At 44.9% G+C, this 288,358-nt stretch overlaps 4 protein-coding genes and 2 long non-coding RNA genes across 43 annotated transcripts; 3 read left to right on the forward strand and 3 right to left on the reverse strand.

The window, feature by feature from the left end:
- Positions 1–961: 961 nt before the first annotated feature.
- On the reverse strand, positions 962–45,229 carry LOC106843710 (zinc finger protein 160). The gene is given in 11 exon segments (XM_044777555.2): positions 962–4,295; positions 8,506–8,604; positions 9,080–9,206; positions 20,539–20,634; positions 22,888–23,093; positions 23,228–23,375; positions 35,232–36,706; positions 41,307–41,402; positions 41,858–41,984; positions 44,147–44,214; positions 45,079–45,229. Coding segments are annotated over 10 exon segments (3,804 nt in total). The 5' UTR covers positions 44,180–44,214; positions 45,079–45,229; the 3' UTR covers positions 962–2,898.
- A 43,502-nt stretch (positions 45,230–88,731) lies between these two features.
- GRM6 (glutamate metabotropic receptor 6) lies at positions 88,732–103,954 on the forward strand. Its single transcript, XM_014860841.3, has 10 exons — positions 88,732–89,238; positions 91,782–91,998; positions 92,234–92,369; positions 93,019–93,173; positions 94,208–94,348; positions 94,449–94,649; positions 96,300–96,445; positions 96,535–97,158; positions 99,534–99,845; positions 100,560–103,954. Exons 1-10 carry the CDS (start codon positions 88,732–88,734, stop codon positions 100,755–100,757), a joined length of 2,637 nt encoding a protein of 878 aa, XP_014716327.2. The 3' UTR covers positions 100,758–103,954.
- Positions 103,955–112,740: 8,786 nt separating this feature from the next.
- Positions 112,741–213,432, reverse strand: LOC106843714 (zinc finger protein ZFP2). 38 transcript variants are annotated; one of them, XM_070516933.1, is made up of 7 exons: positions 165,260–165,309; positions 164,308–164,772; positions 164,009–164,141; positions 162,586–162,718; positions 152,514–152,645; positions 152,109–152,201; positions 143,664–145,142 (listed from the first exon to the last, which is right to left on the reverse strand). In XM_070516933.1, exon 7 carries the CDS (start codon positions 145,065–145,067, stop codon positions 143,673–143,675), a length of 1,395 nt encoding a protein of 464 aa, XP_070373034.1. In that variant the 5' UTR covers positions 145,068–145,142; positions 152,109–152,201; positions 152,514–152,645; positions 162,586–162,718; positions 164,009–164,141; positions 164,308–164,772; positions 165,260–165,309; the 3' UTR covers positions 143,664–143,672. The 38 variants fall into 38 exon arrangements, 37 of the variants coding, with proteins under 37 accessions (XP_070373049.1, XP_044633506.2, XP_070373048.1 ...); XM_070516925.1 differs by lacking the exons at positions 143,664–145,142; positions 152,109–152,201; positions 152,514–152,645; ... (2 more) ...; positions 164,308–164,772; positions 165,260–165,309 and adding exons at positions 112,744–120,936; positions 135,088–135,177; positions 135,576–135,702; ... (1 more) ...; positions 138,072–138,147; positions 138,703–139,086; XM_070516924.1 differs by lacking the exons at positions 143,664–145,142; positions 152,109–152,201; positions 152,514–152,645; ... (2 more) ...; positions 164,308–164,772; positions 165,260–165,309 and adding exons at positions 112,744–120,936; positions 135,088–135,177; positions 135,576–135,702; ... (1 more) ...; positions 138,072–138,147; positions 138,703–139,085.
- On the forward strand, positions 139,069–143,677 carry LOC139046125 (uncharacterized). The gene is made up of 2 exons (XR_011505702.1): positions 139,069–139,204; positions 143,265–143,677. It is a non-coding gene; the product is annotated as an uncharacterized lncRNA (long non-coding RNA).
- Positions 165,518–170,130, forward strand: LOC123288925 (uncharacterized). Its single transcript, XR_006532546.2, has 2 exons — positions 165,518–165,656; positions 169,792–170,130. It is a non-coding gene; the product is annotated as an uncharacterized lncRNA (long non-coding RNA).
- Positions 213,433–287,001: 73,569 nt separating the features above from the next.
- LOC106826853 (olfactory receptor 1f45-like) lies at positions 287,002–287,931 on the reverse strand. The gene has a single exon (XM_014834395.1). It carries the CDS (start codon positions 287,929–287,931, stop codon positions 287,002–287,004), a length of 930 nt encoding a protein of 309 aa, XP_014689881.1.
- Between the last annotated feature and the right edge of the window lie 427 nt (positions 287,932–288,358).

The following is a 288,358-nucleotide window of genomic DNA, read 5'->3' on the forward strand; positions in this document are numbered from 1 at the left end:
AGCTTCATATTCATCACTTTATCCAATCACATTTTGCCTCAATTTTTTTATTATTAAAATTTTAAACATACAGAAAAGCTTACAGTTTAAAGGATGACCAATGAACATCTCTATACCCTCCACAAAGATTCAACAGTTGACTAAGTTTTGACATTTTTATTTGAAAATATGCTGCAAATATCATCACTTTTCAAACTTGAAAACTTTTGCATGCACCTCCTAAGAATAAAGGCATTGCCCTATATAGCTCCATACCATTATCACTGCTAAGAAAATTAAACATACCACATTATCTAATACCCCTTCCATCCTCATATTCCCCCAAGTGTCCCCCAAAATGTATTTTATAGTTGTTTTAACTTTTCTCAATCAGAAGCCAATTAAGGATCACCCCTTGGATTTGGTAATGTCTCTCGAGTGTCTCAATCTACAAGACTCCACTTGTTTTATTACAACTGGCTTTTTGAAAAGTCCAGAACAGTTGTCATGTCCAATGTTTCAAACTCTGGGTTTGTCTATTTCCTCACCATATAATTCAACTTGTTCCTCTATTCCATGTGTTTTTTGTAACAGGAAGATAAGTCCAGATAAGAGATTTCATTAGATTTTCGTTGAACATTTTTGGCAAGAATACATCCCAGGCGATCGTGCACTTCATATTGCATCTCATCAGGAATCACATGTCAGGGTTGCCCCACCACAAAGGCACATCTCTCCTTTGCAGTCAGTATCTCTGATGTTTTGACACCATGTAAATGATGATCCTTAATTTTTTTTCACCTAATGGGTTTTACCATCCATTGAATGTGCCTGATTTAATTACATTAAGGGTTGTAAAATGGTGATTTTTCTAAATCTACCATTCCATGTACAGTTAAAAGATGGCAGTCTTCAAAGAAGTTTATAAAGAGCTTTCCTTTTTTCTCTATTTTTTCATTATGGGTTTGTTTATTTTATTTTTACTTACCATGTTATAACCAATTACTAATTATTCTTTTTGATGTTTAATTGTCCTAAATTTGACCAGTTGGAGCACCTTCAAGTTGGCTCTCATGTCCTTCTGACGTTTTCCTTTTAGTCTTCAAGTGCTATCTTTTTTTGTTTTGTTTCATAAAAAGGTATTCCAGGCACACCTCACACATTCCCTGCTTCAAATATGGAATCAGCCACTTCTCCCAGGAGTCCTTGTTCCCTTTAGTGGGGAATGGCATTTAGAAACCAAAATCTGGGTCTAAGCGTGGTCACTGCTGTTGGGTAACCAAACATGTTTTTATCCAGAATATCTTGCAAATGGCTCTGGACAATGTTAAATATTGAGATGTTTCAAAGCTTCATTGTCCTTGTAAATATACTTAAATATATTTAAAAGATACTTGCTAATGAGCTAAGACAAGGCAAGAGATATACCATGCTGAATACTTAATTCTAAAACCTTTCTCTGGTAGAAGGTTCAAGCTTATTAGGACAATTTTCTAAAGGATACCAATCATGAAAATGAAATATAAAACTGGAGGAAGTAGGCCCAGGGGGAAAATGAAATCTTTCATGAAAACATGGAAAATGTTTGGATAACCAATTTAAACTGATGGCTAGAATGTTTAATAATAATATTTATATATACTTTACACAAAAGAATTCCTAAAAGATGTGTAATGAAAACAAATAAAAAGGTAATGCTGTATGTGAAACCCCCTAAAGCAATTTCAGCATCTGGACTTCGGCTGGGTTGGAGGATTTATGTACAGTTATTACAAAAGTAGGTATAATTAGGGACACATCAGAAAAAGGAAGAACGTGATTATAAGTCAATGATTAAGATTAAAGTGAGGGGGGAACATGTCACACATAAAAATAAACTGATTAAATTACTGCAATTGTGCCTAACCAGTTTACAAAACAATAGTACTCTTAGGACCCGAGGTTGGAAATGAACCTATAATTATCACAGAAAACCAAAGGTGAAGACCTAGATTCCAGTCTTGACTCTGCCCAAGAAGCTCAATTTCCCCAGTAGTAAAATGAAAGGCTACTAAAATCTCTCCTGGCTCTGAGCCACCAGGCGCACAGTCAGCTTCTGCAGATGGGCCTCCTGCAGCAGAGAACAGAGCACTTGCAGTGAGTGCTTCAGTTTACCGCACCTTCCAGAACACCATAACAAGACTCTGTTCAGTATGTAGAATCCCATCAAATTAAAAAATAATGTAGGAAAGGAAAAGGAAGAGAGACTCCATTTGGGCAAATTTTAACTTTCAAAACTAAATTCTAAATCATAGAACCACATTTTTTAATCATCAAAGACTTTTGGAAAAAACATACATATATTCCAAAACTGCATGTATATATGTATACACACATACATGTGTACATATGTATATTTATATACAACTTGCTGGTGAGGCAGTTCACAAAAACTGAGCTTAATAATTTCCATGTGAAAATCTGCATTTAAAAAATGCCTTTTATCTTTAACTTCTCTTTACAAAAAAGTATGTCATGTCTGCCTGCCACTTTAGAAAATAAGGCCCCACACTTATTCACCTTATTAATAACTCAATGACTGTTTTTAAAAGAAAATTCATATTGAAGCTTACTCTTAGAAAGGGAATAAAGTCTAATGAAAGAAACAAAACATATTCCATTACTTTCACGTTTTTTTTAAAAGTTAGGCCTGTTACATTTTTTCTATGAATTTAGAAATCTTTGTTTTTAGAAACCTTAGAATTTAATAGTTCTTATAAAATTTGGGATCAGTGCTCTTCATATTTTCACTGATCAATTTCACCACTACTTAGTGGTAACTAGCATATTTTCTCCAGGAGAAATAAAAAAAGACAATCTATCAGGAGTCTGTGCCCTATTTACTATTCTCCTGATTATTCTCCAATGAGAAGTCTTGAATTATTTGAGAGACGAATTAAACCTCACATGGCTTATCTCCTCTAAGAAATCTCTGATCCCATATTCCTTCCATTTATAGAGTTTCTCTTTATTGTGAACTTTTTTGTGTCTACAAAGGTTTGATCTGTAACTGTAGGCTTTCCCACATTCCATACATTTATAGAGTTTCTCTCCAGTATGGATTCTCTCATGTTCCGTCAGAAATGAATACTGACTGAAAGCTTTTCCACACTGATTACACTGATAGGGTTTCTCTCCAGTGTGAATCCTCTGATGCCTATAAAGGTTGGATTTGCAACCAAAGGCCTTCCCACACTGTCCACATGTATAAAGTTTCTCCCCAGTATGCATTTTCCGATGTTCATTAAAAGACGAATACTGGTTGAAGGTTTTCCCACACTCATTACATTGATAGGGTTTCTGTCCAGTATGAATTCGCTGATGTTCAAAAAGGGTTGAGATGCGTGTGAAAGTTCTCCCACATTCCAAGCATTTACACACTTGTTCTCCAGTGTGAAGCCTCTGGTGCTCAGCCAGGGATGTACACTGGCTGTAGCCTTTCCCACAGTCAACACATTTATAGGGTTTCTCACCAGTATGGGTTCTTTGGTGTCTGTGAAGTTTTGCTCTACAACTGAAGGCCTTCTCACACTCACCGCATTTATAGAGCTTCTCTCCAGTATGAATCCTCTGATGGACAGTGAGGGTTGAGCACTGGCTAAAGGCTTTCCCACATTCCTTACACCGATAGGGTTTCTCTCCAGTATGCACTCTCAGATGTTTGATAAGGGTTGAACTGCTGCTAAATGCTTTCTCACACTCATTACATTTGTAAGGTTTCTCTCCAGTATGAATTCTCTGGTGGGCAAGAAGGGATGATCGGTGGCTAAAGCTTTTCCCACACTCATTACATTTGTAGGGTTTCTCGCCCGTATGAATTCTCTGGTGTTCAATAAGGTAAAGACTCTGACTGAAGCTCTTCCCGCACTCATTACAAATATGATGTTTTTCTCTTGGATAAATTTGGAAGCATCTCATTAGATCAAAATCCTGTCTAACATCTTTCCCAAAAGTATAATATATATTGGGTATCCTTTCTACAGGAATACTCTGTTGTGCTACAAGAACTGTATTTATAAAGAAGCCCCTCCCCAATTCGAGACCTGTGTGGTCTCCATCTCCACTAACGGTCTTCTTGTTTGAGCCTACTGTTTGCCTGAGAGGTTTCTTCTCTTGCTCCTGTCCTGTCCTGCTCTCAAATTCCAAAGTTTCTCCTAACTTGATGTCCCAATGGCCAAACTTAATGGCTTTTTTCTTCATTATTCCCCGAGCTGTTTCTTCTATAAAAGCGTCCTGTCTGGGAGGGAATGCTTCTATTTCAGGCCAAGTCTTGAAACCTGGAATGAATCAGGAAATTAATGCCTCCTTTGCTGGAAGACACAAACATGCATCAGTGGTCCGATAAAATTGGCAAAAATACATGTAAAAGAGGTTTGAGACCATCTGATCTCAAATATAGATGAATCTGGAGAAAAACAAGATGGAATGGAAAGAGAGGTAAATAGGCTAAGGAGTGGTGTAGGAGAATACACTAGACAAATTAACACTGAAAACGAAGAGACTGCAACTTGAGAGGAGTAAAGGTGGATGAAGACCTGGCTGAGCAGAAGGTATGAAGGTGCAGGAAAATGTCAGCTGACAGGCTCAAGCTGACACCCTAGTTATCTTCATTTCCTACCCTGAGTATACATGAAGGAGGTAACTTGTCTTTATTTTTTCTTTCTACTCATTGTGCTGCTTTCATTACATTTTTCCCCATGTCCTCACTGAAATGCTATAAACAATAATTTCTAAATAGCTGCAATGTTTTTCTTAAATTTTTTGATTTTGTTCGTGACTATGATTTCATATCCTAAGCCTGTGCAAGGGTAAACAGTCTGCTAAAAAGAGGAAATTCAGGTTTTAAAACTTACTGCAGCCCTGAAGCATGACTGTGTTGATGATATCTGATCTAAGTTCAACATGCTAATTATAAAGAAGAGGAAACATGGAGTACATCAGCCATGTGCAACCATCTACCCCCTTGTGATTGGAAGAATGACAATTTTTCCATACTACCCTGCCACCACTTTTCCCTTTTCCATTTGATCAGGAGGAGAAAATAGACACATTCATTTCTTCTAATAAGCTGCACCCAGAAGACTGAACTCTCTTTGTGGGAATCTTTTGAGACTAATGAAAGTCTACAAGAGACTTGAAGTCAACATGTTCTGAAGTCCTGAAAAACACCCAAGCCCCAGCTCGGACCTGATTCTAAGTGAAAAGACTGAGCTTGAGTGGATTCTAAGGAGTTCTGGGTTAAAACTTGGTTTTCTTTAATCAATCCATGATTGAAAATAGATTAAAATTAGATCATTATAATTAAGTAAGTGTACGTACTTAAGTAAACTATACAACTTAAATAAAATATAACTGGATTATGTTTAAAAAAATCCATCCAATTTATTGAAATTAATAAGAGGAACAAGAAATACAAGTTATAAATCTGTAGGAAAAAACAGATTTTTCTTGGTTAATGATATATTGAGGAACTAGCATTTGGGTTCTCAAGGATTAACCAGGGTATCTTCTCTCGTTTTATCCTTTCCTAAAGTATGACCTTCCCGGGCCATCCAGAAACTTACCCTAGTGCTCTGAGCCCACTTCTCTACAGAAATTATTTAAGCCTAAGTTGACCATAGCCGCCTTTTTTTTTCTTTTGGAGGAAGACTGGCCCTGAGTTAACATCCATGCCTATCTTCCTCTACTTTATATGTGGGACACCTGCCACAACACGGTGTGCCAAGTGGTACATAGGTCCACACCTGGAATCTGAACCAGGAATCCTGGGCCACCGAAGTGGAATGTGCGAACTTAACCACTACACCACTGGGCTGGCCCTGACTATATCATTCTTAGAATTTCAAAACATGTTTTCCTTACACATTCTATCACTTAACTTACATATATAAGTTTGTGAAAATAATTCAAGTATTTGTTCAAAAAGAACAAGGGATATGTCTTATGATTATTTGTTAATTCCTTATTATGAACAAGACAAGTACATAATTAGAATGTCTTAAGTAAAAAAATAATGAATGAATGGGAAGAATAAGTTAGTTGGAAAAATTATTATGAATGGCAAGTGACCTGAAAAATGAAAACAGATTCTCTCCTCTAATACTGGACTCCTGAGACTCAATCAGTTATTTACTGAACAAATAGTGAATAATCAGCAACAAGAGTATGAAATGAATAAATGACCAAACAGTAATAGCTCATTTCTCCACGATGTCGGAAGCCTCGACTGTAATTCAGGCTTGAAGTCCAGAGAATGAAGACACCAAAATCAACTGTATTCGTGAAGAATGGTTTTATGAAGGAAGTTGGACAATAAAGATGAGATAGATTTCAACAGAAACAGAGGACTCTGTGAGTCAGAAAGAAGCCTGACCAAAGTCTCTGCGGGGAGAGGTGCACCTGTGTACGGCAGGCTGAGCAGCCAGGGAAGGAAATCCAGGCTGGAACTAGTTAAAAATTTGGTTAAGCAAGGTGAGGCCAATCACAGAGTTCCTGAACAATTGGCAGAGGAATTTAGATAATAATGTAGACAGCAGAAGGTGTTGTAAGATCTTAGGCAGATAATGATAAGGAAAAAATGGTCATTTTTAGGGGGAGCTTGGATCAGACGAAGGACAGAATGGAATATGAAAAATGACGAAGTTGCAATAGTCTGGCTGGACTGAGTACTTGATTGTGATTCTCATCAGCTTTGAGCTAATCATAGAGGCAATTCAATTAAATTAAAAAAATAACTAAATGCAATATATTAGATGCTAGAGGCACAGAATTCAAAGACCTGGTCTCTCCCTTAAATATACACAATCTAATTAGGAAAATAAATAATAACAAAATAACTATAATTCTTTACAACAGATACTGTAATAGATGTGTTCAAGGTATGTAGCAAGTGCTATATCAACACAAATGATTTAAAAATTAATGCTGAGTCGGAAGTAGGGAAGATAAGGAAAAACTACAGATTAGGGTGGCATTTTAGGCAGACAAACGGGTCTTGAAAGGTAAGTAGTTTTCCAGTGGACAAGACAGAAGAGGTAACTCAAGCTGAAGGGACCAGGTTCATGAGCATGTGGGTTTGCCCAGAACATGAAGTGGAAGTGGCCACTGACGAGACTGGAAAGGAACATGGAGACGGCTATGAAGCAGGTTTAATGTTACATTAAGAAATTTTACCTTACTTCACGGATAATGGGGAAACAATGAAGTCTCTTGAGGTACAGGATAAATACTTGAGTTTCAAAAAGATCACTCTGCTGGTGGCAAGGAAGGTGGGTGAGGAAAACAAGGCTCAGAGAGGGTAGGTAACATTCCTGTAGCTCATCAGGCTTGTCAGTAGCGGCAGGGGTAAACCGAAATTAGGAATGTCTAATGCAAACCATGATCTTAAACACTATACTGCACTGCCTACCAACTCTTTGTTTGGAGAAAATTGTATTTTAATAAAGATCAAAAGTATCTGTGGAAAGAACAAGCAAGATGTCAATGAATGCAAGAGTCACAGAATAAAGGTCAAATCACAAAGATAAAAGCAAAATATTGGAAAATCTATGTTGCTTGGTGAACAGAAATGACACTGGTGGTCTAAGTGTTTGTCACTGCATTTCAGCTTTCTAGTTGTGACCAAAGTATTTAAAAATCTCTGATGCTCTGTTTCTTCAGACATAAAAAGAGGTATCTAAATTTGATCACCTTTAAGTGATCCTCCAACAACCTACAGTTTTATGATAAAGACCAACTAGATTAGAATAGGCTACAAGAGCAGTCAGCAAACTACGGGTCTCTGGACCAAATCGAGCTGCCACCTGCTTTTGTAAGGTTCTAGGAGAAAGCAGCCAGCCGTGTTTGTTGAAGGGTTGTCTCCAGCTGGTTTTGCACTACAACAGCACAGTTAAGTGGTAGCAATAGAGAACATGTGGCCCCAAAGCCAAAATACTTGCTATCTGGCCCTTTAAAGAAAAAGTGTGCAGACCCCTGGACTAGAAAGGCTACAGTGGTGATGTTAATGAGAACAGGAGATCGCCCAGTCTCCAAGGAGATGAATCGGAAATATGACTTGCAAGGCCAGAGACAAAGAAGAGTTGATAATACTTTGAAATACGTCGTTGGCAAAAGAAATGAAAAACAAATTATAAAGAATTCAAAATATGGCAGCAGAAGGTGGAAAGTATTTAGAATCTGTCGACATGAACATATGTGAATACAGATGAAACGAAAACCATGAAAAGAGGCAGAACAAGATGGCAGAAGTGAGTGAGGCTGCACAAAGAGGAGAGGGATGGAGAATGCAGGGAGCTGCAAGATAAGACGGATGTTGGGACAAGGACCTTCTAGATGCAGAGGAAGCCATTACAAGCAAGGAGGCTTCTATTGGCGGCCCTGAGCCCCACAGCAGGGCTGGGAATCTCCAGGAAAGTCTCCGGAGCACCGCCCCCTGGGGCCTGCTCACGCATAAAGACAGCCTGGGCCCGTTTCCCAGCACTCACTCACCTCGGCAGGTGTCTTGAGGGATTTCTCTTTCCATCATGCAAGGATCTTCTCCTTGTTGCAACTGGCAGATCACCTTTGGTGTTGAGAATGGAATCCCTGCTTGTGAGAAAGGAAATGGAGTTTGAACACATGGGGGGAGGAGCAATCCCAGCGCTCACAAACCAGAAGCTACAGGGCAGAGAAGGCAAGCCTCGGAGGCAGAGCAGGCAGCACAAGCTCCTCTCACAGGCCTGGGCTTTCAGGGGATGGCTCAGGAGGCAGGCCTCCATCCAGAAACAATAGAGAGGCTGGCCACGTTGCCTCTGAGAGAGGAGCTCTATGTGTTTTCCAGAATCTAAACTGGGATCTAGTCATTGGAGTAGGAGGAAACTTTGGGAGGTGGGGTGGGAGGAAGGCACAGGAAGGAGAAAGGAATAGCATGACTCGCACAACAAAAATGTACACTTCCAACTTTACAGAGATTCGTCCTTTCCCAGGGGCACAGCAGGGTACAAACCTGCAGACTCTGAACCCAAAGAGGGACCTCTAAAGATGCTCCCCCAGCAGATTCTGCATCACGAGGAAAGGTCCTTACCCAGCGAGACCAGGGTGCTGTAGTTCTCCAGCATCACCTCCCGGTACAAGGTTCTCTGCGCAGAGTCCAGGTGCAGCCACTCGTCCCGGCTGAAGAGCACAGCCACATCCCTGAATGTCACAGACGCCTGTAACGCAAACCCATTCCCGTTCACCCAGGACCGTCTTCGCCACTGGAAGACTCGGTAAGAAGGTGACACAGGGATGTGTAGCAATCAATTCTGAAAATGTCTCAGGATTCTAAGTATTTCAGATCAACTATTTATGTTATTTTTGGAATCACCCATCAACGATTAAACAAATATTTATTAACTATCCACTGGAGCAAAGACACATGTCACCTGCTGTGAGGGTATGGGAGAAAAAGGCAAAGCCCCCACCAAAAGGGAATTAAAAGCCCAGCCTGGGGTCTTTCAAAGTAACTGAGCACATAAACTTACCTCCTCCCTCCCACTCAAATCCCAAATTATACGAAAGGAAAAAATCAAAACATTTAGAGCAGTGCTGGAAAACGGGGAAATACCATCAGCGGAACAGAAACATAAAGGGATTTCTGAGACATAATTAAAATCATATTAGGGACTGTGAAAGGAAATTTGCATACAGCCTCTAAGTTTCAGAGGAAGGTACTGTGATTAAATGATTTTCCAGATGGAGAAAGAGTTCAGAAAGGTTAAGTAACCTTCCCAAGGTGATGCGGTTAGAAAGCGGTGGAGCTCGGATCTGAATTCAGGGAGGCAGATCTCTAAGCTATATTGGCAGGTGGGTTTCCACTGACTGAAAATTAAAAGAACCAAAGGACTCTACAAGACACTACAGGTGCACGAAGGAACTGTTGAGAAAGTAAGTTTCTTCCAAAAGAACCCCAGTTAAACCCCAAAATGTGAGAAAGCAGAGGTTGGGAAGACAGCAATTCTTGTAAGAAAGAGGTGAAGGGAGTGAAAAACGGCACAGAGCTTTTGGTGGGGACTTTGTTGCGAATCCACCCAAATGGAGTAGGTGCATCATCTTGACCTTGCAGTCCTACCTCTAGGATTCCGCTACAAGAAATAATCACACAGCTGGGTAGGGATACTCATTCAAGGATGTTCACTGAAACGTTACGTATAAGTGAATGATTGTAGTAGGCTAAATAAGGAACCTGTGAATGTGACATATATGTCAAAAGGGACTTTGAAGATCTGTCTAAATTAAGAATTTTGAGACGGTGAGAGTATTCTGAATTATTATCCAGGCGGATCCCATGTAATCACAACAGTCCTCATAAGAAGGACCCAAGAGGAGTGAGTCAGAAGAGAAGGCGCTGTGATGGTGGCAGCACACTGAAATGATGTGCAGTGAAGGTGGACAAAAAGGCCCCAAGCCAAGAACACAGGCAGCCACTAGAAGGTGAAAACAAGGCCAAGAAATAGATTTTCCCCTCGGAGCCTCCAGAAAGAACCAGCCTTGCTGAGAGCCTGACCTTAAGCCAGTGAAACTGATTTCGGACTTCTGATCTGAAGAAATTTTTGTTGTTTTAAGCCACTGAGTTTGTGGTAATTGGTTACAGCAACAATAGGAAACGAATACAATGGTGGAAAAACTGAAGAGATCAATCATATCTATCCATAAGGGAATGGATAAGCAATATAGTGCATTGATTTCATGAAATGTTATACAGCCATAAAATCAGATGAGGTAGGTCTGTATGCCCGACACTGGAACTTCGCCTTGACATACTGGTGACTTGGATGAAAAAGCAAGCTACAAAACCATCTGTATTTGTTGAAAAACTCTTTATCCGTATGTACATATGTGCAAAAATGTCTGACAGAATACAACAAGCTGCCCACCCTGAATATTCTTTGATATTTGTGGAGAGGGCAAATTCTCACTTACTTTATACTCATTAGGCTTACATTTTTTAGTGTGTGTGTGTGCTTTGAATTTTTTTAGATTCCATTTTGATTGTTATATTGACTTATTAGCTATACTTCTTTGCACTTTTAGTGGTTACTCTGAGAATTATAATATGCATTCTTGGTTATTTATAGACTATGTAGAGCTAATATACGATTTCACATAGAATGCAAGAACCTTGCAAGCTATATGGGACCACCACCACCCTTCTTCACGCTCCAGTTGTTATCAAAGACTTTCCCAGTTCAGACAGTTGACAGGACTCCAAAGACTGTACCGAGCACACTCAGGGAAGGCGAAGGGGGCAGTGCCGCAGAGACAGAGTGCGGGGACGCACCGGAGTCCATCTAAATGGTGACTGCTAGTATGTGTAAAATACACACTGAATGATTTACTAGAAAATATATAAATACACACACACATATACATGATACCTCAACAATTTTATATTAATTATATGTTGAAATAATACTTCGGATATACTGGGTTAAATAAAATATAATTAATTTATCTACTTCTGTTTATCTATTTTAATAATTTTTTTCAGGCAGATTGGCTCTGAGCTAACATCTGTTGCCAATCTCCCTCTTTTTTTTCTCCTCCCCGAAGCCCCGGTACCTAGTTGTATACCCTAGGTGTAGGTCATTCTAGCTCATCTACGTGGGTGGTTAACTTGGCCACTTCAACGTGGCCTGACGAGCGGTGCCATGTCCGCGCCCAGGATCCGACCCAGAAAAACCCTGGGCCACCGCAGTGGAATGCATGAACTTAACCACTCCGCCCCGGGGCCAGCCCCCTCTGTTCAGTTCTTAGTTGGGCTACTTTGAGTCTGTTCTGCGCACGTGCGGTTCAGGGTCAGCTAGAGATCTGGGTGGAGTTTACACAGAAAATCTGGGGCTCCCCCTCTCTGGCTCTCTGCTTTCCAGTGTCCTCCCACCTCTCTGGATGCTAAGGTTGGCCCAGACTCTGTCCTGTGGTTCTCGACACTGGGAAGACTAGACTTCTTACCAAGTTTTAACCATTCTGTTGGTGCTGACAGTGGCCTGTCCCTAGGCAAAAAGCTGTAAAAACTGGAATATTTACACTGTGACAGTCCCTTCTTCCAAATGTAGACAGTTGTCCAGTAGCTGTCTGATTTCGTTTCCCTCCAATGCCTTCAGGTAGCTGTTCCTCATATTGTGTCCAGAGTTTAGTTGTTATCCACAGATGAACTGGTCTGACAGGAACTATTCTTATATTTCCAGAAGCTGAAAGCCCATGTATTGCTTTTTAAATATAAAACAAAACACTCAGCGAGTCTAGGCAAGCTCATGAAGTATTAGGAAATAACAAAATGACAGAACCCTAGAACTGCAGACCTGAAAGACGGATCGATCGTCTGGGCCAGCTGTTCTCGTGGGTGTCCAGGACCCTCCTCTCATCCCCAGGGCAAAGGTGCAAATGTGCGAGGGTGTTTTGTTTCTCACAATGACTAAGGCAGGTGCTACTGGCATTTAAGGGAAGGGATCAAGGCTGCTAATCCTCTGACAATGTGCAAGAAAATCTTGCACAGTGAAAGACTGCTCCACTCAAAATGCTAGAGTGACCCCATTTAGAAACACTGGTAGTATAAGCTGCATTTTAAAGATGTAAAAGGAGAATCTAGGTTTCAGTCAGTGATTTTATAAGAAGTATACATTTCTTATTTCTAAGAAGTATATATACATATTTCCTACTGTGTGTGTATATACATACATATATATACTTCTTATATAGATACGAGAAGTAGAAGTATACCAGTTGGACTTCAAGCAACAGAAACTGACTTTTGCTCATTTACATAGAAAAAGGACTTGGTAGCTGCAAGATCATCGAGAGTCACAGAGCCAGGCCTGGAAATGAGCAGAAACCAGGGCGGCCAGCTACAGTCTGGACCACAGCCAGGATCACACTGGAAAACCACACTGTGAGAATATGATTGCTGTTGTCAGGGAAAGGTAGACAGAACATCCTGACCAGCCGCGTGCCCACTAGACAGACGCGGCTTCTGCCGTGTGCCCCTCCTCCTTGCCCTGCACACTCGCTCCTCCCGCCGCCACGATCCCCCCTAGAGCGCGCTCTGCACCATTCCCGCTCCTTTACACCCCTGACCACTGACTCAACGTCTGGGGCACGTGCGACTGCTGGACCAAGCTCGGGTCACATACCTGTCCCTTATCCGTAAGAGAAGCTGGAGAAGCAGGAACCTGGCAATTTTAGCTTCTATAACGTGAGGTGGGCTGTTTCCTATTGAGACTCAAAAAGAGGGAGATTCCCCAAAGGAATGTGGCTTAGATGTTAAACTGTCAAAAAATGCTGTATGGCAGCTCCATATTTACTTAATCTAGCTGTGGGCTGTGGCCTCTGAGAAGAGCTGCTTAGCTCCACTGGGATGGGAACAGGGGCCCGGGCGATGGAGCCGGGCCCAGCCATGGGCTCAGCAATCCTGCCCCAGCCCAGGCTTGCTTCGGCTGAGGAAGCACCCCTCCTCTACAATCCAGAGACCACAGGAAAGACAGCCTTCAGGGAGAGGCCTTGGAACCACGTCACACACATCTGAATTGAAAGAATGGAGGAGATAGCAGTTAGAGTAATCTTTCAACAGGAACAAGCTGAAAGGACTTTCTTTGGGCTTAATTGTGTGTTGTCCCCCACCTCCCCAAATTCATATGTTTAAGTTCTAGTCCCTCAGAATGTAACCATTATTTGGAGATAAGGTCTTTAAAGAAGTCCTTAAGTTAAAATGAGGTCTTTAAATTGGCCCTAATCCAGTCTGACTGGGGTCCTTACAAGAGGAGAGGAGGACAAACAGGCACAGGGAAGACCACGTGAGGACACAGAGAAGGCAGCCCTCCACAGGCCAAGGGGAGAGGCCTCAGGAGTAAGCAAACCTGCGGACACCTCGATCCTGGACTTCTGGCCTCTAGGACTGTGAGAAAATAAATCCCTATTGTTTAAGTCCCCCAGTCTGTGGCAGGTGGTCACGGCAGCCTGAGCAGACTCAGACAGATTCTCGCTGCTGGCAGCAGAGCGCTCACAGCAGCCCCACAGTCTAGCTTCTCTTCCAGTTCCAGCTCCCCGGGCCTTGGAACACTGCCAGCAAAATGGCATTTTTGCTTTTAAATTTCATTAGCTTTTTAAGAAGTGCACAAATTAAACATAATCACTTCACAAAAATCAGGAAAAAACTGAAAACAATACAAAAATACATCACACTAAATCCTATTATTCACAGATGAGTTTTGTTTGTGTTTTAAGAACATATTCCAGAATTCATAGCCTATTGCACATCCATGTGTTCTTCTGATCATTTTTTGAACAAAAGAACATGGGGACAAGAATAAGAAGAGTACAAAAGAGCAGATGGCACTGTGTTAAGTGTCCCCTCCTATCCCAGTTCCATCTCAAGAGTAACGTATAAAGTTTCTTTCCAGAAATGTTTTGTGCAAATACATACGTATGTGTATCCTTTTTCAATGGAAAATTCTGAATTCTGTTTTATCTTTTTTTTTTTTTAAATTAAAGATTGGCACCTGGGCTAACAACTGCTGCCAATCTTCCTCTTTGTTTTTTTCAGGATTGCCACCTGGGCTAACAACTGTTGCCAATCTTTTTTTTTTTCCCTGCTTTATCTCCCCAAACCCGCCCTGTACACAGTTGTGTATCTTAGTTGCTGGTCCTTCTAGTTGTGGGATGTGGGATGCCGCCTCAACGTCGCCTGACGAGGGGTGCCATGTCCGCGCCCAGGATCCGAACCCTGGGCCGCCGCAGCGGAGCGCGTGAACTTAAACAATCGGCCACGGAGCTGGCCCCTAAATCCTGTTTTACTTACACCTTACAGATCTTGCCACATCTGCACATACAAACCTCATTCTTTTTAACAACTGTATGATATATGCTACTGTATAAATACCATAACTTACTTATCATTTCCCTCATTGATGAGTATTTAGACGCTTTCTGTTTTTCACTGTCACACATAAAGACTTCTCAGACAAACAAAAAATTCATTATTAGCAGACCTGCCCTGCAAGAAATGGAAAAGAAGTTCTCTAGTGAGAGGGAAATAATAGGTCAGAAACTTGAATCCTGAATCTACATAAAGAAAGGAAGAGTGACAAGGCAGGGATAAGTGAAAACAAAATAAAATCTTTTATTTTTCTTATTCTTAATTGACCGAAAAGATAACTGTTTGCATAAAGTAATAACAACAGTGAACTGGGTGATTATAGCATACGATGAGTGAAATGGGGATAAGGGATGGGGGGGAGGCATTGGGATTACTCCATTATAAGGCATCTGCGCTACCCAAGAAGTAGTATAGTGTTACTTAAAAGTGGACTTAGATTAGTTGTAAATTTATATTGCAAACTTCAGGGCAATCATTAAAAATTTTTTTTAAAAGAAGCATAATTAATATGTAGAAAGAGTGGAAAGATTTGTGACTGCCAGGGGTTTGGAGTGGGGGGCGAGATGGTTGAATAGGTAAAGCGAAGGGGAATTTTTAGGGCAGTGACACTATTCTGAATGATACTATAATAGTGGATACATGACACTATGCATTTTTCAAAACCCACAGAAATTTACAACACAAAGAGTGAAACTCAATGTATGCAAATTTTTAAAAAATCATTTGGAATGCCAGTAGATCCCACAATGAAATGCAGAATGTGACAAAACAAGCTAAATATAATACAAATGTATGATGCAAGCTCACAAAGGAGGTGGTAGAAAAGGTGCTGACCTAAGTAACTCTGGAAACAAGTGGAGTCTGTAAGATAAAGGAACGGCACATAAGCAATGACCTCAGGTCGGTAAAGCAGGTTTCCGTGGGAGTGTGGGCTAACAACTCCCAGACTGCCGTACATGTGTACTGGAACTAAAGGGCTAAAGTCAATGGATGGCAGATGGCAGGAGCCAGGCTTCTCACTGCTGGAGCAGGCGGGAAGAGGGAAGGAACGGGAGGAGGCTACAGCCACCCACGTGATGGATTAGAGTTGGAGACATCAGTGTGAGCTTAATACAAACACTGATCGTTAACATAGAAATACATACACATACACACCTATAGAAGGTTTTACATACACGCACACACACACATACACAGATGGTTATATACAGAAGTATTTATACACACACAGGTTAGTATACACATATATTTCCTTGCTCTGTCAGCTTAGAGAGTCTCAAAGCAAAGATATCCCAGTAGCAATGAGTAAACTTAGGGCGCAGAGCTTGTTTTCTAATCCTATGTCCAAGAAAAGAAACCAGGGCTACTTGGGAGAAATGGCTGATTCTAGGACTGGGCGAGGAAATATACAAAATGCGCCTAAGGCATCTTGTAGTGCCAAAAGTGATGAAGTTTTCTAAAAACAAAAGAAAAAAAAGACACATTGATGGCAGTATATCAAAGGGACAGAGGAGCAAACTGAAAGAGCTCCCAATGTCCAAAGATGGAATAATTTGAGCAAAATATAAAGTAGTATTGAATTATAACCCAAAGTATCAAATAGGTATTGTGTGATACTGATCTAAACAAGTGGGGGAGAAGTGATAATTCTCCATGCAGAATTCCAAATAATTTCTGTAGATGCGCTGTCCTCAAGCAGGTGGAACGTAACTCCCGACCCCATATGTGTGGGCTACATACAGTGTCTTCCTTCCAAAGAGGACAGCACGGGACGGCAGAAAAAGACAGTCACTGTACAGAGGGGAACCCTGGCAAACACACTTCAGCCGGCTGATCAAGGTCAATGTCAACAGTGATAAGTCATGTTAGTAGCATGTAATCTGGATGATATGATGAGAATGACACTTTACCTCCGTGCTCCTCCTCCCAAAAATCCACAACCTCAGGCTAACAATGAGAAAAACATCAGACAAATCACAATACAGAGACACTCTACAAAACACCTAACCAGTACTCCTCCAAACTATCGTGGTCATCAAAAACAAGGAAAGTCTGAGAAACGAAGACCTAGGAGGAGCCTAAGGAGACATGACAAGTAAATGTAATGTGTCTTGGATGGAACCCTGGAACAGAAAAAGGACATAAAGTAAAAACTAAAGAAATCTGAATAAAGAATGGACTTTAGTTAATAATCCATCAATATTGGTTCACTGATTATAACAAATGTACTATACTAATCTGTTAATAATAAGGGAAATTGGGTGTACAGTATATGGCAACTCTGGTAACCCCTACAATTTTTCTCTAAAACTAAAATTGTTCTAAAAAAATAAAACTGTTAAAAAAATAGTGACAATACCAAAAACAAGTACCAATTTATTACAAAAAAGAGATGTAATTGATAAACTATGACTATTAAGCAATAAACAACAAGTTCAATGTGTCTTTTTCCCACAAGATAAATCATATATTACATGGAAATAGAATAGAACAAGGAATATTTGTAAAATCCACAAAGATCCTACTTTTCCCAAAAATTATGCTCGTTTGCTGTCTGATTTTTCCAAAAGAGCAGAGAGAAATTTACCTTTAAGTATCCTAAGTGAGGAAAAAAGTTGAGACTGGATATATCATTGAACTCACTCAAATGGGGTAATGTGACCTGTGGTTGGGTCACCTCGGGTCCCTAGGAGACTTAATAATCAAAAGGGTTAGATACTGAATTAGCTTCCCATAAAACTGGCTCTGATTTGCAACCATACTCCTCCACAGCTTCCCTTAGCTAAAATCCACTCTCTCTCCAGCATGGGGGCGTGGGAAAGTTCAGACAGCGCAGTCCTACCTCCGGGCACAAGCTAATCTAGGTAACAGCTGGGTATTGCTTTGATGCATTTTGTGGTCTTTATATCTTGATTTCCTGAAACACCCATCTCCTTATAATTAAGAAATCAAAGTAAAGTCTAGCCTAGTGAGAAGAGACATACCAAATTTGACAGGTCCTAAAATAATGCTGCTGCTGCTGCTGCTGATGATACGAACAGTAGAAACAGCTAGGATTTATTGAAATTTAACATGTACCATGCACTGTTCTCAGCACTTTACATATTCTTTCTCAGAGCATAATGCTAACTAGATAGACTGTCTTGTCTGGGTTCAAAAGCCAGCTGTGAAACCTTCATCAAGTTATTTACTTCTCTGTGCCTCAGTTTCCTCATCTGTAAAATGCAGATATTACCAGTCCTCATGTAAGGGTTAAATGAAGAATGTACATTTTTTTTCAATTCATTTTTTCAATCAAAGTATAACTAACACAGAACACCCCATTAGTTTCAGGTGTGCATCATAGTAATTCAATACTTATATACATTATGGAACGGTCACCACAATAAGTCTAGTCACCATCTGTCACCAGACAAAGTTATCACAATCTGATCCACTATATCCCCTATGCTGTACATTACATCTCCAGGACTTATTTACTTTATAACTGAACGTTTGTACACCCAATCCCCTTCACCTATTTTGCCCACTGCTCCCCCAGCCCCTCCCCACTCTGGTATCCACTAGTTTGTTTCCTGTATCTATGAGTCTGTTTCTGTTTAGTTTTGTTTGTTCATTTCTTTTGCTTTTGAGATTCCACATATGAGTGAGGTCATATGGTATCTGTCTTTCTCTGTCTGACTTATTTCACTTAGCATTATATCCTCTAGGTCCATCCATGTTGTCAGAAATGGCAACCTTTCATTCTTTTTCATAGTTGAGTAATATTCCATTGTGTGTATATTCCACATCTTCTTTATCCATTCATCTATTGATGGACACTTAGGTTGCTTCCATATCTTGGCTATTGTAAATAATGCTGCAACAAACATAGGGATTCATGTATTTCTTCAAATTAGTGTTTTTGTTTTCTTTAGATAAATATCCAGAAGTGGAATTGCTGGATTATATGGCATACCTATTTTTACTTTATTTATTCATTTATTTTTTGGTGAGGAAGATTGGCCCTGAGCTAACATCTGTTGCCAATCTTCCTCTTTTTGCTTGAGGAAGATTGGCCTTGAGCCAACATCTGTGCCAATCTTCCACTATTTTATATGTGGGATGTCACCAGAGCATGGCTTGATGAGTGGTGTGTAGGTCCACACCTGGGATATGAACCCCGGGGCACTGAAGTGGAGCATCCGAACTTAACCAATATGCCACTGGGCCAGCCCCTATTTTTAACTTGAGGAACCTCCATACTGTTTTCCATAGTGGCTGACCAATTTATATTATCACCAACAGCGTACGAGAGTTCCATATTTTCCACATCCTTGCCAACAATTGTTAATTTTTGTCTTTTTGATAACAGCCATTGTGACAGGCGGGAGGTGTATCTCATTGTGGTTTTGATTTGCATTTCCCTAATGATTAGTGATGCTGAGTGTCTTTTCATGTGCCTGTTGGCCATCTCTATGTCTTTTTTGGAAAAACGTCTATTCAAGAAAGTATGTACACAATAAACCCCACTTACAAATGAGGAAATGAGGCAGAGAGAGACTAAATAACTTGCCCAAGTCACATCCGTAGCTTGGATGTGAACTCACAAAATCATCAACTCCCTGTGAGCTACCATCACTTTTTGGAAAAGCACCCAATGAAAAACGGAGGCTTTGGGTAGGGCAGACTAGAAGAGTCACAAGAAAGGTAGCTGGTGTTGGGGGAAAGACGGGACTCCCATGTGGAAATATTTTCTAAGAATTTAGGAATGGCAGACTGGAACTCCAGGGAAAAGTTCAGGCCTGAGGACAGCAATTTGGCAAAGATCTTCAGAAAGGCAAGAGTTAAAGTAATGAAAATGGATCTCAACAGAGGAAAGAGCAAGAAAAAAGGGCCAAGGACAGGGAGTCTGAAGCAGCAGGGAAAAAAGAACTGCAGAAGAGAGGCACCAGTCAGACAGATAAGAGGCACATTTGGACAGCCTGACATCGCAGTCGCACCGTGCAGAACTCCTGACAAGGAGGGAAAGTCCCAGCCCTCTGCCCTCACCAGCACCAGGCCCAGCACCCACGCCAGGCCAAACTCCTTCTAGGATGGCCACCAGTACAGTCCTGACCTTCACCACCAGCTCGAAATGACCCCACTTCTGGGATCTCCTCCCTGACTCTTCTTGGATGTTTAATCATTTCCTAACATCAGTACCACGAACCCCATGAAGACAGAAATCACATCTTTCTTCTTTGTATCCCCAGTGCTCTGCATAGCATCCTGTACACAGTCGGTGCTCAGTAAATGTTTGCTGAGGGCATCTTTGGCCCTTCCATGTCTTTGAGCCAAGTGAGACTACATCCTCCTTGAAGACAAACACTTTCTAATACCCAAACTCCTCACCAAGCACTTCCTGTAGTCAGAAGCATATGTTCAGAGCTGACAATCTTAATCATGAAGTGAGTTTGGCGTGAATTAAGAGTGACCTGGGGACAGAGGAGGCACATTCCGCAGCAGTCCCTCAGGAAATCCCGGATCCTGGAGAAAACTCACAAGGCTCTGGATTCTCCTTAGCTTTTCTTGGAAAGAAAAGTACCCGGATGACGAAAGGAAACACGTCCATCATCTCTGAACCCAGAAGGCAACTTATGAAAAAGACAAACCTCACTTACTGTCACCTCAGTGGGCAGCAAATCCACCGCCATTCTTTCCCTCTTAGTCTTCCTGCCAAGGGAGAGCAGAGTGCTGACGAGGTAGGTCTGGAGAGAAAAAAGGTGTCATGAGGACCTCTAGTGTCAAGGGACGGCTTGGAGAGAGGAAGTTATGGTCCGTCATAATGTCCATCAGGTCCCAACAAAGCCGCCCCACATAAATGATGCAAACCAAGTACAGTTGTGCGTCGCTTAACAATGGGGATACGTGACAAGGAATGTGTCATCAGGAGACTTCCTCACTGTGCGAACATCGTAGTGCACTTACACAAACCCACATGGGACAGCCTACTGCTCCTCGGCTACAAACCTGGGCAGCCTGTTACTGTGCTGAACACCATGGGCAATACAGAAAGGCACAGTAAAAATACGGGATAAAAGATAAAAGGGGCACACTGTACAGGCACTGAGTGAATGGAGCTGCAGGACTGGAAGTCGCTCTGTGCGAGTCAGTGAGTGAGTGGTGAGTGAATGTGGAGGCCTCGGACGTCGCTGGACACTACTGAAGACTACAAACACCGTAACTTGGGCTGCACTAAATTTGTAGACAATATTTTTCTTTCTTCAGTAATAAGTTAACCTTAGCTTACTGTAACGTTTCTACTTTACAAACTTTTAAATTTTTTTTTTTTAAGGAAGATTAGCCCTGAGCTAACTGCTGCCAATCCTCCTCTTTTTGCTGAGGAAGACTGGCCCTGAGCTAACATCCGTGCCCATCTTCCTCTACTTTATATGTGGGACGCCTACCACAGCATGGTGTGCCAAGTGGTGCCATGTCCGCACCCGGGATCCAAACTGGGGAACCTCGGTCCACTGAAGCATAACGTGTGTACTTAACCGCTGCGCCACCGGGCCGGCCCCTAATTTTTTTTACCTTTCTGACTGTTTTGTAATAACACATAGCTTAAAACACGAACACACTATCCAGCTGTACAAACACATTTTCCTTCTTTATACCTTTATTCTATACGCTTTTTCTATTTTAAACTTTAAAAAATTTTTTACTTTTTGAACCTTTTTTGCTAAAAACTAAGACACAAACACACATTATCATCAATATCGCTGTCCCACTGGAAGGTCGCCAGGGCAGTAAGAGGCGTGGGGCTGCCATCTGCCCCCACAGCAGTGCCCTTTCTGGAACACCTCCTCCAGGACCTGCAGGTGTGTGCACACCAGCATCACCACACTCACGAGCAACGCGCTGCACTATGACGTTGGCACAGCCACCACGGCCGCCACTGGGCAAGAGCAATTTTTCAGCTCCATTATAATCATGGGGCACGCGACTGGCAGAGTGTGCTCCCCAAGCCACTGCAGCTCTGAGCCATTGTGCCAATCTCCCTCTCTTCCTTGCGTTCACTACACTTCGTTTCTAGAGGCCGACGCTTCACATGCACCTAAAGTCTATCAGCTTGGTCTATGCAAACCGTAAGTCGCCCACAGGTACCCGCAGTCCTCAGACAGCTTGAAACCATACACTCTAAGTCGCAGCGACCGCGACTGTGCCGGCAGCCCCTTTGAAACCGAGCTGGCCAGTCCGAAGGCCGCCCCGCCGCGCTCGCCTGGCGGGGGGGCCGCAGCGAAGGGGCTCGCCCTGTCTGCCTCAGGCCCACCCCGGCCTCCCCGAGCGGCCTCGCCGGCAGCGCCGTGTCCTCCCCGCAAACTGCGCCGCCGCAGCCCGCGCGCTCCCCCCGCCTCGCCGTCCCCGGGGGTCCGCGGCCGCCTGGCACCTCGGGCCGGGCACGGCCTCCCACAGCGGGCGGCCCCCGCGCCCCGGCCCGGAGCCCGCGGGAGCGGCGGCACGGCAGGGCCCCGGCCCCGCGCTCGCGGCAGCCTCGCCGCCGGCCAAGTCAGCGCAGGGCGCGGCGCGGCACGCTCGGCGGCAGGAGGCCCGAGAGCCTTTCCGGAGTCGCCATCCGTCCTCACAGCGCTCTCTACAGCCCCACTGCGACCCGCCCTCCAGACGTCCGCGACGCAGAGCGGGGGAGCGGCCTGCCCACCGCAGAGAGGTAAGCGGCAGGGGGGGGGGGGCACCTGGTCCGAGCCCAAGGCCCAGCCAAACGCGGCCAACTCCCTGGCCACTGCGCGCCTCGCTTTCCTCAGAGCACACTGAGGGCAGGGCACCGCCACCCTCCCCGTTCTCGGAGGACGAGCCGAGTCAGTCCGTCCGAGACGCCGGACCGGAGCGTGGCGCACGTACGCTCCGCACAGGCAGCAGCCATTGTCACCGCCTGCTTCCCTTCCAAGTCTCAGAAAACGCCCTCCACAGCCCCCCCGCAGTCCCGGGCGCGCCCAGCTCACCCGACAGGGGCGCTTCGTCCCCGCAGCGCTCCGGCGCCAGCGACGCCCGCGGGCACCGCCGTCCAGACGCCGCGGACAGGCCTCCCGCCCTCCGGCCGCGGCGTCTCCCCGGGGCCTGCACGGCCCCGCCCGATTCCGCACCTCCCCACACAGATGGAGACAGGCGCTGGCCCCGACCGCCTCCCGGGAGATGTAACCGGCAGCTTCTCAGCCGTAGGCAGGCCGCCCTAACCGAGCCAGGATCACCCGCGCCCCGAGCCGGAGAAAGGCGGCCCCGTTAGCCCCCACCCCCAGGAGAACTACGACTCCCGGCATGCTCCGGGCCCCGCGCCGACTACACTTCCCAGAGGGCGCCGCGGCGGGGCGACTGCCCGGCGGTGAACCTTCTTGCCCAGCGGGAGCCCTGGCCGTGCTGTGCAAGTGGGGGCCGCGGTGAGAGCGGGGCCCCCCCGGCAAGGAGGCGGTGGACTCCTCCAAGTGCTCGCTTCCTAAATCAGTTGGGAGACTTATTTCGTTAGGCACGCCAAATGATTTGAAAAAACAAAACCTGAGTTTAGAGGCGTTTAGAGGCCTGTAGGAGGATCAGTGCACCATAGCTCTCATCAGCTAGTTATGATTATTTTTAATTATTTTAATGTGTCCCATCCCCACAAGATAATGTAGGCATAGGTACAGCATAATAATAATCAAACGATACTCACATACCCAACACTGCTTACACAAGAGAACTTGACCAGAATTTTTGAAGCCTTGTCCACAATGCTTCCCAGTCATTTTTCTAAATTGTGTTAAGCATTCCCTTGCTTAGCTTGATGGCTACTACGTATGTATGTGTCCCAAAACAACGTGTGTACTTTTGCAAGGTTTTTGATCTGTATTTAAATGGAATTGGCTATATGGTCGCCTATGGCTTACATGTTCAACAGCAACACTTTGTTAAAAAAAACAATTCAACTGAGTAAATTTTAAAGATCTCTTTGGCTTCATTCACTGATTCATGCATTGGGCAGCATCCAATCTAACAGATAGAAAGGAGCTCGAAGGAAATAAATGAAAGACTTATAAGTGGAAGGGAGCAGAAAAGAGGAAGTTATACTAGGCAAAAAAGTCGACTGGTTATTGCAAGGTTACTCTCCCTGTAGAAGATGGCAGGGGTTTTATCAGACAGATTACCTAACTAATGATGATCAGGCAATTCCTGATTGACTGGTTTATGATTGCATTTCTGCCAGAGCCGAAACTGTAATGAAGTCTTGGTTCGGTCACATGGGGCTTAGCATGAGCAAATCCATTTTGAGCCTGTTGTCTGGTCTTTGACAGCTTTTAGATTGGTCTATCTTGATGCATGTAAAGTTCATTCAATTTCACTGCTGTGTAAGATTCCATTAATCATTTATTCAACAACAAAATATATATTCAAAACCTATCTTGTGCCTGGCATTGTTCTAGATGCTAGAAATAGACCAGTGAACAAAACTGGCAAAACCTCTGCATTCATGTAGCTTAAGTTCTCCTGGGGAACAGAGAAGAAAGATAATAAAGAAAAAGAAATGATACATTTTTAGATAGTGATGAGCGCTACACGAGAACAAGAAAGGGGAAGAGCAACCCAGGTGGGGGTGGAGGGGACTGCTGCGATTTTACATAAAGTGGTTAAGGAACCTTTGATGGAGAAAGTGACACTTGAAGAAAGACCTGCAGAGATGAGGAGGGAGCCAAGTTAAATATCTGCGGGAAGGCTTCCTGGCCAACTGAAAAGCAGATGCCCTGAGGCGGGAGCATGCCTGGCCTGTCCAAGGAAATAAGAACACTGCTGCTGAAGCAGAAAGAAAAGGGGAGGAGTAGATCAGAGGCGAGAGGACTAGAATGTGTGGGCTCTTAGTGGCCCTCATGTCACTAGAGTTTACTCTGAAAGAGCACACTCTGTGCAGTGGACAGACAAACTCTGATGCCCATTGTTAAGTAATCACTCTGACTGCTGTGCCGAGAATAAACTAAAGGGTCACAGAAAGAAGCGAAAAGACTAGGACTAGTCAGAAGGCTGCCCTAGTCATCTCTGAGAGAAGACAGCAGTTTGGACTGAGGAGAGATTATGAGAAATGGTTGGAAAAGTTCAAAATTAAAATATTGAAAAGATGAGGATGTTAACAACATTTGGAATATAGTGGTTTTCAAGTATGAAGTACATCTATTCTTTTTAAATAGTCCTGGTAATTATATTACATTAAGGGGCCAGCCCAGTGGTGCAGTGGTTAAGTTTGTGTGCTCCGCTTTGGCCCCCCAGGGTTCGCAGGTTTGGATCCCAGGCATGGACCTATGTACCACTCATAAGCCATGCTGTGGCAGCATCCCCCATACAAAACAGAGGAAGACTGGCACAGATGTTAGCCCAGTGGCAATCTTCCTCAAGCAAAAGAGGAAGATTGGCAACAGATGTTAGCTCAGGGCCAATCTTCCTCACATACACAAATTCTTTATGCTCTATTTTTCTGATTATGAATATTAAGAATTAGCTTATCTTCTTCTTTTATACATTTAATCAAAAGCAAATTTATTTTATTTTCTGTTCCATCTAGGATTTTAATATGAGCTAATAGACCATGACCAGTAGTATTCAGTTTTAATACTTCCATCTTCCATTTTCTCTCTCAACTATGAATTTTAGCAATTTCCCTGAGTTGTATAGTTTATATTTACTTATAATTTATGTTTATCTTGTTTCTTTATTGATCATGTCTATACCACTGCTTCTCTAATTTTGTTTTTCTTTTGGTCTTGATATTTCTGTTCCTTTTTCTGAATGGCATAGCCTAATTTTTATCAGTGCCCTCTGTTATTCCACAGGCCTCTTGTACTTAGTTTTCTGGAGAAATCTGAAGCCAATATGATTTTTCTTCTCTTGTAGGTAACCTTTTTTTGTTGCTGTTTATTTCTCTACACTGACATGTAGAGAAATAAATTTTCCCCTGTTGCCTGTATCTTTAAGTATTTCCTTTTTCCCCACTATATCTAACAATCAATTTTTTTCCATTATTTTTGTCTGGGACACAAAAAAGGACAAGGCTCTGTTCTGTTTTTTCTGCTTTCTTTGCTAGCAGCATATTACGCTGTCATTCTTGGTGTCTGGCTTTCATGTCTCCGACAGTCTTACATTTTCATTCTCTGTCCTTCTATTTTCTGGGAGGTCTCTTCAAATTTATCTTTCAAGCTTACAGATTCCAATTTCTAAAATGGTTATTCTCCAACTCTTTCTAATGTTGTTTATTCTTTAAAAGAAATGACTATCTACTTTATTTGAAAAAATGTCTACACTGCACACAGCATCCATGTATAAGCAACCCACTATTCTGACCCAGCAGGCCCCTTGGGTCCAGCGTGGTGTAATGAGATGGGCTGTTTTCCTTCCCTCCCTGCCTCCCTCCCTTCATCCTTTCCTCCCTTCCTTCCTTCTCTTTAGAGTGAGGAAATAAAAAGGAAAAGTGTAGAAAAGGAGAAATGGAAATTGTTCCTAACTACTGTTCAGGACTTGAAAGACTAAACAAAGTATTTGCATAGTGTTTAAAATCAGATTACTGTTCCTTTTCAATCTCATTCTCTTAATCAGCAGATGATCTTAATGGCATCCATCCCTGTGTAAATGTGGAATTGAGACTGACGGATGGGTTGGATTTGGGGAGCACAAGGTGTACTATTTAAAATGCCATCCAGATACTCCTGCAAGCCTGAGTGTTGTGATAGAAATATGCAATAAGGTATTTATATCTTCTTGTCCTGTATAAAGTCTTGTAGAAGTTTAAAGGATATTAGAATTGTACAAACACAATCAAGAGTGATTGCAAACATTTTTAGGAAAAAGCACTCAACTGACCTAAATAAAGAGATGTGTGAAGAGGATGCTGCTGAAATAAAGGTGTCAGAGGGTAATTCTCTGGTCTTTCCATTACAACCCTATAAGTTTATGGGATGAGTCATGAAAACCTACAAACAATTGTTTTACTGTGTTTAAATCTATTTGCTTAAAAGAAATTGAAGTCTTGCTAGCTTGTCTTCCTTCGCCCTTGTCTTTCTACTGAAGCAGAGATCACAAAGCGAATGTTGGAAAATTGGTTGGCAGCTTTTATTCCTCTTGCCACAGGCATGACAAGGGTTTGTCTGTTTTAGGTACAACCAATTTCTTGGATATGGCACTTAGTAAGCACTTAAAGAATATTGTTGGAATAAAGAAAAATAAAAATGGGGTAGGAATGATGAGTTGTTTAAGTGGATAACAAAAATATTTCTTCAGGTAATTTTTGATAGGTTGAGGCAGTGATGGTGGTATAAATCTAAAACTCCTATCATATCCTTTAAAAAAACAGTAAAGGATACGGAAGAGAAAAGAGAAAACGCAGTGGTATTCCTAAAATTGATATAAAACCACCACCAGAAACAGAAAGTCCATCCTATGTGCGAAAATATGCAAAAGTGCACTGGTTTATAAGAGAACTATAAGTATGTGCCTAAAAGTACATGCAGGATATATAAACAACTCCTGCAAATCAACAACAACAACAAAACACTAACTCAAAGATGGACAAAGGATTTGAAGAGACATCTTTCCAAAAATGATATGCAAATGGTCAATAAGTACATAAAAAGATGCTCGACATCACTAGTCAGGGAAATGCAAAACATAACCACAATAGAATGGCTCTTATAAAAAAAAAAGGAAAATAATAAGTGTTGGCAAGGACGTAGAAAAACCCACACTGAGACTGGAGCCCTGATATATTGCTGATGCGAATGTAAAATGGTGCAGTTGCTGCGGAAGAGTCTTATAAAGTTAAATATCCACTTCTCATATGACTATGCAGTCCTACTCTTAACTATTTACCCAAGAAGAATGAAATCTTATGTTCACACGAAAGCCTGTATGCAGATGTTGTAGCAGCATTATTCAGAATTACCAAAAACTACAGATGACCCAAATGTTCCTCAAATGGAGAAAGGATAAACAACCTGTGGTACATCCGTACAATGGAGCATCACTCAGCAGTAACAAGGAACGAACCACTGATACACACAACGACATGGGTGAATCTCAGAGGCACTATGTTGCGTAAAGAAGGCGGACTCAAAAAAAAGTCCCACTACACACCGTATACTTGCATTTATGTGACGTTCTGTAAGAGGCAAACTGTGGGGACAGTAATTGAAAGCAGGGAGTCAAACACGTACTTGTACACAGTGTTCACAGCAGCATCATTCACAACAGCCAAAAGATGCAAACAACACAAACGTCCATCAACAGAGGAAGGGATAAACAAAACGTGTCCATCCACACAATGGAATATCATTCAGCCCTAAAAAGGAAGGAAATTCTGATACAGGCCACAACATGGAATAACCTTGAAGACATTATGCTAAGTGAATAAAACAGACACAAAGGGATGAATATTACACGATTCCACTTATACGAGGTACCTCGAGTAGTCAAATTCATAGAGACGGAAAGTAGAATAGAGGTTCCCAGGGGCGGGGGTGGGGGAGGAAAATGAGGAGTTATCGATTAATGGGTACAGAGTTCCTCAAAGAAACTGAGATGATGAAAAAGTTCTGGAAATAAATTGTGCTGATATACTCAATGCCACTAAATTATGCACTTAAAAATGGTTGAAATAGTAAAATTTACCTTATATATATTTTACCACAATTTTTTTTTTAAAAAGTACATGCAGGCTGTGAGGAGGCATCCATGGGAAGGTAATGCTTCATGGGGAGGAGATTGTTAACAGAAAGGTATAGGTGTACAAACCATGTGTCACGAGGGAAAGTAGCAAGAAGAGGAAATACAAGATCCTGCAGAAAAAGAGACAATCCCCCAAAATGTCTTTAACCCCACAATTCTTCCCCCTAACCCCCAAATCAGGTAGGCAAGACATCATACTTTGCTACACAGACTGAAGTAGGTATACTGGAATTGCACGTCTTGGATACAATCCCAAACTTGCTGTGACAGAAAGCACACAGAAACTAGCTTGCAGGGGTTCTCAGAGGCCAAGTCTGGGACAATTTCAGCATCAAAATAAATAATAGTATTAGCAGATTACAGTCCATTGAATAAAATAAGAAACCATGCTTCCAGAGTCATAGAAACAGAGAGAAGATAAAACTCTTCCCCGGAGTAGAAGCCAGCTAATAAGTGCAGAAGAAATGATGGAATTATAAAATCTCCATTTGGAAACCATTATAATAATAATTGATTAAAGCAAGTGTCATCAATAGATGCTAAAACTAGTGGAGGGGAGTTTGACTTGTAAAAATATATGCAAACACTCATAGGATTTCCTCTTAAGATACTAAAGATTACAAAAAGAAAAATGGTAACTTTACAGTGGGAAATCAGGGAGATACCATCTTAACCAAGAGAGCAAAGTTAAAACGACCAGCAATGGGCTAAGTCAACATCACGAGGCTCGCAATGTGAAAAAATGATGAACTGAGAAGAAAACAATATCATTCAGTGGTTTTCTTACCAAAAACAAATAGCATAAATCTAATCATGAGGAAACATCTGACACATCCAACTGAGGAAGAGCCTAGAAAAAAACCCGACCTATTCATTTCACAGATCTCTTCATGAGAAAGCATTTGTTTGATAAAGCAACAGCCAAGGAGATAACAGCCCAAACCACCTGAAAAGATAAATGGACATTTTAAATAATTATTTTGAATACTGTAAATACAATATTATCAAGCTTGTCATCCACATGATAAAAGTTAAAGCATATTTTGCTTTCTCAGGTTGCTTTGAAAATGGCTTATTAAGAAACTATGAAAATGGACATTTTTCTCTTTTGTCTAGATTCTGAACAAGTCTCTTTGAGAATAAGAAATTGGGCAGAGAAAAGCCAGCCCTCGTGGTCTAGTGGTTAAGAATCAGTGCACACTGCCTAGGCCCATGTGCATTTCCGGTCTGAGAACCACACTACCTGCTTGTCAGTGGTCACGCTGTGGCAGCTGCGTGTTGCTGTGATGCTGAAAGCTCTGCCACCAGGATTACAAATACCAGCAGGGTCACCCATGGTGGACAGGTTTCAGGGGAGCTTAATTGACTTGATGGCATTAAAAACAAGGCAAAGAAAATCTGCTGACAACTCAATTATGACTGTTCATTCTTTCTTTGCCTAGTTCTCTTATGATATGCATATTTTAGTTAAATATGTGTTTCCTTACTTGGGATAGGAACCCAATATTCTTTTCATCCGGTGGGCTAGACAGATGAATGAGAAGAACAGGAGAGGGAGGTGTTGATAGTTTTGTTAAGGAGACACATTTAAATTCAACAGTGACCTGAAGAATGTTATGACCTTGGGATGGCCCTTGGGTACAAACTCTGAGGTCATTCTCTCTTAAACTTGATGTTCACTGTATCCAGGGTACTCAAGCATTAAGATCTCTGTTTTATTCTTCCTCAAATCACCTAGCATTGAGTTGGGCCAAAAAGTTCTATTTAATTATTTTCACTGATATACACACTGGCCAACATACTGATCATCCTTCTGGCTGGCCTGGGCAGGCTCTTCCTGACAAGGAGCCTCTTTCAGGCATCAAGCAAGCTGAGGAACCCTATGCTCCTCCCCAAGTTGTTCCCTGGCCTCACACCCAGAGATAATCACTATCCTGACTTTTAGCCTCCAAAGAGGGTCCCCCAATGAACCATGCACCCTGGTATTCACAGCCTTGTATAATCTTCTCCCCTTGAATCTGGGCCAAATCTGTGAATCATTTCTAACCAGTACAGCAGAATTAATATTGTGTGACTTCCAAACCTGTTATAAGATTTGCAACTTCCACCTAAGTCTCTTAAAATGCTCACTCTTGGGACACTCCCTCTCAGAAATCAGCCACTCTTCTGTGACAAGCCCAAGCCACATGAGAAGCCCAATCGAGCTTTCAGCCAGCGGGCATCAACTGCCAGCAATCTTGGACATGGAGCCCAGGTGAGCCTTCCACCCCAACTGCCATTTGATTGCAAATGCACTAGAGACGCCAAGTAAGAATTACACAGCTGAGCTCAAACATGGAACCAAGACAGATATTAATAAATTGTTGTTTTAAGCCACTAATTTTGGGATGAGCTGTTACACAGCAATGGATAACTAGAATACCTTCTCATTCAATCACTGTTTTTATCTTTACCACATGTATGTATCATTTAGTGTAAATTTAATTTCGCAAAAAATGGTATCATACCATATGTAGTTTCCTGACTTTTTAAAACATTAATACGTTTCAAATTCATCTGTTGGCATATAGCTTTGCTTCATTCCTTTTCATTGATGTTCTACTGTGTTAATATTATAAAATGTATCCATTCCTATTAATGGACATTCAGACTACTTCCAAATATTTGCTATTATGATCAGTGCTGCTAAGGATGTCTTTATACATGACTCTTGGTGCTCACATACAAACATTTATCTAGCACATAGACATATATATGTAGGAGTGGAACTTCCGTGTTTTATAACATGGACACGTTCAGCTTTACAAGATGTCAATGGTCTGTATCTATTTATACGCCCACTAGTAGAATATGAATGCCAGTTATTCCACATACATTCCAAAATTCAGTATTGTCACACATCACGGTTTTTGTTCATCTGTTCTTGTAAAATCATACCTGTGGTCCTAATTTGCATTTTTAAACTACTAATTAAATTGAGCATCTTTTCATGTTTTTGGAAATTTGTATTTCCTCTTCTGTAAAAAATGTAGGCATGTATTCAGAACACTTTTTGAGATTAAGTTGTCTTTTTATAATTGATTTGTACAAATTATTTAAATTTTCCAGATAACAACATGTTGGGAATGTTGTGAAAAGATTTCCTTCTATTTTGTGTCTTTTCCCTTTCTTTTTGGTATATTTTGATAAGCACAAATTCTTTAATGTGAGCAAATAATATAAAAAATTCTATATAGCTTATTTGTATCTTGTTTAGAAAATCTTTCCCTATCTTGAGGTCGTAAAGTTATTCCCTAGATATTTCTTGCAAAAGTCATAGTTTTGTCTTTCATGTAATTCTTGTTATGGTAAGGGCAGGCATCCACTTTTCTTCTATGTGGATGAACACATTTCTATTTCTTAGAACCATTATTGAATAGCTTAGTCCTCCCCAATACTTGTCTGTCACAAATACTTCTAACACTTCCATTTTTGCAGTGGGTTTTTGGTAAATACCCTTTTACCAGGTTAGGGTGTTCCTTCCTGCTTGGCTGAGAGTTTGTATGGTGAGTGGGGGAGGAGTATTTTGGTTGCTGTTTCTGCATTTTATTGAGATAAGCATATGGATTTCTCTCCATTAATCTGTCAAGATGGTACATAACATCTGTAAGTTTTCTAATGTTAAATAACCCACACATCCTATGAAAAACTGACTCATGACATGTTAACTATGTGTTGGTACTTTTGGATTACGTTTGCTAATACCTTGCTCAGGACTTCTACATTCTTGTTCATAGATGATTTTGGCAGTTTTCCTTTCTTGTACTTTCCTTATCTGATTTTGGTACTGGTTATATTAGAATCATTATGCTTATACATTATCTTCTTACATAAGACTTAACTGATCCATTACGTACAAGTTTGATAGATATCACATTAAAAATAATTGGACCTACAGCCATCCCATTACTGGGTATCTATCCTAAGAACCTGAAATCAGAAATCTCAAGAGTCCCTTGCACCCCTATGTTCTTCGCAGCATTATTTACAATAGCCAAGACGTGGAACCAACCTACATGCCCAGAAACTGATGATTGGATAAAGAAGATATGGTATATATACACAATGGAATACTACTCAGCCATAAAAAAAGACAAAATTGGCCCATTCGCAGCAACGTGGATGGACCTCGAGGGTATTATGTTCAGCGAAATAAGCCACTCAGAGAAAGACGAACTCTATATGACTCCACTCATAGGTGGAAGTTAACATATTGACAAGGAGATCTGATCGGTGGTTACCAGGAAAAAGGGGGGGCGGGGGGAGGGCACTAAGGGGGAAGAGGTGTACCTACAACATGACTAACAAAAATGTACAACTGAAATCTCACAAGGTTGTAATCTATCATAACATTCATAAAAAAAATAATTGGGCCTAATATTTTGTGTGATTTTATTCAGACTTAACATTTTTGATGATTTTAGGACTACTGATACTTGGAGAATGCTATGCTCTAAATGTTTGTGTGCCTCCAAAATTCACATTGAAACAATCCACAGTGTGATGGTATTTGGAGGTGTGGCCTTTGGGAGCTGATTAAGTCATGAAGGTGGAGCCCTCAGGAGTGAGATTCGTGCCCTTATAAGAGGCCCCAGAGAGTGCCCTCACCCCTTGCACCATGTGAGGACACAGCAAGGAGGCTCCAGCTACAAACGAGGAAGAGGAGACATGACCATGTTGGCGCCTTGATCTTGGACTTGCAGCCTTCTGCTCTGTGAGAAGGAAATGTGTGTTGTTGATAAGCCACCCAGTCCATAACATCTTGCGACAGCAGCCCAAATTTAAGTTATATTTTCCTAGGAATTTCCCCAGGAATTAGAGAATTTAAAAGAATAGCTGTGGGGAGAGAGGCACTGCAGATGGAGCATTAAATTACCTAGAAAAGTCTGTTCCTCACAAGTCTGAAACGAGATCAGTTAGATCCAGGAGGGAAAAGTTGAATTCAATGATTTTTGTTTTGCTTAGTTCCCCTCCCTATAGCACCATTTCTGAGGGTTTTTTTTTTTAAGCATCTTGGCAAAGAGAAAGAAACTAAAACTTTAAAAAATGAAATAGGTGTTTCAGTCCCGAAGTGTTTGCCTATTCCTGATAAATTGGGCAAAACTAGAAGATGGTGGCCTCTGTAAAGTTCAAAATTTTAGTGTGACTTCTGAGATAACTATTTTCAGCTTGCTCAACTTATTATTCAGTTAATAAATGCTGAAATAGGCTAAATGACTTGTTAAACGATAGAACAGTCCATTTTTTGGAGAAAAAGCATCTGAACTTAGAGCCTGAAGTTTTGTCTTGTGGCCTTCAGAGGGTGCAGAGGGAGTGAGCGTCACCCGATGGAGGTGAAGGTAGACCATCAGGGTGAGTCACCTTGTTCACTCAACCTCCAGGGAGGATGACCTGAGTTCCGTATTGTTCCTGGGCCCTCCAGTGGCTGGTCCCCAGAGAGCTCAAGGAAGCAGGCATGGTCTAGGAGCCAAGAGTCATGCTCCCTATGGCAACACCGTGAGATAATGTTCAACAATATTTATCAGTAAATAAACTTGCAAAAGCAGTAGTTGTCTGAATAACCTTTAATTCTCAACCTAAAAAGGCAAATGTAATCACTTTATGAGAAAAACAAGTGAAATACCATGCACTTCGTGATTTAAAATAAAGTGACTTTAGATCTGATTCAGAGTCTGGAACAAGTAGCCAGGGAGAAAACTCACAGGACTTACACCTGCATAGTTTACAGAGCGATTTTCTTTTCAGGTGAATGGCTTAGAAAACAGAGGAGAAACAACCCAAAAGTCTTCACCACCAAGTACACAATCTGCTTTTAAACTATTACACAAACTTTAGTGACAGTGAGGTAGCTACAGGTCACCTGCTTACATTTCTTCTCCAAGAGATTCTTAGGACAACTGGCTTGCATAACACTTAAATGTAGTTTCAAAAAACAGATTTCTAGGGGCTGGCCCCGTGGCCGAGTGGTTAAGTCTGTGCGCTCTGCTGCAGGAGGCCCAGTGTTTCGTTGGTTCGAATCCTGGGCACGGACATGGCACTGCTCATCAAACCACGCTGAGGCAGCGTCCCACATGCCACAACTAGAAGGAACCACAATGAAGAATATACAACTATGTACTGGGGGCTTTGGGGAGAAAAAGGAAAAAATAAAATCTTTAAAAAAAAATTTAAAAAGAAACCAATATATTTAAAACAAAAAAAAAGCTGTTTAAAAAAAAAAACAGATTTCTAGATTACTCTGAAGTCAGGACTTTATGGCTACACTTTTACATAAATCCACATTTCCCAGAGATGCTTATGAAAGCTGGTGGCTACTATCAGACATCACCAGAAAGAAGACAAAAGAATACTAACCTTTTGATCTTACAAATTCTCTATTTTATAGTCAGTAATAACTTAAAAACATATGAAAAAACATTTATAGAGACATTCCTAATATTCCTAAGGTTGTCCTGCATCATGAAATCCTGGATGTTTGATGAGGTCTAAATTCTGAAGCTTAACCCACAATTAACTATTTTTTATCACTTTCTCCCCAGGATGAATTCTTTGATATTCAGTATGGAATGAACTTCACTTGGAAGATTTCTCTCATGCATTTGATTTATAGTTTTTCTCCAGTATGAGTCCTCTGATGATTAGTTAGGGATGAGCTCTGGCTAAAAGCTTTCCCACATTCTTTACATTTATAAGGCTTTTCTCCTGTATGAATTCTCATGTGTGTCATTAGGGATGAACTTTGTCTGAAGGCTTTCCCACATACTTTACAATTAAATGGTTTTTCCCCAGTGTGAATTCTCTGGTGCTGAATCAGAGCTGAGCTTTGGTTGAAGGCTTTTTCACAGTCATTACATTTATAAGGTTTTTCTCCAGTATGAATTTTTCGATGAGTATTAACTGCTGAGTGGGAACTGAAGGCTTTTCCACATTCTTTACAATTATATGGTTTCTCCCCAGTATGAATTCTGTTGTGTATATTAAGCCGTGAAATCCAAGAGAAAGCTTTCCCACACTCATTACATTTGTAGGGTTTTTCTCCAGTATGAATTCTTTGATGTTGTATAAGAGCTGAGCTTTGGCTGAAGGCTTTCCCACATTCTTTACATGCATAAGGTTTCTCGCCAGTGTGAATTCTCTGATGTATAATAAGGGCTGAGTGGTAACTGAACACTTTTCCACACTCATTACAATGAAAGGGTTTCTCTCCAGTATGAATTCTATGGTGTCTACTTAGCCGTGATATTGAAGTAAAGGCTTTCCCACACTGACTGCATTCATATGGTTTCTCTCCAGTATGAATTCTATGATGTTGAATAAGAGATGAACACTGGCTAAAAGCTCTCCCACATTCATTACACTTATAGGGCTTTTCTCCTGTGTGAATTCGCTGGTGATTATTAAGAGATGAACTACCTTTAAATGTTTTTCCACATTCATTACATTTATAGGGTCTCTCTCCAGTATGCATTCTCTGATGTCCTATGAGAGATGTAGTGAAACTGAAGGCTTTTCCACATTCACTACATATATAAGGTTTCTCTCCAGTATGAACTCTCAGGTGCTGAGTTAGAGATGAGCTTTGGCTGAAAGCTTTCCTACATTCCTTGCATTTATAGAGCTTCTCTCCAGTATGGATTCTCTGATGTTTACTCAGGGAAGAACTGTGGAGGAAGATTTTCCCACAGATGTTACATTTGTAACATTTACGCACTGTGTTGATGCCCAGTTGTTTAAATAGAATTGTATACTGCTGTGAATGGGGTTTCCTTCCTCTAGAAAGGATTCTGGGTCTTCTAATAAGTGATGCTTTTAGTTCAAGATTTTTCCCCAGTTCAATACCTGTAAAGCTCCTCTCTTTCATGTAGGGTTTTTGGATGGTAACTAAGACTTTCCTGAAAGGTTTGTTCTTTTTACCTTGTTGCTTCTCTAGCTTGTCCTCATTTATGTAGGTTTTTCCCAACTTGAAGTCACAAGGACCATCATCTATAAGTTTATTCATTATTTCCTGATTTTCTTCTTTGGAAACTGTGGTTTCAAACAAGCTCTCCCAACCTAAAATAAACAAAACATGTAAGCCTCCTTTGCACGGGAAATAAAGAAAAGTGACATCAAAATATACAAGGATAACTAACAAATACATCATTGGAGACTTAGGAATTGATGGGGAAGAGACGGGTGAGACAGAGCAGGACAGAAGACATGCCTGGGTGGGAAGGGTCTGCAGAAACCTATGTGCAGGTGGGTGGAGAAACTCAGAGGGGGGCTGGTCCAGGAGGAGGGGCCATGCCTGATCTAGTAACAAAGCACAGTCAGCAGGCGAGGCATTTCTGAGTACAGCTTCCACTCTCACGTCAGCCACCAGTGCACTCAAGGTAAATCCAAGAAAACTGCAGAGAAGCTGTGAATAAAAAGTAGAAGAGCCCTAAAAAGCTCTCTGCAACACAGGATGCCAACTGGTGCTGTCTGGGGACTAGCTTGAGTGCTATCAATAATGTTGTGGTGGACATTCACTCACTCACTCCAGCAGTGTTTACTGAGTGCCCACCATGCACCGTGCAAAGGTCAAGACTCAGGATCAGTGGGAACGTGCCAGACAGGAGTCCAATTTTCACAAGGTTTACATTCTATTAGCAGGATACTGACAATAAGCAAGTGACCAAATAAACACAGAAGTGCTAGGGATGATGAGAACTAAGAAAACAAACAAACAAAAGTGACGTGTAATAAGAGTGAACAAGCTGATATTTAAACTGGGTGATAAGAAAATCAAATTAAAGATGAGATCTAAACAAGAGCTGGCCATGCAAAAACGTGGCTGTAAAGATGACTCCAGTCAGAAAGAACAGCTTCCACAAAGGCCCCAAGGCAGGAGTAAGATTTGTGTGTTCAAGGAACATAAAGAAGTCCAGTGGCCCAAGTGGGAGGGAACAATGGAAGACTGTTTTGAGGTGAGGGAAAGAGGTAGGCTGGGGCCCTATCATGTGGAGTCTCATAAGATACAGGAAGGCGTCTGGAATTTCTTCCAAGGATCACTGTGGGTTAGGAGGGACAAGATGTTTTGTTTTAAAAGGATCACTATGGTTGTGTGACAAATGGACTGCAATTAGGGGTGGAGGAAAACAGACCAAGGGCACATGCAAAGCAGCCAATCAAGAGCTGCCACCTTCTTCCTGGATGAAGGTGGTGGTGGTCTGCACTGGCATGGAGAGGAAGCAGGCACACTGGGTATTCTGGAGGTGGAGACGACAGGTATGTTCACCTATGCATAGGGTGTACAGAGGAGGTGAGAGCACTCAAGGATGACACCTAGCTTTTGGCTTGGGCAGCCTGATGGAGACTGGTGCCATACAGTAATATGGGGAATGCTGGGAGAAGAGTACATTCTTCTGATTATTCTTCAGAGAATAATCTTCTGTCCTTGCTTTGATCACTTAGGATACAGTGCAAGAAATGGAATCACTGATTCAAAAGGAATAAATGTATTTTATGAAAGAGCTTTTATTTTCTTAACTAAAAGAAAATAATCATTTTAAGAAAATACAGAGAACTATAAAAATGAAAATATAATTCACCCACAAACACATCATGTAATATAATCACTGTTATATGTGGAATTTAGCTCACCAGAATTTTTCTGAATATAAAAAAACACTTTCACTTAAAAAGTAAAAATAGGTTGAAACTAAGCTTCCCCTGCCCCCACTTCACTTAAAAAAACATTGTAGGCTTCTCTCCATGTCAATAAATGTAGGTTGACATCATCATTTTAATGGCTACACAATATTCCAATGCGTGAACATACCACAATTCAATAAATCCCCTTCTGAGAGTCATTTAGCTTTCTTTCCCCCCAGTAATGCCTCATGTTATAACAAACATTCTCTTAAACCATCTTTGCAAGTTTGCACAATCATGGACTTATTTTCTTTAAGATAAATTTCTCAACCTGGAATAACACCAGACTACCCTCCAGAAAGACGGTACCGGCCAAAATCCCACTAAAGATACTGCTTATCACTCAGAGCAGGAGCAAAACACTGCATATGTCTCTCTCAACCTGTGGTAATTTAATAAGGAAAAAATAGTATCTCATTGCCTTAGCTTGACCTTCACTGATTATAAAGACGTTGAATAGTTTTTCAAAAAATCCTGTGTGAATTTTTAATTCACATTCCTTGCTTTTCTAATCATAATACTCATGCCTTTGTGCTGTAATTATTTACTCTTTGGACCTTTTTCTCTTTATATTTCCCTTTGTATTCCACAGCCACTGTAGCAATATTAATAAGGAAAAACTAGAAAGTAAAATTTCCAAAAGGAAGATTGTTTAATAAAACATGGCTTAACAATAAATAGAGTTCTTTCAATGAGGTAGACCTCTATTTAATGAGGGCTGAATAACTGAAAGACATTCACAATTAAAAACAGGCTCGAGAACAACACATATAATCATCTCTGTTTCTGATTCTCTGTGTGTCTGTCTCTCTCATATACAAACATACTCAAACAAATATTCACACAGTTTGAAAGAATAAATATTAAAATATTAACAAAGGTTCATCATAGTCAGTAAAATTTCAGATGAATCTACTTTTTTTTGCTCTTCTGTCTCCTTTTTATAATACCATGTATATCTTGTACAAATTAAAAATAATTAATTTTCGGGGCCGGCCCCATGGCCAAGTGCTTAAGTTTGCACACTCCACTTCAGTGGCCCTGGGTTTCACCGGTTTGGATCCTGGGCGCAGACATGACACTGCTCATCAAGCCACGCTGAGGCGGCCTCCCACATGCCACAACTAGAAGGACCCACAACTGAAAATATACAACTATGTACCAGGGGGCTTCGGGGAGAAAAAGGAAAAATAAAATCTTGAAAAAAAGAACGGACCATTCAAAAAAAATAATTAATTTTCTTAAATGCTTGCAAAAGAAGAACTCAGTCAATTGGACAAAGATTTCTTTGCCAACCAGAAAGCTCAGAGCCAAATTTGAAACTCATTCATGGCTACCATTCTGGGTGCTTACAACAGATACATTTATTTTCTAAGGTCCTGACCGAATTTCTATTTTATGATACCATTATTCTTGAAGTCAGCTTCCTCGAAATGTTGGTGGAATGTGGCAGGATCTATGTTAGTCTGGAATAAAAAAAAGGTTCCTGAAATGAAAAAAAGACTTGGGTCTTCAAAGCAAAGGGCCCTGCGAACGCCAAATAACAACATTTAAAAAAAATTTCTCCTTGATACAACCTAATGAATCTTCTGAATTCCAAAGATAAAGAGGATATCCTATTATATTCTAGACACAAGACAAAAAGGAGGAAGAGGGGCTGGCCACATGGCCCAGTGGTTAAGTTCACGCACTCTGCTGCGGGCGGCCCAGTGGTTCGTCAGTTTGAATCCTGGGTGTGGACATGGCACTGCTCATCAAACCATGCTGAGGCGGTGTCCCACATGCCACAACTAGAAGGACCCACAACGATGAATATACAACTAGGTACCGGGGGACTTTGGGGAGAAAAAGGAAAAAATAAAATCTTAAAAAAAAAAAAAAAAAGAGGAAGAAAAGGTTTTCTAAACAGAAAACAGAACAAGAATCAAGCTAAAGGAGGAATTTTTTATGAACACTCAGTGCCCAAAGACAGTGAAGTGAGGTTTGAACAATTCTAAGGGGAAAAAAACTGATGCTCGAATTCTAGATCCAAAACATAATTCCCACAGGAAAGGTAAAATATCGATTTTAGACATGCACAAATGTAGCGCAAATGAACCTTTCTGAAAACATTATTCAAGAAAATATTCTAGTCAAATCAAAAGGAAAAATCTGAAGACAGAGTTCATGAATGGAAGCACAAGACTGAGCTGAAACAAAAAGCCTGTCTCCTGCCATCAAGAAAAGGAAACTCTGGATAAGCAGCATCTCAAAAGAGAGTGTCATTCTCTGGTGCTAGAAACAAAAGCAAAATTCAGAGTAGAAGAGAAAGTGAGAATTTACTGAGGCAGCAACCCACAGGAGCTTTAGAAATTGAAGAAATGTCCCAGCAGCCAGGGTCTGGAACATATTTTGAAATTTTTCAGACAAGAGACTTAGGAGAATGGCGTGTTGAACATCTGCAAACCTTCTGCCCAAATTCGATTTGCTACCATTTTGCTACCCCTGCTTTCTCTCTTGTGTGTGTGTACATGCACGGACCTCTGCTTTTGCTTTTTAGCTGAACCATGTGTAATAAGTTGCAGACAAAAAAGACAAGGCAAAAACCCAAGATGGACAATAAGACGTGTACTATAGTGTTAAAAGGTTTGTTCAAACCACAAAAGGAAAATAATTTAAGAAAATAATCCAGTAAAAGAAAAAAGGGGAAGATATGAATCATAAAACTGTACACATTAAATATTGTGTTACATCACAAGAAACAAAGGATACAGGACAAAAGTGTACCCTATCCTGGGAGAATTCAACTCTCCCTCTGAACCTGCTGCACAAAGGACCTAAGAAGGCAGAGAGAGGATACGCCCTCCCCAGCACCTCCCACCCGGGGGCACACCAAGGAGAGCCCTGGGCAGCGCCCCTCGAGCGCAGCCTCCTCACTGACCAGCAGCGCCCAGGCAGTTAGGAAATGCTCTGCCCGTCCCCAGTTACTGCCACTCACCCAGACACGTGCCTTGAGAAACTCCATTTTCCATCATCCAGGGGTCCTCCCCTTGCTGTAACTGGAAGATCACCTTTGGTTTGGAAAACAGAATCCCTGTTCAAGGACAATAAAAAGAGAATGAGCCTGTGGCAAACACGAGTGGCCAACATGGCACACAGATCCAGCCCAGGGGCCTCCGAGGCAGAGGGACAGTCGAAGGAAGGAGAAAGGTTTATTCTGAGAGGGGCTTAAAACTGGGCTCCTGGAGGACAGTCAGGAGGTGGCCTCAGGAAGAAAGGGCTCTGGCTGCACACTCCTCTACTCTGGACCTCCTGTGAAACCCAGGGGGACAAACTTTGGGGGGGCAGGACACAGGCAAAGCACAGAAAGGATGTCCATCACCAACTCTACCAAGCCAAGCCCTTTCCCAGCAGCCAAGGGGAACAACAACCACTACTCTCTGAGCCCACCTGTGAGCTGAACCTGGCCAAGCCCTGCAAACGTCCCCCTTGTAGAGGGCACCAAGATGCTCCGCCAGCAGATTCTGCATCACGAGGAAAGGTCCTTACCCAGCGAGACCAGGGTGCTGTAGTTCTCCAGCATCACCTCCCGGTACAAGGTTCTCTGCGCAGAGTCCAGGCGCAGCCACTCGTCCCGGCTGAAGAGCACAGCCACATCCCTGAATGTCACAGACGCCTGTAACGCAAACCCATTCCTGCTCACCCAGGACCGTCCCCCCAACAGGATATCTGAGCAGCAATCTGTCACCACTCAGGACTCTGAGCATTCCAAGCCGAGTCCCTCCCGACCCCTCTTGGCTGCTAAGCACATGTTTACCACGCACCTCCTGTGAGTGAGGCGCAGCAGCCAAACAAGGTTAGCAACTGAAGGCATTGAAGAAAATCAGGATGACGGAGACACAGAACTTCAGACATGAAAACATACAATCACCTAGACCAAACTCTCATGTTACAGGTGAGACACGAGAATCAGGTTTTAGAAGGAGGCTCCAGCACACTCACTCAGGGAGGAAGAGGTATGCTTGGATTCTGTCAGCACCGTGGGCCATCTCTGTGTCCTGGGCGAGAGGACACTGACATTCACAGTAAGAGAGAAGGTCCCCCGTGCGGCTTTCTCAGCAGAGGGCCCAGGGTGGTGGGTGCATAACTTGCCAACAAGAGCCAGGTGAGAAGGCTGCAGCTGGGGCTCTCCCTCTCCTCCCAGAAGCCTTTACTCTTCTCTCTCTCTCCTGCTTCACCCGATCACAAGTCACCCCTTTTAAACTAGTGGCCCCTTCCTTTTCTTATAAGAATCTTTTTAAAAAAAAAATTAGAAAAGACCAATAAGCAAACAAAAAAGAAATGTTAATCTAACTTTCTACCACCAGAAACAAGTTTTGTTAACTTCTTGCTGTATGTCCTTTCAGACTTTTTACATGCTAACACGGCTCTAGATTTAAACAAAAATGAAGTATTATACAGATAACAGTACCCTACTCAACATGTTTTATTTGCTGCCCAGTATCTCATCATATAGATGAATCAGTTTACTTATCTACTGGTGAGCATTTCGGTTGCTGCCCCTTTTGTAACTCCAACAACAATGGCCCGGGCAGCGCGGCGCATCGTCAGGAAGGCAGGCAGAGCCCATTTCCATTGGACACGCTCCCGGAGTGGAAGGGCACAGCTTGCTTTCTCTTTATCATACCCCAAACCCAGAAAGGAGCTCACAACACTAGGGATATTCTCTGACCTGGCAGAGCAAACACAAATTAAAAATAAGAGGCTTGGAAATAAGGCAGGAGACTCCCACTCCCCTCCTCTGTCTTCTTTCTGAATTCTTTCTTTATCCTTTCCAAATATATGTAAATCTCTTTAACGGCTAAATAAGTCACTTGCCAGCCTCACAATGCAGGAACACTTCCTCAAGGACAGTAACTATCTCTGACTGTGCCAATCTCCTAGTCTCCTGCGAGGAGATGGGCCTAACTTAGCACCTGAAAAATTTCCAAGTTGCAAAATTGGATTGCATCCACTCAACTATGCAAGAGTGAGCTTTCCATCTCTGCGATCTCTTTGGCAGACTGCTTGTGATGCACATTACATTCAGGCTTAGCTCATTCAATAATAACACCGTTTTCCTTCTCTTTTACCTTGTGAGGAGGTTTCCTAGGCTGGGAGGAGATCATGTTTTTAATTATATTTCCCCAAGTGCCACGAAAAGGCAAAGACAGGAAGAAATCACTGTTGCCCAGATGCTCCCACCTCAGGGAAGGCTCACTTCCCTGAGTCTGTCCCCCAAACCACTGCCCAGGCTGCAGCTTCCTCTCCTTGCACCATCTACATGAGCCGAGTCTGGCTGGGAAGTCCACAGCCGCCCAGTACTAGGGAGTACCCCTGACCACACCTGCTGACCAGAGGTCGTCTTTCTTGAATGGTCCTAGAAAACCCCCTGGACCCTTACCAGTACTACTCCAGCTGACTGGTCCTCAGCTCCTTGAGGGGAAACAGCATACCTTTCGTCTTTGAATTCCCAGTGTTATGGAAGGAATTATTTGACTCCCCCAGGTCTCCGCCCTCCATTGGGCAAAAACGACCAGGATCCCTCACAAAGCTGTGGCTGTGGCACTGACCAGGGGCTGGGGGGTCCATCGAATTCCCAGCCAACAAGTGCTTAACTGTTAAGCGGAGAATTCACAGAGAGACTGGCCCTGAGACAAGAGAAACACCTTCCTTCCAGAGTTCCTCACCTCCCAAGCCCTCTGAGGGTCCCTCCATGGGCTCCAGGGCCTAGAAAAGCTGAGCAATGGGTGAAGCTCTGAACCGGGAAGGCAGTTCAAGGAGGAAGCCTTCACTCACCTGAACCTGGGCCGGCAACCACCTTGCAGCCATCTCTCCTTCCCCGCTGCCCCTCTTGGAGAAGGTGCCTGAAATGGAAAAGCAGCTGTAAGGGCTCCCCATCCCGCCTGCACTCCGGCCCTCATTAGGCAGACCGGGTTAGAAACCTGCACACACTGAGCACCCTGCAGAAGGAAGCCAGAGCGGACCCGGCGCAACCGAGGCGCTCCTGTTCCAGCAGCCCTGGGCACGCCCCAGGCCCAGGAGTGGGCAGCACGCTGACCTCCGGTCACTGAGCGGCTACCCCGCAGCCGGCGGCTCAGGAACAGAGAATCAAGGAAGGGACCAGAAGCACCTAAGGCGCGTGAACCCAGTGAAGGACGGTCACGGCAGGCTCACGGAGATGCTCAGTTAGTGAGAAAGCGCATAAAGGTTCCACACCTCTGCACTTAGATATCATGAGCTATAATAATTATAATTATGATTATAACAATTCTTCAAATAGTATGTGAAGAACTGGTGTCCTTTTCAGGAACAGCCAACCAAAAAATCAGTCCTCGCTGCTCTTCCTCTTGGAAGTTGTGCTTCTTTTATGAAGAAAGAGCTGTCAAAGCTCCTTCAGTGATCAAGGAAACATGACCTACCCCCGCCCCTCCGCCAGCCTCTCCAAAATACAGGACTCGGAAGGAACAGCGGCACTGCCCAGAAATGAATTTAAAATCAGGGGAAAAAGAAGTAACTTAGCAAGTAGACAAAATTACTCTAAACAAAAAAGAAAACAGTTAAATCACTCTAGGATTCACTCAATGGCAAACAAGCAAGGCTGGCAAAAACGGATAAACACAAAATAATTGTAAGTTTAAACTCTGGGAGGCGAGGGGGACCCAACAAACCATAAAGCCGAACACCGCCCCGGGTTCGCGAACCCCGAAACAAGACCCAGCTCCCCGCACCTCGCCGCGGGGCCGTTTCTCCAGGACGCGGCCCGAGCCGGGGCAGCCCGGCGGCGCGGACTTCGGCCCCGCGGGTGGCGACCCCCGGCAACGCCCCCCTCCGCGGCCGCCGTCAGCTGCCCGGGCCCCGCGCCTCCGACGCCCCGAAACGGCACTCCGCCGGACTCGCGCCGCCGCAAGAGCCGCCCGTCCCGGACCCGCGCTCACCGGCCTCCGGGCCCCGCGGCGGCCGCACTCCAGGCGAGCGAGCGAGCGCCTAGCCCAGGGACATTTTTCGCCGCCGCCGCCAGGCCGCCAGCGCAACTGCGCCTGCGCACAAGAGAGCCGGCGGGTCCCCCGGCTGAACCGCGGCACTTTCCCTTTCGAACTATATTTCCCAGACGTCGCCGCGGCACGCCCCTCTACGGCGTCCGAGAAGAGCCAATGGCGGGAAGACTACAGAAAGCGGTCTAGCCAGGAGCCCGAGCAGGCTGAAGCCGTGTCTTTCAGCGTCAGACCTAACCACGAGTCTTCTGGTGCACCTTTGTACACGTAATTATAAGGGCAATGATAAGAGGGAAAGGGAGTATGTACTGAAAAATGTGGGAGACTAGCCGCTCGCTGCTGCTTATTCTTGGTTGGTGGGAGAACTGTTAGAATCTATTTTACACATTTTTTAATTTAAAGAAAATCATGTCTAAATTTTGTAACCTGTAAAAGATATATTTTTAACTGACACTCACATTGGGTAAAAACAAAAGCATAAAGCTAGTGTTTCCCTTTTCATGACGCTCCTTATTTCTTTTAAAATGACTCCTTTCATCCCCTTCTTCAAACTGCAGCCTCAGTGCCTGGCGCTGTACATACCAAATAATATGTGCTCAATAAGTGTTGAATAAATGACTTTTTAAATATCTGCCATTGCAGTTTACAAAAACAGGCCTAAAACCAAAAAGCGTTTGAAGGTAGGAAATGAAGAGATGAACTAAGATATGCCAGGAAAATAATATGAAAAAGAAATCTGGGCTCACCGTCCTGCAGTAAGACAAAGAATATTTCAAAGTAAAAATAATTGAACAAAATGAGTTGTTTTGTATTGATAAAAGATAATAGACATTGCCAATAATTAGGGAAATGCAAATCAAAATCACAATGAGATATCACTTTACACCCATTAGGATGGCAGCTATCAAAACAAAACAAAACAATACAGAAAACAACAAATGTTGGTGAGGACATGGAGAAATTGGAATCCTATGCATTGCTGGTGGGAATGTAAAATGGTGCAGCCGCTGTGGAAAATAGTATGGCAATTCCTCAATAAAATAGAATTACCATATGATCCAGCAATTCCACTTTTGGGTGTATTCCCCAAAAAATTGAAAGCAAGGACTCAAACAGGTATTTGTATATCAATGTTCATAGGAGTATTATTCACAATAGCCAAAATGTGGAAACCCAAGTGTCAATGAATGGATGAATGGATAAACAAAATGTGGCATGTACATATAATGAAATATTATTCAGCCATAAAAAGGAAGTGGATTCTGTTACATACTACAACATAGATGAATGTTGAAGACACACTAAGTGAAATAAGGCAAACTCAAGAAAGGACAAATATTGTATGATTCCACTTATGTGAGCTATCTAGAATAGTCAGATTCATAGACAGAAAGTAGAAGAGTGGTTACCAGGGGCTGGGGGAAGAGAGGAATGAAGATTTATTGTTTAATGGGTATAGAGTTTCAGTTTGGGATAATGAAAAAGTCCTAGAGACAACAGATTCGTGATTATAGCATAACAGTGTGTATGTATTTAATGCTACTGAACTGTATACTGAAAAATGGTTAAAATGGTAAATTTTATGTTATATGTATTTTACCACAATAAAAATAATAACAAAAGAAAATAAATATATAATAATTATGAACTGTTATTGGCAAAACAACATAACATTGAATTTACAAAGTAAAAATAAGGTGGCAGACTGAATACACACCATTATCTCCCTTTTTCTTGTAGTATTCCTTAAAATAACAAAAATCCATACATATATAATTTTCAAAGGAATAAACCCCACACAGCTCTAGAAAAATACCATCAGAACACCAAAAATTGAGAGAAAATCTGGGAAAGCACACAGCAGATATGCTCTGAGATCTAAAATCTGTCTAATAGAAAGATTCAGAAGAAGAAAACAGAGAAAATGAAGATAAGAAAATAATTACAAATAGATTACATACAGAGTTATGGATAGAGATATAGTAGAAAACATGTTCAAGCTGAAGAAGACCTAGGTCTTCAAACTAAATAAAACATAAGGTGTTGAGCATAGTGACTGGTGGGGGAAAGGGCAAACAAAAATATATCCTGGATGAAAATTTAGAACTCTAAAGAGAAACAGAAAACCCTAAAAGCAACTAGGATATAAGAAGGAAATAAAAGATTACCTGTGTGTTACTTGCTACAAGTGATAGAAGATGGAACTGCTCCAATTGACTAAATGATAAAGGAAGACATAACAAGAAATACTGGGGGCAGACTCCAACTACAGCAGATTCAGTGTGAAATTCCTGGAAATCTGATATGTTGTAATATAATGTTATCAATCATAATTCCAGTTGTTATCTTAAGATATTGTATGATACAGAAATAACCAAATTTCCTTGTCAATTGTATAGTAATGAACTCTAATCAGATCTTTAACCATGGGCATTTTTAAGTCTTTTGTCATTTACAGACAGTTACTGTTTTACTCTGATGCTTTGCAAAAGTTCTTCATCTTCAAGGAGATTCATGGACAGGACTCTGATGAGTACTCTAGAATAGAGGTTTCTGATGACTTTCAGATCATAACACTGAACTAGGCAAGAATTTACAGAACACTAAGAGAGAAACTGATGGCTTCGACACTGCTAACAAAAGATTAAGATCAACAAGAATTAATTACATGGGACTGACTAAACTGATGAGGATGATTATTTTTGTTTGGTTCTTTAAACTTTGTCTTCCAGATTTAAGGAAAGTTTTTCTTCTAAGCTAGCTATGACTTACATTAATTTGGTAAAATATAGCTTTGTGAACAAAGATGAAACAATTACCTTTTCTTCCTACCTGATCCCTCCAGAATTTGGAAACTGTCAGTAAGTATTCTTATATTTCATGGCAATATTGTTATTTACATAGGTTCAATAAGAATCTGTTCTCCTTGTAGCAGGACACAAAGGAAACGTTGGTTATATTACCAACACTTTGACTGGAATGTCATACTTCAGAGAAACATGCATAGACACAGTTATGACCAGACAGTTTTAAAGAACTAGGATTGACATTATGAAGCCAATAAAGCCCCTTGGAAAAATTGGCCTGCTACCTTGCTTACAGGGTTCCCAGGAGCCTTACCAGGTGAGTAATGAAGATCACTTCCTGGCAGGCCCAGGAACCTCAGGATTTTAGGGGGACCTCAAGAAGAGAAGATTTCACCGAAATCTTTGGGTATTGCAGGTGAGGTCTGATGTCAAGTTCTTGACTTATATTCTTAGCTGGAAGAGTCTTTTGAAAGTTTATTCTGAGATTCCTTATGACATGTTGCAGCAAAGCAGACTTAAGAGAGCCTATATGGTCAATCACTATTCCTGCCGCGCTTATATAAATAATCAGGCCAAGTTTATTGAAACTAGACTTAATTTGCAAACAAACTGGTCTTACTATTATTATCTTTGATAGAAATGGGGGTGATTGTAGAGAAAAAAAATTAAGTTTTAGTAGAAACTGTAATATACACTTGTGAGTTCTAGTTCCGTTAATTGTCTTTGAGGTTTTGTTTTCTACCTGTAAACTGGTGTGGATACTAAATTCTTCTTGTTTCCTCCAGTATCTGGCTACAACTCTCCAAACTGTTGTTTCCAATTTTTCTCCCACCATTGTGATTTAAAATCATTGAGAACTAAAACTGCCCTTTTTCTGAAGCTATGCAAACTAAAGGTGGACAACTGCATATAAACTTCAGAGAAATCACCACAACAGCTCATGTATGGACAATCTTTGTGCCTATTGCTGTGCAGGCCAGTCAGAAAGATCAACAGAGACTTCAAACTGCAAACCAGAAAAATCTATCAGATTGCTACTGTCTGCCCTCACTCCTTCTGAAGGTACTTCAGTCCTGACATCTAGAAATCTTCTTGACTGGCTGCCTTCAGAACTCAGAAACTGGGATTATAATCTTCCCTAATCATTAACCTTTGGCTTTTTTCTTTTGTTTCCATAGAAATGCCTCTTATTACATACCTGATTACCTGCGTCATAGAGGCCTAACTGGAGGAACTCACCTGCATCACCACCTCCTGAAATGAGACACAACCCTTTAACTGAACTGACCTATTCTCGGGACTAAGAGACTAGTTCAATGAGTTATGGAGCAATCTACCAACTTAGGACAGCTTCAAACCTACTTATAGGTTTCTTGTACTTGTAGGAGAGCCCTACAGTCATCCCAGTGACTGTCCTGACTGAGTTTTCAGGTCATGGCACAGAAAAGCACTTGCAAAATTCAGCATCCATTCCTGATTAAAAACTCTCATCACAATAGAAAGAGAAAGGCACTTCCTCATCTGCAGTGTTAGCCATAGGTTTTACAGCCAACATCATTCTCAATGATGAGAGACGAAAGGCTTTCCCCATAAGATCAGGAAGATGCAGGGGTGTCAGCTCTCATCACTTCTGTTCATCATTTTAACAGAAGTTCTAGCCAGTGCAATAGGCAAGACAAAGAAAGAAAAGGCATCTAGATTGGTAAGACAAAAGTAAAACTACCTTTATTTGCAACAAACACAATCTTCTATATAGGAAAATCTGATGGAATCTACAAAAAGGTTCCTAGAACTAGAAAGTAAGCTTAGCAAGCTTTCAGGATGCAAGATTAATATTCAGAAATCAATTGTTCTTATCACTAGCAATGAACAATCATAAATCAAAATTTAAAAAGCTAATCCATTTACAACGGTGTCAAAAATATTAATATTTAAGGATAAATATGACAAAAATGTGCAAGATTTGTTCACCACAGACTACAAAACATTGCTGAGAGACCTTCTAAAAGCCCTAGATAAATGAAGATACATACCTTGTTCATGGGTAAATGTTAAGAATCAATATTATTAAGATGTTAATCCTCCCCAAATGAATTTCATGGTTGGCCTTGTTTTTGCAATTTGACAAGCTCAGTCTCAAATTCATATGAAAGTTTAAAGGATATAGAATAGCCAAAATTTCTTTGAAAAAGAACAAAGTTGGAGAACTAACATTACCTGATTTCAAGGCTTATTATAAGTCTATAGTAATCAAGACAGTGTGGTATTGGCATTAGGAAAGAGAAATAGATAAATGGAAAAGAATCAAGAATCCAAAAATAGACCCACACATGTATGGACAACTTATGTTAGATAGAGAGGTAAAGGCAATTCAGTGGAGAAAGGATAATCCTTTTTAACAATTGGCTAGCCGAGTGCAAAAAAATTTGACCTTTGATTTATACCTCACATTATAAAAAACAAACTCAAAATGGACCATAGAACTAGGTGTAAAAGCTAAACCTTTAAAACTTCCAGAAGAAAACATGGAAGATTTGGGTTCAAATGTTCAAGATGTTGGGTTAAGCAAAGAGTTCTTAAATTCAACACCAAAAACACAATCCACAAAAGGGAGAAACTGTAACTGGACTTCATCAAAATGAAAAATTTCTGCTCATCAAATGACATTTTTAGGGGAATGAAAAGGCAAGCCTCATATTGGAAGAAAATATTTGGAAAGCATATATCTGATAAAGGATTTGTATCCAGAATATATAGAAGAACTCTCTTTACCTCATATTGACTTCAGTTATGACCCTTAATTGTTAATCTATAAAATTAAAACTCTGTATTTAACTGGAAAAAAAAAAGGACTCTCAAAACTCTATTGTATTGCAACAAAAACCCTAATTTTAGAAACAGACAAAAGTTTGATCAGATACCTCTCTGAAAGAGATATAAGAATGGCAAATAAAACTCATAAAATGTTGCATAACCACATTAGTCATTAGGGAAATGCAAATTAAACTACAGGGAGATACCATTACATACCCACTGCGGTAGGCTAGACAGTGACCCCACAAATATATCCACATCCTCATCCCCCAAATGTGCAGCTGGTACCTTATATGGCAAAAAGGACTATGCCGATGTGATGAAGGTAAGGATCTCGAGATAGAGAGGTTACCCTGGGTATCCAGGTACCTGACATAATGACACTGATCCTTAGAACAGAAGGGCCGGAGGAGACAGAATCAGAATGAAGGTGACGTGACGACGAAAGCACAGACAGAGAGAAAGAGATTTAAAGATGCTACGCTGCCCACTTTGAAGAAGGAGGAAAAAGGCCACAAGCCAAGGAAGGCAGGTGGCCACTATAATTTGGAAAAGACAAGGAAACGGATCTTGCCCAGAGCCTCCAGAAAGTAGTCCTGCTGTTACGTTGACTTTGACTCAGTGAAACTTAGTTTTTTGGACTTCTGGCCTCCAGAACCCTAAGAAAATAAACAGGTTGTGTTTTAAGCCACTGAATTTGTTACAGCAGCAATACTCCTACTAAAATGATTTAAATAATAATTTTTTTAAAAGATAATACAAAATGCTGGTGAAAACATGAACCAACTGGAACTCATACTTTGGAAAACAGCTTGTCAGTTTCTTATAAAATTGAAAATACTTATCATATGACCCAGCAATATCACTTCCAGGTATCTACTCAAGAGAAATGAAAACATGTGTCCACACAAACCCGCGTATAAAAATGTTTACAGCAGCTTTATTCATAGCAGCCAGTAACTAGCTGTACACCAATTTTACTTCAATAAAAAAATTAATGATAGTCTGTAGCTGGAAACACAAATGTCCAGACACTGGTAAATGAATAAACAAATTTTGGTACATTCATGCAATAAAAAGAAACGAACTATTGATCTTGCAATAACGTGGATGAATCTCAAAAGCATTATGCTAAGTGGAACAAGCAAGACCAAAAAAAGCCTACATATTATCTGATTCCTTTATATAACATGTGAGAAAAGGTAAAACCTTAGGGACAGAAGTCAAATGAGTGGTTCCCTGGTGCAGGGGGTAGAGGGAGGGTGAAGGGATCAGCTCCCGAGGGGCACAAAGGAACTTTTTGCAGTGATGTAAATGTTCCATGTCTCAGTTTTTCTGGTGGTTACATGACTGTATGCCAAGATTCAACAAACTGTACATCTAAAAAGGGTGTATTTTCCTGTAAGTAAATTATGCTTCTGTGAACCTGAATCTTTAAAAACGAGTGCATTCCTGAAAAGAAAGCAATTAATATTACCACCCATATTAAAAAGTCAAACAATTTCTCCTAAAAGTTTCATGAAATTCAATATAAATTCAAAATAAAACTTTGCAGCAAATTAGGAATAGAAGGGAACTCCTTTACTCTGATGCTGGATTTCTATCAGATACTTCAACGTACCGCCATTCAAAGTGGTCAAAGAGTGAAAAAGTTTTCCTTTTGAGACCATAAATAAGACAATGGTTTGGTATCACCCCTTCTGTTCAAGTTTTTTAGAGATCCTAAACAATCAAGAGAGGCAAAAAAATAATTTAAAGGCATAAAGATTTAATAAAAGGAATGTGCATTATTTGTGGATGACATGCTCCAGTACACAGAAAGTCCACCATATTCTATAGATACTTATTAGAATGAATAAGAGAGTATAGTGAGATTGATATCTATAAAGTTAATGTAATTTGTATTTGCATATATCAGCCACAAACAGTCAAAAAGTGAAATGAAAAAGAGATGCCATTTATAATAGCATGAAAAACATGTGGTACCTAAGATAAATCTAACAAAGTGTGCAAGGCCTCAGTGAGGAAAATTATAAAACTATATTGGCAGACATTAAAAAAATCTAAATAAATGGAGAGATAGACCACGTTCATGAATTGGAAACCTAAATATTGTAAGGATGTTCAATTACCCCAAAAAGATTTATCAATTCAGAGAAATCCCAACAGGTTGTCTTGGTGAAGTTAACAGGTTGAATAGTGAGGACAACAATGAGATAGAAGTAGATGGGAGGAATTGTTCTCTAAGCTACCAAGCCTTGTTATAGAGATGTTATAGTTATGACATGTCTGGTTGTTGCAGGATTAAATAAACAGATCAATGAAATGGGTTGGAGAGCCCAAATACATATCTGTGTGTAACTGGCCACTTAATATATGACACTGATAGGATGGCAAATGGGTGAGGAAAGCATGAATTATTCAATAAATGGAATTTGGAAAGTTGGATACCATATGGAAAAGAAAACAATGAAATTGGATCCTGTATTAGTCTATTTAGATGAAGTTACGCTCTCATTAACAACCTCAGTATCTCAGTGGCTTGCAATAGTGGTTTTCAAACTTCAGCTTTCATAAGAATCACCTGGAGGACCTGTAGAAATACAGATTTCTTGGCTTTGCCTCAGAGTTTTTGATTCAGTAGTATGAGGGAAGCCTAAGAATTTGCATCTCTAACAAATTCCCACATGATGCTGATGCTGCTGGTCCAGGGACCATGCTTTGAGGACCACTGGCTTACAACCCAAAGCCTTATTTCTCAATTATAGTAGTACTTGCCCTTTTGGGATCATCTGAAACTCTGTTCTATAGTATCCTTAACCTGGGATCAAAGCTGAAAAAGCAGCCTATCAGGGAAATGCCAGGTTAGAGGTAGAGAGAAAAGAGAGATGGTTTTTAAAGCTTCTACTCAAAGTGGCACACACTATTTCATTCACAGTGAATTAACCAAAGCAGGTCAAGTGGCCAAATGATGTCAGTGGAACAGTGCGTGGAATCCTTCCACAGGGAGGGGCCCTATTGCAAGGGGCTTGCAGGGAAGGGCTGAGAATATTTGTAGTAACAATATATTTTACCACAAACCACTACCTCACATCACACATGCAACGAATTCCAAGTGACTTATAACGCTACTCTGAAAAGTAAAACTATAAAGCTTTTAAAAGACAATAACAAAAGCTTTTAAAAAGTTAAAAAAAAAACCAAAACTGTAAAGTTCCTAAAAGATATGCTCCAAAAGATATACTAAAGGCAAAAGAAATTGTACATAACCGCTGTACTCTCGTTCAGACAGTTGTTTCCCATGGGGTTACGGGCTAACAATTCTGAAACCACTATACATGTTTACTGAAATTGAACAGTAAGTAAATGAATGGAAGATGATGGGAGGCAGGTTTCTCATTATTGGAGTGAGAGTTTATAGATAAGCAAGAGGAAGAGTCCAGAATGATCTATATGGTAATGGATTAGAGTTGGAAACATCAGTGTGAACTCATGTTTAGCTTAATATAGATACAGATGGTTATATATAGAAATATTCATAGATATGTGTATATACATAGGTTAGCATACACATACATTTCCTTGCTCTGTCAGCTGAGAGGGTCTAAAAGCAAAGATATCTTAGTAGCAATGAGCTACTAGGACCAGTAGGGCACAGATCTTGTTGTCAAATACCATTGTCCAAAAAAAAGAACCAGTGCTTTTTGGAGAAATAGAGGATTTAAGATTGGGACAGACACTATACAAGATAAGCCTAGCGCAGCTGGTAGTTCCAGAAAGTAAGGAAGTACTCAAAAAAGAAAGAAAGGGGAGAAAGAGAGACAGAAAGGAGGGAAGGAAGGAAGAAAGAAAGGGAGAAAGAAAGGAACAAAGAGAGAAGGGAAGGAAGAAAGGAAGAAAAAGAAAACTAAACAGAGATGGGGATCTGTCAAGGGACACAGGAGCCAAGTGAAAAATCTCCCAATGACCAAAGGTAGAACTGATGAGGATTTTAGGCTGGTTAATTTTAAAACTGCAGTTGAGAAGCAGAAGCAGGCTCCGAGGACTGGAATTTGCTTGCCCTCTGATGAGAGACATTTGCATTTGTGAAGGAAGTCTCCATGCCTCCCTCTCTGAGCCAGGAGGAAGGGGGGATGGCCTTATCTCTGGAAACTCTTAATGGAGAAGGCAAGGACATAAGTTGTTTACTGTCTGGCAAACTCATGTAACTGACCCCCACCCCGCCGCAACATCCTCCTTTGTGTTTAGCTGAAGATAATATTTAAGTGGTGGCTTCTGCCATTTACTTAATCCGGTTTGATTCTTATCTAAAAGTTATAGGACCACCCCATAACCAGACCCTATCAGCACTGATACCATTTTAACAACTCTTTTTACATATTCTTTCGTCTTGTGAAGAGATAACTCACATTCCTGTGCCTTAAATTTAGCCCTACTCTCAACCCATGTTGGCAGCAGCAGCTCTGACTGCCCATGGGTCCTGTCCCCATGCTATTCCACACTATTCTCTAAATAAAAGAGCACTACAGCCAGACCTTGAGAGTCCAAGAAATCTTTCTTTCGACTCCTCGGCTCACCGACCCCGCATCAGAACGACTTGAGCAATTAAGTAAAGAAGTATTGGATTATCACTCAATGTATAAAATAAATTTCTATGAGTCTATAGTGACAAAATAGATGATTTAATAAATAAACAAATGGGAGAGAATAAAAAGACAAATCTCTCATGCAAAAGAATTCCAAATAATGAATGTAGACACTGCCCTCAAGGAGATGCAACGTACTTCTCCACTTCTTAAGGTGGTCTGTGCATGGCAACTTCCTTCCAAAAAGCACAGTATGGGAAAGCACACAAAAAAAGTGACCCTGCAGTGGAGACACAGGACAGACACTACCGCAGCCTGTGATTCAGGGCCACATCAAATCACGAATCATGTTGATAGTAGACCCTTGATATAATGTGGTGAGAATGACACTTGACCTCTGTTGTCTTCCTCGCCCAAGCCCATAACCATAGCCCAGTAATGAGAAAACGTCAGACAAATCACAACAGAGGACGTTCTGCAGATGCCTGGCCAGCGCTCCTCAAAACTGTCAAAGTCATCAAAAATGAGGAAGTCTGAGAAACGGTCACAGCCAACAGGAGCCTAAGGAGGACGTGACCACTAAATGTAGTGTATCATGGATGGGATTCTGGAACAGAAAAAAGGATATCAGGCAAAAACTAAAGAAATGTGAAAAAAAGTATGAACTTTAGTTAACGGTAATTTTTCAATATTGGTTCATTGTGTGAAATGCACTGTATTTATGTAAGATATTCATCATATGAGTGTGGGTTGTACGGTAACTACTATTTTTACAACTTTTCTCTGAATCTAAACTATTCTAACATAAAAGTTTATTTTAAAAATGAGGTCTGGCTCAATGTGAGGAGTGCCGGGAGCCGTGTTACCGACGCATATACAGCCATCCGACACGGTCTGGGCTGAGAAGGGCTCAGGGGCGCAGGGACGCCCCCCGGTGAAGAATGGCCTGCCAACATCCCTGATATTTTCTGAAATGTATGCATGCTTTCTATCAAGGTTATGACTATACTTGTTTCTGCTTTTTATTCTTGAAGATATATAGTTTAACTTAGCTTTTCAGCCTGATACCTTACTAGCAAAATGATATTTTCTCCGGGCAGTGTGCTCAAGGGACAATTAGCCCTACCCCCTGAAAGACAAAGGAATGCTTTCACCCCCTAAAGGGTGCGGGAATGTAAAGATTTTTCACTACCCGCTGAGAACGCACATAGTCCTGGGGATAAGGTACCCGGGAGTTGCCTTTTGTTCCCATTAACCATCTACACTAATGACATAGATGATTGATGGAGGCAGGGGTAGCTCCCCCAGGACGTGAACAGACGGACTGCTGTCCTGTCCGGGGGTCTGGACCTTCTCTCTTTGATTTAACTTTACCATGAATTACAACAGGTGTCAAGGTACCTATCTCTTTTAGCTTAGAGACAATAAATAATAGTCAATTGCGGAGAAAACGATCATTAACCTTAAGCTCTATAGAATGGAATGCTAATAAATATTCTTGTGCTCGCTTTGTATCTCCTTATCTCTCTGAGAATATTCGCAGAGCTATTTCTGTACTAATCCTGAAAAATATAAAAACGACACTTGTGCACAGTAAAGATAGACTTGATTGCACCGACTCAAGTCTCACGTCTCTTCCTTCACTGCGCCGACTCTGTCCCTCCCTCAGGAACCTGGACTCAGCTGGAGCTGGACTCCGGCAGAGGAGTTTCAAGCAAATGAGCATTATACATGTGTGTCTAAATATTTTCATAGTACAATTAACATTTCTTTGATTTGTTAAATGTTTCTCATATGCTTATTTTCATTTACATTTCCTTTTTGTGAAAAGAAAAAAAAAAAGGATTATTAGTCCTTTCTGTTCCCACTTGTCTCTGGAGGCTGTAGGAAAAAAGTTGGAATGGACTTTGAAGTAGATGAAAAAGTGTGCTGGGCGTCCTGTGTTACCCACCCTTCTGGGTTATCTCAGCCTTTCATTGTCTTTCAGCTACAGTCCTCGAAGTTGTAGAAAACTGTTAATAACGCAAATTGTTCTTGTTTACAGAAATGCAAATTGATTGTGTCTGGTGGAAGGCAATTGATTATTGTCCTGTGAATAGAACCTTTGTGCATCTATTTGTAAATTCATTTCAGCATTCTTTATTCCCCCTATATGTGTGGTTCTTTGAATTTTCCTTTGAACTGATTTTAAAATCTTACTAGTTCTCTCATTAGCTAATGAGTTAAATAAAATCTTTGAGGTGCTCACACTATATTTGTATGAGAGCTATGATTTTACCTTTTTTCGTTTTTTTTTTTTTTTTGAGGACGATTAGCCCTGAGCTAACTACTGACAGTCCTCCTCTTTTTTGCTGAGGAAGCCTGGCCCTGAGCTAACATCCGTGCCCGTCTTCCTCTACTTTATATGTGGGACGCCTACCACAGCATGGCGTTCCAAGCGGTGCCATGTCCGCACCTGGGATTCGAACCGGCAAACTCCGGGCCACTGAGAAGTGGAACGTGCCAACTTCGCTGCACCACGGGGCCAGCCCCTGATTTTACCTTTTTTCAATTATTCTTTAACAAGGTCTTTGTGTTTTCTTTCAACTTTTGAAGTATTCTATTGCAAATATTTTGCTAGTCTTTTAATTTTTCTTATAATCTCTCATGATATTCAGGAATTTATTTTTTATTTTATTGAGGTTACATTGGTTTATAACATTATATAAATTTCACGTGTACCTTTAAAATGCTTCTATAACTCAAATATAGCAATATGTTCTGTGTCATTTATGCCATTAGGGAAAACATAAGAAGACCTTGCCCCTTCAGGGACTAGCTTGATCGCACACATTTTTATTCTAGTTGTATTTTTCAGTAAATCGTTTTTGTCAAAGAAAAGCATGCACATAGTAAACATGTCAAATGGTAGGGGAAGTTTCATCATCAAACAACAGACCCTATACCACTCCTCCCCCAACTGGAGTTCCACATCTAGAAGAAACCTCTTCCAAATTCACTTATTTCTTCTGGAATTTACCTCTATATTTCCAAATTTTTTAAAAAGCTAAAAACAAACTTGTGTTTCTATTTTTCCTACTTTCAGATATTAAATATTGACAATATTTTCTCTGTGGTCTTGGGTTTTTTTTAACATATTGACATATTTTTCTTTTTTATGTAGATACAATTGATGTGTAACGTTAGTTTCAGGTGTACAATATAATGATATTATATTTGTATTTATTGTGAGATGTTCACCACAATGTCTAGTTAACATTCATTACCTCACATAGTTACAAATTGTTTTTCTTGTGATGAAAACTTTTAAGATTTAGTCTCCTAGCAACTTTCAAATATACAGCACAGTATTATTAACTATAGTTACCACGCTGTGCATTACATTCCCAGGACTCATTTACTTTAGCTGAGAGTTAGTACTGGGTTTTTTTTTTAAGGAATATTAGCCCTGAGCTAACATCCGCCACCAATCCTCCTTTTTTTGCTGAGGAAGATTGGCCCTGAGCTAACTAACATCTGTGCCCATCTTCCTCCATTTTATATGTGGGAGGCCACCACAGCATGGCTTGGTAAGCAGGACACAGGTCCACACCCAGGATCTGAACTGGCAAACCCGGAGCCACTGAAACAGAGCTCACGAACTTAACCACTGTGCCACCGGGCTAGCCCCAAATGTTGGTACTTAACTCCCTTCACCCATTTCACCCACACTGCCAATCCCCCATCCCCAGTCTCTGGTAACCACCAGTCTGTTCTCTGTATCTATGAGCCTGGGGAATTTTTTGCTTGTTTATTTTGGGGTTTTTTTTGAGATTCCACAAATAAGAGAGATCATACAGTATTTCTCTTTCTCTGTCTGAGTTATTTCTCTTACCATAATGTCCTCAAGTCCATCCATGCTGTCACAAATGGAAAAATTTCCTTCTTTTTTATGGCTGAATAATATTCCATTGTCTATATCTACCACATTTTGTTTATCCGTTTATCCATTAGTGGACATTTAGGTTGTTACCATGTCTTGGTTATTGGAAACTGACTCCATCTTATCAGCAGAGTGAGCAAGAGCGGTTTTTCAGGAACTGAGACGCCTTGTCTACTCCAGGCCAGTTGAGACCACCAACCCATCAACTGAGTCTGCGCAGATGCTCGATAAGTGACTTTTTTGACATTAAGAAGCTAAAAACTCCACCCTCAGATCCCGATAACGCTGCCATTTTGTGAACATGTGTCCGTCCTATGAAGAGGCATGAAGCTTGACTGTGCTTGCACTGATCATCAATTATCTCACTTCTTTTCATCTCCACACTTCAGACTGCTCTGCCCTTCATCCCATGAATTTTGCCCCAAGCTATGGATTGGAGAGACAGATCTGAGAGCACACACCCCGTCTCCTTGCAGATTGATCTAGCAATAAAGCTGATTTCTTTGCCCAAAAGCTGATGCCATAATAATCGCCTTTTTAATGCCCATCAGGCAAGAGAATCTCAATTTTGTGCAGTAACAAATTTTGGCTATCATATAGGGGCTATGTCCTGTGACCACCTGCCCAAGGCTCTTATTATTTTCTTAATTAGTAAGTATTTGATTATAATGCTTGGGAACTATAACTCAGTTTCCTTCTTTGTAGAACGGAAAAAGTACTATTACCTACCTATGGGCTTGAGGATTAAATGAGCTAAAGTATAAAAAACACTTGGCACAATGGCAAATAGTAAACACTATATAAGTATTAGACATTATTATTTTATTATTATCATTATTATATGTTATCCCCATTCACTCCCTACCCCCTACACACCGGTAATAACCACTCTCCTAGACTCATTTTTATTATTTCATTGCTTTTTAAAAAAAATAAATATTCCAAGTATGTATTCCTAAAACATCCGCGTGGTCTCCTGTAGCTTGCTGTTTTGCTCATCATCACCTTTGGAAGATTTATCTATCTTGGTATATTCGGCTGACGTTCTTAGTTTTCATTGTTCTCTAGTATGCCTTTGTGTGACTATACCACAATGAATTTATCCATTATTCCGTCAGCGGTCATACGGGTTGTTTCCACAAACAATGATTTTATAAACATTCTTAAATAAGAACCTTGGTGTTCACACATGAGAACTTTTTAGGGGATATTTGCAGAAGTGGAATCGCTGGACTTAGGGTTTGTCCCTCTTTAACTGTATGATATAATGGAGAACTATTAAGTCATTATGCCAATTTACAGTAACAGCAGTGTTTTATATGACTTCCTCACAATCTGATTAGAGATTTAAAATTTTGCCAATCAGGTAAGATAGGCAAAAATTAAATGACAACTCATCGATGCTATAATTTTAATTTCATTGATTACTAAGGAAGTTGAACTTCTCGTACATTTACTGGCCATTTGAGTTTCATCTTGTGTGAAAGTGCCTTTCAAGACTCTGACAATGTTTCTCTTTTGCTGTTTGTCTCTTTCCTACTAATTCATATCTATATTTATTCTATATTGATTCTTTGTCAGTTACCTACATTGTAAATATTTTTTCACAGTTTGTGGCAATAATTTTCACCACTTCATGGTGTATTTTGATGAACAAAGTCTTGTAGTATTAATAGGCAATTTAATAATTCTTTTCTTTTTGGATTAGAGCTTGTGATACTGTGATTTATAATGACAAACATATATTTGGTCTTAGTTCCCTTTCCTGGCACAGAACTCCTAAAACCCTCAGAGTTTCCTAAGGGATGAGTGCTATAAAGCTGTCTTTTGTTTGGCTAATGAGTGGTTTTTGGAAAGACCCTAGGTCATCTGAGGATGGGGCTAGTTGCTAGAGGAACAAACCATGTGATTAGAGGGTTGAAACATTCAGCCTCACGTTTTGACCTCTGGGGAGGGGAGAGGGCTGGAGATTGAATTTGATCACTAATGGCCAATGATTTAATTAATCACACCCACGTAGTGAAGCCTCCACAAAATCCCAAAAGGATGGGGTTCCAGCTTCTGGGTTGGTGATTACGTGGAGATTTGGGGAGAATGCCACTCAGAAAGAACATGCAAGCTCCACACCCTTTTCCACTGTTAAAAAAATAAAGTTCTTTAGCTACTTTAGGATAAAATAATTTTCTCTTTCCACAAAAATGCATCTCCATTCTCATTCCTTCCTTTATGAAAAACACAAATCCTATTTTCCTTGCAGATGGAGATGTTTCTCTTATTATTTTTAGTAGCTTTAATTACATATATTAGAATTCTTAACCCTTAAGAAACCTTAATTTCTAGTGAAAATTAAGAAGTAGAAGATTATGAACTGTCTTTTATTTTAGCATTCTGTGGCTTGGCAAATTTATAAATACTTTTTATAATTTTTGGAAACATTTGATTTCTCATAGTAAATTTCTCATCATGCCACAAAACATGTTTACTAATAGGCCCAAATATCTTTAGTAAAAGGAAAACAAAAGTGGAAAAACCTATGTTCAATAATTAACATTTCAGTATTTTATCTTATTTGGAAATGATCTGGATATTCAATGACTATCCATCATTTAATTTTACTTAGCAAAACTTTAAGATTGTCAGGTTACCAAAAAGATTTGGAGAACCTATTTAAAAAGTTTGCCTAAAAACTTTGATTCCATTTACATTTATTCAATTTACTTGTTTTGCTTAATTTAAGTGCTTAATTTCTTTAAGCCAATTAAATAGAGCTCTTTAAAAATTAATTTTGGCAATAACATCTAGAGGTAGGAAATACCATATAACTACAACACATACAAAGACACGCAAAAATTGCTGCATCCAATCTATAACCAGTTGGTCAGAAGCATAGGTAACAACGTGGACTTATGATTGGCATCTGAAGCGGAGGAGGGGAGTCTTGTAGGACTGAGCCCTTAACTTGTAAGATCTTACACTATGTTCAGGTAGACAGTGTCCAAATTGAGTTGAATTGTAGGACAATTGAAGAATTGCTTGGTGTGGGGAAAGAACCCACAGATTGGAAAGGGAATCAGAATCATCAGGCCTTTTATTGTTTTAATCATATTTAACAAATCCTTCACCACACTTAATTCAAAGAAACTGTTCTTATACATTACATGCAAAACATTTTTTAAAGTTTTATTTTAATATTTGTCCTTATCCATCTGGAATTAATATTGTGTATGACACGAGTTAAGGATCCAATTCCTTTCTTTTTCATTACTGTCACCCAATTTTTCCTAAACCATTTATACAAAGTTTATCCTTTTTCCTGTGATATGCAACGTCAGTTTTCCACGTATATGAAAATATATATGGATTTCCTTATGTGGATTTTCCATAGATGTGTACCTTATTTTAAGAACTCTCTATTCTATATAGCTCATCTATTTATCTATATGTACCATTACCATTCCTTAATTATTGTAGTTTTTTATTTATCTTGACATATCATCCTGTTTTATCTTCAAAGGGGCATGTGATTATCCTTAGCCTTTTGATTTTCTACACAAATTTTAGAATCCATGTGTTAAAGTCCATGTAAGTCCCTTTGAAGTATAGTTTGAGATTACATTGAATCTGTACATCAATTTCAGGAGTGCTAAAATCTTTATATTGTTGAATCTCCCTATCCATGAATATTTCACGTCACCCAATTTATTTAGTTCTTCTTTATGTCTTTTCTTTCTTCTTCTTTTTTTCTTTGGTGAGGAAGATTGGTCCTGAGCTAATATCTGTGCCAGGCTTCCTCTATTTTGTATGTGGGATGCCGCCACAGCATGGCTTGATGAGTGGTGTGTAGGTCTGCGCCTGGGATCTGAACCCATGAACCCTGGCCACCAAAGTGGAGCATGAGAACTTAACCACTACGCTCCTGGACTGGCCCCTTTATGTCTTTTCAATAAAGTGTCATAATAGTCTACTTAAAGATATTGCCCACTTTTGGTTAGATAATTTCTAGTTATCCTATATATTTTTGTTTCTATTATAATGGTATCTCTTTTAAAGTTACATATCCCAGCTTTTTGTGCCTAGTGTACAGAAAGGCAAGTGATTTTAGAATTGCCCTTATATATTATTGTCTATGTAGGTGTCATGGTTAATTTTGTATTCCAATTTCACTGGGCCATGAGGTGCTCAGACATTTGGTCAAACATTATTCTGAGTGTGTCTGTAAGGGTGTTTCTGGAGGAGATTAACATTTTAATTGATAGACTGAGTAAAGCAGACTCCCCTCCCCACTGTGAGCGGGCCTTGTCTAATCAATTGAAGGCCCAAATGAAACGAAAAGGCTGACCCCTCACAAAAAGGGGAGAGTTACTCCTGCCTGACTATCTTGAGCTGGGATGTCAGTCTTTTCCTGCCTTCAGACTTGAACTGAAACACTGGCTCTTCTGGAGTCTTGAACCTGCTGTTTTCAGAACCTACACCATGCTCTCCCTGCTTCTCAGGCCTTTGGATGAGACAGGAACTGCGCCATCAGCTCTGCCGGGCCTCCAGCTTGCCAACTGCAGATCTCGGGACTTCTCAGCCTCCATAATCATGTGAGCCAATTCATACAATAAACCTCTTTATGCACACACACACACACACACCCATCTGTGGGTTCTGTTTCTCTGGATAATCCTGACCGATACAGATTTTGGTTATGAGGGTGGTTCTAGAGAAACAGAATTTTAATGATGAGTTTTCTAAACTGGTTCTGTGGTTTCTGGAATTGACTATCTAAACTGATTAGATGTAAAGATACTAATGACTCTATTTTTAGTAGCAGAGGGAGCATTGATAATCCATGGGATGACCTGGAAACAGAGGTATAGAAAATACCACCATTGGATACTCCTCCTACTCAACTATTCATAAGAAGCAAGGATCTGGGTGACTGGATGTGACACTTTCAAACAATTTTGGCAAACTGGCAAATATAATGAGATTGGCTGGTTGCTCCTAAGGTCACTAGACAAAGTAGTGAAAGCGAAGGATGAGCTCAGGGATTTGACACCCTAGCTCAAGTGTCACATAAATGTCCTGAAAGCCTCAGTGAGCACCCTGAAGGAGGCCCTCATCTCCTATAGCTACAGGGCTGAGATGGCTGAAAATCAAACCCAGACTCCAATCCTACAACTCGCTGAATTACAACGCAAGTCGAAGTCCTAGCCTCATAGTATGTTTACTGTTAAAGTGAGGGCATTGATTGGGAAGCAATGGGATCCTGAAAGCTGGCGTGGGGACATGTGGGAAGACTTTGTTGATGCTGAGGACATTAGGCTCCTAAATTCAGACGACTCTTCTTTGCTGGTGGTCTCAGCCTCTCCACCCCCAGCCTGAGGGGGTTAACCTTGCATTGTGTGAGAAGACTGCAGTGGCTGCCGGGGAGGCCATTTCCCTGAAAGACTATACTGAATTTCCTCGGGATTCACCCCTGCCACCTACCTTTGCTCCTAGACCTATAACTAGATTCCAATCCCAGCAGCCCCTAAAGGTGAGGTATAAAGTGTGACCCATGGAGGGTGCTACATTCCAAAGGAACTACTGGTGTTTTCTAATTTGTGCAGACAGAAATCTGGAGAACATGTGTGGGATGGATATTGAGGATGTGGGCTAATGGCGGAAGGAACGTAAGTTTGGGTCAGGCTGAATTTATTGACACAAGTTCACTAAGCAGAGATCCTGCACTCAGTGTTACAGTTCAGAGAGTTAGAAAGGCTCTAGTTGCTTGTTTGGTTGTTTGGCTGAAACGTGGACGAAAAGGTGGTCCACAGTGAGCAAGCTGGAAACACCAGGCCTGCCTTGATGTAGAGGAAGGGACCCGAAGTCTTAGGGAGCTTGACCGGCTTAGTGGACTTGTCGTTAAGACCTACTCATTCACCCTGGGAAGGTCCAAAAGATATATTTTTCACCAATACTGCGAGAAATAAATTTGTGAGAGGAGCTCCAGAGTCATCAAATAGCTCTGTGACTGCTCTTCTCTGAAGTCCAGACCCTACAGTGGGAACTGTGGTCACTGAACTAGGAAACCTAAATGCAATGGGAGCAATTGGCTCCTGGGTTGATGGCGCCAAGTGGTGGCATTCAACCACCAAAGTCAGGGTGGGCCTGGTTGACGTAACGACAGCAGAGTCTAAGTAGCAATGATGATAGTTTGACTTACACAGACGTGTAGTGTTGGCAAGCTGACCATGATGTTCCTAGAAGTGAAATAGACAGGAAGCCAATTAATTCTTACTTAATCTGTGTAAGCAGAAAAATTCTAGGTCAGGTGAACAAAAGTCTACCCCAAATCATAAAAACAGAGTCACAGCTCTTCAAACAATTTCCAGACTTGAGTCGGTTTACAGGCCCAGAAGCCCTTGAATGAAGGGGAAGTTGAGTCCCCTTGAGGAAGGACCCAAATACAATACCAAAAATTTATGCTGTTAATCTTTTTCCTAACCTACGGCGTTTTACCAAGGAAGTGCACACTGAGGAAAATGAAATCATCAGATCTGGGGGACTGCTGGACACTGGCTCTGAACTGATGCTAATTCCAGGATACTCAAAACATCCCTGTGGCCTAAGAGGCGGAGAATGAGCTTATTGAGGCCAGGTGAGAACAGAGTTCTAGCTCAGGCCCATCTCACAGTGGGCCCAGTGGGTCCCTGAACTCATCCTGTGATTATTTCCCAAATTCCGGAATGCATAATTAAAACAGACACACTCAGAACGGGCAGAATCTCCACATTGGTTTCCCGACTTTGGTGGAGTAAGGGCTATTTTAGTGAGAAAGGCCATATGGAAGCCACCAGGCCTGCCTTCATCTTGGAAAGCAGTAAACCAAAGAAATACCCCACTCCTGGAAAGAGTGCAGAGATTAGTGCCACCATCAAGGACTTGAAGGGCACAGGGGTGGTGATGCCCACCACATCCCCGTGCAACTCATCCATTTGGCCTGTGCAGAATGCAGATGGATCTTGGAGAATGACAGTGTATCGTAGGCTTATCCAGGTGGTGACTCTAAGTGCAGCCTCTGCACCAGATGTGGTTTCATTGCTTGAACATATCAACACATACCCTGGTACCTAGTTTGCAGCTGTTGATTTGGCAAACGCTTTTTTCTCCATCTCTGTCCATAAGGCCCACCAGAAGCAGTTTGCTTTCAGCTGGCAAGGCCAGTAACATACCTCCACTGTCCCACCTCGAGAATATATGAACTCTCCAGCCCTATGCCATGATTTAGTTCCCAGGGATCTTGATTGACTGTCACCGGTTCATTACACAGATGACATTATGCTGACTAGATCCAGTGAGCATGAAGTTGCAACTCCTCTAAACTTACTGGTAAGGTTTGTGTGGCAGAGGGTGGGAAATAAATCTGGCAAAAATTCAGGGACCTCCTACCTCAGTGAAATTTCTAGGGGTCCAGTGGTGTGGGGGTGTGACAAGATATCCCTTCTAAAGTGAAGGATAAGTTGTTGCATTTAGCCCCTCCTACAACCAAAAATGGGCCTCTTTGGACTTTGGAGACAACATATTCCTCGTTTGGGTGTGTTATTCTGGCCCATTTACCAAATGACCTGAGAAGTTACTAGTTCTGATTAGAGCCCAGAAAAGAGAAGGCTCTGCATGAGGTCCAGGCTGCCACGCCGCTTGGGCAGATGACCCAGCAGATCCAACGGTGTCCGAAGCGTCAGTGGCAGACAGGGATTCCGTTTGGAGCTGTTGGCAGGCTCTTAAAGGTGAATTGCAGTTCAGGCAAAGGGTTTGGAGCAAAGCCTGCTATCCCGTGGAGAACAACTCCTCGTTAGAGAACCAGCTCTTGGCCTGCTACTGGGCCTTAGGAGAGATCGAATGCTTAACTGTGGGCCACTAAATTTCCACATGACCTGAGCTGCCCATCACGAACTGGGTGTTATCTGACCCACCAAGTCATACATTTGGGCATGCACAGCAGCACTCTGTCATCAAATGGAAGTGGTACAGGTGTGACTGGGCCTGAGCAGGTCCTGAAGCCGTAAGTAAGTTACATGGAGAAGTGGCCCAAATGCCCATGGTCCCCACTCCTGCTACACTGCCTTTTCTCTCCCAGCCTGCACCTATGGCCTCATGGGGAGTTCCCTACAATTAGTGGACAAAGGAAAAGAAAACTTAGGCCTGGTTTGCAGATGGTTCTGCACAAAATGTAGGCACCATTCGAAGTGGACAGCTGCAGCGCTGCAGCCCTCCCTGAGACACCCCTGAAGGACAGTCTGAAGGGAACTCCTCTCAGTGGGCAGAACTTCAAGTAGTGCGCCTGGTGGTTCACTTCACTTGGAAGGAGAAACGGCCAGATGCGCAGTTATATACCTATTCATGGGCTGTGGCCCATGGTTTGGCTGGATGGTTAGGGAATTGGAAGGAACGTGATCAGATAATTAATGACAAGGAAATTTGGGTGAGAGGTACATGGATAGACTTCGCCGAATGGGCAAAAACACGAAGATACTTGTGTTCCATGTGAATGCTCACCAAAGGGTGACCTCAGCAGAGGAGGATTTTAATAACCAACTGAATAAGATGACCTATTCTGTGGCTACCAGTCAGCCTCTTTCCCCCGCCACCTCCATCATCGCCCTTTGCGCTCGCGAACAAAGTTGCCGTGGTAGCAAAGATGGGGTTTATGCAGGGGCTCAGCAGCATGGACTCCACTCGCCAAGGCCGATCTGGTTATGGCCACCACTAAGTGCCCAATTTGCCAGCAGCAGAGGCCAACATTGGGTCCACCATATGGCACCATTCCCGTAGTGATCAGCAGCTGCATGGTGACAGGTTAATGCCTTATCCACCATCATGGTATTCCCCAGCACTGCTTGTGATCAAAGGACTCCCTTCACAGCAAATGAAGCGTGGCAATGGGCCCATGCTTGTAGAATTACTGGTCTTACCCTGTTCTCCACCATCCTGAAGCCACTGACTTGATAGAATGGTGGAAAGGTCTTTTGAAGAGCTAGTTACATTGCCAACTAGGGGGCAATGCCTTGCAGGGCTGGGGCAAGTTTCTCCATAAGGCTGTATATGCTCTGAAGCAGCATCCAATACATGGTTCTGTTTTTCCTATAGCCAGGATTCATAGGTCCAGAAATCAAGAGGAGGAAATGGGGGTGGCACCACACACTGTTACCCCTAGTGACCCACTAGCAAAATTTTTGCTTCCTGTTCCTGCAACCTTACGTTCTACTGGCCTAGAGGTCTTAGTTCCAGAAAGAGAAATGCTTCCACCAGGAGACATAACAATGATTCCGTTGAACTAGAAGTTAAGACTGCCACCTGGCCATTTTGGATTACTCATGACTCTGAATCAATGGCAAAGAAAGGAGTTACTGTGCTGGCTCGAGTGATTGATCCTGACTACCAAGGAGAAACTGGATTACTACTCCCAGTGGGGTCAAGGATGAGTGTGTCTGGAATACAGAAGGTCCCTTGGGACATCTCTTAGTATCACCATGCCTTGTGATTAAGGTCAATGGAAAACTACAACCACCCAACCCAGGCAGGATGAATTATGGCCAAGACCCTTCAGGAATGAAGGTTTAGGTCACCCCACCAGGTTAAGCACTGTGACCAGCGGAGATGCTTGCTGAAGGCAAAGGGAATACAGAAGGGGTAGCAGAAGAAGGTGATTATAAATACCAGCTACAGCCACGCGACCAGTTACAGAAACGAAGACTGTAATTGTCATGAATTCATTTTCTTGGTATGAACACATTTGTTTATAATTTTTGTCTTCTTCCTTCTCCTATTCTCTTATTATGTAATGTAAGAGGTCTTGATTTTATATCATGGTCTCTAAGTGTTGTCAGCTTTACGTCATAGTATTTAAGTTACAGGACATCAAGGAGAAGAGTAAACATCACTCGAGGACTTTACCCCCTCTTCTGGGGATGAGGTGAGTGAGTTTTCAGTCGTAAGCAGGACAGTTGTATCATCTTAGGTGAAAGTGTGACCTTGTTACTTTCTTTATTTAGAGATTAAGTATGGTTAAAAGAGATGCAAATGAGAGCCGAGTTGACAAAGGGTGGACTTGTGATGGTTAATTGTTTCAGCTTGAGTAGGCCACGGGGGCACAGATATTTGGTCAAATGTTATTCTGGGTGTGTCTGTGCAGGTGTTTCTAGGTGAGACGAGCACCTGAATTGGCAGTGAGTACAGCAGATTGCCTTCCATCATGTGACTGGGCCTCATCCAACGAACTGGAGGCCTGAACAGAGTGCGAAGGCTGACTCTCCCAGGAGCCACAGGAAATTCTGCCTGTCTGCCTTGAGCTGGGACATCAGTCTTTTCCTGCCTTCTGACTCAAATTCAAACACTGACTCTTTTTGGATCTTGAGCCTCCTGGCTTTTATTCTGGAACTTACACCAGGAGTTCTCCTGGTTCTCAGGCCTTTGGACTCAGACTGGAACTACACCGTTCTCTCTCCTGGGTCTCCAGACTGTCGATTGCAGGTCTTGGGACTTCTCAGCCTCCACACTCACATGAGCCAATTCCTTATAATATGTACATTCTGTTTCTCTGGAGAACCCTGAGTAATACAGTAGGCAATCACACCTGCAAGCGCTGAGTTGTACATTTCTAATTCGATCCTTATGCTTATTTTCTCACATTGACTCGTGCTCCCTAGAGGAAGTGATAATTGGAATTATTGTCTTGTTCTGATTTTAAAGAAAATAAATACTTGAAATGTCTCATCACCGAGTGCAATATTTTCTGTAGGCTGTTGGTAGATAACTTTATCAGGGTAAAGAAGATCCTCAGATTGCTAAGTTTTTAAAATCATGAATGAATATTGGATGTTATCAAATGTTTTTTCTGCATCCATTTAGATAATCATGTTTCTTCCTTTAATCTGTTAATGCAGTGAATTACATTAATAAATTTTCTAAGTCATTAATCTGCTAAAGTGCATTTCTGGGTCAAACTAGGCTTGATGGTGACGTTTTTGTGTATTTCAGTTTGCAAATGTTTTGACTAGGATTTTGGTATCTTTTCTCATTAGTTTGGCTGTAAATTTTATTTCTTGTACTAACCATGTATTAATCTCATAAAATGCATTGTAAAACGTTTTCTTTTTTCTATTCTGAAATTTTTTGTGAAGAAATATGTTCTGCTGCAACTCATACTTCTATATTATAGTTTGGTGTCCTGTGGAAAATTTCTTGGTTCATATGAGATTTTTTCCCCAGCACATTAATATTTTACATTGCTAGTAAGAGGACCTGAATGCAGGTAAACCAACACAGCTGAGAGCAGTACTACTGGGGAAAATAGGACTTGTTCCTGATAACTTTTCTAGTCTCCCACTCTCTCTTAGTTCAATGTGGCACCTCTGCTCAATTGGAAACACTTCTGTGTGGTCTCCACAACTCAGTGGCATCAACCTTTCACCACATCCTCTTTGTCCAGGATTCTTTCACCTTTCTTAATAAGTGAAGTTCTCTCTCTCTCATATGTGTGTATGTATCTGATAACTTACCATGTCTTTAATTTGTTTTTTAATTTTTTTATTGAAGTCAAAATAGTTTATAACGTTGTGAAATTTCAGTTATACATTATTACTTGTCAGTCACCATATAAATGTGCCCCTTCACCGCTTGTGCCCACCTCCTCACCCCCTTCCAGTTGGTAACCACTAAACTGTTCTCTTTGTCCATGTATGAGTGAAATCATAAGGTGTTTGTCTTTCTCTGTCTGGCTCATTTCTCTTAACACAATACCCTCAAGGTCCATCCCTGTTGTTGTGAATGGGACGATTTTGTCTTTTTAATGGCTGAGTAGTATCCCACTGTGTATACATACCACATCTTCTTTATCCAATCATCAGTCGATGGGCACTTGGGTTGCTTCCAGGTCTTGGCTATTGTGAATAGTGCTGCAATGAACATAGGGCTGCATAAGTCTCTTTGAATTGTTGATTTCAAATTCTTTGGATAGATACCCAGTAGTGGGATAGCTGGGCCGTATGATATTTCTATTTTGAATTTTTGGAAATCTCCATTCTGTTTTCCATAGTGGCTGCACCAGAGTGCATTCCCACCAGCAGTGTATGAGGGTTCCCTTTTCTCCACATCCTCTCCAACATTTGTTATTTTTTGTTTTGGTGATTATAGCCATTCTAACAGGTGTAAGGTGACATCTAAGTGTAGTTTTTATTTGCATTTCTCCGATGATGAGTGATGTTGAACATCTTTTTATGTGCCTGTTGGCCATCTGTATATCTTCTTTGGAAAAATGTCTGTTCATATCCTCTGCCCATGTTCTGATGGGGTTTGTTGTTGTTGTTGTTCAGTTGTGTGAGTTCTTTTCTTTATATATTATGGAGATTAACCCCTTGTTGGATATATGGTTTGCAAATATTTTCTCCCAGTTGATGGGTTGTCTTTTCATTTTGATCTTGACTGCCTTTGCCTTGCAGAAGCTCTTTAGTCTGATGAAGTCCCACTTGTTTATTTTTCTTTTGTTTCCCTCGTCCAAGAAGACATGGTATTCCAAAATATCCTTTTAAGGCAGATGTCAAAGAGTGCATTGCCTATATTTTCGTGAAGAAGTTTTATGGTTTCAGGTCTTCAAGTCTTTGATGCATCCTGAGTCTATTTTTGTGTACGGTGAAAGATAATAGTCTACTTTCATTCTTTTGCATGTGGCTGTCCAGTTTTCCCAGCACCATTTATTGAAGAGACTTTCCTTTCTCCAGTGTATGTTCTCAGCTCCTTTGTTGAAGATTAGCTGTCCATAGATGTGTGGTTTTATTTCTGTGCTTTCAATTCTGTTCCATTGTTCTATGTGCCTGTTTTTGTACCAGTACCACACTGTTTTGATTACTATAGCTTTGTAGTTACATTTTGAAGTCAGGGATTGTGATGCCTCCAGCTTTGTTCTTTTTTCTCAGGATTGCTTTAGCTATTTGGGTTCCCTAGTTGCCCCATATGAATTTTAGGATTCTTTGTTCTATTTCTGTGGAGAATGTCATTGGGATTCTGATTGGGATTGCATTGAATCTGTAGATTGCTTTGGGTAGTATGGACATTTTAGCTGTGTTTATTCTTCCAATCCATGTGCATAGCATATCTTTCCATTTCTCTATGTCATCATGGATTTCTTTCAGTAGTGTCCTACTGTTTTCATCCTATGGGTCTTTCACCTCCTTGGTTAAATTTATTCCTAGATCTTTTATTCTTTTTGTTGTGATTTTAAATGGGTTGTATTCTTGAGTTCTGTTTCTGGTAGTTTCTGGAAGTGACTTTTGTAAGTTGACTTTGCACCCTGCAACTTTGCTGTAATTGTTGATTATTTCTAATAGTTTTCCAAGGGATTCTTCAAGGTTTTCTATATATAAAATTATGTCATCTGCAAAGAGCAAGAGTTTCACTTCTTCATTGCCTATTTGGATTCCTTTTATCCCTTTCTCTTGCCTAATTTCTCTGGCCAAAACCTCCAGTACTATGTTGAATAAGAGTGGGGAGAGTGGACACACTTGTCTTGTTCTTGTTCTCAGATGAATGGCTTTCAGTTTTTCCCCCTTAAGAATGATGTTGGCTGTGGGGTTGTCATATACGGCCTTTACTACGTTGAGGTACTTTCCTTCTATCCCCATTTTATTGAGAGTTTTTATCATAAATGGCTGTGGGATCTTGTCAAATGCTTTCTCTGCATCTGTTGAGATGATCATGTGGTTTTTATTTCTCATTTTCTTAATGTGATGTATCATGTTGATTGATTTGCAGATGTTGAACCACTCCTGTGTTCCTGGTATAATTACCACTTGATCATGGTGTATGATCTTTTTAATGCATTGCTGTAGTTGCTTTGCCAATATTTTGTTGAGGATTTTTGCATCTATCTTCAACAACAATATTGGCCTGTGATTTTCCTTCTTTCTGTTGTCCTTGTCTGCCTTTGGTATCAGGGCGATGTTGGCTTCATAGAATGTTTTAGGAAATCGTCCATCTTCCTCAGATTTTTGGAATAGTTTGAGAAGGATAGGTAATAAATCTTCTTTGAATGTCTGGTAGAATTCTCCAGAGAAGCTGTCTGGTCCTGGACTTTTGTTTTTTGGGAGGTTTTTCATTACTGTTTCAATCTCTTTACTTGTGATTGGTCTATTCAGATTCTCTATTTCTTCCTGATTCAGTTTTGGGAGGTTATAACAGTCTAAGAATTTAGCCATTTCTTCTAGATTGTCTAATTTGTTGGCATATAGTTTTTCATAGTATTCTCTTAAAATGTTTTGTATTTCTGTGATATCCATTGTAATTTCTCCTCTTACATTTCTAACTTTGAGCCTTCTCTCTTTTTTTCGTAGTGAGTCTGGCTAAGGGTTTGTCAATTTTCTTTATCTTCTCTAAGAACGAGCTCTTTGTTTCATTGATCTTTTCCACTGTCTTTTTTGTTTCAATTTCATTTATATCCGTTCTAATTTTTATTATTTCCCTCTTTGTGATAACTTTGGGCTTTGTTTGCTATTCTTTTTCTAATTGTGTTAGGTGTAGTTTAAGATTGCTTACTTGGGATTTTTCTTATTTGTTAAGGTGGGCCTGCCTTGTAATGAGTTTCCCTCTTAGGACTACTCTTGCTGTATCGCATATGAGTTGGTATAGTGTCTTTTCATTTTCATTTGTTTCCAGGTATTTTTTTATTTCTCCTTTAGTTTCTTCAGTGATCCAATCGTTGTTCAGTAGCATGTTGTTTAGTTTCCACATCTTTGTCCCATTCCCAGCTTTTTTCTTGTAGTTGATTTCTAGTTTCATAGTGTTATGGTCAGAAAAGATGCTTGATATGATTTCAGTCTTCTCGAATTTATAGAGCCTTGCCTTGTTTCCCAACATATGGTCTATCCTTGGGAATGTTGCATGCTCACTTGAGAAGAATGTGTATTGTGCTGTTTTGGGATGGAGTGTTCTATATATATCTATTAAGTCCATCTGGTCTAGGTTCTCATTTAATTCCACTATTTCCTTGTTGACTTTCTGTCTGGATGATCTATCCATGATGTAAGTGGGGTGTTGAGGTCCCCTACTCTTATTGTGTTGTTGTTGATATCTCCCTCAGTTTTGTTAATAGTTGCTTTATGTACTTTGGTGCTCCTGGGTTGGGTGCATATACGTTTGTAAGTGTTGTGTCTTCTTGGCGGAGTGTCCCTTTTATCATTATATACAACCCCTCTTTGTCTCTCTTTTCCTGTTTTATCTTGAAGTCTACTTTGTCTAAGGATGGCAACATGCGCTTTCTTTTGTTTGTCATTAGCTTGGAGTATCATCTTCAGTCCCTTCACTCTGAGCTTGTGTTTGTCTTTGGAGCTGAGATGTGTTTCTTGGAGGCAGCATATTGTTGGGTTTTTTTTTTTAATACATCCCGCCATTCCGTGTCTTTTGACTAGAGAATTCAATCCATTTACATTTAGAGTTATTGTTGATATATGAGAACTTAATACTACCATTTTATCACTTGTTTTCTGGTTCTTCTACATTTCCTTTGTTTCTCGTCTTGCGTATTTCAGACTACCAATTCAGTTGGGTAGGTTTTTATGATGGTTTTCTTAGTTTTCTCCTTATTTATCATTCGTGTCTCTGTTCTGATTATTTGTGTAGTGGTTACCATTAGGTTTGTATAAAAAATCTTGTAGATGAGACAGTCCATTTTCTGATAGCTTCTTATTTTCTTAGACTAAGCTGATTCCATCCCTTTCTCTTCCCCTTCTAAGTTATTATTGTCACATCTTATTCCATCTTGTATTGTGAGTTTGTGGTTAAAATGATGAGAGTATATTTATTTTTGGTGTTTTCCTTCCCTTTATCCTTAATGTTATAATTAAGTGTTGGCTAACCTGTTCTGATAGAGAGGTGCAATTTTCTGATTTTGCCTACTTGTTTATCTTCTTGCTCATGGCTTTGTAACCCCTTTCTGTTTTTTGTTCAGGTATGAGGGCCTTCTTGAGCATTTCTTGTGTGTGTGGTGGGAGGAGGGTCTTGTGGTAATGAACCCCCTTAGCTTTTGTTTATCTGGGAAAGTTTTTAATCCATCATATCTGAAGGATATTATCACTGGATAGAGTATTTGCGGCTGAAACTTTTTGTCTTTCAGAATTTTGAATATATCATTCCACTCGCTATTAGCCTGTAAGGTTTCTGCTATGAAATCTGCTGAAAGCATGATAGGGGTTCCTTTGTAAGTTATTTTCTTCTGCCTTGCTGCCCTTAATATATTGTCTTTGTAATTGACTTTTGTCAGCTTTACTACTATATGCCTTGGAGGTCTTTTTACATTGATATAGTTAGGAGATCTATTGGCTTCTTCCACTTGTATTTCCTGCTCCTTACCCAGGTTTGAGAAGTTCTCAGCTGTTATTTCTTTGAACAATCTTCCTGCTCCATTCTCCTTCTCTTCTCCCTCTTGAATACTTGTAATGATTATGTTGCATTTCCTAATTGAGTCAGCTATTTCTCAGAGGATTTCTTCACTTCTTTTTAGTCTTAGTTCTCTCTCCTCCTCCACCTGAGGCATTTCTATATTTCTGTCCTCAAGACTTCCGATTCGTTACTCCATAATATCAGCTCTATTGTTCAAATTGTCCAGATTTTTCTTTATCTCATCCATTGTGTTTTTCATCTCCAATTTCCGATTGGTTCTTCTTTATAGTTTCAATCTCTTTTGTGAAGAAGTATCTGATTTCATTGACCTGTCTATCTGTATTTTCTTGTAATTAGTTGAGTTTTTACGATAGCTGTTTTGAATTCTCTGTCATTTAGATTATAAATTTCTGTGCCTTCAGGATTGATTTCTGGATACTTGTCATTTTCCTTCTGGTCTGGAGATTTCATATATTTTTTCATACTGCTTGATAGCGTGGATTTTTTTGCCTCTGCGTAGTGATGGTATCTGGTCACAGCTTCCATCTGCTGCCATTGTGTGGGTGTTGACAGCTGTGTATTCTGAGCCCGCCACAATCCTCACCTCGCTCACTCCACCTGCTGGCTGCTTTTCTATCTGGATAGGCGTTCTTGCCAACTGGCTGAACTGAGGTGCCAAGCAAAGAGAGAGGTGCTTTCTTTCACCTGTGTGATCCCAGGGGCAATCTTGCTTGGCCTTTGCCGTCTGCTCTCCTGGGGTGTTAGCTTGATGAAGACACTCCCACAATAGCTTAGTCACCTCTGTGTGGGCTGTGAGGGAATTCAGAGAGTGAGGGTGTTCCTGCAGAGGCCACACCTCTCCCTTTTCCTCTCAGAGTTGCACACAGTCCCAGGGTCACTGCCATTACCTCCTTCCACTTCCTCTGGGGGGTCCAGCACCTCCACTCTTAGACGTATGGTTGTGTGGGTCCCTCAGACGTCTTTTGTATAGTGTGAATATCCTCTGTTGGTGTATGAGTGTCCTTTTCATTGTATCTTAGAGGGCAGACTCTCAGGGGAGAGCTCACTCCACCATGATGCTGATGTCACTTGCCTTACCATGTCTTTTTAACTCTGCTGTTATTTTTCATTAAGATTGTGGTTTTTGTTAGCGCTCTGGTTCCAAACCTGCTGTGTTTTGAGCGGTGTGTTCAAACCCTGTTCTTCCTGTGACTCCAGATATTTTTGTTTGCATTTTTACTCAATACAAATTTTTTCAGGTATACATATACTGCACTCCAGCAGAAGTACCTGTATTCATTCCTTGACTAATCTGTGCCACTTGTCTGTGCCTGGAGTCTCCAATTTCTGTCCCCTCTATCTGGCATAAATCAGTATTTCTTGATCTCACCTTTCAATCAGGTCTCTGCCCACATATCACCCACCATAGAGGCCTTCTATATATCCAACTGGATATCCACATGCAAAAGTATGAAGTGGTTCCCCCCCACACATCATATACAAAAACCAACTCAACATGGATCAAAGACCTAAATGTGAGAGCTAAAACTATTAAAATCTTACAATAAAACTATGTGTAAATCTTCATGATCTTGAATTTGGCAATAGATTCTTAGAATGATACCAAAAATATGGGCTATAAAAGAAAAATATATAATTTGTACTTGATGAAAATTGAAAAATTTTGTGTATCAAAGGATGTTATCAAGAAGGTGAAAAGACAATCTATTAAATGGGACAAAATATCTGCAAATAATATATCTAATAAGAATATAATATCTGGAATATATAAAGGACTCTAACATGTCAATGAAAAAAAGACAAAAGCCCAGTTTAAAAGGGGTCAATGTGCTTGCATAGACCTCTCTCTAAGGAAGATCCACAAATGGCCAAAAGCACATGAAAAGATGCTCAACATCACTACTCATTAGGGAAATGTAAATGAAAACCACAATGAGATACCACTTCACACCTGCTAAGAAGGAGATAATCAAAAAAGTGGAAAATCACAATGCTGGTGAAGATGTGGAGAAATTGAAATCTTTGCGCATTGCTGGTGGGAATGTGAAATGGTTTGGCCACTGTGGTAAACAGCTTTAAAAGGTTAAAAAGTTAAATATAGAATTATCATATGATCCAGCAATTCCAATCCTAGATGTATACCCCAGAAAATGGAAAACATATTGTCTTAGTCAGGGCTCTCCAGAGAAACAGAACCCCAATAGAATGTGTGTGTGTGTGTGTGTGTGTGTGTGTGTGTGAAGAGAGAGAAACAGATATTTATTTGAAGGAACTGGCTCACACAATTATGGGGCCTGGCAAGTCCAAAATGTGCAGAGTGGCCAGCGGGCGCGACTCCAGAGAGCTGATGCTGCAGTTCAAGATGCAGGCCGAATGCTGGCAGAGTCACCTCTTGCTCACCTGAGGTCAGCCCTTTGTTCTGTTCAGATTTTCAGTTGATCGGATGAGGACCACTCACATCATGGAGGACAGTCTGCTTTACTCAAAGCTATTTGAATATTATTCTCATCCAAAAACACCCTCACAGAAACATCCAGAATAATGTTTGACCAAATATCTGGGCACTGTGGCCCAGCCAGGTTGACATGCAAAATTAGCCATCTCAAGTCCATCCCTTGGCAGCTTGGCACCCATAAGCATCTCCTTAAATTATACTTAATCTCCAAATAAAAACAGTAAGAAGGTCATCCTTGCACCTAACATGATCTGACTGCCCTGAGTACAACAGGAAATGCACTAGCCTCTTCCTCAGGGGAGGAGGTAACGTCCTCGAGTGATGTTGAGTGATGTCTTCTCCTTGATATCCTGCAACTTAAATACCATGACGTAAAGTGAGAAATACTTAAATACTATGATGTCAAGTCAACACATCTTATGTTACACGATAAGGGAATAAAAGAAAGAAGAAAACAAAGATATGTAAACAAACATGTTCCTAACAAAAAAATGAGCTCATGATAATTTCAGTCCTCCTTCCTGTAAGCACTTACACGGCTGTTGCTGGTGTTTATAACCATCTTCTTCCACCACTCATTCTGTGTTCCCTTTGCCTTCAGCAAGCACCTCAGCTGGCCGTTGTCCTTAACCTGATGGGGTGACCTAAACCTTCATTCGTGAAGGGTCTAGGTCATGAGTCCTCCTGCCTGGGTTGGGTTACAGTTTTCCATTGCGTTTAGTCATAGGGTGTTCACAGTTGGGCAACCACTACCTCTGCGTGGTTTCAAAACATGTTATTCATCCCAAAAGGATGTACTTGACCCATTAGCAGCTATTCCCCGTTCCATCCTCTCCCCAGCCCTTAGCAACGACATATCAGCTCCCTGTCTCTATGGATTTACCTATTTGGACATTTCATATAAATGCAATTACACAGTACGTTACCCTGTGTGTCTGATGTCTTTCACTTAGCATAATGTTTCTGAAGTGTATCCACATTGTAGCATGTATTGGTACCTCATTCCTTTTACGGTTGAATAATATTCCATCGTATGCATATGCCACAATTTTTTTATTCAGTCATCCATTGAGGGAAATTGGTGTTGTTTCTAACTTTTGTCTACTGTGAACAGTGCTGCTCTGAACATCTGTGTATAAGTATTTATTTGAGTACCTGTTTCCAACTTTCTTGGATATACACCTAGGAGTGGAATTGCTGGATAATATGATAATTCTATATTTTATTCTATATTTATTGTAGTTTTCTGTGTACAATTCTCTCACCTCCTTGGTTAAATTTATTCCTAGGTATTTTATTTTTTTTAATGCTCCTGAGAAAGGAATTATTTTATTAATTTTCTTTTGAGATTGTTCATTGTTGTATTGAGCTTATATCCTGAAAATTTGATGAATTAATTTGTTCGCTCTAGTGGTTTTCTTGTGTGTATATTCTTTGTGATTTGGTGTATATATGATCATGCCCTCTGTGAATAGAGAGTTTTACTTTTTCCTTTCCAATTTGCATGTCCTTTGCTTCTTTTTCTTTCCTAATTGCTGTGGCTAGAACTTTCAGTACAGCATTGAATAGTAGTGGTGAAATCAGGCATACTTGCATTGTCCGTGATTTTAGGGGGAAATTTTTCATCTTTCACCATTGAGTCTGATGTTAGCTGTAGGTTTTTCGTAAATTCCCTTTACCATGTGGAGGAAGTTCCCTCTTATACCTAGTTTTCTGAGTGTTTTTTTTTTTAATCATAAAAGGGTGTTCAGTTTTGTCAAATGCTTTTCCAACATCAATTGAAATGATCATGCATTTTTTTCCTTCATTCTATTAATGTAGTGTATTACATTGATTGATTTTCCTATGTTGAACCATCTTGTATTCCCGGGATAAGTCCTGTGTGCTCATGGTACATAATCCTTTTTATATGCTGCCAGATTCAGTTTGCTAGTATTTTGTTGAGAGTTTTTTGGATCAATATTCATAAGAATTATTGGTCTGTAGTTTTTTTGTATCTTTGTCTGACTTGATACCTGGTTAGTGCTGGCCTCATAGAACGGTTTAGAAAGTGTGCCTGCCTCTTTTCTTTTTTTGGAAGAGTTTGAGAAGCATTGTTATTAATTCTTTAATCATTTGGTGGAATTCACCCAGAGAAGCCATCTGGTCCTGGATTTTTCTTTGTTGGGAAGTTTTTCATTATTGATAATAATATACATCTGTTTGGATTTTCTATTTCCTCTTGAGTTAGTTTTGGCAGTTTGTGTTTCCAGAAATTTGTTCATTTCATCTAGGTTATCTGATTCGTTAGTGTGCAATTGTTCATAGTATTCTCTCACACCCTTTTTATTTCTCTGAACTTGAGAGTAATGTCTCCACTTTTATTTCATCTTAATTATTTGCATCTTCTACCGTTATTTTTAGTTTACCTAAACGTTTTTTTAATTTTATTGATCTTTTCAAAGAAACAACTTGTGGTTTTATTCATTTTTATATTTTTTTCTATTCTCCATTTCAATGATCTATGCCCTAATCTTTATTGTTTTCTTCTTTCTTCTAGCTTTATTGGTTTGCATTTTTCATTTAGGTCAATAATGCATCTGGAATTGATTTTGGAATATGGAATGAAGTAGTGTTCAGGTTCAACTTATTTGCATATGGACACCCAATTTTCCCACATCATTTATTGATCATTTATTAAAAGATTGTCTTTTACCCACAGCTCTGCAGTGTCACTGTGCTCTCTCTCTCTCGGTTTTGCAGTGGCCTCTACCTGGCCATCAGGTCTCTAAATCAAGCCTACTAGTTTGGGTTCCTGACCTAAGTTGATACTGAGAATGGGAACCCACTAAAACAAGCAGCTACTGGCTTGTTTCCATTCTTGGCCATGAGCCTGAGGCTGGCTCTAGGGCTGTCTGTCTGTGACCGTTCTCACAGCACATCTGCAGAGCCAGACAGGGATTATATGGCCTGCAAGGCCTAAAATATGTACTGTCTGGCCTGTATTAGCATCCTGTTGCTGCTGTAAGAAACTGCCACAACTTAAGTTACTTAAAGCAATACAAATTTATTCTCTTGCAGAGCTTTGAAATCAGTTTCACTGGGTCAAAATCAAGTGCTGGCCGGACTGCGCCCCTGGTGGGGCCCCAGGAATGACTGATTTCCTTGTCTCTTCCAGGTTTTAGAGCTACGTTCCTTGGCTTGTGGCTCCTTTCTGCATCTTCAAAGCCAGCATGTAGCAGCTTCAAATCTCTGTCTGCTTCCATCTTCACAGCACCTCTCTTATAAGGATCCCTGTGTTTACACGGGCCCACCAGGATAACCCAGGACCATCTCTCCATCTCAAAATCCTCAACTTAATTACCTCTGCAAAGACCCATTTGCCATATAAGGTACATTCACAGGCCCTGCTGAGTAGGACCTGAGCAGATGTGGGGGGACATTATTCGGCCGACCACATGGTAAGAAGTCTCCTGCTATGATTACACCTTGTTACTCTGTGTTATGGAGAAAATTCCACTAAACCTAAGTTTCCTGAATTAAAACGTTTCCTGACCCTGTTCTACACTGCTTCTGGGCGACTTCCCTGATATTCATTCTATGGCCTTCTCCACTTTGATTTCTCTAATTTTGAAGAAAATGTGTACTGCGGTTAAAGGCTTTGCCATTAAACAGAAAACAAAACAATCAAGTAGTACCTCCCAACAAGAACACTCTGATATTTATCGAACTGATCCTTTAAAATGAACAATTTTTCAATATATTTCAAACCTGAAATTCCTCATTGGCCTGTGGCAAGGCAGATTAAAACACAGTCTTTATAAATGGATCTTTGGTGCATTTAAACATTCGTTTCAAAATGCCTCAATTGTCAAAACTGTGAGCCCAAATGTTCATGTTCATATCAATCTTCAAATCAATGCTGGTCTCAAATAATAAAGACAATCCGGACTGACCGAGCACAGACAGACCATTCTTTAGACCTCACTATGATGCGTTTGGTTCGTTTGTCAAGCGGTCTGTGTCTTTTACTTAGGGCAAGATTTAGATTTGATCAAATTAAGGTTTTCCTTTTAAAAATAATCCCTCTCCACTTATATAATGTCACAAACAGGCAAGCCTGTACCCTGTGCTATTTAGGACTAGAGACACATCTTAGTACAAGTTCCCAATTAAACTGCGCCCGACAGACTTCCGCGTGTCACACTCGCATAAGCTCACTGGGCTCAGTGTGGACCATTGGGACTCCGCATTGGCTGTTTCCAGGTGAACTGTCACACGTCAATATTCACATGGCAATAGTTACAATGGTTTGCATTTGGCGGTCAGTGGAGAGGAACAGGCCCTGCTTCTCAGGTTGTCCTGGTGGTGCATGAGTCCGCAGGGTCAAATTGTTGGCTCAAGCTGGACAGGAGCAGACCAAGGTCACCCTCATTGTCTGCTCTGACCTCCACTTGCCTCATAACCCACGTTATCAGTTATTATCGTCTCAAAGCAAAGGCCTGGCAGCCGTGGGAGGAGTCACAGCTGCAAAGACTTTTGCGGGTGGACTTGCGTGTTGCCCCCAGCCACTTGAAGTTTATATCGAAGTCCCAACCACCAGTACCTCAGAATGTGACCTTATTTGGAGATGGGGTCTTTACAGAGGTAATCAAGGTCCAATGAGGTTGGTAGGTGGGCCCTAACCTAATAGGACTTGTGTTCTTCTAGGTGGATTTGGACACACACACACACACACAGAGGGAACACAATGTGGGCACACAGGGAGAACTCGGCCGTCTATCAGCTGAGGAGAGAGGCCTGCAACAAATTCTTTCCTCACAGCCTCCAGAAGGAACCAACTCTGCCGACACCCTGATGTCGGACTTTTAGGCTCCAGAGCTGTGAGACAACACCTGTCTGTTGTTTCAGCCCTCAGCCTGTGGCTCCTTGTTCAGGCAGCCCCTCGCAGACTCACACAAGTGGGGAGAGACCCCGCTTCCAAAGGGACTCAGGGTTGGAACTCCTTAGGAACCAAAACCTACGTGTTCAGAACAAACTTTTTGTAACTCTTCCTTTTCTGTCAAGATTATATCTACAACAAGAGAAAAAATGTACATTTATAACTATATCTGTTACTGAGCCCTGAGGGACCAGTGACCTGCAAGTGGGTCCTTTTGCCTGGACCTGTTCATGCCAATAGAAGGAGACAGGTTTGGACTAGCAGGGCAGAGACTCTACTCACTGATCAACGAATGGAGGGGGCGGAGCTCTGCTCTCAGACACCTTCTCCCCAAGGGAAGGGAGCACGGCTCTTAAGGGATGTGGAGGGGAGGGGTCTCCGCATCGTCACTCAGGGCGGGTGCATTTGGGCTTCCCTTCTTGCACACGACACCCCATCACCCTCTTGGACTTTTCTGGTTTGGACCCATTCTTCCATCTGCCCATCTGGCAGTGTGTTCTGCTTTGGTTCCTATAAGCAAGTGTAGGGGATCAGAATTGGCCACCCCAAAACATGTCTCTTTGGCATGAGGATTATTTTGGGCTGGTTACTTTTAAGAAACTGCAGACATGGGGGAGCTCTGAAAAGTAGAAGTTACCCTTTGTAAGAGACATTTACGTTTGTAAAGGAAATCTCCATCTGTAAAGGTGTCTCCGTCTCTCTACCAGGAAGAAGGGAGGATGACCTTATTTCTAGAAACTCTTTTCAATGCAGAAGGCAAGTACTTAAATCTGCATAATAGCCTTACTCTTGTTTACTGTGCTTTTCTCATGATCTCCCATAACCTACGCACTCCCCCACCCCAACATCCTCTTTCGTCTTTAGCTGAAGATAATATTTAAGGTAACAGCCTCCGCCATTTTGGCGAGTTGCTTGGTTTTCCTGAGTGTCTCCCATGTGTACATGTTATAAATCTTTGTTTGATTTTCTCCTGTTATTCTGTCTCATGTGAATTTAATTCATAGCCCAGCTAGAAGTACCTAGAGTGAGTAGAGGAATTTTCTTCCTCCCCTACACAAGCACAACTTAAAAACAAAGCATTAGCCTTGAAAAATGATTTAGGAAGTGTGCACCCACCACACCGGCTGAAACAGCCACTGGTGTCATGTATAGCTCAGTGAGTGATGGCTCAGCGGCAGAGTCAGCCTGGCATGGCTGCCCCATCCCAGCTGCCACTTACTGTTGTGTAACCCTGGGCAGGGTGGTTCCTCACCTCTCCTGCTCCTCTCTCCTCAGTTCTTTCATCTGTAATACAGGGATGATGACATTTACTTCACAGGGTGTGTCAAAAGAATGAAGGAGGTAGATGTCACACAGTAAGTACGAGCTCTCATATGAACTTGATTACCACTCTGGACAATTCCTACAAGCCCCAGAAGAGACATACACAGAAGTCTAGACACTGGGATTAGAAACATTGAGTTGAAATTTTAAAACAGAATTTGCACTGTTACATTTCCCACTTTACGGATCTGGACCCCAAAGTCAGGGTTCGGCCCCGGCTCCCTGCCCTGGAGTCTGCTCTGAGCCACCACACTCGAGAGCAGCTGAATGTCCCTCACTTTACCCCTGATGCCTCAGGCCCAGTCTGAGTGCTGGGGACTGAACGGTGTTTCCCCAGATTCATATGCGGAAGCCTGTGATATTGCGATTTATAATAAGAAATACATATTTGGCCTTTGTCCCCATTTCAGGCACGAAGCTCCTAAAACCCCTGGCATTTCCTAAGTGAATGAGAGCAGTAAGAGTGTCATTTGCTATGTTAATGGGTGGCTTTTGGAACGCCCCTGGGTCACTGGGTCAGGGAGTAATCAGGATTTCTCTGGGGAGACCTTTCACATTTCAGCCTGAGCGTTTTGAAAACTTCTATGCTACTTCATTGAGCCCAAGCAGCTCTAAGGGAGCATGTGCGCCCTGCTGGGTGTCCCGCTCCCCCACTGAGGACAGCCTGGAGAGGTCGCTGTTCTCGGCGTACAGTTCTGAGGACGTGAGGACTGGAGTCTGGCAGCATCTTGCCTTCCAGACTGAGCTTCATCCTCGCAGTTCCAGCCTGAGGCTGCTTCATCCTTGGCTGAGCTGTCCCCCAGCTATCTGGGGGTGGCAGTGCCTCCCTGGTGGTGGTGGCTGAAAACGCCAGTCTTTGCACAGTCCAGCCCCGAGGTGGTGGCTGTTGAGCTGGGGAGAGCACAGTGCGTGGGGACCTCAGGCTTCCAGAGACTGGTGGGTGGGGCAAGAAGCTGGCCTCCGGGGTCCAGGGGCCAACAGGAAGCCTGGAGGGAAGTGATGCTAGGGCTTGAAGACAGCTGGTCCCAATGGCACAGCCTGCTGCCATCGAGGGGCACGTGGTCACCCTGGGACCAGAGGAGGCTCCTGTCCCAGGGTGTGTGTGTGGAGGGGTGGAGGTGCTGGGGAGGGGCCAGCGGGGCAGGGCGGCGGTGGGGTGGGAGGCTTCTTAGGGCGTGCACCTCGTGTGGGTCTACACAGGGCCCTCGGGGACGGGTCGGGGACGTCCATGGTCCAGACACCATGCTTTTGAACATCTCTGTGCCAGAGACCATGCCAGGTGCACCAGAGCCCTCACAAAACGTGTCTCCGGCTCTTTCCTGAAACAAAGAGAAGGTGGAATACGTGTAACAACCCCACCCAGCGATCAGGGGTCTCGAAACTAACCATTAGAAGAAACCGAGAACATAGAGTTTTAAATGAATTTTGTAATAAAAATCGTCTGGTTGTTAAATTAGGGGCTAAACAAACATATTTAACATCCAGCTCTGGGATTAGAAATGTGGAAAAGATACTGAAGGCAGCAGCTTTGGGCTTTTAATTTCATTTAATCTTGTTCACTGAAGTAGCTGGAGCTGAACTCATGGACCCAGAGGTGAAGGTGGTTCAGTTTTTCACGCAGGTCGTCTGAGCAGCCCCATGTCTCCTACACTGTGTGGCCTTGGGGCAGTCACCATACCTCTCTGCTCACTTGTGTCGTCTGTGGGAGGCGAACGATGACCCTGGGCCGCTGCGTGGGGCAGAACTGATGGTGCCGAATTCTCCTTCCTTCCTCAGTCCTGCAGCCCCGCCCCCGTGCTCCCCCGCCTTGGCTGCGCCATCCCAGCCTCCTCTCTTCTGCTCCACTTCTGAATGTTGGCTCACCCAGGCGAGCTCATCCGCCCCACGGCTTTAAACACCACACACAGGCGGAGCCGCCTCAGCTTGGTCTCCGCCCTGGCCTCTTCCCTCAGGGCCAGACCTGGGGCTTGACCTGTCCTCTCAGATCTTGAATGAGATTCTTGGTTTCCCTGTGTCCGAAGCCTAACTCTTGGTTTCTGCTCTCCATGGACCTGCTCTGCCCTGGTCCCCGTCCCCGCATTCTCCGGGAACGCCACCCACTCCTCCCAGGGCCGCGGCCATGAAGCACCCTCTCCCCCACCCTCACAGCCAGTTCTCCCCAGGCCAGGAGCCCACCCACTTCTATCCCCTTCTACCTCCAGCAGCTGGGTCAGACGTTCTCGCCCCCTCCCTGCACCACTGTGAGGGCTTCTGCCCCAGCTCGCTGGTGCTCCGACCGCCACTCAGACCAGTGGGGCGCTCTGATCCTGTGAGTTGGGCCCCTGCTCTGTGATGTCGGCTGAGGCTCTGTCTGACCTGTCCTGAACAGGGAAGGCTGTGAGGGGCTGGGAGCCCAGCTGCAGGGCTCATCCACCTCAAACGCCCAGTGTGTGCAGACCTTTGCAATGTCAAGTTTGGGGCCTAGCGCCACGCTTCCCAACTTGTAAAACGGGTAGAGGTCATGCTGGACCCAGGCCTCCCAGCTTCTGCCAGGGAGAGGTGCCTGAATAGCTCTGGACACAGAGACTGTCAGGGCCCTTGATGTGGTGGGGCTCGAGGGGAGGGTGACGCGGCTTTTGCTTGCTCCTCTGCCAGCTTTGCCCAAATCCCTGCGGCCGCCCTAATCCGCCCTCTCTAATGGAGCCCAAGCCGCTCAGGCCCCGGGGACAAGCCTGCTAATCCCTGGGGCTGGGAGCTCACCACCTGGCTCCAGGATGTCCGATGCTCTTTTGCCATCAGAGCCAAATCTGGGGCCTCAGTACAATGATGACAGTAAAAGCATCTTTCAGCCAAGCCCCCTCAGCTTGGCCCCCAACGTGAAACGGGGAAACTCGGGTGCAGAGAGCCTCACATGGTGGCAGTCACAGCTTCAGACCCCGGGGCCTAGGCAGGCTTTAGAAATGACCAGAAGAGCAACTCCTTAGGGTTTCATCACCAGATGCAAGAGGTAGGAGTGGGAGCTGAAGGTGAGCTGGCCCTGTGCCCGCTCCATCAGAGGCAGTGTGGGCTGGTGGTTTCACACCAACCTGGGGGCACATCCTGACGCCGACACATGCCAAGTGTGTGACCTTGGCAAGCCACTTAACTCCTCGAGCTCGCCATTTCCCCATTTACAAAATGAGGCTGATGGCAAAAGCCTCTTCTGTGCAGAGTTGTTGTGAGTATGTTAAGCAGAGTCCCCGCTAATGTTAAAGGTCCACGTCCCCAGGCTCCTTCCTGCCCAGGCTGTTCCTCCTCCTGTTGAGCTGCACTCAGCTGTCTCAGCCTGTGCTCATTTCTCCCTCCACTCGCCGGTTTACTGCCCAGTTTTTGGGTTTTGCAAGGAGAAAGCTGAGGAGTCCCTTAGGCAACTGGAGCCGAGAGACTGGTGGCCGGGAAAGAAAGGTAGAGAGAGAGAAATAGGGTAAGAGACAGAGAGAGAGAAAGAGCAATTGACAGAAAGACTAAGACAGAAAGAGAAGAGAGACAGAGAAGGGAGGGGTAGGGGCAAAGCCAGAGACAGACACACAGAAACAAAGAGACTAAGAGAGGACAGAGTGTGTGCCAGAGACAGTCGGGGTCAGACACACATCCAAAGAGGAAAGAAACAGACTCAGGGAGCACGAGAGGGAGGGAAAGGAGACGTGGAGAGGGCCAGTACTGCGCACACCCAACGCTTAGGAGGGGTCTCCGCCCTCAGGACTGCGTCTCATCCCTCCCCCCAGAATCGTTAAATCCTGTCTCGCTCGGGGCCCTCCGCATCTGTCACAGCCGCGTCCTGAACGAGGGCTGCTGGTGCAGGTGAGTGTGGCTACGGAGGGTGCCTGGCTGTGCGCTGGGGATGGGCCCGGAGGGCGGGCGGCCCAGGGCTGTCGGGGAGGACTGGAGCGGTGGAGACAGCGGTCGGGCGAGGGGACCCGTGTGATAAGGTTCAGAGGCTGTGAGAACGAGGTGGAGGCCTGGGAAGGCTGGCCGAGTCCTGTCCCATCTATTCTCCAACTGGCTCAGCCGACATTTATTGCGCGCTTCCCTCTCCCAGGACCCAGGGCTCTCCCTCTGCCGGGCGCTAAGAGCCCTGTCTCTTCCCCTCCCCGCCCTGTCTTCCCTCCGCAGCTGGCGAGCCGATGGCCCGGCCCCGGAGCGCCCGCGCGCCGCCGCTCGTGGCGCTGCTGCCGCCGCTCGTGGCGCTGGCGCAGGCGGGCGTGGCGGGCGCCGCGGGCTCGGTGCGCCTGGCGGGCGGCCTCACGCTGGGCGGCCTGTTCCCGGTGCACGCGCGCGGCGCGGCGGGCAGGGCGTGCGGGCCGCTCAAGAAGGAGCAGGGCGTGCACCGACTGGAGGCCATGCTGTACGCTCTGGACCGCGTGAACGCCGACCCGGAGCTGCTGCCCGGCGTGCGCCTGGGCGCGCGGCTGCTCGACACCTGCTCGCGGGACACGTACGCGCTGGAGCAGGCCCTGAGCTTCGTGCAGGCGCTGATCCGCGGCCGCGGCGACGGCGACGAGGCTGCCGCGCGCTGCCCGGGGGGCGGCCCCCCGCTGCTCGCCGCGCCCCCCGAGCGCGTGGTGGCCGTGGTGGGCGCCTCGGCCAGCTCCGTCTCCATCATGGTCGCCAACGTGCTGCGCCTGTTTGCGGTGAGGGCCGCGGGGCGGTGTTCGGGGTCCGGCGTCTCGCGCTCGTTGTCGCCCTCGGGCTGGGTGAGGTCCAGTCTTCTTGCAGAAATCACTCTAGTTCACAAAGATCAACAGCTGCTTCGGAGGAACCCTGTCCGCTGGGCCTGACGCAAGCCTGAGGCTCACCCCACCACGCCACGCCGGCCTCCCTCGTCTGCACAAGACGAGCCCTCTGTATGAATCACAGGAACCTCCTGGGCTGACAAGGGGACCCCTGCACCCCCACCGGAGGTGGATGCGGCTGATGCCGGGGCCGATTGGCTGGAGCGGCTGGGCCTTTAACCCCCACTTGGCGCCTTGCTCGAGCGCCCTTGCTTTGGGCATGCCCCGCATAACCATGCGTGGTGGTCCTGCCCCCGGGCCCTGTGGAGAGCTCTGGGTGACGAGGCGCAGGCTTTCCCGGAAACCAGGGCCCTCTGTCCGCTGGGGCAATTGGACACGCCCCTGGCTGCGACGGGGGCAGGGGCAGCGGACCCCCCATGCCTTGTACCGCTCTGCTCTTTTTTGATCATCATTTAAATTCAGTTCCAAACTTTCTGCCCTCAGTGGTCTCTCCAGGAGCCTCTATCCGCAGTGCACGTCTCCAGCGCCCCGCCCTGTGGGCGCTGCCTGGGGGGCCTGCGGTGCCCTCAGCTTCAGGGAACTGTTTTCTGTGGGGGGCAGTACCTTCCTTACAGTCTGGGGAACAGTGACTGGGGGGGCATGGGAATCAGGGATTAGGGCCTTCGGCGTAGGTGTCTGGGGGTTTCCTGCCATTCCCTGGGACAGTTTTGCTGGGGTTCCATGACCGGGAGGGGTCTCTGTCCTCCCATCTTTCTGTGAACAGAGGAAGGTTTTGCGTCCATCTGGCTCGGGGCAGGGACTTCTGTTTCTGGAGGGTTTTTCTGATTCTCCCAGGAATGGCCTCGGTTTCTACCCTGTGCATGCCTCACTTCCACTTTGCTTGGGACACACCTGCACAACTGTGTACAGTGGCTGGGTAGAGGTTTTATCTGGGCCCCCCCTCCATCGTCTGCATCAATTTAATTCCCCCCACCCCAGGTCCTCCTGGACAATAGTGTTGGTGTGGAGCACACAGACCCACCTTCTAGTTGGCGCTGAGAGAAGTGTGTGGCCTCCCAGTGTGTGTGTGTTGGGGTCTCTGTCCCCTGCCCTGCCTGGAGCTCTGGTTTCTGTCCCCCGTTTGCTGTGTCTGCCCCCTGCAGGTTGAGTGCAGAGACCTCAAAGTCAAGGGCCAGCTGGGGACCATAGCGGAGGAAGCAGGACGGAGTGAGCCCCGGGCCCACTGCCGCCTGCTGGCCCAAGACTGAGGTGGTGCTGCACCCCCAGATTTTAGACACTGGCCGCTAATTCAAAGATTAAATAAAGACAGTGCACAGAATACAACCCTGGGCCGGATATGGCTCCTTGGGGGCCGTTTTGCAACCCCTGGTCCAGAAGCAAAGATGAGGCTTTCCGAGGCCATCTCCCGGCTGCAGTGCTGCGGGCGCCGGCTTTAAAACGAGTTTCCCCAGGAGGCTCCGCCTGTGCGGGCAGGTCCCTCTGCACATTAGCTGCGGTGTCCGGGCTGCGAAGGGCGCTGTGGCCCGACGGCCTCTTTCTGCCTCCTTTCCTCTGATTTTCCCTTTTCGTCTTTCTTCTTGTTTTTCTCTTTCAGTCTCCTGGTCTCTCTTTCCCTTCCTCTTTCCCGCCTTCCTCTCTCTCCCTCTTGCTCGTCCCCTCCCCTTTCCATACTCTCTCCACACTTTCTTTCTGTCCTGCTTCAACAATCCTCTCCCCTAGACGAGCCTCAGTCCATTCCTTCCAGAACCTCCCCCTCTCTGACCTTCACACCCCCTCCTGCTCTCTCCCGTTTGCTCTTTGGCTTGTGGGTGTGCCCCTCTTTAACGTGGTTCTGATTCACCCGCTCTGCCACCCCGCCTGCTGCTTCCTCGCCTTCTGCTCCCATTCCTCTCCCCTTTCGCACTGTCCCGCTTCTCCTGGATCAGCTCAGCCATAATCCGCTGTCAGTCACTCTAACGCACACACATAAGCCCAGCTCCAAACAGACCCCTTCGCCAGGCCAGACACAGCCTGGAATCAAATGCCCCTGCCCAGCTACTCTCCAGGGGCTGCTGCCCACCCACACAGAGCACCCCTTTGTGTGAATTAGGAAATCATGTCCTTGGGGGCAACAAGGATGTCCCTTTTCCCTGGGCAGATGCAGCCTGTGCTGAGGACCGGACTTGAGCCTCACTTCCCCTTTGCTGGGGACACACCTGCACAACGGTGTACAGTGGCCCTGCCCTCTGCCGTGGACCCTCGGACCTCCCATGTTCCATCAGACCCATTCAGAAAGTGCAGATCTCCCCCCAAACCTTCTGGCTTCTCCATGTGGCAGTTCCAGCTGGCCCTCAGCACCCTAACCCCAAACTTCCGTGTCCCCACCCGTGTGCGGGACCCCACTGCCTTCCCTCCCTAGGGCTGACCCTCCATCTACAGCTCAGGTGTCCTTTGCCCTCCAGATACCCCAGATCAGCTATGCGTCCACGGCCCCTGAGCTCAGCGACTCCACACGCTACGACTTCTTCTCCCGCGTGGTGCCGCCTGACTCCTACCAGGCCCAGGCCATGGTGGACATCGTAAGGGCGTTAGGATGGAACTACGTGTCCACACTGGCCTCTGAGGGCAACTATGGCGAGAGCGGGGTTGAGGCCTTTGTGCAGATCTCCCGTGAGGCTGGTGAGCTGGGGGGAGGGGCTCACCACAGAGGGGTGAGCCAGGGGCTGTTGGACAGGGCAGAAGCCATGAGATGGGGCACTGGGTCCATGGCGGGGAGCCTGGATGGTGCCCCCTGTGGGCAGGTGCCCCGTTCCTTTGGAGGACTCAGCCCCTGCAATAGTCATGGGTGATGGCAGACCCGGTGGGTGGGCGGGTAGATGGGATGAGAGCTGACTTCAGCATCCCCAACACCCAGGGGGCGTCTGTATTGCCCAGTCCATCAAGATTCCCAGGGAACCAAAGCCAGGAGAGTTCAGCAAGGTGATCAGGAGACTCATGGAGACACCCAATGCCCGGGGCATCATCATCTTTGCCAACGAGGATGACATCAGGTGGGATGGATGGCGAGCTCAGTCCCGGTGTTCTGCAGGGGCTCTTCTTGAAGCCCCTGCCGCCTCTTCTCACACATCCCCCAGCCATGCGCATCCTCCCGTCCTCCCTTTCCCTCCTTCTCAGCCCCCCTCATTGCCCTGCCCCCATGCACTTTTCCTGCTGCCATCTCTGCCTGGTGCCCTCAGAAATGAGCCAGTCCTGGTCTGGGTGGAGATGCTCCGAGCCTAGCCTAGGGAAACACAAGAAAGCGTGTCTGTTTTTATAATTCACAGTGCGAGAAAGACCCGTGGGCAGACCTGGTGCAGAAAATGAGCTGTGAGGGAAGGAGCCCAGGGCCAGGAGAGGGGGTCAGCAGAAGGCCACGGCCACGGCCGGGCCTGAGCCCAGTAGGAGGCGCTGCGACAGAAAGGGAGACCCTTCTTCCAGGCAGCGTGACGTGGGCTACAGTGCAGACGCGGGAGGCAGGCCTGGGTCAGAGCCTAGCCAGACCCTCTACTGCCCGAGGAGCCCAGGCCAGTGTCCTAAACACGCTGCAGCCCATTTGTCCTGAGGAATGAGGGTCTGCTGAGGTGCAGTGCGACAGGTGGAGGGAAAAGAGCTGGAGGAGGGTCTCAGGCCCTCACTCACCCACTGCCCTGTTCCTGCCAGGAGGGTCCTGGAGGCTGCACGCCAGGCCAACCTGACTGGCCACTTCCTGTGGGTCGGCTCAGACAGCTGGGGAGCCAAGGTCTCACCTGTCCTGAACCTGGAGGATGTGGCCGTGGGGGCCATCACCATCCTGCCCAAAAGGGCCTCCATTGATGGTGAGTGCAGGGTGCCCTCCCTCCGCAGCCCCACCCCCCGGGGGTGCTCATTGTCCCCACCTGGAAGAGTGTGCAAAATCCAGGTCCCTTCTAGGGCCCCCAGATTCTAGGATTTTGAGACTCTGACTATCCTCCAGGCAGCGTGTGGAGGAGCTGGCAAATGAGGAAGAGCACCCCTGCACAGGGGGAAGAACTGTCCGTTTCCGTCTTTGTTTTGTTTTAATTTGACGCCTGTCTTCTGGTTGTGCTGAAGGCACTCTAATTTGAGGGTGGGGTGGGAGGGAGAGAAACAAGGGTGTGGGACACACCGTCCTGTTAACCAGATGGTGAGCCCCCCACCATCCCGTCTGTGAATACCTGGAAGAATTCAGCGGAGATGTCCACTTTACAACAGGATTGCGCATTTTCCCAAAGACTGAACTGCAGACACCTTGAGGAGTTGCTTCAGGGCTATTTTATGAAGCACAGACCCTTGGAAAGGCTGAGCCCTGAATCCAGGGGCTCCCAGCCTTTTGGGGGTGTACATCCTCTCACTCTTTCTTTCCCTTAGAATGCATTTAGTTACAAGTGACAGTCTAGATTGAGAGTGGTTTTAGCAATAAAGTCAATTTTGTCACAAGACAAGAGGTCTGAAAGTAGGCGACTTCAGGTTCGGCGATGTTTCAATGATGTTTCAAAACCCTGAGCTCTCTCCCCACTTCTGTTCTACCATCCTCTGTGGTTGCTATGTATCTTCATGATTGTGGCATCTTATTCACAAAGTGGCTGCTGAAGCTCCACCCATTACATCTTCACAGCATCATCCTAACCAGGAAAGAAGGGGCAGCTTAAAGGTCGTTCACGTGGTCAGGCTTTGAGTTTTCATCAGGATGCAAATTCTATCCTGGAGCCCCCAGATGGCTTTGAACTCACCAGCCAGAACTTGGTCACATGGGCACTCCTAGCTGCAAGGGGAGCAAGTGGTGAAGAGACACAGGAGAACCACGGCTGGCTCAGACACTTGCCACCGTCCTCCCTCCTTCCTTCCCTCTCAGGATTTGACCAGTACTTCATGAGCCGCTCCCTGGAGAACAACCGCCGGAACATCTGGTTTGCCGAGTTCTGGGAAGAGAATTTTAACTGCAAACTGACCGGCTCAGGTACCCCATCAGATGATTCCACCCGCAAATGCACAGGTGAGAGCTGCCCCGGGCGGTGAGGGTGGTGAGGGAGGGGGTGGGAGGCCAGGCTGGGCCCTGGGGCCAGGCACACTTCCTCTGGGCGTCCCTAGGACAGGCGAGGAACGCATCGGCCGGGACTCGACCTACGAGCAGGAGGGGAAGGTGCAGTTTGTGATCGATGCTGTGTACGCCATTGCCCACGCCCTCCACAGCATGCAGCAGGATCTCTGCCCCGGGCACACGGGCCTGTGCCCGGCCATGGAGCCCACCGACGGGCGGACGCTGCTGCAGTATATTCGAGCGGTCCGCTTCAATGGTGAGTGGGCGCCAGAGCCTCTGTGTGAGTGAGGGCAGCCTGCTGGGACGGAGTTCTCTGCGGGAGTGGGACGATGCGGGACCAAAGGGACGGAGAGGCAGGGTGTCCAGTGGGGCCCCTGGGCCTGAGAGCTTGAGGCTTGAGCCAAGTTCTGGGGACCAGTTTTAACTCTCCTGCTTCCCGGGCTGTAGCACCCCTGCCCCAACTTGCAAACTTGAGGTGTCGGGGAGCTTCTCTGTGGCCTCTTCTGTCTGGAGCCTCAAAGGGTCACACACAACTCTCTCCTCCATGGCACAAGCTTGGAGGCCTCTGGACTCGGGGCGCGTGTGGGCCCAGCGCGGGCTGTGCGCAGGGGGCATATGCTGCCCACTCTGAGTGTCGGGCTCCCACACGTCGCCCCAGCTAGGCCCTGCAAGCTGGAGCACAAGGTGCGAGTGTGATGTGTCCCCCTGCTGCCAGGAGAGGGCCTGGCACATGGTCAGGGCGCCAATAAGGGCTGCTGAAAAGGCCCACGCGGACTCGGCTGTGCTCCTGGTTTGTGGGGAGAGAGATGCTTCTTGTTCGATTCCTGTCCTTTATGACAGTAAGAACTCTGTTCTTCTGCCCTCTGTTGAGCAGCTTCTCTCTGCTGAAGTGCGGCTCCACGTCACGGCAGACCAGCTCTATAGGCGGGGGGAACAAGCTTCTAAAACAAAGAAAGCCGATCGTTCAACTGATCAATCAGCGCCAACACTCAGACCTTTGTCCAAGTCTAAACTCATCCCCTCGCCTGGACAGTTCAGCTCCTCTTTCTTGTTTCATTGTGGTAACATACACAGAGCATAATACTGACCATCTGACCCATTTTTAAGTGTACAGTTGAGTGGTGTACATTGCTGTGCAACCAATTTCAAGAACTCTTTCCGTCTTGCACAACTGAAACCCTGTCCTCATTAAACACTAACTGCCCACCCCCCCAGCCCCTGGCAGCCACCATTCTCCTTTCTGTCTCTGAAGCTGACTCCTCTAGGGACCTCATATAAGTGGAATCACACAGTATTTGTCCTTCTGTGACTGGCTTGTTTCACTTGACATACCATCCTCAAGGTTCCTCCGTGTGGTAGGTGTGTCAGAATTTCCTCCCTTTTTAAGCCTGAATAATACCCCACTGTGTTGATGGACCACATTTGTTTATGCCTTCAACCCCCAGTGAACACTTAGGCTGTGTCCAGCTTTTGGCTATTGTGAAGAATGCTGCTCTGAACGTAGGTGTCCACATATCTCTGAGTCTCTGCTGGCAGCTCTTTTGGAATATAGACCTAGAAATGGAATTGCTGGGTCAGGTGGTAATCTGTTCAGTTTTCTGAGGAGCCACCATACTGTTTTACACAGTGAATGCACCATCTTACATTCCCACAGCAAAGCCTAGGGTTCCCATTTCTCCACGCCCTCGCTGACACTTGTTACTTGTCCGTGTTTGACAGTGGCCGTCCTAACGGTGGGAAGGGGCATCTCGCTGTGGTTCTGAGTTGCGTCTCCCTGATGATGTTGAGCATCTTTGCATGTGTGTTTGCTAAGCTCTTCCTTCGTCCTGGCTGGGCCTCGGCCTCTCCGGGAGGCTGGCTCTGATGGGCTGGAAAACCAGCTGGGGCTGACAGGCTCTCCCTCCAGGCAGTGCGGGGACCCCTGTGATGTTCAACGAGAATGGGGATGCGCCTGGGCGATACGACATCTTCCAGTACCAGGCAGCCAACGGCAGTGCGGGCAGTGGCGGCTACCAGACTGTGGGCCAGTGGGCAGAGGACCTCAGGCTGGACGTGAGTGGCACAGGCTGAGCTCCGGGATAGGGGGGCAGCCCACGGTTTGCGGAGGAGGAGGTCACAGGTCCGTGTTTCCTGTGTCCCAGGTGGAAGCCCTACAGTGGTCAGGAGACCCCCACGAAGTGCCCCAGTCTCAGTGCAGCCTCCCCTGTGGGCCGGGAGAACGGAAAAAGATGGTGAAGGGCGTGCCCTGCTGTTGGCACTGTGAGGCCTGTGATGGGTACCGCTTCCAGGTGGACGAGTTCACGTGCGAGGCCTGCCCCAGGGACATGAGGCCCACGCGCAACCACACAGGCTGCCGCCCCACGCCCGTGGTCACTCTGACCTGGTCCTCCCCCTGGGCGGCCCCGCCCCTCCTCCTGGCTGTGCTGGGCATCGTGGCCACCACCACGGTAGTAGCCACCTTCATGCGGCACAACAACACGCCCATCGTCCGGGCCTCTGGCCGCGAGCTCAGCTACGTGCTCCTCACCGGCATCTTCCTCATCTACGCCATCACCTTCCTCATGGTGGCGGAGCCCGGGGCTGCTGTCTGCGCGGCCCGGAGACTCCTCCTGGGCCTGGGCACCACCCTCAGCTACTCCGCCCTGCTCACCAAGACCAACCGCATCTACCGCATCTTTGAGCAGGGGAAGCGCTCCGTCACGCCCCCGCCCTTCATCAGCCCCACCTCTCAGCTGGTCATCACCTTCAGCCTCACCCTTGTGCAGGTGGGTCCTCAGGCTCCCAAGGTGACAGGGCCGGCGGTTAGGGCCTGGGGCTGGGGACATGCTGTCTTCCACTTTAGAAATCAGAGAGTCACTTTTTTCTATTCTGGCTCCCATGTGAAAAAGAAAAAAAAGCTGCAGGAGATACGACCCTCCTGTTCTCCTGTAACCAGAACTCATTTAAGAGCAGCCATTTTCCTCGGCCCCCTCCTTGAAGGAAAATGGGTAGTAAGGCTGGGAGTGCTAGCATCCAGCTATTTTTCTGTAAAACAATGAAATTATGTTTATAAACAGAACATACTCTTCCACAATTTGGCTCCCGTACAAAAATAGGGCAAAGAACTCTCTGATGAATTTTCCCCACGCAAAGAGTCTGTCTCCATCATGGGAGTTCCTGCTGCCTGTCACTGGGGTGGCCTGGAAGAGAGGCCTGGGCTCTGGGCTGGAGCCGGCATCCAGGTCCACAGAGGGCCAGGGTATCACGATGGATGTGCGGCAAAAGTAGGTTTCCCTTGCGGTTTTCTCTAAGACAGTGACATCGCAGCATCGGAAATGACTCCTTTGGTCTGGACGGCACTGGATGTTTTCTGTGCAAAGGGTACTAAGAGAGGCATGTGTGACATTGCAGAGCCAGCCCAGTTCTCAGGGCCAGGCCGGGCTCTGCTCATCTAACACCACATGCTTTCTACTCCACGCGAGATCGTATCTGCCCAGCCTGCACAAGCCACGTGCGTTCCCGGCCACGGGCCTCGGTCCCTGCAGCTCTGCAGACTGCAAGTGCCCGTCTCCCTGCAGAGAGCAGGGCCTGGGCTCCCCTCTGGCCCAGAAGCTCAGGCCCGCACGTGCTGAGAAGGCCACTCCCCGGCCCCGCCTGAAGCCCCGTGTGCCCCTCCCCCGCGATGGAGAAGCTTAGCTGCATTCACTGCCCGCCCAGCACACCCACGGACCTCCTGCCCCCACGCTCCTGTCCAGGAACAGGAGGGTCAGCCTCCTGGGTTCCTGACCCACATGATGGACGGGAAAGGGGTCTTGTTGCTTTCCTTGGCCTGGGCGGAATGACCGGTGGCCTGGTCCTGGCCCTGTCGTCACCTGTGATGCACCTGTTCCTAAGCTTCGCTCGTGTCCTGTATCTTGTAGGAGTTGGTTGCGTGTGGTGGATGCTAATTCTCTGTCCGTTACCTTGGTGGCAGAGTCGGTGGGGTACCTTTGGTTGCAGTCCTGCGTATCACAGCCCTTGGGTTTTGGTTTCTCATGGGCAGCGTTTTTGCCTGTCTAGAGCCCGTTCTAAGTGGAGCTGCCAGGCTGCCTTCCTGGACAGTGGGCAGGGTGTTACTTGATAGTCCTTGTTCACAGAGCTGCTGCCTTTGGCAGAATCACAAAAAGGTGCTCCTTCTAGGGGTAAAAATTATTTCAAAACGTCTCTTCCTCCAGGATTATACAGCCCTGTTCCAGGTGCACAGTCCGGTACTGGAGTGTTGGTTAGATTTCAGGCCCACCTGCCCACCCCACAAGTCAGGTACTCTTGTGCAATGAACGACCTGCACAAACATATGGGGCAGCCCTTCCAGGGTCCTGCCTTTATGCAGGTTTCTTACTTCCTGCTGAACAGCTTCCTTGGCTCAAAGTCATGTCTCCTGTCACTGTGAGGAGATTGGTTCTCCATCTCCTCCCTGTTAGGGCTTGTGTCTGACTCTGATAACCTCCCAAGCTGCCTGGCATTAGCTCACGTTCTTACTGCACTCCATCAAGTGCCTCCTTATTCTGAGCGTCACTGTGCACCCACGGATGGTCTGTTCCATCGCTCAGCAGTCCTCTGGACCGGGAGAAGGACGGGGGTTTTCAGGAGCTGGGGTTGCCATGTTGCTAGACGGGATCAAGCTAGTGTTTTTATATGTACAGACTGGAGATGATACTGCCCACCTGGAGGGCTGTGAGGAGAGAACACCTCTGCCGCCCGGCCCTCCCCAAAGCTGGCACGGTGTCCTCACAACAGATTACGAGGTTCCCGTTCTATAGAGGGAGAGATGGGTTTAGGGCCCTGATTGCAGAGCCTCTGCGTGCAGTCAGTGCACTTTGTGGGGCTCAGTCTGCAGTTGGTAATGGCTGGAATAGGGGACGGGGACATCCAGGGGCCCCTTACCCAACCAGCCCCAACAGTGCCAGCACACACCTGCACTGCAGCCCCTTCTTTTCCCTGGCCTTGTCACAGCCTTTGCCTGGCGGTCCCCTCCTGAACGGCCCTCCCCTCTCCATGGTGGCTCTCTCAGGCCTGAGCATCCCACTCAGTAAGCCAGGAGCCTCAGGGGACCCTCACCTGCCAGAGACCTCGGTCAGCGGCTAGGCTGGGTGTGCCTCTGATACGGTGTTGGCTCCTGCAGGTGGTGGGAGTGATAGCGTGGCTGGGGGCCCAGCCCCCACACAGCGTGATCGACTATGAAGAGCAGCGCACGGTGGACCCGGAGCAGGCCAGAGGGGTGCTCAAGTGCGACATGTCGGATCTGTCCCTCATCGGCTGCCTGGGCTACAGCTTCCTGCTCATGGTCACATGCACGGTGTATGCCATCAAGGCCCGCGGCGTGCCCGAGACCTTCAATGAGGCCAAGCCCATCGGCTTCACCATGTACACTACCTGCATCGTCTGGCTGGCCTTTGTGCCTATCTTCTTTGGCACTGCGCAGTCGGCTGAAAAGGTAACCTGGTCCCTGTCCGTGGGAGGGCTCCGTTGCTCCCGCTGCCTTGCACGCTTGCTTGGGGGGTGGTTCATTCGTGGACTGACTTGTTCGCTCATTTGTCTTTGCATCTCCTTCTGCTTGTTCGCTCAGACTCCCCCTCGTCCTTTGTTTGTTCATTCATTTGGGCATCCACACCTCTAGCTTGTTTTTCTTCAGTGCCTTCCTCAGGTGCTTTATGTCTGCCGATCTGTTGATCTGTCAGCTCGTCTGCTTGGTTGTCGGCCCGTCGTCTGTTCACGTGCACAGCCGAGCATCTGTTACTCACCCCTGTCCTCCGTGTGTGCCCACCTGCACCACTGTTCAGCCTCGGTCCGTTCATTCATTTGTACAGTTGAAGCCACGTTCATTCATTCATGGACACGCTCCAGTCCTTTTCAGGCACATGGACGGTTTCCCCAGGTGTCATTCTCTGTGAATGATCCCCTTGCTTCCCTCCGTCACTTGTCCACTCAGTCCCTGTCGCTCACCCTCCTCCTGCCTACACCAGAGCCACACCATGACTCCTTCATGAGCCACTTCTTCACGCCTCAGAGCCTTTGCTCAAGCTGTTGTCCTTTTCTAAGTGCTCACTCCCATTCACCGGGGGAAACAGACTCCCCTCCAGGCGACATGGGGGTGGGGGTGGGAGAGAAGAGGCCTGAGTCCCACCTGGTCCCTTCCTCCATGGCTCAGATCTACATCCAAACCACCACACTGACTGTGTCCTTGAGCCTGAGTGCATCGGTGTCCCTGGGCATGCTCTATGTACCCAAAACCTACGTCATCCTGTTCCACCCGGAGCAGAATGTGCAGAAGCGGAAGCGGAGCCTCAAGACGACCTCCACAGTGGCAGCCCCACCCAAGGGCGAGGACGCCGAGGCCCCCAAGTAGCGAGTGGGGGACCAGTGGGACGGCTGCTCCTCTCCTCCCTTCGTTTCTTTTCCTCGCGTCATGGTGGAAGCTGTGACGACTGCAGGTCTGCAGTGAGCCGTCAGAGACACGGAGTGTGTCAGGGCTGGCCTTCAGAAGGACCTGGGCCAGGCGCCACCTTTATCCTTGCTTTTCTGTGCACGTCGGCCTCAGACTTCCTGCTGCAGACCAGACTTTCTGCTCACGGTGGAAAGAGCCCCTGAGAGGATCCTTCTGCAGGGAGGGCCTGACCCTTCACCCCTGGCCTGAAGTTCAGAGGTCACGGTGAAGCCCTAGGCTTGCCCTGTGTGGGTGAGATTTCCCCCATCAACCAACCACAGGAACCTGGGGATTGGGCCGCACGTGAGATGTGTGGATGTCAGAGTGACATACAGGGTCAGCAGGGGGAGGAGCAGCTTCCAGGAAAGGAGACCTGCGGGTCTGTGTTGGGGACTGAGTCCTCTGGGTTCAGGGCAGCCTTCTGCCAGCACAGAGTGGTGGAGCCTTTGGTGGGAGCCTGTGAGGAGGATGGCCTGCACAGGACGGGTGAGCAGAGGGTCTGCGTGCCCTGGGAGGTTCCTTTGTCAAGGTCTTTTCCTCGAGATCTTCTCCCCTGGGCTCTGGGGGATGTCACACCTAGAGGACAGCGTTTCCCTTTCCCACGTGCACTCCCTTAAATGACTCTGAACCTCAAGAAAATCAGATGCGCTTGTGTGGGGTTCGTGGGGTGAGGATAACACGACAGCCCTTGGCCGCCTTGGGTGCCGGCGAGGGACTGTGTCAGGACTGCCAGGCTGGGACCAGTGACAGAGGGAGTTGTGTCCACGGTGAGGATTGATTCCAAGTGGGTGACTCAGGGTGGACGCCTGGACTCTCCCCTCCCAGCGCTGATTGGGAGGCCTTCATTAAAGGAAAGGCGAGCACGAAGCCAGAGGTGCTTGGACTCCAGACGCACGGATCTTCACTTATCAGGAGGCTTTTTTCACAAGTAGCTTGGTTTGAGTTATGGAATTTTATTTCCCTGGAGTAAAACTGAAATTTTTTAAATTGGCTCTTTTTATTTATTGGTACGAACTCTGTAGTATCTAATGTCTGGAACTGATTTTGAAGCTCAGCCACACTTCATGCCACATAGAGACTCCCCGAATACAGAGCCTCTGGGGCCTGATAATTTTGACCTCGGGACTGGGGGTCGGCATTCTTACGTCAGCAGGGCCTCTGAGAACCACACTGCTGGTGGACAGACCCTCCTTCCCCATGCTGGCTGCATTCCCAGGGTTTCTCCGCAGTGTGACTTACGAAGGTTCATTTATTGCTGAATGCTTTCCAAAGTTCCTTCTTTCACAAGGCTTCTCTCCTGTGTGGGTTTTCCGGTGTATAATGAGGTGTATTTCCTTGCTGAAGGCTTCTCCACATGAGTGCTTTTATAGAGTTTTTCTCCTATATAAACTCTTAGAAAGTCAGTGAGCTCTGATCTCCAAATGAAGGTTTTCCCGTGTTTACTGTTTTCTTGGTGTTTCTCCCAGTATGAACTGTCTGATGGGCAGTGAGTCTTGACTTTTAGTTAAAACTTTTCCACATGTTTTACAGTTTTGTGGTTTTCCTTATTCTGAACTATGTAAGTTAGAGCTCAGGTGATTTCTTAGTAAAAGCTTTTCCACATTTAGAGGGTTTCTCCCCAGCGCGAAGTTTCTGACACAGAGGCCTGACTTCCTGCTGCAGACTTTCAACCCCGTCCCCCGCCCCATCATCACTTCCTGCCCTTGATGTGAATTCTCGGATGCACAGCGAGTCCCGTCTTCTCCTCAGGGGCCTTCTCCTGTCAGTCCATTTAGAGAGGGTGTCCACAGCATGCACGGTTTTTTGTGCAGTGGGGACCCTCTGTTCCTAAAGGCGCACCGTGTTTTGTACACGCGTGAGGCTTCTTTCCTTTCTGAGTTCTGCAGTGTCTGCAAAGGTTTGACTCCGGGGAGGGCATTTCCACATTCAGTGTGTACGGAGGCTGTCTCCCCCTCTGCGTTTCTTTGACATTCAGTGGGGGTTGAGGGGTTTCCCAGGCTATCTGCATAGTTTTGCCTTCTCTGATGTCCAGTCAATCAACTTGAACCGCTGGATAAAGGTTTTTTCAAATCTGTGGACTTTATAAGGCATTCTGACGGTGCGGTTCCTTCTGGGTTGGATGAGAATGGGGCTGTGCTCGGCGGCTCTCGTGCATCCCTTGTCCTGGAATGGTTTCTCCCCGGGAGGATCGTGTGCTCCAGTGACGACGGGCTTCTGGATTGGTGCTTTCCAACACGACAGTCACAGCATCCTCTCCAGCAGGCGTTCTCTAAACACAGTAAGATTACATTTTGATAGAAGCTTTTACTCACCTATTCGTAAGCGTAGCACTCGTGTCCCGTGTATTGAGCCTTCTATCGCAGGGCCTTTTTGATATTAATTCTGTTACTATGCTTTTGCACTGGTGTGAATTGTTGACACATTTATTACAGCTTTGTCACATTTAGTACATTTTGTCTTCTTTGGAAATTTTCCTCAAATTCATTGCATTCATTGTTTCTCACTTTACTCAGTGACTTCTTGTTAAATAAATGTAACTTTTCCCAGAAGTTTGACTTGGGCTTTCTGTTGCTTTTTTATGTGGTTATCAACTTGCAAGATTCCTTCTAAAATGGAATAAAATGCACAATTCCAAGTGAGTCTTTCCACCATCATTTTTTTTTTTAAAGATTGGCACCTGACCTGAGCTGACATCTGTTGCTAATCTTCTTTTTTTTTCCCTCCTTCTTCTCCTCACAGCCCCCCAGCACATAGTTGTATATTCTAGTTGTGGGTCCTTCTGGCTCTGCTATGTGGGACGCTGCCTCAGCCTGGCCTGATGAGTGGTGCCACGTCCATGCCCAGGATCCAAATCAGCAAAACCCTGGGCCGCCGAAGCGGAGCTCGCGAACTTAACCACTCGGCTACGGGGCCGGCGTCTCCACCATCATTTTATAGAATGAAACCTCTTCAGAAATATTCAGTTATAGTGACATCGTTGTTTCCAAATAAGAAAAATTCCTGTGTGTCAGTATTTTTCATCTTTTGGGTTTTGAGGGGCGGAAAAGCTGCTGCCGGCGGACAGACAGACAGAGTACTGACAGCGATGACAAGTAGGCTGGGAGTTTCAGAGATGACATTTCAACCTGTGGAGCAAAGAGTAGAACCTAGATGAGATAAGGCTCTGAAAGGGGGGAGACTGAGCGGGAGGGCTGGATGGCAAAGGCAGACAGGCTGTGGAAAGGCAGAGGGGTGAAGGGGCTGGATTTGGACATTTTAAGCCTCCTCGCAGCATTCATGGATTACTGTGGCGGGATATTAGCTGGTCCTTCTGCTTCCTTATCTCTCCCTCTCATCCAACACACCAGTGTCAAAGTCACCCCTCCAGGACACCAGCCCCCACATTTATAGGAACACTGCTATGGGCCCCGCCCTCTCCCAGCACCAGATCTGACTCAGAAACAGAAATAGCAGGAAGCACACATTAGTTTAGAGGATCATGGCCCCCTGAGCTGTTGACTGATATAATCTGGCAGATTAAACACTTGCATTAGGTTATTCTACCAGAGCAATTGAAATACTGAACTTACCCATAGTCTCAACTTCTGAGTTATTTTTCCCATTCTCATTTGCCAGACAGGGAAATTTTCCAAGATCCACAGACCTCGTCTTGACCATGCCACTGTATCCTTCCTTCAGGCAGCTTTTGCATCCTCAAATTCTACTGCGTTGAGGTTCAGACTTCTTTTTTTTTTTAAAGATTTTATTGTTGCTTTTTCTCCTAAAGCCCCCCGGTACATAGTTGTGTATTTTTAGTTGTGGGTCCTTCTAGTTGCGGCATGTGGGATGCTGCCTCAGCGTGGCCTGACGAGCAGTGCCATGTCCGCGCCCAAGATTCAAACCGGCGAAACCCTGGGCAGCCAAAGCAGAGTGCGCAAACTTAAGCACTCGGCCCCGGGGCCGGCCCTACGTTCAGACTTCTTGAGATCAGTCCCAGCTCTGCCACTTACTAGACAGGTGATCTTGGGCAAGATAATGAGCCTCTCCCACAGAGTCTCCTTACTGATCCCCACAGAGATGCCCACATCACCGACCCCAGGTGCCCACCACTGACCCTCCCAGACATACCAATCACTGCCATGCAGACCCCACTCACTAAGCAAACCCCTCAGCTGAACAGTCCCAAGACACCATCTCAGACTCAGGAGCCCCTGTTCACTGACCCTCACAGACTGCTCATTCATTGTTCCAACAAGGATCATTGGGTGCTGACTCTGCTAGGAGCCTGGGACACATCAGGCTACAAAATAGAACAGGATTGTCTCCTTCATGGGACTTTTATCCCAGTGGTAGAGACAAACATTAAACAATACGTAGGACAAATAAGTAAATTACACAGTGTGTGAGAAGGTGACAAGTGCTGTGGGAAAAGAAAAGAGCAGAGCAGGGTGAGGAGGCTGGGGAAGGGCAGAGGGGTCGGGCTCTGACTTAAACTAGCGTGGCTTGGTGCAGGATCCATGGGGGAAGGGGAATTTGAAGGAGGTGGGGAGCAAGCCGTGGGGACGTGTGGGGGAAAAGCGTCCTGCAGATGGAGCAGCCAGTGCAGAGGCCCAGGGCAGGGGCATGCCTGGTGTGTCTGAGGACCCAGCAGAGAGGCTGGCATGGTTGGACTGGGTGAGAGAAGGAGACAATGTGAGAAGGTCAGCAGGTGTGCCAGTCAGGGCTCTCCAGAGAAATAGAACCAAGAGAGCACATTGGTTTCTCTGGAGAGCCCCACTAGATAGATAGATGGAGATATAAATACAGATCATGTTGGATATAGGAGTATACATAGATGTAAGATATAGATAAAGTATAATAGATACAGATAAATATATGTAATATATATACATATAGAGAGAGAATATAGTATACATAGACATAGGATAGAAAGGCTAAAAGGTAGAGACATATATCTCTCCTATGTAGCATCTATCTATCTTATACCTGATAAGATACATATACTTCATATATATATATGTGTGTGTGTATACACATACATAATGTCAAGAGATATATTTTAAGGAATTGGCTCCCATGATTGTGGGGGCTGTCAAGTCTGAAACATGTAGAGCATGTGGCAGGCTGGAAACTCAGGCAGGCACTGATGCTGTAATTTTGAGGCAGAATTACTTCTTTTCTGGGAAACTCGGATATTTGCTCCTAAGGCCTTCAACTGATTGGATGAGGCCCACCCACATTATTGAGGATAATTAATTCTCTCTCCTTTACTTGAAGTCAACTGATTGTAGGTCTTAACTACATCTACAAAATACCTTTACAGCAACACATTGATTAGTGTTTGACTGAATAACCTGGCTAAGGGGACACATAAAACGAACCATCACACCACGTAATGGGGGCATATCAAGTGGAGGCCCGCAGGCCATTACCACTACGGACTTGCTTTTGTTCTAAGGGAGATAGGAGACATTGCGAGGCTACACTGGAGGGTTTTAAGAAAGGAGTGAGATGGTCTGACAAATTAAAAGGACTACTCTGGCTACTGTGTTGAGAATATCTTAGAAACATCCTTTGTGCATGTGTCTTTTCAGAGTGTATTACAACAGAACAGTGTGGTGGATGCATTCATTCACTGAAATAACACTGCTCTCACTCACGCATGCACTAGCATTCTTAGAAGCACTTTTTGATGTGACCTTCTATTTTAGGAAGAGGATAAAAAGGAAGAGAGCGAAGAGGTAAGCAGAGGACGCTGGCAGCCAGGGGGACCAGTTCTCCAAGACCTACGGCCATAGAGCTTAGTGGTTAAGGGTTTGGTTTCTAGAATCAGAAAGATTTCATATTTAAAACCCGTCTCTTACTCTGCCACTGGGATCTTGGGCAAGTCACAGCTTCCTTACCCATGTGGTGAGCATGAGAACCACATCTAGCTGATAGGTAATCATCCACCCTTGCAAACCTGGGGGTCTGGTATAAATGTCATGGCTCAGTGCACGGTGCCTGGCTGATAGGAAGAGCTCAGTGGATATGGTATGATGTGAGCATTATCTATCATGCTATGAAGACCTATATAAGGAATAAAAACCCCTAGAAAGGGTAAGAAAAAGTTGATGATTAAAGAAAGCCTAAAAGGAGACGAGGACGAGGATCATGACTTACTTCTCAAGGAAGAGCCGTCGACGCTTCCTTTACCTACATTATCCTTAACTCAGATGAATCATTGTAACAGCTGCATAGCCCCACTCTCAAGATCCAGTCTCTCCCTAACTTCAGGCATCCATAATATCTTCCTACTGCAGAATCTGAGGAGTAGGGCCGAAGGCATAAACAGCTGCCTTTTTGAACATCTCCATAGGTAATCTGGATCGCCAGCTTTGGTAACAAACCACTTTCCTAATGAATGTGTGTGATCATGACACTCTCTTCATCTCATCATCCCGGTCCATCCCCACTGTCAACTTTAGAAGTTCCAACGTGCGACATTGGTAACAAAAGCCCTTCAGGATTCGTTCTCAGCCTGCATACTCAGCGACAAAGGATGGCAGGAGTAATAGCACTGGATAGGATCTTTAAAACTCTCCAGTCCACTCCTTTATTTTTTTAATCAGTAAAGAAAATAAAAACTGGATGATAAGATTTGCCCCAAGTAACACAGCTAGGAAGTGGCAGAAACGAAAGGCAAGTCTGTCTCCGAGTGCATCGCCCCTACAAAAACACCGTGACTCTTCCACGAACACCCCCGCATCGCTTCTTCCACATGCCTTACCACATGATTCTGGGCTTCAAGATCACTTACTGTTTGCAGCCAAGTTTCATGACGTCTTTGCCAACACCTCTGTCATTTCTGTGGATTCCGACAACAGTTTGTCTCGTCTCCTCACGGCACCCTTCAGAGTTCTGTCATGCTTTGTGGCTGCTCACTGCTGGGGACCTGAGCGATCTCTAACGGTCCATGGCTCATTCGTCTCTTTCAGTCTCCAGTGACTCTCAGCGCTCAGACTCCAATCTCAGGAGAAGAATACTTAGAAATGTATTAAATGTAAATCCTCGGTTCTCAACAATTCTCACTCTAAAAGACAGAGTGGGTAGCACTTAGTATGCGGACCAATAGTGGAAGTGGAAACAAGGACAGTAGGAAGGAGCACTCACTTCTCCTGACACTAAGTAAGGTGCAGAACTTTCATCCAGTCTTTCTGCATCTCAGAATTCTTCTCAGAAAGCTTCCTAACAACACAGTGACATCAGACGTAATATAATGAACTAATCAAGGTTAGTCCCTTTAGAAGCAAAATTTAACTCCCCATTATACTCAAAACGTATCTTACCGTTTCTCCCAAATTACACACCTTAGTTTCCGGGATAGTATTAGTTTCCTGGATATACAGACTTTCCAGAATGGGGACCGAATCTCCTAGTTTACGTGGACACCTGACTCTACTCATAACTGTTCTCTCCAGCTCTGCATCTTCTTTATCTAAAGGGTAATTCCACATGCTGTGCTGACCTCTGGAAAGCTTCTGATCGGCCAGACCGTTAGAGCTCAGTGTCGGTGCCTGACTCTTAATGCCCATTTCAACCTTTATCATAATGTCATGAAAAGAACGAGAGTGGACATGAGTGCACAGGACACGTTTTGACTCTAAATAGCATAAAACAAGGCTACTCTTTTTTTTACCTTCACCTAAGTAAACTGATACAGCCTTTTGGTGTAAGTGGCTGGGTAAACACACATGCTCCTCTTCTCATCTATATAAGGGGCGGTGGTGGGCGGGGGAGTGTGATAAGAGGGGAGCAGAGAACAGGAAGTTATTTTGAAAGTCCATCTATGAAACAATGAACCCCCACACTCACCCCGGACACAGAAAGCCATCAGCAGACTCCTACCTTCCAGGGATGAGGAAAGAGGGTAGTTTTTTCCCTTAAAGACACTGACTGGGAAAGTCTGAGGTCTTAGGTATACAGGGCATAGGAGGGGAAAGGGTGAGGAATGGGGCTAGAATCAAGAGTATTATTTAATAACCTTCTTACAGAAAGATTATCTTGTCTCCTCTCCCACTCTTAGAATTCTATAATCAGTCAACTACCAATCAGTGTGAAGTCAGAATGAAGATACATCCAGACATGCAAGGACATGAAGTTCATCTTTTGTGTTTCCTTTCTTAGAAAGCATTTGGAGGATATGCTCCACAAAACTATGGTGTAAACCAAGAAAGAAGAAACATCAGATCCAAGAAACAATGGATCCAATAGACAGAAGATCCAGTTGGAAAGACACAGGCAGTTTTAGAAGGCAAGTTGTCTAAATTGGAGGAGGACCAAGGGTTCCAAATGGAGGAATACAGTATAAACGTGAAATCAATAGAAGATGGCAGGCTCATATGATGAAATATCTGAGAAGAATTAAGGATCTGTCGGAATTAATATAAGCAAAACTTTACGGCAGTTATCTTAGGAAAAATACAGTGCTGTATAAAAATAAAAATTTTATTCTAGGTTCCAGTTCTGGGTAATAAGGAGGAAGCAGCCTCCATCCTGTCACCTCCACTGAAAGCTGCTTTACGACCTGGACAGGACGCACACAATAGCTATTCGAAGACTCTGGAAAAGAAATGATAGCAGGCAGATCAGGGGAAAAGACCAAAATCCGAAGTACTACTGAAGTCCCCCTACCCCAACTTCCCCTCTGTTATCGCCTAGTCTGCAACCTGGATGTGGGCACCAGGGTACAGACAGAGAGAGCGCTCCACACCGAAGCCTCTGGTTCTGGATCGAGAGCAGGAAAGGGGATTTCTACTGCTCAGAGAATAGGGAAATCCCCTCTAGTCCTCCTTTTTCCTTGTCCTCTCCACCTCAGTCCCAGGCAGGTTTGGAGAGGAAGAGTATGAGCTCCACTCGGATGAGTTAAGGTTGAGATCATGTTTAGACAGCCCGCAGGGAATTCTGAGCAGGCTGTTGCATACATGAGTCTGGATTACACTGCAGCTGCCCACACTAAACATGAAAGGTGGGGAGTCCTCCGTCTATGGGTGGGAAAGTCATTCATTTGCATGAAGTCACCATGGGTGTGACTGTAAAGAGTAAAGAGAAGAGGTCAGAAGTTGAATGGTAGGGCATTCCAGTATTAAGTGGTCAGGGAGATGAGAAAGAACTAGCAGAAGATATTATCACCAAAGAATGGTGGGAAGAAAGCAGGAGTATTGAAATAGCAGCCAGTAAAGCAGGAGGAAAACCAAGACAATGTGTTGATCTGAAAGCTAAGTAAAGAGAGTAATAAACGATGTCCAGTGCTGCTGGTAGGTAATGTCAGATGAGGACGGGGAAGTGACCATCACGTTAGCAAACGTGCAGGGCACTGGTAACCTCGCCAGGAGCAGTTCAGCGGAGACGTGGGGGCACCTGACAGGATGGCTTTGAGAGAGCAAAGGGACAAGGGAGTGCAACTTTACTGAAACCAGAATCTCCTGGTTAAAGCCACTAAAAGACATAATAAAAATATTTTTAGAATTTTCATTGAAAAGCTGAAAAGATCATAAAGGGTTATCAGGTCAAACTCTCAGTGAAATCTCACTGACCCCAGAGAGGTAAGTGACTGATGAAGCTGCTTTCTCTCTGACAACATTTGAAGATTCAGGCAGACTTGAACATGGGTTTTGGACAACCTGCTGGGGCAACGTAGACAGAGTTCAAAGGCCAAGGTCAGCTCCATGGGGAACATCTAATGGGACACCCACCCCTTTTAAAGCTGGAAACTCAGAGGGCTACATACATCCGGGTAAGGAAGAAACCAGCTGAAACTTGTCCCCGTCTCTCCAGCATCCAGAGGGCATTTGTCTTGTGCATTTCAGAGCAAGAGAAAAACGAACCAATTCCTCAGATGTTATAACCACGTGACAGCCCTCACGTGGACGGGTAGCCAGATCCTCATCCCCTAAGTGTTCCGAAATATCCTGCCATAAATTGAAGTGTTCCCAGAGTGGTCCATGAGGGGCTTCGCAGAAGCAAATGTAAATCTTCCCTGTAAGATGGCACCTTCATTTGGGGCTTAGAATTCCTCCAACACAGTTATTCAAAGACAAGCAACAGCATAGCGTCAAAAGTAATTAAAGGGGGAAGTAAGGTGCCGGGAGAAAGAACCAGCAGAAACAAAGGCAAGGGCAATGAAGAGACTTGCAAAGACTTCGGATGCTGAAATTAGCAGACACAAAGTAAAAAGGAACCTGACACAGCACCCCCCGAATCACTTTGGGCCTGGTAAATAAGCCCCCACTCCCACACCAGCGTTCCTTCTTTAAAAATTTCTTTCTAGAGGAATCTGCACTTTCAAAAAAAGCAGTAAAATAGCCTGATGGTTAAGAAACAGAAGACAAGCTTGAAAACATCTTCTGTGAAGGGGATCACACTATAAAATGTGGTGTAGCATCTTGAACAGAATAAAAGATCCGCTTTAGTTTTGATATTTGGTGTTTTCATTACCACGAGGCTTTCTGCAGGTATCAAAGCCGCATTCTGTGTACAGTTCCATAAGGCTGAGTACGTTAGCCGTGCTGTTCAATTCTTTTACATCATACTGTCCAGTGATTCAAGTGAAAAAGCAAAGACAGATAAGAAAAAGGGCTGAAACCATATCGAGTCAAAGACACTCGGACACCCTTAAACAGGCCACAGCACTGACTCAGCTCCACCCAGAGTCGCTCGTAGACGAGGTTGGTTGTCAGGGAATTCCATCGTGGACGAGAGGGACACGGACAAAGGACTGAAATACATCCTGAAAAACTGGGTCTAAAAGGTGAGGTGTAGGGCAGGACTCTTTGAATCGTCATTCAATGGAGACTTTTAAAATCTTGATTGACATTCTTCCCAGCATTAAAATTAAGTTCTAATTATCCTCTTAAATAGAGTGAAAGAAGATAAGATTTTGAGATAAGAAATTACTTTAGAAAAATATAAATTTTATTTTCTATATTTTAGGGTCAATCCATATTTTAGAAGTCATATTATTATCAAGCTATAATAATTTAAAGTAGTGGCTCATAGATCATAGATAGACCGATGGGACAGAGTAGCCCAGAGAGAGACCAAAAGATGAGCAAAGGTGTTCGAAGATACAGAGGGCATCTTCAATCATCAGGGGAGAAGATGAGTTAGTGAATAAATGGTGTTATGACACCTGGATAGTCATCTGGAAAAAAATTAAATAGGTCCTATAATCGCACATCTTACACCAAAATGATTCCAAGGGATCAAAGATGTTAAAGTAAAAATAAAACTGGGGGAGTGGGGTGGCTCTGGGGCCGAGTGGTTAAGTTCGTGCGCTCTGCTTTGGGGCCCAGGGTTTTGCCGGTTCAAATCCTGGGCGTGGACATGGCACCGCTCGTCATGGGAGGCTGAGGTGGCGTCGCACATGCCACAACTGGAAGGACCCACAACTAAAACATACAACTATGTACTGGGGGGATTTGGGGAGAAAAAGCAGAAAAAAAAAAAGCAGAAAATTGGCAACAGTTGTTAGCTCAGTGCCAATCTTTAAAACTTAAAAAAAATAAAACCGGAAGAGTGGACAATTTAAAAAGTAACCTTGGTGTGGGTAGGTAGTTTTTAACTGTGATTTAAAACTCAGAAGCCATGAAAGAAAAGATTAATCAATTTTGTATAAATATCAAAAGCTTTTGTAACAAACAAAAACCCCATTCTGTTCAAAGACGAAACAACAACAACAAAAACTAACTAATAAAGTACATTTGCAACTTATAACAAAGGCTAACAAGACTGATTGCCTTGTTATGGGAAAAGAACCTATAAACTGATTTCTAAAAACCAACAAGCCTATACTTACAGATACAGTTGTTCTTGGTCATACGACAGATGCCCAGTCTGACTCCCGAACAACAGTGCTCTCAGCTGTGAGAGTGGGCCTGGGAGCTGGCGAGCAGCACGGCGCCCGGAGTTAACAACAGTGTATTGGACACTTGACGTTGCTATCAGAGCAGAGCTTTAATGTTCTCACCATAACCACAACAGCAAAATGGTGATTATGTGAGGTGAAGGATGTGTTAACTAATCCTGCTGGGGGAAACATTTCGCACTATCTACGTGTACCAAATCATCACATTACACACCTTGAACTTACAGGATGTTACATGTCAATTATATTTCAATAAAACAGGGTGGGGGGAACCACTCGCAGACACCCTTTTGTCAGACTGGCAAAGATCACAGAGTCAGCTGAGGTTCCGTGCTGGCACAGCACACGTGGGGCAGTGCACACCGGCTCATCTTCTGCGGAGGGCAAGATGGTGCTGTTTTTCTAAATTAAAAACTGCACACACCGTTTGAATGCAGCAACCCGCTTCAGGGAGTTTTTCCCTACACACATACTTGCCAAAGTATGAAATGGCATAGATCCAAGGACATTAATTGCAGCATTTTTGCAATCAGGAAACCACCTCACTGTGCCTCAATTTGGGACCACTGATTGAAATGTATTGGGGTGATCCATGCAACAGGATACTCTGCAACCATTACCAGAATGAGGCAGCTCCATATGCACTGCAATAAAGAGATCTTTGAGGTACGTTGTTAAATAAAAGTAGCAAAATGCAGAATACCACATCTAGCATGCTACCATCTGTGTTTACAAAAGGGATGTCGTTATGTACAGACTGTCTCTGGAAGGACACACAGTCAGGTAACGGTCGTCGCTGAGGGAGGAAACCAGACCACAGCGGGGATGGGAGGGAGGCAGTGACTTTTCACTGTACATGCTTTTGAGTTTGTACCGTGTGCTATCAAAAAGAAAAAACTTTAAATCATTTAAAATAGTTACGTATCTACTGAATAATGCTCAGACGATAATGCAACCACAATGCTCCCCACCTCCTTCGCGACAGTTCGACACACAGTAACGGAATGAGTAGGGACTTTCCCTTATCATGCGGCCCTGGGAACAGAATTGCCCTTTATGACCCATAAGCCGATTGAAGGCATTTTCTTTAAAGAAAGGTGTGTGTTATATCCTCTACAGGCCTCAGCCAATATTTGTTGGAAATGGTGAGGTTCACGTTTATTAATTTAACACACAGTTGTTGACACTACTGTGTGCTCAGCTTGAGCTGGGTTCTGGGCACAGAGGGCTACGCTGGGCCAAGTCCTTGACTTTGAGCTCACAGCCTAGTTGGGGAACTAGACAAAGAAACAATTACAAACCAGCCTCCGGTGCCAGGAGCTTTCCATTGCCGTGGGATAGGTGGGGCGACGAGGCTAGAGAGGCTAGACAGATCTGGTTGTGAAGGGTCTTGACGGCCTTGCTTTCCACCCTCGGCCACTGAAAGGCTTGAGCAGGTGAGAGCCATGGCTGGGTCCGTGGGGTGGACAAGTCGATGGCGGCTGGAGTGGGAGATGGACTGGAGGGGACCAGAAAGACTGGTGAGGAGCCTGGGGCCATTCACCAGGGGGAATCTGGCTTGTCCCCTCAGGGAGAAGTTTATAACTCCTTTATTTTTCTTATTACAATGACTAGGAATTATAAAATCTTAGGTAATGTATGTGTCAGAGAGCAACCTTGTATCTCAGTTGAGGAATATTAGTGAACAAATTAGTAATTGAACTTTAGGTGATGAACAGTTTTTTTCCAACTTTGAAATTTCTTATTCACCGCAAGGGAAATTAATTGGGAAAGGACACATTAATTAGAAATTTTTCCATCTTTCATGTTCTGGTAAAATTTATATATCAGTGGAAACTATCTGTAGCTTGGAAGTTTGAAACGCAAAGTCTAAAACGTGGTAGTAGCTTCCCCCGCACGTAGGCAGTGCCCAGAGCTCGCTGCGGGCTGCCCCGCTTCCTGCCAAACCTCGTCCTGCTCACCTAGGTCCCGACATGCTGGGCTCCACTCACACCTCTTTAAACCAGCCCAAGCCAGTTGTGCCTCTGAGCTTTCCCACGAGCTGTTTACTCTGTCTAGAACGCCCAAACCTTTCTCACTCACCCATCCTGTGTGTCTCTTGTCACCAGTTAATTCCTCACTGAGGCCTTCCCTAACCACACCAAAGCTGGCCCGACACTCTTTCGTAGCATCCCATTCTATTGACTCATTGCATACACTACAATTATTTGCTAATTCTTCGTTTCCTTTCATACTACCTGTCTTCCCCATTTCAGGTTCATGGAAGTAGTAACTATACGCGTCTATAACCACATATACTATGCTTGGCAGAAATTTTTAAATTAATGACTATGGCCCCTTTATGTTCCTCTGGCCGCTGGCCTCAGCTTTCCTCTTTTGGGACACCTCCACAAGGGGCATTCCCTAGCGTCTCTCTCACTGGGCCTGGGTCCAGCACCTGCATGGCTATCACAGGCTGTACCAGGGGATGCCCAGGGCTCAGATACCTATCTGTGAACTCACGGCTCCTGCACCCTCAGGTTGGAAGAGCACCTGAACTCTTCCCACCTGGTCAGCCCAAGGCTGAAGAAAGGTCTTCTTGCAGAAGTGCATGTGGAAAACCGTGCCTGGAGCACGGCCGCAAGACTGGGAACTTGCTGCACAACCTCCCACCCACCAACAGCCATGCCAGCCCCACCCCCGTGTCTGGAGCCAGGTGGCTCTCTAGGGTGGCCTGGAATGTGTCATAGAAGAGACGGCTGAACACAGTAGGTGAGCACGTGGGCTCTGGAGCTACCCCGCCTGGGTCAAGTCCTTGATTCACCATTTACCAGCTTTGCGACTTCTGAAGTTTCCCAACCTCTTTCTTCCACCTTCAAGTGCAGAGTGCTTACAACAGTACGTGGCACGAGGTGCACCCTCGAATGTTAGCTGTTATTCCCAGTGACAGGCATATAGCTCTTTCCATCCCACAGCCTGAACACTACGGTTTCTGGGGCCAGGCAGGTCTGGTTGGTCATTGTGGGGATCCAGAACAAGACTGGCCATAAAAAGATAAAAAATGCTTGGAAGCACGACTCTGGCCATGTCTCAGTGACATCTAATTGGATAAGCAGCCAACACAAATGCAACTTGTACATCTTGGAACACCAGGAACTTTCCTCATTTATTTTCAGAAAAACACAGTGATAATAATTTTTATGGCAACGATTTTTTAAGGACAGTGATGTGTGGTGTGTAGGGTAACACACAGAACAAGGAGGGATATGTCCAGGCGACCAAATCCTGGCACTTGTGGACAATGAGTGGTAGCACAACTGAGAAGTGCTTCAGTGATGGCAAACAATCAAGCCTTCTATTTTTTCTCCTTCATAAACAGGTATAAAAATATTAAAAGTAAAAATACTACCAAAAACATATTCAGCAGGAGTGGAGGTGGGCTGCGAAGCTGGGAACCCTCCTTCTGCAGGATGAAGCAGGGCGGGCGTGTCTTGTCTCCATGTCGTCCTGCTGGCTGGTCCAGCAGCAAACGGGAGGGCAGTGCGAGGAGCAGGGGCAACAGGAATGAATCGAGAGGAATCAGACGCCCGTTCTTGGACTCAGTCCATGCTTAGGGGAAGGGTTTTCCCAACCAAAGGCATGCATGCAGTTCAGGGGTCTTCTGACCCAAGCCTCTGCTGCTCACGCACAGTGAGCTGGAAGCCTGAGTCTGCGGCGGCCAAGGTGCCGTGGCAGAGCAGTGCTGGAGATGGAGGAGGGCACCACCTCACGGAGATGCCGCTGTCAAGGCTGGGCAGACCCAGGTGGATGGGGAGAAGCTAGGTGTAGAACCAATCAGCCGGAGATGAGGAAGACCTGACGAGAGAGAGGGATTCGAGGAAATTGAAAGGGGAAACTTGGAACAATTTTTTTCCCTCGAGAGCAGGCAGTTTCAGCAGCTGTTCATGGCAGCCCACAGGCATTGAAGACTATAAGTCTAGATGCTAAACCTCTACTGAAACCCCTTCCCCTGGGCAGAGCAGGGTTGGCACCTCCAATGGGTTTGCTCCCTGGACAATTCCAAAGTACACCAGGAGAGCTCTGACGCGGGAGGGGGGTCCTAGGTCTGCTTCTCTGGCTCATAGCTTTTTCTTTAGTCCAGGTGAGGGGTGAGGAGACTGGCTCGCATGTAAGTTCAGCAGTCCCTCTGCCACATGCAGATTCGTCATCTTGAGATGGCATAGTTGTGGGTGTGCCGGAAAGTCTGTGCACCACGTGGGGCAGGAAGTAGTGGGGGATCGTCTGGATGTGCTGAGGGCGGCACGTTACCAGCTTGCAAACTCTGTAACCCTGAAGGGTCCCAAAGAGTGGTCCTGACCGTCTGTCACAGTCAGCCTCTATGTGGTCAATCAGTAAGACTAGAAAAGTGAGGTATGCAATGAACTCCTCTTCCTAGGACTCTCTGGATGTCTTGGGATTAACCTGGCTGAGGGTGGGGTAAAGTCCCTCCCAATAATTGCCGATATCTTGTCTAACACCATGCAGATCAGTTGGCAGAAGAGAAGGTGGCTGAGGATCTTTAATTCAGGGTTCTCAAAAATGCACTTTTAGGGGTCAGCCAAAGGTCAGACTGCCCAGAGAGCCATACTACTTCAGATTAGAAAAGTACAGAATAGCACCCAGGAAAATGTTGACGCCTATGGTTGAGAAAGTCACGCAGTGAGGTGCTGATCATATGGCAGAATGTCACCCAGCCAGAGCTAATGGCCTGGTCCAGCAGCAGTCCCATGAGTGTATCCAGGCTGGCCCAGCTCATCCCCCCAGACAGGGACGAGTGAACAGGCACCTCAGAGTTGAATTCCCTGAAGACCCAAGCCTGCCAGGAGGTGGGCTCAGGGAGCATGGACTGATCCCAGATGGAGGGCTTCAGACTGCACTGGTTCGGGTGGAGGAACAGCTCCTGGGGCTGTCACTGCGACGAATGGAGCCCTTAAAGCGGCAGCAGGTCTTGGCTCAACTGCAGGCACAGACCAAGTGGCGACAGCTCTTGTTAATAACAAGCAAAATGAACAACAAATTGGCAATGTATTTCTCAGGGATTCAAGGTGAGAGGGTGACAGTCAGGACCAGGCAGGCCACACGAATAGCACTGAAGGCAGGTGTGTGCAGCAGGGACTGACTCCAACATGATGGAGAACAGCCTCTTCTGAGCCTTGGAGCTGAGGTGCAGCATGCGTAGGGGCCAGCAGATTGCCCAACCTGATGGACAGCTGTTCCACAGGCCAGCACCCTGCCACTTTGCTTCCTGGAATGACAGTTTACTTGCTCTTCCATCTTCATTACATGGTGTGTTCCAGCCTGCGGTGGTGTGGGCTCCCCATTCTCTGTGGAGCGGAAGGGGAGAATGCCACCAGAGGCTGAGTGTGTGAAGGCACAGAGATGTTATTTTATCTGTGATTTCCACTGAAAGCACTGAAGGTTTAAAGATGGAGACTGGACCTGTAGGACTAGAGTCTCAATCAAACTTCTGAGCATGGACACTGCCCCTGCCAGAGAATGTCACAGTGTAGCTGACCACTTCTTGACCTGTAGAATCATTCAACATGTCGCCCACCACTGTAAGGATGGGAGAGTCTTTAAGGAGTGCCATACCCGGCCGGAGGAGAAGGAATGGCCACTTTCAAATCCAAAAGCAGAAATTCAAAGCTCTCTGTCTTTCCTGTGAACAGAGTAAAAACCTTCAGAAAACTGGACAAAAGTAAGGCAAGAACTAGGATGCAGCAGGTCAATATCCCAGCAGTAACAAATACACTCTAATGCGGTAGACACAGAGGACAGCCCAGCTGAGGGAAAGAGAGTGGGTCAGAGCCTTCCGGGAGCTGGCCTTGGGGCTCCAACCTTTCATGCAATTGCACATCAGGAAATGCCAAGTCCCAGAAGTGGAGGTGGCCTGGGACACCACTAGGTGGCTGGGATCGCCACACCTGAAGCTGCGCATGTCCTGACTGCTGTGTGTAGAGTGCAGTGCAGAATTGGAGGGTATCCACACAGACTAAGCCCCTGCTTTAGGTATCATCCCAGGGTCAGAGTCGAACTGAGGCCCAGAGGAACTGGGTAACTCAAGATTTTGATTAACCTCTGCCTCCCAGACAGAGGTCCCAAGTTCTGAAAGCTGGGTTTGACTGCAACACCCAGTATCATGGACTGTGTATGAGATCAGATCACCACACTCCCCAAGGGCAAACGGGGTGGTAATAAGTGACATAATGTTACCACTTAGGAGTTGCTAAAGCAAAATAGGGACATGCCATTCAAATGAAGTGTCTCAGAAGGAGAATACAGGTAAGCAGCAGTGGACACATAGCCCAGGGAGACCTGGCCCCACATGGCTTGAAGCTGAAGGCGGGGAGCATAATTCAAGTAAGTCCTGGGCTGACCAGGGTGGCTGCACGTCTTTACACTGGGCATTGGGAGTGTGGGTGTGGAGAACAGAGGGTTCCATTGAGGTGGGAATCCTCTTATATAAGAGAAGCAAGTAGAGTAAAACGCTTGTAGGCCATTTTCTTACTTTTGTGTTCCTTTGCTTCTCAACCTTAATTTTTACAATTTTATAATTTGTCTTAACAGTTAAAACATAAATTTGATAAACCAATTTCTAGGTTGTCAATGAAGGTCCATTTTAGTTCTGACACTTGGTAATTCAGACTATTAAACAGCACTGGTGTTCAACTGAGGCAGCACTGAACCACGAGGAGGGTTTGCCATTCCTAAACTCTCAAAACCCACAATATCGTGAAGCTTGACTCTCAGTAAATAAAATGACTGTCTCAATGTAGTGTTCCTGGTTATTCTCTAGAATGACTCGCTTACATTCAATAACTCATATATTCAGTCTTAAAGCTCCTCCATCTACACTCCCGTCACGTCACTTTTCTCCAATATGATGTCTCTGATGCTGAATGAGGTTGGCAGTTTGGTTGAAAGCTTTCCCACATTTATTACATTTATAGGGTTTCTCTCCTGTGTGAATCCTCTGATGTTGAGTAAGGTGTGTGCTTCGGATAAAGGCTTTCTCACAGATCTTACATTTGTAGGGTTTTTCTCTAGTGTGAATTCTCTTGTGTTGAGTGAGGGCTGAGTGGTCACTGAAGGCTTTCTCGCATATGTTACACGTGTAGGGCTTTTCCCCAGTGTGAATTCTCTGATGCTGGGCTAGGGCTGACTGGTCCCTGAAGGCTTTCTCACACAAACCACATCTGTACGGTTTCTCTCCAGTGTGAATTTTCCGATGTCGAGCAAACGATGAATTATCCCTGAAAGCTTTCCCACATTCGCTACACTTATAAGGTTTCTCTCCAGTATGAATTCTCTGATGTTCAGTAAGGGAAGAGTTCACCCTGAAGGCCTTTCCACATTCATTACATTCAAAGGGCTTCTCTCCAGTGTGAATTCTCTGATGCTGAAGAAAACTGGTACTCTGATTGAAGGCTTTCCCACATTCATTACATTTATAGGGTTTCTCTCCACTATGAATATTCTGGTGTTTGGTAAGATGTGCCCTGCACACAAAGGCTTTGTCACATATGTTGCATTTAAAAGGTTTCTCTCCAGTATGTATTCTGTGATGGTGGGCAAGGTGGATGTTTCGGATAAAAGCTTTTCCACATAAGTTGCATTCGAAAGGTTTCTCTCCAGTATGAATTTTCTGGTGATATGTAAGTGAGGAGCTCACTGAGAAGGCCTTTCCACATTCCTTACATTCATATGGTTTCTCACCAGTGTGAATTCTTTGGTGATGGATAAGGTGTGTACTCTGGTGAAAGGCTTTCCCACATTCTCTACATTCATATCGTTTCTCTTTAATAAGAGTTTTCTGATTTGCATTAAGTTTATTAGTATGAGTTTTCTGATGTTTATTAAGGACTGAACTCTTAGTGAAAACTTTTCCACACTCACTACACTCAAAGGCTTTTTTGCTAGACTGTAATCCCTGACTTTGAACAAAAGATGAGCTCACGGTGCAGCACTTCCCAGGTTCATCACATTCCTGGTCACTAACCACAGATGAGGTTTTCTGGTGAGTGAGTACTGCTTGCTGCAACTTCATCTCCTGGCCTCTAGGCTGACGTTCCAATAGGCTGTCACATTTCCAGTGACCATCTCTAGTGAGTCTCTCCTTTATCACCCACCGATCCGATCCTTCTTCAGGAATATCTGCCTTGAGAGTAGATTTCCTACCTACAGGCATAGTCATCCAGTCTGAAAGACACCAAAAAGAAAAATGTCTGTTTTATCCTAGTAAAACTTGTAGTTGGGATAAGAAGGTGAGCCTATTTATAATGGTAACAAATTGGTTTTAGTTTTGAAGATTTCTTGCAGTGAGGATAAGAAAGGAAAAGGGAGGAGATTCACAGAGGACACAGCAGGAGGGGTGACCTAATGGATAATGGATAAGGCAGAAGAGCCTGAGTGCAGGTCACAGGCCTGGGTTGGGATGGTGGGTACAACACTTATTTTCTTTGTGATTACAGAGAAGTTCCCTTTCTAAGCCTCAAAAAAACCTATACAGACAAAACTACGCTAACAGATCAGAAAAAAAATGTACCTTGTCTATTTTAGTGATAGCCCAGATGTGGCCTGAAGAAACCATTTAAACTAGAGGTCAACACTTGGTAGAAAAAAACTCAGCTCCAGAGTAACTACTAAAATGAACATTTTGTATTTTATACTCATTTTAGCATTCAGATGGATATTAAAAATTTAGGCTACTATAAAGGCTGTGTGAAATACTCATATCTACCAATCATATTGGGACCTCCTGCTATCAGTGAGCAAGCAATAGTTTCAAACCTATATGAATACTGTGACATCCATTTGAGGAAAATGTACCATGAGGACGTATGTGTGAGCACAGGAAATTGAGACAAAGCAGCAAACCTGCCAGGACACACCAGCATGTCCAGGAAGGAGAGGCCCTGCACCAAGGAAAGGAGTCTACTAGTCACTAGAAGTGGGACTCTGCTATTGGGATGGGCACCATGGTCTATGAATTATCTGACAAAATGAGTCCTCTCCCAACACACAAATTCTATACTTATTCAACAACTGTCTCACTGGGGTTCATGGGTACCTTGATATTAACAAGCAGAGTTCTGAATTGCACTTTACTTTTCCGTATATATTTGTGAATATCTGCCTTTTATGTTAAGTCTATTTAAGACTTTGTACTAGGAAATGCAATGATAAGGACTAGAGACTAAACACAGATGATGCAGAGGTTCCCGGGAAATCCTATTAAGAACAGCCTCCCTTGTCACTTTTTTTTGGTACTTACTCCAGAAAAATCTACAAAGAGCTACAATCAAAAAAATAATCTACTTTATATATCTGGAAAAGAAAGATAAAGAGGTGCCTTTCAAGGCTGAAATTCTGGTCAGCTCAGAGTAACGCATCTGTGCTCAGCATAAAGAAGGGTTGGGTATGCTGGTACTGCCCAAACTGAAGACCTTGGGGCTGGCTCTCACTTCTGGACCTGACAGAGCAGCCTATAGCAGACCAGCATTCCTGCAGAAAACAATAGGAAAATCTGAATTAAAAATATATTCTGTCTAAAGGCATCAGAAGTTACTTGAGGCCAACTGGACAGTCTAATATTTGGAAGAGAAGGGAAATAGAGAGGTGATCCCAACACTTAGTGGTTTTTTCCTCACAGAACTTGCTGAATTCTTATGCTACTCAGGGCAAGAGCCTAAGCTAAGCAGAAATTCAGAACTTTCTATAGTCTTATGGTACTGTGAAGTCAAAAACTGGAGTTTAGGACCCTCCAAAGAAGGCAGAGTGGTGGTTGCAGCAAACGTGAAGCTCTCCACTGGGCCTCCTGGAGGGCTACAACCTAGCAGTAAGGGCAAACAAGAGACGGGAAAAGCTTTACAAACACTGCACCCCATCTCTAGCCAACAAGTCTTGGCTGAATGAGAGGGGCCTGCTTGCACTCCAGCTGCCTGTCAGAGGAGAAAGCCAGTCTCCTCTGGAGGAATACAACAGCATCCACAGCCTCTTCACTCCTTCACACATAAGGTCACACATAACGGATTCAATCAAAAAGTACCAGGAGTACTAAGAAACCGAATCAAGAGAAAAACAGACAATAGACAAAGACCCACAGAACTCAGACACCCAAGTTATCAGATATGGATTTTACAATGTGTAATTAATATGGTCAATAAAACAGATAAGAAGGAGAATTTCAATAGAGGATTGGAACCAAAGAATCAAATGAAAATTCTAGAACTGAAAAATATAATAATTGAAATAAAGAACTCAATAGATAGATTTAACAGTATATTGGACACAGTAGAAAAGAAGAATAGTGAATAGAAAAACACATAAGCAGAAAACATCCATGGTAAAACCTGGAGGAAAAAAATTTAAAAAGAGACATATAAGTCATAGTGAAAAGGCTGAACATATGTGTGACTCGAGTTCTGGAATGGGCGGAGGAAAAGAATGGGGCAAAAACATTATTTGAAAAAATAAAGGCTGAAAAATGAATTGGAGAAGCAATACAGACTTTAAGCAGAATAAATACAAAGAAAATCCACCTAGGCACGTCATAGTAAAACCACTGAAAACCAAGACCATCTTGAAAGGTGCTTGAGAGAAAAAACACATTACCTTCAAAGGAGGAAAAATAAGACAGACAGCTGTCTTTTCAACAAAAACAATGGAAGGCAGAAGACAATGAAGCAACATCTGAAGTGTTGAAAGAATGTAACTGCCAAACTAGGATTCAATAGAAAGAAAATATTCCTAAAAAGTGACTATGAAATAGATACTTCCATACAAATAAAAAGAGACTGTGTCATCAGAAGACCCACGTTAAAAGAACACAGTGACAACAGGGCCAGGCACATGGCCGAGTGGTTCAAGGCCTGCACACTCCACTTCGGCAGCCCAGGCTCATGGGTTTGGATCCTGAGGCCGGACATACTCCACTCATCAGCCATGCTGTGGCGGTGTCCCACACATGAAAAATAGAGGAAGACTGGCACAGATGTTAGCTCAGGGCTAGTTTTCCTCAGGCAAAAAAAAAAAAGAAAGAAAAAATGGAAAAGAAATGATGATTAGAGTGCTCCAGGCAGAAATGTGGAAATGTAAGAAGGAATGAAAACCAATGGAGAGAGTGAATACATGGATAAATAAAAATATTATTGCACAAAACAATAATCATAATGTCTTGAGAGGTTGAAAACATATACATAACTAAAATACATAGCAAAAATAACACAAAAGGTTGAAGGAAGAAAACAGAATTAATGTTCTAAGGTACTAGCATTGTCTGAATTATTAAAAGTAAAAATTAATTTTGGATAATAATAAGCTGGTTTTACTTATTAGACTTATCAATAAAAGACTAGTTAAAGAAAGTACATAAACTAGCTAATACAGGGTTAAAATGGAACACTAAAAATAGTTAACTTAAGACAAGGCAAGATAGAAGACAAAAAAGTATTTAAAGCAGGTGAGTAAAATAGAAAATAAATAATACGATAGTAGATGTCCAATCTCATATATATTAGTAACTGGTCTCAATTATCTTATTAAAAAACTTAGATTGTGAGACTGGAAAAAAAATAAAATAAAACTAAATGCCACTTAGAAGAGAAATACCAAAAATACAGACACAGAAATATAGAAAAGACAAGAATGGGAAAGGATTTACCATGTAAGCATTAACCACAAGAAAGCTGGTATACGTAAACTAATATCAGACAAATCTCACAATATTAGAGCAAACAGACTTTAAGATACTCCATATTGACAAAAGGGTGAATTCTCCAGGAACATATAACAAGTCTACATTTGAACATAACGCAACTTCAAAATGTATAAAGTAAACATTGAGAGAATGAAAAGGAAAAATAGAGAAATCTTAACAATTACAGTGAGATATGTTTACATACCATTCTCAATAATTCAGTAATCAAACTATTAAGAATAGGGATGATCTCAACAACCAGAAAAACAAACTTGACTTAACTGATATACTTAGAACACTATACTGAACAACGACGGAACACCCATTATATGTAAGAGTATACAGGACACTTACCAAGACTGACCACGTACTGGGCCATGAAGCAGCATGAACACATTTCACAGGACTGAGACCATCAGAATATGTTCTCTGACTCAGTGGAATAAAGCCAGAAATGAATACCAAAATACCAAAAAGATAATTAGAAAATCAATAGACGTTTCTAAATTAAGCAATACATTTCTAAATAATTGATAGATCAAAAAAGAAATCACAACAAGAATTAGGAAATATTTTAAACTAAATGATAATAAAAACATGAACTGGAACTTATAGGATGCAGCTACAACCACCGTCAGGAGGAAATGTGCAACTATCTATTTGTCTATATTGATTATCAATCTCAAGAAATTAGAAAAATAGCAAAGTAAACCCAAAGGAGAAGGAAAGAAATAATAAAGATAACAGAAATTAGTAACTTAACAAAAAATTGGCAGACCTCTAGAAAGACTAATCAGAAAAAGAGAAGGCACACACTAGCAAGATCAAGAACGATAAAGGGGACATCAGGACAGATTCCACAGAGATTGATAAGATAATAACATAATGAGCAAACTTTATACCAATCAATTGGACAGTTTAGACAAAGACTCCAATTCCTAGAAAGGTACAATGTACCAAAACAGACAAAAGAAGAAACAGAAAATCTGAATGGTCTATATCTAATAAATAAATTGAATCTTCAAATTAAAACCTTCTCACAAAGAAATTTCCATGCAGAGATGGTTTCACCAGTGAATTCTTCTGAACATTTAAAGAAGAAATAACACAATCTTACACAAGCTCTTCCAGAGCACTGAAAAGAAGGAACACTTCCACTGGTTTTATGAAGTCAGGACGACCTACCAGAATCTGAGAAGGACAATTAAAAAAATATAAAATCCCAGACCATTCTGTCTCATGAACACAGATAAAATTCCTAAACAAAATATTAGCAAAAGGTGTGACATAAAAAAGGATAATATGTTACAAATAAGTTGAAATTCAAGGATGTTCTCATACTTCAATCACTCAAAGTCATTCACCACATTAGCAAAATAAAGGGAAAAATCACATAATTATTTCAATAGATGCTGAAAAGGCATCTGGCCCAATTCAACACTCAGTTGTGATAAAAATTCACAGCCGAGTAGGGGTAGAACAGAATTTCCTTAATCTGATAAAAGAGTATCCCTCAAAAATCTACAACAAACTATCGCAGTTAATTGTCAAATACTGAAAACACCAGACGGGGCTGAAACGAGCATGTCTGCTGCCACCTCTTCTGTGGGACACTGTAACAGAAGTCTGGGCCAGTACAAGACTAAGAGAGGAAAAATAAAAGTTTGCAAAAGAAGAAATAAAATGTCATTATTCTCAGCTAATACGATTATGTTCATATAAAAATGCATAATACTTTGTGGACAATCTCTTAGAATTAACAAGGGAATTCAGTAAAGTTTCTGGACACAAGAGCAATATATAAAAACCTATATACCAGCAACAAATAATTGGAAAATGAAACTTTCAAAACATATTTATAATTGCATCAAAAACAACAAAGAGTTAGAAATAACTATAATACTATGAAAGATGTGCAAGAACTATGCACATAAAATTACAGAAACATTTCAGAGAAATTAAAGAAAACCTAAACAACTGTAGGGATATACTACGTTTATAGAATGGAATACTCCTCATTTTCCCCAATTAATCTACAGATTCAGGCCAATTCTTATCAAAATCTCAGTAGAAATTTCGTTGAAATTGAATAGCCAATTCTAAAATTCTATAAACAAAGAAAAGAACAAAGCTGGAGGACTTACATCATCAATTGTAAGACAATATAATGTTGGAGTAATTAAAAGTGTTGTATTGGCACAAGATTAGACAACAAGAATGAAACAGAACAGAGTCCACAAATAGACCTGTACACAAACAGACCAGTGGAATAGACTATAGAGCCAGAATCAGACCCATGCACATGAGGTCAACTTAAGCATGACAAAGGTGACAGCACAGTACAACGGGGAAAAGACAGTCTTTTCAGTAAAGGATCCTGGGCCAGCTGGATACCCACATGGAAAACAATGAATAATGAATCTTCCGTGTGAACTGTAGACCTAAGTATGAAAGACAAAAGAATAAAGCTGCTAAAGGAAAACATACAAGATCTTCATGGCACTGATGTCTTAAGTAGGACAGAAAAGGCACTAGCCACCAGGGGGAAGAAAACCTTGATTAATTGGACTATCTGAAACATTTAGAACTTCCGTTTATCAAATGACACCATTGGCCAGAGTGGGAAACAATGTTTGCAATACACATATCTGTATGACAGAGGACTCAAATCCCAAATATACATCCCTACAAATCAATAAGGAAAGATCAGACAACTAAACAGAAAATGGGGGAAAGACACATAGATACTTTAGAAAAGAGGGATATTTAAACAGTTAATAAAAATAAAAAGGATGATTAATTTCAGCAGTAACAAGCTGAGACAGGAAATATTCAATATATCCTCTAGAATGTGAAAATTAAAAAAATGACAATACTAAGTATATAGGAGAATATGGGACCCTCATATCCTGCTGGTTGGAGTATAGCCTGGTATAAGCATTTTGGAAAACTATTTGGCAGTGTATAATAAGCTCACAAATTGATGAACAAAGTACTCCTAGCTATATATTCGAGATAAATGTATACATATATTCTCTAAAAGACGCACAGGAATGTTCATAGCAGTACTATTCATGACAGACTCAAGCTAGAAATAAACCAAACGTCTAGCAACAGTAGAATGTATGAGTAGCGGTAGGTTTACATGGCAAAATATTGTACATCAGTGAGAACGGACCAACTATTGCTACCTGTGACAACATGGATGAATCTCAAATACACCACTGAAGGAGAGAAGTCAAACACAGAAGGGTACACACCGTATGATTCCATTCACATGAAATTTAAAAATAGGCAAAACGAAGCTATGGTCAGGGTAGTAGTTATCTTTAGGACAAAAGAAACAGAGGGGACGGAGGTTTCCGGGGTGCTGGTAACAGTCTATTTCTTGATGTAGGTGCTGATTATACAGATGTATTTTTACTGTAAAATTTTGTTGAGTTGTACACTTATGATCCGTGTACTTTTCTGTGTTAGTATTACCTCAAAAAAGTTTACTTTAAAAAATCCAGGAGATGGCTTTAAAAAATAATAATTTGGCTCAAGAAAAACAACCACTTGTTAGCTTTCTTTTTCAGCAGCTACTGATGTCTAGTAAAGCCTCTTCCTGACTGTGATCATAGAAACACACCATCTGTGCATTCTAGAGAATATTTGTCTTTCTCATGTTTTCTGTTACAGGGTAACATTCATCTAATTGTTTATCAAGAAAGCAGTCAAATGCACCGTTTTTTCTGCGCTGAAGAGTAGCTGAGGTGTAGAAAGACTGGACTCACCGAAACTGACTGTCCTGTGATGGAGCAGGCTCGGATGGGCACTCAGGCTCAGCTCTGGCTGGGGCCCAGGGCACTTCAGGGTGGGCTGAATTAGGGAGCCACACCCCAGGCTGCACTGACCCACATTCAAAAGAAAAGGGTATGGTTTTAAAATATATACCTGAAGGGCTTCAAGCAAGGCATGCGAGGAGTATGAGCCCAGGCCCTACACAGTGTGGTCAAGAAGTTGCCCCTCCGTTTCAAAAGGTTCCAGAACTGGCACCATCAGGCACGGCTGAAGTGGAGGGGTGGGGCTGCCACAATAAGGAGGACTGGTTGAAGGTCAGTTTAGGAGGGATCCCAGACCCCTCCCCCTCTACGGACGGAGGAGTTCCCTCTCCTGACTGGGCAAAGAAGGGAGGCTCAAAGCTGCTCTGGGCTGAGGACACCAGGGCAGCTGGCAGCAGGAGAGCCGGCTGAAGCCTAAGCCCCACTGACCCACCCACACACAGCTTCCTAAAAGGACGTCAGTCCTCCCACTGTTGAGTGGGGCAGACAATAGGGAGTCACTAGATAGCCGGGGGAAGCTTCTAGCAAGAAAGAGATAAACTAATCAAAGAGAAAATTCGAGAACACAGAACCTATGAAGGGAGAAGAAAATGCTTTTGAAAATCATTATCTTTAGAGGTAAAGTATTTTAACTGTAAAATATGAATAAGAGTTTATAAATATTTAGAGCGATATTCAGAGAAACAAGAGCTCTTGGAAATTAAAAATGATGGCAGAATTTGAAAACTCAATAGAGAATTCCTGCCAAAAACAGTTAAAAAAGAAAGAAACAACTGTTTTTAGGCCATGGACAAATGACAGTGACAGATACAGACCCCCGGAGGCAGGGCCAGGTCAGAGCACAGAGCACGCACGGAGCAGCCCAGGGGTCTGAGTGAACCGAAGCGAGAGAGATCAGGGTTTGTGGAGGCCGAGTCGGCAAACAGCTGTGGCCCATAGAAGAGAAGAAAGCCGCCGAGAGTGAAAACGTAGTTTAAAACTTCCGCACAAGGAACATCCCTGGCCCAGAAGACTGCACTGTTCTGCCAAACGTTTAATGAAGAAATAACACCAATTCTACACACATTTTCTCAGAAAACAGAAAAGGGGGAACTTCCAAATTCATTTTATGACACTAACATTACTCTGATACCAAAAACAAAGATATTACGAGGACACAAAATTACAGACTAATAGCCCTCAAGTACTGATGCAAAAATTCTTAACAAAATGTTAGCAAATTAAATCCAGAAATATTTAAAAAGGATAACAAATCAAGACTAAGTTGGGTTTATTACAGGAATGCAAATTTGATTTGATATTTTAAAACCAATCAATGTAAGTCACTATGTCAACCATTGCATCATCTTAAGGATTCAGAAAAGCATTCGGCAAATATTTAATACCCATCCATGACAAAACTCTCATTAAACCAGGAAAAGGTGTAAACTTTCTCACCTAATAAAGGGCATCTACAAAAAAGCCTACTCCCGACATCACACCAATGGTGGAAGGCTGGATGCTCTCCCCTAAGATGGGGAGCAAGCAGGGCGGCCCCTCACAGCTGCTACCCAGCACTGTGCTGGAGGCCTAACCAGCTCAGCAGGGAACACCTGGGCCCCACGCACACCACTGTGGGAAGGCAAAGTGGAAGGGTCACTGAGAAAACAGTTTCACAGTTTATTACAAAGTTAAACACACATTTAGTTTACACCCAGCAATCCTACTTCTAGACATCTGCCTTAGTGAAAACATATGTCCACAAAAAGCATATGAACTAAAAATCATGCCCACACTTGTACCAGAATGTTCATAGCAGCTGTAGCCAAAACCTGAAAACCCCAATGTTCATTAATGATGAACGGATGAACAAACAGTGGGAAGGTCATAGAAGAGAATGCTACTCAGCAATGGTAAGGAACTACTGACACACGAAACAGCAAGGATGAGCCTCAAAGATAATGTGCCGAGTGAAAGAAGTCAGATACGAGAGCACATCCTGTACACTCCCCCTCCTATGAACTCCTGGGAAGGTAAACAGCGACATCGGCAGAGCAGTGAGCTGGGGAGGGGGAAGGCACTGACGGCAAAGGGGTAAGAGGGAACTCTCAGGGATGACAAAAATGTTATTTTTCTTGATTTCGTGATGGTTACACAACTGTATAAATTTGTCAAGACTGATCAAATATTACACTTAAAATTGGTGAATTTTATTGCATTTTTAATCAGCTAAAACATCAAAAATAATTTAAAAATATTTTTAAAGCTCAATAAAAGAACTGGAAGATAAACTTGAAGAAACTTGTCAAAAACTACAACAAAAAGGCACAAAGATGGAAATTTTAACACAAAGATAAAATTAGAAGATCGGTCCAGGAGGTATCAAGCACTCCATGAAGAGAGAACTGAAGTGGAAATCAAACAACGCTAGACGAAAATGTCCTAGAACCAAAGGGCAGGGATTGCAGATGGAAAGGCCCACCAAATACCCAAGCACAGGCTCGCCGGGTCTCAGCGATACAGATACAGAACTACCCAGGCAACACTCCAAGAAACCTCAGCACACGGGAGTAAACGAGGAGATCCTGCAAGCTTTCGGAGAGGAAGATACTTCCCAAGTGGTGAAGAAGTGGAATGATTTTGGATTTCTCAACAGCAGACTGAGGTCGAGAAAACAATGGAGCAAAGTCTTCAAAATTCCGAAGGAAAAAGATTTCCAGTGCCAAATTCTATTTAGTCAAACTATCCAGAAAGTATCAAGCAGAAAAAAGACATTCAGAGTCACATTAGGTTGCAAAAAACTTATTCCCATGCATCCTTTCTTAGGAAGCTACTAGAAGATGTGTGCCACTCAAAGAAGAAAGTCAACCAAGAAAGAAGATGCCATGGGCTACGCAGCCTGGGAGAGAGGGGACTCGCAGGAGGATGACAGCTGGGCACCAAGCGTTCCAGCATGGAGCAGGTCAGATGGTCCAGAAGAGGCTTTTCCAGGAAAATGGAACGGTCAGCATGACTAATGAATCACCCGAAAGGCCTGAGATGCAGCCAGCCAGAGAAGGGCTGAGCTTAAACCAGTGACCAATAGAAATGAAGCTAAGAAGCAATGAACTCTGGGAATACATTGCTGAGGAAAGCAAAAGTTGTCATAATTTACTATGGATCAGTTGTGAATAGTGTTTGAGAACGTAAAACACTGATTATTGCTCCGACTAAAGTTACACTTCCACTCTACAAGCGAGGGCGGGGAATGGAAACAGCGATAAGCATGAGGAGTTGGGGAGGTGAGCTGAGTCCTCACGTTTTATAGAAGGAATTCATAAAAAATGTCTAAAACTGCAAAGTCAAGAGGTAGCAACACAAACATGTTACTTGAAAACACAGAACCAAATATACCAAATAATCAGATAAAAGAAGAGAAAGTGGTTACTTCTAAAGAAGGGAGAATGGGGAAAAGGGGGACGGGGGCCACTGTTTTTCACAGTAAACACTGTAGTTCCATTAAACCAAATGCATGTATTACTTTGATAAAATTTAATACTGAACATAAAGAAAAAGAATAAACTCCAAAAAAGTTGAAGGAAAGAAATAACAAAGAGAAAAAATTAATGAAATAGATTAAGACAAAAAAGAAAGGATCAGCAAAGCCAAATATTTATTCATTTAAAAGTCTATTAAATGGGCCGGCCCGGTGGCGCAGCGGTTAAGTGCACACGTTCTGCTTCAGTGGCCCGGGGTTCGCTGGTTCGGATCCCGGGTGTGGACATGGCACTGCTTGGCAAGCCATGCTGTGGTAGGTGTCCCACATATAAAGTGGAGGGAGATGGGCACGGATGTTAGCTCAGGGCCAGTCTTCCTCAGCAAAAAGAGGAGGACTGGCAGGAGATGTTAGCTTGGGGTTAATCTTCCTCAAAAAAAAAAAAACAAGGGAAAAGTCTACTGAAAAAGCAAAACTCTGATGAGACTTATAAAGAAAAAAAAAGATAAAAGTAAATACTACTAGAAAGTCATGCTTTCATTCAACAAATACATACTGGACCCTGGTGTGCTGAGGATCCAAGAGCAAACCACACCGAGTCCTTCCCTCCTGGATTAAGGGTAGAAAGGCTGATTTAAACAGGACACCGAAAGCACAAAAATACTTTCTGATCGGGGCTGGCCCCGTGGCCGAGTGGTTAAGCTCACGCGCTCCGCTGCAGGCGGCCCAGTGTTTCGTTGGTTTGAATCCTGGGCGCAGACATGGCACTGCTCATCAAACCACGCTGAGGCAGCATCCCACATACCACAACTAGAAGGACCCACAACGAAGAATATACAACTATGTACCAGAGAGCTTTGGGGAGAAAAAGGAAAAAATAAAATCTTAAAAAAAAAAAAAAATGCTTTCTGATCATAAAGACAAACACAGGGGCCAGCCCCGTGGCTGAGCAGTTAAGTCTGTGCGCTCCGCTGCAGCGGTCCAGGGTTTTGCTGTGTTCGATCCTGGGCGCGGACGTGGCACTGCTCATCAGGCCATGCTGAGGTGGCATCCCACATGCCACAATTAGAAGGACGAGCAACTAAGATATACAGCTACATACCAGGGGGATTTGGGGAGATAAAGCAGGAAAAAAAAAGACAAAGACATATATTTTACTTCATTAATTAAGAACTTCTGTTAGTAAAGAAAGAGAAAAGATAAGCTATAGACTGACATGCATATTAACTGATAAAGTATTAGACTCCTGAATACATATAGAACTCCTTTACAAATAAATAAGAAAAAGATAAACTGTAATAGAAAAATGGACAAAGAATATGAATATGTAAGTCATAGAACACAAATAATCAACATAGGAAGAGATGTTCAAGTTCATTAGTAAATAAGGAAATGCAAATTAAAACCGTGAGATACCACTTCTCAGGAATGGGCTAATTTTTTTTGTTTTTTAGGAAGATTAGCCCTGAGGTAAGATCGGCCACCAATCCCCCTCTTTTTGCTGAGGAAGACTGGCCCTGAGCTACCATCTGTGCCCATCTTCCTCTACTTTATATGTGGGACACTGCCACAGCATGGATTGTTGGGTCTGCACCCGGGATCCGAACCCACGAACCTGGGGCTGCCAAAGCAGAGCAGGTGAACTTAACCACTACACCACCGGGCCAGCCCCAGGGCTAATTTTTAAAAGTCTGACAGTTCAAAATTTTGGCAAGAATGTAAAGTAACAGGAACGTGCATCAATTACGAGTATAATTTGGAACAACTAATTTAATCAGCGATCTGAGGAAATCTAGGAGAGTTGAAGCACATACTCTTAAATGCGGTATTTCTACACCCAAGAACACACCTACAAGAAACTCGCAAATAAGGCCTGTGTGGATAAGGAAATATTACTGAACCATGACCACCTGGTTTTTCATGTCATTACCCACACCTGACTACGAAATGCCTCTAGGCATAAAAGTCCTCATTTACCTTCATATTCCCCCCACCAAGCGCAACAAAGAATTCGTGTTAATGATGAACCAAGGGAAGAATGAACGACGTTAGGCTGCCAGAGTGGTAGGACAGCAGGTGAATTTCTTTCAATTCCCGCCTTTTTTTTGTTATAGCACTGCTTGTATAATACAGAGTGAAATATTAAAAATGCCTTAGTTTGGTTACAATAGAAATTCAGAATGTTATTGGGGTAAGCTAAAAGATTTTTTTTTGATAATTGAGTTTTGGAGTTCAGATATTTAAACTCCCTAACAGATTGGGTCCTAGACATTGAAGGTACAGTCACGTGCCACATAATGGCATTTTGGTCAAGGACAGATTGTATATATGACAGTGGTCCCATAAGATTAGTATCTATAGCCTAGGTGTGTGGTAGGCTGTCCCATCTAGGTTTGTGTGAGTACATTCTATGATGTTCGCACAGTGACGAAATCGCCTAACCACATATTTCTTGGAATGTGTCCCCGTCAGTACACAAAGTATGACCGTATATAGGTATTTACTGTAGTGTATAAATTCCTGCCCACTTCACTGGGCTACCTTGAAAAATCACTAATAAAAGGTTTTAAAAAATATTTTAGAGTCTACAAAATGCTAGCTGAAGGTGAAGTGTTGTCATGTCTCACACAAAGCAACGTGCTCTCCAGAACACTGAGGCACCTGCTCCTGCTCTTACGCTACCAGATCCAGTGGGCTCCTCAAGACAAGTATCAGCCACTACACCGTCATGTTCTCTGTAGCCCCAGGCAATAAGGCCATGTCGCTTACGAGGTGCCAAGCATTGTACTGGGTGTGAGCAATACAGCAAAATGTACCACGACCCTGGCCGCACTCCCACAGTGCTTACAGCCCAAGGGGATGCCAGCCCAAGGTGGAGAATAGTGAAATGCTGGCTGAGTGTACATACACATGGACAAACAAATATGAAGGTGGCTGAAGAAATGTGCAATGTTCAGCTGGAGGAGCTGCCTCAGTAGGCATATGGTGACTGGCCTTTAGGACCAGAAGCAGCCCTGCTGTGTGTGCCCAGGGGGATTCCTCCGCACTGGAGCAGTGCGAGCAGAGACTGCACTGTCAGATGCTGAACAGGACGACAGGACACACAAGCACCGGGGGGAGATGCCCAGACTACATGTCAGGACTTTTCCAAATCAGAGTATTAAGCTATGCCCAATAAGGAGAGAAGAAAAATCATGCAGAGGAGGGTCCAGGGAGGGACAAACTGCCACATAAAAGGAGTGCCACATGCACACAGGGACAAATGTGGCAACACGGTATTGAGGTGAACACGGGAAAAGATACTCCTTCTCACTCCACAGGCCTAGCGCACTTGCGGAGTTCCTCCCGATGCCTCCCAGACGCAGGGTTCTTACCAAGACAGAGGCATCTCGAGGCGTCCTCTGGCATCCAAACTCCCCCTTTTCCCAGCTGTGAAAGCATATCTGGTTCAGGTCCTAAGAGTCCTGTTTTTAAAGGAAAAAAATGGACCATATGTGTTCACACCAGAGAGAAAATCAGTGCAAGGATGAGATCTGGTCCTCTAAACTTCCTGGAAAAGGTGACATAACAGGAAGGCCCAGGGTAGAGACGAGTTCCCAGGAGGCAAAGATGGCTCAGGCCTGACACAAGCAATCTGTTCCCATGTCTTTCTCCCCGCCAGAAGGGAGGAGGATTCGACCCCTAGTCCCCTGTGAGGCATCTGCACTGAGACTCCAAGAGTCACCAAGGATAGGCAGGCAGTGGCCCTGAAGACGACATCCTCGGTCAGCCCACTCCAACCCAACCTTTCACATGTAACCAGTTGAAGGGTCCCAGAGCAACGTCCAGATGTGAAGATCAGCCTTCAGAGGCTGCCCCTTACCCAGCGAGACCAGGGTGCTGTAGTTCTCCAGCATCACCTCCCTGTGCAGGGCCCTCTGAGCAGGGCTCAGCTGTGCCCACTCGTCCCAGGTGAAGAGCACGGCCACATCCTTGAAGGTCACCGATTCCTGTAACAGGAAACCCGTCCCTGTTCACCAGCGGCTACCCTTCACGGGGCTCTCTGGGGAATGCTGGGACCCTGGGCCCCGGGGGCCGGTTGAGATCTGCAGGACGTTAGCATAGGGGGCCTGGTGTTCTGTGACAAGGCAAGCACTTCCTCAGGGTCTCCTAGGGGCCGAGGTTTTATTAGACCTTGTTCTCCACCTTGAAGAAACATATGTCATGGAGAAAACATGTTTCCTCAGCACTGGGACTTCATACCTGCTGTTCATTTTGACAAAACATTTTCTCCCATCTCCCTCAATGTGCCCAGCCCTGCCTCCACCCCCACCCCATGACCAAACCCTCCGCAGGTCTCGGCTTAGACATTACTTCCTCAGCACGGCCTTCCTCGACTGATCCCATCACCTGTGCAGGTCCATCAACGCTGGGTCACACTTGATGTGAGCTTTCCGTGCCCTTGGACTGTGAACTCCAGGAAGCTGTGCCCGTCTCCACATCTCCCTTCTCCCCAGCACGTCTTCCAGAACACGGCGTGTGCACCTAGCACCTATTATTTGTTGCTCAGCAACTCCTGCTTCTTTCAGTTGCTCACCTGCTCACCCCCAACACACATACACGGTTCCCATGGAAACAGTCGTTCTGGGCAATGTGACCTTGCCTCTCTCTCTGATCACAACTAGCGCCGTCCTTGGAAACTAATGCCTGAGAGGCCAAGGGAGCTGCTGTGCACTGAGAAAGAAGAGTTAAGCAGAAGCCCAGAGAAGAAAGCCAAGGGTCCAAGAGAAAGGACTTTTAGGTTATTCTAGACTCCATTTCCATAGCCAAAATCCAATTGCATCTTTGCCTTTGGAAAAATACGTGGGAGATATACCAGTACCCTTCCAAGAAAAGCCTACTTTTGCTTAAGACAGTCTGAGCTGGGTTTCTATCACCTGCACCCAGAGCCTTGCACAAAGTAGGCAACCAAGAAACACTTACTGGATTCAACCCATGAACCAGTTTGCCAGGGACCACTGTCCACCTTTGTATCACCTGCACAGATCACAGCACCCGGCACGTTTTACATCCCTGAAAGAGGTCTGCTGAATGGCAACCAAATCAAGGCAGCCTGTAAACAGGAGACAAATGTGTGACACCAACGAGTTTGAGGAAAAGGCTAGGGCACGGAAATTCCACAGTGGACTGGCATTGTGGGGACAGGGTTCACAGAAAAAGTGGTGCCTAGGATGAGTCCTAAAGGACAAGTCAGAAACCAGGAGGAGGAGGGTGAGCAGCCAGTGAGCTGCCACTGGGTTGAACACAGCACCCTCAACTGGCTGCTCACCCCTTCCAACGATTTCTGCCACAGATTCCTGTCCTGGACAGGCTTAAATGTGAAGGAATTAGACAATTTTACCAAATTCATCAGAATTCATACATTCAAATGCTATCTCCTTCAAAGTGGAGTCCACACTCTTACTCTAAACAGGCTGGCACTGCTCAAAGCTTTTCAGTAATTTACTGAAATTGAAAACATATCATTTGAACGATTTCATTGGTACCTAAAATTCCTCTGGAGTAAAAAGCCAAATGTCATTTTAAAAAAGAGTGCAGTCAACCCCACCTCCCCAAGAAAGTGTCAGAATTCCTCTCTTCTCTCAACTCCTATGTCAGGCACTGCCTTTACTGCTTTACAACCCTAATCTTACTTGCCAGTGGAAAGAGTACAGGTTTCCATTTTGGACCAACGTGGGCTCCAGTTCCTGTTGTGTCACGGACAATACCTTTAGCAGGATACTTAGCTCCAACATCCACTGGGACAAGCTCAATATGGTGGGGGGCGGGGAGCAACTGGGTCAGCCTCTGAGTGAGACTGGATTGGGAGAAAAGCTCCTGGTCAGGGAAAGAAACATGCTCACACTCTTCAAACCTCCAGATTCAAATCTTCTCAGGCAATCTGGAGGGACCCCATAGCAAATCCCCACTCACCTGGGCCATGGTTGGCAGGTGGCTGACTGCCATTCCTTCTTCTCTGATGAGCCCGTTTAAGGACAAGGAGAGCAGGGCTCCTCAGGCTGGAAACTTTGAGGAGAGGACTGGATCAAAAGATAGTACACAGCAGTCCAGAGCAATGCTGTGAGCATTCATATCCTGGGAGGCGTCCAATATCCCAAGCAGTGAATTCTTCGTCCCTCTTTGCTCCCAATTCTCTCTCTTTCTTCGGAGGGTATTTCTGCTCACCTCCACTGTAAAGGGACTCACTCACTATGCTACTACTTTCCCCCCACATCTTTCCCCTAGCATCGGAGACAAATCCTCCTTTTCTATCTTAAATACATTGACTTCTCCTGGCCAAAGCCACCCTCCAGCCCCAGTTCTCATGCTTTCTACCCACCTTCTGGCCTTCGCCCTTAAGTTATGCTGAGAGGTCTCAAGAGAAGTGTGTCTCCTGCCTGGACAGCTGCCTAATCCTGGGAGGGCAGGGGAGGGGAGGAAGTGGGGAAAGAGGGTCGTCTTCTTTCTCAAAAAGGAAGCTAGGAAGGCGGGATCTTCATTGCCCACCTCTCTCAGGCCAAGCCCTTGTCTGGCCTTAGGCCTCTCCCTCTCCCAGTTTGGATGACCTAGAGTCAAAGGTGGGCGAGAAGCAGTGTATTTGTTGAGGGGGTGGGGGGCTAGCAATCTAATTCACGCAACCTCCCGTCCTGCCCTCTGCCAGGTCCCCGGGGAGCGGCTGCACAGGCTACCCAGCGCTGCCCCGGCCCGCGAGTCCCGCATACAGGGCTCCGAATCCTACCGGGGCATGTATTCCCGGAGCATAAACGGGCTGCCCGTCGTCGGCTCCAAGACACACGCCAGAGGCCCTGACCGCATCCTCCTCCACATGCACTCGCAGGTTCGGACTCTAAACCCGAGAGCCCACACCTGGCCGTCCTCCCTCCTTCTCTTTGGAAGCAAACCTCAGCCATACATCCCGGGAAGTTTGGGGCATCAGATCAGCGTCCTCCAGAACGGACCACAACCCAGACCTGCTCGGCTTTCCCTTTTCCCTGTCCCCGGGCCCGACCACTGCACCGCCGCTCCCGCTCTCCCATGCGGCTGTGGCCACCGTGCCTGGTCACCACTGAGTTGCCCTTCGAGGAACCTGTGCCGGCGGCAAAAGACCGCAACCGCCACATCGCAGGCAGAACACAATGAGCTGGAGTCTGCAGCCGGGGTCTGAACTGCGCTTGCGCGTTGCCCTGGGAACCGCAGAGCTGAATCCCTTCAAGTCCGAGGGGGGCAGCACTTCTACTTCCCAGACTCCTGTTTCCAGAAGGCGAATTGGCCACGAGCTCCTGCACCAGCGCCGGGCCGAGAACATCATTGCGCGCCTGCGCAGATAAGGCCCCGCCCTTCAGCCCCCTACCCCAGGTCTAGTGTTTTCGGGGCTGAAACTACGTTTCCCAGAGGCCTCGGCGGGGGTCGCCGTTCCTCCTGCCGATGACTCCCTGTGCGCTAACCCGCATGTGCCGACTTGGTTCCGTTCTGGTGAGACTTGGAATCGCTGTGTGCCTTGAAAAAATGCCCAAGGACATAGAGACTAGGGAAAAGTTGAGCACGGGATGGGAGAGGTTATTCCGGGGAAGCAGCGCCTGGGCCGCTGACGAGAGCGGGTCGGGGAAGGCCCCCGAGGACGGAGTAGGAGGCCACAAGCCGACAAGGCCGCTTCCTCACAGAGGACCGCGCCTCGGCCCCGCGGGCGCAAACGATACCGCGCAGGGGAGGGTCGGCCGGGGGGCGCGGCGGGGCCGGCGGGGGCGGGGGGCCGAGCGCGCGCCTCTCGGCGCCTTCCCGGGCGGAGGAGCTCGGATGCCCAGGGGCCCCCTCTTCCCCTACTGCGGGGCAGGAGGAGGTGGTCCTCCGTTTGCGGACAGTCTTCTGCAGGCCGGGCAAGGGTGAAGCGATAGATATAAACATGCGACGGGAGCTACTCGTTGCCTTTGAACACCCGTTTTCATGGCGCTCAGGAAGGAGCGATGAGAGGGCTTTAACTTTGTCAGTGGTAGAAAAATAGCCGAGAAAGTGCCTGAGGCTTGTCAGGTCACTGTTGGTCGCCTCTTAGGAAGCAGTGTCAGTGGCCCTGCCTGACACTAGGGCATCTTGTTTGCGTTTCATTGAAAATTTTATCCTGTAGACACTTGGGAGCATCATGTGTCAGGCTCTGTTCTGGGGGCTGGAGAAATAGCAGAGAAAACCAGGCACTTGTGCAGGTTTAATTCCACTCGGGGAGGTGGTCAATAAGAAACAGAAAATAGGTATCAGGTAGTGCTGACACAGTGAAGCTGTGTCAAGGTTTAGAGGGTGGGGCTGGGAAGTTCTCTTTCAGGAGATAACATCTGAGCAGAGATTTGAAGACAGTGGGGGAAGCCATGTGAACATCTGGGAAGAGCCTCTAAAGGGAAGGGGACAGAAATGCTGTCCAGAGATAGACGTGTGCCTGGCGAGTTCGAGGCTCAGCAAGGCCAGTATGAGTGGAGATGGCATGGGGAACAAGGCAGTGGGAGATGAGGTAGGAAGGTAACTAGGGGCCTTGAAGGCCATCATAGAAACTTGGGGTTTACTCTGTGTGTGATGGGAAGCTGTTGAAGGGGTTTGAGCAAGAGCCCCATGGCTGAGCACATCCTGACAGAGTCACTGGTCAACTGTGGAGACAGATGCTGGCTGGGCTACAAGGGATCCAGGAAAGCCAGTTAGGAGGCTACTACGGCCACCCAGGCAAGGGGCAGCCTGCCACAATTATACAAGCTTTCTACAAGGCATCTGCTTTGAGAACCTAGTGATTCTAAGATAATTAAGGGTCTGGATGGCATGCTAAGTTTTGATATTCCATTTTCAGGTATATGAGGGTGATAATGTAACATTTACTGACCACTACCTAGATATCTACTGGGCACTTTTATAAGCACTTTACATTAGTATTGAACATAATCCAAAGCTATGAGGTTTGCACTGTTAACAAATAAGAAAGCTGAGGCCCTGATATGTTAAGTGCCTTGCCTAAGGCTTCATGTCTAGTAAGCAGAACCAGGAGTCCTGCCCCTGCTGGTAGAGGAGCAGCCCAAAAGTTGTCCCCTCCTTCCTGCCCAGGACGCCTGGGAACTGACATACAAGGGCTGAAGGCTTCCAAAGCGCCTGGAAAAAGTAGTTAAACCTTCATTTATCTGACCCATTTCTTCTGGTGCAACCTCTAAGATTAATATTTTACCAATTCTGAGTTATTGCGTCCATCTTAGGCTTCAATACACTTCATTCTTCCTCCCCCTCTTGTCCTGTGCCTTCCTTTTGAGCCTTTATTTTGCTGCTGTCTTTATCATTTTCATCTATGGTCTACCAATCTCTCTGTCCCCTTTCCTCTTCCCTTCCATTTGTATCTTTTGAGATCAGGTGCGAAACAAGAAAAAGAAATAAGGGAAAGGAAGAAACTGGGTGTAAGGGGACACATTATTAAAAACCTAAGTTTCTGAGGATACAATTAATTCAGTGTTTCATTCCCCTTTGTCCTTGCCTGTTATAACTCCAAGAGGTAGACCTTAAAGGTCCCCTTGCCCAAAGAGATTGAACTGCTCAAGGTCCAAACACTCCGGGTCCATAGGGAACCTCCCCACTGCCACCCACAACATCTTCTGCACCCATCGTTGATTCCCATCTCGCCCAGTGGAAAGTTTCCTTCATCCTAGTGAAATAGATTCCTATGGCCTCCTCCTGTGCCCCAGATCTTATTTTCCCACTTTGAGCTGCCCATCCCTTCCTTGTTGCACCTTCAGACTCTCTTACGCCTCTTCTTTTCAGTGATAAACATGCTCAATTCTTCTACCTTAAATCACACACACTCTGGTGGATTGTTGGTTGGCTACATCAGCCCCATTCTCGAACCCTCCTTTTCTTTGCTTACCTCTACCATAGAGGCTAGAAGAGCTAAACACTTACGTTCCCAGCCCCTTTTGCTACCAGCCTCTAGATAACACAGCTGTGGTCAATGAGATGGAAGGAGAAGTCTGCTGAAGGGCTTCTGGGAAACCTTTTCTGATAAAAGGCAGACGTTGCAGGTGCTAGCCACCCACTTTCTTCCTGCCTTGAATGCAGATACTTTCTGGAGCTGTGGCAGCCATCACATGACCACGATGGAAAACAAGGCACTGAACTATTTGGTCTCTGAACCAATGCCAACCACCGCCAGTTTTGTTATGTGAGAAAAATAAATCCCTATTTGCTTGTAAGCCATTGTTAACTGGGCTTTCTATTATTTGTAGCCCAAAGCTCTTCTAATCTCTAGACCCTCTCTCAACCCCAATCTCCCTCCAGTTATCTTTCTAAATTTCTTCTTTCTCAAACTACTAAGTCCTTTTCAACCTTGAACTCACTCTGTGGCCCACTAAAATTTACAGAGGGTATCAATAACCCAAACCAAAGGCTGTATTTCTGTTTTTACCTTACTTTAACCCTCTAGGATTTGAAAACAGTAACCATTCCTATCCCTACGCTAAAATTCTCCTTTTACTTGTGTGCCACCCCCTTCTCCTGATTTTTCTCTCCTTTGGCTGTTGTTTCCTCTCAGCTTCTAGGGCCTCCACTTCCTCCACTTGCCTGGTCAATGACAGTCCTCCCAGGGGCCCTTTATCACTGCCCTTCTATTTAGTCTACTGCCCGTCAGGAGACTTCGCTAGGATATCCATAACTCAGCAAAATGCCCCCAAAATGAACTCATCATTGCTCCACCCAACTGGTCAACTTTACGTGTTTTTAATTAGGGCACCCCCTTTCCCCTCAAATAAGAAATTCAGGTGCCCATATTTAATCAGTTACCACCTTATGTAGATTCTGCCTCATTATTGCTTCAATTCTTCCTTTCCTCTCCCATCCTACTGCCAATTTCTTAGGTTAGCCCTTGGAAAACAAAGAATACATCTTATTCATTTTGATTTTCTAATCATGTCTAGTGCATATTTAGCACTTATTAAATGTGAAATAAACGAAATTGTCTTTCCTATCATAACTATAGATCTATAAGATCTCCCTGATTGTCTGAATATGTTGAGTTGCAGAGATTTTGTTCCTAGTTCAAATTTTCACATCTGTTAGCGTTCAGCCTTGCTCTTCTCCTTTCCACTTCAAGAATTTGATACAGAGATAAGTATTTTGAATCCTGTGTACTTAAAGACTACATTTAATTTATATTGTTTTCTAAATAATTAGCTTATTTAAACAGTTTAATGACTATTAATTGAGAACTCAGAACACCATGCTATTGCATTAAGATCTGTACAATTGTTCCATCACCTGGTAGCAACCAGCCTATATTTAGGGGAGAAAATAACAATGCAGGGGGAGGGGGAGGGACGGGGGGATAATAGGATTTGGCAGAGGTAGAGAATTTTGTCTCAGAACATCCAGGGAAACCAGACTGTGGAACAGGAGCATCTAGATAACGTATATAACATGGTAAAAGATCAAAGATCTCCTAGCATTCATTACATTTATAGGTCTGTAGCATGTTACAGCTAAAATGGATCCTGGAGACCTTCTAAGTCTCAAATCTCTCATTTACCAGAAAAGGAAACTGTGACCTGGTGAAAGGTGACTTGTGCAAGTGAGTGGCAGGTCAGGACTACGTACCAGGTCTTTGGGCTGTCCAGCTGAGCACCCTCACATGCTCTCCAGTGTGAAGTCTCTGACGTCCAAAGGAGAATCTGCAGCATGCTACAACGGAGCTTATCTTCAGTGGGAATCCTCCTCGTTTAGAACATTAGCTACTTAAACTTTCTGATATAAAGTGAGTTTCACTTTCAGAATCAAGATTTCTCCACTTTGATATGGTTTCTCTGCGATGGTCTGTAGTATCTGGAAGGTATACTTGAACTGAAAGATTTCTACACCATTACATTTAGTAGGTTTCTGCATTGCATGATTTATCTGATTATCACTGAAGAGTTAATCATGGGTCCAATGAAAACTTTCCTCACGTATGAGTTCTCTGATGTCGTGTAAGGTTTGTACTCCGACTGAAGGCTTTTCCACATTCATTACACTGATAGGGTTTCTCTCCTGTATGAGTTCTCTGATGCACTATAAGAGATGAATTCTTAATGAAGGCTTTTCCACATCGATCACATTCATAGGGTTTCTCACCAGTATGAATTCTTTGATGCTCAATAAGGTATGCGCTCTGGCTGAAGGCCTTTCCACATTCATTGCATTCATAAGGTTTCTCTCCAGTATGAATAACCTGATGTACAGTAAGGGATGATCGCCCAGTGAAATGTTTTCCACATACCATACACTCATATGGTTTCTCTCCAGTATGGATCCTCCGATGTTGAGTAAGAGATGAATTCTTACTGAAAGCTTTCCCACACTGATTACATTCAAAAGGTTTTACCCCAGAATGAAGTCTCTGATGTTCTATTAGATATGTACTTTGGCTAAAGGATTTTCCACATTTGTTACATTTGTACGGCTTTTCTCCAGTGTGATTTCGCTGATGCAGGGTAAGAGTTGAGCTCTTACTAAAGGCTTTTCCACATTCACCACACTCATAGGGTTTTTCTCCAGTGTGACTTCTCTGATGGACAATAAGATGCATACTCTGACTGAAGGCTTTTCCACATTCATTACATTCATAGGGTTTTTCTCCTGTGTGAGTTCTTTGATGTACTGTGAGATTCATGCTTTGGGTAAAAGCTTTCCCACATTCATTACATTTGTAGGGTTTCTCTCCAGTATGAATCCTTTCATGTTGAATAAGGGATGAATTCTTGCGGAAAGATTTTCCACATTCTTTACACTGATAGGGTTTCTCTCCAGTATGAGTTCTTTGATGAACAGTTAGGTTCATGCTCTGACTGAAGGTTTTCCCACATTCATTACATCTGTAGGGTTTCTCTCCAGTGTGAATTCTTTGGTGTACAGTAAGGGAGGAGCGTTCAATGAAGTGCTTCCCACATATATCACACTTATAGGGTTTCTCCCCAGTATGAATCCTCTGGTGCTTAAGAAGGGATGAGCTCTGACTGAAGGTTTTTCCACATTGATTACATTCATAGATTTTCTTTCCTACAAACATTCTTTGAGTTTTAATTAATTCAGAATTTTGTTTAGTGTCTTTTCCATGTGAATTCTGATTATGGGGCCTTTCTCCCCTAGGAATACTTTGTTGTGTATCAAGGACTGAACCCTGACTGGAATATCTTTCAAATTCATTACCTCTACAGACCCTTCTCTCAGTGGGGGTTTCCTTATGGGGAACTGCCACTTGGCCCAGATGTCTATCCTGGTTTTTCTGTTGCCCCTCTAACCAATTATCAGGTTCCCAGGTTTCCCCTAAGGAAGAATGCCAGAGACCTTCCCTTTCCATTATTACCCATAGGATAAATCTTCAGTAACGTTGGTTCTGCAGTTGACTCTTTGGTTTCAAGTGTTGTCTCCCAGTCTGAAAAAAATAAACAATTCAAATGCACATTGGTTTCTGAGCTGGGAGACCGAAAACTGAAAAGGTGGGAATTAGAGAATAAAACTGAGAATAACCATAGGGACATTTGAGAGCTTTCAAAGATGTTCCTACAATTAGGAATAGAACTGGAAGGGAGGGAAACTGAGCTGGGACAAAAGAACAGTGAACCAGTTATAAATAATACGGGAACCAGACGCAGGGTAAGCAGAACAGTGAGCCTCTGGAGGAGGGACAGACACTGAAGTCACTGACCGCGGGACAAGACTAAAGAACGAAGATGGCACTAGGGCAAATATTCATAAGCTGGGTTGGCAGAGGCAGATCCAGAGGCCCTGGCACTCGCCATCACCCCTCCTACGCTGCTGCCTGTAATCCTGACACTAACTCTTCGTCAAACATCCCAGTGTGACACAGTGAAAGGACTGTGGACCCTGGAGTCAGACGAATGGGTTCAAACCCTGGCTGTGTTCACATTTATATCTGCACTAGTTACTTGTTTCTCTAGTTTTGAGTTTTCGGATATAAAATGAGGATAAAGATAATCTGATAAGAATTAAGTAAGATAATGTATTAAATGAGACAATTTTCACTAGTTAACTTGTTTCACACTTACATCTTCACTAGTTTCTTGTTTCTCTGGGTCTGAGTTTTCAGATATAAAATAAGGATAAAAATAATCTGATAAGGGTTAAGACAGACAATGTATATAAACTACCCTTCGGGAACATACTTGTCTGGATCATAAAATGCCAGAACATACTTGAAACTTAAACTCGTGTGGGAGGATGACAATGTAAATAGCTTTCCCCTGCAAACTTTGCAGGCTGTAATTTTCTCACAAAAGAGAGTCCTAAAGCGTCCTACCCTTTCCTAAATATCTACTCCTTAAAGATGAGAACTGGTGGCAGGGACAGGCAAGGGAGAATCTGTTGAACTGCTTGAGGGGACGCTGACGGAAGGACCTTGTAGCCACTCAGACTTTATTTTTTCAGATCCCATTTGTTATCCCAGACAAAATGGCCTGGAGGCAGTGAGAGGCAGAGGACAGGAAACTACAGTCTGAGAATCAGCTTGTCAGCCTGATCAAAGTCAACAGAGCTGAGATCAACACGGAGCCAGCAAACCAAAGGCTTGAGGGCAGGAGGCTTTGCTGTGAATAAGAGGTGTGTGTCAACTGGACCTCCTCCTTGCAGCCTGAGCTGCTTCCACAGAGGAGGAGAAACAGTAGCAAGCCAAGGAGGCCCCACCTCCAAAACACACACACACCGCCCAGTGACCTCAGAAAGCACCCATCCGGTCAAGTACGAGAACAACAGGGAGCACAGGAACCAGAGGTGGCCAGTGCCCTCCATCAGCACATCCAGCAAGCCAGCTAAAGTTCTTTGAGAACATTCAAAGTGCTACCCAGTAAACAACATAAAGGGCAAAGGGGATCCATTCACATGGTTAGACAAATAAAAAGCCCATGCAGAACTCCCTCCACTCAAAGATAAATGATACAGAGAAAATAATCAAGTTTGGAAACTATGTAGAAGTTTAAGAAATAATTTTTCTTTTGAGGAAGATTAGCCCTGAGCTAACATCTGCTGCCAATCCTCCTCTTTTTGCTGAGGAAGACTGGCCCTGAGCTAACATCTGTGCCCATCTTCCTCTACTTTCTATGTGGGACGCCTGCCACAGCATGGCTTGCCAAGCGGTGCCATGTCCACACCCGGGATCTGAACTGGCGAACCCCGGGCTGCCAAAGCAGAATGTGTGCACTTAACCGCTGCACCACTGGGCCGGCCCCAAGAAATGAAATTTTAAAATAATAAAAACTGGAGAATGAGAAGAAAAAAGAAGCATAAAAACTAAAAGGGAGAATAAACCTTGGAAGTATAATTAAATGCTTCCAATCATCAAAAGACATCATAAAGAAAGTAAAAAAAAAAAAAGTCACATACTGGGAGAAGATATTTGTAACACATGACCCACAAAGAACTAGAACTAGACTTGGAAACAGTATCTCTGGAACACTAAGCCCACCAGAAAAGGGGGCAGAGGTCTTGAAAGGACTGAAGAAAAGGGAACCTGAATGGCTTGGCAAGTCTACTAAAAGGTATATACATCTAGGTAAATCTGCCTTGTAAAGGTATACCATGATTCATAATTTTAAAAGTAGCATTGTGTACAATAGCAAAAAATTGGAAACAACCCAAATATCCATCAACAATAGAATTAAATTGTGAAATGTTTATACAATGGAATAACTGACAACAGTGAATGTTATGGACTTGGTGTTTGTGTCTTCCCAAAATTCCTATGTTGAAGCCTAATCCCCACTGGGATTAGGTGGGACCTAATCTAAGAGGTGGGACCTGAGAGGTCATGAGGGGGGCAGCCTTAGTGCCTTTATGAGAAGGGATGAGAGAGCTTGCTTCCTCTCTACTCTCTACCATGTGAGGAGGCAGCCAGAAGGCAGCATCCTGGAAGATAATATAGGTAGTACACTCATTGACATGAAACTTAAAAGGATCTTTTCAAATACCATGTCTTCTCAGACAAGTGAAACAAAAGAAAAAATAAACAAGTGGGACTTCATCAGACTAAAGAGCTTCTGCAAGGCATAAGAAACTAGGATCAAAACAAAAAGACAACCCAACAATTGGGAGAAAATATTCGCAAATCACACATCCAATAAGGGGTTAAATCTCCATAATATATAAGGAACTCACACAACTGAACAACAAAAAAACAAACAGCCTGATCAAAAAATGGGCAGAGGATATGAACATTTTCCCAAAGAAGATCTACAGATGGCCAATAAACACATGAAAAGATGTTCAACATCACTAATCACCAGAGAAATGCAAATTAAAACTACACTAAGATACCATTTACACCTGTTAAAGTGGCTATAATCTCTAAGACTAAAGATAAATGTTGGAGAGGGTGTGGAGAAAAGGGAACCCTCCTACACTGCTGGTGGGAATGCAAACTGGTGCAGCCACTATGGAAAACAGTATGGAGATTCCTCAAAAAACTAAAAACAGAACTACCATATGACCCAGCTATCCCACTACTGTGTATCTACCCAAAGAATTTGAAATCAACAATCCAAAGTAACATATGCACCCCTATGTTCACTGCAGCACTATTCACAATAGCCAAGACATGGACACAAGCCAAGTGCCCATGGACTGATAATTGGATAAAGAAGATGTGGTATATACATACAATGGAACACTACTCAGCCAGAAAAAAAGACAAAATCATCCCATTTGCAACAACATGGAAGGACCTGGAGGGAATTATGCTAAGTGAAATAGGCCAGACTGATAAAGACAAACACCAGATGATTTCACTCACATGTGGAATATAAACAAACACATGGACAAAGAAAACAGTTCAGTGGTTACCAGAGGAAGGGGGGTGGGGGGTGGGTACAGGGGGTGATGGGGAGCACTTATGTGGTGACAGACAAGAAATAATGTACAACTGAAATCTCACATTGATGTAAACTATTATGAACTCAATAAAAAAATAAAGAAGCATTAAAAACCCCCCCAAACAAAAATTCACTGCTTTTCACATTACTAATAACTTCCCTCTCTGTTTCTGAGTTAACAAGGTGACTAGTGTAACAGTGTCACTAGGAACAGCACCTCTGTCTTTACATTTTCTACTCATCTTTTATAAAATAGCAGAATCTAATGAAACATTCAGTTGCTATCCACACAAACACTTTAGTACAGAAAAAGAAGACAATGATGCTGAAAAGAAAATTAGGCCAGGATGCAGAAGTTCTATTTTTGCTAGATAGACTAGGAAATAAGAAGTCACAGCAAATGTGGAGGGAGGAGGGCAAAAGGGGTGATTAGGCACATGAGTGTGGTGATGGATGTAATTAGTCTTTGGTGGTGAACCTGATGTAACCTATGTAGAAATCGAAATATAATGACGTACACCTGAAATTTATATAATGTTATAAACCAATGTTACCTCAATAAAAAAAAGTCACAGCAAGGCAAGGAAAGTTATGATTTTTTAAAAAATTAGCATTAAAATCAAAGACAGATAGGAAGAAAACAAAACAAAATGGCTGTGTTCCCATTCTGGCCTGTCCCGCCACCTCCCTGAGTGCCTTCTCTGCCTGGGAAGGGGCTGACAGTGCTGCCCCTCGGGGTTGCTAGGACGAGCACATCAGGCGAGGCCTGGGAAGAGCAGGGCACAGCACACAGTCAATGCTCTCTCGTCTTGGTTTTGGATAGGATAATAAGATGACTAAATGGTAGATTAGTCTGGTAGTAACATGAAAGAAAATCTGGAAAGAACGAGATCCAGAGTTGGCACATGCTCGTGTTTTCTGGGCTCCATGCCCCTCCACTTCGTTGTGTCTCCAGTTTCCCCCTCTACCAGACACCTCTCTGCTCTTGTGACGACATTCAGGTCTCCTTCTGGCAGAAGCACTCTACCTCTGACTTCTCTCAGTTCTCGCCCTTTCTTCCTTTTCCTTCAGGCTAATCCTGTTGAAACGCCAGTCTGTCCTTCAAAGTCTCTAGTTGTCTGTTTCCCCTTCGCTTTTCTACCCACAGCACAGTTCCCTGGTCACAGGTGGCTTCCTTGTCACTAAGGCCAATGGCACTTTTCACTTCTTACTTGGCACTGTTGCTCTCTCCCTCTGCTTTTCTCTCTTCCCTCAGCCCAGCTCTCCCTAAGTTCTCCCCTCCTCCTCTGACCAGTCTTTCTGTCACCTTGCCAGGACATCTTTGGCCTCCAACCAGATGTTCTTGCTCTTCAGGTGCTGCTTTGCCCTTCTCACTCTCTCTTTCTGATGCTCATCTAACACTCACTGATACGACTGTCACAAATATGATTACAACCCTCAAAGCTGTATTTTCACCTGATTTCTAAAAATTCTACTTGATGTCATTCAATATTCACTCAACAAACGTATTAAATATGTACTCTGGCAGGGAATGTGCTAGGCAGAGGCTATAAAGAAAAGTAAGCTCAATCATGACAATTCAGTGAGCCTACATACTAGTGGCTAGACAGACATTCAAAGAGCTAAGGAAAATAGCGTGAAGTGCGGTCACAGATGAAGAATCTTTAGGACATAGCTCAGTGGAGAAGTCTGCAGAGGGGTGAAGAAGTGGGAGAGGAAACAGGGTCAGGAATATATGTATTTGCCTCTGCTGCCTCCAGAAAACCCACCAGAATAGCATGGGGTAATGAAAAAGCCATAAATAAACACAATAAAATCTAGGGAACAAGGAAAAAAATGCTGCATACACATTCCCCAAAACCCCCAACCAAAATTACTTAAATATCCTCATACAGAGAAGTTAATGCGTGCATTAAAAAGAAGCGACTCAGATAATGGGAAGATTCATAGGAAAAAAAAACATATGCTGGTAGAAATACATTTTTTCACAGAAGGACTGAAAGACAAAGTTTCAGGAAATCTTCACATCTCACACTCCTCCCTTCAAACAGTGCCATGCAATCCACTGCAGGGTCTGTTCCCTGTGCCCAGAATGTCCTCCCACGTGACCTCTGTCTCCATGGAGTGTCTGTTCAGCAGGCGCCTAGAGGAGAGGCCTTGCCTGACGGCCTGTGGAACCGCACCCTGGCCCCGCCCACGCCCCCCGCACGCTGCTTGTCTCTCTACACAGCACTCTCTCTCCGATGCTCATTCCCTCCTTCCTCCTTCCTCGACTTTCCCTTCTCCCTCCCTGCCTTCTTTCTTTCTTTCTTGTCTCCCCTACTAGGCTTTAAGCTCCACAGGGAAACTCTGCCTGTTTGCTTATTGCTGTATCCCCAGTGCTAGAAATAGGGCCTGGTGCTCAAAAAATATTTGTTGAATAAATAGGTTATTTACATAAGAATAAATACAAATAGCAATAGTAATCAAATCCATAGAAATCTGTAATAAAGGCAATTAAGGCTACTGAAGGGATTATTTTATACCTAATAAGCCAGCATTAAAAAACAGATAACATCCAAAGTTGTAAAATATGTAGCAAGAGCCACAAAAATATGTATATCTTTTGACCTGGTGATTCTTCTCCTAGAACCTTGTTCTTTAGAAAGCTTACTGGAAACCAGCAGCAATGTTCATCAGATTATTTTTTCCTATCAATATGTTCTTTTACTCATTTCTTTGCTTTATACTTAGATAGCCATTCACTATCCACAAATCAAATAAATATTTGCCAATGTCTTTAATTTTAAAAAAACACATAAAAAGAAGTGGTGATCAACGCTTTCCCACAAAGTAGAGAAGATAAAGGTGTAAGAGGCATTTTTTCAGAGAAAAGTCACTGATAACATCTCAGAGAAATTTCAGTTGTGATGGAGATTAGAAACCAGATAAAGATGAAGAAGCATTAAAATTTAGAGAATAGGGTTGAATAAGCAGTAGATGTGGATTAAAAACTTGGGAATGAGAAAGGAAATATATAGAACGTGAGGTTATTAATAAAAATAACGAGGCTGCAGTCATTCTTCATTTGTTTTTAAACGACTTTTAAAACACCTATAGGCTGCAGAGGAAGAAACGATGGTTTGAATGAAGGCGGGGCCGAAGCTCTGGATGCAGGTTACAGCTGAAGACTCGTCAAAGCGAGGAAAGGCCGGGAGGGAGACAGAAGAAGGGATTCAAAGTACAGACGGAGACAGGGGAGGCAACAGTACCTGCTGGCCTCTCCTGAGTGCTCAGTATGTTCCCAACAAGTAGGTGCTACAAAGGTAGTAACTCATTTAATCCTCATAACGTGTGACCTCCCTCCAAGGTAAGGACACGCGAGACCCAGGGAGGACGGGTGACATCACTAACACGGAGGCATCTGACAAGACACATCAAACGGTGCTGGTCTCTCCAGAGACCCGGGATCCCTGAAGTGATTTCTCCCCAAGGTGACACACGCATGCAACAAGTCCTTGCAGCCTGACACTTGTTACCTGGAGAGACACACCCTGGAAATTCTTTAGTGATCAGGCTCACTTCTTCTCGTTCCAGCTGGGAAATCACATCTGGTTTGGAAAGCTGACGCCCTGCTCAGGAGAAAAGACACTAAATGTGTGTTCTGAACTGAGTATACAAACCAGCCCCAGCACAAGTCCTCATCCCTCTCCCTTTCGGGCTTCTGAGCAAAGGAAGGCATGGCCTCCAAAGTTTCCCATTCCCAGGCTCGGCAGAAAAGCCCTCTCACCCTGAAAGAGAGGACACCAAGCCAAGACCCTAAAACAGTGCCCTGAAAGATCAGGGATTTCGAGTCTAAAGGCAAGCATTTCAGAGCTTGTACAAGATGTCAGCAGGGGGAAAACATATCAGCAGGTAGGTTTTGAGTTACAAGAAGTCCTTACCCAGCAAAGCCAGGTCCCTGGAGCTCTCCAGCGTCACTTCCCACACAGGCTCCTCTGAGCAGGGTCGAGAGGAATCCACTGCTCCCAGGTGAAACACACAGACGCATCTTGGAACATCACTGACTCCTGAAACTATAAATTCCTGCTCAACGAAGGACTGTGCCAATAAAACCCTCTGAGGGCAGTGAAAAAACAAGCAGCATTAGAAGAAACAGGATACAGAGATCTGTGTGAGAAAAATGTGTAACCTCCAAAAGAAACAAAACATTAAAAATAGACACCATAACAATATATATAACAAATATAACAAAAATACACATTACCATGAAATAGTCAGTGATGAATATAACACTGCAGAAAGTGCTTTGGCATTCAAGGATAGGAGGAGGAGGATAAGGGAGTGACAGGCAAAGGTGCCGAGGGCTGCCCCGGAGGACCGCTGGGGAAGAGAGTGTGGTGTTCTGATCCCCCGCTAGTCACCCCACTGGTGAGGGAGGGGCCCCCCACCCTGAATAGTACAAGATAACTGAACACATGGCACCAGGCCCCAGACAGATGAGACTGACAGCAGTTTATTGTCACATACACAGGGAGCCTGGGGGAGGAGGACACTGCACACCATGCAGGGCTCCTGGGCGCTGCACTCAGGGACAGTGTGACCCAGCAGGGGCTAGGAGGCCGGCTTTGTGCTGACAAGAGGGTCAGGTGACCACCCTGGGAAGACGAGATTGGTTTCTTTGGACAATTTTGTGGGCTGGTAAGGAGATGAAACCTGTTAGGTTGAGGGCTGGGAGGGGTGCACCTGGTTGGGCTGATGGGGGAAGCTAGCTGGGTGGGGAGCCTTTCCTGCTGGTGGGGACTCACCTGGAGGGAGCAGGAGAACTCATAGCTAGGTCTCTGGAGCCCGTGAGGCTCAAAGATGTCAAGGCAGCACATGGAATTTCCAGCCTTACAATACAGGTGGGAATCCCAGTTAATAAGGGGAAAGCATGTGCAACAAGATACGTCCAGAATGTGGCTGGTCTACGTGAGGACCAATAAAACACTCAGCTTGACTTGAAAATGGCATTTCAAATTTATAAGCCCATTTCAGCCTTGTTCTCTAGCCCTTAGAGTAGGAAATAAAACACCATAAGCATTCAATATGTTTAACAAGTGTGATGGTTAATTTTATCCATCAACTGGATTGGGCTAAGGGATGCCCAGATGCTGTAAGGCATTATTTCTGAGTGTTTCTGTGAGGGTGTTCCCATTTGAATCAGTAGACTGAGTAAAGATCAGCCCTCGCCATGGTGGGAGGGACCATCCATTCTGTTGAGGGCCCAAATACAACAAAAAGCCCGAGGATGGGTGGATTTGCTCTCTCTTCTTGAGCTGAGCCCTCTTCTCCTGCCCTTAGACATCAGCGCTCCTGGTTCTCAGGCCTTCCGACTCTGACCGGGACTCACACCACTGGCTCTCCTGGTTCTCAGGCCTTCCGACTCTGACCGGGACTCACACCACTGGCTCTCCTGGTTCTCAGGCCTTCCGACTCTGACCGGGACTCATACCACGGTCTCTCCTGGTTCTCAGGCCTTCCGACTCTGACCGGGACTCACACCACTGGCACCCCTGGTTCTCAAGGCTTCTGACTCTGACCGGTACTCACACCACTGGCGCCCCTGGTTCTCACGGCTTCCGACTCTGACCGGGACTCACACCACTGGCACCCCTGGTTCTCAGGCCTGTGGGTTTGGACTGGAACCACAGCACTGACTCTCCTGGGCCTCTAGACTGCAGATGGCAGATGGCAGATGGCGAGGACCCTTCAACCTCCACAACTGGGTGAGCCAATCCCTCATAATAAATCTCTTCCTCTATAGCTACATATATCCTATTGGTTCTGTCTCTCTGGAGAACCCTGACTAATACAAGGAGGGCACGCATAACTAAGTGGTGGTCACCACGAATGATAACTCAAATTTGTACTGAGTTTTCACTAAAAGGAGATTCACATGCCTCACCTCATTTAATCCATACAACAACCTGCTAGATTGAGAGCACTAAATAAAATCATTTTATAGATGAGGAATCTGGGGATCCTCAAAAAAAAGGTTAAATAACTTATCTAAGATCACACAGCTGGGACTTGAAACCAAGACCATCCAACTCCCACTGTTGTGAGACGGCCAGGGAAAGAACCCTGGAATCCCCAGCAAGCAGGAGAGTCAGAAAAGGACAATAAGGGAGATGGAAGGAGGCTCAGGATTGAAGTCAGCAGAGAGTTTCAAGGGGGGAGTAGTCATTGAAGATAGAGTGGGTCAAACAGAATGATTGAAAATTAGCTAATTTCAGCAGAGTGCTGGGGGCAGAAGTCAGCTTACAGTGGACAAAAGAATAATGGAAGATAAGGAATCAGATGAAATTACTTTAAACTTTTCATGGAAAGATGAGAGCTAAGACTGTATGGAAAGAAGAACGAAATGGGTAATGGAAATAAAGTGATGGAAAAGGTTTTCATTTAAGGACAGAGAGCATTTTAATATGTAAATAAGCAAAAGCGAGAAAATTAGTGGAGAAAGAAGGACTGAAGAGATGAAATAGAACAAAACAATTTCCAACAAATTTGTGTGTTTTACATCCTACTGGCTACAGACTGAGAAAAAGTGTCAACACTCAAGCACAGAGTTCATTATCTTTCTTTCTACCTCATTATTTTTTCCTAATATTTATTTAATCAATATGTCAAAATGACAAAAAGTATTAAAATTCACTGACAAATATTGTCAGGAACAGTAAAGGTAGCTACTAGTAGGATATAAATACATTGCAGAATTTCCATTTTATGAAAGGAAAAAAGGAACCAAGACAAATCATCAGTTCAACAAATGTAAACAAAGGAGAAGAAAGGAAACAAGACAGCAAAATAACCATAAAACATTAAATAACCAGAAAAAGACCTGATACATGTATAACAACAAACATAAATGGATTGACTTTCTCTATTAAAAGATAAAAACTCTAAAATTGGTTTAAAATCCAGTTATATGGTACATAAAGAGATATACCTAAAACACAAACCAGAAAGTTACCCCAAAAAAGGCAGAGACAAGACACAGCACATGCAAATAAAAAGACAGTGGGGTAGAAACAAACCAGCATCAGACACGGTAGAATGCATGTAGAATAGAAGGAAACAAACATAAGCCCCTGCTTTGTGAAAGAAAATAAAAAATCAGAAATAATGAGATTCCCTTTCCAAAAATGAATCCATTTGTTTTCAGTAAATTGCCTTGTTAGCTGAACATATCAGGCAAAATTAAAAGCCCAAATTCAGACTGCCATTTGCTATCCACTGGTCTTCCCCACCCCCTAGACTCTCATCACCGTAGGCAGAGAAAGCCCTGAATGTGCCCCAGAGCTCGTCACCATCGCGACCCGCACTGTGGACCCCGCACAGGCTGCGCGTACGCCCGCGGAGCTGACTGACTAAGAGCAGAAAGACATTTTAAAAGGCTGTAGTGAAACTTAACGATATCGCTCAGAAACTGTATTCGTTGTTAGTCCCTTAAGAGTTTTCTCCCTTTCTCCTTTCCACTTAGTCTGGGTCTTTTTCTCCCCAGCACTACGTTAAGCACAGGCTAACTCACGATGTTTAAAATAAACAGCTTCGGGGGTCTTCTTGCATTCATGCAGAGGTTTTCTTAAACCTAAAAACACATGCTTTTCCATATTGTTTCTTTAAAAAAGTTGAGTATCAAATGGAATAGATAGGGGTATTTTAAATGATGAAAGCATAATTTATAAAGAAGATATGACAGTGATGAAATTTTAGGCACCACAGCAGCAAAATGTCTTCAGATATAATTCTCAGTAATCAGTTTTTTTTTTTTTTACAAAATCACAATCATGGTTATAGTTCAATCACAGTGGCAACAAAAAATGAAACACCTCAGAATGCACTTAATAGGAAAATGCAAGATCCTCATGATCAGTCTGTAAAAAGTTAACAGAAGTCATAATTAAAGATTTGAATAAAATGAATAATTTGTTACTTACTAGGAAGAATAAATATTGTAAGGATGGTAGTCTTCCTCAAACTGACATAAAGATTAATGGCATTCAAATCAGAATTGTATATTTCTTCTTTTTTACTGTAATTGTTGGAACGTGATAATAGTTAATAAAATCCAACTAGAAAGATAATGTATAAGAATAGTAACCAAAATTTTGAAAAGAAAAACTGGGGGGATTTGCTTTACGAAATAACAAATTCTGAAACAACAAATAAAAATGTGGTACTACAAGAGAAATAGAGCAATAGAACAGAATTTAGAAAAACAAACTTATGTATACATATGGAAATTTAGTATCTTTTTTTGGTTTTGTTTTGTTTTTTTGAGGAAGATTAGCCCTGAGCTAACATCCATGCCCATCTTCCTCTACTTTATATGTGGGACACCTCCACAGCATGGCTTGACAAGCAGTGCATAGGTCCACACACAGGACCAGACCAGCGAACCCCAGGCCGCTGAAGCGGAACGTGCACACTTAACCACTGTGCCACTGGGCTGGCTCCTAGTATCTTTTAAAGGTAGCATTGCAAATCTATGGAGACTAAGCCAATTATTCAATAGATTCCATCAGGTTGAATGCCGTCTCCTCAGAGGTGCCACTCCTGCTCTGCCGAGCTAAAACAGACTCCTAGTCACACTCAACCACACCACCCTGCTGCAAGGCCACCACAGCACTTAACACTGTCCTTAGGAACACTTCCTCTTTATTGTCTGTCTCGCCTTTCTAGAAATGAAGATCTAGGAGACCCAGACGCTGCCTGTCTCATTCACTGCTATCTTCCCAGGATCCAGAACACCGCTCACACAGGGCAGACAGGAGGCTACGTATCTCCTTAATGAACAGGTGGTTGGTGAAATGCTCACCACCATGTTACATGAAGTTAGATTCCAACCTCATATCACAGACAAGAAATTCCAGATAGCTAAAGGATGGAAATTTAAAATGACAAAACTAACAGAAAACATAGAAAAATGTTTATATAATCTTGGGGTACAGAAAGGCTTTCAAAGCATGACTAGAAAGCCAAACAAAGGAAAAGGAAATTTAACTGCATAAAACTTCAAAACTTATTTGTAGCAAAAGATGTTATAACAAAATTAAAAGAAAAATGACAGAGGACAATATTGGTAACTTATGGTAAAAGATTAGTATCCACATTATATAAAAGGCTTCTTTATATATAAACAACCAAACATAAAAATGGGCAAAGGATGTAAACAGGTATTTAAAAAGCCAGGAAGAATGCACATCCAAGTTATTTTTGAGGTTGAGATATGCAATTATATCTTCTAGCCTTTAAAAAAAATTTTATAACTATATGCCTAATGTTTATATTCAGAAAAAGAGGATAATGTTTAAAAATAAATAAAAGTCATACTTGGGCAGTTCATAGTCACAGCACTGGCCATAAAGATGAAAATATGAGGACAAATGAACAAGGAAAATGGCTCAAGTGCTGCGCTGACAGATCCCAAATCAGTCACTGACTGTCATCACTTGACAACTGTTTTCTTTCTCAGAATTTTAGCCACTCATTTGCCATTGTCTGCTGTCCAGCTCCAACCGATCAGTAATTCAGAGAAGCACCAGCTAAAGTGAAGAAGTGCGTGTAGCCAGTGGGTCTCACGAATGTGGGCTAACGTCCACCGCTGGAGACTGGGTACATACACTGCGGTGCCCCACGCAGCGGAAGGAAGAAGTCCTTATGTACTGACGCAGAGACGCCTCAGAGACATACTGTAAGATGAAAAAGATAAAACACAAGGTGCAAAATTCTGAGCAAATATTATCTGTTACCAATTGGATAAAAACTTGGGACAAATGCTCTCACAGTCATCTCTGGAGAGCTGCATAAGAAACTATGTCATGGCTTTCCTGTGGGGAGAGATGCCTGGGTGGCTGGGAGACAAGGGTAGCAAGGGGACTTTATTTTTTAAGTGCATGCTTATTTATACTTTTTAAATTTTGAACCATGTGAATACATTAACCATTTGAATTTTAAGTAAGTAATCAGAATTTCAATCAAATCATCAGCAAACATCAAACAAACCCAAAGTGAGGAACAGTCTATAGAACAGTTAGCCTGTCCTCTTCAAAAGGGTCAAGGGCATCAAAGACAAAGACTGACGAACTGTTCCAGATTAAGGGAGACTAAAGACGTGTGGCAGCTAAATGCCAGGTGTGATCTGGATTAGATCCTGGACCAGATAAAAGACGTTTGTGGGACAGCTGGCAAAATACGAGTAAGGTTTGTAGAGCAGCTAATAGTATTGTATCAACATAATTTTCTCTATTTTGATAACTGTATTTTGGTTATGTAAGATAAGGGCCTTGCTTTTAGGAACACATACTGAAGTACTTAGAGAGTTAATGGGGCACTTTCTATAACTTAAGTGGTTCAGAAAAAATTAAATGTGCATATATATGCATATATGTATATATAAACACACACATACATATATATATATATGGGAGGAGAAAGAATGAAAGCAAGCATGGCAATCCAGGTGAAGCCTATATAGGAATTTTTGGTATTATTTTTTCAACAATTTTTTTAAGTTTGAAATCATTTCATAATAAAAATATTTGTTTAAAAACCACAATGAAATATCATTTCCCACCCATGGGAATAGCTAAATTAAAAACACTCATATACTAAGTGTTATGGATTGAATTGTGTCCCCCAAAAAAGATCTGTTGAAGTCCAAACTTCCAGTACCTCAGAATGTGACCTTATTTGGAAACGGGGTCCCTGTAGATGTAATTAGTTGAGATGAGGTCATATTACAGTAAGGGGGACCCCTAATCCAATATGACGGGTGTCCTTATAGGAAGACAGCCATTTGAAGACACAGACACACAGGAAGATCACCATGTGACAATGAGGGCCAAGATGGCAGTTATGCAGCTATAAGCCAAGGGGTGCCAAAGACTGCTGGCAAACTGCCAGACGCTGGGAAGAGGTGAGGAAGGACTCCCCACTTCCAGGTTTCAGAGGGAGCACAGCCCTGCAAATACCTTAGTTTTAGACTTCTAGCCTCCAAAACTGTGAGACAGTAACTTTCTGTTGTTCGAAGTCACCCAGTTTGTGTACTTTGTTACAGAAGCCTAGCAAACTATACACCAAGCATGGAAGAGGAGATAGAGCCACTGGAATGCTCAAACACTCCTGGTGGGAATGTAAAACGGGACATAACTTTGGAAAGCCATTTTGCTGTTTCTTATGAAGTTGAACATACTATTGACCAGCAATTCCACCCCTAGATATTTACTGAAGGGAAATGAAAGCATATGTCCACACAGAAACTTAGATATGAATGTTTATAGCTTTATTCATAATAGCCAAAACCAGGAAACAACCGAAATGTCTATCACAAGTGAATGGATGAACAAAATGTGGAATATTCAATGGAATACTACTTGGCCATAAAAAGGAACAAACTTCTGCTATATACAGTATCATGGACAGATCTGAAAAATCTTAGGTTGAACAAAAGAAGCCAGGCACAAAAGAATATATACTGCATAATTTCATTTACATGAAGCTCTAGGAAGGGCAAGACTAATCCATAATGATAGAAATCAAACCAGTAGTTGCCTGGGATGGGGGTGTGGACTGGAAGTGGGTGAGGACACTTTTTAGGGTGATGGAAATGTTCCACAGCTTGATCGAGGTGGTGATTATGTTGGTGCATAAAGTTGTCAGAACTCAACGAATTATACACTTACAATGGGTTATTTCACCTAAGTTATACCTGAAAAGAAAGCTAATTTAAAAACTTAGTTAATGGGACTGGCCCTGTGGCCAAGTGGTTAAATTTGTGCGCTCCACTTCCGTGGCCCAGGGTTTCTCCGGTTCGGATCCTGGGTGCAGACATGGCACCACTCATCAAGCCATGTTGAGGTGGCGTCCCACATGCCACAACTAGAAGGACCCACAACTAGAATATACAACTAAGTACTGAGGGGGCTTTAGGAAGAAGAAGGAAAAATAAAAAAATAAAATCTTTAAAAAAACCCAAAACTTAGTTAACATTTTAACTAAATAAAATAAAATGACAACCAAACCACAACCTTCATGAACCGAAATCTTCTGAATGCTCCCCCTTTAAACCTTTCCCTCTTTCAGAAACTCCCTCTTCTATAAAAATTCTTAGCACAAGAAAAAAAAAAAATTGTAGCTATGTGTGGTGAGGGATGTTAACTAGACTTGTAGTGACCATTTTGCAATATACACAAATATTGAATCATTGTGTGTATACTTGAAACTAATATAATGTTCTATGTCAATTATATTTCAAGTTTAAAAAAATCACATTGCTGGGCCGCACCCCCAGAGTTTCTGAGTCACAAGGTCTGGGGTGGGACTGAAGAATTTGTATTCCTGACAGCTCCCAGGTTCCCAGGGGCCGACACTTTGAGAACCGCTGCTCTAGAGAAACACTCACACAGGCATATAAGGAGACACTGGCAAAGCTGTTCCTGCAACACTGTTTATAGCGATGAAGAAAGAAAACATCCTGTCCCTCTGTGGTGGAAGAGGTAAATAAAAACACGATTTGTTTTCATTATGGAATAATACATAGGAGTAAAATAAATGAGAGGAACAACACATATTAACATAGATTAAAAAAACTCCCTCTCTCTAATACCTATTTTTGTGAGTTATGTTGCCTTTTATAACTGAGCTTGATAATACTGAGGGGAGAAAGTAGTACAAATAGAAATCACAACAGTTACTACTTGTCTTTGTGAAGACTTCTTTAAACTGGTTCCTTGGATGAATAAGCAAGAGATGATTTGAAGAGACCCTAATATGTGATCTTATGAATAGAGAAAACACCACAAGTCCTTCAGTATTGCAGATAAAGTTAAGTAAGACTGACCTTAAAAACAAAACAGAACCTTTCTCCAGGGCCAAGTCTCCCTGAGGTTCTTTCCTTTTCCAGAGAGGCAACACCTCCAGGTTCCAGTGAAAACTAGCAGGTTCCATTTTCAGGCAATCTCTCAGGGCAAAGACACCCCAGGCTCCTCACTCACTGTTTTCTCTCCATGATCTCCTCTAGCTAGATGTCCTCATGATGGACACTGCTTCTTTCTAGAAAAGCTTCTATCACGCCAACTCCCTTATGCAAGTTCCTCAGCCTCCTCTCCGCTGCCACACCTACCACCCTACCCAACACACAAACACCCCTTCCTGGCACTTGACCTCGAACTTTGTATCTGACTTCCTCTCACTACCTGTCACTGCTACATTCGTTCCACCTCTAAAACTCTAAAATACCTGGCTCTTGGCTGGAATAAGAATGCCTTCCACTTACCAAATACCTTCAACATTCCAGGGACCTTGCTAGGCGCTATTTACCTACTGGGCAGTAGGTATGATAAGTGAAATAAGCCGTGTGAGATTCTCACCAGTGTCAGTTATGGGGCAAGCCCTCAGTCAAGGCTATTATTTGTCTCATCACCACGAGGAAATAATCCTTCAGGGAAGTCAAGTCACTTGCCCAAGACAATGCAGCTATTAAATGCCAGAGGCAGGTTGAACTTTGGGACACTGACTCCATGACAGCAAATCCCCTCCAGTTATCCCTACCCAACCCTACTTCTGGTTGCCACACTGATCTTCCCTCTCCAGGTCTTGGAACACTGACAATCTGGGGACCTAACCACACTTGTTCTTACTATCACATTCATGTGCAATCATTGTGACTGTGTCCTGTCCAGATGTGACCTCATTTAAGTTCCCTGAGAGTCTGTAAGCCCTATAAGCAACAGGAACATCTCTCATATGATTTTTGTTCCTTTTTTGACCCTTGCACACACCAAGAGCTCAGCAGGCCAGATATCCAGCTGAATGACAAAGTGGCAGCTGAGAACAGAGCTGAGGGACACTGAGGGGGGCTTTGTGGAAAATATCCAACATTCTGAGATCTCAATAGCCCGGTCATCTGCAGTGAAGCCCACATATAGTATATGAGTAAGGGAGCGGTTTGAGAGAGAAGGAGGAGCTCACCTGAGCTCCTGAGGGCAGAGGTCCAGCAGCCACTGCCTTCTCCTTCCTTCTAGTGGGATCCTTCCTGGGGGACGGGCAGTATCCAGAAGAGGCAGAGCTGCAGGAAAGAAGGAACCCATGAGAAATGAGGCTCCTGCAACAATAAAAAATAAAATACCCATAAATAAACCATATAAAAAGTGTACAGCATCTACATAAAGAAAACTATAATTTCTATTTATTAAGCTTATTTAGATATGTTAAGAAAGATGAACAGAGAGAGACATACATATTCCTGGATAGGACGTCACAATATTCTAAGTTGTTACTTCTTTGAAATCAGTTTATAAACTTCACACACTCCCAACCAAGTTATACTTAGCTAGTAATATTTTAAAGTTAATTATGGAAAAAATGATTTTTGAAGAAGTTAATTGTGTTGTATACCAACAGCCAGGAAATTTTTGAAAGGGTATAATGATGAGCCAGAACTTGTCCACTGGAGATTATAAAGCTACAATAATTAGAACGGAATGTTACTAAATAGACAGAATCACTCATTCACCAGATACATTGTTGACCACCTCCTGTGTACCAGGGGCCTTTCCTAGGGGTGGGGTGAATACAGCTGTAAACAAAACAGAGAAACTCTCTGCCCTCAAGGATGTTACAGTCCAACAAGCAAAAGGGTCAGTGGAAAAAATTCAAATCCTACCAACACAAATGGTTCAGAAAATAATTTATATATAAGAATTCAGGATATGAAAAAGCGACATTGCATATCAGTGAAGAAAAGATGAATAGTCAATAACCTGGAACAAGGGCTTACCATTTGCAAATAAAAATTTGCACATAAAATAAAACGAAAAGACTAGAAGGAAATACAGATGAACATTTTTGTGATCATGTGGAACAGGCCTCCCTAACAATTATGTCAGAGACCCAAACACGAAGGGATGGTCTTCCTGTCTGACCACATGAAAATGTAACATTTCTGAGTAGTAAGGAAACATATACTTGTGTATCAGCTACAAAACTTTAAAACAAAACACAAGTTATATAAAAATATTCATGAGTGTTCAAAATGCAAATTTAAACCACCCTATCATTTGCACCTCTCAAAAGTTAGAGACCACCACACACAGGTGGTGTGGGTGAGTCAGGCACACTGACGTTGCAAGTGTTTGTACACTACTCCTCTTGCCGGGAGAATAAGAGTTTCAAGCCTCAGAGCACCTTGATCCAGAAATTCCACTTGAAGGACTTACGGAAAGAGACAATAAGGTAAAGTCACATGTAGCAAACGGCCTGCATTGTTTATAATATTGAAAAAAAACTTAGAAAGAACACAAAGTCCTAAAGAGACGATTAAACATGGCACAGCCATACTTTTCCTCACACTCACTAAAAATGATGACTTAGCTGCTTTTAAAAATTGGCATACCGGCCGGCCGGTGCGGGACTGGTTAAGTTTGTGCACTCCGCTGCCCGTTCGGATCCTGGGCGAGGATATGGCACCTCTCATCAAGCCACGCTGGGGGCGGCCTCCGGCATGCCACAACTAGAAGGACTCACAACTAAAAATACACAACTATGTTGGGGGGGGGACAAAAAAAACCTTAAAAAAAAATTGTCATAAGTAGGTGTTCCTGTGGTAGTTACACAGGTAAAAATGTTTATTAAAAAGCATGGACCTTAAGATTTGCGCACTTTAAACCCTACCGAACGTATTACACAGCTCACTTTAAAAAGTAAATGGAGACAAGAACTGCAGCATCCACATCTTTGTTCTACATTTACACACATCCTCGCCGACGTGTGGACTTTGACAGGTTCAAACGACTCCTTCCTCCCCGCACCTCCGAATTTCCAGTCGGCTCTCTTCGAGGTCAGCCGGCCGCGCGCGGGAGCCCTCCTTCTCCATCCCCCCCGGGAGCCGTCCTCCTCCAGCGCCCGCGGGAGCCGGTCCTCCTCCATCGCCCATGGGAGCCCTCCTCCTCCATCGCCCGCGGGAGCCGGTCCTCCTCCATCGCCCGCGGGAGCCGCTCCTCCTCCATCGCCCTCGGGAGCCGGTCCTTCTCCATCGCGCGCGACGCCGCCACCGCGCGGCTGCACAGCGGGCCGGGTCGGGCTGCGCCGGCCCTGAACCCGCGAGCGCCGGCCGCCCAGGGGGCGCGCGGACCCTACCGCTAAGTCACCGGGCGGACCCTGGTTTTTGTTTTAAGAGAAAAAAACTGCTTGAAAGAAAAGCAAAGGGTTCCCCGGAGCAGAAGTTTGCCGGGCTGGCCCACTCCCACGGGGAGGGGTCGAGGGAGCCGCGGGCGCACAGGGCCGGCGCCGCGCCGCGAGACCCCGCGCCCGGCCCGCACGCCCGAGACTTTCCAGGCGGGTCCGGGGAGAGCCCGCGGGGAGGAGCCGGGCCCGAGGACTCCCGGACCGCCCGCCAGGTCCCCGCCCCGCCGGCCCCGGCAGGCGGCAGAGGGACGGCGTCGGGGCGACCCTCAGCTCTCGCTGTTGTCCCCGGCCCAGCTCCTGCGGAAGAGGCGCCCCTGGGCTCGGCGGCCCGAGGCTGCGCGGCGCGGAGAGGACGCGGTCCCCAGCCCACCCGCCGCCGGCTCCGCCCCTCAGGGCCTCGCCCGGCGCTCGCCCGGCGTCCGCCAAGCCCCGCGCGTCCCGCCTCGGGGCCGACACTCACCCTCTCCAGGCAGGAGCGGGAGCCGCCAGCGGACCGACGCGGCCCCGCCCGGCGCCTCCACGCGGGGCGCTGGACTACATTTCCCACAAGGCTGCGGGGGCGAGGCGTGGGGTCGGAGTGCGCAGGCGCGAGTCCGGAGGCGCAGGCTCCCGGGACAGCAGCTCGGCGTCCCTGGGCTAATGGCTTGCCGAGCGAGAAGCGGACTGCGCGGCGACCTTCTTCCGGCGACCCTTACCCAGCCCTTCGTGAGTCTGTCGATGCCCACCGGGAGAGGAGAGAAGGGGCAGACAGCCTTGGCGAAGCCTCGCCGTGCTCCTCTGAAATAAAGGAAGGCCGGAGGAGTCCCTTGCGAAGTTGTCAGAAGGAGCAGAGGAGGTAGCGACACACCGGATACATGGTGAGCGCTCCATGACAGGCCTGTGCCCGCTCCTCCAGCTCAGTGTCACGTGCTGCTCTAAGTGCTTCAGAATTATCACTGTGTGGGATGCCGACAAAATCTCCAGTTAAACATGTGGCCAGAGTTCGGTTGGTTTCAGCTGGATCTGCCACTGTGGGACTTGGAGAACACATGACATTTAGGGCAGATCAGTATGGTAGCTTAGACTGTAATATTTGGTTTTCTAATAATAACTGCTAGTTTCCTCTGCCTCTTTCTATTGCTGTGACAAAGACTCACTCCTTGACCAAACTTTAGACAGGTTCCTCTTTTCTACTAGGCTAAGTACTTGGGCCCTGTCCTTGGCCTGTGGAGCCCAGTTTTAGCAAGAATCCTAAGTCAGTTTAGGTAGGATCCACCATGCTTGGTATTTGATCAAACCCCTCATCCCCTACTCTCCATGCAGAAGAGCTTGGCCTGCCTTTAGCAAGAATCTCCCTAACCCTGCAGTCTTGGTAATTTTCCATCCACTGACCGACCCCCTTACTCTGCTTGTCGGCTGTAAATCCCCAGCTATCTTTGCTGTGTTGGGAGTTGAGTTCAGTTTTACTGCAGCCTCTCTTCCCTATTGCAATAATACTGAATAAAATCTGTCTTTACTACCTTTAACTAGTGTCCAGCTCTGTCTCTCTTTGACAGCTGTCTGAACTATTTCAAAATATTGAAAAATATGAAAATCTTCACAATTTATTTAATCAAGCTAAGCTAACCCTAACAACACCAAACAAACACAGTAACAATCTATCACTACACTAAGACAAATACCTTGAACTAAACAGTTTCTCCAGGACTACAAGGGCATTCTAAAATTAGAAACTACATGAACATGTTCATCATAGTTGTTCTGGCAGAGAAATGGTCCTTGATAAAACTCACAACATAGACCATGCAATTTCCAAACAAGCAGAGAGTTTGGGATGGGGATAGGAAGAAGGACAAACAAAAACCCCAATGACCCAGAAACAGAAAAGTATAGACAAATAAAAAGTTCAGAAAAAGATGTTAGCGATAAATTCAAGTCTATCAATAATCACTAGAAATGCACATGGATTGAACTTTCCAATTAAAAGAAAAATGCTATCAGATTTTTAAAAATCTAGCTATCTGCTGAAACATAAGGATACACAAACCTTAAAAGTAGAAAGTTGGGAAGAGATATAGCTGGCAGATATTAACCATAGAAAGTTAATGTAGCTACATTTAGATGAAACAAAATATATATTAAGTCAAAAAATATTGCCAGAGGTAGAGAAGGCAATCACATACCAACAAAAGGGTTAATTCACCAAAAGAAGAAAATATTCATAAACTTTTAATAATTTAGCTTCACATTATTTAAAAATGTAGCTTCAAAATACATAAAGCAAAAATTGACAGAACTATGAAGAGATTTGACAAATCCACCACCACAGAGAGTTATTAATACCCTATCTTTCTTAGTAATGGCTAGAAAAGCCACCCCCTCCAAAAGCACTCAAGACACAGAATATTTGAAGAGCAAAATTAACATTTGATTTAATGAACAGACATATAGAATACTGCATTCCAAAATTAATAAAAACACATTTTTCACTAATTAATGAAATCACATATTTATATTTAAAAAGTGACCTCATGCTAGGCTGTAAAGTAGTCTCAACACTTCCTGAGGAATTGTACCGGATGGACCACGTTATTTGACAGCAACGCAACTCGACATTTTTAAAAAGAATAGAGTACTTTTTAAAAAATTTATCTAAATTTATCGAAAGGGAATATTTAGAGGTTGGGCTGGTCACACTGACAGATTCTCTCCTTGACCAAACTCTAATGAGACCCCTCTGAGCTCTTTTTCAACTACGCGTGGATCCCCATGTTCATTTCTGCATCATTTAATTTTAACAAAAATCCTGCTAAGCCAGTTTAGCCAGAATCCTCCATCCTCCACATCTGATTGCTCTCCATATCTGACCAGGTTCCTCACCCTTCACCACCCCCGGGTGACATCTGGTCATCTGGCCCGCTTTCAGCAAGAATCCTGTTAGGTCAGTTTAGCCAGAATCCCCTCTCACCCCTGATGTTGCCTCTTAATAACTTTCCATCCTCTGACCCCCAACTTGCTCCTTGGGTATAAATTCGCACTTGCCCGTGCTATACTCAGAGCTGAGCCCAATCTCTCTTCCCCACTGCAAGACCCCGCCGTAAGTCCCTATACCTATCACGATGGCCCCCCTTGAATAAATTCTGCCTTTCCGTTCTTTAACAAGTGTGATGAACAATTTTTTCTTTAACAGTTAGGATAATCTTTTCTTTAACAACATCACATTTTGTTCCCTTCCAATACCCAGTAAAATCAAATTTAAGAGATTATTTGAAAACTTGTTAACTCACAAAATTATTTCTGCACAAAATTGGGGTTCTTTGCCCAATGCACATAAACAAGCCAATTAATTATAGCACCAGCCTTTGGTGGGAGAAATCAGCTTTTTATTCTGCAAGATCGATCTGTAGGGAGAACAGAGGACATGTGCCCTTAGATCTGTCTCCCCGATTCAGGATTTGGGACAAAATTTAAGAGGTTAGGGAGAACAGGATGGCACGTGGAAATGCTGGCGGGACAGGTTTTGACTGGTGGGCTTCAGGCCTTTATGGTAAAGTTTTAAACATTTATGACAGGGTTCTAAACATTTATGATGGGGCTCTAAACATTTTTGATGAGGTGGGGAAGGAATTTTAACACCGGATCTTCCTGAATGAGGGACCCCTCATTTCTGAATAAGAGTCGGACTTTGAAGTTCCGGTCACATCCTGGTCCTTGGGTTCCGTGGGGAGGAGGATCTTTGGTTCCACGGTCGTTTCAGGTCACGATTTCTTTTGCACATGCCCTGGCTAGGTGACTGTAGTTTTTCTGGAAGACAATCCTTAATTACTATCTTGACGAGAGATGGGTTCTGTTCAAACTGGCTCTAAATGGGCCCATGATTACAAAATCAGGAAAATACAGGTAAAGGACACAACAGCAACATTTTGTACCTGGAAAGTAGATGGATGTTATTTTCTTGGCAAACCTGAAAAATGCCAAATTCCCAGAGAGCTGTGGGAAAAGCTGAGTGTGAATCCAACTTTATATCTCAGAAACCTCAAAAAGTACAGGATTTGCAATACTAGATACTTCTGGAATTGGGACTGAAGGTAGGGGGTGGAGCTAGAATAAAAAGGGTAAAGAAGACATAGTGGAAACTCTTTGAGACAGATCCTTAGATCTCCTTTCCCAATCAACATTATGGGCAATTTCCCCTCTTCCACCTTGGTAGAAATCTAGATAGTTCTGGAGAGGGGAATGGGAAGAGGGAAGTAAAATAGAGGCCAGCCACATGGCAGGAGGTTGAAGCTTTAAAGAATCTTGGCCAGTTGGGAATTCTCAGGAATTTAGAGATGTCTTGGGAAATATCTGAGAAAGCTGACATGTGGATTATAGAGCCCTATTTTCCTGGACTTAATTTTATTTTTAATAATTTTTTTGTTGAAGTATAATGTACTTACTGAAAAATCTTAAGTGTTGTGAAAGACTGTGAAATGGACCAAAAAGATTATTAAGCATCTGTAATGGAAAACTATGAGATGTCTAGAGCATACCCTTCCAGGTTGTCTGATTCTCTAGGGTTTGAATCTTTCATTCTCTGAGCTATTTTAAAACTTGGTGAGTTTAAAATACCAGTAGACAATTGATAATGCAAATTATTCTCATCTATAGACAAGCAAATAAATTGTTTGGTGGAGGGACAACTGATTTCTCTCCAGCAACCTCCCACAAAAAAACAGTTCTGCATCTATTCGTAAATTCATTTCATGTATTTTGAACCAGTAGTAATGTTACAGGCACTTACTACGGGCCCTGATATCAATTCCCCTACCTTGAACCCAGCACATATGGGGTTAAAACCAGAACCATCCATCCCCATTCCCTGCTTCATCAGTTACTCTCATATGTAACTATCTGTCTCTTTAACCTCACTCTCTGAGCTTTACAACCAAATAGGAGTTACAAGCTGTTAAAGCCCATATGGCCTCAAGCTGGGTTCCCACTAAAGTTGTGGCTAATCACAGGTCTTTGAAGTTCTTTTATAGAGAAACTGATGACTAGAGAATATCAAGAAACTGAAGCTTCCCAGAGCTTCCTGGCACCAGAGTCCACCATCTGCCACAGAGACAAACAGCCAAGGACACCCATCTGTGAATTCTCTTATCTCACTCAGCAGATAGCCTCACAAGGCCAAATGCAGACTGGTGGGAAATCACCGGCAATCAAGGCTACAGGCCCCCCTCTGCTACCTAAAACCCCAAATAAAAACCCCTACCTGGTTTCTCAACAGGGAACTAGCAATTCTTAAGGCATTAGCCATTGCTTTGCTCCCTCTGCCTGGCAAAGAAAATAAAGTCTTTCCTTTCCATTCAAGACTGTTCTTGTTATTTGGATTGGTACTGAGTTCACAGATGAGACTTTTGGTAACAGTAACTTTTTACTTGTTCCCTCACCAATTAAGTAATTCAATAAAATCTATTCATTTTATATCTATACGACAGTAATGATTTTACCTTTAAAAAAAAAACTATCCTTGAATAATTTACTGCTTAATGGGTCATCACAGATGAACACAACTCTGTAACCACCATCCAGTGAAACAGAATGCTATTAGCACTCCAGAAGCCCCCCTCATGCCCCTCCCAACAAATACCCCGTCCCTTCTTCCCAAAGGAAACCATTATCTTGACTTCTAACACTAGATTATTTTTACATTTTTAAAACTTTAAATAACTAGAGTACTATAGTATGTATTCTCTTCTGTCTGGCTTTCATTCAGCATTATAGCTTGATATTCACTCATACTGTTGGGAGTAGCAGCACATTACTCTATGTGAATACATCATAATTTATTTATCCATTCTACTATTGAACATTTGAGTTGTTCCAGTTTTTGGATATTAAGGAGAATGCTGCTATGAATATTCTTGTACTTGTCTTTTGGTGGAGAGAGAGAGATATATATATGCTTATATATGTATTTGTTGTTAGTGCCAATGAGTAGTTTGTGACTCCTAGTGACCCTGTGTACAGCAGAGCAGAACCCTGCCTGGTCTTTTTGTGCCAACCTCTCATCTTCCAGTGCTGTATCAAACACTCCTCTGTTGCTATTCATGTATTTCATCTGGCTTTTTACTTGTTAGATGCTATAGGCAAGTCTGGTTCTTATTATTCTATCATAGGCATAAGGGTTGTAATCCAGATTACATACCCGGCTCCAGGTATATAATCTGAAAAAGAGAGAGAAGAAAGAATGAAGGGAAATAAAAATAGACTCATAGAAATGTGAGTCACCATTAAGCACACCAATATATGCATAATAGGAGTACCAGCAAGATAGGAGAGAAGAGAGGAGAAAAATATTTTGAGGAAATGATGACTGAAAATATCCCAAATTTACTGAAAAATAATGACCTACATATTCAGAAAACTCAACAAACTCCAAGTAGAATAAACACAAAGAGATCAATAATTAGACACATCACATTAAAAATGTTAAAAGCCAAAAACAAGGAGATAATCTTGAAAACGGCAAGAGAAAAACAACTGGTCACTTATAAAGGAAACCTAATAAGAGCACGAGCTGACTTCTTATCAGAAACAATGGGAGCTAGAGAGCAGTGGGATGACGCATTCAAAGAGCTCAGAGGAAACACCTGTCAGCCAAGAATCATACATTCAGTAAAGCTATCTTTCAAACATGAAGATGAAACAAAGACATCACCAGATAAACAAAAACAAAGAGTTTGTTGCTAATACACCCACCTTGCGAGAAACATTAAAGGAAGTTCTTCAGGTGGTAATTTGAATCCACATGAAAAAACAAAGAGCACTGGAAAAGGTAATTATGTAATTATAAAAGATAGTATATATGCATATTTCTTATCCTTCTCTTAACTGATTTGAAAAGTAATTCTATAAAACAATATGCATATAATTTGTTGTTAGGCCTAACATTTAGAAATGTTCTGTATTTGTCAATAACAGCACAAAGAAGGTGGGTGGAAGCAAAGCTGTATTGGGCTAATAATTCCAGATGTTAAATGGAATCCACAGGGACCAGTGAAGAGAACCAGAAATGATCAATAATGTGGTTTATCTAAAAAAGCTACAAATATTTACTTGTTCTCCTTTCTTTTCAAAGCTTCTTTAAAAGTTAAAACATTACATAAGATAATTATAGCAATGTACTGTTGGTTTTATAACATTTATAGATGTAATATGTATAACAATAACAGCACAAAAGGGGTAAAAGAGAATAGAGTTATATAGGAGCAGTGTTTCTATTTCTCACTGGGATTAAGTTAGAATAAATCTGAAGCTGATTTTGATAAGTTAGGATGTATAAGGTAAGTCCTAGAGGAAGCACTAAGGAAATAAGTTTAAAAATCATAGTGAAAAAAGATTATAGAAATTAAAATGCTATTTTAGAAAATATCTAATAAATGTAAGAGAAAGCAGTAAAAGATGAATAGAACAAAAAATAGGTGAGACAGAGAAAACAAAAAGTAATGTGTAGTTGTAAATAAAACTATATCAATAAACATATTAAGTGTGAATGGATTACATAACACAGTCAAAAGGCAGAGGTTGTCAAATTACATAGAAAATGAGATCCAACTCTATGCTGTGTACAGGAGATACGTGTTAGAGTCAAAGATAGAAACAGATGGAAAGTAAAAGGATGAAAAAACATATTGCATGCAAAGAGCAATCAGAGTAAAGCTGGAGTGGCTATACAAATACCAAAAAAAGTAAACTTTGAAAAAAAAATGTTACTAGAGATGAAGGACATTTTATAGTGATAAAAGAGCCACTGCATCAAGAAGATAAAATAATTCAAGGTAGGTGAAGCAGCCTGCATTTCTCCCAGCAACGTGTGAGTGTTCTGGTTGTACTATATCCCTGTCTTCAGTTGATATTGTCAGTCTTAAATTTCAGGCATTCTGGTGTGGTGGTATCTCACTGTGGTTTTAATTTGCATTTCCCAAATAACTAATTTTGAATAGCTCTCCACGTACTTAATTGACATTTGTGTATCTTTTTTGATGAAGGGTTCAAATATTTCTTGGGGGGGTTGTTTGTCTCCTTATTTAACTCTGAATGTTCTTTATATATTGTGCATTAAAGCCCTTAATCAGAGAAAAAAAGAAGACATAGCTAAAAACATAAATGCACCTAATAACAGAGCGGCAAATATGTGAAACAAAAATGGACAGAAATGAAGGGAGAACTAGATAGTTAAACAATAATAGTTGGAGACTTTACTATCCTGCTTTCAATAATGGATAGAACTAGGCAGAATATCAACAGGAAATGGAAATTTGAAGAACACTATAAACCAAGCAGACCTAATAGACATCTATAAAACAATTCCTCCAACAGCAGCAGAACACTAAGCTCAAGGCCACATGGAAAATTCTCCAGGACAGACTACACGTTTGCAATTTAAAAAACACCTCAGTAAATTAGAAGGCTCGAAATAATCCAATGTGTGTTCTTCCATACAACAGAATGAAACTAGAAATCAGTATCTCAGAAATATGGAAAACTCACAAATATGTGGATATTAAACTACATGCTTCTAAAAAATCAATGGGTCAAAGAACAAATCAAAAGAGATACTGGAAAATACTCTGAGATGAATGAAAATGAAGAAATAATAAACCAAATCTTATGGGATACAGCTAAAGTAGTCTTTAGAGAGAAATTTATAGCTGTAAATGCCTACACTAAAAAAGAAGAAAGACCTCAAATAATAACCTAACCTTCTACCTTAAGACACTGGAAAAAGATCAAACTAAAACTAGAGGAAGCAGAAGAAAGAAAATAATAAAGGTTAGCACAGAAATTAATGAAATGAAGACCAGAAAACGTTAGAGAAGATCAATTAAGTCAAAAGCTGTTATCTTAAAAGACCAACAAAATTGACAAATCTTTAGCTAGATTGACCAAGAAAAAGAGAGAAGACTCACATTACTAGAATCATAAGTGAAAAAAGGGATATTACTACCACTATATAGAAATAAAAAAGATTAGAGAGGGATTTTAAGAAAAACTGTATACTGGGGTTGCCCAGTGGCATAGTGGTTGGGTTTGCGTGCTCCACTTTGGCAGCCTGGGGTTTGCAGGTTTGGATCCTGGGTGTGGACCTATACACTGCTCATCAAGCCATGCTGAGGTGCCGTCCCACATAGAATAATTAGAAGGATGTACAACTAGGATATACAACTATGTATTGGAGCTTTGGGGAGAAAAAAAAGAAGATTGGCAACAGATGTTAGGTCAGGGCCAATCTTCCTCACACACACACAAAAAAAGTATACCAAGCATTAGAGAACTTAAGATGAAACAGACAATTTCCTAGACAGTCCAAAAGTACCTAAATAGACTCAAGAAGAACTAGACAATCTGAATAGATCTATGACAAGAAGAGAGACTGAATTAGAAAATTTTTAAAAACTGCACACACACAAAACCTCAGGCCCAGATGGTCTCACCACTGAATTCTACCAAACATTTAAAGAATTAATACCAATATTTGAAAGCTCTTCCAAAAAGAAGAAACATTTCCCAACTCATTCTATGATGTCGATGTTACCTTGATATCAAACCAGACAAAGACAACATAAGAAAAACACCAATATCTGTTATGATATTCTATGCTATCCTATACATATACTATTATGAATATGGGTGCAAAAATCCTCAATAAAATACTAGCTACAAAATTCAGCAACTTATAAAAAGAATTATACAGTATGAATAAAACTTATTTATCCCAGGAATGCAAGGTGCATTGAACATCCAAAAATTAACGAATGTAAAACACCATGGCAATAAAATAAAAAAATAAAAACTGCAAGATCATCTCAATAGATACAGAAAAAGCATGAGGCAAAATCCAACACTCTCATGATAAAAGCACTCAAAGATACAGAAATAGAAGGGAACTTCCTCAACTTGATAAAGAGAATCTACAAAAAACCTACAGCTAACATCATAGTTAGTGGTGAAAGACTGGATGCTTCCTCCCTAACATCAGGAACAGACAAGGATGTCCACTATCGCCACTTCTATTCAACATGTACTGGAGGTTCTGGCCGTAGAAGTTAGGCAAGAGAAAGACACAAAAGGCCTCCATGTTGGAAAGGAAGAAGTACACTATTTCTATTTGCAGATGACATGATCATGCATATAGAAAATTTTAAGGAATTCACTAAAAACTATTAGAACTAATAAGCAAGTTTAGCAAGGTTACAGGATATAAGATCAATATACAAAAATCAGTTGTATTTCTATACACTTGTAATAATCTGAAAATGAAATGAAAACAATTCCATTTACAATACCATCAAAAAGAATAAAATATTTAGGAATAACTTTAATAAAAGACATGTAAAACTTAGACTTTGAATACTACAAAACTGTTGAAAGCAATGAAAGATGATCTAATTAAATGGAAAAATATTCCATGTTCATGGTCTGAAAGACTTAATATTGTTAAGATGCCATTATTCTCCAAAGAGATCTACAGAGATAATCCAAACTCTATCAGAATCCCACCTGACTTCTTTGTAGAAATTGACAATCTGATTTTAAAATTTACACAGAATTCCACGAGACCCACAGCAGCCAAAACAATATTAACAAAAAGAATATTGAAGGAGGACTCATATTTTCTAATTAAAAAAATCACTACCAAACAATGGTAATCAAGACAGTGTAGTACTAGCATGAGGATAGATACAGAGATCAATGGAATAAAGTTGAGAGCCCGGGAATAAACCCATGTGATTTTTGACAAGAGTGCTAAAGACCATTCAATGGGGAAAGAATATTCTTTTCAACATATGGTGCTTGGACAACTGGATTTCCATGCAAAGGCATGAAGTGTGACTCCTACTGCGATATTGTGATTTATAAGAAACATATATATTTGTTCATTCAGATGACTGAAACATACTTCTCAGATATATTTGGCCTTCATCCATAGTTCCTGACTCTCAGCTCCCAAATCCCTTGGAATTTCCTGAGCAATAAGACCCCATCCAAGGGTAGGGGCTGTTTGCCAGGAGAACCAGCCATGTGATCAGAGGACTGGAACTTTCAGTCCCATCCCCTGATTTCCAGGGAGGGAAGGAGGGCTTCGTTGAATCAGTTGCCAATGGCCAGTGACTTAGTCAACATGACTATGTAACGAAGCCTCCATAAAACGCCCCCCTTTTTTGGAGAGCTGCTATATTGGGGAACCAGAACTCTTCCATGTGCCACCATGCTGGGTCCAAAGCTCCACGAGGGCAGAGGCTCTTTTGTTCAGGACTTCACCCTATCTATCCATCTGGCTGTTGATTCATATCCTTTAATATCCTTTGTAGTAAATCGGTAATCTAGTGAGCAAACGAGTTTTCTTGAGTTTTGTGATTTTTGACAACTGTGCTAAAGACCATTCTAGAAAATTAATTGAACCCAAGGAGGAGGTTGTAGGAAGCTCTGACTTATAGCCAGTCAGTCAGAAGTACAAGTAACAACCTGGACTTGCAATTGGCATCCGAGATGGAGGGGGTCATTGGAACCTCCAGTTTGTACCCGATTGGTCAGAAGCACAGGTAAAAACCCAGGCATGTGACTGGGATCTTACGCGGAGGACAGTCTTGTGGGACTGAGCCCCCTCCCTATGGAATCTGATTGTATCTTAGAGTAGACAGTGTCAAAATTGAGTTGACTTCTTGGATACCTTTGGCATCTGAGAACTGCTTGTTGCTGTGGGGAAGCCTCTACACACACATATACTGGAACTGGGTCCAGCAACCCTGTGCACCTACTAACACTATATAAAAATGAACTCAAAATGGATTAATGACCTAAATATGAGAGCTAAAACCACAAAACTCTCAGAAGAAAATGTAAGAGAATCTTCACGACTTTGCATTTGGCAGTGGATTCTTAGATGTAACACTAACAGCAGAAGAAAAGAAAAAAACAGAAAAATTGGACTTTATCAAAATTAAAAATGGTTGTGCTTCAAAGTGTACTATCAAAAAAAAAAAAAGATAACTCACGATGGGAAAAAACAATTGCAAATTATATATCTGACAAGAGACCAGTATGTAGAACATAAAAGAATACACAACTCAACAAAAAAAGACAACCCAATTGATAAATGGGCAAATTATCTTAATTGGCATTTTTCCAAAGAAGATATACAAATCGCCAATAAGCACATGAAAAAATGCTCAACATCACTAGCCATCAGGGAAATACAAATCAAAACCACAGTGAAATTCCACTTCACATCCACTAGGATGGCCAGAATAAAACAGAAAATAGGTGTTAGTTAGGATGTGGAGAAATTGGAACCCTCATACACTGCTGGTAGGAATGTAAAATGGTGGAACAAATTTGGAAAATCATCTAGTAGGTCCTCAAATGGTAAAACAGAGTGACCGTACTATCAAGCAATTCCACTCCCAGGTATATAGCCAAGAGAAATGAAAACATACGTTCACACAAAAACTTATACACAAATGTTTATAGCAGCTGTAATCATAATAGCCAAAAGGTAGGAAAAACTTAAATGTCCATCAATTGATGAATCAATAAACAAAATGTACTATATCCATACAATGGAATGTTCAGATATGAAAAGAAATGATATTAAAAGGATACAAAAATGATATAAAAAAGATACCTACAACATGAAATAGACTTTGAAAACTTTCTTAAGAAGCCAGTCACGAAAGATGATGTATTATGCGATTCCACTCATTTGAAATGTCCAGAATGGGTAAATATATAGAGCCATAAATAGATGAGTGGTTGCTTAGGGTTGGGGGGTATAGAGGGAGATAGGACAGTGACAGCCAAAGAGTATGGGGTTTCTTTTTGAAGTGATGAAAATGTTCTAAAATTGCCTGTGGTGATGGTTGCACATATCTCTGAATATACTAACAACTATTGGCTTGTACTTTCTAAATGGGTGAATCATATGGTATGCATACTCAATAGCTTTAAAAGTTCATGTACAGAATTCCATGCGAACATAAGTTTTCCATACTTTCTAACAGACGCCCAGAGTGCAATTGCTAGGTCATATGGTAGTTGTGTTGTTCGTGGTCTTAGGAGGAAATTGTTCAGTCTTTTACCAATAAGTATTAGGTTAGCTGGAGGGTTTTTCTAGATGTTCTTTATCAAGTTGAGGAAGTTCTCCTCTATTCCTATTCTTCTGAGAGTTATTATATTTGGGTGTTTGGTTTTGTGAAATGCCTTATCTGTATCAATTGATATGATCATGTGACTTTTCTTATTTAGCATGCTATTAGAAAGGATTACATTGATTGGTTTTCAAATATTAGACGTGTCTTAAATTCATGGAAAAAACCCCACTTGATCATGGTTTATAACCTTTTTAATATATTGTTGAATTCCATTTGCTATTATTTTGTTATGGACTTTTGTTACTTATTCATGACAGATATTGGTCAGTTTTCTTTTCTTGTACTCTTTGGTTTTCATATCAAGGTAATACTATCTTATGAAATGAATTGAGAAGTGCTCCCTCTTCTTCTGGTTTTTGGAAGAGAGTATATAAAATTCATGTTAATTCTTCCTTGACCATTTAGTAGAATTATCCAGTGAAATAGTCTGGACCTTGAGATTTCTTTTGAGGGAGATTTTCAATTATGAATTAAATTTCCTTAATAGTTATAGAACTATTCAGATCACATTTCAAGGAATTGGTCTATATCATCTAAGTTGTCCAATTCAAGTCTGTAGAAATGCTTGCTGTTTCGTATTTTATGAGCTGGTCAGTCAGCTGTGACTAGAAGAGATTCAGAAGAGGCTCAGGAAAAAAAAATAAGGTTGATTATACTCACAGGTCCCAGAGACAGGAGGCATGGCCTGCTACGCAGGGCCACATAGGAAAGACACCAGGGTGGGCAGGAGCATTCAAGGTCTTTGACAGCCTAATTCTAGCTTTCATTTACAAAATTATTTTTTCTTTTATCCCATCAGGAGCCCTTTACATAAGCAAGGCTAGTTTCCCCACTGGTCCCTACAGATGCTGCATTTATTCTCCCTCTGAGCCTTTTACTCCTGTTACTCTTATCCTTGCTTTCCCCTTCCTTTCCAGGTATTATGATCCCATCCATCCTTCAGACTTGGATAATAAAGAATTATTTCTGCTCTGAGTTCTTAGAACATAATCTTGATCACTTCATCAAGCTCCTATTTATTAAGGAAGAAACCTGATCTTATGTACACATACACATATATTATGATACATCAGGACCAGGTAGGATTTATTTCAGGAATATAACATGGGTTAACATAAAAATCTAGTCAATGTAGTTCTCTATTAAATGTATGGAGAAAAACCCTATGATCATTTCAATCAAAGCAGAAAGCTGACTATGACAAAATACTACTCCCATTTTTGATAAAAACTCACAGCACACTAGACATCTAAGGGAATGTCCTTATTCTGATAACAGATGTCCACAAACTATAGCTAACATCATATTAAATGGTGAAATACTGAATGTTATCATTTGTATTCGACATTGTACTGGCCTGTGCTAATCAGTGCTATAAGAAAAATTTTAAAAAGATATTACAATTACAAAAGAAAAATAAAATGGCCATTATTTTCAGATGACAATTGTGTATACAGAAAATTAAATAGAATCTACAAAAAAGCTATTAGAAAAAAGTGATTTTAGCAAGGTTACTGGATACAAGGTCAATATACAAAAATCAATTGTACTTCTATGTACTAGTAACAAGTAATTGGAAAATGAAGTTTACAAATTTACAACAGCACAGTGAGCGCACATCACGTCCTCTCATGCCTCACCACTGCACAAGCTTTCTCCCTGTGAAAACCTTTCCATCAATTCCACACACCTGTTGAACTCCTACATTTCTTTCCAGTCTCTCTTCAGGCTTATCACCCTCTTAAAGCATTCTTTCTCCCCATTCCTGAGTAGTTATTAAACTTTAATTCAGAAGGAAATTCTTTTCTTAAAAAAACAAAAAGTAACACACACCTTAAACTGATAAAATTGATACAAGTGGCGCTTTCTTATTGAAACAAGAGTAGGGAGTGAACACAGACCCACAAGTTCCTAAAAAGTGGCCAAAGATTGAATGTCATTAATTTGATTAACATTTTTAAAGCAAAGATCCAAAAATTGCTACTGTAATCAGTTTCTTAAAAAATGAGATCTTTCTCCTGCTTTACAGAAAATAACATCCACAGGCATAAATTCCTTCCCCATCTGAATCAGACACACTTATTTACATTCCCATCTTTCTGTAGGCTTTTCCCTCCAGCCTAAAGTTAAGGTTCATTCCTACACCTATGCTCATAATCCCTCATAACATCTCAGAAAGTTTGTTCCACTCAATGATCTTTTCTTTAATTCACCCTCAACATGTGTACACATTATTGCCTCAATCATTAAAATATAAATGCTCCCTAAATAATTTTCTTCCCTCTAAATACAGCCATCCTTACTTCCCCTGCATTTACTCCTCTTGAAACAGTCTGTAACAGCATACTAGTCCTCACCTTCCTATAATAATCTGACAGAAGTCTGACTTGTGTTCACCCTAATTCACTGACATTGCTCTTGCCCAGGTCTCCAATTACCAGGTCTCCTAGTTACCAATTCCACTTTATTCTTTCCCCGTTACTAACACTACTGCCTGTCTGAGGTTCACTTCTCCTTTGGGCTCAGTGACATCACTCTCCTGGCTTTTCTCCTGTCTGAAGTCCCATTCCTTTTCTTCTTAGTCCAGTTCTTTTTTTCCCACAATTGGTTATATATACATATTTTGCTGGGTTTGATCCTACCCCTTTCTCATTCTAATGAATATCTCTGCTGGCCAACTTCAGGTACCATGGTTTTGACTACCAACTATTATTTTATTTACTTCTACTTCTAGTCTTCTGGCTCACATTTCCCTTTTAGACTTTAGAGCCAATTTTACATGCATAAAGTCAAAGCTGTTGACCCCCTGTATTGCCTACTTGATGCATGGCACTCCATCCGTCCAGTTAACCAAGGTAGAAACCTGGGAGCCAATTATTCGAGTGCAAAAACCATGCCCTATGTGTTTTACACTAATATTTGTCACATATTCTTCATCCCACTGTCTGTGCTTGAGTTTAGAGCCTCATTCACTAACAGTTAAATGACTGTATGTCCATACTTCTAGGCTTCAGGCTCCTCATTTGTCTGTAACCTCCTAAATTCATTCTCTACATTATTGCCAGGACAGTTTCCCTCACACCAAATCTGATTCCATAAATTTCAGAATAAAATTCAAATTCCTTAGAATGGGAAATAAGACCTTTGGTTATCTGGCCTCTGCCGCCTTCTCAAGTTTCAACATCTGTCATTCTCCTCATTAATTCTTAGAATTCCTATTATTCTTCCAAACTTGGGCTCTGGCAGCACTGTCTCTGGGTCTCCCCAGGATCCATTCCTTCTTTCGGCATCCTGTGCAGATCTCTACATTGACATTCTGAAACACACTTATCATCGTAATCTATTTCTCTGTGAAACGACTTCAACATATGACAGTTTGCTTTACTCACTTGATATTCCCTTCAACCCCATGCTCTCGCCCACTCAATTCATGACCTCTTGAAGACAGGGCTTCTTTCTTCTGTACAATTGACAGTGCCCAGAATAGTACCTGGTCCAAACCCGGGGTTAAATGAATATTTACTGTGTAAAACAGGTTTGAAAGTTTGGAATTATTTTCCTTCTTTTATTTTTCTTTGCAGTCTTAAGTTTAAAAACTAGAAAACCACAAGAGGGGAAAAGAGGCTTTTATTTCAAGAAATTACTTTCTTTCCAAGACTGCCACAGGTGATAGGTTCTTTCAACTATTTCTTAGAATTTCTTTTGCAGCCAACTAAAAAAATATTAATAGCTTTAACATTGATGTGAGTGCCTAAACAAACTGTGTTTCCTACTTACCTTACCTGAATCTTACATTATACTCACAGCATAGCTAATACAATGATATAATAAGTATATCTTCTAGGCAACAAAGAAAAATAATTCTGAGAACAAAGTTAGAAATTATGTAAAAAATTTGGAAGATTGTCTGGTGTAGTTTGGAAATAACTAGAAGAACAAGGAGGAAGAAAACAGATTTTATTTCTCTTTTTTAATGAAATCCATGCACAAAGTTTGACAACAGGTTAGGAAAAGGCAAATTCCAGAGACTAAGAGGTAGTTTACAGTTTGTTTTTATCTTTTATTTGGTCCTTTGTTCTAAAAATGCATGTATTTTAAGATCAATTCTTTTGTTTGCTATTTAAATGTTATAATAAATATGCTACTAACTTACACAGTTGGTCTGTCTAAGGAGAAATCCAGCACCCCTGTACTCAGTTTTCTCACATTTACATACTGTATATAGCATACAGTGCTATATAAATAGAAAAAAATCCATCTTTTATCTTACAAATGGCCAAAAGCAATACTTGCATTGTGAATTATTTGTCTCAAGATATTTTAAAAAGTGACTGAGAGGTATGAAAGTATTCCCCATAATTATTATACACTCAAGGTTTATCCTTCGGTTTTAATACTTGATAAGGACTAAACTAAAGTGAAAGTTTTCTCACATTCATTACTTTATTAAATCAATCTCAAGTACGTATTCTCTGATAAGCTTTGGTCTAAGGCTCTCACACATGAAAATCTACTTTCTAGGGGTTCTCTTCAACATGAATTTTATAATGATTGGTAAGGGATGACCTCTGGCTGAAGAGTTTCCCACATGCATTACATTCATAGGGTTTCTCTCCAGTATGAATTCTCTGATGGGCAATAAGTGATGAGCTTTGTCTAAAAGTTTTCCCACACGTATGACATTTAAAGGGTTTTTCTCCTGTATGAATTCTTTGATGTTGAATAAGAGCTGCACTTTGGCCAAAAGATATCCCACATTCCTCACATCGATATGGTTTCTCTCCAGTATGAATTCTCTGATGATTACTAAGGGAGGAGTTACACCTGAATGTTTTCCCACACTCATTGCATTTATAGGGTCTTTCTCCGGTATGCATTCTCTGATGTTGAATGAGAGCTGAACTCTGTCTGAAGGCTTTCCCACACACTTTACATTTACACGGTTTCTCTCCAGTATGAATCCTCTCATGAATAATAAGTGTCGAGTGGGAACTTAAGGCTTTACCACATTCATTACAATTATATAATTTCTCTCCAGTATGAATTATTTGATGTCTATTAAGACGTGAAACAGAAGTGAAGCCTTTCCCACATTGATTACATCTGTACGGCTTTTCTCCAGTGTGAATTCTTTCATGTTGAATGAGAGAGGCACTCTGACTGAAGGCTCTCCCACATTCACTACATTTAAAAGGTTTCTCTCCAGTGTGAATTCTCTGATGATAACGAAGGGATGAGCTCGACTTAAAGGTGTTGCCACATTCGTTACATAAATAGGACTTCTTTCTGGAATGATGTCTCTGACACCCAGAAAGGGACGTGCTGCAAGTAGATGCCTTCCTACCTGGATTATACTTATGGGGATTTTCTCGAGCATGGATTTTTTGATGTATAAAAAGGCCAGACCTTCTGCTGAAGGATTTGCCACATTCTTTACACCGATAGGATTTTTCCACAGTATGTGTTCTTAGGTGTTTACAAAGGGATGCACTATGGCTGAAGGCTTTCCCACACTGTTTACATATATAGGGCTTCTCTCCAGTATGAGTTCTTTGATGTTGAATAAGAGCTGAACTTTGGCTAAAGGCTTTCAAACATTCTTTACATTTAAATAATTTCTCTCCAGTATGGTTTTTCTGATGTTTACGAAGGGATGAATTGTGAATGAAGGCTTTTTCACATATATTACATTTATAGCGCTTCTCAGCTGTTTTGATTTTTGGTTGGTTAAGTAAATTTGAATTCTGCTTGAAGCTACTTCTTTGTATTTCATATTTTGACGGTATTTTTTCTTTAGCAACCCTCTGCTGCTTAACAAAGACTGATTTCAGGCTGAAATTTTGGCCAAATTCAATAAGGCTTCTTTCTACAGTGAGGATTTTCTTATGGGTCACTGAAATTATTTGTAAACTTTCATTTCTGTCCTGTTTCTTTAATCTGTCTTCATATATGCAGGGTTTTTCTGATATGAAGTTCCAGGGCTCATCCTTTTTGAGTCTTTTCCTTAGCAGTCCCTGAAATGAAGAGTCTTGAGTTTGAGTTGACTTTGTGGTTCTAGGATTGCTCTTACACCCTGAAAAAAGCAAAAACAAAGAAAATGCCAATGATTCATGTTATTGGCTGAAACTAAATGTGTAGAGAGAATAAATATTAATGATACCTAAATAAGGGCTTGGTATCTGATTAAAAGATAATAGCAAGAGAAAATACGAAAAGTTACACTGTATAAAAACAATAATGAGTGAGGGCTGAAGTACTAGGGTGAATAAAAGAATAAAGGAAGCATTTAAAGAAGGTAAAAGTGTAAGAGTAACCAGGAAAATGGAGACTAGAGAGAAGGGATTAGAGGAGAAGTGTGAATTGGAATGCTGTCTGGTACCCAAAGCCTATGACAGACTTGTAAATTATCTCCATGATATGATGTCTTCCTTCCTTTTCCTACATGCCAAACTTCTCTGTAGGCTTCAGATTCACTTCAAATGTTAGCTCCTCTGTGCATCCTTTCTTAACTCTGAGCTCCAACAATCCAGTCCCCTCATTATACGACTTACTACAGTATATCATATTGTATGTAAATCCAGAGCCTAAGAGACCTGTGAGACACCATCAAATGGACCAAAATTTGCATTGTGGAAGTCCTAGAAAGAGAAGAGAGAGAAACGGGCAGAGAGATCACTTGAAGACATAATGGCTGAAAACTTTCCAAATTTGATGCAAGTATGAATCTATAAATCATGAAGCTTAATAAACTCCAAATGGAATAAATTCAAAGAGACTCACACTGAGACACACTTTCATCAAACTGTCCAAACCCAAAGCTAAAGAGAGTACACTGAAAGCAGCAAGAGAGAAGACTTGCTGTATAAAGGATCTTAAACAAGATCATCAGATTTCTCATCAGAAACTTTGGAGGCCAGAAAGTAGTGGGTTGATATATTCAAAGTACTGAAGGAAAAAAAAATTGTCAACAAAGAATTCTCTAAGTGACAAAACTCTCCTTCAAAATGAGGAAGAGGGGGCCAGCCCGGTGGTGTAGTGGTTAAGTTCGTGCACTCCACTTCAGTGGCCTGGGGTTCGTGGATTCAGATCCTGGGTGCGGACCTACACACCACTTGTCAAGCCATGCTGTGGCTGTGTCCCACATACAAAATAGAGGAAGACTGGCACAGATGTTAGCTCAGGGCCAATCTTCCTCACCAAAAAAAAAAAAGCAAAAGGAAGAAATTAAGATATCCCCAGGTAAACAAAGCTAAGGGATTTTGTCTCTAGCAGGCCTGCCCTACAAGAATTGTTAAACAGAGCCCTTCAAGTTGTAATGAAAGGATGCTAGACAATAACCTGAGGCCATGACAAAATAAAGATCTCTGGTAAAGGTAAATGCATGGTCAATATAAAAATTAATACTATTATAATTTTGCTTTGTAACTCCACTTTTTATTTTCTATGTGATTTAAGAGATAAATGCATTAAAAATGCAGAAAATCAGGGACAAAAAGATAAAAGGCATATAGAAAACCAACAGCAAAACAGCAGGAATTCCTCCATATCAGTAATTACTTTAAATATAAATAGATCAACTCTCCAATTAAAATACAGATATTGGCAGAATGGAAAGAAACAAACGTAATCCAACTATATGCTACTTATTAGAATACTCACTTTAGATCCAAAGACACAAACTAGCTGAAAGTGGGAGGATGGAAAGATACTTCATATAAACAGAAGTACCAACAGAGAGCTGCGGCACTACACTAGTACCAGACAAAACAGACTTAAGAACAAAAAAAGTCAGAAGAGACAAAGAAGGGCGTTATATACTAATGAAAGGTTCGATTCAGCAAGAAAATAATACGATTGAAACGTTTACATGCCTAGTAAGACATCCTCAAAATATATGAAGCAAAAATTAATGAAACTGAAGGGAGAAATAATTTTACAATAATAGTCAGAGATTTCAATACCCCACGTTCAATAAAGGATAGAACAACTTGACAGAAGGGAAGAAAGGAAATCAAGGCCTTGAACAACAAATAAAGTAACTGATCTAATAGATACACACAGAACATGCTACCCATCAAAAACAGAATACACGTCTTCACAGTTGCACATGGGACATCCTCCAGAATAGACCACGTGTCACGCACAAAACAAGTCTCAACAGATTTAAAAATACAGGCATCATACAGGCATTCAACCTCAATGGAATGAAATTAGAAATCACTAACAAGTAAAACTGGAAAACTCACAAATATGCAGAAATTGAACAATACACTCTTAAACAACCAATGTGTGAACAAAGAAATCACAAGGAAAATTAGAAAACACTACAGACAAATGAAAACAAAAACACAACTTATTAAAACTTATGGGGTGCAGTATAAGCAGTGCTAGGAGGAAAATTTATAGATGTAATAAATCTAACTTTACAACTTAATAAACTAGAAAAAGAACAAACTAAACTCAAAGCTAGCAAATGGAAGGAAATAATAAAGGTAAGAGCTCAGATAAATAAAACAGAGAACAGAAAAATAGAATCAACAAAATCAAAACTGGTTCTTTGAAAATAGCTACAAAATTGAGAAAGAAACCTTTAGTGAGACTGACTAAGAGTCAAAGTGAGAAGACCTAAATTACTAAAATAAGAAATGCAAGTGGCAACGTTACTATGGATTCTACAGTCATTAAAAAGATTACAAGAAAGAACTGTGGGCAACTGTATGACAACAAACTGGACAGCCTAGAAGATATGGACAAATTCCTAGGAACACAAAACTTACCAGACTGAATATGAAGAAAGAGAAAATCTAAATAGACACATAACTAGTAAGGTAACAGAACTAGTAATTAGAAACCTCTCAACAAAGAAAAGCCTTGGACCAAAGGTTTCACTGGCAAATTCTACCTAATATTAAAGAACTAACACCAGTTCTTCTCAAACTCTTCCAAAAAATTGAAAAAGAGGGAACACTTCCTAACTTATTCTGGAGGCCAGCACTGCCCTGGTAACAAAGCCAGACAAAAACACTACAAAAGAAAAGAAAACTAAAGAGAAATATTCCTTATGAATATTGATTTAAAAATCCTCAATAAAGTGCTAGCAAACAGAATTCAGCATCATATTAAAAGGATTATACACCATGACCAAATAAGATTTATCCCTGGAATGCCAGAATGGTTCAACATATGAACATCAATTAACGCATTAGCACAATGAAGGGATAAAACCACATGATCATCTCAAGTGATGCAGAAAAAGCATGACAATATTCAACACCTTTTTATGAGAAAATCACTCAGCGAACTGGGAACAGAACGAAACTACCCCAATGTAATAAAGGTCATATAAGAAAAGTCCACAGCTAACATCATAGTCAATGGTAAAAGACTGAAATCTTTTCCTCTAAGTTCAAGAACAAGACAAGCATGCCCACTTTCACCACTTCTATTCAACATAGCATTGGAACTTTTAACCAGAGCAATTAGGCAAGAAAAAGAAATAAAAGTATACAAGTTTGAAAGGAAGAAGTGAAATTATCTCAGTTGCAGATAACATGATCTTATATGTAGAAAACCCTAAAGATTCCAGAAAAAAAAAACTGTTAGAATAAACAAATTCAGCAAAGTAGCAGGATAAAAAATCAACACACAAAAATCAGTTGTTTTTATACCCTAACAATGACCAATCCAAAACAGAAATAGAAAAAAGGATTTCATTTATGAAAGCATTAAAAAGAATACTTAAGAACTAACTTAAAGAAGGAGGTCAAAGACTTGTACATTGAAAACTACAAAAATTTTAGAAAGAAAGTAAAGAAGACATTGATAAATGTCACGTGTTCATGGATTGTAAGGCTTAATATTAAGATGGCAATACTGCCTAAAGCAATCTACAGATTCAATGCAATCTCTATCAAAATCCCCATGATGTTTTTTTTTCAGAAATAGAAAAATCCATTCTAAAATTCCTATGAAATCTCAAAGGACCCTGAAAAGCCAAAATAATCTTTAAAAAGAACTAAGTTGGAGGACTCACACTTCCTGATTTCAAAACTTATTACAAAGTTACAGTAATTTAAACAACATGATACTGGCAGAAAGATGGACATATCGACCAATAATACAAAGTCCTGAAATAAACCTGCACATATATGGTCAAATGGTTTTTGACAAGGTGCCAAGACCATTCAATGAGGAAAAGACAGTCTTTCAATAAATGGTGCTGGGAAAACAGGATATCCACATGCAAAAAAAAAATGAGGTTGAACCCTTACCTAACATCATACACAAAAATTAACTCAAAATGGATCCATGACTTAAATGTAAAACATAAAACTGTTAGAAGAAAACCTAGGGCAAAAGCGTCATGACACTGGATTTTGCAATGATTTCTGGGATAGGACACCAAAAAAGCAAAGGCAACAAAGGGGAAAATACACAAATTGGACTTCATCAAAATCAAAAGCTTTTGTGCATCACAGGACACTACCAGCAGAATAAAAAGGCAACCTACAGGATGGGAGAAAATATTTGCCAATCTTACGTCTGCTAAAAGGTTAATATCCAGAATACATAAAGAACTTCTACAACTCAACCTTAAAAAACAAATAACCCAATTCAAAAATGGGCAGAGGACTTGAATAGACATTTCTCCATAGAAGATAAACCAATGGCCAATAAGCACATGAAAAGATGCTCAACATCACTAATTAGTAAGGAAATGCAAATCAAAACCACAAGATACCATTTCACCTCTATTAGCATGGCTATTATATATTAAAAAAAAAAAAAACCTCGGAAAATAAATGTTGGCAAGGATGTGGAGAAATTGGAACCCTCATGCAATGCTGGTGGGAGTGTAAAATAAAGTGGCCACTGTGGAAAACGGTATGGCAGTTCCTTAAAAATTTAAGCAGAGAATTAGCATGTGTTCCAACAATTCCACTCCTGCATATGTACCCAAAGGAATTGAAAGAACACGAAGAGATATCTGTACAACCATGTTCATAGCAGCATTATTCACAGTAGCCAAAAGGTGGAAACAACCCATATGTCTGTTGACAGATGAATGGATAAACAATAATGGAATATTATTCAGTCTTAAAAAAATGAAATTCTGATAGATGCTATCACATGAACGAACCTTTTACCAAGGGTTGGGGAGGGAGCCAAGTGTATTCATACAGTGGAATATTATTCATCCATGAAAAGGAATGAAGTATGGATACATGTTACAACATTGATGAACCATAAAAATATTATGCTAAGTGAAAGAAACTAAATAGAAAGAGCCACATGCTGTATAATTCCATTTACATGAAATGGCCACAATAGCCAAATCCGTAGAGACAGAAAGTCGATTAGTAGTTTCCAGGGGTGATGAGGATAGGGGAATGTGGAGTGATCGCTAATGGGTACAGGGTTTCTTTTGGGGGTGATGAAAATGTTCTAAAATTAGGTAGTGGTAATGGTTGAAGGTCTCTGTAAATATACTTAAAACCATTGAAGTGTACACCTAAAATGGTGAATTTTAGAGTATATGAACTATATCTTAATATAGCTGTTTAAAAAAAGAGAGAGAGAAAACAACCATTCCCAGCAACAGTCCCATGTGTTCCTGCCCCATCCCTGCCTCAGACATAAGACTCTGTGGTGAGCAACGGGAGACTGAGAAAAAAGCTAGAAAGACAGGAGCAACTCTATCAAAGAGCCTGAAGAAGAGCTAAAGCGGCCACCAGAAAGATTAACCCCACTTTGAATTGAAAAATATGAAAAAGGTAACCAAGAAGATGAGAACAGGAGCACAGGAAAGGTAAAGTAGGGCTCTATTTAAATTCCTAGCTCACAACACTAGAAAAACAAAGTAAAGGAAAAGAAAGCCATGGAAGAAAATTATAAGGACAAAAGCATAAATTAGTAATGAAGAGAACAGATACCCTATCCAAATAAGTTTGAAAACCTACTTGAGATAGATAAATTCCTAGATATACAGTTACCAAAATTGACCCCATTAGAATTAGAAAGTTGGAATAGACCAATTTTCATTAAAAAATAAAGTTATTAAAGAGCAATCCCACAAAAAACCACTGGGGAATTCTATCAAAATTTGAAGCATCAGATAGTCCCAACATTCTATAAATTATTCCAGTGCACTGAAAAGAAAGGAAAAATTCCTAATTCCTTTTATGAAGGAAAATAATATTGAAACCTTAACCAGATAAACAATACAAAGAAAGAAAACCATACATCACAACATCAATGCAAACATTCTAAAAAAGTTATTTTTAGCAAACAGATTCTAACACCACATTACTCCAGGAATGCAATGTTGGTTCAATATTAGGAAATCCATTAATATCATATAGTTTTCTCTTCTACCCTGTGACTTAAGACCATAAGTCATGTCCTACTCACCTATAAATCTTCATTATGGCACTCAAATTACAAACACAACATTTTTGTTTTATTAATCTTCCTTAAACACAGCACTTTCATCTTTCTGAACAACGTCAAATACTCTTAGTTAATAGACATACATGTTTGGAACTCTTAAAGAAGTTGCATTACACGATAGTCGGGTTGTGGGGAGGCTTCAGGACCAACCCAAAGAGAGAAGCAGGTAGGCATTGAGTTACTCTGTGTAAGGGTCAACACATAAGGGGAAGCCAAAGTTGCGAGACAGGAAGGTAGCCAGTTTATGCCTCAAGAAAGAGTTGATAACAAATTGTATGCAATATTGAAAAGCAGTCAAGCATCAGTAATAAGCCAGCCAAGAACAGAACGAGGTAAAGGAGCATTAACATAATGCTAAGAGAGTATAAAACAGAATTTAATAAATATTAAAACTTGGTTAAGGCCATAATTCAATAATTCCAGTTACAATGATATTATATGGTTCATTGAATAATTACAAAAAGCAAAGTTTTAGTTTGCAAAAAGTTAAAATTTAAATAGGTATGTTTTAGAGTACTGTTGGAATGAAATTAGAAGATAAAATGGCCTATTAATAAATCTCTGGCTCTGTTTATTAAAGCGGTTCTAAACAATATCACTTCAGTAGTAATGTATGTTATAGTCCTTAAGACTCTGATCTCGAGGCGGGCCCCATGGCCGAGTGGTTAAGTTCGTGTGCTCCGCTGCAGGTGGCCCAGTGTTTCGTCGGTTTAAATCCTGGGTGCGGACATGGTACTGCTCATCAAGCAACACTGAGGCAGCGTCCCACGTGCCACAACTAGGACCCACAACTAAGAATACACAACTATGTACTGGGGGGCTTTGGGGAGAAAGAGGAAAAAAATAAAATCTTAAAAAAAAAAAGACTCTGATCTCTTACAACTAAAAGGAATGAGGACTCCTTGGAAGGATGGCTCTTTCTTTTATGGCCTATGAAGTATGTATGAGATTTCTTTGCACGGGCTCTGGAAGGTACAAAGTGAGTATGTGACATATTGACATTAATAGAAAGCAAAGATGTGAACAAAGTTCATAGGGTTGATAAGATATGTATTAAATGCATTAGCATGTTTGCCTGTTCTGGTGTGGGATGAGGTGGGGAATAGGGAGGAGAATGGAGTGGGAATTTAAGAGTGAAAAACTGGACCCTGCATACACCAGTGGGGGAAATGCGTTACAAAACAGACTATGGCGAACTCAACCCTCTGCCCTTGAGGTTTTAAAATATGTAATATATATATACTTACATATACATGTTCACACATGTGTTTGTGTGTGTGTGTGTGTAGGGTTGTGACAAGGGACATAGGAGCCAGCTTAAAGGAGTTTCTGATGGCTAAGTCAACAATTCGTATCTAAAATAATTAGTTAATTAAGTTTGTAAAAAGTCATGAGTCCATAATGATAATAGAAGGAAAAAAGTATAATTCTTAATTAAAAAAATGGGAACTAGATTGATATTTATAAGGAAGTTATTGTTCAGTTTTATGTATGTTATCAAGATGGACAGATGACTACCCATACACAAAGACTGGTACAGTCACCATGAATAAATGGCTTGAAGGGGGAAAAACAGCTTCAAACGTCTCAACATAATAGTGCCAATGAAATAACACTAATCTCTAACAGCATCTTATATACAAGCAGTGTTCAAATATTCCTAATTGTCTCATACATTTTTTCAATTGGGAAACAATCAAGGTTCACCCACTGAATTTGGTTGCTATGTCTCTTAAATCTCTTTTAATCTATAGGTTATAAATGTAATCTGTAACCTGTTGAAGTGAAGGTCATTTGGCCTCTAGAATGTCACATATTCTGGGTGTTACTAATTGCACATCTGTTGTGTGTTTCACACGTGCCTCTATCTCCTGTAAATTAGTAGACGGTCCTAGAGGCCTGATCAGATACAACCTCAATTACTGTATTATATCCAGAGGCACTAATATCTGTTTACTTTTATAATGTTACAACTGATGAATACGTTCAAGTGGTCTCAGCCTGATACATCTTATAAAGTTCCCCATTAGCTTTACAATTTCATGATTTTAGCAGCTTTTGATAATCACTAACTAGATCCATGATCTCATTACGGGTTACAAAATAGTGATGCTCTAATTCTACCATTTTTCTGCATTTATTAGCTGAAATTATTCTAATAAAAAAACAATCTTCCTTCATAAATTATCTGGTTAGCCTCAGATACGGTTCCTAAAGGAAAGGCAGGAAATTATTTTTTTCCTCTCCCTTTATTTGCCAGTGTTTAAGATAATGACTTGGTTCTCTAGCATCCTCCAAAAGTGACCAATGAAGCTTTTTTTTAAGTATCAACATGAACTTACGAATTTTACCATATTTCATGTTTGGTTGCTTTTTCTTTTTTAATTCTTTGTATTCATTACTCCTTTACATGCTCAAAAATGTCCTATTTATGGCTAATTTGAATTCTATCAAATTAGCTCCTGATGTGACTCATTTGTCTTGGGAGCTCTTCCTTTCCTGTAGGACAAGATATTCTGTTCATCTAGAACATCTCCTTCCCAAACGTAGTAGAATCAGTCATTTTTCCAAGGAGCCCTGGTTCCTGATAATGGAAAAAGGTCTTTACAAAGTGTAGTCTGGGAACTAGAGGTGTTCATTACTACTAGGTTGGTCATTGTTTCAAGGCTTTTTTCAAAGATAAAGCTAGGAGACAACTAATTGGACGTTCACCGATTAACAAAGGATATCCAGATAGCATCTCAAGATGCCTAAAAGTCTCATGCTACTACACATGAGAAGGCAGACAGACTTCCCCCTGGGAGGAGGTGGAAATAGGTGAAAACTCTCCGACCCCCGACTCCCAACCCCCGGACAGCCTGGTTCCTACAGGAGGCTCTCTTCCAGTGGACTCCCCCATAGCATCGCCACACACCAAGGGCAGGAGTGTGCACTCACCAGCGGAGTGACGGTGGAAACAGGTGACAACAGCCCTACCCAAGCCACTCGAGATCACACTTAAGCCCAGGGGGAATTCCCCAGGGCCCCACACCCACCGGCAGGGAAGGCCTCCGCTCGCCATTAGCAGGGAGGCCCCGCCCAGAAGCCAGAACACAGAGAAGCTCCTGGCGGGCCCGGCATGGCACCAGACCACAAGCCGCCACTGGGCTCATGGTCTCCAGTGCACGGCTCGGTGCAGAGGGCACCTGGACTTCCTGTAGACATGCTTGGGGACACAGTTGGAGCTCCAGCACCTGGCTCTGAGGCGTGGGGGAAGGCTCGGGGGTCGCGCATCTCCCCAGGAGGGAAAGCCTCTGCTCACCATTAGAGGGAGGCCACGCCCAGAATCCAGGGCAAGGGGAAGCTCCCAGTGGGCGGATCCCCAGGGGCGGTTCCAGACCGCAAGCTGCTGCTGGGCTCACGGTCTCCGGCGCACCGCTCAGTGCAGGGGGCACCCGGACTTCCTGTAGACGTGCTTGGGGACACGGTTGGAGCTCCAGCGCCTGGCTCTGCGGCACGGAGGAAGGCTCCGGGGTCCTGCATCTCCCCGGGAGGGAAAGCCTCTGCTCGCCATTAGCAGGGAGGCCAAGCCCAGAATCCAGGACAAAGGGAAGCTCCCGGTGGGCAGATCCCCCCGGGCGGCTCCAGACCGCAAGCTGCCACTGGGCTCATGGTCTCTGGCGCACGGGTCGGTGCAGGGGGTGCCCAGACATCCCGTGGACACGCCTGGGGACCGGGTGGAGCTCCAACACCCAGCTCTGCGGCCCGGAGGGTCGCTCCAGGGTCCTGCAACCCCCAGCAGGGAGGGCCTCTGCTCGCCATTGGCAGGGAGGCCCGCCCAGCATTCAGAACACCAGGAAGCTCCCTAGATCAGAATTCCCCACCAGGCAGCAGCTTACAAGCCACCGCCAAGCCCATGGACTCTGGCCATGTCCCAGACGAGGCAAGCGGCTCCCAGAGATCCTGTGAGAGTGGAGTGGGACAGAGTGGAGCTCCGGTGAAACGGCTACATAGCCCAGGGGGAACTCCAAGTTCCTACAGCAGCCTCAGCGAAAGCCTCTGCACAGCACTAGTGGAGAGGTCCCGACTGGCAATCACAAGGTGGGAAGGCCCTGGGGCAAAAGCAGCACAGCTAGGTGAGCTAACAACAGACTGCAGAAGATACCCATAGCTCTGCTGGGACCTATAGTGGACAAGTGTGATCTGGTGGGCTCTGTTAGGGACAAATCGGCGATTATAGGTGATCCTGCTCCTGGGTGATGGGAAAGCCCACAACACCGCTGCAGACCACAAGGAGGGAGCATGTCTAAGTGGGCTGCAACAGTAGGCACCAGCAGCCTGAGGCCCCCTTGTGATTGCCCCCACAACCGACGACGGACTCCACAAGACCACTGTGACTACGAGGAGGGGTCCAGGCCCAGTAAGTAACAGCTGACAGGGTTCCTGGTTGGTGCAGTCTAAACAGCTGCCCCCCCACACCAGTCACAACAAGTGGAAGCAGCGACTAAACTCTATCTCTATGCGGAGGCACAAATCCAGGCCATTAAGCAGTATGAAAAAATATATTAAATCTCCAAAACAGAAGGAAAATGATAAGCACCCAGAAAACAATCCCAAAGACAATGAAATCTATAACCTAAATGACGATGATTTCAAAACTGCCATTATGAAAAAACTCAACAAGTTAAAAGAAAATTCAGATAGACAACTCAGCGAGTTCAGGAGCTATGTCACAAAAGAGCTTGACACTATAAGGAAGAACCAATTAGAAATACTGGCGATGAAGAACACAATGGAGGAGATTAAGAAAAATCTGGACTCTCTGAACAGTAGGGTCGATAATATGGAGGACAGAATTAGCAATTTGGAGGATAGGAATATAAAAATGCTGCAGGCAGAGGAGGAGAGAGAACTAAGACTAAAAAGACATGAAGAAACTCTCCGAGAATTATCCGACTCAATTAGGAGACGCAACATAAGGATTATAGGTATACCAGAAGGAGAAGAGAAGGAGAAGGAGGCAGAAGGCCTGTTCAAAGAAATAATAGCTGAGAACTTTCCAAACTTGGGAAGAGAGATGGAACTTCATGTGACAGAAGCCAATAGATCTCCAAACTTTATCAATGTAAGAAGACCAACCCCAAGACATATAGTAGTGAAACTAGCAAAAGTCAACAACAAAGAGAAAATACTAAGGGCAGCCAGGCAGAAGAAAATAACTTACAAAGGAAACCCCATAAGGCTATCAGCAGATTTCTCAGGAGATACCTTACAGGCTAGAAGAGATTGGAATGAAATATTCAAAACTCTGAAGGACAAAAACCTGCAGCCAAGAATACTCTACCCAGTGAAAATATCCTTCAAATACGATGGAGAAATAAAAACTTTCCCAGATAAACAGAAGTTAAGGGAGTTCATCACCACAAAAGCTCCTCTTCAAGAATTGCTCAGGAAGAAACTCATTCCTGAAAAATCAAAAAAGGGAATGGGGTTACAAAATCCAGAACAAAGGAGATAAGCAGAAGGACAATAACACAAAGTAACAGCTCTCCATCAGGACAAAATGCAAAAGAACCGGAAAACAAGTGATAAAATGGCGACAGTAGGCCTCCACGTTTCAATAATCACACTAAACGTGAATGGATTGAACTCTCCAATCAAAAGGCACAGAGTGGCAGGATGGATCAAAGAACAAGACCCAACAATATGCTGCCTCCAGGAAACACACCTCAGCCCCAAAGACAAACACAGACTCAAAATGAAGGGATGGAAGACAACACTCCAAGCCAATAATGAACAAAAGAAAGCAGGTGTTGCCATACTTATATCAGACAAAGTAGACTTCAAAGCAAAACAGATAAAGAAAGACAAAGAGGGGCGGTATATAATGATAAAAGGGACGCTCCACCAAGATGACATAACACTTATAAATATATACGCACCTAACACAGGAGCACCAAAATTCGTAAAGAAACTATTAACAAAACTAAAAGGAGACATCAACAGCAATACAGGGGACCTCAACACCCCATTAACACCAATGGATAGATCATCCAGACAGAAAATCAACAAGGAAATTATAGAATTAAATGAAAAATTAGATGAGATGGACCTAATAGATATATATAGGACACTTCATCCAAAACAGCAGGTTACACATTCTTCTCAAGCATGCATGGAACATTCTCAAGGATAGACCATATCTTGGGAAACAAAGCAAGCATCAATAAGTTCAAGAGGGTTCAAATAATATCAACCATCTTTTCTGATGACAATGCTATGAAACTAGAAATCAACTACAAGAATAAAGCTGCGAAAGGGCCAAAAATGTGGAGAGTAAACAACATGCTACTGAACAAACAATGGATTATTGAAAAAATTGAAGAAGAAATCAAATATTGCCTGGAGACAAATGAAAATGAAAACACACCATACCAAATGATTTGGGACACAGCAAAGGGAGTCCTAAGAGGGAAGTTCATTGCAATACAGGCTCACCTCAATAAGCAAGAAAAATCTTACATAAACAACCTCAAACGACACCTAACGGAATTAGAAAAAGAACAAAGAAAGCCCAAAGTCAGTAGAAGGAGGGAAATAATAAAAATTAGGGCAGAAATAAATGACATTGAAACAAAGAAGACAGTAGAAAGGATCAATGAAACAAAGAGTTGGTTCTTCAAAAAAATTAACAAAATCGACAAACCCTTAGCCAGACTCACTAAAAAAAAAGAGAGAAGTCTCAAATAAATAAAATTAGAAACAAGAGAGGAGAAATCACAACAGATACTGAAGAAATACAAAGGATCATAAGAGAATACTATGAAAAACTATATGCCAACAAATTGAACAACCTAGAAGAAATGGATAAATTCCTAGACTCTTACAACCTCCCCAAACTGAGTCAGGAAGAAATAGAGAATCTGAATAGACCAATCACAAGTAAAGAAATACAAAAAGTAATCAAAAACCTCCCCAAAAATAAGAGTCAAGGACCAGACGGCTTCTCTGGAGAATTCTACCAAACATTCAAAGAAAAGATTTAATACCTATCCTTCTCAAACTATTCCAGAAAATAGAGGAAGATGGAGCACTCCCTAATACATTCTATGAAGCCAACATCACTCTGATCCCCAAACCTGACAAGGACACACAAAGAAGGAAAACTACAGGCCAATATCACTGATGAACATAGATGCAAAAATCCTCAACAGAATTTTGGAAAACCGAATACAGCAATATATCAAAAAGATTATACACCATGATCAAGTGGGATTTATACCAGGGACACATGGATGGTTCAACATCCGCAAGTCAATCAACGTGATTCACTACATTAACAAAATGAGAAACAAAAACCACATGATCATCTCAATAGATGCAGAGAAAGCATTTGACAAGATCCAATATCCATTTATGATAAAAACCCTCAATAAAATAGGTATACAAGGAAAGTACCTCAACATAATTAAGGCCATATATGACAAACCCACAGCCAACATCATACTCAACAGACAAAAACTGAAAACCATCCCTCTGAGAACACGAACAAGACAAGGGTGCCCACTTTCACCATTCTTATTCAACATAGTACTGGAGGTGTTGGCCAGAGCTATTCGGCAGGAAAAAGAAATAAAAGGAATCCAAATAGGCAATGAAGTGGTAAAACTCTCGCTGTTTGCAGACGACATGCTCTTATATATAGAAAACCCCAAAGAATCCACAGAAAAATTATTAGAAACAATCAACAACTGCAGCAAAGTTGCAGGGTATAAAATCAACATACATAAATCAGTAGCATTTCTATATGCTAACAATGATCTAACAGAAAAAGATCTCAAGAACTCAATCCCATTCACGGTCGCAACAAAAAGAATAAAATACCTTGGGATAAATTTAACCAAGGAAGTGAAAGATCTACACAATGAAAACTACAAGACTTTCTTGAAAGAAATCGATGACAACATAAAGAGATGGAAAGACATCCCATGCACATGGATTGGAAGAATAAACATAGTTAAAATGTCCATTCTACCTAAAGCAATCTACAGATTCAACGTATCCCAATCAGAATTCCAATGTCATTCTTTACAGAAATTGAACAAAGAATCCAAAAATTCATATGGGGCAACAAAAGACCCCGAATTGCTAAAGCAATCCTGAGAAAGAAGAACAAAGCTGGAGGCATCACAATCCCTGACTTCAAAACATACTACAAAGCTAGAGTAATCAAAACAGCATGGTACTGGTACAAAAACACATGCACAGATCAATGGAACAGAATTGAAAGCCCAGAAATAAAACGACACATCTATGGACAGCTAATCTTTGACAAAGGAGCTGAGGGCCTACAGTGGAGGAAAGAAAGTCTCTTCAACAAATGGTGCTGGGAAAACTGGACAGCCACATGTAAAAGAATGAAAATCAACCATTCTTTTTCACCATTTACTAAAATAAACTCAAAATGGATCAAAGACCTAAAGATTAGGCCTGAAACAATAAGTCTTCTAGAAGAGAGTATCAGCAGCACACTCTTTGACATCAGCTTCAAAAGAATCTTTTCAGACACCGTAACCCCTCACATGAGGGAAACAACAGAAAGAATAAACAAATGGGACTTCATCAGGCTAAAGAGCTTCTTCAAGGCAAGGGAAAACAGGATTGAAATAAAAAAACAGCCCACTAATTGGGAAAAAATGTTCACAAGTTATTTATCTGACAAAGGGTTAATCTCCATAATATACAAAGAACTCACACAACTCAACAATAAAAAATCAAACAACCCAATTACAAAATGGGCAGGGGACATGAACAGACATTTCTCCAAAGAAGATATACGGATGGCCAATAGACACATGAAAAGATGCTCATCATCACTAATCATCAGGGAAATGCAAATCAAAACTACACTAAGATATCACCTTACACCTGTTAGAATGGCAAAAATATCCAAAACCAAGAGTGACAAATGTTTTAGAGGCTGTGGAGAAAAGGGAACCCCCATACACTGTTGGTGGGAATGCAAACTGGTGCAGCCACTATGGAAAACAGTATGGAGATTTCTGAAAAAGTTAATAGAAATACCTTATGACCCAGCCATCCCATTACTGGGTATCTATCCTAAGAACCTGAAATCAGCAATTCCAGAAGTTCTATGCACCCCTATCTTCATTGCAGCATTATTCACAATAGCCAAGTCATGGAACCAACCTAAGTGCCCAGCAACTGATGATTGGATAAAGAAGTTGTGGTGTATATATACACGATGGAATACTACTCAGCCATAAAAAAGGACAAAGTCGTCCCATTCACAACATGGATAGACCTTGAGAGTATTATGTTGAGTGAAATAAGCTAGACAGAGAAAGAAGAACTCTGTATGACTCCACTCATAGGTGGTAGTTAACATATGGACAAAGAGAACTGATCGGTGGTTGCCAGGGGAAAGGGGGGTGAGGGGAGGGCACTGGGGGTGAAGTGGTGTACCTACAACATGACTAATAATGATGTACAACTGTAATTTCACAAGGATGTTAACTTTTATAACCTTAATAATAATAAAAAAAAGATAAAGCTAGGAAATACTTTTTAAATGAGACTATATAATCATGAGTTCATTCTAACATTTTCAATTCAAATTTAATATTATAACAATTCTACTTAACCTCTTTCATTTTATATTTGCATCTCTTCTCTCATACTGAAAACTGGATCCTAATGATACTAACAAAATTACTCATTTGTTTTTCTTATATAATTTCAAAATAACAATACCAGTATTATTGTTAAAAATATGAACATGAAAAACAATTTAAGATTTGTTTGCAATTCTTTTTATCCTCAGGCTATGTAACCCACTAGAACATTCACTCAAATTGTCATATTTTAAAGACATAATTGAAATAATTCTTTTCTGTTTTGGTTAAACCATTAACCTGAAACACAATGAGGTTCATTTGTTTAATTTTGCTTTCAATTTTCAGGTATTCTTTTTTCTTGTTTACTTAATTTTATAAGACATTTTCATAGCTCCAAATTCAAAACTATAAAACAAGGTTCTTTCAGAGAAGTCTTGATTCTATCCTTGTCCTCTTCATCTTTTCTTCTTCCCTTACCTTATAGATAACTATATATAGATCTGCATCACCTTCCATATTACATAAAAGTGTGATACTCACTGTTCTACATTCCCCTCCCTTAGTAATATATTATGGAGATCCACAGAGGAATTTACCGAGGTCTTCATTCCTTTTTTACAGCTACCTAGAATTCCACTCTGAGGAACTACCACCATTTATTCAAACAGATTTCATTAACAGACAATTTGGTTAAGTCTGATTTTTAGTTTTCTAATTTTAATACAACTGGAATTTACACTGGTACATGTGAAATCCCCTGTCACATGTACATCAGGATAGAGAGCACTTCCTAATTTACTCTATGGAGCTAACACGGCCCTGATATGACAAACACAATATGAAAAAAAGAAACCGACAGACCGCATCTCTCATGAATATAAATGTAAAAATCCTTAAAATATTAGGAATAGAATTCAGCAATATATAAAAAGAATTATACACCATAACCAAGTGCATTCATTCCAGTGTTGTAAGGCTGGTTTGCTCTTTGAAAAACCAGCATTAATTAACCTACAATATTAACAGGCAAGAAAAGAAAAATCACATGATCCTATCAAATGATATATTAAAAAGCATTTGACAAAATCCAACATCCACTCATGGCAAAAACTCCTAGAAAAATATCTCAATTTGATAAACAGCATGTACAAAAACCTATAGCTAACATTATAGTTAACGATGAAAGACTGAATGCTTTGTACATAAGATTGGGGACAAGGCAAGAATGTCTGCTCTTAATCCTCTTATTCAGTGCAGGACTGCAAGTCTAGTCAGTAGACTATGGCAAGAAAAAGAAACAGAAAGTATACAGATCGGGGGCTGGCCTGGTGGCATAGTGGTTAAGTTTGCAATCTCCATTTCAGTGGTCCATGGTTCACGGGTTTGGATCCTGGGTCTGGACATACACGCTGCTCATCACGCCATGCTGTGGCAGCATCCCACATACAAAATAGAGGAAGACTGGCATGGATGTCAGCTCAGGGACAATCTTCCTCCAGCAAAAAGAGGAAGATTGGCAACAGATGTTAGCTCAGGACCAGTCTTCCTCACACACATACACACACACACAAAAGGTATACAGATCAGAAAGGAAGAAATAAAACTATTATTTGTAGATGACAATGCATGGAAAATCCCAAGGAATCTACAAAACATCTCCCAGAACTAATAAGAGAGTTCAGAAAGGTCATAGGATACAAGATAAACATACAAAAATCAATATTTCCATATACTAGCAATGAACATGTGGTGGTGAAATTATCACTACAATGCCATTTATAATCGCTCAAAAAATGCTTTGGGGTAAACGTAAAACACGTACAGGACTTGTATGCTGAATACTATAAAGCACTGACGAAAGACATTAAAGAAGAGCTAAATAAATGGAAAGATGTACCATATCCATGGATGGGAAGATCTGACTTAGTAAAGATCTCAACTGTCCCAAAGTTGATATATGAATTTACTGCAATTCCTATCAAAATCTCAGCAAGATTTTTTTGCAGATAGATAAGATTATTCTAAAATTTATATGGAAGGCAAAGGAACTAGAATAGCTGAAATAACTTTCAAAAAGAAGAATAAACTGGGAACAATCACTCTACCCAACATTAAGGCCTCTATATAGCTACAGTAACCCACAAAATGTGGTGTGGGTGGAGGGATATATACAGATCAGTGGAGGAGAACACCGAGAAATAGGCTCACACAAATATGCTCAACTGATTTTTGACAAAGGTACAAAAGAATTCAGTGGAGGAAAGAGAGCTGCTTCAACAAATAATGCTGAAACAACTGAATGTCCATAAGCAAAAAAAGTGAATCTTGACCTAACCCCACTTCTAATACAAAAATTAACTCAAAAAGGGTCATGAACATAAATGTACAATGTAAAACTATAGCACTTCTAGAAAAAAACACAGAAGTAAATCTTTAAGATCTAAGGGTAGGCAAAGAGTTCTTAGATTTGACACCAAAGGGACAATTCATAAAAGGAAACATTGATAAATTGGACATCATCAAAATTAAAACTTTTGTTCTGTAAGATGTTTAAGAGGACAAAAGGAAACTAAAGACTATGAGAAAATATTTGCAAACCACATATCCACAAATGACCACGATCTAGACTATATAAAGAACCCTCAAAACTCAACAGTAAAAAAACAAACAATTCAATCAGAAAATGGACAAAAGACACAGACATATCACCAAAGATATACAGATGGCCAATTAGCACGTGGAAACATGTTCAACATCATCAGGGAACATGCAAATTAAAATCACAATGTTTATCACCATACACATAACAGAACTGCTAAAATAAAAACTAGTGACAACATAAAATGTTGGCAACGATACAGAGAAACTGTACTCATATGTCACTACATTGTGAGTGGAATATGAAATGTAAAATGTTTCCAGTCACTCTGTAAAACAATTTGGCTGTGTCTTCAGAAACTAAACATGCAACTAACATATGATCAGCAATTGTACTCCTGGGCATCTATGATAGAGAAATGAAAACTTATTTTCACAGAAAAACCTGCACATAAATGTTTATAGCAGTGTTATTTGAAATTGTCAAAAACTGGAAACAATCCAGATGTCCTTCAATAAGTGAATGGTTATACAAACTATGGTATATCCATTTCATGGAATACCACTCAGCAGTCAAAAGAAGGAAATAGTGATACACACAACTACTTGGATAAACTTCCAGAGATCTATGATGAAAGAAAAAAACCATTCCCAAAAGGTACACACTGTATAATTCCATTTATATGACATCCTTAAAATGACAAAATTCTAGAAATGGATTAGTGGTTACCAGGGGTTAAGGACAAGGGGAGGTGGGGGACAGGGACAGGTAATAAGAGGGAAGTGGGTATGTCTAAACAATGGGTGACGAGAGGGGATCCTTATGGTGACTGAAGGAATTCTTCTGTCTCTTTACTGTTATCAACATCAATAATTTGGTTGTAATGTTGTACTATAGTTTTGGAATTAGGTAAAGGGACATGAAATCTCTCTGTTCTATTTCTTATAATTGCATGCGAATCTACAATGATCTCAAAATAAACTTTTTTAAACAAGTAAAATTTCCCCTAAAAGTAAAAAACCAAATTTACGCCATCCCCCAAATCTGATCTCCTCCCAGTGCCACTATCTCTGTGAATATCACTGTCCATCCCAGAACAAGCCACAAAACAACCAAGCATCTCTGACACCTCCATTTCCTTTACCTTCTGTATCTAATCCATCTCCAAGTCCCACTGCTTTATCCCCCAAATAGCCTTGAAGCTGGTCCACTTCTGTCTGTCTCCAAGAGCACAACCTAGCCAAGCCCTTCACGCATTCACTCACCGGAGGCCTACTCTGACTAGGCACTGGGGAAATGGGGACAAATGAAACAGACAACCCAGCATAAGGGAGTTTACAATCGAGAGGAAGACACAAATAGTAAACAGGTACCACCATGCAGTGCTAAGCACTCAGAGGAAAATAAAGCACGGCGAGGGGATCAAGGACATGGGGGATGGAGGCTGTGTCTTACATGAGCTGTGTGACCCGGGAGTGGGACATGTGGGATCTGGCCATGAGCCAGAAGAACACTCCAGGAGAGGAAAAGCAAGTACAGAAGCCCTGAGGCGGACCCTGCTTGGCCCGTGGCACAAGTGCAAGGCAGCCAGGCTGAGCAGAGTCCTCGAATGAAGGGCAGAGTGCAAGGAGGGGAAGGGGTAGCCAGGGCCAGACCATGCAGGCCTCTGAGGCCACTCTGGATTGTGCTCTAGGTGACGGAAGCCACCAGAGGTTGTGAGCAAGGGAGTAAGGCGGCCTGATTTGCCTTTTAGATATGTTCATGTGCCACACAATGATGTCAGTCAACGACGGACCGCATAGGTCCCGTAAGAACAGTAGCATAGAGCCCAGGCGTGTAGTAGGCTACACGGTCTAGGTTTGTGTAAGTGACCTCCATGATGTGTGCACAATGACAAAATCAGCTAATGACACGTCTGAGAATGTACCCCTGTCGTTAAGCATGCGTGACTGTAGGTCATTCTGGCAGCTACAGGGAGAACAGATGTCAGTGGCAGGACGGGAGGTGCAGGGGCATGTGGGGGTCTTTGCTGGGGAGGGCAGGGGGCAAGGACAGACTAACTCACACATATTAGACTGGGCTACGGAGCACGTGGGCTCCACTTTCACCTCGTGAGAAATTCACTCTCTCAAACCACCGCACCTACTGCCATAGACTGCGACCCCGACAGCACTTCCCTGCAGGAGCGCCAGCAAGTCCTGGGAGTGGAAGGCGGCCCGAGCGACCCTCAGCTGACCACCCTGCACAGTTCAGTCCGCTTGACTCGGTTTCTCGCATAAAGACAGCAAAGGAAGAGAAAAAGACAAGGAAAGAGACAAGCACGGTTTCACTGGAGGTAACGGTTTACCCAGATCATCTCTGGATTTCTGAATTTCAGATTTCGAGAATATTTCCACATTTGGGTGTAAACCCAACTCACGAGACGCACAAGTTGGTTTACTCACATCATTCTTATCCTAACTCTTCCAGAAAAGCATGGCCTCCGTGAGTATACTCGGGGCTCATTTCTTAAGCGAGACTCAGATGAGACACACACCCTTCGGGCCAGCGCCTCTCACCTCTCAACTCGAACATCCGCACTCAGGGGGGACACAACTGTCTTTCCGGTTTGTTTTGTTTTTCCTACTTGTGAACAGTTTTGAAGGGAAGAAAATTTTTTAAAGAACATTTGGAGGCATCCAGAGGTGGGAGGAGTCCTCTGGGGGAGTGCGCGCTTTCCTGTCCCTGGCTGTTCAAAGGGAAGGCTTCGGCTCTGCTCTAGAGTTAACAATCGGGGGTGCGTCCAGGAGCGTCCAGGTCCTTCACCCGTGCCCGCAGGGAAGTGCTGCCTTCCCCGGGGGAGCCGTTCTGAGGCCACTTTAGTCCAGGCCGATGGAGACTCGTCAGGGGTGCAGGAAAGACACAGCCACACGCCCACACTCCCAGATGTCCCGTCTGCTCTCATCTTGAGGGCACAGAGGAGGTTCACCCATTGAGAGGAACACGCACTGGCCGGCTTGGACGCCCTGACCCCTTCAGACATCCACCCACAGTTTGCCTTCAGGGGCGTCTTGGCAAACCCGAGCAGGGGCTAACTGAGGACGGCGACCCTGTCGCCAGGTGGCCCCAGCACCTCCCTGGACAGCTTTGGCCTCCAGCCAGACCGTCTATTCTGTTTAAGCCAACAACACCCACTTCACTCAGGACGGGAGACTCACTCATGGATGAGAGGCTCCCGGGGAGGGGAGAGGGTCCTTTCTTCTCTGCCCCTGAGCTTTCAGGCCAGACTCGCCCACCCTAAAAGCAGGACTGACACCCCTCCCAACTCGCAGCTGTTCCCTGCTGCCTGCACTCTCTGCTTACTTTGGGGTAGCGTCCGCCATCTTCCACAAAATTAGTGTATTTCTCCTAAATGAGAGTTGAAAAGATAGAAAGATAGACAAGTGTGGTTCCCACATCAAAAACCTCAACTTACAGCGGGAGGAGATCTCCCCCTGGCGTGGGGCTGGGGCATTGAGGCAGCCTGGCCCGCAGCTCCTCTGCTGGGGCCGCGAGGTAAGGGCGGTGGACTGACTGTCTGGACCTGTCCCAGCCTCAGACATGTCCCCCCATGTCGCGCCAATGGGCTCCGCGCTGGCCGCAGGCTGACCTTGGCAGAATGTAACCCTGGGGCTGCGGCTCCTCCCAGCTCCTCAGGGCTTGCCTGGCTCTCAGGCACAGACCAGACCCTGTGATGGGGCTCCCCGGGCCCAGTGGGATCTGGTCCCTGCTCCTCTCCTGCTGACTCTTCTCTGCTCTCCCCGCTCCCATCTGCACACGCTGGCTTCCTTTCTCTGGACTCGCACACAGGCCCTTTCCGATGCCTGGAACACTCCACATCCTGGGTTCCAGCCTTTCATCAGGAAGCCTTTGCCAGCACCGCCCCATCCTATTCCACGCGGTCACTGCACTGCGTCTCTTTCCTTCCAGGTCCTGATGGGACCCTGTCATTCCACACCCTCGTGTGCACTCAGTTCAGGAGGCTGTCTCCCCACCTGACTGGGCTCCACCAGGGCAGGTCCTGCATCTTTCTGCCAGTGCCCAGCACGGAACTCACTCTCTGCTTATCACAGGACAGGAGCACAGCGGCAGGGCTGGAACCTGACTCCTCCAGGGCCCAAGCCTCCCCAGTTCAACAGCTCTCCATCCCCAACTTCCAAGACAGCCGCCTCTCCCGTTTCTCTCCTCCGATGACCTTCTCAGGCTCAGCCACACACTCTTCTTTAACCCACCTCATAAAAGTTGAGGTTTCCTGGGACTCCGTCCTCTGCCCTGTCCCCTCTCCTGGTCATCGCAAGGCATCTTCAATGCCACCTTTACACCATGGCTTCCTGACCTCCCTTTCGAGTTCCAGCACCCCACACCTCATACGAGCGTCCACCGGCGATCTCTACTCAAGGGTTCCACTCACACCTCAGATGAACCCATCCCACGCCGAACTCATCCTGCACCCTCAAAGGGCCCCTCCTCTTCCCTCGTGAACCCCACTGCACGTGCCTTCATCCGGGCCCCAGTAACGTCTTGCCTACATTATGCATTAACCTCTGGAAGGTTCCCACTCCTAATTTTGCCTCACTTTAAATCTAAGCCCACCAACGCTTCTAAAGTGACCATTCTTATTAAATTCAAACTACACAAGGACTTCATGAATATGTGCTCTGCGAGAAATCCAAACATTATGTTAGATAAAGTGCCCTCTCCTCACGCTCATTCTCGGTCCCGTTCCAAATGGAGCCAGCTAAGGGGTGCCCCCCAGCCCTGCTCTCTGCCCTTACACACGCATTTTATGTTAGACAAACACCCACGCAGTTTTCTTTACACACATACAGTGAAGCATCTTAGCAGTGTTGCGCAGCCTGCTTTGGTCCTTCCCGCACCCTGGGCTCGGGCCACCTCATTGCGCCCTCCCCCTGACTGTGGCGCTGTTCGCCACAGAGACATGCCACGGCTTCTTTAGCTATGCCTTTAGTGAAGAACGTCTGTGCTGTGTCTGATTCAGACCAACCTTTCCAAAATATCAAGGACCGTAACGTTCTTTTGCTTAAAATCCTTTAATTGTCTCCAGTCATCCAGGGGACATTCACATCTCGAGAAGTGCACCAAAGCAAGTTACAGCGCGGCCCCCCGAGCTCTCTAACACCCCTCCTCTTGCGCCTCCTCTGTCCCACATACACTGAGCTTCAGGCAGAATGACCGACCCGCAGCTCCATAACTGCACCACATTTTTGCACGAAGATGTGGAAACGTAGCCCCCTTCTGACACAACAGGAGAGAGGAGGAAAGAGACGGAGATTCATTTGTGAAGCAATCACCAGAGAAAAAGAGGAAGCTCGTGTGGGGGCCTGCGCATCCCCTTCGGCACTTCTTGGGGACTGAGCCCCGGAGAACATTCCTGCCCCACGCCGTCCGCCTGCCAACCGGCCTGCTGCCTGCAGCCATTCCCGGGCACCTGAGCTGCCCACTCGCCGCCCACTCACCTGCGGAGCAGCCTCCAGAACTTTCTCTCTCCACCTTCCAGGGATCTTCTCCTCGCTGCAACAGGGAGATCACTTTGGGTTTGGAAAATGGGAGTCCTGCTCACAGACAAAAAAAAAAAAGACTTGGTTTTGTTTCCACACAAAGCGGTAGCCCAGATCTGAGCGGAAAACTCAGGGGATGGGGCAAAGGGCTCCTGTGGGGTGCTCCAGCTGTGCCCCCACAATGCGAGGGGTGTGCTTGGGACAATGCAAGGGACTCCCAGGACATGACGATGTAATAACTAGTTGTATGTGAGGGAACCGTGGTAAACATGCAGCTTTCATTAGGAGGGTACCACTGGCTTTCTGTATCAGATGGAAGATGTTAGGTGCACAGACTGAATTAAAATTTGTAAAAAGCTATGTATCAAGGTATTCTATTCAAAACAGCTTGGTTAAAACGAGAAAACACTGTCTGACTCCCTTTCAAAGATGGCAGTCTTAAGCAAACTACAGCTCATAGGACAAATCTAGGCCACTATCTGTTTACATACGGCCCTTGAGAAAAGAATGGTTAAAAAAAGAAGAAATGGAATATGTTACAGAGACTGTATGTGGCCTGCAAAGCCTAAAATATTTACTACCTGGCCCTTCACAAAAAAGGGGGGCTGATCCCCGCAAAAGTCAAGCAGGAAAGGCAAGTGGTAGGTCCAGAGGTTGAACAAAGCCCTCTGCTGAGAGCTGTGCAGACAAACCCCAAGTACAGTCGCTGTGGGAAATGATGCCTGAACCGCGAAGACACTCCTAATGTGCACTTATACAGAGAGAAGTGGCTGATTACCCGCACCACCTCCTCCATTCCCATACCCGGGGCAGCTCCATGCCTATGAGGGGAATATATTTTTAATACTTATTTGTGGAGATCCTGTAAGGACAATCGCACAGCAAAACTCAGTGCAAGTTTATTAGATGATCCACAGCTTTCATCTAGGGGAAGTGGGTGCTACGTTATTCTGATTTATGAATTGGGGAGGCAAGCAGAAGGTCAATGAAGAGGGCAGAGGGCAGCTCTCTGCTGAGAGATGAGCAAATCACAGAACAATCAGAGTAGGAAAACGCAGCCTGAACTACGAGGGACTTCTAACGTGCAGCTGTGCAGACTGCCCCATGCATGGGGTATTCCACGCCCATAAGGGGAGAAAAAGGTTTCATATTTATTCATGGAGACCCAATCTGTACAAGCCTGAGGCAAAGCTCAGCTAAAGTTTCTGATGACCCACGATTTTTAACAGAGAAGCAGGTTATCCCAATTTCTGAATTCCTTCTCTACAGGGACGATTTCCTTACCCAATGAGACCAGGTTACTGTAGTTCTCCAGCATCACATCCTGGTACAAGCTCCTCTGAGAAGGACCCAGCTTTCTCCACTCATCCCGCGTAAAGAGCACAGCCACATCCTCAAACGTCACCGACACCTATAATGACAAGCCATCCCATCTCACCCAGGACCACCCATCACACACTGAGGAAGGTGGCGTGGGGAGGCAGACGGCCTACCATGAAATGCTGCTCCTATTATTCCAGGTTCTGAAGGTTCCAGATCATCTGTTTAGTGAACAGTCGACCAATGACAAATGTATACTGAGCGTCAGGAAGCATGAACCAGGCTCTGTGTCAACCACAATAAGAGATGTGCGGAGGAACGAAGGCCATCAGTGGGAGTGTCCATTAGAATAATGGTTCTGATGGTGCTTCAATAATACATATTAAAGGCTATAAACGGTTTTAAACTAATATTTGTTAGCTCACCAATTACTATATTTGGATTATAACAGTGCACAAAAATGCACACACAGGACATTTATCGTGGGGTTAGTGATAGCAAAAAAACCGAAAACCTAAATAATCGCTGATGAGACTAGGTTAAATAACTTAAGGGACTACGTGTGTGCTCACGGAAGCCTGAGGACAGCAGCAACGAAAGACTGAAACAGCTCCCTTTACTGAACGCTTTCTATGGGTCAGGTACTGTTCTTGGAGTTTTATGTTAATCTGCAATATAATCTTCACTTAAAATTCACAACAACCCTAAGAAGAAGGTACTATTCTTGTCCCCATTTTACACAAGAGAAAACAAAGTCACAGAGAGGATAAGAAATTTGTCTAAAGTCGCACAGCTGGTCAGCAGTAGAACTGGGACTCGGATCCGGGGAGGTCCCAGTCTCCACTCTGAATCACTCTGCAAAGCGGCCTCTCGAAACCTCCCAAAGAGAGTCAACGAACAAACAAGACGATCCATTCAAGGGACTTAACCCCATGTCTGGCTCATTTTAAAGGTTCAGACGTCAGCTGTCATCAAATCAATATAAAATGCTGGGAAATCATTAAAATTGACAGTACTAAGTCAACATTTGTTGACTTAAAAATATAGCCACGATATTAAATACGAAAGGAAGGTTACAGATCAGTGTGTATAGCTTGCTCCCATTTTTGAAAATAACTATATATGTACGTAGAAAATGATGTTGAGGGATGCATAACAAATGACAGTGATTACCTCCAGATGGTGGGGTTAAGGGCAATTTTACTTTCTTTTGTATACACGAAAAACATATACCCACAAATACACGCACATAGACACAACTATATATACACACACATAAACGCATCTACGCAAATACATATATACACGTGCACACGTATACAGATACATATAGGTGCAAATTTTATTCTCTAAAATTTTTACGATGATCACGCAATATTTTTATGGTAAGAAGAAGCATTAAATTACTTGCATATTGGGGAGGAATGCAAGAAATGACCTTTGCTCTCAAAGAATTTACAATCCAAGTGGCAGGCAAGAGAAGTGCAGGAAATGACTTGAACAATGAAAGAGAAAGACGTAGCTGGACAGGACCATATACCATCTCCCAGTTCAGTCTTCATTTGAGATAGAAACACAGGGTCCAGGGCAGTCAAGACCCGGGTCACATGCTCTCCTAGTGGCAGAGGCAGGACAGTAATTAAAGGTTCCTTTTAACCCAGCACTCGGTATAGTCTGTCTCTGGTCTGAAAGGTCCTGTCACTGAGTGTTACACACGAGTCCACGCGGTCCTACCACACGGGCAGCAGGCAAGGTTGGGGAGGATGCTGTCGGGGATCCAGTCACACGCAGGGATGGAGAAGATTCTGGGCAAGAGAGCAAGCTGGCTCAGCTGGCATGGAAAGGAAAGCCTTAGAAAAGACCAGCCCAGACAGGCAGTGGCAGGCTCATGCCTCAGGAGACAAATCCCACCGCACTCTCCCCAAAAGCTGCCCACAGTGCAGAAGAGCTCGGGCACCACAGGGCTGGGTCTGCCCTGCTTCTGAAAGGTGCACCGGAGGCATGGCCGGACCATACCCCAAGCCTGAACCTGGAGGCCAGACACCCTGAGCCTGAATTCAGGTTAATTTCTTTGAGCCTCAGTTTCCCCATATGTAAAATGAGGCTAATAACTGTTATGAGAGCGAGAACAAAGGTGATGCCCTGGGGACATATCTCAGCTACACTCACTTCCTGTCACAGGAGGATCAGTAAAGAAAGGAGGAGGATTTTCTGGGTCCTAGAAACACTGCAGAGCAGCTTCTGGCTATCAACGTTAACAGTATTACTACTGGAATAATATGACTCCGCTACCACAAACGCCACACACGAACATCTACCATCTGCCCGGCCCCATCTAACACTCTCAAGAACTAACTCACTGATGCTCTCCCAACCCTATGAGGTAGGCACTGCTCTTACTCCCATTTGACAGGTGAGGAAACTGAGGCACGGAGAGGTGGAGTTACATGTCCAAAGCCCACAAACGGCAACAGAGGAGATGGGTTCACACCCCGCCGCCTGTCTCTGAGCCCCACCTCCTCACCACTGTGCACACGGCCTCTCTACCACCCGGACCCCACGTACCTCCCTGCCGCTGCCCGAGGGGCTTCTCTCTGCCTGGGAGTCCAGAGACCTCTCCCACTGGGTCCCCTCCCACCCGGCTCCGCTTTGTTCACGGGGGGCCCTTCCCATCCCCATCCCCAACCCCACAACACGAAGATGGAGACGGCAGGTCGAGAAGGCTTTTCGCGAGAGTGGGAGAGCAAGGCACGCGATCCACAAAGTTAAGAGGCAGAAAAAACGGAAAACTATGGGCTGGAGACGCCTGGGGAGTGGAGACGCCTGGGGAAGGTGTCAGGAGGATTCGCTGGGGAGCAAAGAAAAAGAAAAGAAAAGCATTCTTGCCGAGGGCAGGGAAGGGGGTACGAGGGCAAGACAGGGAGGCGGGAGAAGAGTTCTGCCAAGAGCACATGTCCCCGGGTGACAGAAGACACACGGCATCTTAGCCGTCGAGTTAGCGATCACACAGCGACTCGAGGTTAATGAGCAAAGGGCTGTCTATTAGGAAAAGAGAGTCTAGACGCGGATTCGGGAGAGGAGGCAAGCACGCCCTACAGGACCCCCCGTGCACCAGGCGGACCGACTCCTCCAAGGGCAAAAGGCTGGGGCTCGGAACGCTGGCGCGGGCTGGGCAGGCCCGACACGCACGGCTGTCGCCACGGCCCGGGGCGCAGTGAGCTCACCTGAGGCCTCGCTCCCCTCCGTGCAGCAGCCATGTCCGCCGGCGGCGCTCTTCCCGGAGGACGGGCGGAGGCTCCCGAAGGCGGATCTGAGGGAAGAAAGAGGGGCCAGGAGGAAGCCCCTTCCGCTGCCCGCGCCTCTGAGCCAGCAGCGCCGCGGTCCTCGCGCCTCGGAACGACCCCGCGTGCCGCGGAGCGGGAAGTCGGCGGAGCCGGGGCGGGCAGCACTGGTGCGGCCCCACCTCTTCCCCGGCTCAGGGAGCCAGGACCGGGACCCCGGCAGCAGCGCCTCGCAGTGGGCCGGGCCGTCTACACCGGCGGCCCCGCAGCGCGGCCGGCACTGCCAGCACCCCGCCTCCGGAGCAAGACCGAGGGCACACGCCGGCGCGGGGGCACCGCGCTCCGGACCTCACGCCGTCCCGCGCACAACTCGTCTCCGCGCCGCCCGCGCCCTCCGGCAAGGAGTCAGACCCCGGATTCCGAGAACCCGGCTCCGGAAAGGGTCGCAGCCCCGAGCACCGAGCCCCGAGCCCCGGGCCGTCCGCCCGCGTCCGCCGCCCTCCGCCGCTCACCTCGCCCAGGCTCGGCGCTTCCGGGGCCCGTGCCTCCCCGGCCACGCTCCGCCGCGGGGGCTCCGGGACCGCCCGGCCGACAGCAGCCTCGGGTCGGGATTCCCCCCGGGCGACGCCTGCGGGACCTCGGGCCCCGGAGGCGCTCGCTCCCGCGGCAAACGACGGGCGCCCCGCGCAGGGCCCGGAGGGGCGGGGCAAGGGCGAGTGAGGGCCGGCCGGCCGCCAACTCCTCTGGGAAGTGTAGTCCACGAGAGGACCGGGGATTCTGGGGAGTGTAGTTCCCCGCGTGGCCTGCGCGGCGCGGCCCGGTTTAGCGGGTCTCGTGCCTGACTCCCGCTTCCGGGCTGGCGGGCGCGTTCTGTGCGCTGCTGCGGGCGCGCTTCCTGGCTCCTCGAGAAGGAAACGGAAGGGTGTCGTGGGAGCGCGTCTGCGGAAGTGGTAGGCAGGCGGGTGGGCGGCCGCCGGGAACGAGCCTGTTTCCACTTCAGTCGTTCAGCAGGCGTGCTGAGTGCCCGCCGCGTGCCGAGCGACGTCGTGCGCGGTCCGAAGTAGGTCAGTGAACGAAACAAAGGTCATCGCCCTCGACACCTTTCTGGGCGGCGGGAGCAGAGAATAAGCCACGGACGTGCCTGTGCGACGGCTGCGAAGACAGGCGTGTGGCAGACGCGGAGGGGAGCAGGCTCGTGGGGCCGGGGCCCGCGTGGGGCGGGAGGCGGGAGCCGGAGGGCAGATCCCGGGCGGCGCGGGGCGATCCCGGACCTGGGCGGACTGCAGAGCGTTCTCCGCCGTGTTTCTCACTAGAGGAACACGTGCCCCATTTAGAAGCCTTGATAAATACAGAAAAAGTGAAAGGAAAATGCACTTTACGCCACCACACAAAAATAAGTGGTCCCAGTTTGTTCTTTAAACAGCCCGTTGAACTCCGTATTGATCAATCGTTGCCGCTCCCATTTTAACAAGATGGAATATTGCAGACATCAGTTGTAACCCGTGCTGGTTTTTTCCCCACTTAAGAATACGCCTTGAACATTTGCATTTGCCAGTAAATGTTCCCCGTCAGTAGTGTTTTCGGTGGCTTCAGTGCGTTCCATTGCATCTAATTAAAATTTTTAGTTAAACGTATTTAATTAACTAAACTGAGCTTAGTTAAATATATTTAAGTAAACCTCTATTGTTGTGTTATGTCCAGTTTTTTGCTCCCTTACTAGCCTTGTAGCTACATCTTTGAGGGTTATTTTCTTAGCTTACGTTCCTTGAAGTCGAACTGCTGGGTCAAGGGCTGGTGGGGTTCTGAGCACCCTGTCCCCTCGCCTTCCTGGCAGATTTTACGGCTTGTGTTTCCATACGCAGTTTATGACAGTATGTGCCTAGCGCCCGTGCCCACTCTGGGAGTTTTCTTCTTAATGCTTTTAAAAAATGTTTATTTAATAGAGCAGTTTTTTTATATCGAATTTTGAATACTTGTGAAATTAAATACAGACACGCATCGCGTACGGACGGGAATACGTTCTGAAAAATGTGCCGTTGGGTGATTTCCTCATTGTGTGACCATCATAGATGTACAGCCTGCTGTGCGCCCAGGCTCCCGGTGCTAATCTCACGGGGCCACTGTTGTGTCTGCCGTCCATCGTCGACTGAAACGTGCAGCGCATGACTGTATGACGTCCTGTGTTTATTGAACCCTTTAGATATTTTCTGATGTTAATTGCTTTATATAGGTACTGGGACCAGTTTGTGTTGAAATGTTCAAGATTTTGGTATCATTTTGAAGTAGATGCATAGTTTTTTCAAAAGAGAAAAGTGCTTTCTTGTTTACCCAATGAAAATAGTGCATTCATTCTAAAATTTTTACACACGCACTATATGGAATGAAGAAACGTGTAATAAAGAAACAAGTCCAGCGGAAACACTGATTACATCTATTCATATATGCTGTTGTGTGTGCATCCTCACATTTGTGTGTATGAAACAAATAGAATCCTGTTTCTCCTATTTTACAAAGTGTGAAATATACATACACAAAGCCAATTAGAACGTATAATTCAGCTTGACAGTGATGCTAAAGAGAACACCCCTGTAAACACCCACCCAAGCCGAGAAGTAGACCCTCTCTGGCAGTCAGTACTCCTTTGTGATCACAGCTACTGTCATGACTTTTCAGACAGATTTTTGCTGTTCTTTATAGTTTTACCACCCATTTGTGCATCCTTATGCAGTAGTTTTACCTGTTTTTAACTGTATATAATAGAATCATCCAGCCGTATCTTTGTGTGCTTTGTTCTCCAAATAGTTTGTCAGATTCATCCTCATTGCATGTAGCTTTACCTGCTGTTACTGTAGATGGACATTTGTGTTGTTTCCAATTTTAACTATTAAGAACCACAATAAAATGAATTTAGTAATATATCGGTAATAACTGCAATAACGATTGAACCTAAGTGATGGTATACAGGTTTTCACTGTAAAATTCTTTCAACTTTCCTTTGTGTTTAAAAATTTTCATAATAAAATGTCGGAATAACTCTGTATCTGGGATTTGAGCCAAAACGGAACAGCCCCAATCCTCCCAGGTCATCCCTCTTACAGCTGAAAGCCCCTGGACATAACACAGGAAACAAGCATCGGGAGAATGAAATGTGGAAAGAGGACAGCCAACTGCCCCAGGACTTGAGGGCTGAGGAGCACCGTGGTGGTAAATCCGCGTCTTCCTCATCTCCTCCCATGTCGCTTGGCTAAGGTATTGGAGACGCTCGCAAGCCAGAAACAGCGACACACACAGACCGAACAAGTTCTGAGAAAAGTCAAAGCGGGGAAAAGAGTGGCTAACGCAGAGCACTTCTGGTACCACCCACCTTACTCCAACCAAACCCCCACGAGAACCCACCCCACTCACCTGAACCAGAGAAGCCGGAGGAAGTGGGAAGAGAAGGAACTGTCGACCATGAATTCTACAAAGAGGAAAGATCATTCAAGAATAAAAGGGAAATAGGGACATTCTCAGACAAAGGATAACTACAAGTGTTTACTGCTAGCAAAGCTCCCCTTAGAGAGTAATTAAAGGAAATACTCTAAACAGAGTAAGTGATAACAGAAAAAGGCTTGGAACTATAGAAAGAAAAAAACATCAGAGTGGGTAAAAATAGGGATAAATAAAATAGACTATCCTACTGATGAGTTTCTTGAATCATAGGTGATGGTTGAAGCAAAAACAGCACCATTTGCAGTGGTGCTCCGTGCACGTAGGAGAAGGAGTTAGGACGGCTGTGTTTAAGAAGTGGAGGCAAAGGGGCATAAATGGAAGTTGGGTTTCTGCATTTCCCTGACCAACTTATGTCTGTATATTTTATATCTGGAGCAACCACTAAAAAAACTGTAGAAAGTGATTTACTCCAAAACAGTGGAATAAGTCAAGGTGGAATTCTTTTTTTTCAAAGAGTTTGAATAATTTATTTTATGATAGAGTTGAAGAATGTATTTCCAAAATAATACATTTAGGTAATAAGTGATTTTTATACATACTTATCTGTAGAAAATTAATGAATTCCATATTACATTTAGATATTTAACTTTTTCATCTGGTAGAAAAAATTCCCTTGTTTTCAAAGGTTACATTATGCATGTTTGTACATTTTCAACTCCATATGATTTTTAGTATCACCAGTTTGATTGTGCTTGCAGTTAAAGTTGTAGGTAAACTCCTGGATAGCTGCCTTAACAATTGAGTCTTTCCATTTAGGATATGGATTTTCTCTCAAATGCCAGGCTTTTTATCGTTTCTTGCATATTTCTTTCCTGTTTCCTCTTTGGAAGGTTTTTAGAATTATCTTTTGTTATGAAACTATGTGTAGATAACCCTCAAAGTGGATCTTTTCTTTTTTTATTGCAGTTATAACATTAAATATATTAAATATTAAATATAAATATATTAAACATAAATATATTAAATAAAAACATTGGTTTATAACATTAAATAAATTTCAGGTGTACATCATTATATTTTGATTCCTGTGTAGATTACATCTGTTCACCACCCAAAGACTAGATCCATCACCACACTCATGTGCCTGATCGCCTCTTTCCCCCTCCACCCTCCCCCTGCACCAATCCAGTGTCTGTCTCTATGTGCGTGTTTGTTGCTGTTTTTATCTTCTATTCATGAGTGAGATCATAGGGTATTTCACTTTCTCCCTCTGACTTATTTCGCTTAGCATAATACCCTCAAGATCCATCCACGTTGTTACAAATGGCCAAATTTCATCATTTCTTATGGCTGAGTCGTATTCCATTGTGTTTATCCATTCGTTCCTTGATGGGCACCTAGGTTGCTTCCAAGTCTTGGCTATTGTGAATAAGGCTGCAATGAACATAGGGGTGCATATTTCAAGTTGGAATTCTAAAAAATGTTCAGGTAACCCGTGGAAAGGCAAGAAAAGAGAAACCGAAGAATGAGAAGCAGAAAACAAACTAAAAATCATTTTTCTGTGATTAATCAAATGGCTCACAATAGATAAGATACTCTATCTTGAGGGGCTTTTTAATTTTCATTTTCAGGTAAGAGTAATAATAGCTTTAAAAAGCATGCTGCTGTAACAAGCTGCTCACAAAAAGATCAATACTGTATGATTCCACTTATATGAGGTACTTAGAGACGGACAGCAGAGGGTGCCTGCCAGGGGCTGAGGGAGCAGAAGTGGAAAGTTAACTGTTTAATGGGCACAGAGTTTGAGTTCTACAAGATGAAGGGTTCTGCAGATGGACAGTGGTGAAGGTTGGACAACATTATGTAATTAATACCATAGATGCTTTACACAAAGTGAATTTAATACCATTGAACTATACACGGAAAAATGCTTAAGATGGTAAATTTTATGTTAGGTGTATTTTACCACAGTGAAAAATTGAAAGAAGTGCTGTGATCATTCTGTACACACGGGTGTACCTCTTCATGAGTTTTCTAGGGTTTGCAGATGCCTGCGGATATGTGAAGACTTTCCTGCGAGTCCCAGCTTTAAGGGACCGAACTTCTAGGCCACAGTGTCCATTTGTACTCTGCTGCATGGGGAAGGTTCTCTTCTCATTCCCTTCAAATCGCTCTCTTCTCGCTCCCCAGAGGACTCCTAAAATGGTGCAGTGCCCCAGGGTGTCACTCTCTGGGCGGGGCACCCTGGGCCTGCTGAAACCAGTCTTTTCCAGGAAGACATCTTTCCTGAGAATGAAAAACCCCAAACGCAGGGCTTCCCTCTCTGTAGTCGTGATTCTGTTAACAGTGAAGCGTTGTTAGAAATGGGGTACACGGGCCCATAGGGGGCTCAGAAGCCAGGTGTTTCAACAATCTGGAAGTAATGCTAATTTCTTTGAACAGTCCTTTCTCATCCATTCAACAAACCCTGTCAAATAATAAACTGCTCTTGAGAGAGAGTGTACGGTGAGAACAAAGCAAGAAGGGCTTTGGTAAAGAAAATATTGAATGCTGAAAATGGTGCGCGCGCACACACACTTTTTTTTAAAGTAAGCACTACTCTTCAGTAAGAGATGATGTGAAAAACATTCCAAAGTGGATGCCAACAAGAACCTTAGTGGGCTTGCTAATGACAACTCTGTCTGCAGCTCTCAATATTCATCCATAGGAGGGCCCATTTACTGTGCGACTTGTTTTTTCTAACACCATGAAGTAATTAACACAATTGTGACACTATTTACCTGGAGATAGCATCAGATCCCACAAGTTACGGGTTCAGCTGCACAAGCATGTCCCCACCCCCAACTTCAGATGCCAGTTGCAAGGTCAGGTGTTACCTGTATTTGACCAACTGGCTATATCGGAGGTTTCCACAGCCCCCTCCTTAGGTTTAATTAATTTGCTAGAGCTGCTCATAAGACTCAGGAAAAGCGTTTACTTCTTAGATCACCAGCTTATTGTAAAAGGATATATCTCAGGAACAGCCAGATGGAAGAGCTGCAGAGGGCAAGGTGTGGGGAAAGGGGTGCAGAGCTTACTTGCTGTCTCCACATGCTACTCTCCCAGCACCTCTGCAAGTTTGTCAACCTGGAGGCTCGCCAAACCCCAGCCTTTGGAGTTTTGATGGAAGCTTCATTACATAGGCACGATTGATTGATTGATCGATTGATTAAATCATTGGCCATTGGTGATTGAACTTAATCTCCAGTCCCTCTCCCTTTCCCTGAAGGTGGGGAGTAGGGTAGGGCTAAGTTGCAACCCTCTAATCACATGGTAGGTTCCCATGGCACCCAGCCCCTATCTTTAGGGGCTTTCCAAAAGTTAGTTCATTAGCATAAACTCAGGTGTGGTTGAAAAGGGCTGGTTGTGAATATCAAGACGCTTATCACTTAAGGAAGTCCAAGTGTTTTAGGAGCTCTGTGCCAGAAACTGGATGAAGGTCAGATACATATTTCTGATTATAAGTCACAAACTGGCAACAACAGCAACTTTAAACAGTCGTAGCTACGTGTTAATGATGCTCATTATTTTCCTCTATTACTTTTTTAAATGCAGATTTTTCAGTATACATTTTCATAAATGTTGATAAATTTGTTCGACCCCAAATAGAACATGAAACATTCTCACCATCCCAGAAAGTTCCCTGGAGCTCCTTCCCACTGAAGACCACCCACCCAGAAGCAGCAACCGTCCCGATTCCTTTCACCATCAAAATTAGTTTTGCCAGTTCTAAAACTTCATATAAATAGAATCAGCTAGTATGTACTGTTTTTGTGTCTGGCTTCTTTCACCCCACATATTATTTATGAGATTCATCCATGATGTCCTATTTGTCTTCTTGTGGCGTGTAGTATTTCGTTGCACAAATATACAACAACGTCCATCCATGCACCTGTTGATGGGCGTTTGGCTCGTTTCTAATTTGTATGAATAAGGCTGCCATGAGCATTAGCGTACAAGTCTTTCGGTGGGTAGAGATTGGAACTGCTAGGTGTAGGGTAGGCGTATTGTCTGCTCGGGCTACCATAACAAAATGCCGTAGGCTGGGCGGTTTAAACAGTGGAAACGTATTTCTCACAGCTCTGGAGGCTAGGAAGTCCTGGGGAATTCTCATCTGAGGAGCCTGAGATCAAGGTGCCAGCAAGCTCGGGTTCATTTGGCTTGTGGGCAGCTGCCATTTGCCCGTGTGCTCACATGACTTCTTCGTGAGTGAAGGAAAGAGAAAGCGAGCGAGCGAGCCCTCTTCTAACAAGGGCCCCCCATCATGGCCTCATCTAACGCTAGTTACCTCTCAAGGGCCTCATCTTTAAATGCCACTAAATTGGGGGTTAGAGTTTCAACATACAAATTTTGGGGGGACACAAACATTCAGTCCATAACAGTGGGTGATGTTTAACTTATAACAAACTATTAAGTAGTTTTTCAAAGTGGTTGTATCATTTTACACTCCCAAGAGCAATGTGTGAGAGTTCCACATACTCACCAACACTTGGTATTGTCATTTTCTTTTTCATTTTAGCCTTTTATTGTACAGTGGCATCCCATTGTACTTTTAATTTGTATTTTCTGAAGACTAATGATTTTGAGCTCTCTTCCTGTGCTAATGGGCCGTTTGTGTGTATTCTTTCATGACGCGTCTGCTCTAGTCTCTTGCACATCATCGTCACAGTTGTAAAGGTCTCTATGAAATATGATTGATTCGGTGGCAAAGGATACAAGCAGGTCTGAAGAGAGTCAGGACTTGCAGGGGAGTGGGGTGCCACCAATTAGACGGCTGTTTTTCTTACCCTCCCAACCGTAAATTAAATTTCATTAAGCCTCTAGATGCTGTATCAACTTAAACTGTCCCTTAGCCTTTTGGTCACATAACTTAATTTAGCTTCTCTTAGACGTTTCCTGGCGAGTTTACTTATCTCAAACAATGGTTCTGCAGGTGAGGAATGCCTCTGCAAGGCCTGGCTAATTTTATCAAACTCAGATGGATAAAACTGATATCAAAATTGGTATCAAAGTCAGTTATCTCATGTTGTTAAGAACTTTATTTAAAGGCACTCACCGAGCAGAGACTCTGCATTCTCATTATAACAATGATTATTCGTCATTGTTCAGCTGTGTCCCTGAGCTCTGGCACAGCTTGTTGTCTTCAGATGACCCCAACTGGAAGCAAACTGCTCTACCACCAGAGGACCTCAGGGGTCACATTCTACTTCATTCCCACGGTTCTGATCCTTCAATCATTACCTCTTTGTTATACGATGTTTAACATAATAATATAACAAGTAATAACCTGTATCTGTAATCATACTACATGTCTATACCAATTACAGTAGTCACCCCTTATCCATGGCTTTGCTTGGTGGCCAACCACAAATCTTAGAATATTAATATTTTATTAATAGTTTATGGATTGTTAATATTAAATGAAAAATTCCAGAAATAAACAATTTATAAGTTTTAAATTGCGTGTCGTTCTGAGCATCAGGATGAAATCTCGAGCCATCTCGCTCTGTCCTGCTTGGGCTGTGACTCATCCGTTTGTCCAGCAGATCCACGCTGTCTATGCTACCTGCCCATTAGTTGCTTAGTAGCCATCTGGGTTATCAGATCGACTCACGGTGCTTGTGTTCAAGTCACCCTTATTTAGCCCAAAGCACCAGAGTAGTGATGCTGGCAATTAGGGTATGCCAAAGAGAAGCCCTCGACTGCTTCCTTTACGTGAAAAGGTGGAAGTTCTCGACTTAATAAGGAAAGAAAAAATCATATGCTGAGGTTGCTAAGATGTACAGTAAATTTTTTTTACAGTATATTTGCTATAGTTCTATTTTATTATTACAGTTGTTAATCTCTTACCCTGCCTAATTTATAAATTAAACTTTATCATAGGTGTGTATGTATAGGAAAAACTATGAATACTATATATAGGGTTAGGTACTATCCCCGGTTTGAAGCATCCACTGGGGGTCTTGGAACGTGTCCCCCATGGATAAGGGGGGCTACTGTAATAACATTAATTGAAATCCGAATCTAATCTTGTTCTTGTGAAAACTAATAAACAGAAACTTCATTTAAAATGGAGTCAGGAAAGCCAGAAGGGGAGCTCTCCCCTCCTAGGATGATTGCCAAGGCCAACAAGAAGACAGACTTCCTCTTCTTGCCCAGCAAAGGCTCAGCCAATGAGGGACTGTCCCAACTCAGCCAGTGAAAAGCCACCACACCTGGGACTCCCAGTCTCCTGCAGGGGACTCTGCTTACCATGGCCCTCTCACCTTTCTCTTCCCCCCTTTAAAGAGTTTCTCCTCCTCGTGTTGCTCTAGACTTGCACGTGGCTCGCCATGGTTGCAGACCTTGAATTGCAATTCTTTTCTGATCTGGAATAAACTCTTTTTGCTGGAGAAATAGGTGGTTGGCTGTTTAAGGTCAGCGTTCTACAAGACTAAAATTATTGGCTAGGTTTAAGGTACACATATTTTGAAACATTTACAATTGATCCGGTTCTAACAAGTAATCCACACTTGTTCCTTTCTCATTCATGTTATTGATGACTTTATGGCAATACGTTCCGTTTCTTGATTCAGCAATATATCAGCCTGAGAAATGTGACTCAGTGGTGCAAATATCAGCGAAGCATTCCAGTTTGAGTCGCCTCTAAGAAGGAATCCTCTGGGTGGCAACCAGGTCAATCTTAGCGACCTCCGTTTGATATGAAGATGAGATTTTAAAGAGGAAAAATTCACAAGAGTCTTAAGAGCCCCCTTCATTAACAAAATCAAGCAGCAATAATTTGTTTAGCAAACATCAAGTAGCAGCAAATTGTGGTCCATTAATCTCTTGCTACCATAGGGCATATTTTGAGAAAATTTTAAGGTACCCAGTAAAGATTTCCTCCTGTGCTCGTTACCAGCTGTAGGGCTCGAGCAGAATTCCGTAAAGCATGCGACTCTGTGCAGGAGGCGATGCTGTGAGTCCCTGTGTTCTGAAGGCCTCCAGACGCCAGGTATCAATGGCCCACACAGAAGGACAAATCTGAGAAATAGACTTGAAGTGGAAGTGAGTGTTTTCTGTCCCAAGAGGGAAAGGTGAGAAATCATGATTAATAAATATGACCATGCATCTTAACATACAGAAAAGTTTAGATCTTTTATCTAAGAGTGTATGTCTAAGATTAGATGTGTGACTTTTGGGCTATCGTCCTCCTGATTGAATGTCCAGAAGTATCTTCTGGCCCAGCAGCCATAATTTCACTTGGCTTCACACCATCATGTTGTTTCATTCATGTTTTGAATAGCCCAGCGTGCCAGCTGCTCTGCGTCAGACATTTCCCTTCAGTGGGAGTGGTCTGTTCAGAAGTGCACACAGCGGTTCACCGGCTGTTTCTTCTGAGGCTTCAGGTGATACTCACGTAGCAAGAATCACCCTGGCTTTGAAGCCCTGGGCCCTACCGGATGCAATGGTTCTCGTCACGTCCTATGAAGACAGCTTAGTTGCCAAGGTCCGGCCAAGGGACTTGCCCCTCCAAACACAGTTTGCCATCAGGAGTCGTTTTATCACAAGCAACGTTACCTAGTAATGTGGCTGATGAATCTTGGTAGCGTGTTACCAAGGCAATCAGAGCCATAAATAAGATGCTTAGAAACACGGTTGGCCTGCTTTCTTGGTTGGTTACCAGGGGAACAGAGCTAGTATGCCAATCAAGGTCAAATTCTTTCACAGAGAAAGGGAAAGGATTTTTTTAACTCCTTACCTATCATCTGTTACCTTGTTCTTGGGTTGATTTGTTTTTTAATTAAACTGTATTTTGAGATAATTGTTGATTCCCATGCAGTTGTAAGAAATAACACGGAGTTGTAAGAAATAATAATATACTTTACCCCATTTCCCAAATGGCAACATGTTGCAAAACTATAGTACAATAACACATTGCTTAGTTTTTATAATACAGAGAAGGAGACAAGTTAGTATAAACACGATCACCAGGACTTGTATTGTAAAATGGGCCATTAACATCCCATTTAGTCCTTAAATAATTAGGTGAAAATTTTGATCAAAATAATTTCTTAGTATCCATAATATTTTTATAGGCAATTTTCTACTAAATAAGAGTATGACAGTATTTAACACACCAAATAGTGTTAATTGACAGAGTTAACATATCAAGCCAGAGTACAGTGTCCCTTTCATCCTCTTGGCAAGTGTCTCTTTTACGTATTTCAAACTTAGGATGTTTTAAATAGGATATTTTACCTTCACTCCCAAACCAGTTTTACCAACATTTTTTAGATAGACTTTGTTTTTTCGATCAGTATTAGTTTCACAGTGAAACTGAACAGAAAGTACAGAGAGCTCCCAGACACCTCCTACCCCGCGTGCACAGCTTCCTCCACTGTCAACATCCGGACCCAGATGGCACATTTGATACAATACATCAATAGCTCCCAAAGTCCAGTTTACATTAAAACTCATTTTTAGTGTTGCCTCACTTTTTTTTTTTTTTTTTTTAAATCCCAGTTAATGGTGACTCTGTCCTTTGGGTGCTCAGGTAAAAGATTCCAGATTTTCCTTGATCTCTCTCTTCTTTCTCATACCCCACATTGATCCACTAGTAAAGTTAGGACTTTTCCAAATCCCAAATCTACTTTGGTCACAAAAAAACAAAATTAAGCTTTCTGGTTTGAATTGTCAAAATACTCAGTCAATATTTTTATAGCTTCAAATAGCCTGTTTTAATTATCCCCTTAGGAAAGCTTTTTTTCTTAGTCTGCATTCCTAACATTTTTCCTTAGATGGTAGCACAGATCATTGGTCAGATTCCAGTACAGGTTTAAGTTAGCGATGAGCTTCTGCAGCCTAGAGCCAACTTTGTCAGAGTTCTTGGTCAGCTGCTCAGATTTCCCCCATATACGTAGGCTCAGGCACCTTTGCAAAGGTCAGGGTCACACTGAGCTGCTGTGGGTATTGCATAGCCGCTCTGTGCGTCAGGCCATTTGGCAGTCCCATCCAGCACTGTGTGCAACCAGCAGACCATCTGTTCTTTCCTTGCATGCCCTGCAGTAGAGTGCTCCTGGGTGCTTTCCCGAGGGGATTGGAGGTCAGAGGGAACCCGGTAGTTTCATATATAGTGTCACATGTGGTGTCCATAGGTCTGCCTGCTCTCCTTCCTTTGTGCCCATGCCTGGGTTTGTGTATTTCACAGTGGTAGTGGTGGGGTGGGGAAAGGTGTGGTTCCCGGGTGCAGCTCTCAGATGCTTTCAAGTGGGGATGAGCCCAAGCGTGAACGGAACCACCTTGTGGTCCCATCCCTTTCACTTGAGTCAAAAACGGGGGGACATCAGGGTTCTGTGCCAGCTGTGACTTTTGCAGCCCAACTGTGGCATTGTTTCTGTCAGTCTCTCTGTGGAGGGATTTGGAGACAGGTCTGCCTCAATGACAGTCTTTCTCTTGGCACAGATTTGGCCTTGTTCTGAACCTTGTTAATTTTTTCTGTTGGATTTAGCTCTGGCTTTTGTCCCAGAAAATGTCTAAGACAATGAATAATAACCAAGTCATCGTTTCACTTTCTTGGTTGTGTAATTGAAATTGTTGCCATTTTGTGATACAGTTTTTATACTGTACTAATAAGACGAAAATTCTCTGTCCTGAGTCCCCACAGATTGTACTTTGTGCCTCTGGCCATTTCCTGATCTCGTCCACTTATCAAAGGGACTGCGAGGCCAGTTTGGAACTCAACTTGCTACTCCAAGGACCTCAGGACATAGTCTTAGTTCCAGACATCTCTAGGAATGTGGCTTACGTGACAGCAAAAGGCACAAGCTGAAGAGCATCAGGAGCTCGGCAGTGTCGGAGGCCCCAGTTGATCAGAGCTGTTGCTTCCCGTCTTCACAGCCACACATTCACCTCCGCTGAGCCTCATGACAGCACATGACCCTAAAGTGCCTTTTGGGCAGATAAACTTGCAGTTAACTTCGCTTAGTTTTCTCCTGACAATTTGGCTTTCCTGAGCCCACAGGTGGGAAGCATCCCTGACCTGCCTGTTTCAGTTGTGAAGCTTAGCAGGTGCTCGGGAGCTGTTTCCGAATAGCCCCTGTTGTTGAGAAATGCTTATCCAATAGTAACTCACGGAGCAGGTGCTCTGCGTGCCCAGCGTCGCTTCCTGTCTCCCAGGGACCCGCATCACAGCCACACTGCCCTAACACCGAAGTCTTCTGCCTGTTTTGATGGAGTTGCTCCTCTGTTTGTTATTTATGAGTTATTTATGTTCTGGGTAAAAGATCTCTGTCAGATGTATGTGCTGTGTGCTGTGAGTATATTCTCATCTGTGGCTTGCTTTCTCATTTTCTTAATGGCGTCTTTTGGTGAGAAGAAAGTTTTAATTTTGATAGTACGATTTGTCACATCTTTTTCTTTTCTAGTTAGCGCTTACATGCCCTGTTTAGGAGATCTTTACTCAGGCAAAGGTTAAGATTTTCCCCTCTAAGCTTTATAATTTTGCCTCTTACATTGAGGTCTGTGGTCCATTTTGAGTTAATGTTTGTGTCTGGGGTGAGCTCTGGTTGAAGTTCACTTTTCCCATGAGGAAATCCGGTTGTCTCAGCACCCTTCATTGCGAGGGTTCCCTTTTCTCAGTGAACTGCCTCGAAGTCTTTATCAACAAACCAATTATCTGCATATATTTTCTTCTAGGTATTTTACAGTTTTAGGTATTACATTCAAAATAAACAAATGGAACTACATCAAACTAAAAAGCTTCTGTGCAGCGAAGGAAACCATCATCAAAATGAGAAGGCATCATACTGAATGGGAGAAGATATTTGCAAATCATATATCCAACAAGGGTTACTATTCAAAATACATCAAGAACTCATACAATTCAACAACAAAAAAGCAAACAACCCTGTTAAAAAATGGGCAGAGGATCTGAACAAATGTTTTTCCAAGGAAGATATACAGATGGCCAACAGGCTCATGAAAAGATGTTCAACATCACTAATTATTAGGGAAATACAGATCAAAATCACAATGAGATATCACCCCATACCCATCAGAATGGCTATTATTAAAAAGACAAGAAATAACAAATGTTGGAGAGGATGTGGAGAAAGGGAACCCTCGTGCACTGCTGGTGGGGATGTAAATTGGTGCAGCCACTGTGGAAAACAGTGTGGAGACTCCTCAAAAAATTAAGAACAGAACTACCATATGACCCAGCTATTCCACTGCTGGGTATGTATCCAAAGAACATGAAAACACTCATTCAAAAAGATATATGCACCCCTATATTCATTGCAGCATTATTTACAATAATTTACAAGGTATGGAAACAACTGAAGTGTCCATTAATGGATGAATGGATAAAGAAGATGTGGTGTATATATATATATATATATAAAATGGAATACTACTCAGCCATAAAAAAGAATGAAATTTTGCCATTTGCAACAACATGGATGGACCTTGAGGGCATTTAGCTGAATGAAATAAGTCAGACGGAGAAAGACAAATACCACATATTTCACTCATATGTGGAATCATATGTGGAATCTAAAAAAACAAAACAAATGAAAAAATAAAACAAAAACAAACTCATAGATACAGAGAGCAGATTGGTGGTTCCTAGAGGGGAAGGGGATTGGGGGTGGATTAAATGGGCAAAGGGGGTCAATTGTATGGTAATGGATGGAAACTAAACTTCTGGTGGTGTGTGTGTTGTAGTGTATACAGATGTCAAATTATAATGTTGCACACCTGAAACTTACATAATGTTATAAACCAATTTTACGTGAATAAAAAAATCAACTATCTGGGTGTTCACTTCTGGCCAGGATGGAGTGACAGAGGCTGAATTCATCCTCCTGCTGTAAAATGGACAAAATGTATGAAGTGATGGTTTCAGGACAATGGGCATTGGGCGGTGAAGGACAATGATCTCTCCAAAAAGAGAAACAAATGGAAATGAGCCCTATAACTGCCTCAGCTTACTGCCTTGGAAGAGTTTCTGGGCTCTGGAGCAGAGATGGGAAGCAGGTAAAATCCTATGGACTCCCTAATTTGAGGAGACAGCGCTGAGATTCCAGGGCACCGAGGCATCTGGAGTTTACAAAAAAGAGTAGTGGAGAAGATAGAGCCACACAGAAAGAGTGCTCCAGAGATCTGCAGAGGATCCTGCTCAAGTGTTTCACTGTTGCTCACTGACACATGCCTGTGGAGAGGCTGCCTTAAGCTGGGGAAGGACCCCCCTGAAAGGATTAGAGGCAACTCTCTGATGTGGACATAGGGCCAGGAATGACGCCTGTACCCAACATGCAGAAAACATGATTCATGGAGCACTGGATAAGTGCACAGAGGGGTCTGACCTCAGCAGTGGGGAATGGTCAGCCGTAGACTGCGCACCGCTCCAGTCCCACCCAGCAAATCCTAAAAGCGAGACCAGAAAGGAGCAAACTGTTTTCAAGTAACTTGACTGCATCTCAGAACAAACTCAAGACTATTTGTGGGAATACGAAAACATCCAGCACTCAATGAGGTAAAATTCATATTGTCTGACATCTAATAAAGCATTACCATGCATGCAAAGAAGCAGGAAAGTGAACATGGAATTAGAAATCAATAATGAAATGGTATCTGGAGAATCTTCAAGTATTTAGAAATTAAATAACACACTTCTAAATTACCAAAGGGTCAATGAGGAAATCACAGGGAAATTAGAAAATACACTAACTGCATGATTATGGAAATAATGTATGAAGATTTGTGAGATGAAGCCAAGCATTGCTCACAGGAAAACTTATAGCTTTACATACCAATATTAGAAAAAGGAGGGGCCAGCTGGTTGGTGCAGCAGTTAAGTTCGCACATTCCACTTCGGCAGCCCGGGCTTCACTGGTTTGGGTCCTGGGTGCCGCTTGTCAAGATATGCAGGCATCCCACATATAAAGTAGAGGAAGATGGGCACAGATGTTAGCTCAGGGCCAGTCTTCCTCAGCTAAAAAAAAAAAGAGGAGGATTGTCAGCACATGTTAGCTCAGGGCTAATCTTCCTCAAAAGAAAGGAGTACGTTCTAAAATCAGTGATCTAAGCTTCCACTCTAAAAAGCTAGTCAAAGAATAGAAAATTAAATACAACACAATTAGAAATAAGTAAGTGATAAAAAGTACATCCAATACATGAAATAGAAAACAAAAATGTTAGAAAAAATCAGTGAAACCAAAATTTGGAGCAATCTCTAAAGTTGTGAAATAAATTGCCAACCTACACTTCTATACCCAGTGTTACAAACTTTCAATTATAAGATGAATAAATTTCATGGATCTAACATGCAGCATGGGCACTATAGTTAACAATACTGTGTTGTATACTTGAAAGTTGCTCTAAGAGTGTGTTCTCACCATAAGACAACAACAACACAGTAATTATGTGAGGCAAAGGACGCATAGCTAACCTTATTGTGGTAACCATTTCACCATGTATACATGCATCAAATCATCACATTGCACACCTTCAACTTTTACAATGTCACATCTCAATAAAGCTGGAAAAGGTGAAATAAAATAAAATTCTGTACCTAGTGAAAATATCTTTAAAAATTAAGATGAAATAGTTTTTTTTCAGGCATATAAAAATTGAAAGAACTTATCGCCAGCAGACCTGGATGATAAATGTTAAAGGAAGTCCTTTGGGCAAAAGGAAGATGATGCCAGATGGAAGTATCGATCTACATGGAAAAAGGAAGAGTGCTCAAAATGGCAAATAACTGCATTTTCTCTGTTACTTAGATATCATCATAAGATAATTGACTGGCTAATCAGAAATAGTACCTTTGTAGTGTGAGTTTTATAACATACATATAATTAAAATGTAAGACAGCACAAATTAAATTGGAAAGGAAAATGGAAAAATACTCTTGTAAGGTTATTATACGATATGTGAAGGGGTGTAGTATCACTTGAAGATAGATTCTTATAAGTGAAAGATACATACTATAAACCTCAAAGCAAACACTAAATACCAAAACAAAGAGGCGTGGCAAATTAGCCAACCCAGGAGAGAAATAGAATCAGAAAAAGTATTCAGTTAATCCAAAAGAAGGCAGAAAGGAAGCGAAGAGGGAACAAATCACAGAGGGAACAAAGAAGAAACAAATATCAAGATGACAGATGGAAAACTAACCATGTTGGTAATTATAATAAATATTAATAAACATCCAATTAAAAGTCAGAGATAGTTAAATTGTATAAAAAAGTAAGATCCTAATAAATGTGATATAGAATATAAAAGATAAAAGCATAAACATAACTATAACTGTAAAACTATGTAAATGGATACACAATATAAAAAGATGTAATTTGTGACATTGGTCATATAAAGTGGGGCAGGATGTAAAGGAATAGAGCTGTTATATGCAATTGAAATTAAGTCGTTAGTAGCTTAAAAAGATTATTATAACTATAAGATGTTTTATGTAACCACCATGGTAGCCACAAAGAAAATACCTATAAAGAAAGAATGTGATGATAAAAGAACTATGGATTGACATGCTAAAAATGAAAAGCATCAGAAATGGAACATAAAAATGTAATTTTTTTCTTATTTTTATTTGCTCTAATGGATAATTGGCTGTTTAAAGCAGTAATAGCAACAATGTATCTGTTATTTACAGCTTATGTTAAGGTGGAATATATAACAACAAGAACAGGAGGGAAGAATTGGGAATATATTGTTAGAAGTTCCTTACACCAGTAACATAACATGATTTAAAAGTAGACTAATATTATTATAATGTATATTGTAAACTCTAGGCCAATGACTAAAAAAGTAAAAAAAACCCCAAATAAATAAATAATAAATCTGTAGAGAAGATAAAATGAAATAATTTAAAAATGTTTAATTCAAGAGATGGCATTAAATGAGGAAAAGAAGCAAAGAACAATTGGAACAATTAAAAAAAGCAAGTGTTAGATTTTAATTCAATTATATAAATAATCACCTTAAATTTGAATGATTTAAACACACCAATTAAAAAGAGAGATTTTGAGATCAGATTAAAAGAACTGAGACCCAAGTATATGCTGTCTACAACAAACTCACTTCAGATAAATACATGGATAAGTTGAAAGTAAAAGGCTAAAGAAAGATGTGCCACGCAAGCACTGATCAAAAGGAAGCTGGGGTAGAGATACTAATTTCAAAGTAGATGTCTGAAAAAGGAATATTACCAGGTCTAAAGAAGAACATAACATGAGGAAACAGGGGTCAGTTCACCAAGAGGACGTAACAATCCCACATACGCATGCACAAATAACACTTTCAAAATGTATGAGGCAATGACTGATAGATCTGAAAGGAGAAATAGAAAAATTTATCACAGAGTTGAGCTAGAAACCAATGACACAGATATTAGCAAAATCCTCTAAGTATTTGGAAATTAAATAAGACATCTACTAAATAACACATGGGTTAGTGAAGAAGCCTCAAGGGAAATTTAAAACTATTTTGAACTAAATGAAAGTGAAAACACAAATGTATCAAAATTTGTGAGACTCAGGTTAAGCAGTGCTTAGAGGGAAATTTCTAGTATTGAATGCTTATAGTAAAAACAGAAAGATCTTGGGGCCACCGCGTGCCATAGTGGTTAGTTCACATGCTCTACTTCAGCAGCCCGGGGTTCACAGGTTCAGATCCCAGGTGCGGACCTAGCACTGCTCATCAAGCCATGCTGTGGTGGCATCCCACATCCCACATCCCACAGAAGAAGATTGGCACAGATGTGAGCTCAGTGACAATATTCCTCACCAATAAGAAAAGAAAAAAAGAAAGATCTAAAATCAATAACCTAAGCTTCCACCTGAATAAGCCAAGAAAGGAAATATAAGCAGAAAAAAAATTAAAAAGACAAGACAGAAGTCAATTAAATTGAAAATAATGGAAATTTGCTAAAAGAGTAGAACTTAAATATCTCACAAAGAAAATGAAAAAATATGTGAACTGATGGGTGTGTTAATAACTAGATGGGAGGAGTCCTTTGACGATGTCCACATGTATCAAGTCATCGTGATGTACACTTCAAATATCTTACAGTTTTATTTGTCAGTTATATCTCAATAAAGCTGAACAAGATAGAAAAGGAAACAGAAAAAGAATAGAGAAAAAATAAAACAAAAAGCTAGCTCTTTGAATAATTATGAGTAAAATTGATAAAGCTCTAGCCAGCCTGACCAAGAAAAGAGAGAAAGTTCAAATTAGCAAGATCAACAATGAATGAGGGAACATCACTACTGATGCCCCAAAATTAAAACAGGAAGCACGGGAATACTACATACAGTTCCATGTCCATGGATTGAGAAATGAAGTGAGTCCTTGAAAGGCCTAGGCTTCTGTGAGTCTCTCAAGGTAAAACAGATAGTCTGAATGGTCTTATGTCTGTCACAGAAATTGAGTTCTTTGTTAAAATTCTTCCAAAATGAAAATCCAGGCCTGAGTGGTTTCAGCTGAGATTCTACCAAATATTTAAGAAGAAATAATACCAATTATACACAATCTCTTCCAGAAAATAGAAGAGGAGAGGATACTTACCAACTCATTTTATTAAGCATTACCTTAATGCCAAAACTAGAGAAAGAAATTACAAATAAAGAAAACCACAGACCAATATCCCTCACATAGATGCAAGCATCCTTAACAAAATATTAAGAAATCTCATTCAGCAATATATGCAAAAAGGGTAAGACATCATAACCAATTGGGGTTCGTCTCTGGAATGCAAGGTCATTCAGATTTGAAGATCAATCAACATAAATCACTATACTAACACCCAGGAAAACCATGGAACTGCAGAGAAAAGAAAACCTGCTCCTAAAGAGCCCACACGCAGACTCACTCAGCCCGGGAACCAGTGAAAAAACACCAGACAGAAAAGTCATAGTCCATAAAAAACAGACTCACTTACTAAACTTGAAGCACCTCCTGGAGAGGCAGAAAGCAGCTGCTCCCCCACCCCCAGGACTGAGATGCTGGCAGCAGTCATTTTCGTGACCTAGTTCAGCCATGCTGACGCCAGTGCTGGCAGGCACCATTTTGGAATCCTCCCTCTAGTCTTCCCCCCCCCCCCCACTAGCACACCCGAGGCAGTCCTGTGCAGCCAGCTAGCACAGGCAGCCCATGCCAGGGGCCTGCCCTGACCAGTGAGCCTGCAGCAGCCTTGCTCTATCCAGCCTTGCAACGAAGCACACGGGGTCTGCCCCACCCACCCACACACCTGAAATGACCCTGCACTGCTGAGGCCACCAGCACCCCTGAGGCAGCAGTGTGCTGCTGGGCTGCACAGCTAGCACATGCTGAGGGCCTGTCTCACCCACCAGCAAACCAGCAGCAGTTATGGGCCACACGGCCTGCTGCAACTTTGCCTGCCCTCCCCACCAGGGAGCCCACAGCAGTCATGCACCCCCACGCCTTGCAACCAGCCACATGGGGGACCTGCTTCATCCACCAGTGCACGTGAGGCAATCGTGCACTGCTGGGCCCTGCAACCAGCCACATCAGGGGCCTGCCCTGCTCACCAGCGAGCCCATAGCAGTCACGCACCCCCGGGCCTCACAGCCAGCCAGTTGGGGACCTGCCCTGCCCAATAGCATTCCTACAGCAGCTGCACATGGCTGGGCATTGCAGCCAGCTGACCTGGGGCCAGCCTTGCCTACCAACCCACCTGCAGCAATTACAGCCCCTCCACAACAGAAAGGCACATGCAGCCTACACATGGGACACCCCTGCAATATCAGGCATGGTGATGACGGGGAGTGCACTGCTGGGCCCCATAAGACGTCTCCTACACAGGGCCACTTTCAAGATTGAGAGACGTAGCTGGTCTACCTAACACGTAGAAATGAACACAGAGAAGTAGGGAAAATGGGGAGATAGAGGATTGTGTTATAAATAAAAGAAAAAGACAAATCCTCAGAAAAACAAAAACTAAACAAAGGAGATATAAGCAATCTACCTGATAAAAAGTACAAAGTAATGGTCATGCTGATGCTCACTGAACTTGAGAGAAGAATAGATGAACACAGCAAGACCTTCAACAAAGAGTTAGAAGATATAAAAAAGAACCAATCAGAGCTGAAGAATGCAATAATTGAAATGAAAAATTCTCTAGAGGGAGTTGACAATAGAGTAGATGACACAGAAGAACGGATCAGTGATCTGGATGACAGCGTAGAGGAAATCATCAAGCTGAACAGAAAAAAGAATTTAAAAAAACGAGGATGGTTTAAGGGACCTCTGGGACAACATTGAGCATACTAACATTTGCATTATAGGTGTCCCAGGAGGAGAGGAGAGAGACAAAGAGGCAGAGAACTTATCTGAGGAAGTAACAGCTGAAAACTTCCCTAACCTGGGGAAGGAAACAGACATCCAGATACAGGAAGCACAGAGAGCACCAAACAAGATAAACCCAAAGAGGCCCACACCAAGACACATTATAACTAAAATGTCAAGAATCAAAGGTAAAGAGAGAATCTTAAAAGCTGCAAGAGAAAAGCAACAAGTTATGTACAAGGCAACTCCCATAAGACTATCAGTTGACTTCTCTCAGCAGAAGCCTTACAGGCTAGAAGGGAGTCACACGATATATTCAAAGTGCTGAAATGAAAAAACCTATGACCAAGAATCCTCTACCCAGCAAGGTTATCATTTCAGAATGGAAGGACAGATAAAGAGTTTTCCAGACAAGCGAAAACTAAAGGAGTTTGTCACCACTAAACCAGCCTTACAAGAAATGTTGAAGGGACTTATTTAAGTGGAAAAGAAAAGATCTCAAATAGAAATAAGAAAATTATCAAGGAAAAAATATCACTGGTAAAGGCAAATCTATAGTAAAGGTAGTGTGTCAGCCACTTATAAAGCTAGCATGAAGGTCAAAAGACAAAAGTACTAAAATCATCTACATATACCACAAGAAGTTAAGGGATACACAAAATAAAACAGGTAAAATATGATGTCAGAAACAAAAAACATGGCGGAGGGAGTGAAAATGTAGGACTGTTAGAATGCATATGCACTTAGAGACTGTCAACTTAATATAGACTGCTACACACGTAGGTTGGGATATATGAACCTCCTGATTACCACAAACCAAAACCTTTAACAAACACACAACAAAATAAAGAGAAAGGAATCCAAACATGACACTAAAGAGAGTCATCAAATCACATGGGAAGAGAATAGGTGAAGAAGAAAGGAACAGAGAACTACAAAAACATCCAGAAAACAGTAACAAAATGGCAACAAATGCATAACTATCAACAGTTACTTTAATGTAAATGAACTAAATGCTCCGACGAAAAAGAAAAAGAGCTGAAAGCTGCCCAAATTGGAAAGGAAGAAGTAGAAGTGTCACTGTTTGCAGACGACATGATTTTTATATAGAAAACCCTAAAAGATTCCACCAAAAAACTGTTAGAAGTAATTAACGCATACAGTAAAGCAGCAGGGTACAAAATCTACATACAAGAAATCAGCTGCATTTCTGTATACTAACAATGAAGTAGCAGAAAGAGAAATCAAGAAGATAATCCCATGTACGATCACAATAAAAAGAATAAAGTACCTAGGAATACATTTAACCAAGGAGGTGAATTATGTGTACACTGAAAACTGTGAGACTTTACTGAAAGAAATCGAAGAATACACAAAGAAATGGAAAGATATTCTGAGCTCATGGATCAGAAGAATTAACATAGTTAAAATGTCCACGTTACCTCAAGCAATATACAGATTCAATGCAATCCCATCCAGAATCCCAATGACATTTTTCCTGAAATTTACACGGAACAACGAAAGACCCCGCATAGCCAAAGCAATCCTGAGGGAAAAGAACGAAATCTGGGGGCGTTGCACTCCCTGATTTCAAAGTATACTGCAAGTCTATAGTAATTAAAACGGCATGGTACTGGCACGAAAACAGACACACGGCTCTTTGGAACAGAATTGAGAGCTCAGAAATAAACCCACACATTTATGGACAGCTAATTTTTGACAAAGAAGGCAAGAACATACAATGGAGGAAGGAAAGCCTCTTCAATAAGTGGTGTTGGGAAAATTGGACAGCCACATGCAAAAGAATGAAAGTAGACCATTATCTTACACCACACACACAAATTAGCTCAAAATGGATTAAAGACTTGAATGTAAGACCTGAAGCCATAAAACTTCTAGAAAAAAAACATAGGCAGTATGCTCTTTGACATCAGTCTTAGCACTATCTTTTTGGATGTGTTTCCTCAGAGAAGGGAAACAAAAGAAAAAACAAATAGGATGACATTAAACTAAAAAGCTGCATAGCAAAATAAACCATCAACAAAATGAAAAGACAACCTGCCAATTGGGAGAAGATATTTGCAAATCATATATCTGATAAGGGATTAATTTCCAAAATATATAAAGAACTCATACAACTCAACAACAACAAAAAAACCAGCAACCCAATTAACAAATGGGCAGAGGATCTGAACAGACATTTTTCCAAAGAAGATATACAGATGGCCAACAGGAACATGAAACGATGTTCAACATCACTAATTATTAGGGAAATGCAAATCAAAATTACAATGACATATCACTTCATGCTCATCAGAAAAGATTTTATTAAAAAGACAAGAAATAATAAGTGTTGGAGAGGATGTGGAGAAAAGAGAACCCTTGTGCACTGCTAGTGGGAATGTAAATTGCTGCAGCCACTATGGAAAACAGTATGGAGATTCCTGAAAAAATTAAAAATAGAACTACCATATGATTCAGCTATCCTACTTCTGGGTGTTTATTCAAAGAACAAGAAAACACTCATTCCAAAAGACATATGCACCTCTATGCTCATTGCAGCATTATTCACAATAGCCAAGACTTAGAAATAACCTGTGTCCATTGATGAATGCACGGAAAAGAAGATGTGGTATGTATATAAATATACAATGGAATACTACTCACTCATAAAAAGATGAAATCTTATGATGGATTTTATTTGTGTTTCCTATTAACTAATAATGCTGTGCATGTTTTCATGTGCTTATGGCTATCCAAATATCTTCCTTCGGTAAAATGTTTTTTGAAATATTTTGCCCATTTTGTTAAACTATTTGTTTTCTTACTATTGAGATTTCCTCATACATCCTGGATACAAGTCTTTTGTCAGATGAGTGATTTGCAATTAACTTCTCCTGGCTTTTGGCTTTTATTTTGGATTATGATTTTGGTGTCATATCTTAAGAAATCTTTGTCTAACCCAGTGGCTGGAAAATATTTTTTGTCAAGGGCCACATACAGCATCTGTCGTGTATTCCATAGTCTTCTTTTTTTTGTTTTTGCTGTTGCTTTTACAACTTTTTAATAACTTAAAAACAATGCTGAGCTCACAGACTGTGCAAAAACAGGCCATGGCTGTATTTGGCCAGCACTCCATAACTCCCGCACCGCTGGTCTAACTAAGGTAACAAAGGTGGACTCTTATGTTTCTTCTAGAAGTTCTATAGTGTTAGATTTCACATTTGGGTCTATGGTGGGTTTTTTGTTTCTTTCTTTGGGGTCTTTTTGGTGAGGAAGATTGGCCCTCAGCTAACATGTGTTGCCAATCTTCTTCTTTTTCTCTTGAGGAAGATTGTCCCTGAACTCACACCTGTGCCAGTCTTCCTCCGTTTGTGGCTAGATGAGCGGCGCTTAGGTCCACACCTGGGATCCAAACGCACGAAGCCGGGGCACTGAAGTGGAGCGCACGAACTTAACCACTAGGCCACTGGGCTGGCGTCTATGGTCTATTTTAAGTTAATTTTTATTTGCGGTGTGAAGCAAAGATGGAAGTTCTTTCTTTTTTATTTTTTTGCATATGGACATCCAGTTGTTCCAGTGCCATTTGTGGGAAAGATCATCCCTTCTACACTGAACTGCCTTTACAACTTTGTTGAAAATCAATTGCTCTTATATGTATGGATTTTTTCGGACTTGACTTTGTTTCATTCATGTATTTGTCTGTCTTCATGCCTGTAACTTACTGTGTGAGTATTAGCGTAAGCCTTGAAATCAGGTAGTGTTAATCCTGCAAATTTGTCCTTCTTTTGCAAAGTTATTTTGACTATTCTAAGTTTCCATATACATTTTTAAAGTAGCTTGTCAAATCCCACAAAGATGACTGTTAGGATTTTTAAAAAATTTTTAATAAATTAATTAATTTTTGAGAAATATAAGCCCTGAGCTAACATCTGCCGCTAATCCTTCTCTTTTTGCTGAGGAAGACTGGCCCCGAGCTAATATCCATGCCCATGTTCCTCTACTTTATTTGTGGGACACCTGCCACAGCATGGCTTGACAAGTGGTGCACAGGTCCACACCTGGGATCCAAACCAGTGAACACCAGGCCACTGAAGCAGAATGTGCAAACTTAACCACTGTGCCACTGGGCCGGCCCCAAGACTCTTAGGATTTTGATTAATATTGCATTGAACCTACAGATAAGTTGGGGAGAAGTGACATCTTGACAATGCTGAGTTTTCCTAACCGTGAGCACAGTCTATCTGTTCACTGATTTGTTTTGTTTCCTTTCTCTCAGCATTAGTCTGTGGTTTACATGCCTTACACATCTTTTGCCAGATGCATCTTAAAGTATTTCATACTTTTTATGCTATTGTAAATTGTGCTGTTTTTTATTTCACTTTCCAGTTATTTGTTGCTAGCCTATGGAAGTAGAATTTATTTTTTAAGCAAGAATCTTGTATCCTGCAAACTTGCTAAATTCTAGCACCATTTTGTTTTTGGTAGATTCCATAGGCTTTTCCATGTAGGTGACTGTCATTTATGAAGACGTTTTTACTTCTTCTCTTCCAGTCTGGATGAATTCTCTTTTTTTTCCTCTCCTAATGAACTCGTCGGAACGTCTAGTACAATGTCGAGTAGAGGAGGTGGAAGCGGGCATGTTTGCCTTATTCCTGATCTTAGGGGAAGCATTCAGCCTGTCCATTAAGTATGATGTGAGCTGTGGGCTTTTCATACATGGCCTGTATCAGATTGAGGGGCTTCTCTTACATTCCTAGTGCGCTGAGAGATGTATTTTTCTCCGGGAAAGATTCGCCCTGAGCTGACCTCTGTCGCCAATCTTCCTCTCTCTCGTTGTTTTCTCCCCAAAGCCCCAGTACTCAGCTGTCTATTCTAGTGGTAAGTCCTTCTATGTGAGCCGCCAGATGGCACGGCTACTGATGGACGAATGGTGTGGTTCCACGCCCTGGAACCGAACCCGGGCCTCTGAAGCGGAGTGCGCTGAACTTTAACCACTAGGCCATCGGCGCTGCTCGAGATCTTATTCTTTAACCAGGAATGTATTTGGATTTTGTCAAATGCTTTTCTGCCTCTATTCAAATGAACATATGGTTTTTCTTTTTGAGGCTGTTAATATGATGATTTGCACTAATTGATTTTCAAGTGTGAAACCAACTTTCTGTTTCTGGTATAAATTTTGATGCACTGTCAGTTTTACATATTGTTGAGTTTGTTTTGCTAAAATACTGCTAAGAATATTTTTATCTATGTCCATAAGGGATGTTGGTCTCTAGTTTTCTTTTACCCAATATCTTTATCTGCCTTTGGTGTCAGAGTAGTGTTGGCCTCCTAAAATGAGTTGTGAAGGATTCTATCTTCTTCAATTTTCTGGAGGAGGTTATTACTGTTATTTCTTCCTTAAATGTTTGGTAGAATTCACCAGTGAATCCATACGGGATTGAAGTTTTCTTAAGGAGAAGGATTTTAATTATGAATTTGATTTATTCAGGTTTTTAAATTTTTCTTGAGTAAATTTTGGTAGTTTGTGTCTTCCAAGAGGTCTATCATTCACAGAAGTTGTTGAATGTGTTGCTATAAAGTTGTTCATAACACCATGTGCTTATCCTTTTAACGCCTGTAGAATCTGCAGACATCGCCTCTCTTGCTCTGGATAGTGTTAATCCGTGTCTTCTCCCTCTTGTTCTGACCGGTCTACTTAGACTGTCTGGTTTCTTAAGGCAGAAGCTGAGGTCAGCCGTTGGTTTGACACTTTTCTTTCTTTCTATTAGAAGCTCTAGTGTCATACATTTCCCATGAGGAGCTGCTACTTTCTTTTGATGGTTTTTTCTGCAACCTGTGGGTTACTTAAAGTTTGTTATTTTATTTCTAAATATGTGGGGATATTCAAGATAGCATCATGTTATTGATTTTTAATTTAATTCTATGGTGGTTAACATAATGTATTTGACTTGAATCCTTTAAAATTTATTGAGGATTGCTTTACAGCCCAGAATATAGTCTACCTAGGTAAATGTGTCACATGCACTCGAAAAAAACGTATATTCTGCCTTTTGAACGGACTATCCTATGAATGTCAGTTAGGTCCAGGTGGTTGACAGCTGATGTTCAAATATTCTATATCCTTATTAATTTTCTATCTACATATTCTGTCAATTATTGAGAGAGGAATACTGAAATCTCTGACTATACTTGTGGACGTGTCCAGTTCTATTTGCAGATCTATCAGTTTTCCTTCATTAGATGCCTTAAAACTTTAGATTCTTAAGGTAGTCTGCATTAACAGATACTTTTATCCTTATGAAATGAACTTCTTTACCCTGGCAGTATTCTTTGGTTTTTCTTTTTTTCATTGAGGTCACATTAGTTTATAACATTATATAAATTTCAGGTGTACATCATCATATTTTGACTTCTGTATAGACTGTGTCCTGTTCACCGGGAGAAGTCTAGCTGCCATCTGTCGCTGTACACATGTGCCCCTTTACCCTTTTCACTGTCTCCCCATCCCCTTCCCCTTTGGTAACCAGTAGTCTGTTCTCGGTACCTATGTGTGTGTGTTTATCTTCCACATATGAGTGAAGTCATACAGTAATTGTCTTTCTCCCTCTGACTTATTTCACTTAGCGTAATATCCTCAAGGTCCATCTACGTTGTTGCAAATGGCAAGATTTCATCTTTTTATGGCTGAGTAGGATTCCATTATATATATATGGTGAGTTTGTTACCAGATTGAAGTGGTTATAGTTATTTTTGTGGCTTCCTTTTCCTTTAACCTTTATGTTATAATTAAGTGTTTATTAACCTATTCTGATAAGGAGTTGCAATTTTCTGATTTTGTTTATTTATCACCTTGCTCGAAACTTTGTCTACCTTTGCCTTTTGTTTCAGATGGGAGAGCTCCTTTCAACATTTCTTGTAAGACAGGTCTAGTGGTGATGAACTCCCTCAGCTTTTGTTTGTCTAGGCAAACCTTTATTTTCCCTTCTTATCTGAAGGATAACTTTGCTGGATAGAATATTCTTGGCTGACAGTTTTTATCTTTTAATATTTTGAATATATCATTCTACTCTCTCGTGGATGGTAGAGTTTCTGCTGAGAAATCTGCTGATAGCCTAATGGGGGTTCCTTTGTAGGTTATTTTTTTTTCTCCAGCTGCCCCTAATATTCTTCCTTTGTCATTGGCTTAGAGAAGGTCCTTTTGCATTGAGATAATTACGTGTTCTATTAGCTTATGGACTTGGATATCCAATTCTTTCCCCAGGTTTGGGAAGTTGCCAGCTATTATTTCTTTAAATAATCTCTCTGCTCCTTTCTCTTTCTCTTCTCTTTCTGGAATATCCTTTATCCTTATGTTGCTTTTCCTAATAGAGTTGGCTAATTCTCATGGAATTTCTCCATTTTTAAAAAACCTGAGTTCTCTGTCCTTTTCCATCTGAGTCATTTCTAGATTTTGATCTTCGAGTTTGCTGATTCTCTCTTTCATATGGTCTGCTCTATTTCCAGTGCTTTCTACTTTATTTTTCATCTCATTTGTTGTCTTCTTCATCTCCAGAATTTCTGTTTGGTTCTTTTTTAGAGTTTTAATCTCTTTGGTGAAGTTCTCCTTCTGCTCATTAATTTTATTCTTGAGCTCATTGAACTGCCTTTCTGAGTTTTCTTGTAGCTCGTTGAGTTTCTTCATGACAGCTATTTTGAATGCTCTGTCAGAAGGTTGTAAGCTTCTGTGACTTCAAGTTTGGTTTCTGGAGAGTTGTCTTCTTTTTGTGCTGCTGTGTTCCTGTAGCTCTTCATGGTGCTTGATGAGATTTCCTATGCTGGTGCGTTTGTGTAGCAAACCCCTTTCTTATTTGGGTGAGGCTTTGGTCACTTTGATTCTGAGCTGCTTCTGGTTGTATTTGAAATTCTGCACTTTCCACCCTCCACTGCCTCTGAGAGAGACATCTTCAGTGCCCTTCTTGTGCTGCTTGTGCCTCTGAGATTGCTGGTGCCTTGCTGTGTACAATGGTGCCATAGTCATGGGTGTCACCACTGGGGTCGCCGGGCGGCTGAGCACCTCTGCAGCTTCCAGGGTGACCTGGGTTGTGGGTTCCCTCACTGCAACAGGGGAAGAGGGAGAGTGAGGTGGGACCTGAGGTCACAGGTGGCTCTGCCAATTCCAGGTGTGTTGGGTGTGTAGGCACCACTGCTGTGGGTGGGGAGCAAAGTTGCAGGAGGGGGTTGTGGGCTCCACAGTTGCTGGTACCTGACCCTCCACGAGCTTAGGCGCTACTGCTGTGTGCACCATTGCACTGCTGCTCTTAGCTTACCTGGAGGTACTGGCAATGCTGCCAGGGGTGCTGGGTTTGCAGGTGTCACTACCACTGCCAGGCGGGCTTGGGTCCTAGATGACACCACCACTACTGTTGAGGGAGGGATTGCCAGTGCTTCTGGGTTTCCTGAAGCCTCTGGTCTCTGGCACCTGTGTGGTTCCTGGAACCTCAGGTCACAGGCACTGCCACTGCTGCTGGGGGCCTGGGATCTTGTATGCAGCCTCTGCTGCTGGCAGGGCCAGTGTTGTGGGTGCCACACTTGGGGGTAGGTTGCAGGCACCTCTGTGGTTCCTGAAGCCTCAGGCTGCAGGCACCACCCACCACTGCTGGGGAGGGGGAGGGGGAGAGGGCTGAATCATGAGTGTAGCTGATGTCCTTGCAGCCTCTGGTCTTGGGCTCCAGTGTGATTCCTGGAACCTCAGGTCACAGGCACTGCTGCCATTGTGGGGGTATTGGGGTCTTGGATGCAGCCCCTGCTGCTGGAAAGGCTGGAGTTGGATATACCACCACTGGGGGAGGGAGAGGGCGCTGGGCCACAGGTATTGTCAAGGTTCCTGGAGCCTCTGGTTGAAGGCCCAGAGTGATTCCTGGCACCTCCAGGACTGTGGGCTGCTTGGATTCCTGGGGCCTCTATGTGTGGGCATTACCTCAGTTCCTGGGGCCTCTGGTTGGAGGGGCTACGACAGATCCTGGAAACTCTAGTCCTGGGAGCTGCCACTGCTACTCCCCTGGTTTCACCGGCTCCAGAAGGTCCAGTGCACCCACCTTCAGGTGTACAGATGTCCGGATCTCTCAGGCATTCTCGTGTGCTGTGCACTGTCTTTTGTTGGTCTATGGATGTCCTACTGGTTGTAACTTAGAGGGGAGAGACAAAGGGACAATATACTCCCCCATGATGCTGCTGTCACTCAATATTAAATCCCCTTTGGTATTAACATAGGGACTCTACTTTTTTTTAATTAGAATAATTTTAGATTTACAGAAAATTTTAAAAAGTAGTCCAGAGTTCCTGTATATCCTTCAAGCAACTTCCCTAATGTTAACATCTTACATAACCACTGTATATTGTCATAATTAAGAAATTCTGATCAGTACAATACTGTTAATTAAAACAAGGACCAATTTTCCCACAAATGTCCTTTTTGTTTTCTTTTGTTCTGTTTTGAAAGTTTCCAGTCAAATACTTTGTATTGGGCTCAAGTATTTGGTCAAGACTTGTGTAGAATGTCCCATTGGAAATCACCACAGAGATGAGGTCCCCTTTCCGTCACAGTGTATCGCGGCATATGGTGTCAGCCTGACTCGTCACTGCTGATGTCCGCCTTGATAACTTGGGTGAGGCAGTCTCTGCTAGATTTCTCCACTGTCAAGCTCCCCTTTTTCTCCGGGCATTCTCTGCTCTGTGCAAGTGAATCCCTAAACCCAGCTCACACCCAACGGGAGAGGAATGAAACGCACCTCCCTGAGGGGGAGCATCTGTGTGTATTACTGGGAATTCTTCTGTAAGGAAGGTTTGTTTCTTCCCCCCAACTTATTTTTACTGAGTGACTTACTAACATCAATATATACTCGTGGATATTTAGGTTGGGGTTATAATCCATTTCTGTCATGAATCATTTTGTGGCTCCAATCGTTCCAGCTGTGGCCACTGTGAACTGTTTCATGTTGGCTCCCGTATCCTTCTGATGTGCTCCCATACATTTATTATTGGTATTTCCATGCTTTCTGGCACAACAAGATGCTTCAGGCTCATCTTGTATTTTTCCTGCCCCAGCCCCAGAATCAGCCATTTCTCCAATGGGCTCCGGTTCCTCTTGTTGGAAAGTGGTATTTAGAAACCGAGATCTGGGCACTGAGTAGGCTCATTGCTACTGGGATGCCAATGCTTCTAGACCCTATCAGTGGACCGAACAAGGAGATATATGTATATATACGAACTGATGTTAACACACATATATATTTATTTCTGTATCTACCTCTCTGTATAGAAAGTTAAATAAATGTCAGTTCATACTGATGCCTCTGGTTCTAATCCAGCACCATAGTGTTCATTCTAGCCTTCCCCCCACCTTGCTCATTTATGACTTCTTGACAGTGAGAAACCTTATTCCTATGGTCTCCAGTTAATTTATTGTGGGTCAGGCCTCGTGTATGTGTAAAGGAGTTTCAGCGTTGCTGGACTCTCACCTGTGAGAAACAAATTTGCCAGTTGCAGCTCAGTGTTCATGGACAAGTCCTCTCTCTGTAGTTGGATAACATCCAGTTGAAACGCTGCTTCCGAACTTACTTAGGTCGGCGCTTTTGTTCCCCACCCTGATCTTCAGGAGCTTATAGCATGTTTGTAAAACACTCAGACTCACCTGTCAGAGTCTGCATTCCATCCTGGATCCTCTGTCTCCTGGTTATCTAAAAACACGTATTTGCATGCAGTCAGTGTATTGGTTTGCTGGGGCTGCTGTGACAAACACTACATACCGTGTGGCTCACATGGGAGAAATTCATTTTCTCACAGCTCTGGAGGCTAGAAGCCCGAGATCAGGGTGTCAGTGGGGTTGATTTCATTCCGAGGCCTCTCTCCTTGCCTGTAGATGGCCGTCTTTTCCTTTGTCTTCACGTGGTCTTCCCTCTGTGCATGCACACCTCTGTGTCCTGATCTCCTTTTCTTATAAGGACGCCAGTCATAAGGTGTTAGGGCCCACTCAGATGTCCTCACTTTACCCTGATTGCCTCTTTAAAGGCCCTGTGTCCAAATACACTCACACTCTGAGGCACTGAGGGTTACGACTTCAATATACGAATTTGATGGGACACAGTTCAGCTCATAACAGTGAGGTTCACTATTGTATTTTACATTCTGTGGGTTTTTGATAAATGCATGGTTGTATGCTTGGTCCATTTTCAGTTAAGTTTTGTATATGGTATAACGGAAGAGTGCCACTTCACTCCTCAACACGTAGCCATCATTTATGGAAAATCCTGTTCTTTCCCCGTCAGTGGTCCTGGAAACCTTGTCCAGAATCTGTTGACCGTACACAGGCTCCAAGGGCCCAGCCGTGTTTGGCTGCTGCACCAGCAGCAGGGGCAGGTCTGCTGGGAGCAGGGAGTCTGAGGGGAGGCCCCGAGTTCCTTAGGCAGCCGCAGCCCAGGAGAGCGAGCGGAAGAGGGCCTGCGTGCAGGAGGCCAAACCAAAAGCAGTGACTCTATATGAGGGTTTATTTCTCGGCGCTCTGTTCTATCCCATTGATCATTGTGTCTGTCCTTTAGCCAGTACCACACTGCCTTGTTACTGTAGCTTTGTAGTAACTTTGAAATCAGGAAGTGAGTCCTGCAATCTGTTTTTTTTCAAGGTTATTTTGGCTCTTCAGGGCCCTGACAAATCCATATGAGTTTGAGGATTATCTTTTATATTGATACAGGGAAAAAAGCTATTGGAGTTTTGACGGGTGATTGACTCTGTGGATCCCTTTGGGGGGATTTTCTTCTTAACAGTGCGAAGTCTTCTGCTTCATGAACACAGGATATCTTTCCATTTACCTAAATCTTTAACTTTTAAGCAATATTTTGTAGTTTTCAGTGTACAAGTCTTTGACCTCCTCAGTTAAATTTATTCCTAAGTATTTTATTCTTCGTGATGCTATTGGAAATAGAATGAATTTCTTGATTGTGCGCTGCTAGTGTATAGAGATGCGAATGATTTTGGAGTGTTGGTTTTGCGTCCTGCAGCGTTGCTGAACTCATTCATTAGCTCTCACAGTGTGGTGTGGATTCTTCAGAGATGTCTGCATACAGGATCGTGTTAGCTGTCAACAGAGACAATCGTCCTTCTTCCTCTACAGTTTGGCTGCTGTGTGTTCTTTTTCTTGCCCGATGCTTGGCTAGAACCTGCACTGCTGCAGAGTGGAGGGAGCGTCGTCCTTGTCTGAGTCCTGCTCTCAGGAGAGAAGCGTTCAGTCTTCAGCTGTGGAGTATGATGCTGTCTGTGGGACTTTCATATTCGGCCTTCGTCATGTTGAGGGTGTTCCCTTCGTTTCCTAGTTTATTTACTATTTTTGTCATAAAAGGGTGTATTGGATTAGGTCACGTGTTTTTTCTCAAACAATTGAAATGACCATGTGTGTTGTTCTTTAACACACAATCTCAGTCCAGAGGGAATCAATGTCCAAAACAGATTTATTCTCCTAAAATAACAGTGTGACTTCACATGTGTAAAAGGTGGCAAAAGAGGTCTTGAATATTGTGGCACACCCACTAGTTGTCTGTCTATTATCTACTTCCCCCTTGCCTTTCTTTAAGAGTCCCTATTTTATAGGAGGAGGTGATGGGCCTAATCTTAACAAGAAAAAAATGAATAAACAACAACAGAAAACAACAACTGCCTTTCCCAGCCACTTTGCAGGTAGTTGCCATTGAGATGTGAGTGGAGGCTGCTGAGTGCGGATTCCGGGAAAGCCCTTGAAAGTGGCAAGCCCCTTTCCCCCTTCCTTTCCGTGTTCTTCCACCTGGGACAGGATGAGATGGATGGAGCTCCAGCAGCCATCTTGAAAACACAGGGATGAGAGCCCCACCCTATGGATGGTGGAAGAGAGAGCTGGAAGGAGCCTCAGTTTTAGTCTTGGAATTCCCACTCTGGACTTGTCTTTATGAAAGACAGAAATGACCCCGTCTTCTTTAAGCCAGTGCTATTGGGGTTCTGTTACCTGCGGCTGAATTAGATTCCCAGGGATCCAAGCATCTGTTCTAACACTCTCTCCTAGTAAGAGTAAAAGTCTCTTCTATTTTATCTTCTGATTTGGGGGGTTTCTTCTCTAAAAATAGCCTGAGTGGGAGTGTGGGAGGAGGTGGTGTGGGGGCGTGTCCGCAGTGCTGCTCCGCCTCCTCCCCTCTTGGACCTCGCCAGGCATCAGCCCAGCTCCCACCAGCCGAGGATTTTGAGCCCTGCTGAGTCCTGCCCCTCCTCACAGTCTCCTTCATGTCCCTGCTCCTCAGGCTGCAGGTGCGGGTGTTCAGCGTGGGGGTCGCCACTGCGTCCATGATGGTTGCTCCCGTGTCCTGAGATGAGAAGGAGTCTGGGGGTCCTATGTAAACCCGAGGACAGTCCACAGCACAGGGTGACCACAGACAGGTGAGAGCTGCATGTGGAAAATGCCTGGTGCCTTGCTGGGGCGACAGACTCAGAGGACAGCTGCAGCTGTGCTGATGGAGGAGGCCATGACAGCACACAGGGCCGCAGCAGCACCACGGCGCCCAGGGCGGTGCGCTGATCGACATGATGTCTGAGCCGGGCCGGCCATCTCCGTCAGCAGGTGGCGTCAGGCAGAAGTGGGAGATGTCCCGGGCGGAGGAAGAGAACGTCGGTCTGCTCAGGGGAGCGTGTGGACCAGGGAGATGAGGCTGGAGCACGTGCACACCAGAGCGGCCGTCCCCACGGAGCCAGGTGCTGATGGTGCAGTACCGCAGGGGGCTGGCAGCTACGGAGCCAGAGCCTAGTGCGAAAAGACGGCAGAAAACGTTCCCAAACGCTCCCCTGGGACACGGGACCGGCACGTGGACGAAGCCCATGGGCCGGCTTCCTGGGCCTGTGGACGTGACGCCCGATTCCATGTGAAAGCTCTCAGGGCTGTCCCGGGTCCTGGCTCCTGGAGGATGGACGGGGACTCTGCTCCCAGCCCACCCTCCCTGCTGATGGGCGTGTGTCTGGCGCAGCTGCTTCCCCCTGGACCTCGCTGTGCCGGGTGAGCAGAGGCTTGTGCCAGACACCCTACCGCCCCTTGGGTCAGGGCATTGCCCTTTCAGGATTCCACCATGTGAAGGCCACCAGGCCAAATGCGGTGGGGCCCTCGCCTTGCACAGGGGGTCTCCCAGTGAGCCCAGAGAACATCTGCCCCCGGCCCTGGCTGCCGGCATCTCTCACCTGGGACCCTGGAGGTGTCGCTTCCATCGTGCAGGCTACTGGCTTTTCTCCCCTCAGCAGCTGGCAGCATCTTTTGAAAACGGGAAGGTGTCGTGATGCTCTCCTGTGCAAACTCCCCACAGAGGCTCATCACACACAGACCAGACCAGCTTTCTATCCTCAGCGGCCGGGCCGTCCTGACCTGGCTCCCGTTTACTCCTCTGACGGCAGGTGCTGCCAGCCACATGGGACCGCACACCCCTGCTGCCTCAGGGCCCTTGCACTGGCCATGTTCTTGGCCTGGCATTCTCTCCTCCTGGACCTTTGCACAGCTGATTTATCGTCCTTGTGTCTCTGTGGGAAGTTATCTTGCTGGTTAGTTAACTCGTTTATGCTGTGGTTTCCCCGTGAGGCTGTGCGCTCCTGGGAATGGGGGCGTGTCTGTCCCTTCACTGCTGTGTGCCCAGTGCCTGCAACAGTAACGCCACATGGTCAGTGCTCGATAAAGTCGTCAGATAAAAGAATGACTTTCACGGGCTGGCCCCGTGGCCGAGTGGTTAAGTTCACGCGCTCTGCTGCAGGCGGCCCAGTGTTTCGTTAGTTCGAATCCTGGGCGCGGACATGGCACTGCTCATCAGACCACGCTGAGGCAGCGTCCCACATGCCACAACTAGAAGAACCCACAACGAAGAATACACAACTATGTACCGGGGGGCTTTGGGGAGAAAAAGGAAAAAATAATAAAATCTTTAAAAAAACAAAAAAAGAATGACTTTCACAAAGGGATTGCAGCTAAAATCTACCCGTAAAAAATGCAGACTTAGTGTTGGACGAGAAAAGTTTTGTTGTGATTAAGGAACACATTGAAGAAATGAAATTGTCACTTAAAGCATGAAGCACAGGCATTTCTAAGTGAGTGGAGCAGAAAGGAAGCGTGTCCAGTCAGCATCGACGTGGGCGAGCCCCAGGCGCCGCTTCAGCTGGATATGGATGGGGAGGGGGAGCGGCGTGTTGGCTCCGTGGAGGAGGAGGGGGAGCTGGGTGTCTGCTCGGTGTATCCAGGACCTGTGACTGCCATGGACCAGAGGGTGCAAACTGGCTCCTGGGAGCCAGACCAGCCTGGGGTATATTGGGTTTGGACCCTTAATGTTTTACAGAACATTTCCTCCTTGCTGGCATTTTCAAATCCAGAGTTTCATATGCGAGCTGGATTTCTCGGCAGACCTGGAGACGCTGGACCTGGTTCTTGCAGGGCGACAGTTTCCGGGTAAGGGGAACGGCTCACACTCGCTGAGCAGCGACAGTCAGTGTCCACGCCCGTCCTGCGCGAGGAGGGACACACGGCGGAGCTAAGTGGCTCCCTGAGCGCAGAGCTGGCTGCCACTGTCCAGGCTGCCCCGCGTCCGCGACTCTTGTCGCAGGGGTCGCCTCCTTCTGACCTGGAATCACTTGGGAAAGTCTACCCACTTTCCAGGCAGCATCCCCTCCCTCGGGTGCTGGAAGCTGTCATTTCTCGGAACCTCCTCATGCCCGGCGAGCTAAATTCGAAGGGTCTTTGAAAGCTGGGATACAGAATCTGGACACAGTTCGGCAGCTTATGGAAATCCTACTTTGATTTTAGTTGCAGGGTTGTTCATGTCTACAACGGTAGACAGAAAACCAAACAGGTATTTATTCAAGGCCTCAACCTCGTGGCATCAGCATTTCGCCCTGTCCCCGTCCCCTTCCTCTCGGCCCTTGGCTCCACACTTCATGTAGTGGGAGAAATTTACTCACCTGTGGGCTTTGAGTGATTTCTTTACCCAATTCTTCTGTTGGATATGATTACTCAGGACTAGTTTTTGCCTCATTATGACGAGATTTAAGGATCCAGCTGAGTTTTTTTTGTAATGGAAATTTCTTGAAACAACTGGAGCACTGGCTGGTTCTTTGGTCTCCTGCGGTGCTGTCGGGAATTTGTGTGGTGATTGCTATTCCATTTGATCCACACCATCGAGACTGCATTCTTAGGGGACACCTGCAGCTACGTTGGTGCAAATTTGGGGCCAAAACGGCAGAAACAACAAGACTGATCCACTTGCTCCGGCTGTCGCTGCAGGTGTGCGTGAGCTCTCAGCTCGTCCCTGCGGGGCCACCAGAGAAAGAACAGACCCTCCCTCTGCGGGCACCACTGCCCTCCGGAAAGCACTTACTAAACTCAAAACTGACGTGTTTAAAGCCGAGGTGGAGCCGATGGAATAGAAATTCGCTGTGGTGGTGTGAGGGGCAATGGCGCCTGGCTGTGAGGGAGAACCCTGGGGAATGCGACAGGAAAGTGAGCTTTTTCAGCGTTTTCTTAAAGAACCCGCGTTGCCTGGTGTTTGGCCCCACGGTCTTAAATGACAGCCTTCTGTTTGTGTAGGACTGTGCGCCACGCAGGAGCGGACCCCTGTCCCGTTCTCTGTAATTCTCTGCTGCCCACAGGGGAAGTTGAGGCAGAGAAAGGGACTCTGATCGCTCCTAGCCCCGCCCTGGCTTCGTTCAGTCTGGAAGTGGTTTGATTCTTGAGCACAATGCTGGTTCTCAGTTTCGTCCTCTTGAAATGGGGATGATACGTGGGGATGGGGTCGGTTTAAAGTGCCCAGCAAAGTCCTGGTGACACGGAAGTGAGCGGTCGCAGCGCAGCTATGGCCTTTACCCAGGACCCCGTCAGATGCCGTGCAGAATGCTGAACAACTGACTCCTGGAGGCCAGACCCTTCTCACCCTCAGAAGAGCCATGCGATAGAAGTGACGCGACACCGGTGGGCCTGGGCTCAATCCTATCGGAGCGTCTCCCCCATGCCCGCGTCCCCTGGTCCTCCCGGCGGCCTGTCCTGCTCGTAGTACGTTTCACCAGATCGCGGCTCTGGCCCTCACCACTCCCTCCAGGAGCTGCCTGGAGACTAGGTGACTGTCCCACCCGGAGCGGAGAAGCTGCAGGAGGGGCTGTGGCAGGTGAAACGGAGCAGCCCCACCCACGGGAGAAGCCTTGCCAGGAGCCCCTCCGGAAGTGGCGACTCCCACCTCATGGTCACTCCCGGTGACGGGCACCCCCTCCTTCCTGAAGCAGCCTGCTCCTCTTTGAACTCCGAGTTGGAAGTGTCTGTCAGTGCCTGAGGCGTCTTGTCAGCCCGTGGGGTCGTTGTGGAGGCAGACTGGAGCATCCGTGAGTGCAAGGGAGGCCCTGGTGTGAGGACGTGGGATCTGCAGTGAGCTGAGTGAGTGGACGCAGAGCTACTGTCCGAGTTCCTGGTGTGCCTGCATCTACACTTTGAGGTTCCTGATGGGGTTAATTGGGAAACCACACTCTCAGGCCATGGTTGAATAATATCTGAAAGATTTTAGTTGATTCACATGTGTAAAGGTTTTCCCCATACTCACCTGACTTCCCATTCTGTCACCCTTTCTCTGCAGTTGGCGGGCAGCACAGCAAGTGCCGTCACCCCCTGGTAGTGAGAAAGCCAGGGCTCAGCGAGGTTGGAGGGGGCTGTGTGGTTACCCATCTGCCTCAGTCCTCACTGCTCTGGAGCATGGGGACAATACCAAGGTCCTGTTGCATGATCTGCCGTCTTGTCCTCTGGGCTTTCCTTCCTGTGTGCAAGGTTTCCTGGTCCCTACCACAGAGGGAACCCCCAAACTCCTTATTACAAGCAATTCACAGGGGAATTTGTTTGTGTTCTCCAGGTCTTCAGATCACAAATGAATCAGCTCCCCCGGAGGCTAGAGAAGAAACAAAGAGAATTGGTATTCAGACCGTAGGTTGGGATCGAAGTTTTCTGTTAGGAATTTTCAAGTTGAGTTCAAGTCCTGGCTAGGGTGTGGGCCCACTAGATCCACACGCACTGAAGAGGGCCGACCACGTCCTTTCCAAACATTCTCTGCTCCTTTTGCCCTCATCAGAGGACTGAGGAGCGTGGTGAAGAATCCAGATCTAATTGGAGCAGGCCCACCTTATCCTCTGATCTTTCAGATTATGTATTATTTGGGTTGGGTAAGATGGAGAAAGATGGAGGAGAAGCAGGTGGCAGATGGAGTGGTGGATGAGGTGCCATATGATGCACAGGGTTTGGTCAGTGGCCACTGTCAGGCTGGATCTGAGTATTTGGGGGCCAGAATTCTCAACATCCTTGTTACTGTTGGGATCAGAAGTCGCCTTCCTGGCTTCCGTGAGATCATTTGATGCTGGCACCCTTCGGCGCTCATCATGATTAAGCCTGTGCTGTGCTTAGTGAGGTAGTGGTCTCTACTGACCAGAGTCTAGGAATCCTGTGTGATAAAAACCTCTCATGCTGTTCTGCTCAGAGAATGAGGAAATCCCTACTTGCCACATGCGTGAGATTTGTTCTGGCTCTGACTTTGGCTGAGATCTACCCGTTTAAGAAGTAAAGGATGCCAAGGGTATCATGTCTGGCCTTCCTGTCTGGGTAGCATGAGGCATGTCACTCAGGAGCTGATTGGCTCTGTGTCCAGCATTGGTCCCTGGAAGAGATGTAAGGCACATGTTCAGAGGGCCTGGCCTTTCCTTGTCCTGGTCTGCAGTTGCCACAGCAAGAGCTCCTAGCCACTGTGTGAGAGTCGGCCCCTCCACCCGACTTAGTAGGTTAGGAAGGAGATGATGGGGAGAAATGGACAGAAACTTCTGTATTCCTTCATTTTAGTCTCTTTTTAGCCCACAGGACTTAATGGGAAAGCCCTATATCAATTGAGTTGCAGGTCATCACAGGAGTGCACCCAAGACATCTTCCTTGTCGTCTGGGGACCAGCCTTTTGTGTGGTCCAGCTCTTGCTCTCAGAAATAGGTCAGAAGACACCTCTTTCAGTCTGCTCAGTGGACATGCTGGATTAGCCTGGAAAGATGCCCCTCCTTCTATTGCCTCATGTCCTGGCTCACTCAAGGGCACTGTATGTCGTCTCATCTGAAATCGTTGTGATGTCAGCGGTGTTTAAATGCCCAGCGTTTGACGCCTACAGATAATTAACACCCACATCTCTGAGTTCCTCTCTTCTACACCGATTTCTCAGTCTGTCCGTTTACACCTTACACTTCTCAAGAGCTCTGGTTAGGTCTTCTGTGCAATGCCTTTCAGTTTGCGTTCTGTAACTTTTCTCATCGCTAGACTGTCGTCATAGCTCTCGAGGGAGAGTCCCACAAGGTGAGTAGCTTCTCATCCCCTCTCCTAGGGAGATGTGGCGTCATCGTGACTCTCACTGGTGGTGTTAACCTGCATTACCTGGTTAAGGGGGCGTTTGTCAGGCTTCTTTACTGCAGAGCTGTCGGTTTCCCCTTACGCTCTCGTCTTTGGAAGCAAGTCGTCATGTCTAGACACAAAGGAGCAGGGAGACGATTGAGCTCCACCTTCTGGCAGCCTGGGCTGGGAGAACTGTCCACCTAGAGTTCCTGGAATTTTTCTGTAAGGAAGATTTATCCCTTCTCCCCGTTTATTTGTTATTCGATTGTTTCTTTTCATCAGTGTGGACTCGTGCATATTTATTTTGTACTTTGGGTCACAGTTCAATAGGACGTTGCTGATTTTGCTGCTTGAATGGTTCCAGCTTTGGCCGTTGGGGCCCTTTCTCGTTAGCTGCTATGTCTCTTTGTCAGGCCCTCATCCTTTTTTCAGCATGTCCTTACTCTCTCTGCCGACATTTTCAGGAACTGCTCTTTCTAGCAAATTCTGACAGGTGTCTAGTGGCAGGTCGTATCTGAACATCAGTTGTGGGAAGTCTGTATTGTGCTCGCATAGCTTGGCTCAGAAGCGACTTATTTGTCCATACTCATGGACCTACGATAGCTTGTGTCTTCCCTTTAAAGGTCATGACGAGCCTGAACCAGCGGTTTTTGACCAGCAACATGACATGCCCGAAGTTTAGAGCTAATAAAGATGGCCTGTTTTGAAAATGGGTTTGGCAGTATGCTGAGTACCTCTGTGTGGCTGACTCATAGAAAGTTAGTCTAGATGAGCAGACTTATTAGGAGTCAGAGTTCACCAATTAGACAAAACCAGGTTTCAATATTCATGTGACAAAAGGTCAATGCCCAGAGCACAGTCATCTGCTGGAGGCCGACTGACCTGTGAGAGACAGTCCCCAGAAAGCTGGACCTCTGCCCCAGGCACAGGGAGTCAGGATCCTACAGGGAGGACAGTCTCTACGAGGCGGCGATGTCCAGGGCATGGCGGGAGGTCCTCAGCTCACAGGAGACAGCGCCGGCTCTCCTGGAAGGCTCCCTGGCTGCGTGGCCTTGGAGCAGACACCTGAAGCACGAGTGGAGGGAGTTGATCCCATGAAACTGGAAAATCCCTCCAGGGGCCGTGACGTGGAGCAGTGCCTGCTCCCTCCCGGGAGAGCAGTGTCTGGGGAAGTAGCCGGAAGCTGGGTGAGCCCCTATCTCACCTTCAATGAGCCGCAGTCAAATGTCTCCTCCCGTCGCTTGAATTGGCCTGCAAAGAGCTGGCCCCTGGTGGCTCATTGGTGCTGGGTAGGAGTTGGCCTGTGGGGAAGAGGGAATGGTGCCCCTTGCTCCCTCCTTCCTGCACAGGCCACACCCATCCCTGCTCTGACTGCTCTCCGCCTCCCCACCCCACCCTGGTCCTGCCGCCTTCTGTCCCCTGGGTGACTGGAGTGGCCCTTGCTACCCTGATTCCCACCTGGCTCCTGACAGCCTGTCCGCAGACGTCAGACAGACCGGTCCTCAGGCTAAGGCGAGACCATGGCGCCGTTCTGTTCAGCATCCTCGGAGCTCCCACCTCACTCCGAGTCAAAGCCCAGTCCCTGCAGTGACCCGCAAGGCCCTGTGTGACCCCTGACCTGTCGCCTGCCCCTCTCCCCCTTGCTCACTCCGCCCCAGGCACAATGGCCTTCCTTTCCTCCAGCCTGCCAGGCCCTCTCCTGCCCCAGGGTCTTTACATGTGCTGTGCTTTTTGCCCAGGGGGAGATTCAAAATATTTAACAACAGGCACCAACCTGACCACCCAGAAGTACCTCCTGCTGGCTGAGCGCTAACTGCTTCATTGCAGCCCCTGGGGTCTCTGAGGGGCCAGGAGAGGGGCTGGACAGCAGACCAGCAGGAGGGGGCCACTCTGGGGCTCAGGCGTGACCTGCAACTTCCAACATGAAAACGTTTCAGTATTTTAACGAAGCCGTGTACCCACTGAGCATCCGCGCTGGTGGCCGGTCCCACTCCTCCTCTGCACGTCTGCCGGCTCCTCTGTCTCCTCCAGCTTCTGCCAGGGTCCTCTCCTCCGGGAGGCCCTGCCTAGACCCTCCCCAGCACACACGGCAGACCCCTTCCTCGCCTCTTCTCTTTAGCACTGTCACCGTCAAACTCTGCACAGCCCCAGAGTGGGACCACCGAGTGTCCATCAGCGGATGAATGGTAAGTGATACACAGAGTCTCCGTACAATGGAGTGTCATTCAGCCATGAAACACGAGGCACTGATACCGCCTACAATGTGGATGCCCCTTAAAAACACTGTGCCGTGTGAAATAAGCCAGACACAAAGAGCTCAAATCGTTCATGACATGAATGTCCCACATGAGGCAGAAAGCAGATGAGCACTTGCCGGGGGCTGGGAGACCCAGGGAGAATGAGGGGGACGGTAAATCGCTGACGGGTTTCTGTCTGGGGCGATGGAAATGTTCTAAAGTTGACTGTGGTGACGGTTGTACAACTTGGTGAATATACTAAAAACCATTTAATTGTGTACTTTTTAGAAAAACACTTTATATTTTTAGTTGTGTATTCTATTTTTTGGCTTGTCCCCTTCTCCCGCAGAAGATGCTAGCGGCCAGGGAACCCAGGCAAGATCCATATGGGTATTTATTATGTTGTGGTTTCGGCTTTTCCATGGGTTTGACACTTTTCAAAATAAAAAATTTAAGAATATATGACCTGGAAGAGATGGTGCCGAGTGCCAAGGAGGAGGGCCAGGCACCCAGGGGATCCACAGAGGAGGTGGCGCTTCAGCCAGTGGGGCGGGAGGGACGGCATGGGGCCCCCACAGCCCCAGCTGCAGGAGAGGCTGGGGCCTGCACGAGCCAGGCGGGAGAAGGAGGAGTGCCGGGCAGGCAGCGTGGTAAGACCTTGGGGGTGCACAAATGACCAATACACACATGAAAAGATGCTCAATGATGCGGTGACGGCGAGCCGAAGAGTCGAAAGAAAGATTTCTTGGACTCTCAAGGTCTGGCAGTAGTGCTCTTTTATTTAGAGAATAGTGTGGAATAGCATGGGGACAGGACCCATGGGCAGTCAGAGCTCCTGCTGCTGCCCCGAGTTGAGGGTTAGGGCTAAATTTATAAGGCATGGGTACGTGACTTATTTTTACTGGAAAAAGAAAAGATGATGTAAAAAGTCATTAAATGATTTCAGTGCAGATGGGGTCTAGTTATTGTGCGGTCATATAACTTTAGATACGAATCTGGTCATATAGATTGGCATATAGGTGAGGATGCCCTGGGCTTCTCTCCCTGGGGCAGCCCTAATTCATACCATAAAAATCCACCGGGTCATATAAATCAGCATGTAGGCCAGGTCACCTTGGGCTTCTCTACCTGGGGCAGCCCTAATCCACATCACTCAACATGACTGGTCACGAGGGAAATGCAGATCAAAACCACAATGGAACACTGCTTCACACCCGCTAGGGTGGCTATTCTCAACAAACCTACAAAAACCCCAAAACAAACAAGTGTTGGTGAGGATGTGGAGAAATTAGAACCCTTGTGCTTTGCTAGTGGAAATGTAAAATGGTACAGCTGCTGCGGAAAACGGCATTGTGATTCCTTAAAAAACTAACCACAGAATTACCGGATGATCCTACAATTCCACTTCTGGGTAGATACCCTGAAAAACTGACAGCAAGGTCTTCAAGAGAGATTTGCACACCCAACTTCACAGCAGCGTTCTTCACCATGGCTGAGAGGTAGAAGCAACTCAGATGGCCATCAGAGGATGAACGGTGGTGGCCAGGGGGAGGGGCGGGGAATGGGGAGTTGTGTTTAATGGGAACAGAGTTTCAGTTTGGGAAGATGAAAAAGTTGTGGAGATGGATGGTGGTGAGGGTGGCGCCACAATGTGAATATACTTACTGCCACTGACTGGACACTTAAACATGGTAAATTTTATGTTATGTGTATTTTACTGCAGAAGAACCCCGCATATGCCCATGTGAACACACTGTTCAGTTTCTTCAACTCCATCCTTAAAAGGGACCCAGGGAACTAAGAGGCTCAAGGCGAAAGCTTCTTTAGCTGGAAATCTGCTTCTGCCGACAACTTAAAAAGCAAACTTGTAAAGATGGTTTTCTGGTGACGGAAGCAGATAAGGGGAGCTGGCTGCAGGGTTTGCACGGCAAGCAGTGTTAATCTCAGATGGCTTGATAGGGTCTCCATGTTGCATTTCATGGTTTTAATTTAATATAGAGATATTCATAGACTACAAAACTGGCATAAGAAAGACCAGCAAAGTTCTGTTTTTTTCCCCGTGATGACTGATACTTTTTAGGAAAAAAAAGTCGAAAGCTGTGACAAAAGAAAGAAAAATGCAGCGGCGGGCCGGACCTATGGTTTCTGGCGTCCTGGCGCAGAGGGTCGGGTAGAGTCGGCTCCGAGTGGGTGCGGAAGGCCGGCTGTGGGCGTGATGATCCGGACGCACGACGAGGCGGGCGGAGGGAGGGCGCAGGCTCCATGTGGGTCCACAGCCCGAGTTTGCTGGGTGGCGCAGCTCGGGGTTTGCAGGGCAGCCAGGCATGTCTGTGGGCCTCTCTAAGAACGAAGGGCCCTCCGCGCCCCACCTCTTAGCCCAGCACGACCTCCTCCGTTCTCCGCGGCCCTGCCTGGGAGGCAGCCCAGGACTAGGGTGAGGGAGAGGAACGGACCCCAGTGGCTCTCAGCTCCCCTGCGGAGGCTGTGAAGGCTGTCTTTGACCTTGGCGGCACGCTGGGCGCTCCTCAGGGGGCCTTCCTTTGGCCCAGGGACAGGAGAGGAGCTAACTTCACATGGGCTGTCAACCGCCCCAGCTCAGCGCCTAGGGTGCAGGCGGGGCCAGCCGGGCGGGCTGCACAGCAGTGACCTTCAGGCCCCCAGAGACAGGACAAGGCCTCTCTGGCCCTCTCCCTTCCCTCCCGCCCTCTCTGGACCCTCAGGACAGCTCAGGAGGTGGTGCTGTCACTGCGCCCAGCGTACAGACAGGCGCACGGAGGCTGGGTGGGAGAAGGCACTCAGCCCAGGGCTCTGACTCCAGCTTACGATCCCGGCGCCTGCGTGCTCCCATGAGGTAGGGCCCAGGGCAGGTGGGCAGGGGATGGAGGCAGGTACGCTGTGTGCCCTCAGGTGGGCACGTAGGCCCTCACATGGCGCACAGTCGATTAACGTTAGTCCTTCCTCTTCCCTTCCCAGAGGAGGAGCTACTCACAGGCAGGAGGGAGGAGGCCAACATTCAATTAAGAAAAACTTAGGACGCGATCTGAGTTGGGGTTGAATAAGGCAATGAGCAGAGGGATCTCGGAGCCCCATGGCGGGATGGAGGGGAACGGGGGCGAGCAGAGGCATCTCTGGGGCAATGGAGCATGATGCAGGAAACCTGCCTGGCTCCTGCCACATCAGGTGCCCCCGGGGCACGGCCCAGAGTCCTTCAAAGCCATGGTGAGAGGCAGGGTACAGAGGGCAAAATCGGCCACCTCTGTGGGGTCTCCTGGCAGACCTCAGTCACGATAAACCTTAGCTTTCCTCAGAGAACACGCCCTGCTAGATTAGGGATCACATATGGGCCCAGGGAAGCCCAGATTAAATGAGGTTTAAACAGAAGGCGACGCTGTGGGACTCTCACCTCTTGCCTGCTCACCCCCAGCGCCCTGCAGCCCCTGGACCGTGGGATCCCGCAGCTCTGGATCCCGGGGGAGGACAGCGTCATCATCTTCAGCTGTGACCACTGCAGCCGCTGCCCCTCCTCTGCACCCATGCAGACGCTGCGCCAGGGGCTAGCCTCACCGGAACACAGGCACTCCCGCGTTGTTGCGTCGTCAGGGCTGAGACAGCCGCAAAGCTGAGTGGTGAGGACAGAGACCACGTGGCCCACAAAGCTGAAAGTATTTACTATCTGGCCCTTTCCAGAAAAAGTCTGTTGATCCCCATTGTGCACCTGTCTCATTTGCTCCACGCAGCCTCCTGGAGAAGCCAGTGTGACTATTCCCATTCACAGAGGAGGAACCCAGCTCAGAGTGGCGAGGCCGGCCCCATGGGCAGGGCTGCTCCCCTGTTCCCAGCAAGCAGGGCAGGGCTGGCCCATGACAGCTGCTCAGTGACGATCTGCTGAATGAGAGAACCGACGAATGGATGACGTGACCCAATGAAGGACCTGTCCTTGGCGTGGAGTTTGAGGTCACAGGGACCTTCCTGGTGGCCTGTGGGGACAAGGCGCTCGCTGTCCTGGGAGGTGCTGGACCCGAGTAGAGCCGTGCACCCATAGCTGACGTGTTCTGACATGGCTCTGCCAAGGTCTTGGGCAGCCAGGATGCAGCAGGGGCAAGGCCAGTCCTGAGAAGACAACCAGGGCGGCTAGGTAGGTGTCACACGGGCTCTATTTTCCTCTCTGGAAGACAATAGGCCTGGGGCTTGGGTTGGGCTGTTCCAACTGTAAGTGCAGGAGGGGGAGTGAGGCCAGCAGGTCCCGGCCCACAGGAGGGAGGCACCCCACCCTGTGAACACCAGATCAAAGGGGCAGCCACCAGGCCAGGCCCTGAGCTGGGCCTGACCCTCCAGCTCTCTCGACCGAGGGAACAGGCCAGGGGCTGCCTTGGGAGCGGGCGTGCCCCCCCAGAACTGTCCCGGACATGGGGACTGCCGAGGCAGCGAGGGCTGAAAGGGCCTCCACCCTAGTTAAGGCCAGTCTCTCAAAGCTGGGCAGCAAGAGTGCAGGGCACCGGGGCAGGCAAGGCTCCAGCACCTGCCCTGGGCCGGGACTGCCCAGGGCACCTGCCTTCCAGCGGTGGAGATGACAACAAATGAAATCCGACAGACGGCACCATGCACCCAGGACAGCAATGTCATTCCCGAGAAGGGGCCAACGCCGGACACGCAAATCGGCTGGTTGGGGAAGGCCTGGGTGAGATGAAACCCTCTGTGTGGAGACTCGAAGGAGGTGAAGGAGCCACAGGGGTGTCTGGGGGAAGAGCGAGCCAAGGCCCTGGGGCAGGAGTGTGCCTGGAGCTGGGTGAGTGACAGGGAGCCTAGGAAAAGCTGAGGCCAGAGAGACGATGGGCAGACGATCACGGAGGACTCAATCTCTGCCTATGAGCGAGGGAGCCTGCAGGGGCTGGGACAGGCGGGGCCTGGACTGATATGGGTTTTGTCAGGATCTCTCTGGCTACTCAGTGGGGGAATGGACTGACTGTGGGAATGAATGAATGAATGGATGAGGAAATCAATGAATGAATGAATAAAGAGAGAGGGTGATGGGAACGAGGAGACGGGCAGAGCCCCACACATGGGAGACACACACAGATGAGGGCAGGGTGTGGGCTGTGCACCCTAGCACGGTCCTGCGGGCCCTTGCCGATGCCCCCAAAGCCGGGCCTCAGCACAGGCTCCCTCAAGGATCACGTCCCCCGTGGTCCCTGTTCCTGGCTTGCCCTGGCTGCCAAGGACCCTGAAGCTCAGAGAATGACGGCCCTTGTCAAGGTCATGCCACCTCATTATGGGATTCATCGGGATGCGAAGCCGTGTCCTCCTGACCACAACACCAGGCTTCCGGGCCCCGAGGGGGCAGCAGTGTCCCTACTCCTGGGCCCCTCCAGGAGCTGCGTCTGAGTCAGTCTAGGGAAGTGAGGCTTGGAGAACTCCGGGGACACAGGCTGGGCCCTGCCCCCAGGAGGAGGTCTCGACGCCCACTCCTGTGGGAGGTGCACTGGGTCTCCCCCAGACCCCCGGGGCAGGGCTAGAACTTGCTGCCCTCACTCTACTTTAATAAAGACCGTCCAAGGCCCTGACGATTAATTTCCCCTAGGGAGACAATCACATGTCAAATAATACGCCCACCGAGAAAATGATTAAGAAAACCCAGCCAGGAAAGCTTTGCGTGGGCTGATTCTGAGACACATGAGCTCGACACGGAAGGCCTGAAAGGTTCTTAGGGAGCGGTAATGAGCACAAGCGAGCAGGCGAGGGGAGAGTGGGGGAGTTCATTTCTAAGATTTGTGCCCCATCGCACTTTATTCAAACCCATAACGGCATCCGTGGGAAAGCCAGTCTTCTCCGTCCTCTGATAAAGGACATTGACAGTACCACCGGAGGCTGGTGCCAGAGCAATCAGACGTCCCGAGCTGAGGGGCTGCACAGGGACACGGGCTGTGGCCATGGCCAGCCCCACACAGGCAAGGCTGCCCAAGCCAGTGGCCAGCACACAACTGAGAGGGCTCACGTTGAAATGTGGGCTGGTGACTTCTGAAATGTTGGGGGCCAGCCTCTCCATCGGCAGTGATTGGTGGGAACTGAGAAACCAGCCAAGTCTTTCGATGGGCCCAAGTCCCCCCGCCAGCCAGCCTTTGTTAGGTACATAGCTGTGTGACCCCAGCAGGCCCCGAGTCTGCATCTTCTGATCGAGCCTTCACATGTGGAGAGTGAGGCCAGAGAGAACAAGTAAGTTGCTCAGGATCACACCGCGAGGTGGAAATAAGTGGGAATAGCAAGGACTCAAGCCCAGCTCTGCCCCCTCACAGCCCCCACGGCAGGGCTGCAGCTTTGCCTAGCTTAGCACTGGGGCTGGCCCTGGAATACACTTACAATAACTATGTTAATGGCCTTTTCTGCTAATTCTAGCATTAGTGTCTGTTTTGGATCAGTTTTGATTGATTAATCTTTCTTTTCAGGTGGGTCATATTTCATTTTTTTCTTTTCATGCCTGAAAACTTTTCATTAAGTGCCAGACGTTGTGAATTTTATCTGCTGGATATTTTTGTCTTCCTCAGAATCTTCTTGAGCTTCGTTCTGGGATGCAGTTATGTGGAAATGGTTTGATCCTTGAGGGTCTCACTTGTCAGCTGGTTGGGTGGGACCCAAGCAGTGCTCCATTTAGGGCTAATCACTGGCTGATTGCATCCTACTCCTGGGGCAAGTCTGCCAAGGGTCCTTCAGCCAACGTCCCGCACATCATGAGTTTTCCAGCCTGGCTGGTGAGAACGGTGCTTTTCCTGTCTCTGTGAGAGCACCAGGCGCTGTTATCTCTGATTTCCTCACGGGGCTGCATTACTGAATAAACAGGGCATGAGACCACCGAGGGCCTACTCTGTGCTAAGCCCCGAGCTTGGGCCCTGCACGCAGTGTGCCCACAGGATGCATCTCCTGTATCTCAGACAGTGGTCTCTATGCTGAAGATGCTTCGGTGCTGCGGCCAGAAGGACAGAGCTGCAGAGCGAGCACAGGGAGAGTGGAACCTCCACCAGGGCCCCTGGGCAGCAGACTGGCCCAGGGCCCAGCATCGTGCTGCTGCCAACTTCTCTCAGTTAAGACTGGGCTGGAAAGTCTTGGAAAGAGCTGAAGAAGTCCCAGTGTGCACCCACAAGCTTCACCACAACAACACTGGCGGCTCCCACTGAGGACTCGGCATGAGGATGTGCGGGCTCTGTTCTATGTGTGTTGCAGGAATGACCCTGCTGTGCCCTCACAGTGCCCTGGGAGGGCCACCCCCCCCAGAGAGAGCTGTGATGGTTGGCATCACCTGCCAGGAGCCATGGGGCCTTCAGTTCCGTGGCTGGGTTAACAGGGTCAGTGGAGCAGTGACACTCTGACACACTGTGTGGCCCTTGACTGTTTCATAAGGACCCTCCACCCCTCTCACCTGCTCCTCTCAGAGCCCTGTCATGCAGGCAGGCAGAGCAAAGAACCGCTCCCCATTTCACAGAGCGAAGCAGCCTCGGATTCTGGGTGCAGGGGCGCGGCAGGTGGGGCCAGTCCCTAATGCACATCACCTGTTCCCATCAGCAGGGAATGATGGGCAGTTTATCTCTGGCCATCGGGAGGGTGAGAGTTCCCCACTAAGGCACTGAGGACCTGAGGACTGCTTGGCAGCAGCACAGTGCTGTCTGCTTGCACCGAGGCAGGAAGAGAGAGATTAGCATGAGGGAACAGAGCTGCCTCCTCAATCGGGACAAGAACATGGTGCTTACTGCTACGATTGAAGTGGGTTTTTAAAAAATCAGCCTGTATCGATGCATTTATTTCTGGCAGCTGCTGTCCAGGGCTGTCATGGGCAGGAGATGGGGTCGAATGCTCTGTGCGTGACATGGGAGAGGTAAGTACAAAAATCAAAACCAGTGGCCAGGCCTGTGATGTCATCACTTTCTGGGATTGATGGTGGCAAACTGGCGCTTTCTTTCCTCAGGGGCTCTGGGGTGGAAGTCGCATTTCCAGCTCAGAAACAGACAATTTCTGGGTGCTGGGCTCCTTAGGAAGATTCCTTCCTTGGCCTCAGCTTGTGGAGGGCTTGGAATTCCAGAAAGCTGGAAGGAGCAGGCCAGCTGGGACCAAACGTGCTCTCTGGAGTTGGCGTGAGTTTGAGCACGAAAAGGCAACAGAACCCCATCAGCCCGGCACAGAAGCCCCTCCCTGCTCCCCAGGCCCGGCAGGGCCCCCACCCAGACCCCTCGCCCCTCACCCTGGACCTTTCCGGCTGGAGCTCCGGTCCCTATGGCAACCACCACTCTGGAGGTTGCTGCCTCCTGGAAGCTGGTCTGGACAGGGTGGAGGTGACAGGTCACAGTCCTCTGCAGGACGCGATCACTCTCTGGGAGGGAGCCAAGGCAACTCCACTGAGCACTGACTGTGTGCAGACCCTGTGCTGGGCGGCCGTCTGTGACTCACCCTGTGGCCTGGGACACAGGCGGTGCCCATTCCACAGGAGACAAACCTGAGGCTCACAGCCTGTGTGACTTGCAGGAACGTGACAGAGCTGGGTTCAACCCCATGCTAGTCGGACTGCCGCCCAGACCTCCCCCGCTGCACAAGCCGCCCGGCCCGGCAGGAGAGCAGGTGCTGCACAGCAGGCGTGACGCATTTATCAGGCTGGGGTGGGTTGTGAATTTGGGCTCCTGTGACAGTTATGACCCCTCCTCTGCTCATCAATCTCGTTAAGTAACCTCTCAGCAAAGAGAGAAGGAGCCATTCTACTTTATTGTCATTTGTTCAACATAGATGAACCTGAGTAAAATGCAGACCCCACCCCCCCCCCCCAGCCCGGATGGTAAAGGCCCCCAGGATCCGGTCTCCCATATTTCTCCTGCTCATCCCCCTTGAACTGTCCTGCACCCCCAGCCACATGCCCTCTTGAGGCAGGACCAGCCTTCTCAAGCTGGGGTGCCCCTCACCCTCCTCTGCAGAGCCCACCCTGCTGCCCTGCGGGCCAGCTCGGGGACCACCGCCCCAGCTGGAAGGCCTCCGCGCCCCTCTGGGCGGCACTGAGCACTCCCCGCCTCCCACAATCTGGCTCCCATCTATTCCATCTATAGATTCCTACCTGTTTCCAGAGCACCGTCTCCTAGAGAGCAGGGACGGGGTCGCCCCCAACCCAAAGCCCCTGCAGCTCCCAGGGCCCGACTGGGAGCCACAGGCAGGCATGGAGGCCGGGCCCTCAACCTCCAGACTGACGGTGGGCTCCTGCTGTCTAGGCGCCACCTCCTCCCAGTGGTCACCTGCCATCCCCAAAGGCTGACCAGGCTGCGTCCCGCACCCCCACACCAGCACTTCCCTCCGTCCCCATCTCCCCCTCCTGACCGCCCCCTGCAGTCCTCTCCCGCTTCCCCCTCCTCTTCCTCACCTTGGAGACAGCACCCGTGGCCTTGATCCCACTGCCCTCTTGCTCTGGTGTGCCCTGCATGTTCCCACCCACTCCCAGGCCAAGAACCATCCCTGTGCTGGAGACCCCCACCTCCGTCCCAGCTCTGCCCTGGAGCTCCAGACACACCTGCGCAGCTGCGTCACCACCAGCCTCACCTGGAGGAGCTACGACCACCTCAAACGCACTCAGCACCTTCCCCCCACACGGCCCCCCTGTGCTCCCATCTCAGAGCAAAGGCCCAGCGTCCATCTCGTCACCCAAGCCGGACCCCAGAGTCATCCCCAGGCCTCCCAGGACTCCTTCTCCCTCAGCCCCACTTCCGAACATGCACCAAGCTCTGACAACCCTCCCTCCGGAATCTCCCAAACCCACCCTCAGTTTCTGCCCACCCAACAGAGCCTGCTGAGGGCTGTCCTCGGCCCCGGCTGGCCCCCTGCAGCTGCTCCCCTCTCTCGGGCTCTCAGACTCCACTGGGCACAGTGCGACATTTCCAAAACCAGCAGAGTGCCTGCTGACTCCCTACTGTGTCCAGCACAAGCTTCAGCCGCTCTCCCTGGCAGGGTCCCTGCGGCAGCTAATTCCTGCTGAGCAGTGGCTGCGTGCTGGGTCCCACTCTGGGTGCTGCCCATATGTTGACTCACTCCTCAAATCAACATGCTCTCCATTTCACACACCAGAAAATTGAGGCCCAGAGAGGTTAAATAACTTACCCAAGGTCACAGAGCCTCTCAGTAGCCCACCTGGGATCTGAACCCAGGCAGCCTGGCCCCGGAGGCCACGTGCTTAACCACTGTACGGAACCATCCAGATCCAAGTGTCCCTATCTGATCCCAGAGCCTGCCTGTGCCTCCCCCACCCCCTGGGTCCAGCCTGGGGCCTGCCCATGCCTGCTTTGCTCTGCCAGCGGCCCAGCCCTGGGCCAGCCCAGCCACTCTCCGCAGCTCTCTTGGGGAAGGCCAGCTCTATCGGTCCCAAGGCACCCCTCACTGCAGGTGCACCCACACCACTGAGCTGTGGCCCTCGGTATGCAAGCTCCGAGGCTTCACCGCTGGCCAGACGGCGCTCGGCCCTGGAAAAGAGACCTGCGTGGAAGGAAGGCAGCCCGCCTCTGCTCGCTGACGACGCACTGCTGGAGGAACTGTGTGGAGCAGAGCCTGTTCCGCTCCCCTCCACAAGGACTCAGAAGGCCACCCCGGGGAACGTTCACCTTTGCCTGGGACGCCACATCCCTCAGTTTCCCCATCCGACATGTGGCCCACCACAGCTCCTCCTGACTGCAGTGCCAGGTCCAACAAGGTCACACGCAGAGAGCTGGCCCGCACCTGGCAGGGTGACGCTCAATAAACAAACTACCACCATCACTGCCGACATCACTGCCAAACCGGCAGGAATGCTGACAGGAAACGGTCATGGTGTGCATCTTCGGTGGCTCAGGATGTGCGGGCCTTGCATGTCACAAAGGGGGCATGGCTCTGTCACTAGCCAAACCCCCATTGATGGTGCATTCCGGGCATCCACTGCCCTCAGGCGTTGCAACAGGCACTGTGCCATGTGGTCTATTTGGGACACCGTTTCAGAGATGTGAAAACTGAGGCTCAGCGAGCCAAAGTCACACAAAAGGTAAGGCCCCCACCAGACCATTGCTGTTGCTGGTGGTGGACAAAGGGACCGATGCCACTCCTCATGCCGACCCCACCCCGCTGCCTCCAACCCTGCATTTAGGAAGCCTGGGTGGCACCTTTGAGAGCCTGGCAGTCTGGCCCAGCCGCTGACTGGCGCTTGCTCGTCAGAGCTGGTTTCCCCGGGAGCGGCTGGAACACGGCCTGCTCGCCACCTTGACCACCCGGTCGAAGCGGGAGCAGTTGCTCAGGGTGGCTGCCTGCTGGCCCTGCCAGGCACGAGGCCGTTGGTCCTCAGGGGTGGCTCCAGGGCCCAGCTCCCGTGCCTGTCGCTGGCACGAGGCCCCCTCCACACCGCGAGGCTCGAGCCTGTGCACCTGGAGGATGGGGCGGGGCCAGGTCCTCAGCCTCCATGGGAGGAGAAGGGCCCACTGCTCAGATTCACTAAGAGCAGTTGTGTGCTGGGCACTGAGGACATGTCGTGAGAAGACATGCTGGGGGACATGACAGTGTATGCTGGGGACTGGTATGACAATCAGGGACAGAGCTGTCAGCGAGAACCTCTCAGAGAAGGTGACGTAGGAGAATAGATGGTCCATGCAAAGGTCCTGAGGCATGTACCAGCTCAGCATGTTGGAGCGCTATGAAGGCCAGTGTATGGGGTGAGCAAGAGGCTTCATCAACAACAGCCAATCCTGACATCACACACAACTTTCCACGCTCCAGGTTCTGTACTAAGAACATTGCTAACTCACTCTCTCTCAGCCTCCTTGTGGCGAAGACTCTAATGCCAACCTCATTACTGATGGAGAACCTGGCGCTGGAGGTTGAGAAACTGCCCCAGCTGGGGACTGCCGTGTCTGGACCAGGGGGTGCCGCCAGGAAGCCAGGCTCTGACCACCTCCACACTGCCCCTCGAGGGACTGTCCTGATTGCAAGGCGGCACATTTACCGCCGTGAAGCAGCTTGGAGGGGAGGGCCCGGTGGTCACCGTCTATCTGAGTATGTGACAGTTATGCTGGAGCTGCAGGGCCTCGGCCACAGCCCTCTTTACGGGAGAATCCGGTCGTGTATGGCTGGCAGCGTCTATGTGGGTGGCAACAGAAGACTGGGATATCTGTCCATCGAGGTTGGACGCCCGAGAGCAGGTGGCGACTGCACACACTGGGTGTGGAGCTTCCACTTCTGCCCTCAGCTGAGTGATGAGAGGGGGACGTCAGGGTCAGGCATCTGGAGGCCACCAGGAGGGGCCAGCGGAGGCTCAGTGGCAGGTGAGTGCTCCCCCCGAGGCCTCTGTCCAGTGACCTGGGCCCCCTCACCCAAGGTCAAGCCAAGTGTGGATGGGGCAGGAGCTTGTGACTGTGCATGTGGCGGGGGGTTGGGGAAGGGCGCCCGCTGGGTCTCCTAGGGGCTGGGGGTCCCTTTCCCTCTGAGTTACAGCCCGGCCCTCAGTGGCCCTACCCCCTGCCTGGGGTGGGATGTCCCATCCATCGTCCATCTCTGGAGATGGCGTGCGCGGCTCCAGAGCAGGGCTGGGGACAGACCCCCACCCCTCACCTCGACAAGGAGCTCGAGGTCAGGGCTCGGGGCATTTCTGAAGGAGCCCGAGCTGGTTAAGAGGGGCGGTGGGGACCACCGCCCAGCCCCCCAGGCTGTCCTGGCTGCAAGGTCTCCCCTTCCTCTCCCCGGATGCCACAGGCTCTGCAGGTTGTGCGTCTGGGTCATGCCGAGTCCAGTGTCACTGCCCTGGTCATCACGCCCCTGATGGCGACCAGGGCAACCACAGAGCTGGGGGAAGCCCAGTGAGGTCCCCACCCCCGCCACGGGCCTGAGGGAGAGTGTCATCGGGTCAGCCCATTGTCCCGTCCATCTCTCTGTCTCACACCCCCTCACACTCATGCTCACTCGCTCACCCTCACACAACCCTCATCCACACACACACATGCTCACACACGCCCACTCACACACCCTCACCTCCCACGCACACCCACTCACACTTACACCCCTCACACACACACTCACATTCACTCACACACCTTCACCCTCACACACACACCCACTCACACTCACTCTCTCACACTCACACATCCTCACACACATGTGCACTCACACACCCTCACCCTGACACACACACCCACTCACACTCACTCTCTCATACACATTGTCAGCATCCTCTCACCACATGGAAAAACATGGCATCAGCCAACGTCCTGCTGGAGGCTGCCTCTGCCCCGTCTCTCCAGCCTGTCTTCTTTCTGGCCTTCATATTCTGGGGACCTTGTGGCTGACACACGTGGACACCCACGCCCAGGACAGTGGCCCCAGCACACAGAGCACCTCCCAGAGCTCAGGCTGGAGGGGAAGGTCCTCCCACGGAGCCGGGCGCAGGACGCTGCTTCCCTGAGCAGACACGATGCTCCTCCCGGCACACACCCGCCTGCGCGTAGTCGTCTGCCCTGAAGTCCAGCGGCTTCCCAGGCAGGGGCCACCCCCAGAACCCGAGGGGCCAGGAGGGTGACACGCCCGAGTGATGGGGCGGCGGGTCCAGTGTACACGCAGGACAGCTGTCCTCACTGCCGGGGAGACAGCAGGGACCCATGGGGACTGTGTTGGCTGCAAAAGCTCGAGGCCTGAGGGGAGTCAGTCCCTGCCAACCAATGCCAGGTGGGCACGTGAAGATCCAAGACCAAGAATACTGGGCATGGGACAGGGCTGGGGACATTTTCCCTTGAATTTCATACTTTTCTCTAAGGACATTTACACTGCTTTTGGAAAACAATATTTTTTTACAAAGAAAAGACGCATGTGGACGTTAAATCTGCATTCCAGGTTTTTACGTTTTTATTGTGCTTTCTTTTCCATTTCTCAAGGTTTTTTTTTTATTACCAAAATGCGTTGCTGTGATAGAAAGGTCAGAAAATACAGGAAGCACAGACTCTGATTTAAAATTCCCTCCGACCTGTAGAAGATAATATGAAAAGGAAGAGAATGGACCAAAAGCCCCAGTCCTACAGAAACACCCAAGGAATGCACCGGGTGTGGTGTCTCCCGGTTACCTTTATTGTATACTGGTAGGTACCTGTCTTTGGTTGCCATGGAAACGTCAAGATGCTGGGATAGAGGGTGGTGAGGATGTGAATGTCCACCCCTTGCTGGTCCCACACAGGCACCTGTAACGTGTGGTGCCCTCGTCCTACAAGGCGGTGAGGGCACCCCGCGTCATGTTGGCCGTCAGGTCTTCAGCCCAGTTCTCCCAGCAAGCAGACCTCCGCCCTCCCCGGGGATCAGGTCACAAAGGGAGATTTTGGGGCTGTGGGGGTGTAGGAAGGAGGATGCCAGGCACGCTGCAGCCTTCTCTGTCTCCATGGAGACGGCTTCTGTGGCTTTGCAACAGCCACTCAAGTGAACGCTGCTTGACTTCCTCCTCACAGCACCCCCGACAGGCTGGACTTGGTCACCCCCACTTCACAGATGGGGAAACCAAGGCATGGAGCACTCAAGCAACTTGCCCAAAGCTCCCAGAGCTGAAGTGATGACTTTGGCAGGAATCGTTGCCTGGCCTGCAGGCTATTTCTTTCGGCCGCATCCTGCTGCCTCTCATGGGTCTGGGAGAGGTTGTGAGCAGGGTAGCATGATGAGAACACACATGCCAATTTTCCATCAGTGAAAACGCCTCCCTCCTTAAAATGACTAGCCTTCTAAATACGGGGGCGGGGGGCGGAATGAAGAGACTTTGAAAGACCTGAGAGGCCAAAACAACCAAAGGGACGCTCGTGGCTCTGGGTGGTGCCCAGCTGCACACAGGGGTCCAGCCCTGTTCCCCAGCCTGGGTTCCTAGCCCCAGTCCCAGAAGGAGCAGGCTCACTTTTACAGGGGCCAGCAAAGGGTAGAGGAGGAGGGGGCCCCAGTGTGGGGACAGGGGAAACCCAAAGTCCCTGTCCCCAGACCCCCCCCCCCTACCGTGAGGCCACAGAGGGAGGGACCTCCATGGCACCATGAGAGCCACACCGAGGCTGAGCCTGGAGCCAACTCCCAGGGCTCATGTCCAGCTGCATCAACGTTTCTGCCGCGGAGGGCCCAGGGGACGGTGAGGGAGGCGCCAACTCGCCTGGTCTGCCATGGAGCTGAGGACCGCCTCGATGGGCGTTTGGCCCCTCTTTGTTGTCCTGGCGTGATGGCATGAGCCATTCTGGGAAGAAGAGACACCTCAAAGGACGCAGGAGGAAGCGGAGTCTCAACTCGGATGCTCTGGAAGGCAAGGCAGGACCGGTGACGGAGGTGCTTCTCCACAGCTCAGGAAAGTCGGGATGCGGGAACAAGGCTGCGTGGCGGGAACAGCAGCCAGGCCAGGCCGAGGGGCCCCGGGAGGCTCAGGCGACCCCGGCCAGCAGACAGGCGGATGCCTGGAGCTGAGTTCTGACCACTCCGGCCTTGGAGCCCGCCCGGCCTGCAGCCTGCTGTCGGAGCTCCCCAGGTGGGTTCTCCTGCCAGCCTCTCAGGCCCTGAGGGCCCAACAAGGACACCGCCAACCACAAGAAAAAAAACATCCAAGTCCCTTAGCGCCGTCTTTCAAGAGAAGAGGTGGTCGACCGAGTCTTTGTTTAAGAACATGAGGAAAGAACGGCTTCTGAGAAGAAGCCAAAGAGGGGACACTGCCTCCTTCTTCTCCAACCTCAGACACACGAGGAAGGCCCTGGACCTTCTAACAAGGACCTGGGAGCTCCTCACAAAGGCCGAAACACGGCCGGGACTCCTTCCCTCTGCCCGTGCAAGCTCCTTGCAGAGCCAGAGAGCAGGCTGAGGCAGGCCTCCCCCGGCAGGACTTCCCAATGGTCACATGGTCACGGGACCCCCGGGCCTATAGGGGGCAGGGCAGGAGGCGCTTCCTGACCCTCTGCAGAGCGCAAAAAGACAGAGTCCCAGAGCTATGAACCCCCAGGCTAAGGAGAAGGGAGCAGGGGGGGCAGCCGGCAGACACCACCTCAGCATAGCGGCCCCCTAGAACCTGCTGCCTGAGGCCTCCTCGCCCACCCTGCCCCAAAGGAAGTGGGGCCACGGTGCACAGAGTACGGCTTACAGGGGCTCGAGATGCCCCCAGGGATCCCACGACAGTGACTCCCGTGGACCCAGCAGCACTACTGGGAAGCACGCGAACTCGGCCTGCCTCGGGGCCCTGTTGCCTTGGGGCTGCTCATGAGGCAGCTGCTCCGGCAGGCACACCCCACCCCAGCAGCCCCCCAGGACCCGAGGCGAGCACTCATGTGTGACAGGTAGGCTTGTGGCCAGAATTGTCAAGCACTTCCATGGTAATTTCGTGCGGGCAACCAGTCTCGAGCACCCACCTGGCACCAAGGGAGACTGTGAATGCTACAAAGCAAGCAGGTGGAAGAGCCTGACCACGTGGGACACAGGGACACGCAGCTGAGGAAGAGGATGGGACGAGGCACCCTCAGTACTGGCACAACAAGTGCTCCCCTGGAGGACCCACAGCTGCTCACCAGGAGGACCCACAGCTGTTCCCCTGGAGGACTCGCAGCTGCTCCCATGGAGGACCCGCAGCTGCTCGCCAGGAGGACCCACAGCTGCTCCCCTGGAGGACTCACAGCTGCTCCCCTGGAGGACTCACAGCTGCTCCCCTGGAGGACCCACAGCTGCTCACCCGCAGGACTTACAATGGCTCGCCTGGAGGACCCACAGCTGCTCGCCTGGAAGACCCACAGCTGCTCCCCTGGAGGACTCACAGCTGCTCCCCTGGAGGACTCACAGCTGCTCCCCTGGAGGACCCACAGCTGCTCACCCGCAGGACTTACAATGGCTCGCCTGGAGGACCCACAGCTGCTCGCCTGGAAGACCCACAGCTGCTCGCCAGGAGGACCCGCAACTGCTCCCCATGCCTATGGACAAAGCTGACACTCTCCATGACTCTTCAGAGGCAAATCGGTTTTTTCATGACTGCCATAAGCTGGTTTTTTTTTTAATTAACCACAGCCTCTGACTCAAATTGCCAACTGCTTGCAGAATCCTAACATCAGACCCCTTTCTGTTCATCACTGAAGTGAGCTCCTTGCTTCTGCGTCGAGTGGTCTAGGGCGGTCTCACTGGACCTGTGCATCCTCTGGGGGTTTCCAAAAGGCCACTGGCCAATGGCCTCCCACTGGGTTTCAGAAGCTGGGTCAATAATTTCCAGAGTTTTCTCTCTTGCTATCCTGACCATCCATCAGTGTTTCCCTGCTGTGTCATGCTCTAGGAGAGAACTCACTCACCCTGGGCCAGGATGAAAAGCAACTTCCCTGGAAATAATAGGTTCTATAAAACCCAACACCTCTATGTCAGTCTTCCACAACCTGTAGGTAGACCACGAGTACTTTCCTTTTTTTTTTTCTTTTGGTGAGGTAGATTGGCCCTGAGCTAACATCTGTTGCCAATCCTCCTCTTCTTGCTTGAGGAAGATTGTCACTGAGCTAACCTCTGTGCCCATCTTCCTCTATGTTATATGTGGGATGCTGCCACAGCCTGGGTTGATGAGCCATGTGTAGGTTCATGTGGGGGATCCAAACCTGCAAACCCCAGGCCACCAAAGCGGAACATGCAAACTTAACCATGACGCCACCGGGCCAGCCCCAGAACTTTTAATATAAATAGCTACTGTTGATTGAGAAATCAAGATGTGGCAGGATCGTGCTGCTGCTTTATGGGCACATTCCCCCATTTTATCCCACAACAACCCTGAAACAGGCAGTACTGATGCCCACATCTTGGAGATGGGGAACCATGGACATCGAGACGAGAAGCCTGCTAGTGGTCCCTTGCAGGTGAGCAGAGCTGGCAGAGCTGGGATTCAAACCACAGAGAGCATGACCACCGCTACCTGCCCCTCCGGACCCTCAGAGCTCCTATCAGCTGACCCGCTCACCAAGCCTTGGGGGTGGCTCGTCCAGCCCTCCACACAGGAGAGGGATGCGGATGCGGACAACCGCAGACAACTTCCCTGCCACCACTGGTCCCGGCTCAGGGCCTGCGAGGACGAGCACCTGGAGGAGTTTCGGCTGGAACATCCTTCAGAATCCCAGGAATTCTGAGAAATCTGAACGGGAGGCAGCTTGCCTACGTCCTCTCCTGGGTATCCTTTGTGTGTTCCAATATGTCCCCAAGAATTTGCCGAGGAGCAGAGATTTCTCAAAGGGTCGTCCCTGGACCATAAGCGTCGCCTGGGCACTGCAAACACTTGGCCCGACCCCAGACCTCCTGAATCCACACGCGGGGTGGGCCTGCGCCCTGTGTGTGAATAGGCCCTCAGGTGATTCTGATGGACGCGGCTCGGAGAATCCCTTCGGCCACGCACAACCCACTTCCTTGTGGTTCCTTCCTCTCCCTGGAGGGCGCCCAGTGGGGCTGCACTGTGGTTCCTGCAGATGACGGGCCCAGAGCTCAGAACACGGCAGCAGCGCATCAAGGACGCAGGTCTCAGTAAAGAAAAGGCCCATGCTCTGTAAAGCAGTCTTACCCACGCTGCTTTATGGAGCACCGGCTTCTTCCCCTGTTTACGGTTCTCCAAAGGAATCAGCCCTTTAGGGAAGTGAAACTACCAACTCTCGAAGGATCTTGCACAACGCAGCTGCAGGCAAACTTACAACCCTGAGAGGATGAAAATACGGAGCCGGTGTGACTGGCCCCTTCAACACCTCCTAGAACGCAGAACTGCGGCTTTGCAGACACTCAGGTCCCTGTCTGCCCACAGGCAGAGGAAGGCGAAACCCAGGGCCCCAGATCAGCCCTGCTGCCACCTGCGGAGGGCAAATGGCCATCCCCGAGGCTGCCCCTCTGTAGGCCAGGAGGCCCACATTCTTCTAGGAGACACGGTCTCTGATCGTCCCCCGACCCTGGCTGACCCTCCTGAGGTGCTTCTGATTGTCAGAGTCCCCCCAACCCCTCACCCTACGTGGGCTCCAGGGTGACCATGGAGCTCCTGGGGAGGTGGATCTTAGCCCAGGAGGACGGGGAGCTCACTGCCCTGCCTCTGACTCCAGCCCCTGCTCATGCAGCCCGGTGTGCACAGCCCTGGGCAGCTGCGGCTCAAGGGTGTGCTGGGTTCCACATCCCTTTAATGCCTGAGGCTGGGACACATGACCCCAGCCCGACATCTGTCCATGCAGCTGGTTTTCCAAACCTCAGAGCGTCTCATCTCAGTACCGTACACCGTTCCAATCACCCAAGTTCTTCTCAGACGCCGATTCCCTCAGCCAGCACATCCTTCCCACATTTCTTTCTGTCTAATAATTTGGTTACTGTGCCCGTCGTGGCTGCAAGCAATCCAAACACCAACAGGGCTGAGGACGGAGGAGAGAGACCCACGGCCCCAATGAAACACTGGCCTACGGACAACACAGACACCCCCGCTGCAGACTCCGAGAGCTGCTCTGCCCCCCGTGTGCCCTCTTGTAGAGATGTCACAGGGTCGTCACTGGATCGCCTGCTTGCCTCTTGCTCTGGGCCATGTGCCCCAGGTGGGCAGGGGCCTGGGCAGCCCCACTGACCTCTGTATCCGCCCCCCAGTAGAGAGCTGGCATAGAGCCGGGGCACCATAAGTGGGCTGGCAAGAAAGCGAGTAGGCACACCAAGGAAGGCAGGCAGACGCAAAGGAAAGAAACACGTGGAAGGAATGAAGAAAATTTACATTTTTAGGGAAGAAAAACCAAAAGAAAAGAAAATGGATAGAATTACTTTTGGGTTCTAATGATCTGCATGTCAAGAAGCCCCCGGAACTGTCCTTTCCCCCTCATTCCCTGAGCCTTTGCAGGAAGCTGGGCAAGGCTGGGATTTGCTGACACTCACGTCCCTGAAGGGACATCCTTCCTCTGACTTTCCTGTCTAGCAAACCTGGTAAGAATGACCGTGATATGAATTATATCTCAATTAAATAAAACCAATCCATCTAAAAACATGGGACAGTGAGTTTGCATTTGTGTCTTGTAAGTGGAGGACCTTTGCTAGCTTGTCCCTCTCAGTTCTCCCAGAGGATCCATCCGGCAGCCACTCCAGCGCCGGGGCAAGCATGACCATCAATCACACAGGTGTGCTTATTTTTGGAAGAATTTTCCATCTCACGGAGAAAGGGAGGCGACTTGCCTATTTCCTCTCTGGGGGCATCTTTCATGTGCTCCAATTCTTTGACTTCTATGGCAGGCCAGTGACCAAACCCACAAGTTTCCTAGGTACCTTGGGGTGTGTTGTCCCTCTGGGCCACGACAGCAGAAATAAGTTAGGGTGAGCTCCTAAGACTCTTCATTGAATCACTGCTTGCTCTCCCCCCCGCGCACCCAGAGTCACAGTGGCCCTGCCCCCCCAACTGGGACACAGCTCTCAGCCCTCATCCACCCCAAGTAAAGGGCCCACCCCCCTGCCCGGGAGGACGGTAAAGCCCTGTCTGTTACTCTCACAGCTGCTCTTATTTTCCTTGGGGAACAGGAACCCTTGATCCCACAGGAGAGATTCAGGCCAAGGAGCCCAACGTCTCTGTGACTCTCAGGCATTCTGTGCCTCGGTTTCCTCATCTGTAAAGCGGGGTGTTAATGAATCCACCTCACAGAGTCGTTGGCTTATAATACGAAAACAACCATGCTTAGAAAATGCTCTGTCATGGTCAGATGTTGTCGGTAACGACAGGGCTTCCCGTACTGTCTTCTTTTGGGTCAGCGTTCAGGTCTAAGTTTTTATTTCCTAGAAACCTCTGGCCTTTCCCCACGGCTCCCGCTGCGCTCCTCCTTAGGACCTGGGGTCAGCGTCCTGAGGGCTCCAGCTCTGAGCCGCTTTCCTTTCAGAGCCTCAGAAAGCCACGCCCGGGACCGTCCCTGTGCCTTTAGAACCCGCTCCCCTTGAGTCTGGAGTAGACACCGGGCTCTGGCCAGGACCCCAGCCGGCTGCATGCACGCCGGCTCTGCACATCCTCACCGCCTCTGTGCTAACACGTGCACAAGAGCCAGACGGTGGCTGCTCAGCACCTGGGGACACGCAGGGCACCCCAGCCTGTGGCCCCCCAAGCAGCACACCCCATGTCGACGAGAATGGGGCCCAGAGGCGGGGGCTGTGTCGCCTCTGTGGCCTTCTGAGGGACACAGTGCTCCGCCACACGGTGACGACTGACCGGACGCACGGCTCTCAGTGGAGGCGGTGGCTTTCAGGACCCTGTCTGGGAACAAAACCCAAGTTGCCTGGATGACACAGCATCTACACGCTTCCTGGCTTCGTGAACAGTCCCCTGGGGCACGGGCAGGGCAGCCCTCCTTGCTGGGGGAGGCGCCTGCCCGCACAGATGTCCAAGCCCTCGGATGGACGGGCCTTGAGCGCTACACTCTGGTACCCAGGACCCTGGATGCCCTGCACTCTGACCGTGAAACGTGTAAACTTTAAACAAACGATCATGATGACACTAATCTCAGGAGGACTGAGGCCGCATGACCACACGCCATATGAAATGCATCACATGTGCACGGCACTTCAGAATTCCCAGAACAAATCCACGTCTATTGATTCATTCTACCCTCACAGCACAGGTAGAAAGACCTCAGGGCTCCGATGGAGAAACTGAGCCCACAGTGGGGCGCTGGCTTGCTAAGGGCTCCCAGCAGTCAATGCAGAGCAGGGGCAAAACCCAGCCCCACCCGAAGCTCAGGCTTCTGACGTCCTTAAAACAAAGGGATCAACACCCACAAGGATAGAAAGCACGGTCCCAAAGACATATTTGCTCACCCATGTTCGTGGCAGCATTATTCACAGCAGCCAAGACATGGAAGCAGTCCAAGTGTCCATCAACAGGTGAAGGGATGGACAAGATGTGGTCCATACACTGTGGAATATTACTCAGCCTTCAAAAGGAGGGAAATTCTGACTCATCCACAACATGGATGAACCTCGTGGATGTTATGCTAGTGAAACAAGCCAGACACAAAGGACAAATACCAGATAATTCTACTTATATGAGGTCCCTAGAGTAGTCAGATTCATTGAGACGGGCAGAATGGGGGCAGCCAGGGGCTGGGGGAGGAGGTCATGGGGAGTTAGTGTTTAATGAGTACAGTTTCAATTTCGCAAGATGAAAAGCGCTATGGGGATGGATGGTGATGATGGTTGCAAAACAATGGAAAGGTACCCAATATCACCAGAACTGCACACTTAAAAATAGTTAAGGAGATAAATCTTCTGTTATTATGTGTATTTACCACAAGGAAAAGGGGAGCCTTTTCTGTGATGGCCAAGCTGAGTCAGTGTCCACCTGTCATCTTTCCTTCCTGAGCTTCTGCGGCTTGTCGCGAATGGAGGTCCCCACCATCAGGGAGACGTCGTAAGCTGCATTCAGAAGGATGTTCTCCAAAACCAGGAGCCCGACCTCCACAGGGCGAACACTCTTGACATAGGAAGAGGGTAGAAAAGGTGAGGTGGGGTTGGGGAAAGGAGGGGTGTGGGCAATGAAAGAGAATCTTTAGCACTTTTCAGGGCGTCCATGTGAGGACAGGGAAGTTCGGGGTGAAAAACAAGGCAACACCTTGAGATCCCCAAAACCCCGGGGGGACCTGTGTGTGCAGGAGGCACGTGCTCAGAGGTCATTGCGAAAACACACCAGGCACATCACTTTGCGTTGTGTGTGTTACAGCTCCACTTACAACAATAGTAATTAAAATGGAAGAAAAGTGAGGAGCCAGGGGGCCGGCAGGGGCTCAGGGTCTCTCCGTACAAAAACCCTAAAATCTGGGGAGGTCGGGAAGCGCAGAGCAGCCCAGACAAGGGAGAGGCGTGCGTCTCAGCCGAGGGCTTAGCCCTGCTCTGCACCCCCTCCCCGCCCATGTCTCGCCCCGCTGGACCTCCTTCAGGAAAGTCACGTCCAGGGCACCTTAGGGTCACGAGACTCCAGAGGGACGCGCACCTCCGCTGACTTTGAGCGATTCGGAAACTCCACCAGCTGAAGAAAGCTGATGGCAAAGCAGACGGTCCCCATCCAGAGTTCCCTCTGGTGGAGGCCCAGTCAGTTGCAGTCCTGTGGGTATTGGCCAGTTCCGCATCTATCCATAAACTCTTTGCATTCTCCTTTGAACCAGTTGTGACAGGTTTCCTCACTTAACAGTAGGTTAAATAAGATCTTTGACACATTAAAAAAGAAAAAAGCCACACAGAGCACCACCTCTGGGCGGGCAGGTGCTTCCAGCAGAGCAGGCAGGAAGCCTACTGACCAACCAAGCTGCCGGTGGGCCTGGGCCCACCCAGCCCTGCATAGCCCCCTCAATCCACACCCCAGGGTGGGAAGAACGAGTATTGTCTCTGAGTATAAACTGGGGTGTGGGGCGCTGGGGTTGGTTTGGTTTGTTAGTTTGAGCCATGGCTTAAGAGAGATGCTTGGGGCACCGTTGTGCACCCTCTCTAAGTCACAAAGCAGGACTAACTGAGGGCTGGCAGGTGACAGACTCGGCATGTCCCACGTTTCCAAAACCCTCCAGGACTGCCAGACCACTGGTGCACCATAAAGAGAGAGAATCAGAGGAGGATTGCTCTCAGCTGTCACTTTAGAAATTAAATAGCAGTGAAGTTTCACAACTTCCTGCCCATGCCCCAGGAATGAGGCAAATTAAAGGAAGGTCTCAGGTCTGCAGCTCTGAAGGAGGCACGGGCAGGGGCTCAGTCAGCCCCGAGAACCGGGAGGGAACCAGGACCTGGGCTAAACTCACTCCACACCCTGCTCTCCTCTGTCGCACCCTGACTAATGGGACCTGGATGGAGAAGCAGGGGCAGGTGAGGCCAGGGCGCCATGGGGCCGGGTGGGGCGGGGGGCCCTGCCTCCACACGTGGGACCACCGCCTCAGGGCTCCATTTGGGGCACAGGGAGGGGCGGCATGGAGGACGCTGGGGAGCCCCAGGTTTCTGCACACAGCCCCTAGAAGGGTGTCCCTATACCAGGACAGGGCGAGCCTGTTGAAAATTAGCTGGTTAATGAAAACCCCACTGCTCTCGGACCTGCCTTGAACTGAGAATGGAGCAAATGGTTTGTGACTCAGAGACAGTGCACTCTGGGGCCCAACCATCTCTCTTAAGCCATGGCTCAAAATAACAAACCAGGGGCTGGCCTGGTGGCACAGCGGTTAAGTTCACACATTCCATGTCGGCAGCCTGGGGTTGGCTGGTTCTGATCCTGGGTATGGACATGGCACCACTTGGCAAGCCATGCTGTGGTAGGCGTCCCACATATAAAGTAGAGGAAGATGGGCACGGATGTTAGCTCTGGGCCACTCTTCCTCAGCAAAAAGAGGAGGATTGGTGGTAGATGTTAGCTCAGGGCTAATCTTCCTCAAAAAACAAAACAAAACAAAAACAACAACAACAACAAAATAACAAACCAAACTAACAAAAATCTGGAATCACACCCTGAAGTTTCCACGCCATGGACAGTGAAACTTCCACGATAGGACGTCTCATTTCCAGTACTAACTATGCGTGGGTGTGAACGGGACAATCAACCTGGTTCCATCCCCAGAAGGCCAGCACCTCCTGCACCCCGGGGCCAACCTTGTAGACGGCCTCCTGGCTATGCGCCTGGAGCTTGGAGCTCCCGGTCTTCATCCTGGACACCAAGATGGTGTCCCCCTGCTTGGCCGCCTTCTCCATCCCTGAGATGTGGGAAGGAGGTATGTATGTGGGCTCCAAGAATGTGAGGATTCTGGAAAAGGAACGTATTGTCAGACCCAACATGTGGAACCAAAGAACCTAACAGGTTCACTGTCTACCAGCCCCTCCTACCAGGTGCCAGATGCTGGAATAAGTTGTGTTGCCCTAGTCAGTGCTGCTTAGAAAGGTGTCCTTGAAACTTTCTACATCAGAATCACCAACGTCTTGTGAAAAATGCAGATTCTTGGCCCCTGGCGCAGGCCTTTGTCTGCATGAAACCTAGGAATCTGCATTTTATCAAAATCCAGAAGTGAGTATGATACAGGCATGGGAATTTGAGGACCACCTGCTCATTTGCAATGCTTCACTTTCACAGGTGAGGAAGGTGAGGCCCATGGAAACTAAGAAGCAGGCTGGAGACCACAGACCCAGCCAGGGGGGTGTCAGCAATGCCCACCAGCTCCCCAGGGCCACCTGCTCCATTCTGGCCCACCCCTCCGGCTAGCTCCTGCCTCTGGGAAATGCTTCCCAATGACCCGCCTCAAGCCTCAGGAATAGCGTCCCATCTAATCCTCCCTGGGGTTAGACTGCAGGGAGCAGCCCAGGCGGGGAGAGAAGTCGGGCTGGGCGCCCCCGGAGTGTGGGTTGGAAGCAGGCTGGCTCGAGGCCCTCTCAGCACAGTCTCTCATGGCAGCTTGGGATTTACAACCAAGCCCGCCGGTCCACGCAGGCAGGAGCGATCCACTGCGCATGCATTCGTTCTCCCCGAGACCTGCTGGGTGCTGCACTACACGCTGATTGATTTCCTCGCCCAGTTTTACTAGGTGTCACAGCCGAATTTAATGAAAGTCCAGGATGCTCGGGCTCCAACACGCCCAACGCCTTGGGTTTCGGTTCACATTCGGCTCACGTACCAAGTGCTTGGAAGCTTAGGGGGCTGCCAGGGCAGGAAACGGGCTGAGTGGTGCAGAAATGGGCAGGGAACCAGCATTCCCTGAATATCTCGTGTGAACCGGGCCCAGAGAGGGGCTCTGCATTCCGGTCAGTGTGGGAGCCCACACGGCCGTCCTCCGAGGGGGCACAGTGAGCTCCTCCGTCTGAAAGAGGAGGAAGTTGATGCTCAGATGGGTTACCTGCCCTGACTGAGGCCAGGCCGGATCCAGGTTTCTTTGACTGTGACACCCGTAGTCCTGGCTTTATGAGACACTGGATTCCAGAGCTTGTCCACAAGGCAGAGGCTGACGGGCCCAGCCCCATAAGAGCTCTGACCCTGGAGGGCGAGCTGGTTTGCACAGCGTCAGGGCGTGAGGATGTCTACTGTGGAGACAGCCGAGAGCTAAGCCTGGATGTTTCCTAGAGCCCCGAGCTGGACTTTTAGAGGTGTAAATAAAAGACCAGCTTTGTAACTCCCCACCAAATACTTATCCACTACAAAGAGGGTAAGAAAGCGACCTCACAGTGGGGCACCTGGCAAACACCACCGCACCCAAGTGAGCTGTGAACGTCATCGGCAATGGACCGATGAAATCGGATAGGATGCCGTCAGAACAGTAAGAGCCACAGCTCTGTGACATTCCTGCCGAAGATGCAAAGCTCTGAGTCCCATCGGGTGGGAACATCAGATAAACCTGAAATGAGGGACGTTCTCCGAAACAGCTGGACTATAATCCTCACAGGTGTCAAGGTCCTGAAAGTCAAAGAAAGAACAGGAAACTGTCCCAGCCTGAGGGTGACTGAAAGAGATAGGACAACACTCAGTGGGCAACTCCAGGCTGGGATACAAAGGATAAATTGGGATAAATTGGCAAAACCTGAATGAGGTCTGATGCCTGTGGGCATCAGCGTTAACTTCCTGATCTTGATGACTATCTCAGGGGCATGCGGGAAGATGTCCTTAGTGGTAGTAAATCCACATGGAAATAATTGGGGTGACGGGGTAGCAGGTTGACAGCCTGTTCTCAAAAGGTTCAGGGAAACTACTTTTTGTACTGTACTTGCAACTTTTCTGCAGGCTGGAAATTTTTTAAAAAATTAAGTCTTCCTCCTATAGAGCATGAGCAATGCAGCATAGCACGAGACACAAGCCCAGACCCGGGGTCTGCACCAGCACTGGCCCACAGAACGCTCTGCAATGATGGAGATGCCCGCCTCTGCTCTGTCCGATAGGCGGCAACCACCAACCACAGAGCCAACAAGCGCTGGAAATGCGGCTGGTGCATCTGAGCTGGCCTTTTCACTTTACCTAGTTTAAATCTAAATAGCCAGGATGGGGTTAGTGGCTACCATAGTGGATAGTGAAGATTTATACAAATCTGAGCTCAAATTCCAGTCCACCACTTACCAACAGGAGACAAGTGGCTTAAACCTCTGTTTCTACATCTGAAAAGTGGAGAAAACAGTGTGTATAAGGCCGCACGGCTGCTGAGAGCACTGAACTAGTCAAGACACATAAGGATTCCATGTCATAAGGAAGCCGTCTGCTGGGGACACAGCCTCACGCATCTGTGAAGTGCTGTCACCGCTAGAATGTCCTCTCAGCTGAACCCTGTCCCCCTTTTAACTTACCCCAGTGGGAGGGCTGCCCTCTGGGGCCACAGCAGCCCTTCCCCGACCCCTATAGCCCCCATTATCCAGGACGAGTTTTCTCTTCTGCAGCTGGACGTCCCAGCCTCCTGGACAAGCTCCCACCCAGCACGCCCTGGTGGCTGCAGAAGCAGCAAGGTTCCCATATGATGCTGGAAGCCGAAATCCTTTTCCGTCGTCAGTCACGGGAACGTCGGCCCACCCCGGAATCCTCTGGCTCCTGGCTGACGGCAATGATGACCGTGATAACGAAGGCCCCGGCCCGCACAGAACCATGAGACAACCCCTTCCCGCTTCCCTCCAAGGGAGAGCACCTCTCAGCACAGCGCGCTGTGGAGTCTGAGAGCCTGCTGGCCTCTGTGTCCTTCACTATCGTCCCCTCAAAGACCAGCCAGGCCAGAGTGCTGAGTGTTCCCTGTAGGAGCAGATGGGGGCAGCAGTGCACCGGTGGGGACTCCCCAGCACGGCCAGGAGGGGCCAGGGGAGTGCGCTCAGTACTACCCCCTGCACAGTGGGAGGCAGGCCTCCATTCTGGAAGGGAAACCAAGGCTTCAAAGGTCGGGTCACGTGACTGTGAGGGACTGAGCCGGGAGGTGAACCCAGCCCTGTCTCAGGTGGAGGCTGGCATCCTTCCACTGTATCTCCTGCCTCTGACAGCTCAAGACAGCTCAGTGTGGGGCCTCACCATCACCCTCACGTCTACAGGCATTTTACAGTTTAGGTGGGGCTCCCAAGACCTGAGTCGTATCTCCCTCCTCACCACCTCCCATTGCCAGGGAAAAAACCACGGGGCAGGGGGCAGACCCGCAGCCATCTGGTTTCCCATGAGCCTTCTCACCCTTGCTAACTTAGGCCCTGGAGGGTGGAAGCCCAGATGCAATCCTGAGCTCCTGGCTGCTCCCAGGGCGGACTCTGCGGCCTGGCACTGCTCTGCTTCAAGGGGGAGAGGGCACCAAGGCCCCGAGCCATGCTGAGCTTTAATTAGTGACCAGCTCATGTCCTGTGAGTGCCTCGCGTGCAAGAAAGCAACGACAAGGGCAGATTCCCCCTAGCCTCTGAGGAAACTCCTCTCCCCGGCTCCCTTACGCACTCCCTCCCTCGTTGGCTCATGAAACGTAATGCAGGGAGCCAGTGAAGATGCAGTGGAGGGTGGTCCCCTGAAGGAAGAGGATTAAAGACCTGAGCCTCTGGGAGAATGACCCAGCACATAACCTCTCACACCAGGGCCAGTCTGACAAGACAGAAGCCTCTCCTCCTTCTGCTCACACCATGCTGCTGACCTTTCAGAGATTTCTTTCCCCTTTCATTTCCCCTGAATGATGACTTCTCCCCTGAGGTGAGCTGGCAGGGACCATGTGGATAGAGCGATTTTCCCTTTGACTCTGTGCTCTCTAGTGCGTTCACTGACTTCCCTCTCTCTTCATCTCCCTTCTCACACCCAACCTTTGACTGAGAGTTGAGGGAGAGAGGAAGTGAGCAATAAAACTACACCCCAAACCGTGGCTCTTCCCGTTCAACTCTGCTGCCTCTGTGCCCAGAAGTCAGTGGAAACTTTCCATGTTCTGGAGGAACCTTGTCAGTACTCTAGTTGCCTAGATTTAAAATTTTACTGCTCTGACTTTTTGTGTCTAGGAAGGTTCACTTTCTGGTTTTCCATTAGACTTGTTGACCACATCATCCATGATTTTTCAGTTCATGACGATCTGGGGTGAATGCAAACTCTGTGAGCATTGCAGGGAGTACGCGCATGTGTAACTGATGGTGCTGGCTCCAAATGCGTGTGTGATGTAACCATGGGATGACACAGGTATGCAGATATGGTAACGCAAGGAAGACCATGATGAGACCAAAATGAGTCATACAACTTAAACACCAACGTTGGTCCGTGTTATTATATCTGAAACATTTGCACTAAACTACTTCTGAAATAAAACTCACAGTTCAGAAGAATATATAAAGTTTATCACATCCAGTTGGGCTCCCACTGGCACCGACACGCATTGGGAGTTCCTGTGCTGTGTCTGTGAAGCACTATGTTGCGTGTTTGACATACGCCTGTGGGCCACGATAGTAAAGGAGTTAGGGAAGAGCACAATTATTAGAGTCTTAAAACCCAGGGAGTCCTTCAGCAGAGAATGAGTGAAGAAAGAGGAAGAGAATTAGGAGAGGCAAGTTAGAACAAAATCGATGTGTGAGTTAATGACAAATAAAACTGTAAGTACAGCTCGGGTCCAAATCATGTTAGGCGTTGTATTTGAAGGTAATACTTGGATTTCTCCCAGCCTCTTCGGTACCTTCTGTGAGCATTGCCTGACAGAATACAGCCAGTGCTTTAGGAGGACTAAACCCATCCTGTGCGCAGGATAGACACGTGTAGGGAGAGGCAGGAGGCCATCAGATCCCCCACAGGCTGCTGCTGGTCAAGAGAGGAGCTGGTCAGTGCTGGGACCACGTCAGAAAGGCACTGCTGTGAGGACCATGAGGACAGATCGGCCACAAGAGTGGAGACAGCTGAGAAAGGAGAGGCGACAAGAGAGAAGGCCAGAGAGGGAAGGGATGTTGGAGACTGGCCACCGAAGACTTGGGCGAGCGCTCTCTGGACTCCAGGAAAGAGGAGGCGGGACTGGGCTGGGGGCCCTTACCCCTCAGGTGTAGGGCAGGAGAAGAGGCTTGGACCCCTGGATGCTTGACCCCACTGAGTGGAGGAAACTGGACTTGGAAGCAGAAGTCCTGGGTTCCAACCCACATCCTAGAATTAATTCATGTTTCCATGTCCCGAAGATGCTATGGCAACTCTGGACACTTCAGCTTTAAGGGAACCTCGGTTCTCCTGGCCCATCTAAACTTGGAGGGGTCCCAAGAGTTCCCTGAGGAAGTCCAGCCAGTCTCCAGAGCTCCCTGGTATTTGTCCCTGGTGCTCATCCCTGATGCCCATGCTGGCAACCAGGCACCAAACAGTTCGAAGGGTGGTGGGGGAGGAGCGTGTGGGAGCAGGGATCTGAGCGGTGCGAGGCGGGGAAGAGATTGAGCCCAGCACAGAGGAGAATTACTGCACTGAGTGACAATCGAAGAGCCTGAGAGTGGACAGGGCCATTCTGTAACCAGCGATGAGCAGCCTTGGGCAACTTACCATTTCTGGCCCTCAGTAAATGTGGATACTTCAGCATCTCCTAATATGAGGCTGTAGAGGGCAGTTGACTCTGAGGAGAGCCAGATCTAAAGTGCTCTGAAGTTCCCAGACCATTGTGACGGCCACTGTCTTATGGGGTTACTGAATCCGTCCCCAAAAATACATCCAAATGTGTCATGTCTTAAATTTCTGATGTCTGTAAAAGGAGTGCTTTAAAGTCAGCCCTTTTTATAGATATAAATTAATGGTTTTATGACTTATGAGTGCCTACCAGCCTCATTTCTAAAAGCGTGATCATGGTCACAGCTCATTAGAGGCACAGTCATGGGTGAGTTTTGCACCTATCTGGGCCTCAGCTTCTCTGTTTGTAAAGTGAAAACATGTGTGATTTCCAAGAGTCCACTCAGCACTACATTTTTCTAATTCTGGAATCTGACAGTTAGTTTCCTTAGGGCTCCCTTCATGTCACGATTTCTCAGGCTGTAGATGAAGGGATTCACCAGGGGAGTCACCACGGTGAAGATGACAGTGGCCACCGTGTCCTGGACTGAGTAGGAGGATGAAGGGCGCATGTAGACCCCCAGGATGGCCCCATAGAAGAGGGAGACCACAGTGAGGTGGGATCCGCATGTGGACAGGGCTTTCCTTATTCCACGGGCAGAGGGCAGCTTCAGTACATTAGAGAAGATGTAAGCATATGAAACGATGATACACGTGAATGGTGTCAGAAACATCAATCCACCCACAGTGAACACCATCAGGTCGTTGATAAAAGTATCAGAACAAGAGAGCTTTAGAATGGGGTAAGGGTCACAGAAGAAGTGGTGCACAGCATTGTGGGAACAAAACGTGAGTCGGACCATGAGGAGAGTGTGTAGGAGAGCATGCAGGTTTGTAATGACCCAAGATGCAGCCACCAGAAGGACACAGAGTTTGGGCCTCATGATCACGGTGTAGTGGAGTGGGCGACAGATGGCAGTGTAACGGTCATAGGCCATCACGCTCAGGAGGAACCCATCCATGTTGATGAAAGTGATGAAGAAGTAGATCTGGGTCATGCATTCCACGTATGAGATAGACTTGCTTCCCGAGATGTGATTCACCAGCATCTTGGGGATTGTGACTGATGAAAAGCAGATGTCAACACAGGAGAGGTTGGCCAAGAAGAAGTACATTGGTGTATGGAGATGACTGTCACAGCTGATGGCCAAGATGATGAGAAAGTTCCCCATGATGGTGACCAGGTACATCCACAAGAAGAGCCCCAAGAGAAGCTCTTCCTGCTCTGACTGCCCAGAGAGTCCCAGGAGAAGGAAGCCTGTGACTCCAGTCTGGTTGTCTCTGCCCATGCCTGCGAGGGAGGAAACGTCAGCACAGGGTAATCATGTGTCAACAGCTGAGCAAGTTTTATATTTTGAAACAGTTTACTCATTTGGTTGAGAATTAACTAAAACTGAATAATCTTATTGAGTCATTTTACAGAAAAAGCCTGGTTAAATTCAATAGTGTTTAATTACCAGTGGCTGCAGTTTTATTTTTTCCAGTGCTGTTTAATGATTACCATATATAGTGTTGTATATGGTATTTAACTTAGTCTCATAATTGAGATATTATATTTCACTTTACAGATGCAGGAACTGAAGGAGAGGAAAATTACTACTCCCTCAACCCTTCTAGGTTCTTGGCTGAGACCCCCACCCCTGCCCCCTGGAATAAAAAAGACATTAATAGGAGAAAAACAAACAGAAGTTTAATACCATGTATACTTCCTGGGTA

The sequence above is a fragment of the Equus asinus genome, chromosome 9 (genome assembly GCF_041296235.1).
Source record: "Equus asinus isolate D_3611 breed Donkey chromosome 9, EquAss-T2T_v2, whole genome shotgun sequence".
Lineage (NCBI taxonomy): Eukaryota > Metazoa > Chordata > Mammalia > Perissodactyla > Equidae > Equus > Equus asinus.

Excerpts from the sequence above, each read along its gene's own strand:
- GRM6 (XM_014860841.3), top strand. The coding sequence starts at position 88,732 with ATGGCCCGGCCCCGGAGCGCCCGCGCGCCGCCGCTCGTGGCGCTGCTG. Across the intron at positions 92,370-93,018 it reads GCCAACGAGGATGACATCAG|GAGGGTCCTGGAGGCTGCAC; the intron begins GTGGGATGGATG and ends TGTTCCTGCCAG. Across the intron at positions 93,174-94,207 it reads CAAAAGGGCCTCCATTGATG|GATTTGACCAGTACTTCATG; the intron begins GTGAGTGCAGGG and ends CTTCCCTCTCAG.
- LOC106843714 (XM_070516954.1), bottom strand. The coding sequence starts at position 212,754 with ATGGCTGCTGCACGGAGGGGAGCGAGGCCTCAG. Across the intron at positions 209,589-212,721 it reads GGAGGGGAGCGAGGCCTCAG|GTGTCGGTGACGTTTGAGGA; the intron begins GTGAGCTCACTG and ends TTGTCATTATAG. Across the intron at positions 208,232-209,461 it reads CAGTAACCTGGTCTCATTGG|GACTCCCATTTTCCAAACCC; the intron begins GTAAGGAAATCG and ends GTCTGTGAGCAG.
- LOC106826853 (XM_014834395.1), bottom strand. The coding sequence starts at position 287,931 with ATGGGCAGAGACAACCAGACTGGAGTCACAGGCTTCCTTCTCCTGGGA.